The sequence below is a fragment of the Pelodiscus sinensis genome, chromosome 4 (genome assembly GCF_052426305.1).
Source record: "Pelodiscus sinensis isolate ZL-2025 chromosome 4, ASM5242630v1, whole genome shotgun sequence".
NCBI classification, from domain to species: domain Eukaryota; kingdom Metazoa; phylum Chordata; order Testudines; family Trionychidae; genus Pelodiscus; species Pelodiscus sinensis.
In genome coordinates this window covers 99,337,879-99,626,236 of record NC_143055.1, presented here as the reverse complement: position 1 = coordinate 99,626,236, position 288,358 = coordinate 99,337,879, and the positions used below count along the sequence as shown (strand labels likewise).

General features: G+C 42.2%; 5 protein-coding genes and 1 long non-coding RNA gene across 10 annotated transcripts; 2 read left to right on the top strand and 4 right to left on the bottom strand.

Moving 5' to 3' along the window:
- Positions 1 to 88,175: 88,175 nt before the first annotated feature.
- On the bottom strand, positions 88,176 to 117,720 carry ANXA5 (annexin A5). 2 transcript variants are annotated; one of them, XM_006125587.5, is made up of 13 exons: positions 117,565 to 117,720; positions 117,376 to 117,476; positions 112,214 to 112,298; positions 110,236 to 110,330; positions 107,960 to 108,073; positions 103,576 to 103,666; positions 101,531 to 101,610; positions 100,905 to 100,961; positions 97,213 to 97,306; positions 94,397 to 94,492; positions 93,485 to 93,543; positions 90,267 to 90,389; positions 88,176 to 88,796 (listed from the first exon to the last, which is right to left on the bottom strand). In XM_006125587.5, exons 2-13 carry the CDS (start codon positions 117,382 to 117,384, stop codon positions 88,734 to 88,736), a joined length of 966 nt encoding a protein of 321 aa, XP_006125649.1. In that variant the 5' UTR covers positions 117,385 to 117,476; positions 117,565 to 117,720; the 3' UTR covers positions 88,176 to 88,733. The 2 variants fall into 2 exon arrangements, with proteins under 2 accessions (XP_006125649.1, XP_006125650.1); XM_006125588.5 differs by lacking the exon at positions 117,565 to 117,720 and having other exon boundaries at positions 117,376 to 117,558.
- A 23,451-nt stretch (positions 117,721 to 141,171) lies between these two features.
- EXOSC9 (exosome component 9) lies at positions 141,172 to 150,274 on the top strand. Its single transcript, XM_075929825.2, has 12 exons — positions 141,172 to 141,331; positions 141,473 to 141,567; positions 142,387 to 142,506; positions 142,632 to 142,734; positions 143,721 to 143,858; positions 144,310 to 144,392; positions 144,636 to 144,768; positions 145,532 to 145,620; positions 146,775 to 146,921; positions 147,557 to 147,744; positions 148,850 to 148,928; positions 150,016 to 150,274. Exons 1-12 carry the CDS (start codon positions 141,266 to 141,268, stop codon positions 150,098 to 150,100), a joined length of 1,326 nt encoding a protein of 441 aa, XP_075785940.1. The 5' UTR covers positions 141,172 to 141,265; the 3' UTR covers positions 150,101 to 150,274.
- A 1,860-nt stretch (positions 150,275 to 152,134) lies between these two features.
- On the bottom strand, positions 152,135 to 164,689 carry CCNA2 (cyclin A2). The gene is made up of 8 exons (XM_075929826.2): positions 164,401 to 164,689; positions 163,571 to 163,823; positions 160,553 to 160,665; positions 158,806 to 159,029; positions 157,915 to 158,119; positions 155,388 to 155,501; positions 154,247 to 154,380; positions 152,135 to 153,336 (listed from the first exon to the last, which is right to left on the bottom strand). Exons 1-8 carry the CDS (start codon positions 164,539 to 164,541, stop codon positions 153,285 to 153,287), a joined length of 1,236 nt encoding a protein of 411 aa, XP_075785941.2. The 5' UTR covers positions 164,542 to 164,689; the 3' UTR covers positions 152,135 to 153,284.
- A 122-nt stretch (positions 164,690 to 164,811) lies between these two features.
- LOC102459402 (uncharacterized) lies at positions 164,812 to 203,471 on the top strand. 2 transcript variants are annotated; one of them, XR_012904102.2, is made up of 4 exons: positions 164,812 to 165,366; positions 186,665 to 186,735; positions 189,246 to 189,330; positions 203,333 to 203,471. It is a non-coding gene; the product is annotated as an uncharacterized LOC102459402 (long non-coding RNA). The 2 variants fall into 2 exon arrangements; XR_332227.5 differs by lacking the exon at positions 203,333 to 203,471 and adding an exon at positions 192,334 to 193,130.
- BBS7 (Bardet-Biedl syndrome 7) lies at positions 178,113 to 217,555 on the bottom strand. 2 transcript variants are annotated; one of them, XM_006125589.4, is made up of 19 exons: positions 217,401 to 217,555; positions 215,548 to 215,613; positions 213,930 to 213,992; positions 212,572 to 212,747; positions 208,514 to 208,700; positions 207,708 to 207,780; positions 203,381 to 203,497; positions 202,146 to 202,276; positions 199,960 to 200,044; positions 198,015 to 198,117; positions 191,767 to 191,959; positions 191,159 to 191,233; positions 189,577 to 189,642; positions 187,732 to 187,871; positions 186,734 to 186,898; positions 185,858 to 185,967; positions 185,657 to 185,760; positions 181,405 to 181,528; positions 178,113 to 179,483 (listed from the first exon to the last, which is right to left on the bottom strand). In XM_006125589.4, the coding sequence occupies exons 1-19, from the start codon at positions 217,434 to 217,436 to the stop codon at positions 179,347 to 179,349; spliced, it is 2,151 nt and encodes a 716-aa protein (XP_006125651.3). In that variant the 5' UTR covers positions 217,437 to 217,555; the 3' UTR covers positions 178,113 to 179,346. The 2 variants fall into 2 exon arrangements, with proteins under 2 accessions (XP_006125651.3, XP_014430324.3); XM_014574838.4 differs by having other exon boundaries at positions 212,646 to 212,747; positions 217,401 to 217,491.
- Positions 217,556 to 220,547: 2,992 nt separating this feature from the next.
- On the bottom strand, positions 220,548 to 283,122 carry TRPC3 (transient receptor potential cation channel subfamily C member 3). 2 transcript variants are annotated; one of them, XM_006125590.5, is made up of 12 exons: positions 282,488 to 283,122; positions 264,891 to 265,662; positions 254,218 to 254,403; positions 244,502 to 244,666; positions 240,018 to 240,234; positions 237,424 to 237,657; positions 235,007 to 235,271; positions 233,718 to 233,913; positions 230,567 to 230,776; positions 228,384 to 228,467; positions 225,303 to 225,378; positions 220,548 to 221,846 (listed from the first exon to the last, which is right to left on the bottom strand). In XM_006125590.5, exons 1-12 carry the CDS (start codon positions 282,709 to 282,711, stop codon positions 221,704 to 221,706), a joined length of 2,772 nt encoding a protein of 923 aa, XP_006125652.1. In that variant the 5' UTR covers positions 282,712 to 283,122; the 3' UTR covers positions 220,548 to 221,703. The 2 variants fall into 2 exon arrangements, with proteins under 2 accessions (XP_006125652.1, XP_006125654.1); XM_006125592.4 differs by lacking the exon at positions 282,488 to 283,122 and adding an exon at positions 281,797 to 282,457 and having other exon boundaries at positions 220,550 to 221,846.
- Positions 283,123 to 288,358: the final 5,236 nt, after the last annotated feature.

Sequence of the window (288,358 nt, the reverse complement as noted above, 5' to 3'; positions counted from 1 at the left end):
CAACTTTGCTCACAAAGTGGTCAGAGGTACACGTGCACACACAAACAGTGTATTACAAGCCAGACAGAAGTGTTCATAACAAGCAATGCAAGATCTCCAATTAAAAATCACAGTTAGAAACAATCAGCCAAACAATATGTTGTAGAGAAATTTATAATTTTTCAAATGAATGATTTAAGGATATATTCATACTCTTTGACTTCAGCAAAATTATCCTTTTAAGTATCAAAGCTTTTGATATGTGAAAGTAAGGAAATTGCTGTCAGCTTTGAAAAATCAACATGAAAACTGAAAAGTACTGAATAGGATTGGCTTAGTGAAAGCTACAGCTATCAACCACATCAACAGGAGTCAAACAGATTAGATTTTCAGTTAACCTAAGTCCCTTAATCAAAAATCCAGAAGATATAGAAGACCATCACCAGATCTCCAAAAAGAGAGAAAACAGCTACGTATTAAGTCACCTTATTCATCAACTTCCCAGTGCAAAGATTTCTCTGTAATATTATCTCATGCAACTTACTTCTACACATTCTACTCTCATTTACACTAGTGCAATTCAGGAATAACATAATTTATTTAAATGGAATTATTCCAGAATTTGTCTATATTGTACTTCATATTTTAGCCCTAAAAGTGAAAGTACCTGAAGTGGTATATAACCACAGGAAAACTCATTGTATCATTGTTTTTTCCTCTAGAACTTTGTGTGCCTTTTTTCAGAAAAATATATTGGATCACTAACCAGTGTTTTATAAACATGCCTCAACACAAGAGCCTGTCTGAACATTGGTCACACTCTAGTTTAAGCAATAGAGATGCAGCCATGTTAGTCTGGTTTTGCTGAATCAAAAGACAGAACTATGTTGCACTTTAAAGACTAACAAGATGGTTTATTAGGTGATGAGATTTCGTGGGCCAGACCCACTTCCTCAGATCAATATGTGGAAGAAAATTGGCACAACCATATATACCAAAATGATACAATCAAAAAAATGAACGCATGTGAAACTGATAAATCAAATTTTAGCTAGCTAGCTTCCCCAATTATCACCCCTAATGTCATTACCTTACAGAAACTTCCCCTATTATCACCCCATGTCATTACCTCTCAGAAACTAACCTTCCCCCCTCACCCCCACTCTGTTCTAAAATTTGATTTGTCAATTTCACATGTGTTCATTTTTTTATTGTATCACTTTGGTATATATGGTCGTGCTGATTTTCTTCCACATATTGATCTGAGGAAGTTGGTCTGGACCACGAAAGCTCATCACCTAATAAGCCATATTGTTAGTCTTTAAAGTGCTACATAGTTCTGTCTTTTGTTCTAGTTTAAGCAGACAGAGATCCTACATAATTTCTGGTCCTAAAATTCATTCAATCTCCCTTTTCAGTGAGCATTTAAGCACATTTTTGCTTCACTGGTTGCTATGGATTTGGGGAGAAAACACATCAATATATGGGTTAAATTGTACCACGCCAAAGAAAGAGAAGATTTGAGAGATCTGGTAACACCTGTCTACAGTACAGGACAAAGTCAAATTATGATAAAATGAGCAACTTCAGCTACGTTAATTGCATAGCTGAAGTCAAAATAGTTTAACTCAGCTTTTGGCACTGAGCACATTGGAGGAAGTTGAAAGAAGAATACTCTTCCTTTGACTTCCCTTACTCTTTGACTTCCAAAGGGTTCTTTTGAAATCTTCCCCTCCATTTTGAAAGGTTTGGGGGCTAAAAAGAAGGCAAGGTGCTATCTGACACATATACCAAGCAAAGGTACTCCTAATCCCATACGTCTGAGTTATGTGAATAAGGGTATGTCTACATTAGTTCGAGCTAGGTAGGCAAATGAGGGCAACCGGAGTTGCAAATGAAGCCCGGGATTTAAATATCCCGGGCTTCATTTGCATGTTCCCGGGAGCCGCCATTTTTAAATCCCCCTTAGTCCGAACTCTGTGCCCGCGGCTACACGCAGCACAGAGTAGGTAGTTTGAATTAGAGATCCTAATTCCAACTACCATTACTCCTCATGGCCTTAGTCTCAGGTTGCCTGTGTAGGCAAGGAGTTAACAAGTTAGACTCCTAACTCATTGTCTCTCCTCCTGGCAGGGGTCTACCTTCCACAGTCCTTTTTGTCCCAGGGCTGTTTGCTGAGCAGGCTCTCCCTGCACTTCGACTCTGTGCCTGTTGGGTGCCGTCCTGTTACTTCTCATAGCATTTGTGTTACTGGGCTCTCCTGAAACACATCCTCGTCACACAGTTCCTGACACACTAATCAACGGATTGAATGGGAGGCTCTCTCTAACTAGTTCTAGCCAGCCCTTAACTGGCTCCAGGAGTCTCAACCAACCTGATGCCTCAGCTGAGTTTAGGAGGTTCTTAATTGACTCCAGGTGTCTTAATTAACCTGGATTAACTGCCCTTTTGGTTGCCATGGCAACAGGGAGTTGTTCAGTCTAAGGCTAATATACAGTAATTCCTCTCTTAACACGTGTCCGCTTAACACGTTTTCACGATAGTACGATTTTTTTTTAGGGAACATTTTTCGAACAACACGACCCGTCCCCGCAATAATATGATCTCTGCTTCCAGCTGGCCGGTCACCGGCAGCTGCTCAGGGCTTTCCCTGCCTCCCTGCAAAGTGGCAGAGGTTCGCTGCTCACCACGCTATTCCCTGACAACCCTCTCTGGCTGGATGCACTCTTGCGCAAAAGCACATAACTTTTGCGATGCGCTTTTGCGGTGTGGACGCGCTTTTGCGCAATAAGTTTTTGTGGAAGATCTCTTCCGCAAAAAGCTTCTTGCGCAAAAACCCTGCAGTGTAGACAAAGCCTAACTGTTTGCAGGTTCTGTTTCATATTCTTGACCAAAGTCTGTGTTTAAGCTGCTGGATATGATCCTATATGCAATTCTGATAATTCCAGATAATATTGGTGTATAGTTATTCCAAAGTCTATGGTCTTTCCCAGCTTTCATGAATACTTCTTTTACCATACTATAAGAAAAATTATAAAATAGCAAGCTTAACATTCCCTGAAACAAATGAGAGACACATATGGTATCTCATAAAGAACCAAATTCCAAAACAGTTTTGTTCTTAAACTAGATAAGGTAATCCCTCTTCCAAGGTACCAAGCACCGAAGTTCTGAACTCTGGGAGAATGGGTTAGCATCTAATCCTACATTCTTGGAGCATCCTAAACTATCAGTAGACCGAATGCTGCTTAATCACAATAGTACAGCACCAAAATAACTCCACTCTGTATAATTTGTCTAACTATTCACTAGTTCAACTGAGGTCACAATTTGGCTCTTTTACATTAATGGGAGATTTGTGTCACTAAGAATGCAGAAGTCTCTAAATGAGCACTAACTTAATCTTATTTATTAAAATTCTTAAAAGTGATACTTTTCTAATTGTGCTGTATCTATAGATATTGCTCCTTTACCTTAACCCCCACTGACAGTCAGTTATAGTATTTTCATATCTCTTACTCTTTTATGAAAGTTATTAAAGCATGAAAAAATTAAAACTGCAATGAGAAGACACATATGGTGCCTAGATTGATTATGTTATTTGAGAGAACTTTTTAATATTCCTAATACATAGGAATATTAAATGAGTCAGAGAAACAACTTTAATTACTGAACCATGTAATAGAAAATAGACTGTGCTCAGTAAATATCATCTCTTACCAGTTGCTAATCTGGCAAAATGTCAGATCCAGCTCATGTTCATTTTCCCATTAACGCCACATTCCAGATTCCAAGCTGAGAACACTTCTGCATTCGGGAAGCCTTAGAAACAAATCTTTCCTGTCCCTTATCCAAAGGAAAGACAAGACAGGGAAATCCTGGGTTTTAAAAGATGATGACCGTTCTAATAGAAAACTGCACTAGCAGATGGTTTCATGGCATAGTTACAAACTTGCACTGAATATTTGGAAAGACAAGCCTGCTTTATTATTGCAGATTTATACCACAGAAGTACCAAGGGGCCCAATCAGACCTGGGATCCCACTGTGCTGGACACTGCACGAATACTGGGCTGGACTGAGGCATGGGTGAGCCAGGCAGCTGCCCGGGGCGCCTGATGGCAGCTGTAAGGGGTGCGCAGCATCCCTTACAGCTGCCATCAGGCGCCGCGCACCCAGCTCCCGCAGCGCCAGCCCACGGCGCTGGCCAGCAGCCCCTTTCCCCCCCACAGCTGCAGGGTCCTGCATGGCCTGGCGCACGCGCCAGCAGCGCTGGCCAGGCCGGGCTGGGCAGTACATGCACCGTGCACCCCAGGAGCGGGCCCCAGGCTGCGTGCCAGCGGTTGTGGCTGGCCTGCAACATGCACCGTGTGCTTGGGGGTGGCACTGCGCTCCTGGGCCCAGGGCACCAAAAGGGCTCTGGCTGGCCCTGCATGAACACATATAAAGGCAGTTCCTGCTCCCAAAAGTGTATGCGCTCTGCTATCCAAAAAGCTTTCATAGGTCATGTTTATTAGACCTTTTCTTTTAAAGGCCTAGAAAACATGCCCTATGAGGGAAGACAAAGAAGTGGGTATGTTTAATTTAGAAAAGAGAAGACTGAGAGGGGACATGAAGTTTTTAAGTACCTAACAGGATTCTCCTAATAAGGAGAAGGGAGAAAAATTGTTCTCCTTGACCTCTGAGGCTAGGGCAAGAAGCAATGGGCTTAAACTGCAGCAAGGGAGGTTTAGGTTGGACATTATTCCAGTTTTTCTTAAACTGCCTAGAGAGGCTGTGGAATCTCCATCACTGAAGATATGTGAGAGCAGCTTATAGACATCTGTCAGGGATGATCTAGATCAGTGGTCCCCAACACGGTGCCTGCCGGGCCATTTCTGTGTGCCCGCCAAGTGTGGCGCATGGGTGGTGCCGGCCCCTTTAGCGCACGGCGTATGGGCAGCATCAGCCCTGGGCGTGCAGCACATGGGCGGCCCCGCCCCCGGGTGCACAGCATTTGGGTGGCCCTACCCCAGACTGCGCTGCGTAAGGCCTGTGCCAGCCCCGGGCGCGCAGCACATGGGCAGTGCCGGCCCTGGGTTCACGGTGTTTGGGCGGCCCCAGCCCCAGGCGCACGGCGCAAGGGCTGTGCCAACCCCTGGGTGTGCAGCATATGGGTGGTGCTGGCCCCTGGGTGCGCAGCACAGGAGCAGCGCCAGCCCTTGGGCATGCAGCACATGGACAGTGGCGGCCCCGCTCCCGGGCATGTGGTGCATGGGCTGTTCCGGCACGCATGCACGGCGTATCGGCAGCCCCACTCCTGGGCATGTGGCACAGGAGTGGCACTGGCCCCGGGAGTGGCGCCAGCATTGGGCATGCGGCATATGGGTAGCCCCTCCCCCAGGCACGTGTGTGGCCCCACCCCCGGGTGCCCGGCACATGAGCAGTCCCGCCTCCGGGCACCCGGCAGCCCCAAAAGGTTGGGGACCACTGATCTTGATGATGCTGGTCCTGCCGTGAGGGCAGGGGACTGGACTCGATGACTTCTCAAAGTCCCTTCCAGTCCTAGTATTCTATGATTCTATGGTAGTAAGCAGATCTGGACATTTTAAGATTAGAAAGTGGCCCAAAGCAAGTCTGAATCCAGCCAGTAACATATGGCTACCTTGTGCCACTTAGGCACAGCCCAAATGATTACTAGGAGACAGTGTAATTCAAAACATCTTACATAAGGGCAGTTTCCTCTAGCCTTCCCCTGTTGCACTAGGGAGAATGGCAAGTAATTTGAAGGTTGTAACATATTTTATCCTCCCTTCCACTTCACCAACAGCTAATATGGCCATGCAAGGCAGGGTAAAAACCTTACAAACAACTGCCCCCTTGTTCCACCACAATCTTGCCCATGTAATAGGTCTATTCACAAAATTCTGATTTAGGTTTGGGTCCAAATATTGACCTTCTTTCTTTCTTTATCCCCGAGATCATGGGTATTCAGATTTGCACTGCTGATTTGGCCTACTGTGGAGATACTATATAATATTGGTGTAATGCAGGGCTTCATGAAATTTGGCTCGATGTTCTGGTCCAGATATTTATCTCCACAACGACTGCAGATGCACAGATTCGGGTTTCTGGAAACAGACCCATCTCTAATTAACACAGAGGGAACAGGTTAATTATTTTCCTTCCTATGAACTCATCTGAGCAGTTTCTCTCTTAATTAATCACTTTACACACCCACATAACAATTATCCACAGATTACAATATTTCCAATTCAGTTTTTCTTTTCTCTCTCCAGCTGTCTTCAGCTTGTGTAAAAACTAGAACTTTACAGCCAGACTCCTTCTGACCTTGAACAAATTGTGATCCAGGGTCATAACCCTCAGTATAGCCCTGCTGTAATTAAATCTTGCACATGTCAAGGAGTGCAGGCTAGTGCTCACAAATATTCTGTAGACACTAATCAAACCAGTCTGGAGAAAGTTCAGAGGTTGGCTTCACCAATATTTCAGAGGAAAAAATATAAAGGAGGATGTAGTGGAGAATTTTCCAAGATCTCTTGATAGTGTTTAATTCTTTTTCTTCTAATCTTTGTCACCCCGGTGTAAATGTGCTTGTGACGGAGCAGGCGCCGTGCCCGCGCTCCCCCGCACTGAGCCGGGATCCGGGACCGAGAGCGGCCCGCCTGGGAGGCGGGTGGACGGGGAAGGTCCGGCTGCGGGAGATCCGGAGGGCAGGGCAGGGGGAGGAACGGTCAGCAGCCGCAAGGACGCTCCGGCGCGGCCGGATGACGTCCTGGGGAGCGACGAGCGGGACGCCCAGGAGGGCTGGGCTGCAGACCCCGGGGGAAGACCTGCCCAGGCGGCAGGGCGGGGAATTCAAAAGGGCGAAAGCCCCAGCCGGAGGGGAGACACCAGGAGTGGCGAGGAGGCCAGGCCCCTGCCAGACGACGGGAGCGCAAGAGATCCCAGGCACACGGACCCTCGGCAGAGGAAGGGACCGAGGGTAAGCCTATTCCCCAGCTGGGGAACCCCCGGGGACTAAGCCGGGAAGAAGAGACCCAGGGCGGGGCCGCGGACCCCGCGAGTGGAGGGTTTGGGGAACTCGACCCCCTCCACTATCTAGGGACTGAAGTCCCTGTCTTAGGGCCCTGGGTCGGGGCTCAGAGTGTGGGAGGGCCTGAGCCCCCTTCCCGGCCCCCTCAGGCCCAGTGGAGCCCGGGCCGCCAGCGATTACAGCCACAGGCCACGGTCAGGCGGTCAGTCATGAGACAAGTGGGGCACCTGAAATTGGGGGTGACCTCTGGGGACCCGGTAACAGAAACCCGAACTGGGGGTGATCTCTGGGGACCCGGTAACAGTGCTATTAAAAAGGAGTAAAATAACCAAAACACTGAAGGCTAGGATGTGCTTGCTCCATGCAGCCCTGTACAGGGACAGTACAGAGCCACAGCACTCCAGTGAGATCACAGAATGCTTCCTTGAGTGCACTGGTGTGTGAGGGCATGCAACAACGATACCCCTTTAATAGGTAGAGCATTTTTATCTTCCCCCCCGAATTGCTACTTGAGGAAGGGAAACAATAGTTATACCTCAAATAGCCACTTTGGGGGCATGTTCGTCATGAGTCACATTCATGGGAGCAGCCGTGCACTCCCCAACGGTGGAGACAAGGTGGTAACTCAAGGCAACCCTTTTAATGAGTCGTAAGTTGCTTACTGTCTCCCCACAAACTGCACAGCGACCCTAAGTATCCTGAAAAGAGTACTGAGGAAAGTTACCTTTGCCAAAGTTAACTGTACGTGGAATGAAGGATTAACAACGGCATTTGTTCAAATGGACTATTAGGGAGAGCACGATGCTTCCCAGTGTCACTCATGACTCAGTTCTGCAAATGTTTATTCACACTGAGTAGTACTTACATGTGAGTGGTCCTATTGAATAAGTTCTGCAGAACTAGGCCAGCCAAAAGTGCTCAGCTTGAAGCATTGGGGATGTTCGCCATAAATCTCATTTTGTGGGAGCAGCCATGCACATGTAGATAGCCTCTTCCAAAAGGTAACAGCAGCTGATATTTGAAACTGCCAACCTCCTGAAAAGGTACCTTCCACTTTAATTGAAACAATGGAAAGAAGAATATACGTTTTTCTGAACTGATACTTGCACTCTTATCCTTATATTCTCTCCTACACTTACTCTTATTACACACTTACTCTTGTAGTCCTAAACCCTTGTTCACTCAAACATGCTTACTTTCCTCTGGTCTCTTATGCAATCAGAACTCCTCTCACTACCTCTATTTCATCCCTTCGAGCAAACAGCAGCAACAAGATAGCTAAGATGAACACTCAAGATACAACTCAGCATCAAGAAGCAGCAGCCTGTTTCTGCAATATGCTGACATCAATGAGACTTGAGCTTCAGAGATGAGATAGTTTGTGCCAAAGCACTGCCAAGACATTAGATTTATGTTTTTCGAGCAACATTTCAATGTAATATTGAAATACCATTATAACTTGAGATATTAACAGCTTCTCTTAGTCACCCAATAGCTTAAACTTGGACAGGAGACATCAGCTATCTTTGGTAAACAGAAATAACAAGAATTGATTTTGAGATTTCTAGCATTAACTGAGATACTTGCTTGGGACTGCTCTTTGAATAGTAGATAGATGAGTTTCTTTAAGAAACATAAATGCCTGGAGAAGCAGAAAGACTCAGATGATGATATTGCTTATCATGCCACTGCCATCCAGTTTATGCTCCTCTCTACTACCTCTGGGAAACTAGAGAGTTACTGGCCAGAATGATTGATTTAACTGAGTGATGACTGAATTCATCACTATGTAAAGTGTAAGTATTCAGAGCCAGACCTAGAGAGCACAATATCACAAGCTATGCAGAAATCAATAAAGGTTCTACTGCCTTTACTGTGTTATATTTTGAGAAGCCTTCAAAGTGTGAGAGCATATGTATTAGCTATTCATCTAGCTGTCTTCTTCATCGGCCAAAGTTAGAAGAGAATATTACGGTTCACATATTTCCCTCATGTATAGCTATTCAAGTACAAACATTTTTATTTCAATAGATGCTCAAAGAGATAGAATTTGATCTATTAAACATGCAATTAAGGCAGACACCAAAAATAATTCATCTACAAAATATCCCAGTAAAGTTAATAAGTGAATGATGTATTGTTCAGACCTGAAAAGCTGGATTCTGTATGAACTGAGCTTTAAAAAATGACATTAAAAGATAATGAAGAATACATGCAAACAGTATGAGAAAAAGGTCTATATAATTATCTCAATTATATCAAATACCATGAAGTACCCTAACTCTAATCAAGATAATGCCTGTAAAGAATTTGAAAACTTTTAAAAAAGCTATCTACAAATTCAAAAGCTGTGAACTCTAATGAGAACATCCAGCCTCTTCATGTCCTTGAATTTACTTCACTCAAAAGCAATTACATTAACACAGAGGAGCCAAGTAAAAGTATTAAATGGCAGCATTTGATCAGACTTTATAACATTAATTTAAATTCATTTTTGCCTAATTTTAAATTTGTCACAGCTCACAGAAGGATAACACTTTTCTTTGACTGTGTGTTAACACTTCCATTTGGAAGCACAATTTTGAATAGACCTCTAAATAACCACTAAGTCCATTTCTTGTAGAAGCCCTACCTTCATCTGGTTATTAGTTATATGACAAATAACTCTATCACAAGTTAATCCAATAAATGTCCACATATATTGCTTGATTATTTGCATAACTTTATTTGACAGATGCGAAGTAGAGCTGGCTGGTAAATTAAAATTTTTGAGGAGAAAAATCTTCATTTGAAATTTTCCCACAGGAAACTTTGAAAAATTAAGGCAGTTTGGGAAAAAAAATCCCCCACATTTTACTTTATGCAACTTTTGCCAGTTGAAAAAAGTAGCATGTGGAAAGTTTCTTTCCTCACTCATTTTTTCACTTGGAATTTTTTCTACAAGTTGGACCTCCCTGGTCTGGCACCTAGGGATGTAAGTGACTAGATGACTACCCAATAACCAAATGCTCATCAGGTAGTTGAGTAGGAATTTGACTAGTCTCTTCCTGCTCCCCTTGCTGACTCTATTGGGGGGAACAGGAGCTGGTGCTGTGGAGAGCCATCTTAAAAACCAGCTTCCCCTTCTCCCTCCAGCTCCATTTCTGCAGTGGGCAGGGAAGGCAGGGGACAGCAGGGATCAGCGCGAGCAGGGATTGAAACAGTCCTGCTTGCACCCGTCCCATTGCGGCTCCTCTCCCTTTGGAATATACAAGAGCCACTGCAACTCTTGTACATTTCAAAGAAAGAGGCACAGAGGGGAACCCATGCCAGCAGGGACTGCTTTGATCTCTGCTGGTGCGGGTTCCCACTACCTTTCTGCTTTTGAAATGTACAAGAGCTGCAGGCGGGTCATGTACATTTCGAAGAGAAAAAAGAGGAGGGGAACCACTGCTTTTCTCGCTTTGAAATACACAAGAGCCATGGAAATTCCATCAACTACTCAATTAGCTGATTAATCACAATTTAACATCCCTACCAGCACCCTCGGGACTTGGTCCTGGGCGAGGGATTTTGCACGACCAGGGAAGGTCATTAGCCTGGCTAGTCATTGGCCCTACTGCCCTGCCGACCCGCTACGCAGCTGTCACTGCCATAGCTCCACCAGGCAGCCTAACGTTGGGGCTCCAGGCAGCCACATGCACTGGGGCTCCCGGGGAAGCCCTGCATGCCACAGCTTCCTGATGTGAAAGTAGAAAGAATTATACTGTAAGAGAAAGATGAATTATGCTGTAATAATTGAATAAGTTGAAGGAATACAGTTTGTCTTTGAACAGGAAGAAGAAAATGTATGTTAATGTTGTTTGGAGGTATGCAGATCAGAGTGTTAGGCAGGTGGGCCTGAGATAATAGGAAAAGGAACATTAGGTGTTAGGCAGAAAACAAGTGAGATAACCAGGGAGATATGGACAGGAGATTGCTGTGTGCTTGATGTGGAAATGAAGATACTTGACTAGCCTCACACTAATCATGTGAAGTTTTGCCTCTCTTTTAACCCTGTTAACTTGGCTTTCTTTTGACTGTATAAATCAAGGAGTTTGAACCTTTTGTGGAACTCACATTTTCTGAGTGAATTAGCAGAGCGGCTTTGCTAATAAACAGAACGGTCTGACAAATCTGAGTGAGTCCTGTCTGACTTTAACCCTGAGCAGCTGCATACACTGCACCAGGGATCCATGAACAGTCCCCGCACATCGCCAGGTCTCCCAACTCCATGCCATGGACAGACCAGCTGTCGGCTTCCTATAGGCAGCCCACTGCTCTGCCAGACCCACAGGGATCCTTACTGCTGGACCTCCACTGGGACTCTCTGGTCCTGCAACATCCATGCTGGACTGTGGATGTTACTGAACCAGAGAATCCCAGTTAAGAGACTTTCAACCTGTAGTTGGAGAACAAAATGTGAAAAATTGTTACTTTTAAAAATTGTAATTTTCTCTCGTTTTGAATGAAGTTGCAGAAAAAATGTAAATTCAGTCATTTATAGTTTTGAATTTTTAAAGAATGTGAGCATTTCTATAAGACTCAAAATTTCAATTAAAAATTGTAGCTGAAAATGTTTTTACTGGGCCTACTATGAAAATATGCCTTTCCTATGTGAAATTCATGCACTGATCAAACAATTCTTCATATTTTTAAAATTACTCTCTATAGAAGCAAAATGCAGGACAATGTAGCACTTTAAAGACTAACAAGATGGTTTATTAGATGATGAGCTTTCGTGGGCCAGACCCACTTCCTCAGATCAAATAGTGGAAGAAAGTAGTCACAACCATATATACCAAAGGATACAATTAAAAAAAATGAATAAATATGAAAAGGACAAATCACATTGCAGAACAGAAGGGGGATGCGGGGGGGGTGGGAAGGGGGAGGAAGGAAGGTAAGTGTCTGTGAATTGCTGATATTAAAGGTAGGGAGAGTGGGATGTTTGTGAGTTAATGGTATTACAGGTGATAATTAAGTCTACTGTCTTTTCCATACTTTCCCTGGAATGTACCATGCCAAGTCTATTTCCTATGGTCCTGGCCCAATCACAAGTAGCAAGATGAGAGAGATTTCACTCTGATTTCTCTTCTCTTTCTCCAGTTTTTTGCTATACTGCCCTCCAAATCGAGAAGTTCAAGTGACTTTACAGGGCATCCCTGCTGTAAGTCTCCCCAGTATACGTTGGTTCTGAACTAGCGTCATTGACACTTGTGAAAACTGTTCCATTTTAAATCCTCCCATTCTCCACTCTTCCATCATGCCAAAAAAAAGAGAGAGAGAGAAACCAATTTGCACAAACGGAAGTCAGCCGCGGAAAAAAATTTCCCCACTTTACATCCTTTCACTATACGTCCCTGGGTTTTTTTTATCATATCTTGGACATATAGCGGAGACTTCATGTATTCCATTTTTTGCCAAACTTCTGACCCTATGTACAAGGAGTGTACTATGCAGAAGTGCTAGTGAGAGACTGGACTTCATTTCTTGGCCAAGTCAGCAATATACTCTAGGGCAGTGATCCCCAATGTTTAGGGGCTGCAAGGAGCCCGTGGGCGGGGCCACCCATGCGCAAAACCCCGGGGCTGTCGCCGCTCCTGAGCCACACGCCCAGGGATGGGGCTGCCCATGCACCGTGCACCTGGGCGGATGCCGCCCATAAGCCGCGCGCCCAGGGGCCAGCGCCCCTCATCCGTCGCATGCCTGGGGCTGGCACAGCCCTTGCACCACACGCCCAGGGACGGGGCCAGCCCCAATCACTCGTCAGGCACACAGAAATAGCCCAATGGGTGCCACGGCACCCGCAGGCACCACATTGGGGACCATTGCTCTAGGGTAACAAAAGCTAAATATACCTAGACCATTGCTCTAGGGTAACAAAAGCTAAATTTCACTGGCTGGCGGACAGTGTCCTTATTGCTGTAGCAATAATTTAATATTTTTGTAAACTTTAAGTCTCAAGATACCCTCATATCATTCTCCTGGGGAAATGCTTATATTTTAGTTTGAAACTTGAGATGAATTCACTTTGAAATAAATGTATTCATTCCTCTTTACTTCTTTCAGTCAAAAAGGTACTGCTTTTATTCATCTTGGAGGATTGTGTGTGTTGCTATTAACTTGCATCTACAAAGCCAACCTTGATCACGTACTTCTCAAACTTTTAAATCATAGTGGAGACACTGTGATTTATACTGAGAATTTCTCCCCATGTCCCTCTATTTTCTTTTAAAATACAAGTTCACTTAAAGCAAGAGATAGCTTAAATTGGGAACACTCTGGCTATGTCTTTACATGGAGATGAATTAATAAATATTTCTGGAATTCATCTTCCTCGTCTCAATTTGAGCACAGAGCAGCTTGCTTTTTTGCACCTTTTAATTAAGCTATTTTACAGAGTTATGACATTTAAATTATGCATAATCCAAAATCTGTAGTGCACAAAATGATAGTCATCTCAGATCAGGCATTTGGAGTTTACCACCTTTCAACACATGGAAATACACAACAGTTGGAAAGACACCTGCTAAACTGTGAACCACACATATACTCTCGGAGAAAGAGGGAGAGAAAGCCAATCACACTGCAAACAAGAACATTTTATATTGAGGATTAATTTGATATCCATTTAAACCATCCCCAACACACAAGTTAATACAAATAGATTATCCCAGCACAGAGATTGATGTGAAATAAAAGTTAGATGCTAGACTGATAACCTTCTTCTTCCCCCACAAATGGGTTTCTTGGGTGGCTGAAAGCACTCTAGCTGAAAGGAAAAAACAAGGCATCTTTTCATTTCTCTCTAGTGAGTCTATGGAGCAGTGAAAGGTGGCTGATCTCTCAGAATACAGTCGAAGCAGATTATAAATGAAGAATTCTCTCTGCGGGAATGATAATTAGAGAGACAAAGTGGGTGAGGTAATATCTTTTATTGAACCAATTTCTGTCAGTGAGACAGATAAACCTTTGAGCTTGCACAGAGCTCTTCTTCAGATCTGAGAAATGTAATCAAAATGTTAGAGCTAAATACAAGATGGAACAGATTTTGTTTTGCGTAAGTAGTTAACTCATAATTAAAGGAATACTTAAGGTAAAGTGGCCAGACTTACTAATATCCTGGGACTAACATTCCTACAACACTGCATACATGAAGAGGAAATGAAAACATTTATATATTTAAAGATGAAAATACTGTTTAAAAATACCATACAACGATGGAAGATTTATGGCAGCGTTAAAAATGCCAGCTTATAAATATTTAGATTTTTTTTAAGTTGAATATTGGACAAATGTATTATCCCTATTTACAAAACTCCCATCTTTACAATTTAAAAAATGTACTTCATGGCAAAAAAATTATTTGAACAACAAAAAATGAACTTGGGAGTAATGTTGAATATTCTTAGGCAAATATAGCAACTTTTTGAAGAATTTTACTATAGTGATAACTTGATGTGGTGAGAGGGACTAATCACACAATAGGCAAGTTTATTTAAAGGCTACAGTGACTAGTGCCTTTGAGTCACCTAGTACTATTTTTGTTATCATATGGAATTGTATTGTGCCCTTCACTAGGGTAACTCTGTTGACTGATGAAGAACCAAGTCATACAACCCTTGCTGACTCAAAATTTCTACCAAAATCTTGGGTGCATAGTAAAGAGTTGCAGAATGTGCACGATTAGATACAGTTGTTACTTTGCCTTATATTTGGAAATTGTCTCTTCTAAAGGCTTCATACAGATTGAATAAAATGGGCAATTAATGGTGAAATGAAAGCGTGAGTGATGATGGTGTATTTGAGGGGCCCAGTGATGTTGCACCATTTCCCATCTCCACTCGTTGACTATTGTCTCCTAGTTATGACTTCAACCAATGGAGGGCAATAGCTGACATAATAACCAACCAGTCCATGAGTCACTGGAGCCATAACCCATTGTCAGGAACAGCTTAGAATTTTAACATAACGAAAATGCCTTGTTCCATGTGACCATAAAGGGCTCATTGTCTGTAATCTAAAACCACTAGGCTTCTCATTATCCCGACCCATAAAATTCCAATCCTAATTTAAGACCTTTCCCAGATTAGAACTTTCTTGTGGGTGTCATTGTTCAGGCGATCTTTGACCTTTTCCATTACCTTTCTTTTTAAAAGTGACTGTTAGAAAGGTCAGGCAGTTTGTTTATTATTAATAATAGTGCCTACAGCCCCAAATTATAACAGTGACTCTCCTGTACTAGGCCAAGTACATAGTGAAATATCTTCTGCCCTTACGATCTTACCATATAAACAGACCAGAAGAAAGAAAACAGAAACACTGAGATTAAATCATTGGCAGGATTTGTGACCTGAGTAGAGTTCCACATATCTGAAAATTATTCAGATTTTTAGTTTTAGGTTTTATATCAGAGGAGGTTTTTCAAATTTCACTCAATGTTATCCAAAAGGAAAAATATATATGCAAAAAGAAAAAAGTAGGCAGAGTTCCACATTAATTACAGGTATTCTGTATCTCTTCAGAAAAGTCTGCGGAATTTATTGGAAGCAATATTTTAAAGTTATATTCATTAATGAATACTAGCAGGATGTTTAATATTATCTGTGAAGTGCCCAGAAGGCCTTGACAAATAGGCAGTGGAAAAATAAAATGCATTACTGCTTTTTGTTTTGCTATGGGTTTCTAGGAACGTCATAAATCAGATAGATGCAAATAACTGCACAGAGATTGCCCAAAGACAACCTGCTTGCTTTCTCATTAGAGACAGTGTAATTGGTACAATTAGACCCCCACACAGTACTTTCTATGCAAGTCTACTTTATTCTTAAGGTAAAAAGCATTAGAGAGAGAATATTAAAAACAATAAAAGTAATACACAACTAAAAAGTTTACCCTAACATAGATTTGTGCAGGAGCATTCAGTTCCTAACTCCTACCTTGTGGTTACCAGTTTATCACAGCTTCAGCTCCAAACAAGCACCTCCCCCACACCATGCTCAGATCCCCGCATACCAATAACCCTCACTTACTTCTCTCCCCGTGCCAAGACCCTGCACATCCAGTTTGCTCCTGCACCCTTCCTCCTGGACAGACACCCTATGCCCAGTCTGCTCCTGCACCCTCCCTTCTGGCCAGACTGCACCTGCCCTCCTGGCCAGACACCCACCTCCACCCTGCTCCTGCACCCTTCCTCCTGGCCACACACTGCACCCTCCCTTGCTGCTGCTCCCTCCCCCAGCCAGACACCCTACTTCCAGACTACTTCTGCACCGTACCCCCCTCCCAGATTCTGCACTCCATCCCTATCCCACTCACTGACAATCCTGTCCCACACACTGAATCCCTCATTTTTTCCCCTACCCCAAAGTCTAAGGGAGTCCATAAAATCCATTAACTCCAGAACCCCCAAAAATAAATCTGACATGTGGAAAGCCCTGACCTTCAGTCCTCCCTGTCCCTTCCCCTTGCCCTGTGGGGCTGGAGCACCAGAGGAGTGAGGTATCTCAGTTGGGGGGTGCACATAAGTGAGGGTTGAGGGGTTTTGGAGAGGTTTTTTCCTCTGTGGGTCAGTGGCCCCCCTAACCCAAAAAAGGTTCCCCACCCCTGCCATAAAGAAAGAAAACATTGAAACCTTTTGTGTGGGACATAAATTAATATTTTGCTTTATTTAAAATGAAGTTTGATCAACTAACATAAGGAAGTTAAAACTCTTAATCTGTTTAATAATTTAAATTAAACCATTCTCGCTAGCTGCAACACTAGCAACATGGGTGTTGGTAATGTAGACAAAATTGCCTACATGACCGACCTCCTAAGATTGGGGCTGCTGCTGGGGAAGGCTGGGGCTGTGGTGCAGCAGCCTGGCTCCAGCCACCGGGGAAGGCAGCTCAGCTTTTCCCACCCACTGCTGCATGGCAGCCTGGCTTTCACCGCCCACCGGGGAGGGATGGGGGTCTCAGCTTGGTATCCTGACTTTCCCCAGACACCAAGGAGAGCTGGGCTGGGGCTGCAGCATGGCAATTGTGGCTCTCCACATGGCCCTTAAGGAGCGGACAGGGCATGGGCATGGCCTCAGGTGGAAAGGGCTGGTCCTTGGGTGGAAGGGGCAGGCTGGGGCTTGCCTCTCCCAGCTGGCCTTTCACCCAATGCCCAAGACTAGCAAAATAGCTCAGGCGGAATTATGTAATTAACGGCGAGTGTCCATTGGCAACTGGTGGTCCGCCAAAAGGTTTACATTGAGCCAGGTGATCTACGGACCAAAAAGTTTGAGAACCATTGCCCTGGGGTATTAACTGTGATTCTATGAGATCTAATATATTTCAGTCAAGTTTATCTTAATACCATAAGATTTCTTTGGGATATTGTCAGGCTGTCACAGTTAGAACTTCAGTATCAGAGCTGCTATCAAATATACCCTCGCAGTTAAACAGCAGAACACATTCTTTAGGTCACATTCTGTCGCTGTACTCCCTTCCCCAGTGGTTACAGATTCAACCATGCAGACTTTCTTCAGTATAACTGACTCTTCCCTAACTTCATCAGTATCCTTTAGAGTGCACCACAATGAGGAATTTTTAGGAGATCGATGTAGATCTTGTATGTTCTCTTTTTTGTTGCAATAGGTTCCTTGACTATCAGAAGGACAATGTAATCCCTTAGCAGCAATTTAAAGTCTAATTTTAAATTAGATCCATCTATCACAGACCCAGTGCACGTATTTATCATTAAGTATCATTTGTATTGTAGCACTGCCCAAAGGATCAGTTAAAGATTAAAGCCCTATTGTGTGAGACTCTGCATATGCAGATAAAAAGACTGAATCTGTGTCCTAAAAAATGTGCAATCTGTGATCAAATCTGTCATTTACTCAGAGCCATGCATTCCCATAATCTGGGCTGAAATCCTTATTGATGTCAGTGAAAGCTATGCAAGCAGGCGGAAGGAACAAAGTTGTCCTTTTTATAATGCACATCTTTTTTGTAATTTACATGGTTTTAGTTTTCATAGAATCCTAGGGCTGAAAGAGAGGAGGCCATCAACTCCAGCCTCCTGTCCAAAGCAGGACCAATCCTAACTAAATCATCCCAGCCAGGACTTTGTCAAAGTGGGACTTAAAAACCTCTAGTGATGGAGATTCCACCACCTCCCTAGGTAACCCATTCCAGTGCTTAACCACCCTCCTAGTGAATTAGTTTTTCCTAATATCCAACCTAGACCTCCCCCCCAGCAGCTTGAGATCATTGCTCCTTGTTCTGCCATCTGTCACTACTGAGAACAGACTTTCTCCATCCTCTTTAGTACCTCCCTTCAGGTGGTTGAAGGCTGCAATCAAATCCCCCCTCACTCTTCCCTTTTGCAGATGAAGCAAGCCCAAATCCCTCAGCCTCTCCTTGTAGGTCATGTGCTCCAGCCCCCTAATAATTTTTGTTGCGCTCCACTGGACCCTCTCCCATGCAGCCACATACTTTCTGTAGTGAGAGGTTCAGAATTGGACTCAATACTACAGATGTGGCCTCAATTTTAAATATGTATATAATACATTCACACAACTATTTGTTTATGATCTTAGATTTAACGCATATATAAAAGACAAATATTTGTGTAAATCCTTTATCACCTTGAAATATTTTGTTTAGCCATTAGGTAAAAGATCTATACCATCACAATATAAAACAAACAGATGCAATTAGCGAAAACAGGAAAGGATGCAAAACAGTAAGAAAATATAGGGAGAGACAAGGAGAATGAAGGGAGTTAATGCTCCAAACAGTGAATTATTTTTTCAGAGTGCACAGAAATGGGTGGATTTTTGCCAGGAGTAGAATGCATTCTGTTAAATGGATATATAGATGCTGATACAAGTCATTAGAAGGGAAGACAAATAATCTTTGAGGTATCAGCATAATTTGTAAAATGGAGTGTAAAAGACGTGAGTTGAACATTAGGGTTGGACTTAAGATATCTGAGCACCATTTTCTACCACAAATTTTCTCTTAGACCTCAAGCATGTCTCCTTGTTCCCTCTTCATGAAATGGGGGTAGTGTTGCCTCCCTACCTGAGAGGTTTTAGCAGAACAAACTCGTGTGATGGTTTTGCGACAGTGCTGTGCCTAGCCAGACCGAAATGTTTTTTGCTGTGCTTTATAATAATTATGAGGTGAATAGTCAATATCCTCTCATGGTCAGCGCAGCACAGTCTGCTTAATCAGGCATCATCGTGGCAGGATTTCTGTCTAGACCAAGCAGCATTCCCAACAAAGACAAGATGTGATGTCAGTTCCTATTAATGTTCTCCAATTGGGAACTGCACAGCTTAGGCTAGCCAAATCAATATCCATCAAGGCAAAGACATTGCTCCTCTTCTTATGTGGTACCTCCATTAACGGAAATTTGGTAGCCTATTCCATATAGTTTTCTGCTAATCTTTGTGGAGGAATAGCCATTTTAATCCACACATGTTCCCACATTTTCATCAAAGGTCTTCCCAAGCAACACATTCAAAAGTTAAAACTATAAATTAATAATAAAGCCTTCTGAAACTGGGAATAACTGGTAGAGTAATGTACATAGAAATAAATGGCCAATTAAAGATATGGAAATTCAAAATATGCTGCCTTCCTGAAGGCAGTGTTCTAATCACGATGACCCCAGAACATTAGAGATATAAGGTGGGTGAGGTAATATATTTTATTGAACCAACTTCTGTTGTTGTGAGAAACAAACTTTTGAGCTTACACAGAGCTCTTCATAAGGTCTGCCCAGACCTGATTTAACAATCTTTTTATAACAGATAATGTGTTTAGAAGCAAGAGAGAGCCTTTATGATCAGATAATATGCACTCCATGAACAAACTATCCACAAGTTATTCTGTTAATCTTTTAGAATTTCATTTGACAAAATTTATAAGAAGTGTCTAGTGGCATGACTGAAGCAGTAAACCCCTTGTAAACCTGGTGGGGCCTTGTGTCTACCCAGCACGAGGAAGGAAGTCTCTGTCTCAGGTATCCATGGAGATGGGCTCCGGCCACCAGGTCACTGTCAATAGAAGAGCACACTGGAAATGTGCTTTGGATAAGAAGGACACTCATAAAATATTGGATGATTATTAAGAAATAACGTTTTGGGTGGCAGACCTGAACTAAAAGCTCTCTTTCACAGAAGATGAATCTTCAGGTGCTGAGCTCCTAACCATGCCCTCCTGATGCGTAAGTCAAAGAAGAATTGCTCCTCCTTTTTATAATTTTTTAAGCATACAAGGATATAAATTTATCACCACTTGTATTATTTTGTTATTATTGTGAAAAGAATGAGGAAACCAGCCAAATCTTTTCCAATGTAAAAAAAAAAAATCAGACCAAGAACAATAAAGTTTGAGAAACTATTTTCATGCAATTGAAAGCATTCTAGATAAAGATATTCTAGCAACAGAACTCTGTAATACAATGTGGCAGGAAGGTGTATTTCCATTTTATGTAAAAATGGTGATTAATGAATATACTTAACAGATAAAAACCGTTATGGCAAAGGCCAGCTGAAACACTGAATATGTATTTTCAGAAAATATTAAAGTCTTCAAGGGCAAAGCAGAACATAAGAACATAAGAACGGCCATACTGGGTCAGACCAAAGGTCCACCCAGCCCAGTACCCTGTCTGCCAACAATGGCCAATGCTAGGTGCCCCAGAGGGAGTGAATCTAATAGGTAATGATCAAGAGATCTCTCTCCTGCCATTCATCTCCACCCTCTGACAAACAGAGGCTAGAGACACCATTCCTTACCCATACTGGCTAATAGCCATTTATAGACTTAACCTCCATGAATTTATTTAGTTCTCTTTTAAACCCTGTTATAGTCCTAGCCTTCACAACCTCCTCAAGCAAGGAGTTCCACAGACTGACTATGTGCTGTGTGAAGAAGAACTTCCTTTTATTTGTATTAAACCTGCTGCCCATTAGTTTCATTTGGTGGCACCTAGTTCTTATATTATGGGAACAAGTAAATAACTTTTTCTATTCACTTTCTCCACACCACTCATGATTGTATAGACCTCTTTTATATATCCTTTCCCCTCTTAGCCTCCTCTTTTCCAAGCTGAAAAGTCCCAGTCTTTTTAATTTCGCCTCACATGGGACCCATTCCAAACCCCTAATCATTTTAGTTGCCCTTCTCTGAACCTTTTCTAATGCCAGTATATCTTTTTTGAGATGAGTAGACCACATCTGTATGTAGTATTCAAGAGATGTGGGTGTACCTCACTGTTTACCACTTACTCCAGATCATTTCTAAATAAATTGAATAGGACTGGTCCTAGGACTGACCCTTGGGGGACACCACTAGTTACCCCTCTCCAATCTGAAAATTTACCATTTATTCCTACCCTTTGTTTCCTGTCTTTTAACCAGCTCTCAGTCCATGAAAGGATCTTCCCTCTTATCCCATGACAACTTAATTTACATAAGAGTCTTTGGTGAGGGACCTTGTCAAAGGCTTTCTGGAAATCTAAGTACACTATATCTACTGGATCCCCTTGGTCCACATGTTTGTTGACCCCTTCAAAGAATTTTAATAGATTAGTCTGATGGGGCAGCCCCCGCGCCCCACACTAACTGGGCGCCGTCCCTGGCATGCTGGGGCAAAGTGGCGGCTCCGCGCCAGCTCCTGCCCCGTGCGGCTTGTTCTGCCGCGGGCGGGGATGAGCGAGGGACCCGATCAGCTGCGCACGGCTGCGGCGCCGCTTCCACGGCGGGGCAGGAACGCCGGGGCGCTGACACTGCCCCGTGGCACCGACCCACGCAGGCGCCCCGGCGGGGCAACCATCCCCCGCGGAGGGGGCGTTCCCGACCCGCTACGGCGGGCATCATCGCAGCAGGACGCTTAAAAGAAGCGCCGCCGCCAGAGCAGGGAAAGGGAAGGTGCGCAGCTGGAAGGAGGACGCCGGGACAGAGGCACCTTCGACCCCGTCTGCTCAGACCCTCGGGACCCAGTCATCACGGCGGCCCGGCGAGGGAGGTAGGAAGCGACCCAGGGCAGGGTGTTGGAACCCGGGGGGGGGTTGGTGAGTTTCGGGGGTTCTGTCCCCCACCAACCAGGACTGAGGGGATTGGCATATCCCCCTGGACCTTAGGGCTCTGGGTTGGGGCTCAGAGTGAGGGCGGGCCCGAGTCCCCCTACCTCCCCGCGCCATCGCAGCTGTCACTCGCAGTTGGCCGAGCGTGGACCAACCCTGCCAGACTCGGGGCAGGGCTCTTAGGTGATCAGGGAGCACAAAGAGGACAAGACCTCGGGTGAGGGAAACCGGAGGGGAGGGTGGAGGACCCTGCGTGGCCCTCGGGGAGGGCCGTGCCGACGCTGCGCCTCTCCACAATTAGTAAGACATGATTTCCCTTTACAGAAACCACGTTGACTTTTGCCCAACAAATTGGCTGCGTCTAGACTGGCATGATTTTCCGCAAATGCTTTGAATGGAAAAGTTTTTCCATTCAAAGCATTTGCGGAAAAGAGCATCTAGATTGGCACGGATGCTTTTGCGCAAAAAGTGCTTTTGCGCAAAAGCATCCGGGCCCAATATAGACACGATTTTGCGCAAGAAAGCCCCGATCGCCATTCTTTTAAAAATTCAAGAACAAACTGTTCAACTTACCATAAAGCAAATACACAATAATATTACCCTGAAAAAAACTTTAACAAAACCAACTGCTTAAAATAATAAGATGCTACATCAGATATAGCCTTGGCATGGGGGAGGAGCACATGTTTGGTTTCCCTCACTAACCAGCATTGACATGATCAAATTATTTTCCTTTGTAAACAACATTTTTATATTGAGAGCTATTTGCCATCATTATTTACAAGCTGTCAACAGTTTAAAAAAATAATGTTAAGGCAATTAGAAGTATATACTTCAAATTTGTATTTGCTTACAAAAGGGGCTAACAAAGTAAGGCTCTAGGAACAAGTCTGTCCAGGGGAAAACTGAGGCTAAGTTTATACTAGACCCAAAAGGTCAGCTTAAGGTACACCACTCCAGCTACATAAACAACATAGCTGGAATCAACATATCGTAAGCCATCTTCACAGTGGGAGGCTGACAGGAGCAAACACTCCCGTTACTCCTCGTGACTCCAGGAGTACCAGCACCACAGGGAGCACCCTCAGCATTCAATTTAGCAGGTCTTTATTAGACCCACTAAATTGAACACCAGAAGATTGATGTCTGGTCCATAAATATAGAAGTAGCCTAAGTTCCTACTTAGGAGCCCTTGCTAAATTTAAATACAATCCGGATTTTTTCATATTTATTCAATGCACTTTCTTAAGTAGTAGTAAATAAGAATACTGGTTTAGTACAAAATAGCCTCTGTACTATACTGTCTTGCATTATTCCTTCTCACCAACTGAAGCTTGCATCCCACAGTTCCCATGCTACCCTCAGTTGGTTATGGCACTCACATTGCGTTAAATTCAACTATTCACCATCTCTTTGTTGCCAGAAGAGAAAGTGTCAAGGTAAGAAGGCTGCATCAGCAATCTCCAATACGAATTTAGTTGCAAAATGTCTACAGTCAAAATTTGTGTACTAAACTGCACTTGAAAAGGGTCAAATTAATCTTACTTCCCCAACCCCACTCCAGAATCTCATGTAAAACACAATACGTGTTTACATTGTTAACGTTGTTTACATTTTAGTCTTGAATATTTCCTACATGAGCAATCCAAACGCGCAGCTTTACTTCTACAAAATTAGCTATATCAGAAGCACCCAAAAAACATATCAGAATTAGAATCCAATTGCAAGGTGCTGTAGGAAGACATGGTCTCTGTCTAATTTCAAACAAAGCACAACAAATGGACATAACATATGAGTGATTTTTGTCCCTTGTCCCTAAGAATGCAGGAGCTCACAATGTGCACACTGTGGTGGCTTTGAACCAGTCATAAGGAAGTTGGGTATTTTTTGTTTTTCTTTTTATTGTTGTCATCAGTATTTTATAATCCTCTAAACTTTTAACATTTCCAAACCCAGGAAACTGATCTGAAGCTCATTACCTCTTGTATCATCAGCTAATTTTTCCCTTTTCTGCTTTCTTTCTAAACTATCCTCACTTGCTTCTCTGCTTAGCATTATAATCCCTCTGACAGGTAGTGGCCTGCTCCCGCCTCATAAGTTCCTTTTATCCTATCATACCTGCAGACATGGAGAGGAGGTTGGCCAACAGGGTTCTACACTCAAGGCCAATGATGGGACAGATGTGGGTCTCTACAGAGGTCAGGTGCTGAAAGTTCATTGAGCAGTTGTGAAGTATAGCCTGTGATGTCAATGTAGTAACACTGCCAACCTCAACCACTGAGGAGGGGGAATCAGACCTTGTGCCTTCAAAAATCATGAGATCTTATTTCAATCAAGGTGGGTTTTTTCTCTGTTTTAATAATACATGTGAGGTTCTTACTTGCCATATGACATTGAGTCTTTAGGGGTTACGTTTTCAAGCTTTCTCCATTGCTCTCAGGGCTAGAAATGTACTTAAAAAAAAAAGAAAGAAAGCTGAAAATCTCAAGAAAGCCATGTGACTCAGAGAGTGGAGTTTTTAAAACAGACACCAAATATCACCAGTTTTGTGATAAAATCGTAACAGTTGGCAACAGTATAGAGCCTGCCTATTGCTTAGTCTCCTATTCAGTTGTATGTCTCCCATTCACTTACCCAGTCAGCCATCTTCCAACTCCATAAAACATCTAGCAGAATTCAGAATAGCTGATATCATCCAGGCTCCTGAGACTAGTGCTACAGGGAGGAGGGGAGAGAATGAGTATGGCCAGGCAGGGCCACATGATGACTTTCATAGGCCCTAGGCACTTTTGCCTTTGTGGGCCCCTTCCTCCATAAAAAAAAATATTAAAAATTATTTTTGATATAACTTTAAATACTTCAACATTTTTTTCCTGTTTTAGGCCAAATTTAATAGATTTTCATGGGCCCTAAAAGTTTCATTTTTTTCTGATGTGAGAAAAAAATTAAAACATTTTCTTCAACCCTAAAGGTTCATTTTTTTTCTTCTGATTTTAAAAGAAATTAAAACATTTTCATGGGCCCCCAAAAGTATCATGGGCCCTAGGCCCTGCCTACTGTGCCTAATGGATAAGTCAGCCCTGTTGCCAGGAATATATACCCTCAAAGACCTGGCTCAGAAAGGATGAGAGGCTCAGGTAGGCCTTTTAGCGCTGCCAAACTTCATGGACCGTTGCCGAGTCTCTTCTTCTTGTGACTTTTAAATTGTAACTATTCCCTGGAAAAATTCCATGGTGGTCTCCAATACCCATAGTTCTACTTAGACAATGGAGGGGCTATGGGAACCATGTCCCTCAAAATTCTGCACACATTGGGGACTAGAAGAGAAGGAGGTTTATCTAGTCTCCTCCTGGCTCCTGTTCTGCTGGCAGCTGATGAAGCTAAAGAGTCTCTAAAAATATTAGCAAAGGATTTCATGTTCCATATTAAATTAGTCCAGTTTATAAGAAGTAACAAAGCAGTATTTGTAACGGACAGCCATGCAAACTCAGGCAGGGCTTACATATTCAAGCTGGGTCCCTGCCTTCTTGTAAAGGATCACTAAAAAGCAACAAAGAGTCTGCAAGTTAATTCGCTCCTCATCTCTGCAGGACAATCCCACTCATTTTCTTCAAGTTTTGCCGTCTTTGACATATACACAGTCCAATTCATTCCGTATGTTCCTACGGATATAACTCTTGGAATGTAGTTAGTTACTGGTTCTATTGGTGATGCATAAGGAGGAAGTAAATGTAACCACGCTTCACAAAAAACCATTAAAGCAATCTAAACTTATTTGCTACTCTTATAAGCTGATATTAATTGCTCTGTGAATGAAGGAATGTGTTTTTCACATTACTTTACTTTTCAGAGTATAGATGTATTCAGAATATATGGTCTTCCGTGATCTGAATACAAATCAGATTTTGGTTAAAAAATTGTACTCTAGATAGGAATATAATATCAGTCAAACTGCATCCTTATTATCAGCACTAGAGAGGAAACAAAAATCAGTATATAATCATTTGTTCTTTGTGCATATATTTCGATGCATGATTCAGGGATTCTTTTGACCTAGAAAATTTTAGGTAAATAAGAGAACACTGTTAGTTTATTGAAGTTGGTTGAGAGTCTATTGAAGTTGGTTTATTGGCTTTCTTGTAGAATATCAGTTCATTCCAACCAATAATAATGTGGTGTCAGTTAGCCTGGAGACCATTTTGGCCATTAATAAATAGTTTTCTGAGCACATCAGGAAACTATTCATGAATATTCAATTGTTTGTGGGTTTGTTCACTTCGTTCAAAACAGTGTCTGTTTTTTATTTATATTCAGACTTGTTCACAGTGTCAAGACTCAGTTGTGTCCTTTAATGTAGGCCCTGGGTATCTACTTCTGGCCCCTGCTTTGACTGCTTTGTATTACTCTAGCAATGTAATAAAGTAACAATTATTTTAACAATATAATCTTTATTTAATTTCAGTAAACTAAAACATTTGATACCACAGTAGTGTTGTGGTATTGCTCTAAAACAACTAGAATCAGTTTTCAAACATTAGATTTTTTATGGTACATTACTAGAGTGGGTGGAGCTGGCTCCTTGCATTATGACGTTTCCTCCAATTCTATTAGGAATTTTGTGCCTACTGTATTTGGTTGACTTTTTGTTTTACTTTTTGTTTTAAGGCCCAGTATGCAAAAGTATCTAATTACAATCTTCCATTAGTTCTCTTTCCATTAAGAGAAATTTGTAATTTACATAGCAATTAGCGTTCTCTCTCTCCAATAAAACATATACAGGCCGAACCTCCCTTTACCAGCACTCTCAGGACATGAGTGGTCCCAAACCACAGAGTCTGCCAGACAAGGGAAGGCCAAAGCTACATACCGGGCTGTAGGCACCCCTACAGCACTAGCCTGAGCTGTGTGCCCAGCTGCCCACTGACTCCAGACTTGACTGGGGCTGTGCTCCCTGTCACCAGCCATGACTCCTCTCCCCCAGCTCCAGCCCCCAATCGAGGCTGTGTCAGCACCAGGTGGGGCTGCCCTCCCTGCTTCACCAGCTTCAGTGGGGCTGCGCTCCTAGCCACTGATCCCACTGCCTCCAGCCCTGGCCGGGGCTGTGTTCCTTGCCACCAGCCCTGGCCAGAGTTGCGCTGCCCATCGTGCCAGACCCACTGCAGATTCACTCCCCACCACCAGCCCAGCCCAAGCTTTGTTTCTGAACCTGGCCAGCTGGGTTTCTCTGGTCCAGCAATATCCGTGGTCCTGCCAGACCATGGATGTTGCCAAACCAGAGAGTCCCGGATTTCAGAGGCTCAACCTGTACTGATGATAGACAAGGAAAAAAGATGGGGATAGACACTAGAAGCCTTTAAAAATGTTAACTGATACACCAAGATTATTGTACTGCATCGATTATGAGAAGGAGATAAAGGAATAATTCACCTCTCATATTGGTTCAACTGTAATGAAGTTAATGACTTGCACCAATTTTAGCAGAGTCTCAACATGACCAGTCAGTTTAACTTCTGTGCCAGGGAAGATAATGGAGCAAGTAATTAAGGAATCCATCTGCAAACATCTGGAAGATAATAAGGTGATAGGTAATATGGATTTGTAAAGAACAAATCATATCAAATTATTCTGATAGCTTTCTTTGATAAGATATCAAACTTTGGGGAAAAGGGAGAAGCAGTAGACATGGTGTACTGAGACTTTAGTAAGGCATTTGACAAGGTCTTGCATGACCTTCTTGCCAATAAACTAGGGAAATACAACTTAGATGGGGCTACTATAAGGTGAGTGCAATACTAGCTGAATAACCATTCTCAGAGATTAGTTATTAATGGTTCACAATCCTGCTGGTAAGGTATAACAAGTGAGGTTCTGCAGGGGTATGTTCTGGGACCTGTTCTGTTCAATATCTTCATCAATGATTTAGATATCGGCATAGAGAGTACGCTTATTGGCTATGTCTACACTGGAGCGATCTTGCGCCAAAGTTATGACAATGAGGCTAAGCATGGAATATCGCCGGGCCTCATTTGCATATATAATGAGCTGCCATTTTTGTGGAAGAGGCTCTTGAGCAAGAAGGAGCTGTCTACACTGCCCCTTCTTGCGCAAGAAAAACCCTCTTGCGCAATGCTGTTACGCTGATTATTTTCTGGAATAACAGCATTGCGCAAGAGGGTTTTTCTTGCGCAAGAAGGGGCAGTGTAGACAGCTCCTTCTTGCGCAAGAGCCTCTTCTGCAAAAAATTGCAGCTCATTATATATGCAAATGAGGCTCGGCGATATTTCACGCTTAGCATCATTTGCACAGCTCTGGCGCAAGATCACGCCAGTGTAGACATTGCCATTAAGTTTGCAGATAATACCAAGCTGGGAGGGGCTGCAGGTGCTTTGGAGGATAAGATCAAAATTCAAAATGATCTGGACAAACTAGAGAAATAGTCTGCGGTAAACAGGATGAAGTTTAATAAGGACAAATGCAAAGTACTCCACTTAGGAAGGAACAATCAGTTTCACACATACAGAATGGGAAGTGATTGTCTAGGAAGGAGTACTGCTGAAAGGGTTTAGGGGTCATAGTGGACTGCAAGTTAAATGTGTGTCAACAATGTGACACTGTTGCAAAAAAAGCAAACATGATTCTGGGATGCATTAACAGGAGTGTTGTGAGCAAGACACGAGAAGTCATTCTGCCGCTTTACTCTACATTGATTAGGACCCAACTGGAGCAATGTGTCCAGATCTGGGCACAACATTTCAAGAAAGATGTGGGGAAATTGGAGAAGGTCCAAAGAAGAGTACCAAGAAGGATTAAAGGTCTAGAAAACATGACCTATGAGGGAAGACTGAAAGAATTGGGTTTGTTTAATTTAGAGAAGAGAAGAGTGAGAGGGGACATGATAGCAGTTTTCAAGTATCTAAAAGGCTGTTACAAGAAGGAGGGAGAAAAATTGTTCTCCTTGGCCGCAGATGATAGAACAAGAAGCCATGAGTTTAAATTGCAGCAAGGGAGGTTTAGATTGGACATTAGGAAAAACTTCCTAACTGTCAGGATGGTTAAACACTGGAATAAATTACCTAGGGAGGTTGTAGAATTTCCATCACTGGAAATATGTCAGAGCAGGTTGGATAGACATCTATCAGGGATGATCTAGACCAGTGGTCCCCAACCTTTTTGTGGCCAATAGCACATTCATGTTTTCAGAAGAGTGTGGCGGGCATCAACAAAAAAAGGCATCATATGTGAAATTGAAGGCTATTTTCATATTAAATGTGAATTGGGTAAATTTGATAGAAAATTAATTTAGTTGGATAATTTTTATTTTAATTATATTGTAATTCATTTTTAAACAAAATTCTGCATTAATAAAAAGGGGGGATGTCCAAATGTTGAGCAAAAAAAGCACTCTTTCCCCTCACCCCAAAAAAGTCATGGCACCTTTAAATTTCACACTCCCTTCCACATGGCAGGGGAAGAATGTCCCAAGTGGCTTTCCAGCTGAGAAAATGAAAATACCAGACATTTTACTGGAAGGGGGGTCAGGCCAGGGAGTTTGGATTGTGCCTCAGGGCAGGGGATTGGGGTGCAAGGTCTGGGAGGAGAGTTCTGTGGGTGAAGATATCGGAGTGGGAGTATCTGGGGGGGCTGGACACTTACCAGTGAGACGCGCTGCTCTACTGTTTCTCCCACAGGACCTGCCTGGCCATGTGCTTGAGGATTGGTAGGTTCCCGCAGCTGCCATTGTCCAGGTTCGGCTAATGGGCTTGTGGGGGGTGGGGAGGTGGAAGTGGCTACGAGGGACCCTCCCCTGCTGGCTTGCAGCTCCTGCACCACAAAGGGCCCTGCCATGGCTGTTTTGCATGGGGGGGGGGCTGTTGCTGCCTCGCAGTCGGACCCAACCACCATGGGGTTTGCTCTGGCTACTGAAGCATCTGCGCAGGCTGCCTGCTGCAGTGGGGGCGGGGCTCAAGCCTCCAAAGCTCCCTTGTGGGCCCCAGGCTGCCAACCCAGCTCTAAGCAGGGGTGAATGTGAGCAGTTTTAAAACGCTGGCGCAGGCACATATAAATGCCTCCGCAGGTGCCATGGCACCGTGTTGGGGACCGTGTTGGGGACCACAGATCTAGACAGTGCTTGGTCCTGCCGTGAGGGCAGGAGACTGGAGTCGATCTCTCGAGGTCCCTTCCAGTTCTAGGATTCTATGATTCTACAACCTGCAAAGTTTGGATGAAAGAGGGGGTGACTGAAGGGGAATTGGAGGACATGCACCACCCACCCAAGGAGTCCAGTGTTTACACACACAAGCCATTTAATAACTCAGTGGCTGAATGCCAAAGTACATTAGGTCGACATAATTTTGTAGCGTAGACATGGCTTGAGAATCCCAAGAAGTCTCTTGCCCCAGAAAACAGAAAGATCAAAATGATCTTTTCCAGAATTTTTCATGTGAAATAATAATAGCGACAATACCTAGTTCTTACGTAGAGCTCTCAATTGCTCTCAAAGTTGAAAAGGAAGTCGAAACCATTATTGTTTTCTTTTGCTTTCTCTCCTTTTAAACATCTCAGGTCTTTTTTTATATACAAAAATCCCCCAAAATGTAAGTCAATTTTTAAAAAATTATTTGCAGATCCTCTTAAAATTAAATTGGAAACCATTGAGTATTTGAGCTAATGGTGGATAAATAACACATACAAACAGATATAACCAACCAAAGTCTAGCTTTAAATGAGATGAGTCCACAAATACAGATGCTGAGTGGTGAAAAATTGGCTGGAAAATTTTCCCAATGGTCATCCTCGCAAGATTTCAGTCAATTTCACTTCTGAACCTAGGCAAAAATACTGCAAGAACAGAACTCCCTCACAGAATTTCAGCATATTTGATCCAAGACCTCGAGCGATAAAGTGAACAGCGGGGAAAAGTTGTTCGAACACTTCAGCACTTCAAAAAAGAAAGGCTTCAATTCAGGTTTGGTCCTAATAATGAGCAAAGATTTACGTTTGGTGGGGTTTTTTTAAATACCAAAAATCCTTCCTAACTCCACTACAGTTTAATGAGAGTCAAAAGCTATTCCCTTGGTGAACACATGACCCCCTCCTCTGAAAGTTAGAGCTTTAATTACTCTCTCTAAGTGTGAAAAAAAGAAAATATTGGTTATCTATTCTCTGTGTGGAATCAAAGGAAACTGTAGATATCAAATGCATCAAACTGGTAAAGAATAAGGCTTCCATCTTCAAAAAAAGTCTTATGAACTGATGTGTGTAACGTTTGCACTATAAAAGGAATAAATGAGATCTAATAAAACAGGATATGATGAGGCAATTCAGAAGCAGAGAGAGAAGCATGAGGGCACTGTGTAAGTGATGAGAGAAATCTAATGTTTCTTACTGGTGATTTGTCCACATTTTCAAAGTTGGAGAGTTTATCCTAGGTCAATATCAACTTATCCTGCCCTCCCTCATTGAAGGTGGAGTTTTACTGCTAATATCACAAAAACAGGCCACAATGGACATTTTCATTTGCAGATTTAAATTTCCTACTCCAGCATAACTTCCCCACTTACTCATCTGGAGTATTTTACTCAGTTACCAAAGGTGTATTGCATGGATCCCACAATCAACCTTGGTCATTACCAAAAAAAAGTCTGAAGAGTAATTATTTTCGTTTTTAGCTTTGGGTGCTTTAAACAAAAATTATAATAAAGCAGACTTACCTGTCCAGGCCCCCTGACTGAGGCAGGAGGAGGGCCAAAGGAGCAACTGCCCCACAACAGCAGTGGCCAGAGCACTGCACTGTGCAGACCTGGAGGATCTTGGAACAACATAGTGCAGTTCCAGCAGCACTGAGGATTGTCTGGCTCCAGCTCTTCCCCTTCCCTCTGAGGTCCCACCCCTTCTGGGAGCATGGAGACAGCCCCCCCCTCCCCACACACACCCCTTGCCTAGTGGCCCAGAAATTCTGTCAGCCCTCCTATATGGGCTAGACAGCAAATTTTAAATCCTTGCTCATAAAGTATCCTCTGAAACATTTCCTTGAGGAACAAAGACTACCAGGGGTGCTGCAACAGTATGGATAGTGGGGGAGCCAAGAGATATTGAACCACACTGTAAACCCTGTATATAATGGAATCCACTTCAAACCAGCTATCAAGGTCACTACCTCACTACACCATATCTAAGAAAGTGTTGACATACTATTTGTACTAGCTGTATCCACCAGCTTGTTATCAAAACCGGACAGTCTCCTGCACTCTGAAACGTCACAACTTTTCCCCCAAGATAATGTTTGTCACTTTGTAGACCTCTCAAGAGTATTTTACTAGATGAATGATGGATCTGATAATCAGCAAACTCTTTTCGGCTCTTAGCACTCAGGTGCCTTTTTTACATATGGTTTATATTCCCTGTAACACTTGAAATATTGTCAGTGATGCTAATTATATTTAATTATGTTTTAATTTCCTCTTCCTCCAATTCTTTTCTACCACAAATAAGTACTATATGCAGACTTGGCTTCTTTAGTCATCCCAATTATATGATCCTGTGGCATGACAATCACTGATACAGATGGATGGATGAGTTCATGTCAGTCAGCATCCGATCATGATACGGGGACTTTTGCACAACATTCTGGGCCCTGACATTCTGTTTTAGTCTTCAATATGAAAAGAAAAAAAAGCCAGCCAGGAACCAGGAATTCTGTCCTGGTTTCAACATTCCTTTCTGCTCTCTAGCATGTAGCCTGTGTGCACACAAGGCATTGGCTTGCCTCTTCTCAAGTCTCCCTCAGTGCCTCCACTGTCAATCACTAGTATGAATGGGAGTAGCTGTGAACGGTCATGCTCCCCCAGTCCCTACAGAATGAGGTATCTTTCAGCCCTTGTCCAAGACTGATCAGTTAAAGAAATAAGAACATCCTTCCCTGAAGCTTATCACAGCTCAGCTCCCTCAGAATATGTTTTGGACCCTGAAGCAGGTCAATCAAGCCTTACCTTCCCTACTCTGTCCTAGAAAGGCCTCTTCTATCTCCCCACTGTGGCCTCTTCTCAGTTCCCACCTCACTTTCTTGGGACTTTCTCTTGTGCTTCAAGTAGAAGTCTGCCAGCCCTCCTAAGATGAAGCCACCAAAGAAGGCAAGGTGGTAGCTTTGCCCATTCTGCTCAGCAATTGGAAAATTGATAGAAGGGTGTACCATACAGCAGATATTGGCACTAAGATTGACAGTGGAGAAAGCTCGACGAAAGAACAAGAACATTTACGATTATTTCATCGATTTTTAGAAGGCATTGACAATATAGATCATAAAGTGACTTGTGTGGTGTTGGAGTTGTAAGGAATGGATAGCAGACTGATATGGTTGTTGAAGGATATCAACACAAACGCCATGCGCACACACAGTCCCGCCAGGCGATGTTATAGTTACCAGTCCAGATTCTGTATCAGTCTAGTGGCCAGCTAGATTGAAAACAGAGGGAGAGCAGGGCCTTTGTTGTCGATCGATCCAATGCTCTTCTGGAGTTGGTAGCAAGACAAACCCGAAGTCCCATAGCAAGGCACCCTGCTTTTAAAATCCTCTCCTCTAAGGATTTCACTGTGTCAGTCTGTGACCGGTTACTGTTATCTTTTGATGTTGACATTCATTCCCAAAACATCCCGAAAGGCTCATCCTGTCCTGGATTTAATCAGTTTTTTTCAGGGGTGCCCGCTCTTCACCTTTAAAGCTGTCAATTCTGCCAATCTGATCAATTCTTGACCGTGGGTACGCACTGATGGTTTTTCTGAAGCTGATATGTTTCTTCACAGTCTGTCTTTTACAGTCTGTCTTGACCCCACATTCTCCTCCTTCTCTCTTGACCATCTGGCTCTAATGATGACCTTCACACCGTATCTCATTCATACAAACAGTCTCTCTCACAGAAGCATTCAAAGGTAAACAGCAGTGGGTTTTTTTTAAGCAAAATCAAAATCAAAACAATTCCCATCAAAGGCCCAGGCCTTCAATATTTCTAATCTCATTAATATAGACACAATATGAGATCCTGTCTCTTTACTTACTAAGCTTACTAAACTTTAGAACAATGAAATATAGGAGATATATACTTGAATTTAACTTACTACAATATTAAATATAATTATATATATTACCTTACATTACTAAACCTAAAATACAAATATAAAAAGAATAAAACTTTCAGTTCCAACATGAGTATTTAGCAGCATGTTGTATGGATGTGAGACATGGGTGATTACAGAAGATTCAAAGAGAAGGATATTGGTGTTCTAGAGGAGTTGTTACAGAAAGATCCTGAGAATAGGATGGATGCAGGAGGTCACCAACAAGGAATTATATAGGAAGATACAGCTGAAAGAGAACCTACTGCAGAAGGTTATACAACGCAAGTTACAGCTATTTGGGCATATCTGCAGAATGAACGGCGAGTGAAAAGTTAAAAACTTGGTATTCGGCATAATTGATGGTCCGAATAGGAGAGGCAGACCCCACAGAGAATGGGTAGATAATATAGTAGATTGGTGCAGAGCTAGTCTACAGAAATTAAGCCACTCTGCACTGGACAGGGAAAGATTGAAGGAAATTGTGAGGGAGGGATCAGACACCAACAGGCATTGAACCTATTGTTGTTGATGAGGATGAGGAGGCCATCCTGGGATTCCTGGTTTTAATTGGTGTGCCCTCTATGCCACACGTGTTCTGCCAAAAAGATTTTGGAAGGGTCTCTCCCATGTCATGCCAGCTGCAGAATCTTAAGTCATTGGTTCAGCCAATGGAAAGGTTCCCAGGGAAGTAACAGGAGCACCAGGGTCACTCTTTTAATAAGTCAGAGTCAAAGCCCAAAGCCTCTCTCAGTCATCTGCTGGGGTGTACGGCTGTGTGGACCTTATGAAGAGCGCAGCTGGGTGCAAGCACTTCAAAATCCACTGCCTGAGAGATATAGCCCATCATACCTGCATACCACTGACAGTCACCATGGAGAGAATTTTTTAACCCCCCCTTCCTCCCCAACAGCCTTCAGTCATTGAAGACTATCCTATTTCTATAGAATTTCTCTAAACTCTAGGGCTGCGTCTAGACTGCATCCCTTTTTTGTAATAAGGGATAAGGGATCTTTCGGAAAAGGCTTTATTTTCCGAAAGATCCGCGTCTAGACTGGCGCTTTTCTCCGGCAAAGCTCCGAGCCGGAAAAAAGCGGCAGCCATTTTTATGCTAATGAAGCGGGGGAAATTTCAATCCCTGCTTCATTAGCAATTGTGATATGTCTAATTTGCATCCCTTTTACGAAAAAAGGGATGCAGTCTAGACACAGCCTAGGTTAATACATTTAAAACTTCCCTTGCTCATGACAATTATGTCAGGTCTTTTAATGGAAGCTGAAGATCCAAAGACAAGAAAAAAAAAAAGTCAAGGGCAGAGCCTGAAAGGCTGCTTATTTTAAAACAGATTACTCTGTGTCCTTGATATCAAGGAGCTGTCAGAGATTAAACAGTTGTCAGAGATTAAACAGTTGAAGAAAACTATCATGTCCTTTTAGCTACAATTCACCCGCATATGCTTTTTTTGGTGTATGAGGCCATAATTAACTAAGATAAGATGAAATGTGAAGCATTTTTAAAAATCATTTTAGGCTTTATTAAAGCCCTTTTAGGGGCATAATGTTCAATTATCTATTTCCTTCACATAGTAATGAGAATGGCAATAGTCAATATTAAAAGTAGCTTAAAGAAAATCACCACTAAACTTTCATTAGCCTTCATTATGTATTATTTATATTTTACTTCTATTATATCTGGCTTTTGCTGCTTTTTTGTGCTCTCTATTATGTCAAGAGTGGCAGGACATCAAAGTCCGACTATTCAACATGATTAGTGAGGCAAGGTTGCTGAGGTGACAAACTTCTGTTGCTGAGGGAGACAAGCTTCCAAGCTTGAACAGAGCTTTTCTTTGGGTGACTGGCTCACAGGGGGTCAAGGCACCAGTGATCTGAGGAGAAGCACTGTGTAAGCTCAAAAGTTTGTGTCTCTCACCAAAAGAAGTTGATCGAAGAAGCAACAGGGACTTCACCCAGTCTTGTCCCACTACCATCAACTACATCATCCCTGTATATTCGCCATGATTATTATTTTAAATTATGTTACATCACTATGATAACATTTCAGACATTGCACTATGGCTGCTTACTGACAGCCTAAACCTGCTGTGAGGCTGTCTAGGGTGGCTCATGAAAGTTGGTGTCAGTTCCAAGGCAGACTGTTACAAACCAGAGCACAAACCCCAAAGTGACTGTGTGTTGTATAGATTCTTCCAAGCAAGTGCGAGCTCCTCGGGCACCACAACAGTCTTAACATTGAATCACAGACTGCTCCCCTGAATACTCCTGTCCGTCTTGCCACTCATCAAGCGTCTACAATCTTTCATTTCTACATTCAGGAAGAAATCAGGCTGCCCAATGAAATTAAGTGAAGAATGTAGCAGTCCTTGAAGGGCAGGGTAAGTTTCTTCACCAACTCTCCTGTCTATAATGGTGTTCTCATTCCATCTTTTATAAGCTGCCACTTTAGCCCACTACTCTTTCAGTGGTTTACCTTGGGTGATGTTCTAACCAAAGCAGTCAAGAAGCAACTAGCAGTCATTGTGTGGAGCTCCTTTTTACAAATAGATAGAAGAGTGGGAGAGCAGAACTTGTGTTCACCAGCAGCTTGGTCTGCTTTATCTTCACCATTAATTTACAATCATAGTAATGAAGGGCTGGAAAGGCCCTCAAGAGGTCATCCAGCCCAGACCCCTGCCCTGAGGTGGGATCAAACAGATTTAGTCTATCCCTCATAGATGTTTGTCTAATCTGTTCTTGAAAATGTCCAAAAGTGGGCTGCAACCTCTCCCTTCAAAGCCTGCTGTGGAAGTTAACTACCCTTATGGTTTGAAAGTTCTTCCTAATATCTAACCTAAGTCTCCTTTGCTGAAGAGTAAGCCAATTATTTCTTGGCCTACCTTCTGTCAACATGGAGAACAAGAGCCTAAGGATTGAATGGACTTGGAGCTTGAGTTACTCTCTCCCTCCCACAAAACTGGTTACTCTAGAAGAAAGCACATAAGTGGGGAAATGGGGGGAAGCTAACACCAACACTAGCGAGGCTGTACCTATTTTGTGAACAGAGGACATCAGTATGAAGGACTATCCTTTCAGTACACTTTTACTGACACTCAGTTCACAAAGTGGAAATCTGGATATTTAAGATTAGGAGTAATATATTTTGAAATGATTTGGAAATCCCATTTTCAAAAGCAACAGGTACTTGGAATCTTAATTATCTTTCAAAGTCAATGAGATTTAGGCATGTAACTAACTTAGATGCTTCTGAAAATTCTACCTTGAAACCAAACTTCAGGTTGTATTAAACAAAACTCTAGATGTTCAACATTCATATAGGTGACCTTTGTGAAGCTCTTGAGAATAAAATGTCTCACATTTAAAAAACAGTTTGGTTGCTTTGATTTTCTTCTGCATTTATCTTTCTTTTGACAGAGGCCTCCATGATTGCCTTAATGGCATTTAAGTAGCTTTCACATAAAGACTGAATCACATAGGTAAAATGAAAGATAAATCATTTATTAACATGGTGCCTGATTGGTAACATTTAACAATTCACGTCTCTCTCCTTCATGCTGAGATTAGAAATAATATTACAGGTAATGTTATTCCCTATTCAAGTTTTGTCTTTCTTTTCACTTTATAGTGACTGTCTCTAAAGTTTTTAAATAGTCACAAGCACACAAGTCATGTAGACTTTTCTAGTCTCTTTCAATGTTGAAAGCAAGAAGGATATTCTAGGACTTAGCTCCCCTGCATCCCATGCACCAATTTTCACTGTCATTAAGAAGTGAGGAACTGCTTTGAATGCAAAAAAAAACCCCTGGCAAACTAGTTTTCAAACCAATCCTGCAATCCTTATTCATACTGAAAAATCTAGAGTTTTATTGACTTTGGTGAGGATATTGTGAATTATTCAGTACCAGTGAAGACTGAATTTTTTGTTAAATACATTTTTTTAATTTTTTTAATTTTTATTTTATTTTTATTTTATTTATTTATTTATTTATTTTACACATCTATTAGGTTGCCTGGACCAAATAGATCTTGTCAATAAACAGAAACAGCTGTTTCTTCCTTCCCCTACATCATGACTATCAGTTTCTCCCTCCTTCCAGTTGACTCATATCAGTCAGGCCTGCTCCAACCTGGTCCTTTTAAAGTAATGGGGTTAAAAGCAGAAACAGAACTATATCGCTGCCAAATGAATTAAATGCAAATAAATTTAATACAATATGAAAGCTGACTCAAAATCAATTTACTCAAAAGTACTAAAAAAATCAGAAGTTTCCAGAAGTAAAGCCTTATGGCTATTTCATGGGTCTTAAAAATGGTTTTCTATTATTTTTCAGACTATAGCCAAACACATATTCTACCAATTTCTCTCTCACTTTTACAATTGACATTCTGCACTAATCAGTTAATTGTTCAATTAGTATTATTTAATTGTTAATTGTTCAATTAGTATCTTTAACCTAGATTACACTTGTAAATTAATTATAACCAACCCCCCCCCCCAAATTATGTTGAGATTGTTTTAGGCACAGCAAACATGGGATGCAGTTCAAAAAGTTTTTAAAGTTCTCTGGTCAAATCTGCAGAGGCCCCAGCAATTGTACCAGTTGGTGATGGTCTTCAGCAGTCCCAGGCATTAGCCAGCCAGAAATAGCCAGAGCACAAAACTGTCCCTAGACAGCTTTCTTCTTCTCTCTTTGTCCTACTCCATCTCTCTAATGGACTATATGGTTAGACAAGCTAACTTGAAAGGGAAGCAACCATTTCTCTCAGTGCATACTATGGTACTGAATTCAGACACAAACCAGAACATTCACAATAGAATTATCCTGATTCTGAAATTTCTTCTCAACTGTGTATTAACATTAGAATTTTACAAGCCAGGGGAGGGTCTAAATTCTTTGATCCTCTTGAAAGCTGGGTTTTAGATCTTTTCAAAATGAAACTATAAAACATCTTAAAAAAGACAGATTAAATGGAAATATGTGGCATAGAAATTTTTTTGTACTGTTGAGAGCTTCTTGAGAACTATTTCAGATACCAATTTCTCTGAAATAAGAAACTAATTTCACCTGAAATGTTTCTTCTATACTTTGAGTGCCATGAATCATCAAGGAGACAGTCTGTAAATTACCCGCTCAAAGTGGCTTAATGTGGAGATTAATTATTTTATCTGTGGCACTTCTAATAGCCAGGAGAAGGCTGTGCCTTCACAAACAGCCCTGCATGACCTTGCCCCCTCCTGTTGCTAGTTGGCCCCAGTCTAGGCAGATTGTTCCTCTTTCAGGAAGCCTGGTAGAGCTGGGGTAGCTGGGTCTTCTTAGCACTGGGGAGGCTGCTGGCACTTGAGCCATGCCAACTGATGCTCTGGGACAGCTGCATGCCACCCCTCTGTTACTGGGGGGGCACCACCTGTCTGCTGCTCCAGGGCTGGGGGCTGAAGGACCCTCCTGCCTGTGTGATGCTCAGACTGGGGAGGAAGAGCCGGGATCTGCCTGTCTGCATGTTGTTCTGGGACCAGGGGGTATAGGTGACTCATAGTAGCCTTTGGGAAGTGCACTGCCCCTCTGTGCTCCCTCCAAAATTAATTGCTAAATGGAGTGGCCCCACATGTTCCCTCCTCATTTCTCTGGGTGGTCCTTCCTGTACCCCTCCCCCTGCAGGCACTAGTCGTTCCTCTGGGGAGAAAGGGTCGGGTGCTGCCCATCCACCTGAATGATGCTCTGAGGCTGGGGGTGGAAGGGCCACATTCCCCATCCACCTGATGCTTCAGAAGGAGCAGTATGCTGAGGCTAGAGAGCTCTGTGCCCACCCAGCGCTCTGGGAGCACCTCGCATCAACCACCTGCTTAGAGCTCCTGGGATGGTAGGGAGGCCACACGCCACCTGGTGCACTGGGTATGTGGAAAACCACCTGCCTGATGCTCCATGGCAGTGGGGGGTGTATGTACTGCCTGGTGCTCTGAAACCAGGGGAGAGAGCCTGGCAGCTGCAGGGCAGGACCTCAGGCAGAAAAGATCAGCCAGGCCGGAGTCTAGCCTCCCCGAGTCCATGGTTCACTGATACCTCATGATGATTTTATGCCCCAGCTGCACTTTACATACTAGGCACATGTTTTAAATCCAAGATTCTTAGATCTATAAACTTTGTTAGAAGGGACCATCATGATCATTTAGTCTAATCTCCTACCCATCGCAAGCCACATAACTTCACACAGGAATGCTTATAATAGACCCCACACCTCTGGCTGAGTTACTAAAGTCTTCAGTTGATAATGTATAAACTTTGAAGCAGAATTCACCATTTTTACTAATTTTAATCCTGCAATTGACCCCATACTACAGAGGAAGGCAAAAATACCCAATGGTCTCTGCACATCTCACCCAGGGGATCATTCCTTCCCAACCCCAAATATGATAATCAGTTAGGCCCTGAGCATGTTGGCAAGACCCAACAGCCAAAAACACTGGAAAGAATTTTCTGTAATGAAGTCTTCCCAATGTAGCATCCCATCCTCAGCTGTTGGAGATAGTTGAGGCTAGCTGTTGCAGATTGGCTACATGCCATTGTAAACAATCCCATCATACCGGTCACTTCATATGATTATCAAGATCAGTCCTGAAACTAGTTAAGGGGTTTTGGGGTTGGTTTTTTTTGTTTTTGGTATTGTTTTGCTCCCACTGCTCTCTTGGAAGGCTATTCCAGAAATTCACTTCTTCACCTCTATCCAATTTCAAGCCTAGACTTGTTGTTCATATCCTGTCTCAGAGAGGTAGCCATGTTAGTCTGAACTGAATTTTTTTTTAAAAAAATGAATGGTACTGAAGCACCTTAGGGTACGTCTAGACTTCAGGGTTTTGTCGACAGAAGTTTTGTCGACAGATACTGTCGACAAAGAGCGTCTAGACTACATTCAGTTCTGTCGACAAAGCAAGCTGCTTTGTCAACAAAACCCTCTAGTCTAGACACAACCCTACATGCAATAACACCTTCTGTCGACAGAAGGCGTTATGCCTCGTACAATGAGGTTTACCAGCGTCGACAAAACTGCTGAGTAGTGTAGACGCAGGTATAGTTTTGTTGACAAAAGTCCACTTTTGTCAACAAAACTGTAGTCTAGACACACCCTTAGAGACTAACTAAAAATATAGATGGTATCAGGATCTTTTATGGGCACAGCCCACTTCTTCAGATGAATGGAGTAAGGGGTCCAGAGTTACAAATATATAGCAGAGAAAGAGATAGGATGGAGAGGGGAAAAGAAGGAAAAAAATAGGGAAAATATGTCAGAGTATCCATGCTAAATGAGGCAAATAGAATGGTCTCTAAGTACCTAATACTTAGCTTTTTACATCATTAGGGTGTGAAATTTAGGGTTCAGGTCTTTGTTCAGACCTTGATTACAGGTATCAAACTTATAAGTGAAATCAAGTTCCACCGTCACAGGTCTCCTTCCCTTAGGTCCATATGATGAAAATGTTGTCAATGTAGCCTAAGTACAATAAGGATGCTAGAGGGCAATAACTAAGGAAACATCCGAGGTCAGCCATAAAGATGTTGGCATATTGTGAGGCCATGCTGGTGGCTAACCACCTATGTTAGTCTGTAAGGTGCTGCAGGACTATTTGTTGTTTAAGCTTATATCCAGTTATTAGTGTCTATGTGGGCACTTAACTTAAATATTTTCTCTCCCTCTCTGGTATTTATCCTTCTAGCTTCTTCTAGACTGGCATGATTTTCCGCAAATGCTTTTAACGGAAAAGTTTTCTGTTAAAAGCATTTTTTGGAAAAGCGCGTCTAGATTGGCACGGACGCTTTTACACAAAAAAGCCCTGATTGCCATTTTCGTGATCGGGCTTTTTTGCGCAAAACAAATCTGAGCTGTCTACACTAAAAGCTTTGCGCAAAAGGACTTTTGCCCGAACAGGAGCAGCATAATATTTCCGCAAGAAGCACTGATTTCAGATAGTAGGAAGTCAGTGTTCTTGCGGAAATTCAAAAGGCCAGTGTAGACAGCTGGCAAGTTTTTCCGCAAAAACTTGCCAGTCTAGACACAGCATCTTTATTTATAGAGAGCAATCACAACTCCCCTCAACCTTCTTTTTGGTTAGGCTAAACAAGCCAAGTTCTCTGAGTCTCTTTTCATAAGGTACATTTTCCAGTCTTCTAATCATCCTCATAGCTCTTATCCGCACCTGTTCCAGTTTGAATTCTCTTTTTTAAACAGGTGGGACCAGAATTGCAGTCAGTATTCTAGATGAGTAGAGCGCTGTGCTGTTGCAAAATTGGTATCTGCATCCACACCTCAAAAATGATCTGCAGATAGCCACATCCACAGATGCAGATACCTGCATCAATCTGCAAATTTTCAGGGTTACACAATTTGAATCTGCATCTGTAGCCACAAACATGAGCCGCCAATATCTGCGTCCACATCTGTAGATGTGGCTACTGAGTGAATAACTGCACACGTGCCGGCCTGCACAGATGAGGTCTTGTCAGTGACTTGTATAATGGTACTAACACTTTCCTGTCTGATAAAAATTTGATTACTGACCTTGCACAACAAATGGGTGTGCTCTAATAAAATTTGCAGGTGATACAAAGTAAAGAGATATTGCCAGTCCAGAGGACAACCAGAATATCATTCTTTTGTTGCTCTGTTTTCAAGACCCTCTCTCACTCACACTGCATTTAGAGCTTCATCTCTATACCTCCTTCCTCTATTATATATATTGCCACATTCATCTCTTCTCGATTTCTATTTTTAAATTCTCTCTCACGCCCCTCTTGCTTATCTAAATCTTTATTCATTTCTCATTTTTCAAGAACATATTTATTCAGTGTGGCAGATACAGATTAATTCTGGGAACATGTATAAACTGAGCAGTTTATCAGATTTGTGGTGAAACAGAAAAATTGTACATCACATAATAGTGTTCCCCAGAAATGAGATGCAATCTGCTTGCTGGCTGCAGCTCCATACACTGTCAGTTTATGGTATGTAGTGCTCAGTATATTTCTAGAAATGCGAATCCTTGAAAGTTAATTTGTAATAGCTGGCTCTGAGAAATTGCAACACAAGTGTCTTTCTTGCCTACTTGGTCACTAATCAGCCAATGATAGAAACCTTACGCTATCAGAATAAACTAACTTGATTTTAACTGGTTAAGTAGACTGTCACCATACAGATAATTTGGGAGTCTAAGTGAAATTCTCTAGAAAATTCTCCACTGGTTCTAACTAGCTCAAAGCAGTGTCTTTTGTTCACATGGTTGGCCAAAGTGTTGCTTAGTAAAGCAGATATCTTTCTAATTGTCCTTTGGACTCTTAACATTATTCCAAACAAACAATTAGCTAATGCTAATACCACTCCATGCCACATACAATCTTTTTTTCTTCTTACACCACATTATAAAAAGTTATATAAAACATTTAATTAAAACGCTTATCATAGGAGTTCCACTTGATCTTATAGGTTCACAATTTAAATCCAGTTCATCAGTGGTTTCATTAATGGCACTCTTACACTACAGTATCTGATTAAGAAAGCAGAAACTGAACTGTCTTCCCCCTGCTCCCTTATTAGCAGGGATTCTAACACTGAATAATATAGGTTTACAATAACAGCTTCTGACAATAGGATATAATCAGTAAGAAATCCATGTCTACTTAGTGATCAGAAACACTCGGATGTTTAGCTCTGTACTAAGCATAGTCACATTCATTCAAACAAAATGCAGTTGCAATTTTTATCGGAACACATCTCGCCAGTAGAGAAGTCAGGCCCTCTTATTAGGAAAGCAGGTAGACACTTTCTTTGCTCTGAAGAGAGAGCTTGTTTTCCAGATGAATTCATAATGAAACTGTAGCACCAAGAGGGAAACAAACAAAACAGTTTAGATAACCCTGCCAGACCTCATCTGTGTGCAAGGCAAAACGTTGGTGAAAGGAAAATTCTTATAATCTAACATTCCTTTCAATGACAGAATTACATCTGACTGCATCAGGAATTTTAATAAAGAGTTCAAAGCAATGAAGTTCAAAGTATATAATGTTTTCAGGCTTATTCTTTCCTCTCTACTTACCTCAGTGTATAATCACCTGGGGACAACTTATTTTTAATTACTCCAATTTTTCACATGACATTAGAAGCTTAAACTGATCCCCCTCAGACCTGAAATGGTTCTATGTCTGTATTGTTCTGCGAGGGGTGGGAGAAAAGCGGGGGTACTGTAACCCCAACTCTGTGCATTAGCTGGGGGAAACTAAAGGATCTGATTCAGCAGGACAGGGTGGTGGGGAGTCCCAGAGAGCAGGAAGTGGGTGTCAGTGGCATGATTCAGCAAATCAGGGGGACAACCAAAAGAGACTTCTGTGATATCAAAACATCCGGTTGATGCGTTGAAATTTTAAGATTTCTTTTGGGGTTTTCTTTCAAAACAAAATCCCACAAAATTGTCAAGATGTTGAAAAAAAAATTCTCATCTCCCAATAAGGGTAAATATTGAATTTATGAAACTGTTTTGTGAATTGAAAATAAAAAACAGTTCAGATCATCTGAAAGATTTAACATTTTATTCAGATTTAAACTTTTTTTAAATGTGTTATAGTTGGTTTAATTTTCTTTCAAGTGTATCAGAAACAGAAAACCCGCTTTCTCATTTTAAAAAAAAAACATTAAAAGACAACAACTGGATGATTTCAAAGTGTCTTTCAAAAAAATTGCATCAACATATTTATCAAAACCAGGGGGATGTTTCAGTCTCAACATCTCAGCACTCTTCAGTGAAACAACATTTTTTTTTTTCAAAAAATTCCCTAGTAGCTCTGCCTTGATGTCAAATCATCTTTCAATAATGTCAAAACATTTCATTTTGGTGAGGTAAAATGTTTTATTTGGATTTTGGTGAGGTAAAATGTTTTATTTGGATAATGTTGAAACATATTGTACACGTTATAAAAAGATTAAATGAATAGAAATAAAAGTAAACATTTTTATATTAGCTACAAGAAATGTCAGCATTATTAAAATTAAATGAGAAAACTGAAATGCTTCTTTTAGAATCAGAGGGGTTGCCGTATTAGTCTGAATCTGCAAAAGCAGAGGAATCCTATGGCACCATGTAGACTAAGATTTATTGGAGCATAAGCTTTCGAGGGCAAAGACCCACTTCGTCAGATTCATCTGACGAAGTGGGTCTTTGCCCACAAAAGCTTATTTTCCAATAAATCTCTTAGTCTATAAGGTGCCACAGGACTCCTAGTCACTTTTGCTTCTTTTAGACTTTTCTATCAAAAACATATTCAATTTGACATATTCCCACAAAAAAATTTATTTTGACAAAACTGCACTTGGACAGAAAACTGTTTCATAAAAAAATGTCAGCCAGCTCTTCTAACTATGCTTTACTTCAAGATGGATCATTGAATTGCATAACTTGGTTGTAGTGTGGTTGTAGCCTCATTGGTCCCAAATAGTGTCTTTAAAAAAAGATGACATTATAGCCTGCATCTAAAACGTCTTGTTAAGTTTTGCCTTTTCTAAAAACAGAAGAAAAGGAAACAGAGATTGAAATATTGTGGACTAAACTAAGAAGAGGGGAGCCCTGGCAAAATGGGCACCCCTGTATCCTAGCCCCAAACTCCCGCCAGAGTAGCTAGCATGTGGAGTAAGGGAAGTCCCAGTGTCCTGACCTGCTCCCTGGCAAGGAACACCAGGAAGGGGAGGGGATAAGACCAGATGTCATGACTTCATTTCTCTAGCTGGGGCAGGGGAGGCAGGAGTGGACTACAGGTAGAAGAGATGATTAGGGGCTCCTACTTGTCCTGGCCCTGCTCCACAAAAGCTTTCACTTCCTGGTGGTGGAAGGCCATCCCTTCTCAACCACCTTCCCTGTCATTGCCCTCTAACCCAAAACTCCAGGCCCAACCAGTTTTCCTGTCCAAGCTACGCCACTGCTTGGCACATGTAAACCATTACACAGTTCATAGATTCCAAGGACAGAAGATCCACTAGGATCATCTAGCAGCCTTGCAAGTGAGAGCACAAAGTGACACTTGAGCCAAGCCCTCCTGTGCCCTGTAGAGGTCTGGTTCAATGAAAAAAAGTGGGAAATTCTGAAGCAGCATCTGCCTCTTTCCCTTCATGGCATATCAACAATGAGATGGTCAGCACAAATTGACTGATGCTGTTAAACCAGTTGCACAGCATTTGGACTCCGTGAGGAAGGCTTTAAGTGAGCTTGAATTTCTTGAGCTCAGTGTGAGCCTGTGATTTGAGACTAAGTCAATTCAGAAGTATATAGCCAAATTTGAATGCATTTTAATGTCATACATGTGGATGAAGCTGCTAAAAATTATCCACAAAACTAATCTTGTAATTGAAGCATGCAATGCTACATTAGATGTTGAGAGGGCTAATATTGAACGACTTCTTAAAGATATTCAAAAGATTCATGATCAATGGGATACAATCCTTCCTGAGTCTAAATCAGGAGCACAGGGTACTGACATTTCATCGGAGTTTTCTACCAGTCACAGCCTAGCATTTCAATCTGACGCAGAAAAGCACTATTGAGTTAATTTTGTTCTTATTGATTCCATCAAATCTGGTCTTATATTGATTTGAGTCACTGCAACAAATTTGTACCCTTTTTGGACTCCTTTGGGAGTTCAGAGAACTAAGTGATGAAGATCTATATTCAGTGGCTTGAACAGTTTCAACAAAGGTATGACGAAACTTCAAGAGATCTCTGCGATGAGATCATCTTCCTGAATCGTATACTTTCCACCATCTTTAAATCAGACTGCAAGCCAAAAGAACTGCTTCAAGAAATATTTGATCTCAGCCTGTCAACTGTATTTCCTAATATCACAATCGCATTACATATTTTTTTCAACCTCCCTGCATCAGTGGCTTCAGGTGAATGCACATTCAATGTGTTAAAACAAGCAAAGAACCATCATCATTCTACAGTGGCACAAGAGCGTTTGAAGGAGCTCCCATTGCTTAACATTAACAAAATGTTTTACGTCAATTAGATTTTTCTTCAATTATAAATTTTAAGTACTATGAGTTTGCACACAACAAAGCCAGAAAAGCATTCCTGAAATGAATTTTGCTTATATTTTTATATACATGCTATTGGTACAAATGTCTCAAGTGGTTATTTTCATATATTCTTTTGGTTTTAGCATGTCCCTGTGGATGAGAAATTAGATCTGTTAGGGGTCTGGGCAGGGCCGGCCTGACCCATTTGGGTGCCCTGCGCATGCGCAACCCCACCTCAGGGCACCGGCACATGCACAGCCCCACCCCCACCCAGTCGGGCAGCCCCATGCGGCACCTCCTACAATGGGGCACCCCAGGCGGTAGCCTGGTCAGCCCGTAGCTTGGGCCAGCTCTGGGTCTGGGGTTGGGGCTGAGCTGGGGCCTCTAAATTCAAAGTGGCCCAAGCCTCTGTCCCATTCTCTGAGAGGGCCTGACTACATGCTAAGCTAGGGTGTGACTCTATTGCATGGCAGCTTGCTGTGCAGTAACATCTCATGTGGACACTTAGCCAAGCTGTACATCAGGACTTTAGGTAGACTTACACCATACCACACAGCAACTTGTTGTATAAACAAGATCTCTGAAATTTAACCCCAGTAGGTGCTGGCAAAAATTCCAACCCGTGTGTTTATATTCTGACTTCTGAAACATCTTGCTTTCAGTAGGAGACAACATCCTTCACCTTCTCCTTTGCACCCAAAAGAGATGGATCAGAGTTGTTAATACCTACTGGCTGGAGTGGCCAAGCCAGAAGGGGTTGAATTTCAGTAATGCATAAATGTTTCATAGAGTACACAGACACGGTCAAATCCTGAAAGATACAAAACACCTTCAAACTCCATTGACTTTAATGAAAATGTATGAAGCTTGGCATCTCAGGATTTGGCCTCTGGTTTGTAAAATTGGCCAAATTCTTGTGAAAGGGAGTAGTTTTTAATAAAGCTCTCTCCTCTCCTCCCCAGTGTAGTATGTAGCAAGCACAACTGACCTAAATTAATTCTCCCATGTAAAACAAAAAGAATACAGATGTTGAAATTGTTTTAAATTTGCATCAATTGGGCCCAAGGGTATGTCTGCACTACAAAGGTTTTTACCAACCAAACACAGCCATGTTTTTAAAAGTCAGTCAGTGTAAAAAATTCCACTCCCTACAAGAGGCATTTGCTTTGTCAGCAGGAGTGTGCTGTTTACACTAGTACTTGCCAGGGCAAACTTTCAGTCATGCAGGAGGGAAGGGATGATTTAAATCCCAGTGAATGACAAAAGCTGTGTCACTCAGTTACAGTGTAGACAAAGCCTGAGTTAACAACAGTAACTCCTTGAGTTTCAAAGTCACTTTATGACAATCTAGATTAGACCCTGTCCCTGATTGGAACCAGGGACACAAATGCCAACTTTGTGACAATCATTAAAGCTCATACACAAGCAGGTACACTTCCATATTAATTAGTGACCCAATTTTTAGAAGTAGTCTATTGACTATTTATCATATCTTTGCTCAGCCATCCGCTTTCAGTTCAATGATTGTTCATAGTGAAAGCTGATGTTGCAAACATAGGTAGAGTGAAAGATGGATGTAACTAGTCATCTCCCCAGGCACTAGTGTAATGCCAACAGTTGGTATCAAACCTGGGATCTCTGGAGGTTAGTGTCTGAGCTTCTACCACATGAGGCAAAAGCCAGCTGGCTATTAGCTAGGGCTGTAGAGCAGACTGCTTATTTTGTCTGCAAGTGGTCTCAGTGCCACCAGATGGGACAGTGCACCATAACCAGCAGGTGCATGGGTTACACTAACTGGCCACCTGAATTGCTGGAAAAGAACTTGATGTTACTAAGAGGATTCCTAGTTGATTGGTCCAGGACTTCAGTCCTCTTCCTTCTAGGTGTCTTCAGCTTTTGGAAATCAAGGTGCTCAAGGACACAAGCTGTTTTATCCCATTTTCACCAGCTTGTCTCAGTTCCGTTTCTTGGAAATTCTGCAATGGACCAACCAGATGTTGACCCTTACTCCATGTGAAGATTTGAAACATCAAATCAAAATGATAGTTGTGTTCTTACACCATCCAATCTGGGAACAAGACATCACCTTTAAGTTCTTGCAACTGAGGCTGGAATTGTCCATCCTTTTGATGGAAAACAAGTTAGTCTATAGCTGTTTGTACAACTGTCTGGTTTGATGAGGTCAACAACTTACCTCCACAATGCTGGGCTTCCGACATCCTGTGGCTCACTTTATAAACTGTGCTTGCTCAATGTTAGCCAGATGCTGAAATGTCCAATTTAAAATTCATGTAGTTTATACAAAGTCCATCCACCACCTCTGATGCTCTTTAAAACTTGTTTTAATATCCACTATATGATGCAAAGGCACTTCAAGAACTGTTGTTTGCCAGCAGGTCAGAAGAAGCTGTATACATCTTCCATTTGTTGTTTCCAAACAGTTGCATTTCTGATTATTCCATTCTGATCAAGAGTCCTTATTTGCTTTCTTTTCCTTATATTTACTGCCTCTTGCAGAACAGAATTAAATATGAACACAGTCTTTTTTCTGTCCTAACTGATTTGACCATCAGGTAAACTCTGTCATTATAAGTTTACAGTATTTTGCCCAAAGTTGCATCACTCAGAGTCAGTTTCCCCATCTACACACAATTTCATTTAATCATAATATTTGATTCGGTCTATTGCTCTATTTTCACTACTGCATCTGCCTGCCTTATATACATACACATCTTAATATTTTATATTTTCTACATTTTAATTCATTCACAAACAGGGAAAATATACACTGTACACTATTGTGAAAGGGTGAATAAACAGTTGCCTCAGATTATTTGGAAACTCTGAAGAAACTTGCTATTGGACCTAGAGTATTTTCTTTTTAATTTTCTCAGCATTTTGTCCTATTTTTCTAAAAGTCCTCAATATCTGGACAGTTCTTAAAGAGTAGAAATTCATAATTGTAGAGCCTAAATTACAACAATTTATAAGCATGGTAAAGTATCTCTATGTAGGGTTACACACAGCAGTAATTATCTTTATAGTAATTCTATGCTGGCAGCTCTGTTCATGAACTTTTTTATGGGATTTCAAAGGTAGTAGCAACAACTACCAGCTTGGGACTATCTTCCATCTGCACAGTCACTTTCTTACTTCAGTATATTTTGAGGTCATAAAAAGATGTCATTACTCTAAGAAACTTATACTTTATTGATCATTTTTCTGTAAAACTGAATGGAACAAAATGAAATCAATCATTTTATGCTAACAAGTTTCAGAGTGGTAGCCATGTTAGTTTGTAATAGAGGGGAAAAACAACAAATAGTCCTGCAGCATGTTAGAGACGAACAGAAAATGTAGATGGTCTCATGAGCTTTTGTGGGCTCTTTATACCAACATTCCACACGATGATGGATTACTGGCTGTCAGGAATGCTCTCTCTGATGATGCCACTGCAGACCTGGTTACAGAGCTCTGCAACTCTGTCTTCACCCACAACTATTTCCAATTTGGGGACAATTTATATCTTCAAGTTAGCAGCACAGCCATTGGCACCCACATGGCCCCGCAATATGGCAACGTCTCACCTACATGCCTCTGGCTTCCATTCAAGACACATTTCCCAATCAATTGTTTACAGCCATGCTCTAAGATACAACTGGACTTGCACCAATCCCACAAAGGTAAACACCTACGGGATCTATTTCAAGCACTGTTAAAACTAAAATACCCATGCAGAGAAGTGAATAAACAGATCGACAGAGCCAGATGAGTACTCAGACATCGGCTTCTTCAAAATAGGCCCTACAAAGAAAATAACAGAACTCAACTTGTCGTCACCTAGGCTATATCTACACTGTGCTGGTTTTACTCAAGGAATATGCAAATGAGGCTAGCAGACCCCCATTACAATAGTTTTAGTAGGGCTTTTTCAATGTAAAAATAGAAATAATGCACACTATTCTGTAATTGATAGAGTGGACCAGAAGACTGTTTCCCCACAAAAACTTGTGTTCAAAGAGTTCAGCTTTTGCCAGGCATTTCGAGATGAAACAAATTATTTTTATGTGGACAAAATAATTTGACAAAACCTTATTTTTGGCAAGAGTTAATTGGACAAAAAATTTAGACTGCTCTAATGTCTGTATAAATTAACTAATAACTGATGGAAAGTTAACTCACAGAAATTACTTTTGAATAGGAGTGCTTTTGCTCTCAAAGTAGGTAATTCTGTGGTCATTCAAAATAGATTAACAGAACACGCCCAATTAGTTCATCCAAATTAGCAATGCAAATACCTCATTTTTAAGTACCATTATGTATGGAAAAGGCAAAAGGGACATAAGGGAAAATAAAGAGACTAACATTGAAAGAGCAATTTTGACTGTGTTAATCATTATTTAATTGCACTAAAGCTTGGAGAACCATTTTTGAAATTTCAAAAAATATATGATCACAGAATTGAAGTCATTAGAAGTGATTTGAATACGAATGTGTCCATTGTAATTTGTCATTAATTTTCTAAAGAATTAAAATCTTTAATGTTCCCCCTCACAGAGATAATACACAGGGAAAATTATAAGTAGATATCTTGGCACACTAATATTATACAACAAAATAAATACAACATGCACAGTGAAATGCTGCAGCAGATACCATGGCATGGGGAACTATGTTGAGACAGACCAAAAGTAAAAGGATTCCATTGTGATAGAAACTGGATGCACAAGTGCTTTTCATGGACGTATGCCTTCAATTCTTACTGCAGTGTCCTGGAGAAATATGCTGATTTGTTGAATTTAAAATTCAGCAAACATGTAATATTCTTGTACCTGAAACCACTCAACGTATTCATGATTATGGTCACAAAAAGAAACACTATCTGTAGAAATGTGTTTCATAAGAATGGAATGAATTACTGCCTCAAATTAACAGCTCAGCTGAAGGAAGATGGGTCAGAGAGACTGGAAGAGCCAGAGAGAGCAGTACAGGACAAGGAAGAGAACTGGCAGCATGTAACCTCTAGAAGAAGAAAAAGGCCAACTCAGGTATCCCCCATTCCTGTAGAGGTCACCAACCACTTTCAGGCTCTCTCCACAGGCACTGCAGTGGAGAATGCTTTGGCAGGGACTTCTTAGGGAGGAAATCAGAAGGGAACACCTGCCCTCTCTGGCTCTTCCACCTGCCTTGCTTGCAGGATTAAACGCTGCCTTCTATCGAGGAAGTCTTCATCCTCTCTGATCGAGCATAGGGTCGACACTTGGGCCTCCAGTCCTCTAATTTTTTTCCTCCAAAATGGCGACCAGCTTGCTTGCATTCTAGTGCATGTAACTTCTAGAAGGAAAAAAAAGCCAGCACGGGAATCCCCATCCCTGTAGAGGTAAGTAACCACTTTCATGCTCTCTCCACAGGCTCTGCAATGAGGAATGCTTTGAAAGGGACCTTACAAGGAAGAAATTGGAAGAGAACCACTTCAACTCGAAAGCCTGGGATGCATAGTCCTAGGTATGGGGGTTCCACAACCATCACCCCCATTGAAGGCTGGTGGTGGTGGTGGGGGGGGGGGACTCCCTCCCAAGAGGGACTGAGCCATCCATCTGGCATCCCTGACCAGCCCTGCTCTCCCTGACCCCCTCCTGACCAGCCCTGCTTCCTACCGGCCGGTTCTCCTCCTCCCCCCAATCTCCTCGGCCAGCCCCGCTCCACCCAAACCCCCCCCCCCCGAACTCCTCCGGCCAGCCCTGCTGCCCCCAACCCTCCCCCACCCCAGCCAACTCTACTCACCCCCTCCCCCAATCAAGTGTGTCTGGTATTTTTTCTGAAGCTACCTGGTAACCCTACTAGTTTATAGAACTATGATTGTGGTTTTGTTTTATTTCTAGGATAACCTGCTTTGTTCTGTACACTCACTACTTACAATCTCTCTCTAGCTAATAAATATGATTTATATTTGTACGTAAAATAGGGTTTTGCTTGAAGTGCTTGGGGAATCTGCTCTGGAATAAAAAAAAACCACTCATGCATTGTCCTCTCCACATTGAGGGATGGACAGACTGGGTAATAAACTTAACATAAGAACATACATACTGGGTTAGACCAAAGGTCCATCTAGCTCAGTAGCCCATCTTTTGACAGTGGCCATTACCAGATACCCCAGAAAGAATGAACAGAACAGGTAGTCATCAAATGATCCCTCCCATGTCACCCTCTCCCACATTCTGACAGAAGCTAGGGATATTATTCCAACCCATCCTGGCTAATAGCCATTGATGGACCTAGTCTTCATGAATTTATTTATCTAGCTCTTTTTTGAACCCTGTTAGAGTCCTAAACTTCACAACATCATCTGGCAAGGAATTCCACAGGTTGCCTGGTTTGGCTTTGGACTACGGCAAGTCAGTACAGTTCTGGGGTGCTTAGCTGTGGAGCTGGAGGTGAACTGTCTGGAATCTCTGTCATGGGGTGGTAGTTTCCCCTCCTCCCCCCGGAGGGGGGTGTAGTCAAGTCCTAGAGCTCTTGAAATTATGCCCGCACATTCAACTTAGCCTCTCCTGTCCCAAATACACGGCCCTCCCTTTGGGGCCATACTCACATTGTCCCATTCCTCAGGCATCCTGAAGGCCAAAGAGTATCACCATAAAGTGGCTTTCCAGCTGCAAATGTCTAAAACAAGAATCAGACGTGTCATTGGTAAAGCAGTCACAGTTCCATTGCACCACTGAAACTGCAACTACTTATGAAAGTGGTGAAGCTGATCCAGTCACTCCCTAACAATGTAGGACATTTTACTTGGGTTCTATCCAGTCTCATTTTAAGTGTGCCAAACAACAGGCCTTCAATTTCTGCTAATAGTTCTCACCATCAGGAAGTTTCTCCTTGTATACACAGCCTAAATTTCCATCCCATTATTCCCATTATGATAAATAAATCATCTCACTCTTCGGCATCTACATCCTTCATGTAGTTCAGACCCACCCAGTTTAGTCATACATATTGAATCCTTTTATTTTTCTGTATGACTCAGTCACACCAGTACTCTGTAATCATTTCGGGGGATTTACTCTGACCTGCCTCCAGTAGCTTTCTGCTACTGAGATGCACAAGTGCTTTCCAATGGTGGTTAGGCCAGAGGATTATTGCGGAAGAGGGTTATAAGTTCCCAGTTCAGTGACCAAGTATCCTGTCCAAAATAGCACTTCTGCTGCTGTATTCCCCTGGAAATACATGCCTAATATGCTGGCCATTATTTCCCATAAGTCTTCCTGCCCCCCAAAAGATTCCGTTTATTGGATTCTTTTCCCCTAGGTATAGTCATTTGCATTTTCCCCCCAAGTTGAATATTGTGTTATCTTCTGCCCACATTTCTAATCTGGATACATCACTTTATAACATTTTTCTGTACGACGCCTCTAAAAGTGACCTAAAATATAACTTCTTTCCATTAAGATATCAGTTTTGAAATCTAATAATTTAAGTCCTTTCATGGGTACAAGCATGTCACAGGTCCTATGAAAGAGGTGGATCTCCCCTTTTGATTGTTACAAAGTTCCCATTTCTGATGTCAAAAAACACCAGCAAAGCAGAAAGAGAAGCTTTGCAGAAAAGAAAGCCAGCTTCATTCAGGCACTCCTCTTTAACAATGGCAGTGACATTACAGAAGATTACTGGCAAATTAGATTTCCTGTTGGTAGATAACCATTTTGCCTCAAATTGGAACACAAACTGCACACTTGGTCAAACACATAAAATTGTATATATAGAAGAATGAACGAGGTACCAATTAGCTAATAATCTTAATTATTTGCAAATCAAACACAAACTTGGCTGGTACAACTCCAGTACAGATTGTGACTCTTGCAGTTCCTTGGAACACAATTCAAACAATTCCCATAGAGTCATACATTGTAATTGTGAAACTATTCAAAAATATGAACTATATTTACTAGAGCCTATACCATACAATCAGCTGTCAAGCAAAACTCCCCACTTCTACATCTGCAGTGAACTCTGCTCAAGATCACAAGGCTAGATTTGTCTCTGTCCTTGGCTAATTAAAGGTGGTATAATTTAACCAGAGCCTTCAGAATAATCCTGCATCATGATACCCATGCTTAGTGCAGGTTGAGGATTTTCCAACAAAACAGTTTTTCCATCAAAAATGCTGATTTTTCAAAACCAAAATGTGTGAGGGAAACGTACGTTTTTGACAAACTCCCATGGAAGCATGGGAAGTATTCTGGCTGAACTTGCCAGGCTGCTGAGGTCTGTCCTTCTAAGATTCCCTGCTCTGGGGCAACCCTGCTAGGCAGACAGTCTGAGAATTGGGGACCCCATGGCTCCCAAACTTTACCTAGGTGAGCTCACAGACAAGGATGTTATTTGCTGCGAGGGAGAGCAGTTGCCCCCTCCCAGAGCTCCAGGGATGCCAACAGAATTGCATATCCCTGAACGAGGTGGGGGTTGCCCCACTCTGGACACCTGGAAAGGAGAAGGCCTTGGCAAGAAGGAGCAGAGCTGATTGGGCCTAGCCTCCATCAGACAGCCCTTCAGCACTGCCTGGCCTGCACTGCCCCAGTTTCTGGTGGCTGTTTAAAGGGCCCAAGGCAGAAGCGGTAGCAATTGGGAGCCTCAGATCATTTTATCTTGCCAGGCCCTGGTGCAGCTGCCATTTTTTCCCTTTCCCTGTTGGTGGCCCTAGAGATCTTGATTTCTCTTCCTCCTCCCCCAACTTTTCACAGCTGTTTTGCTAGTAGCACTGCAGTCTCTCGACCTAAGGGTGCCACTAGGAGGCAAGCCAGGGCTCCTGGTCTCTACATTGTCAATGCTACCACCTTTCTCTCAAATCAGCCAGACAAGACGACACAGTTAGCTGGGCCGGATAGGAGCACAGAGCAAGCCAGATCCCCATCCCTGCCCCAGAATGGCCATCAATGAGACTTGCCTCCCCCATCCCGACAGAGCTGCCATTCTATCTCCCCACCCATTCTGAGGTGGGACCAGCCCACCAACACCCCCCTGAGTGGCAAACAGTTTTACCAGGGAAGCAGAAGGAGTGCTTCTCTTTCCAGTCCATGGGAAACTATTTTAGCACATGACTATTTTCTCCCTTCCCCCCCTCCCCCCCCCCCAACATGTCACATGGCATTAGAGCCCACAAACCTACCCTGCCAATTTCACACTGGGGGCATGACAGACAATTACAGCTTCACATGCCTGAGAGTGTCCTGGGTGCCCCGGGTATAACAAAAATGGACAGCTGTGTTCCCTCTCCTTCTTTAGGCTCAGTTCCACACATTTATTAAGGTTTTCATGTATTTGCTTTTAACTTGCCCAGAATTTGGGTTACTCAGTAAAATTCTACTTTTGGGAAAATAAATTTTTAGTTCCCAACATAGGCTGGAGAATGCCTGGCAGCCATGAGAACAGCCACTTCTTGCTATTGTGCAGTGTAACACAAATCATAGGATCACGCTACAGTGTAATCATCATAAATGTACAGCAGGCACCACAAAATTCACAGGTGCACTGACAGTGCTATATAAATAGGCAGTGCATGCTGCTTATTGTTCACCTAACATTCCCCAAGACAGCAGGGCCAGGTAGAACATGGTCCACCACAGCTCGTAAGTGAACTAGGGCAAGGGGCTGTTTTAAAAGTTTTCCTCAGCCATATAGCTCCACATTAAGCTCTTCTGATAGCCCTTGTATCTGGCTGATCAAACTCAGCAACCAGCCCCTCCCTCCGCACCTCAGTAACTTTTCCTCCTTTGCTTCACAGATATTAAGCAGGACATACAGGCAGTTATAACCACTGGGATTCTTTTTCACTGACATACGATCTTGTGAGTAAACAATGCCAGCGCTCCGCCATTCTACCCATAGCACATTCAACTGTCATTCTGCGCTTGCTGAGCCTGTAGTTCAATCTTTCTTTGGTGCTGTTAAGGGGCTTCGTGTAGGGCCTCATGAGCCAGGGGAGATGGCACTCAATGCTGTCAGTGGTTATCCATTAGTCAAGGAAGAAAGTCCCTTCCTTCCATTTGGGTTCTGCTTTTGCACAGCAGGAATATTTTCAATTTTCACAACAAAGTAGCTGTGCAAAAAGTTGCAGGAGAGCTCTGAATTAGATGAAGTCTTTTCAGGTTGACTGAGCCAACTGTAGTCAGAGGAGAACACATCTCTCCCCAAAGACCTACAGAACAGATTCAGAGCCTGACTTGCATTGCATTTTATTGCCTGGTGTTCCATCTATGAGCAGTACTTGACCATCACACCTAAGGGCAGAATTTGTCCTCTAGAGAGGGGGGTTGATTCTTGACAAGAGGGAAAACTCACATAAAAAGCTCTCATCTTGTTAGTCTTTAAAGTGCTACATAGTCCTGTATAAAAAGCTCTCAACATTTTAAACGAGCTGCGCCCCACACTTACATTTTCTGCACTGACACCTCTTTTCTTGCTTCTAAAACAGATTTAATGACCTAGAAAAAGAGCATCCAGACATTACAGATGCAACCTATGGGGTCAGAAGTGCAGCAAGATGAGTGCATAAGAGATAAATGTTTGTTCAGTGCTACATATAAAAAGCCAAATGAGTGGTAAGACGTCTATTTTTATACAACACTGGTGGACAGATAGTACAGTCAGCATAAATAAACACAATCCAGAACTGACAGGCTTCTTAACTTCCCCACAGCTAAGATAAAGTAAATGCCTCTTTGCCTTTCTTATTAAAGCATTTTAACTGTTTTACAACTGTGCATGAACAGCTACAAACACAAATATATTTTCAGTTAATATTCTAGTAGTTCCCTGTACTGCATTTCTTTACTTACTTACTAGAGTTCATTTCGGGCTCTCTGAGTGCTGCTAGTAGGTGTCTCTCTAAGTTGCTTGCACTATTGCTTGAAACAATATAATTACCAGAACACAGCTGTATGTTTACAGCTGCTGTTGTGTTCTTACGCATGGAATGAATCATTGCATAGGTTGAGCTTGACCACAACTGGGATGAGAAAAATTATGTTCAGGAGTATACAGGAAGGGTTGAATGATATTAGAGTAGTTTGGACCAAGTTCATAAAAAGAAACATCAATGGAAATAAGAGAAGAAAATTGGATGGAAAACCTTGAAAGGAAATATAGGAAGTTTCAATTCGGTACAAAATGTGGTACAAAAAGTTAAAAGGTAATAATGAAATAAGGAGAGAATATTGTTGTATGGTAGTGGAAGTTAATATCATTAATGTCTTACCTATCTGTGTGAAAAGAAGGTCAGAAGGAAGAAGAAAAGGAAAATATAATGAAAGACAGACAGGGAAGAAAGCAGGAGAAGATAAAGAAGCAAAAGGGAGAACTGTATGTGTGTGATTTTGTAGGCTAGATCAGATAGGCTCAGTACATCCTGTTAACTAAGCGACACGGCACTGTCATCTGTCAGTCATTACATTCAGCAATGTGTCAATAATCATGCACTAAATTCTGTTCTCATTAGATCATACAACTCCAAGAGAGGTTTTATCATTGTAACCAAAAGCAAAATTTCTCATTGACCGAAAAAAAATATAAGATTTGAAATCTCAATATGCTGAACTCTTGTTAAATAGAGACTTCACCAGTTAAAAAAAACCTGGAAACTGGAGCCAGACTCTACTTTTACTCTGATGTAAATCAGCATCTATGTCTATTAAGTCAGTGAAGCTATGACAGATGTAAAACTGATCTGAAAGAGAAAGAATCAGCCCTGATTTAATTGGGGTTTGTCCTGCTTTGGGTAAGAGATTGGACTTGATGACCTCCTGAGGTCTCTTCCAACCCTATGAGTCTATAAAAAATGGCAAATGGTGTTGTCAATAGTTCTCCAAACTGTGGTGTTCAACATAGGCACATCTTTAACCTTATCATCATGTGATATTATAGTGTATTCAATACATGTGCATTAAATGAGGTTAAGAAATGTGCACTTTGTTTAAAAAGTATTTAGTTATTAATAAACAGAGGTGGTGTGGGAGAATTTTGTATGTCAGTGATCAAAAGAAAAAGTTTGCAGATTTCCAGAGACATTACACTACATTCTGCATTGTCTCTGCTCTGATCTTCTTAATGTATGTTCTGTTGCATTACAACCAGCTCTGTCTGTAAGATCCATAATACATTATTTTAGGACTTTATTGACTGACTACACGTGGCCATACTATTAGTGCTCCTTTTATATACAACAAAGAGAACAGTTCCTCTACTCTAGGGTGCCATTTAGAAGTGCTCAGTGAAACTGAAGAAAGAGGAGAATTAGCAGAGGATACTACAACAGAACACTGCAGTGCTGAAAATAATATAATACAAAAATAATTTTAAAAGCTCTAGAATACCCTGAACTAAGGGGACTTACCAACTAGCAGACAGATGCAGCAAACAACAGCCAGGTGCAAAATGGCTGCTCTTTAGGACACACCTGGTAGGATCTCTCAATTTTAAAAAGACAGCCTCCCAATTACATGGTAGGTGTGGCTGCTGGTAAGAGGGAACTTTGTAGTAAAGAGTAGACAAATATATTTGGGGAAGGAACTTCTCCTTGTTGCAAACCACATATATAGCTAGGCCAGTGTTTTGAATAATAAAATATTACTATGAAGTAATTTTACCTGATTCTCCTACTAAAAAGTAAATATATATATGGGAATTTCTGAATTATGTTATTTGCATTTGAGTTGCTAATCATGCAATAATTTTGTTTTAATTTAAAAATACAATACAATTGTTATTTATTAAATCTAAATGATAGACGCTTTAATTGTAAAGAGTTATAGGCTGAACTAATCCACTATATTATTTATCCTTTTTTATGGTAGTCCAGATTTTGAGTAATTAATTTTTCTTCCTAAAACTACACATTATATCTACAGGAAAGGTCCCCTTCATGTAAATAATTGAGTGATTGGTTAATTAAATTCAGGGTAGTAAAAAGAGAAATTGTTCTTCATCATTTATACTCTGCCTTGGGTATACCTTAAGCAGGGGATGAGTTATTCCTGCTCAGTAATAAAGTTTAGTTAATGAAGATGAGCACCTGGTTATAGCTAATCAACCAGTTTAAGCCAACAGCAAAGACTTTATAATATTTACATCTCAAATCTTTAATATGCAGGAAGAGAAATGAAAACCCAACCAGGTCTTTTCCAAGATGCCAAGTGATATAGTAACAGTTAGTTTAAAATGGGGAAGGGGGCAAAAGCGATTTTTATATGACAACAATACCAGGACAGAGTTCACATGTTGTATTGTAATTTTTTCATGTCTCTGTGCCATTATTTCATTATTACTCAATGCCCTGTCATGAGCTATAAAGTAGCCACTGCTAAGGAAGGCAGAGTTATATTTTACATTGAAAACTACAGGCACTCTCCTCTCCCACACAAGCCAAGTGGTGAACTCCAGCCAGGAAAAATAGTATTAGCTGGCTGATTTATTCCCACTCCCACATTATGCAATAAACAAGTGCTGACAGTCCCTCCCACACCCCTTAGTCCAATGCAAACCAAAAAAGGGGGTGGAAGAGAGTCACATGGGTTGAATTTGATGCTCACAGTCAAGAGCAGTATAACCATTGTAGAATCAAAATGCACTTCGTAATTCATTCCATGATCACAACATTTTCCCCAATTCTTGCTCAGCTCCAGTTATAAATTGTTCAATTCAAAGGATACCCTGAACCAGCTCCACATATCGCCTCAAAGGAGAGTAGAAATTCCCTCAAAGTGGCAAAATTCTCTTCTGCTTCCACATTTGCTACAGCTCCACATCCCCTAGCTGAACAAGGTGGGTGAGGTAGTGTCTTTTATTGGACTAACCTCTGTAGGTGAGTGAGACACACTTCTGCACTTGTATGGAGCTCTTCTTAAGGTCTGGAAAAGCTCTAAAGCTTGTCCTTTCCACCAACAGAAGTTGATCCACTAAAAGCAATTACCCACCTCATCTCTCTAATTCCCTGGGACCAATTCAGCAACAACACTGCATTCAGGTCCCTAGGTGGGCATTTTTAATACCTTGCCAATTATTACAAACAGTCCAGGTGAGGAAGCTTGGTACATTAGCTTCAAGATTCCCTGCAGACTGCATTTTTAATTCCCTCCTTTGCTGTCAGTGCACTTCACCTTGTGCCTCAGTCTGTGGACTACAATAAGTACCAAATGGGCCCCAGGACAAGAAATAGGAAGTGTGGGGTTTCATTTGGCCTCTGTGGTTTTCAGTCATTTTCTACTTGCTTTATTGCTTTTTGCTTTCAATCCACTTCTCTGTTTAATGTATGGATTTCGTTGTTTTCTATAAAAAAGGACTTTTTTCACATTTTCTTATGTTTTATTTTAGCATTGTTTTAAAATGTACTGAATTTGCTCTCTCTCTTCTGTTTCCCAAGTTAGCTCTAATTTGTTTTTCTTCATAACTTTCCTATACCATTTACTAATTATCACTTTCACCTTCCTCTCATTTCCTCATTGTTTTTCTTTCCTCCTTTCTCCAAGTTTTTAATCACTTTTCTCCCCTTCCACTTTCTCTCTACTTTTCCCATTCTCATTCTATTCTTTCCTTAAGTATCCCTATACTGTACTTTTAAATTTCTACAGAGTCTGGCCCTTTGTGAGTCAAAGTGGCCAAAGCAAGTTAAAGAGAAGATACAATACTGTACTCTCTTCTAGGTTATTTTGAGCTGGGGGTGTGAGTCTCAGCTCAGAAAAATGTATCTCATTCTAGCTCTCATTAAATAAACACGATGAAAACATAGTGTAGCTGTGGCAGCAGGATAAACATGCCATTTTGAGTGTGGACAAGTCAAAGTCTATAGGCACACACTCAGGATGGCTGCTGCAGCTACATTTTTATTTGTATCATATTGGTGTTATCAGAGCTGGCACAAGGATGAGTCCTCAAACTAGGAAACAAATTCCTTTCTTGTGGTGGTGTTCCACTAACCTAGAAGAAAAGTCATTCAGACTGAAATGCTAGGGCTGCTCTTCATGTATGAAAAAATAGTGACACCTGGATAACAATGACTTCAGTGGAATCAGACCCGACTACAGAGGGGAGGATAAGAGCCAAATTCGATCCAAAAAGCAGATGCTATGCAAACAGCAATGTTCCCCTCCACCTAAATCCAATGCACTCTTTCACTTAAAACTATGAAAAAATAAAACAGTAGACAGTTTGTTTTAGACACTCCAGATGAAGCTGGGGGTTTGATTCTGGTTACATCCCCTCCACAGTTAGTTCCTCCCTTTCCCAGCATACCCAAAGATCCCTCATACAGGCCCGGCTTCTCCAACTTGGGTGTGCAGCAGCCGGAACATGGTAACCCAGTACTAACTGAGTTCTGTTTAGCATAATAAAGGTCAGGGATTGGCCAGGCAGCTCTTTGGCACTCTTTTATGCCACTCTTTTATATTAGGGCATGGGTTTTGGTTTTCGCTCATGGGACATAAGAACATAAGAACGGCCGTACTGGGTCAGACCAAAGATTCATCTAGCCCAGTATCCTGTCTGTCGACAGTGGCCAGCACCAGGTGCCCCAGAGAGGGTGGACCGAAGACAATGATCAAGCGATTTGTCTCCTGCCATCCCTCTCCAGCCTCTGACAAACAGAGGCCAAGGACACCATTTTATCCCCTGGCTAATAGCCTTTTATGGACCTAACCTCCATGAAATTATCTAGCTTCTCTTGGTTAGGCTCCATTTTGTATGTGTTAAACCATTTCAGTAAATTGGTGGCCTTCTGAATAAGTGATAAACTCTCCTTCTCACTCCAGATTCCTATATCACACATTCTGAATGAACACAACATGCTTGCTGGAAAAGAAGTCTAAGTGGCAGGATCAGTCACTGTAACAATCCACAATCTTGCGGGTCATCTGTACTTTTCTCCAAGGCTTTGTTTCAAGGACCAGCAAGAGTAACAGCTACCCACCATCCTCAGATTTTACAGTGTTAGGAAATTCTAATCTAGGGATAATTCTATGGGATCTGCCCACAGCACAATTTTTAGCAGAGTTTGTAATGGGTTATTGGCAGATTAACTCTACACACACCTATTTTTCAGTAGTAGTTTGGCACATTGCTTTTTCCAGTACTGACATACCAAGTTTATGGAAATTGGCCTGTCCTCCTTCCTCCCAGCATCCAGAGACCCCCAGACACATTTCCCAGCATGCTGCCATCCTCTGCTGAAGCAGTATGGGATAGCTGTCTGGATTCTCTCAGCAAATACAAACACACTGAAGCAGCTAAAGCAAGCAGGTGTCAATACACATGGCAGGAGGGTGGGGAGATAGGGAGCAGTAAGCTGTCCTAGAAATACAAAACTTAACTAAGTTACTTTTAAATTGTTAGCATGACTATGATCCTAACCCATTCCAAAACTGGCTAAAAGTCTGCGGTATGGATAAATAAGTGAGGAGGACATGGCAATAATTATCTCCAGGGTGTTACCTCAAATCCCCACCCCATGATCTACCAACCAGCTACTCCTATGGAGTTCTCCTGCCTGTGGAATCTGGCCTTCAGTCCTGCTTCAGAGACTCCCCAGAGGGCCTGTCTGAATCTGAGTAAATGCCATGTGCTCTATTAGCTAGCAGTTAGAAGTAATTCTTATTTATGTGAAGCGTTCATGGGGCTGTGGGGGTGGGGGCGACAAATTTAGTTGCTGCATATATGAAGGCAGATATCATGTACTATGATCAGGGGGGCTGATAGACTTGCCAGGTCCCTGGTCAAGGTGCGGGGTCAGCTCTGAGCTCCCAGAAGGGGCAGGGCTTCAGGTAGAAGATGGGGGCTGGAGACAGTCCGCCCTCAGTACCTCCCAGCGCACACCACACTACTCCCACACCCCAAGCCAGCCCTTAATGTCACCCAGCGCTCTGGCAGCAATTTAAAGAGCCCCAGGGCTGCAACTACCACCACTCCTGTGGTAGCCAGGAGCCCCGCTTCAATCTCTGGGATCCACAGCAACCACCCGCCCGCCAACGGGTCTTACTACGATCCTGTCCCAAAATGTGTACTCCCGTGAATATTCGCACATCTGGTCAACTAAAACCAGAGACAAAACAAAGCAAAAATCATTCCATGTGAAATATTTGTCTCCAAAGCTCAGATCTTCTTGGGGGGAATAGCAGGATCTAAGGTTTAAGGAACCAAGAGCAGACAAGACTAAAGCAGCTGACTTCTGTGGGAACTGTGTGCACATGTCTGAGGGCAAAATTTGTTCCTGAATTAATAGGTTCGTAGTTGGAAGGCAGCTTACTAATAGTGTCCTAAGGTTGTCAAAGCACAGATCGTATTATATTCCTAAACTCCCCATGTTGGTTCTGAAATGCTTGGCATACTGCATAAATAAAGCAGGTTTATTCTGCGTGCCCTGTAGCTTTTAGTTTATTTATCAACCAGCATTTGCAAATATTCCCAAAGTGCTGATTTATCAAGAAGAATAATTGCAACCACATATATTGTGCAATGAAGCCCTTAAAAGTTTTCAGTCGAATGTACAACCAAAGATTTTGTTTTTTTCAGGGCTAGGTTGCAATTTGGGCTGTATGTCCATCCAAGAAATAAGCAGGAATTAAGGTCACCCGCTTCCCCCCCCACACACACACATACACACACACTTTACACTCCTATAAAGGCTGCTTGGGCCTTTGGTATCGATGCATGTGCATAAACAAGTGCTGCATGCCCACTTGCTTCCTCCCACCCCTGAAGAAGATAGTCACAGTTGGACAAAACTTTGACTCCGCCCTTTACCTGCTGCCCAGCACAGTCTACACAAACAGCTGTCACAATTTGCTATTGGTACAAGCCAGGAACAAATTATAACAACTCTCCTCAGAGCAAAGAGGCAGCAGGGGAGGAATAGTGACTGAGAGGTAACACTGGGTGCCCATATTTCCTAGGGCTGCTCTTGGAATGGGGTAATTTACACATCACCCTCTACTCAGATCTGAAATCACAATCTAGTCATTATTAATTCTAATTGGAGAGACCCTACCAGCTGTAATCTGTATTCTTTGGATTGTTCCTGCATGTTTATTCTGGCAGATTTAGCGTTGGTAGTTCATGTTAATTACTAGTTCTGAGTCCAATCCAGCGTTCCTTTTGCCCCAAAAGACTCCCAGGGTCACCTCAGGAATTTTGGATGCAAGTTCAACTGGCCCTGTTGGCAGCAGTGGGTAATTTTCATAGTGTAGACAAGGCTTAAGAGCATTTTGCGCAATCAGAAAAAGCACAAGACCATCAAAAATTGCCTCCACGAGTACTTGAAAATAGTAAGTTAAATAGTACATATCAAAATATTACAGAGAATGTGGCTTAGGATTTCCACTGACAAAATTACATCTGCTTGTGCTCTTTTGCTAAAACCAAAGAGGACCAAACACTTTTTAAAAATATTAATATAACTGTTACAGACTTAGCTCTGTCCCCCTACGGAGATGGCCACCAGTCCACTGTAACTGGACCCAACTTTTGGACACCACATATTTCCTTATCAACATAGTCTAGGCAGAATTCAGCCCGAAGTTCTAGTTCTGGGCCTCTAAGATATATACCCAGAGCAGATACTCGCCTTGGAGAATGGGATTCCATAGTCCAACTATCCTATTCTCCGAGACCGGTGGGACTCCCTATAAGTCTTCTCATTTGCTTATGCATGCAGCATTCACCTCTTTGGCTGCTCCACTTGCAAGTTTAACTCCTCAGAAATGACATAGTAGACAAAGTAAGGAACACAGGCTTTGCCCAGGAGTTTCTAAATCAGGGGTGAGCAAACTTTTTGGTGCAAAGGCGACATCTGGGTAGGGAAATCATATGTCAGGCCATGAATGTAGAGCTGGGACAGAGGACTGAGGTACCAGAGAAAATGAAGTATGTAGGAGAGGGCTCAATTTGGGGTCAGTGTTCCCTCTTTTCCATCCATGTGTGGAATACATTTTGTTATGTGCACCAAGGCATGTCCAGATGTACACCACATACACATACTGCCAGCTGTGAGCAGCTGTGGGCACTTTGATAATCAGCTGGGCAACATTTGAATCTCTCCTGGGTGGCCACCCAAGCACACAGCTTACAGGGAACACTGGTAGGGATGTAGCAGAGGTTTGAGGTCTGGGCTCCAACTGGGTACTACTTATCTTGGGTGGCTCCCAGTTCTCAGTGCAATGGGGCTGAGGCAGGCTTCCCCTTCCCCCACCCTGATCCTGTGCCACTTCCAGAAATGGACAGCTTATCCAGCAGTGACACCTGGCACCGCCCACAACTGCCATTGGCCACGGTTCCCTGTTCCCAGCCAATGGGAGCTACACGGATGGCACCTGCCAATAAGGACAGTGTAGACAATGATTTTAACTCATTATTAATTTATTATATGGTGTTATGATTATGTTATATCATATATAGCCATTGTTTGTATATTAGATTTAATCTGTAGGATTATAAAAGTATAAAATCCTCTAAATACTGAACTATGTACTAGACATGAGTAAGACAAGCTGAAACACAAGAACCTGTAGGTTAAAACTAGCAAGACTTTAGCTTAGCTATTCTAGGCCTTGAAGACCAGAAGTGATGACATAAGTTAACAGAAAATAACCTGGTGCCCTAAGAGCATGGAAAAAGAAGTACCAACTGATATTATTGTGCAAAATTGTCCAGAAGATTATTAGATTATAAAAATACTGTAAAGGTGCATCTGTCTCAGACATGTGTCTCAATCATAGGACACAGGTTGTGCATCAATGCGAATAAGAATAAAGGGAATTTACCCTGCTGAAAGAAAGCGGAGTCCCTTAAGTTTCCAGGGGACACAGACCAATAAGACAAAAAAAGGATGGACACTGTAATAGACACGTGGAGCATGTAGGTGAAGACAGAATCACAGTTTAAAAAGGGAGTGCCTGGAATGGGAAAACTGAGCTGCCTCTGGGAGATGCCAGCAGGAACCACTCCCGTATTGACAAACAATCCATGCGAGGGCCAACAAACTTTGAGAGGTCCAGACTAACACTGCCTCAGAGGATGTGAATGTGGTTACAGTTATAGTTAGTGTGGGGGATATATTTTTTGAAATTATACATACTCCTTTTATTATTTTATTGCCAATTCTAATAAAACTACTAAAAGAGAGGTGTTCTCATAACTGTCTGTGGGTATGTCTACACTAGCCCCTTAGTTCGAACTAGGGAGGCTAATGTAGTGATTCGAAGTTGCAAATGAAGCCCGGGATTTAAATTTCCCGGGCTTTATTTGCATCTTCCCGTCCGGGTGCCATTTTTAAATCCCCTTAGTCCGAACTAACTGTCCACGGCTACACGCGGCAGTCAAACATTAACTCGAACTAAGTCCTTAGTTTGAGTTAACGTTTGACTGTCGCGTGTAGCCGCGGGCAGTTAGTTCAGACTAGTGGGATTTAAAAATGGCGCCTGGACGGGAAGATGCAAATAAAGCCCGGGAAATTTAAATCCCGGGCTTCATTTGCAACTTCGAATGCCTACATTAGCCTCCCTAGTTCGAATTAGGGGGCTAGTGTAGACATACCCTGTGTTATTTGCCTACCATTTATTGGCTCCTAGGGCAGAGGTGGGGAACCTATGGCCCACCGGCCAGATCCGGCCTACAGTGAGGCTCAGGGCTTCCCACCCACAGTGGAGCAAGTCAGACTCCCTCCCCACAGCAAGTCTCCAAGCCTAGACTCCATCTCCTCCCACGGGCCTGGAGCATCAGCACTGGCTCCTCCCACTGTGGGGGGAGTCCCCAAGCATATTGGGAGCCAGAGTCAGTGAGGTTTTTTTGTTTCTGTCTTGTTTGCTTCTCACCTGTGTGCGGCGCTCAACTGATTTTTCTGTGGGTCAGTGGCCCCTGATGGAAGAAAGGTTCCCTGTCCCTGCCCTAGGGGCTCTAGGTCTAGAATGAACAGAGACTGTAGCCATCAGAGAAGAACCCAGGGAAGAATGATTAACTAGAAATAGAAGAAAGGCTACAGGCAGTGTGCGGCAGCCCCTTCTGCCTCCTCCCCTCAAGGGCAGCAGGGACAAGCTGGCTGCTTCTAGAAGCAGCATGGGGCCAGACTGGTAATCCTAAAGGCTGGATTAATAAACGGAAGACAGAACACTGCGCTAGGTGGACCTTTGGTCTGACCCAGTGTGGCCATTCTTATGTACCAATAGTAACATTTTAGGTGCTACCAATAACAGTTTTTGGAACAGAGGAGCAAACTGGTTTTATAGCTGGCTAAACACCAAAGAAAAGTCCCTTTGTAATCAAAAAGGATGTTTAGTTGAGGCCTAAGCTATACATGTTCTTTCTCATAGCAAAATGAGTCCAAAAAAGAAGAAAACATTCTCAGGAAGGTTTAAAAGCTTTGTGCTGCTTTTTTCTGGGCTTTGCCTTGATGTCACTATAGGATCTGGGCTTAGCTGACTAGCTCTTGAAAACGGGAGTTCAAAAAAGCAAACATTCGGAATAGTGATGTTTTAGAAATAAGTCAATAGAATGTGTGGGAACAGGGGCAGGGGACTAGAAAAGTCTCTTGAGTTCCCTGGTCTGTCTGTACGTGGCTGAAATAAGATTCTAAGCCTTGTCTTAGAATTTCATTCTTATCATTGTTTATTGAGAGCCAGTCCCTGACAGGTACCTTTGTCTTCAGTCCAAATTGTGGGGGCTTTGACAGAAAGCAGAGACAGCTGAATGCAGATACTTGTTTTCTGTCAGTGTTTGACATACTTGCAGAGGCGTGGGTGAAACCCTTGTACTAAAGTGCAGTGGGAGGATATATCCTTCCCAATGTAAATGCTTTTTGAAAACTTTAGGGGCAAAAATAGATCTGCTCACTTATAACTCTGAGCCAGGAAATAAAAACCATCAGGACAAAGGGGGTTAGTCATTTCCAGAAAGGGGGTGAAGAGACCTCCCAGCTCTATTCCTTCTGCAGTTCAAAGACCACTCTGAAGGTTCTTGTAGTGAAACTGCTACAGAATGAGGGTGCTGTGCTTTGTCAAGAATAGTGAAAATGTGACATGCCCATTCATGGCGATGAGTGGCATTTGAGAGGGAGAGAGAACCCACAGAAAGGGTTAATGGCCACTGCAGATGCTATCAGCTCAATAATGAAGCTTAATCATCGATAAGCTCAATAATCAAGCTTAAAAGCACCTAAGTGATACTAGAGCTGAGCTCTTGCATTTAAGAAGCTGGGACATATTTATTTTGGGGGGTTCCCTTTGTGCTGCAAAACAGCTAACCAGCCCTCAAGACAGGAGAGCCAGTGCTGACCCAGAATTAAGAGCAGAGGAGCCTAGAATGACAGGGGGAGGGGTAGAAAGGAGCTGCCCATATATTGCATAATGCATGAGAGGGTGGCTGAGTCCTTAATTTTGGTTTGTTTGTTTCAATGTTACACCAGGTGGGTGGTCTGAAAAATCACCAAAATAATTTATGGACAGCATCAAATTGAATTAGGGAAAGTAAAACAAGAATATGCCATCTGACGGAAGGGAAAAATGGGATCCTGCTGCTGGTAGGACAGGCTGAGGCCATCAATTTTCCCTCTAATTTTTTTTCTATTTGTGTGCAGATTAAATTTTGTTATATGCACCAAGGTATGTGCAGATGTGCACCACCAGTAGAAACACATGCTGCCGGCTGTGAGTGTTCTGCTGTGCAGCACATTAATCTCTTCTAAGTGGCCACCCAAGCACACAGCTTACAGGGAACACTGGCTGAGACACTCAGAGCAAGTAGAGTAGAAGGTTGTACCCAGTGGGAGGAAAAAGACTCTGGTGCCCCCTCTGGTTCTGAATAATGAGAGAAAGAAAGGGTCCTATCCTTGGCGAATCCCCTTCTTACTAAGAATCCTCATGTCTATCCTCCCTTGCTTCCTGATCTCAACTAAAGTTTCAGTGAATTACTCCAGTATAGAAAGGAACTTAATTTAATAGATGATGAACCACTTCCCTCTTCTCTAAGGCTATGGCTACACTACTCTGCCGCTTCCAGGGAATGCGTCTGCTCTTCCGAAATTTTTTTCGGAAGAGCAGACGCGCTTTTTTGACATCGCTGTAAACCTTGTTTTACGAGGAAGAAGGGATGTTCTGAAAGAGGGGTTTTTCCGACATTTGGCCCAGTGTAGAGGGGTCTAATGTTGGAAAAGCCTCTTTCAAAAAAAAAAAGAAGTGGAAAAGGCTACAGAAATAGCAAACCGCATTTTGCATAGCTTTTTCCGGAAGAATGGTGTAGTGTAGACAGCCTAAGCTATTACACAGATCCACTCCCCCTTTCCTGCCGGGGATGGAATAGCACCAGATGGTAAGTATAACACTTGTTTGCACAGAGAAATAATGCTAGCGAAGCATTTAGTTTTCTGAGTGTGATTGAGCAGCTTGGAAACAAGGAAGAGAAAAGAAACCTACGCTATGTGGCTATTCAGCACTCCAGACCCCCATGATATATAGGTCCTGAATCCCAATGGAACTTCAGTTCCACAGTTTGCTGAGGACAAAGCAGTTGGTGACAGAAGTAAAATGTTCAATTAGTGAAGATAAACTAAACCACTTGGGGGTACCTCATAAAAAAACTCCATTGGGACCACTAACACACAGCATTCATTGAGCCATTTTTAAACAAGGTTTAAATAAGGAATGGGGAGGGGAAGCAGACAGGTGTGGAAGAGAACGTGGTTCGGACAGAGACACCCTGAGGGGGAGGAGCTGTTAATAAAGATTATCTTTGTCGTAGGAAGGGGGAGAAGATGGGAAATGATAAAAATACAGTCAGCTAAATAGTGACAAGTTTTTAAAGCACTTCTCTACCAATGCCAGAAGTCTAAATAACAGCAAGGGTAAACTGGAGTGCCTTGTATTAAATGAGGATATTGATATAATAAGCATCATAGAAATATGATGGAATGAGGATAATCAATGGGACACAGTCATACCTGAATAAAAAAATATACCAGAAGGATCAAAAAGGTCATATTAGTGGGTTAATAGCACTATACGTGAAAGAAAGCATAGAATCAAATGAAGAAAAAATCTTAAATGAGTCACACCATACCATAGAGTCTCTATGGATAGCAATAGCATGCTCTAATAAGTCTATAACAGTAAGGATATATTACTGACCACCTGACCAGGATGATTATAGTGACTGTGAAATGCTCCTGGGAGATTAGAGAGGCTATTAAAATAAAAACCTCAATTAATAATGAAGGATTTTCAGCTATCATCATATTGACTGGGTACATGGCACCTCGGAAGGGGATGCAGAGATAAAGTTTCTTAACACCTTAAATGACAGCTTTTTGAAGCAACTAATCCTAGAAGAACCCACAAGAAAAGAGGCAATTTTTGTTTTAGTACTGTGTGAAACACAGGATCTGGTTCAAGAGGTGAATATAAGTGGACAACTTGGTAATAGTGACCATAATATAATTAAATTTACATCCCTGTGGTGGGAGGAAAAACTCACAGAAACCCAACACTGTAGCAATTGGGAACTACACAAAAATGATTAGGCTAGTTAAACAGAAATGAAAAGGTACGATGCCAAAAGTGAAATCCAGTGAATACAATGTACTTAGAGTTTCAGAAAGCCTTTGACAAGGTTCCTCACCAAAGACAGCTGTCATGGGATAAGGGGAAATCCTCTCATGGATTGGTAAGTGATTAAAAAAATAGGAAGCAAAAGATAAGTATAAATGGTCAGTTTTCAGAATGGAGAGAGGTAACTAGTGGTGTCCACCAAGGATCTGTTCTGGGACCAATCTTATTCAACATATTCATAAATGATCTGGAAAAAAGGAGTAAACAGTGAGGTGGCAAAATTTGCAGAGAATACAAAACTGCTTAAGATGTTTAAGTCTCAGGCAGACTGTGAAGAGCTACAGGAGTTCTCAAAACGTGGGGCTGGGCACAAAAATGGTGAATGAAATGTAATGTTGATAAATGAAAGTGGAAAACAATCTTTTTCGTAAAAGGGATGCAAATTAGACGTATCGCAATTGCTAATGAAGCAGGGATTTAAATCTCCCCCACTTCATTAGCATAAAAATGGCTGCCGCTTTTTTTCAGCACAGAGCTTTGCCGGAAAAAAGTGCCAGTCTGGATGCGGATCTTTCGGAAAATAAAGCCTTTTCCCAAAGATCCCTTAACCCTCTTAAAATAAGGGATAAGGGATCTTTCAGAAAAGGCTTTATTTTCCGAAAGATCCACATCTAGACTGGCACTTTTTTCCGGCAAAGCTCTGTGCCGAAAAAAAGCGGCAGCCATTTTTATGCTAATGAAGCGGGGGAAATTTAAATCCCCGCTTCATTAGCAATTGCGATACGTCTAATTTGCATCCCTTTTACGAAAAAGGGATGCAAAGTAGACGTAGCCAGGAAGTGTAGTTTATTCAAGAGGGCGTTCGGGATTTGCTGCCGAGAAGTCTTTAAAAGTCTCTGGCTCCGTTGATGATGATGACCAGAAGTCTGCTTCTGTGTGTGCTCAGTGATGTGGGCCGTGTCGACTTGTGCACTTAGTCTCCACAACAGACCCCGAGAGCGCTTCCAAAGACCACAAACCAGAAAAGGATCAAAGGTGCCAGGCCAGGTTTATTGTTAAGCGAAGTACAGTAATAGTTGTCAGTAGATTCTACTGAACCACTACACATATGTACTTGCCACAATGGAATGACTCAGTCAGTGGCAAATTTCCACTGTCCCCTAGGTGATCCAAAGACTGTCCCCCTGCGACACCACCTTATATACAGGTACAACAAATCACACCTCACTACCTATATATTAGGTTGCCATCCTCTGACGTTGTCAGGTTACCACCCTCTGCTGCTACTTAGATACCATCCATCACCCTTTACCTTGTGGCTTGCTTAGAGTGTCTATCCATTACGCTGTCATTTTAGACCCTTTCCTGAACCTAGGTCTGTATCTGTGAGGAGTGGGTAACAAGGTCTCTTTTCATGAGCTGGTGGTATCATGTGCTTTTTACTTCTGACCGGTACTAATTATTGTTCTGCAGTTGGTACCTAGCACCAATTCGTGTTTTGCACTCTCAGCCCTGTTTGTGCCAAGTTCTGTGGGCTGGGGCTTGCTTCCTGCTCACAGCTTAGCTTTGCTTCATGTTAGCCATGTTTTGTCCATTGTTAGCTAGGCCTCACACCAGGCCTGTACTGCATGGGCTTATGTTTTAGGCCTTCATCTTACTACAGGGGGGATATGATTGAAGTCTATAAAAACATGGCTGATGAAGAGAAAGTGGATTATATTTCTCCTCAGAACACAAGGACTAGGGGTCACCAAATGAAATTAATAGGCAACAAGTTTAAACCAAACAAAAGGAAGCATTTCTTCACACAAAGCACATTCTGTGAAATTATTGGCCAGATGATGTGGTGAAGGGAAGCATTTATCTAGTTCAAAAAATAACTAGATAAATTCATGTAGGATAGGATCATCAATGATTATTAGCCAGGGTGGGTAGGGATGATTATGGAAAATTGTGAGTGCAAACAAAACATCCTGTAAATAGGTGAAATAAATGGGTTTTTGATTGTTTTTTTTCATTTGCTTTTCATTTGCTCTGGGCAGGTGTCTTCAGTGAATAACCATCATTATGAATAACTATCAGTATAAGGTCTAGGACACTGGCAAGGTTATTAGACATTTCATATGCATGTTGTATTTGAGGTAGAAAAGGGAATCAATAGAAAAGTCACTGCAGGTTTGGAAAGGTTAGATTTTTAATGGTAAAATGTCAGTAAATGTTGACTTTGCTGTATGTACACAAATATTTTCCTCAATAATAACTGAAATTTCCAGATTGATAAAGTAAGAAAAATGCTGCTGGGGAAGTTTCAAGAGTTTGCTTTCGAGAATTTTACTTCGTATCTTTTGACATTTGATGTTGGCAGTTTGTATTTTAGTGATTTCAAATCTCTTGTCATTAAATAATTATTGTCTGGCCCTTCCCCCACCCCCGCCCCCCGAGTGTCCCCCAGTTCATATAATTAAAAATAAAAGCTACTTAAAACACATAATCTTCCACAACTATGAAATATAAAGTTTAAAAATTATTAAAATAAAAAGAAATTAAAGTAAACAGATACTTTTCCATCAACATTTTAAAATAAATATAAAAATTGTGTTCTGCCAAGCCTAGCTATATCTATTCAGCAATAAGATAGTTGGTTGGTGAAAGCAAGAGATGCTTGAAAACCTGTTGAGCTGATCATTCCACACTCAAGTTTTTTGGCATCAGTTTCTAACACTGATATTAAAAATTAGGCATCTAAGTCCATGTTTAGAGGTGCTGAATACTCAAAAGATCCCATTACTGGGAGCTGCTCAGGACCTCTGATAAAAAAATCATCCCAAGCATATGTCTCTCAGGCAGGCAAACTGAAACGTTAAAGAAATCTTCTCCTCACAATTTAAGAAGTGTTAATGACAAATACAAAGGAGTTTAAACCATCAACATTAAGATATTGCTCCCATCTCAGTTAGGTTACATTTCCTTCTTACATGTTTTATTGTATGTTTACAGATTATCTAGCTGTCCACAAAGCTTTCTGGAACACAGGGAAGAAGTGTGAGGAGTGGGAGAGGGGGAGAGACAGAGATCTGAATTTCTAAAGTAAGAAGCGGGGAGGGAATAGCAAAATAGGGCAGAAACACTATTTTTCCTCTTTGCAAGTCACCTTTGATATTTTTGTATAATGCCAAAAGGCAAGTTAATAAGTGGTTGGGGAAATCTAACAGTGGAGAAAATTGCTGAAAGAGAGAGAATCAAAAAGCCCTCGTCTTAGTTTGTATTTTTTTTAAATAATAAGCCAGCTATATAATCTAGGCAACAGGGAAAGAGGCTTAAAAACATCTAAAATAGATTAAATTTCCTCTTTTCTTTACTGAACACGTTGAATAGAAAAAGTGCCATTTTCTAATTGTGAAACCACCAATAATTTGAAGCAGTCACCCCCAAGTCATCCAGTCACTCAGAAAATAAACACCATTTTTTCACATTAATGTTCACTTTGCAGGCCTTGTCCTCTTCAAGATCTGAATGATCCAATTAATCCTCTCCTCTGGAAGTAAATATAAAACACCAAATGGTAAGATCGGCGGTGAAAACACCTAGAATAGATATAATGAAGCCTAATAAGCATCATTAAAGTCTAAAAGCACATTCAGATGGATCATACCTCCTGTTCTATTGTACTTCTGCCTATTGAAACACAAGCACAGAAGCAGCTGAAAAGTTAAATTACACTAATGTTAATATATTAAGGCAACAGATCAGTAGCAAAAGTTGAGTCTTTGTATGCGGTGGAAAATAAAAGCACAACATTTAATCCCTTGAGGATGTGGTAAGGACTTAAAAAGTACAACGAATCGTGAAGCTAGTAAGTTTTGTACCAACCATATGGCCACTGAATGCAGTTATTCTATCATGTGTTGTAATTGTTCATCCTTTCCATCAACTGAAATGTTAGGATAGCTCATAGGTGCAGATGGGAAGAACCAAGTGTGTAATTCCTCCAGCAATAAAAAAAAACCACACAGTGAGAAATGGCCTAAGGGCTGTCATCAAAGTGAACAAGATTACACTTTGCATGTGACATCTGTCCTTTCTTCTATCTGTGTCCCTAAGAGCCCCTCAGTGCCAACTGGCAAAGGGTTCACTATTCTGTATGACTGTGTCTAGACTGGCAAGTTTTTCTGGAAAATCAGCCGCTTTTCGGGAAAAACTTGCCAGCTGTCTACACTGGCCGCTTGAATTTCCGGAAAAGCACTGAGGATCTCATATAAGATCGTCAGTGATTTTCCAGAAATACTATGCTGCTCCCGTTCAGGCAAAAGTCTTTTTCCAAAAGACTTTTGCGCAAAAGGGCCAGTGTAGACAGCACAGTAGTCTTTTCCGCAAAAAAGCCCCAATCGCGAAAATGGCGATCTGGGCTTTTTTGCGGAGAAGCGAGTCTAGATTGGCCACAGACGCTTTTCCGCAAAAAGTGCTTTTCCGGAAAAGCGTCCTGCCAATCTAGACGCGCTTTTCCGAAAATGCTTTTAACGGAAAACTTTTCCGTTAAAAGCATTTCCGGAAAATCATACCAGTGTAAACGTAGCCTGACAGTAATTCCTGGCAAACTCGTTACACCCCATACATTGCTTGGATGGATTGGTCTAGAGAACGTCAGCTCAGGATCTAATAAAAGCTCATGCTATACTGATCCTCAAAGTCCTTATGAAATGTGAGGTGATATTTAAGGAGTTGCGTGTATATCCTGGAAAACGGGTTTTAAAGTCTGTATCAAAGCAGGGTTGACAACCAAGTTTTGACCAGGCAAAGGGGTTATATTTACCTGTCTGCTTTGGTTCACATGTAAAATAATCATTGTAAGACACACAGTGGAAGATCATTTGTATATGCTGTCAACATAAGGATGCAAAAGCAACATGGAGTCAGTATGCCAAGGGGGTTGTGCTGGCTCTGGGGACACAACAATGAACTTTGGGGACATAAGCAGAAAGTAAAAGGATAGTTTTGCTCTTCACTGAGAAAGTCAAAAGGGTGGCGCTTTTTGCATTCATGAAAGAGAAATCCCAGGCATGTTGACTAGAGCCACTGGGAGATTGCTTTAGCTGAGAAACTACTTTAGACAAGGGTTTAGCCTGTTAAAGTTTAGACACGTGGAAGCATACTTTGAGTTTGATATTAACCATTTCTGTTTCCATTGTCTGTTTCTGTTATCTCTTCTTAATAGCTCTTAAATCCTTGGCCATGTGTCTACAGAGTTACATTAATGATCACTAGGCGGCTGCGCCCACTACTCACTATACTTGCATACTTCTCTGGGGGCAGGTGTCTGGCTAGGAGGGAGGGTGCAGGAGTGGGCTGGAGATGCAGGGTCTCGGCGGAAGGGATGAGGGGGCCTGGGAAGGTTCGGGTTCATATGACGAGGGGACCCGGTGTGGTGCAGCACAGGGGGTATCAGGCTTGGGTGGCAGAGGATACCTGGCGCAGCCCGGGGACAGGTCAAGCTCAGATAGCAGAGGGGACCCAGCCCCAGTAGCTCCTCCCCAGAGGCGCAGTCCCTCAGGGCATGAAGTGGGAGACGAAACTGGAGCATCCCATGCCAAAGGGGATGGCACCAAGGCTGGCCACAGCACGCTGCTGAGGATGGAGGTAGAGGTAGCAGCAGGAGGACACAGATGACATGATGACGTCTCTCTGTTGTCCCACAGGAAAATTTTTTTGTATATATAGAGAGGCTAAGGCTACATTTTAGTCACAGGTATTTTTAGAAAAAGTTAAAATTGGCAGGAGGAGTTTTGTTTTGTGTGTTTACTTCCCCGTTGTGTCCATGAAAAAACTGACTTGTAGACAAAACTGCATAGCGTAGTCTTTGATGATAAACTTACGGCGGTTTTCACCATAAATATATGTCAATGCTGTGATAGTAAATGGGAGCTGATCATCATTTCAAATCCAACAGATTTTGTGTGTGTCCTGTTCCTTTGGGAACAGCCCATCCGGCCACTTCTGGGAGAGCCATGGAGTTAAGGGCCGAACACTGCAGGGGAATGCTTCAAGGGGACTTGGGATTGTGCCTCACCTATTGTTAACCTGCAAGAGGAAGGAAGGGCTAGCAGAGCCTTGGTAAGACAGGAACTGATGGGGAGCTGACATCCAATTATGCAAATCTTCTTTCTGGAGGCAGGGGAGTAACAAGGGGACTCAGTTCAGGGCACCCCGCAAACATGCCTCCACCTCTTAGTGTGGTTAACATCTGTTATCGCCTCACACCATTTGAGAGTCAGACAATCATCTGCTCATTCCTTCCTCCCACTCTCACCCACAGTAGCAAGCTCTTTCCCACTGAACTGATAAGCATTTTTCAAATAAGCTAATGCCAAAAGCTTTTCCCATTCACTGCAACATAAGCTTGCAAGCTATAAAACAGTATCATTATGCCACAGATTTACAAAAGCATGCTAGATGCTTGGCAAAGGGAAGTTGGAACAGATGGCTGTATGCAATAATGCAGGCATCACAACATATTCCATTGAATCCAAAGTGTTCAATCATCAGATTAACAAAAAAGCTTATTTGAGCGCATGGCTGAGGAGCGGAGAGGCAGGCACAGGTGTATACAGATGTTCAGAAAATCAGGGATAAATGTTCAGTAGGCATGTTGGTTTTTAGGGACATAGCTCCTATTCATATCGGTGTACAGTGGACATTTCAATACTCACACATTAATCTCTCATTTTACAGTGAAAAAGAATGAAATAACATGATTTTAGAGCAACATGGAAAGACCTGAATGGCCCATCTGGCCCAGATTTTAGGTCGAGGATATGCTATAACAGAAAAAAGCGTATTAATGTGATGACTAAAAGTCATTATAGTGAATAGGGAATAATCTGAAGAGCAAAAATACTAAACGCATTCAACCAGTGACTAGAGAGAGACAGAAACAATGCTGTATACCTAAGGGCTGCCAAAGAGTATGCAAAACAATAGCACCACCCAATGGCCACAATGCAAACTATGGAAGTGCTGGATTTGTGTGAAATACTTTGCATTCCTATTTAGAAATGATTTTTAAACAATCATCTCCCTCAGACACAAGATACTCCCCTTTAAAACTTCATGTATGAAAAAGACTAGCAGCTACTGTTTAAAATACCACTCCTCTCCCCCCTGCTGATTTGAAAGAATAAGCAGAATTATTGTGAAACATGTTTTGAAAGAGAAGTGAGTTTGGGTCTCACAGAAGAGAGCGGTTTCAGACAGGACTCCTCACTGTTCTACAGAAAAGACTTCTCAGTAGCTAGAGGCGTAAGACTGCAGGTTTTCCCACTGAGCTGTCAATCATAGTGCTCCCAAAAGCAAAGTTTGTGAACGATGCCCGGCTGTGCAGTAATTTCTTGACCTGGCAGAGAGAAAGGTGCAAACATCACATGTATTAACACTTGGGACATAATCAGTATTTGAATCCAGATTTTTCAGAAGTGAAATAATAGCTCCATTCTGCTTAGCAAATATTTCTTTTTAAAAGGTAGAGTGAAGAAGGGTATTTGAGAAAAAAAATATTTGCTGCATCACAGAGTCTATGTCTAGACTACACTCTATTTTTGAAAGAGGATATGCAAATTCCGTGGGAATTTGCATATCTCTTCCGATCTCACTTTCAAAAGCAGATCGTTCAAAAGTGAAATAGTCTGGACACTGTTTTTTCGGAAAAAAAAACCTTTTTGAAAAAAAACGCTCTTCCTTTAAAAATGAGGTTTATGCGGTTTTTTCAAAAAAGGGATTTTTTCCCCGAAATAAAATGCATCCAGACTACTTTACCTTTCGAAAGCTCTGCTTTCAAAAGTGAGATCAGAAGAAGATATGCAAATTCTCTCTGAAGTTGCATATCCTCTTTCGAAAATAGAACGTGGTTTAGACATACCCTAAGAGTTAACTGCTTAGTCTACACTGCAGGGTTTTTGCTCAAGAAGCCTTTTGCTTAAGAGTTTTTGCACAAAAACTTCTTGCGCAAAAGTGCATCCAGACCTCAAAGTGTATCACAAAAGCGATGTGCTTTTATGCAAGACAGCGTTCACACTGCATGGACATTCTTGCGCAAGAAAGCTCTGACGGCCATTCACAGAATGGCCGTCAGAGCACCTGTGCTTTTTCCGATAGGGGTTTCTTGAGCAAAACCCCCTGCGGAGCGCCCATACTTGCCTTTTTGCACAAGAGCTGTAGAGCAAAAAGGAGTTATTCCTCATGGGGAGAGGAATAACTCTACCAGCAAAAGCCATCTGTTCTGTTGATTTTCTTGCACAAAAACGTGCTTGGTGTGGATGTTCCACTCGTTTCTGCACAAAAATGGCTTGTTTTGCACAAAAGCCTTGTAGTGTAGACATAGCCAAATTGTTCCACAGAGAAGAAAATCAAGATCGCACACCAGCGCCGAAGTATTGGCATTATTATACATGCTCTAAAAGCAGAGACTATGACAAAGACTGTGACAATATGAATAAAATTCAGATGATTCAAAGTCATAATCCTGATCATCTCTCGTGCTCTCATTTCAATGCACATATTAATGTTATTTGAAGGGTTGGACTGGAAGGATCAGAGCCTTGTGAACAGCATATTACTCAGAGGCTTTAAGCGCTTGCTAACATCATACTGATTCTATTAGACTTAAATACACGCTCAAATATTTTGCTGAATCAAACCAATAGAGCCTTTAGCAGCACCAATTCAAAGAGCAGTGACCAATACTAGTTCTCTCACAGATGTTGCCTAGCCCATATGTAATGCGTTTTTACATATGTATTTATATTAAGTACTTATCCCAAGTGCTGGACACAACAATAAACATTTCAGTGTGATTTTTTTTATTTAAATTGGACACACACTAATTCCGATTGCAAAAACTGAAATATCTTGCCCTGCCCTTTCCTCAAGGCCACTACTGCTCACCCTTTCTCCAAAGCCTTTCCCCCTGCTCATTCCATCACCCCCTCCCCCCCCCCCCCGTCACTCGCTCTGCCCCACCTTCGGACATTTTCACTGGGCTCAGACAGGGACTGGGATGCAGGATGGCATGCAGATTCCAGCTGGCGGGCTGGGGTGCAGGAAAGGGGTGAGGGTTCCAGCTGTGGGGTGCAGGCTCTGGGATGGGTCCAGTGATGAGGGGCTTGGGGTGCAGGAGGAGGCACAGGGCTGAGGACTGGGGGGCAAGAAAGGATGTGGGGGTAAAGGTGCTGGAAGGCAATCTAGATACAGATGTCTAGCATTGGCCACAGTTGGAAGACAAGATACTGGGCTAGATGGACCTTTGGTCTGACCCAGTACGGCCATTCTTATGTTCTAAGGCTGGGAGTTTAATTCATAACTTTACCAGAGGGTAAAAATCATCCTTACTGCATTCATGACTCACTATAACAATCTACAGCTCACTAACTCTCCTTTGGCCTATGACTGCAGCAGTGTTAACTGCCCACTTGAATGGTATCTTACAGGATGTTGAGTCCTTATGCTAAACAATCTGTTGCATCTTGTATTTCTTTGTAACACTGTGATTATCTTTCCCGAATCTGGAGAGCCCTGGGTAAGATGGAAAGCTTGTCTCATCCGAAGAGATGTTAGTCTAATAAAAGGTATTTACTCATCCACTTTGTCTCTTAACCTAGTTATTCAGCAGTATACCAGGCACTTGTATCTAGATTTAAAAGAAGAGAAAGGAAGTAAGGGTTACATTAGATTGTTCTCTTGTTGCTTTTTCTGGAATCCATTTTTTAGTGCAATGCTTTAATCAGAAAATAAGAGCCAGCCAAAGTTCCAGCTGTTATGTAGTCATAACGGGCTACAAGGGGCACTGATATCAAACAATGCTGGCTTGTTATCCACTGCTACGTGCCTCCACATAATCCTGCTTAGTTCTTAGCATGATCTCTGAGCTACACAGCAAATATTTCATTCTATTTCCATTTGGTGTTCAGAGTTAAAGAACTCAGTAGGAATATTTATTCTAAAAGGCTAAATTAGGTCACAGAGGAATTACAATATGCAACTCACAAGTCATTAACAGATCGATTCCTAGCTTTAGTTTAAACAAGAATTTATTAGAAAACCAAATAGAATGAATTCATTGTTAATGCCTCATTACAAACCAATGGAGAAGCTGGCTGGATAAACTAGGTAAAAATCACACATGCTGTAATCAAATGAGTACTAAGCGTAACATCACATTATGAAAACAGGGCATGCTGCAGCATCTGATTTCAGTTGACAGGTACATTTGTAAGAGACTCCCTGGGGCACAGACTGAAAAGCTTGGATTTTTAAATTTCTTTTAAAATCAATTGCCCCTTGACAAATTAGAGACTTGATTCTATCGCCTTTACAGCAAGTGGCCTATTAAAGTGAGACCAGAGCAACCGATTTCAATTAGATTACTTGTGCTGTAAGATACTTCCTTCTCAGTGCAAGCTAGAATTGTCCAATTCATAGCACTACAAAGAGATACATTTTCAGGAAACATAAGAAAAATGAGAAGTGAAACTAATGAGCCAGTGACTCAGAAAATAGTTTTTTTGTTACCAAGAGATTAATTTTATATTTTATTCACAATGTATTTAAGTTTTTAGCTGTGTACAGTTATTAGGAATTCCTCATAGCTTCATCCTTGGTCCTTAAGAAAACCACACCTTAAGGCTCATCTATAAACCAAATACCAGAATGCCAGCCTCACTTTAATAACCCTCCTCCCACCAATTTTATTTCCTATTCATGGAGCAAAGTCTAAGTGGTCAGACTTTGTTCTCAATATAATTTTTAAAGGAATTTAAAATACTTATTTTGCTTCACATTTTCTTCTGTGTATTAAAAATATTCCTATTTAACAAACACTGGAAATGAGGCCCAATGAAAGACTGTTATACCAGAACCATTATCTGCTATGGCTTGTAAGTCATTTCCTTCTTCCCAAGTCCCAGCTGTAACTGAGACTGCCTAATTTAAAAGCTTCAGGGGGTAGCCGAGTTAGTCTGTACAGGACAAACTTAAAAAACAAAAACTGATCTGGTAGCACTTTATAGATTAACAAAACATATAGATGGTATCATGAGCTTTCGTGGACACAGCCCACTTCTTCAGATGACAGGAGTTTTGAGTTTAGGCTGTGCAGACCCAAAATAAATAAAATGTAAGTCTGCATGCATCCGATTTGTTATGATCTCTGTAACTTGCTAGCACAACTTCAACTAGTCACAACTTGTCACCCCACACTCTTCCACTTTCAGAGATAAATGGGCAATACAATGCAGACTGCTGCTAAGATGGATCTTTCAAATGGAGCCCTCATAAAAACCCAAGGTTCTGTATTGTCTTACTTAATGCTGCTGTTACCCTAGAACAGGGGGCTATATTATAGTTTGGTTCAGTGGGTTCCATTTTGAAAGAGACAGTTCCTTTTCTCCACATGATGGAGGTTTTCCCGCTCAAACTGTTAATTTGCACACGGTACTATCTTGTGCACCCCTCTCAAACAGGCTGTGCACCCGTTACTATCTGGTGCACTCAGCACCAAAAGAGATGCACTCGGCACCAAAACCGCTGCACACAGCCCCTAGGAAGCTGCACTCAACACCTAGGTTCATTAGCATACTCTTCCCGCCTCTGGGCCAATAAAAGCCCTGAGGTATCAAGGGCTCAGGTCCTTGGATATTCCCCAGCCTTGGATCTACTCTTTTGTTGCTCCTCTGTATTGTTTGCCTGAAGCTTGGATACCATCTATGTAATCAGAGGCCTGGACTTTTGAACTGTGCTACCCTTGTGTGGTAAATACCCACAAGGCTTTTCCTGTTTGCATTTGTCACTGGAACCGGGACTCTCTTTTTCCTATCATCTTCATTGGATTACCCGCCTATTGGATCAGACGGTGTTGTCGAAGGACGGATCAGACTGTGTCCAGAGGGGATTCCTTTCCAGATCGAGGATCCATATCGGGGTCGTCTCTTCACAGAGGACTCACTACCGTGGGATCTCCCTGCTTGTCCTCCCCAGAGGCTTACAAATAGCCCGAGGGTTGAAGGTCGCAGGCATCGATCGCCTCAGGCTTTGTATATACCTTATGTATCTAGGGAACTGTTCTATCTCCTTTCTTCAGGTTAGGGAGGGTTGGTTTGTTGAAACTTGCTGTTAACTGTATATCTGTTCCACTATTTTACTCAAATACATGGTTTGGCCCTAAATTGTGTATGCCTGATTTGTGGCTAGAGATCTACCAGTGATTAGATATGGCTCTCAGGACGGATCTTTCTTCTGTGTAGGGACTCCTTCTCCCCATTTTATATCCACCATTGGCCATTTTAATTTGTTTGTCCACGTCCCTAGGGCAACACTGCTAATGGTATATCACTTGGAGTTTGTTTACATCACCCCCCCAAAAACGTCTCCTCACTGCCACACAACATCTTGGCTGCTATTGCAGTAGGATTGTAGGCTAAGACTCTGGAAGTGAACTAATGTGCTTTGAAAGTTATTGGCTCCCATGACAGGCACGTTACCGCCCTATCATAGAACACCAACAACAAGGAGGGTCTGGCAGCATAAACAGGCCATGAGCGAGGCATGTTCTAGAACAGGGCTACTCAACACATGGCCCGCAGGCTACATGCCTGTTTGTGGCCTGCAGTGCAGTTTGAGTTTACACAGGGCTCAATACATTTTGACAAAAAAGTAGTCAATATAATGGTCTTCTGTTGATATGCGTTTTAGTAGTTGAACTACTGGACTGTCATTGCTCATTAAAAGTGCTCTCATATGGGTAGAAATCAGGTAAATATTGCATGTTATTAATATCAGCAGAAATTACTTAAATGGGCCTATATGTTGTGTAGTGTTGCCTTAATCTTTGTATTCATGCCCATCAGTGTGAAAGAAGCTATTTGCATATAGAAGCAACCACACTTAAGTTGAGGCCCTCAGCATGTGCTTTGAGTATCATTATGACCTCCAAAAGCGACGAGGAGTCCTGTGGCACCTTATAGACTAACTGAATGTAGGAGCATAAGCTTTCGTGGGCAAAGACCCACTTCAATCTTCCTGGACACACAATTGCAGATCTAAAAGTAGCCATCCTGCAGCAAAAAAACTTCAGGACCAGACTTCAAAGAGAAACTGCTGAGCTACAGTTCATCTTTAAGTTTGACACAATCAACTCTGGATTAAACAAAGACTGTAAATGGCTCGCTAACTACAAAAGCAGCTTCTGCTCTCTTGGAATTCACACCTCCAGATCAGCTGCTAGAAGTGGGCCTCATCCTCCTTGATTGGATCCACCTGGTCATCTCCAGCCTGACCCTGGCCTGCATATTTATTCCTGCCTCTGGAAATTTCCACTACATGCATCTGACGAAGTGGGTCTTTGCCCACGAAAGCTTATGCTCCTACACTTCAGTTAGTCTATAAGGTGCCACAGGACTCCTCGTCGCTTTTGCAGATTCAGACTAACACGGCTACCCCTCTGATTATGACCTCCGGGGCTTCCAAAGTTGAGTAGCTCTGCTCTAGAACTTCTCATAATAAATGGTTTTTTAAAAAGCGGTGGTACAGGCACAGAAGGGGAATGCACCACAGTGTAACAGTATGAAAGAGTCAGTGACATAGGACACCAGTGGAGTAAGTGAATTTAAGTTTGAAAAGCTGTTACTCAGAATTCTCATTTTATTTTATCACAATTCTCTGCCTTGTAATTTTAATCACAAAGAGGGCTGCTCCAAGAACCAGTCAGGTTCTGTAACAAACAGTGCCAATTCACCAATATCAACAGATGCCACTCTCAGGAAAGTCAAAGCGTCTTCATCCCTCCTGACAGATCGGGTGTTTCCATTCTAAACCCATTTTAAGATATTCATAACTTCCCAAAATTATCTCGGCCGTAATCCCTGTTCACAAGAACTTTCTTGTTTCATTTCAAAGTCAGGCAAAATGACTGAGCAGTCTGAGAACAAACACCTCCACTTTACCTTGTAACATTTTATAGAAAACAAAAGATAGCTCTAGCCCTGAAGCAGCTGGAGTAGATGGCTGAAGTATGGCAGAGAATAGCTCTCATTAAAAAGCGCCTCTGAGTGTTCCAGTAAACATTTATTGTGATTGAGCAAATTATAATTTTTTTTTTTTCAGAAAAGCCAACCGTTGCTCAAGTACATATATTTTTAGACAATTGTGGCCTTCAACTAAGGAAGGCTGTGCTTAGCTACATACTGCACACCTTCCTCTAACTTCTAAGAGCCCCACTTCATCCATTGCCCAGCCTGTGTATAAATTAATTTCAAAGGTGTTTCTAGCATACGCGTAGTACACAAAACTATACCCTATGTCCAAGAGTGTAAAAGTATATAATTTATCTTTTCCAAAACACAGAATAAGTTTATAAGCACTACACAAGCACTAGCTAGGCACTCTATTACTGTATTAATATATGCTTGGGTTCTCATCAACTATTGCAATGCATACAAATATGCAAGCATAAATATGCATACATCCTGATTGAAAGTGTTTAAACCATGCAACTATAATGTTTCCCATCTAGATTTGATGGAATAATTAGGTAATTTCTGCATTGCCCAGTCTGGCATCACCATCTGGGGAAAGGAGGAGTTGTGGTTAAGGCACTTTATAATGGCTTGTGTGACATATGAATTCAATAATGAAGCTCTACCACTGGCTGTGTAACTTTTGGCATGTCACTTGTGTCTCAGTTCCTCATCTATAAAATCTAGATAATCCTTCCCTATCCTCATTTGTGGACAACACAAGTGCCTACTAGAGATAGCAAGTCAAACTACTTTCATAGTTATTATATAGTAAAACTATTTCTTAAAATTGAGTAGAGCAGGCATGTCCAAAGTCCGGCCCGCGGGCCAATTGCGGCCCGTGTTCCGGTTTAATACGGCCCCCGCTTCCTCCCCCTCTCCTGGCTCCCCGGCGCTCTTTTGAACTGGCGCACCCAGCGCACCGCTTCCGGCCGCGCTGCCGCCGCCGCCGCCCATGGCCTCTGCGGTCCTAGAGCCTGCCCTGTAAGGCACATCCGCAGTCCCGCTCCCCCGCTCGGCTGCGGGTTCGCCCTGCCCCCGGGCCGCCGTGAGGCCGGCGTGCCCTGCGCTCTCCGCCCGCCTCCGACCCCGCGGGCCCTCCACCTTGGGGCTGAGAGTGCGGGGACGGCCTTCACGCATGTTCACTTCTTCAAATCTGGCCCTCTTTGAAAAAAGTTTGGACACCCCTGGAGTAGAGGCAGGGAAGATAAACAGAAAGATATTGGAAAAAATAAAGCATTTTGAAAAAAGGTATTTCAATGGATTTGACTTCAAGTTTATATTTACATTAAAATAACGTTTGAATGTTATGGATTAAAGTCCATATTTTACTGAATAGCTTTTGTTTTTAAAGAGCTGAAGTACTGAGAGTCAATTTCAAAAGCACTACTAAAAAATGTGAAGTTTCTGCAGTTGTGACTTACTGGTTTATGACCTAAGTTTTAAGCAGCTGTGTATACACATCTTTTGGAAGCTAGACACAGATATCTGTTTTGCTTGCGTAACTGCTTATACCCCATGTTGGTTTAATTTGCAGGCTGGCTCATAAATGCTAAGCTAATGGCACTGAATTTAAAGGTAGAACATTAAATGAGAATTTTAAAGGACTTTCTTCCCCCCAAAAAATAAGGGAATAAATGGATTAGGAAAGATCTGGGATCCTATTAGTCTCAGGCGAGGAACCTTTTTAATATGTACCCAGAATTTCAGAAGGGGAAACCCCTCTCCAATCATTATACAATTTGCTGCAAAAGAGACCGGTGTTACTCTACCTATTTTCTCTGTCAGTTGCATCCTGCAGGTGGTGAATGAAAATGGGGAAAGATTTGTGGGAGATCCATGGGAGAAAAGTGAAAAATTCATGATTGAAGAGTCTTGGTGCAATCACGTTCAGGGACATTTATGTGGTCTTGGCATGTTATCCACTTTGGGCATAGACGGGCAGTATGAGCATAACTCTGTTGCAAGGAAAAGAAAGATAAAGGACTGAAGAAATTTTACATGCAGTACCTTGTACCTTATTGAGTGTACTTCTTTCCAACAACATTGCTATCTTGTACCTGGTTTACAGGGTCAAACAACAACTTAGAAACCCAAAAAGGGTGCAGAGAGCTCTCCTCTGACACCAATCCATCCATCTGGAAGTCATCTCTCTCATGATTACTTTTCCATCTCAGAGCATTATGAAAATACATAACACTCTGGCTAAGTGACCCCACTACCATGCATAATCCGAAAAACAAATAGATTTTTGCTTGTCAAAACAGATACAATTGTGTTGGGGAGGAAATAGTTTATTGGTACGTTAGGTTACCATTGATAACTCATGTTGTTGAACAGATTCATTCCAATAGCACCACATATATATTATTAAACATGAAGGATAATTCTCTTTAGTTCACAATTTTAAAGCTATCTTAATATTTCTATTAAAATGAGTTAACATAAGTGAAGTTACAAAAAAGACTAGATTAAATTCTCTCTGTTCTTTTTGGAATGTGTGGGTTTTTCTCTACTTCAGCAAAACATCTAAAAAGATTTAGGCATTAAGCCAAAAACCTCTCTTCCATGAAGATGCTAACACTTGCATAGTCATAAGAGATACTTCATAAATTCCTGGAGGTTGGGACGGACAGATTTCTAGTTGGATGCTGGTAGGAACAGAAACTGTGTATCACTTCAGTAACAAGATGTTCATTGAGTATTTTTAACCATTACAATGCTAGTCTGGCTCCAAGCAGCTATAAAATACTAACATACAAAATATAGCTAGACATGCTAAGGCGCTGCAAAGCGGGAGCAGGACCGAATCCTTCATATTACTGACAGCGTTACTCATCATCTCCACCGCAGAGGAGCAAGAGGGCTTTCCTAAAGTCCCCAGATGTATCTTTCTGTGTATGAAACAAAGGGTTAGTCACAGTGAGTCACAACCATAAAATCTATTTAAAAAAATTAAAGTCAAGCCCAGGAAATACTCCAAGAAATGACTAAGCTCCACCCACAGAAAATCTATTTGTATGACTATTTGCTCAGGAATGAAAAGCTGATTCTCTGATTAATGTGTTAAGATCCAGATCACTGATTTAAAGAATAACAATTCCTAAAAGATTTCTAATAGAAATAATGGAGTTGGGCCACTTACCGCAAGTTAGAAAGTCATTGCTTCCATTTACAAATTAATGAAAAACCATCCTACTCCAAAACAATACAAATTAAAACCTTTCACATATTGGAGGTGACCTTCCCGTAACTTAGCAGGGGCCCAAATTTACTCCCATGGCAACGAAAAGGGAAGTTTTGCTACTGACTCCAGAGAACAGGAGGCTGGCTCCACTTGATAATTTCAAAAGCAATTTGACAGAGCAGAACTCAAGGACTGTAGTGTACAAAGAGAAGTGTGAGTAAGAGTTGAAAATGGAGACAATATCATTTGAAGAATACTTCTTCAAATAGTGTACTATGAAAAAGAGTTATGGGTTATATTAACAGCTTTTTACTTTAAAACCAATACATGGAAATCCCGCAATATCTGGATGTCTCACCAACTCCCTTTTTTCCCACTTAACTGATTACATCATTGCCAAAAGGAAAGTTTTACTGCAGAGACAAAGGCAGAATGGTAAAGGGATATCAGATTGTAATTGCAGTCCAGCTCCATTCGGGGAAAAATAATGGAACAGAATCATATACAAGATAACAATCCCAATCCATTCTCTTCTATGCTAATAGCTTCTCTAAGACATGGAAAGTGAAAAGAAAGGTGCTCATACCAGGAAAGAAGTATAAAAAAAGGCAGGAAAGGAAAAAGATATGCCATCTTCTTACATATATCTACCCCACTACTGCACAAGGAAATTTAAAGTTCTCCTTTTTAGGAAATATCTCCCTTCCAAGCATTTAAGTCCTTTACAAAAATGGATTCATTCAATATTGTTCTCCAATTTTACCTACACTACAGTGAAACCTTTGTTCTCCGGCACTCTGTTAACCAGAAAACTTTAACCAGCATTGCCCCCTAGGGGGCAATTGCACACAGGCCTGGCTTGGTTTACCATGATTGGCTTAATTTTTTAATTTAAGAAGGACTAATCATCTTTACCTCAAAACAGAAATGTGAGACCAACTTCCTCACAATACAAAACTACCAATATTAAAAACTTGAGTTTTACAATTATTGTCCATTGTTTTTCCTAGACTGATGGGACCCTCAGATAACCGGAATTTTTAGATAACCAGAACGCCCTAATTCCTGAGTGTGCCGGATAACATAGGTTTTGTTATACTAAGCTTTAAAGAAATCTTATACCATATATAAATGCTATTCTCACCCAAGTATTTCTTTACCAGTGGAGAGATTTTACCTGAATCATATGATGCAAAGATTTTGCAAAATTCTTTCTAAATTCATGTCTAATGTCCAGCAGATCAATTTCACTCCTCGAAACCATGATTCTGATCAAAGTATCATCATCAGTGCCAGCTCCCTATGTGAAATGATATTTAAATATTATTTTAAAGAATCAATTTACGCTGAGCAAATATTCTGATCTAGTAAAAGTCTGAGAGTCCTCTGCAGTGTGGTTATAACTGGTAGATACACTCAACATACAGTGAGAATGTATATTGGCCCTCAAAGAACCACTGCATTTCTACCTTATTATCAGTACAAAATGTTTTGGACTATAGCAGAAGGCTTTCACATTTCAATGGGATGAACTCTGCGCCCAGAGTTTCTATGAATTTGATGATGCTCACAACTTCCAACTTCACATTCACCAATTTGTAGCTTCAGGCCATAAGTGCCCAAATAGAAGTGATTCATCTCCAAATATCAAACCATATGGTATTTGTATACTACAATCAGGAGCAGCGTCATACTGAGTGATCCCCCACTGAAAGTCTTTCACTGAAAGTTGGTGCACAAGCACAGTGATGACTAATCAAGGCATGTGACTTGATGGCCAAGTCTGAGTCATTGGCAGACATAATCCTTTCCAAAATTATCTGACTGCTCATATGATGGGTACTGTGGTAAATGTAGAGTAACTAAGCCTATTCTCTGTTTGGACAGGAATTTTCTGCTAAAAAAAATAAAAGTTTTGAGATATGTCTACTAGGGATGTGAACGGGTAACCCTTACTGGATGACGCTTACTGGATTAACCTATTCCCCGTGAGCAGCCCCCTACTCGTGGCCTGCGCCAGCCAGCTCCCTACAGTCCCCCACCAATGATTCTGCTTAGTCAGTTAACCAGTTAAATGTTAGGTTAACAGGTTTAAACGTTAACTGATTAATCGGGATTTCACATCCCTACTGTCTACACAACAAAACCTATGTAAAGCCAAGCCTAACTAAGCTAGCTTGACCCCTGCTAGCATGCATAAAAATAGCAATTAAGACAAAGGCTTCAGAGCATGCTAGTGAGCTGAGCATGTACCCGGTGCCCATACCAGATTTGTACTAGCAGCAAAGAAGCCTGCACTACACTGTCTTCACTGCTACTGTTATGCAAGCTAGTTAGAACAGGCTAGACTGTGCACAGCTTTTGCCATGCAAATATACCCTGGGCCTACGTCTAGACTGCAAGCCTCTTTTGAAAGAGGCTTTTTCGAAAGATACTTTCGAAAAAGAGCGTCTAGACTGCAAGCAGTACTTTCGAAAAAGCAAGCCGCTTTTTCGAAAGAAAGCACCCAGGCAGTCTGGATGCTCTCTTTCGAAAAAGCCCTGTTTGCATTCAAGGACGCCTTTTTTCGAAAGAGCACTTTCGAAAAACGCGTCCTTCCTCGTGAAATGAGGTTTTCCGCCGTCGAAAGAAAAGCTGCGTTCTTTCGATTTAATTTCGAAAGAACGCGGCTGTAGTCTAGATGCAGGTGAAGTTTTTTTCGAAAAAGGCTACTTTTTTCGAAAAAAACCTTGTGTCTGGACACAGCCTTAGTGAATTTTAGCACTGACAAATGGTGACATGTTGACAGCCCTGAAGTCTCAACTTCCTAATGATCAACACAGGCAGTGGCAATGCAAGTTTCTACAGGTGGTTCCATCAATATCCCTCAATAAGATTCAAGGGGACTCCCCTCTCTCGTCGCCCTGCTAATCCAGTCAATCCTTTAACGTTTGGTTGTGACGTGGTGGGTTTTCAGGCTACACATCTGAATGTGTTAGATGGTGGCCAGACCTGACCCCACTCTCAAATTATGCTAGGAACCAAAAAAAACCCTTTTCAACCAGGGAGAAGGAGTAGAAAGCACCTTTGCTTCTTCCAGATCTGCAAGCAGCTCTAGTGTCATATAGGACTGAACCCTAAAAGAGTGACGGTATCATGACAGATTTATTAATTATATATTAGTCCATTTTTCTGCTGACGTTATTTGAAAATGGTCTCCTTACACGTTTTACAGATGTTAAATATAAAATTACCAACTTTCTATAGTCTTTTTTAAAATCAGCCTGAAGAATTTTAGAAAGAACTATATCCCTGCAACAGAAATCTAATATATGGTGGTTCAATATTCCTATAGAAAGATTTTCTATTAAATTTCACAGATTTGAAGAATATATCTTCAAAATCTCATTGTATTTGTATAGAACCCTATATTTTCATCTCATTTACATTTTAGAAGGCTTTTCTTTAAGAGCAGTAGAACAACCGAACTTTCAAAAAAAAATCCAGGTATCACCGCATGATTTCCTACAAGAAACTATTCATGCAAACATTGTATTAAAACATTTTACTTCTTGCTAAACCCACTTTAGACAAATTTTAGAAGGTATGTTTCTTCATTAAAGAAAAAGACTTATGGAGAGTCTCGTCATTACTCTACTAACTCTAATGAAAACTACCAACTGCCCATTGTCTTCACTAGCATTTTAGCTCATGTTAATAAACACACTATATCTTAATGCATCTTTTTCTCCAAGACAAGGCCTAAAAAAGAGCATGCATATCTAGCAAAAGTAGGAAAGTGGGAAGAAATGAGGTGGGGGGGAAGGAGCAAGTGAATGAAAGAATCAGTAAAATCAGATTGGTGTTTAAGAATATTTTTGGCAGCTTCTCTTTACTTCTCAAACATGGGATGCAATTCAAAAAGTCATTTGAATGAGGCACTAGAATTTTACTTTATAGAGTTGGGATACGTGTCTACAAATGGTCTTTTTTTTTTTTTTTTTTTTTTTTAATAGAGAGAGAGAGATCCACATTGCAATCTGCAGAATTTACCACATTGCCTTTGATCATCCTCATGTTCAAAATATATCTGTCACCTGCAGGAACTACAGCTTCCAGTAGTTGTTCCATTTTCAGGCCAGCAGAAGGCTCAGAGTAAGACGAAGCATGGCATGCTGGGATACAGACCATCTCCAATGGTAGTGTTTCCAAACTAAAGATTACAGTGCATAACATACTGTCTATTTTATGTAAATTAGTCACAGCTTTGTAAAGTTTGGATGAATTTAAGCTAGTCCCTCTCTTCTTTTCTTAGGAGTACAAAGGATGAGAGGGGAGGGGAAAGGGGAGGGAGAGAGAGAGAGAGAGATGTTGCTTGGAGGAGAAAAAAGGGTCACATGGAAAATAAGTACTTACCTTCATAGCATAAAAGAGAGATTCGGCAAAATAACCAGGTACACTTCGGACACATTTCACTGAGAAAATGAACCATTAATAATCAGTTTTTATTGAACACGTATGACAATCTGAAGGGAGGTAAGTATGTTGACTTTCACATTACACAGTAAATACAAGTTTAAATTCTGGGATAGAAACTTTGTCACTCTCTTTCCCAATGCCTCCCTGCTTCATTTGCGTGGGTTTATGTCCTGGCTCATTGATTCCCAAACAAGAACTATTAATTTACACCTACTGCTAGTCCTATTTAGGATCTAAAAGATAGAATGCAGCATATTTCATCAACAATACAGAGCCTGCAAGCAAAAAACCCTCAAGTTGCAAACTAGCCCAAGCAAGTGAAGACAGAATTTGGTCCCACAATTAGATATTAGTTAACAGTGTTTTGCATGTCACATAGCTGAACAGAATCCACTTAATTCACAAATAGACGATAACTAGAGGAAAAGCTTATTTACTAAATAAAAATTAAGATTTCAAATGAGTTACTACATAAGAGGGCATACATTTTACACCCTTCAAAATCAACAATGAAAACAACATTTTTTTTAGCCAGGGACTAACTAAATAAAACCTTTTTTGGAATTCCTGCATCTTAGATTATTTAAATAGCATTATAAAATTAGACTTCAGGTGAATTTCCAAGGTAAGTCAGAATGGCAACAATAAATAGTAATTTCATCCCTTGTACTATTGGAGATTTTAGAATTCAGGTCACTGGCTTGATAATACAGGTGTCAACTTAACTCAGATTGTTGATCAGGTTACTCAGCACTGTCTCAACCCCTTTAAAAGGAACTGCCAAGTCATCTTTTCAGAGCTCACATTATAGAATCTATAAATAATGTAGCAGGAGTAAAACTTAATTACCAATTGCCAGAAGCAACTTCTCCAGATCCCCAGAGGTTTCACGGTCAATGGTTTCTTCAATTTGAAAGCCAGAGATCGTCATGTATTTGTCAAAAACTGAAACACCAAGGACAAGTACATACTAATTATGTGTACAGAAACATTGCTTCTCCTCTCACTGTCCCTCAGTGCATGCTATTTTCATCCAAGAACAATATATTATCCACTGCTCAAACCCATTCTCCAGACACTCTTCCCCTGCCTTATTTTAGAATATTTTCCCTAGCAGACTAATTATACAGTACAATTCCTCAGGGAAGAGGATATTCTGTAGTCTCCCAAGGCCCATGAGTGCAGTCTGGCTGGCATAAGTAGTGTATTTAAACAAGAATAACATTAACACCATCTTAAATAAATAAGATACCTCACCTACCTAACAAAGCTCTCATCTATGCGGGATTATGTGGAACATTCGGCATTTTAACTCAATCAAGCTGTACCATCAAATCTGACAACTTTACACAGATATGAGAAAGCCTCCCCATCCTACCCCTCAATCCAGCACCCAGTTTGAACTGGAAGCTAGAAATTCAGGACTTCTGGTCTTATCTCTACTAACCACTGCTTATATTAGGGATGTTAAAACATATTTAAGTAACCTTGGAACTGCTAAAAACGTCAGTGGTTGCATATAAACTGGTGTGTTTGGGGAGCCCTCTTTAAAGCCAGCTTCCCAGGTGTACCAGCTCTGCCTGTCTCCCCGTGCTGCTACCTCTGTAACAGAGCCAGTACCATGGAGGGGTGGGGAGACAGGCAGCTTCCCGAATGCACCGGAAGCCTACATGTAACCATGCACATTACAGCAATGAGCCCAGGTTTGAAGGCAATCAAGCCCCCACTACCTTACAGACAAATTAACAAAGGAGACTGCACAAATTCAGAAGTTATCCATAGAAATGGGAGTAGAACCCAGATTTAATATGGCAAACAAATTATATTCACCCAGCCACTCTGCCTTTTAGATTCAACGTGTCAAACGTGTGCAGGCTGGTACATTTAGTTATTATCCTGACTCCTATCTCAAAGTGAAGGATAGAACAAATAGCTGTGTAAACCAATGGCTAAGGTCTTCAGTGGCTGGTTCACAGAAAATTCTTTTAATCCCAACATCTAACACAGGCTTTTTGTTACTCTTTCTAGCTAAGGGCTGTTTTGGTTTCTAGAGATGACTCACCCTAAAGAGAGAAAGCATAAGTAACAGCGCAAGACAAAAAAAGTGAAAATAGACCAGGGTGTAAGAAACAACAAGAAGTGAAGTAAGTAACAGCCAGGAAATGTCCCTTCATGTTGTGGTGCCTTCTGAAAAGGTCGGTATTCTGCCTAATACCCACAGGCTTAATTTCAAGCATGCGAGAAGTGCCACCGGAGCACCATTCAAATTAAACATGTTTAAAATGCTTATTATAATTTGGAATGCCATATAAACAAAAGAACTGGTCTCAGGTTAGAAGACATTCACAAAATTCCTATCATTTTGCAAATCCTTTGAACAGAAAAGAATCATCAGGTAAAACCTTCCACTCAAACATGGAAAGGTGTGATAGAGCTGAGCTGAGCTGGAGGACAGCTGGACTGTGTGTTACTGGTTTCACCTGAAAAAGAGCTACAAAGTGTGTTTCCCCATCTTAATTCATCCCCACTCAAACGTGTTTCCCCATCTTAATTCGTACCAGAATTTGGTAAAACATATGTAATATACTCAGAAGATGCTGGGTCGGAGGGGAAGCTACAGCATGTGGGGGCTGGGAGAAAACAAATACATTAAAAAAGCCCTTTATCCCATAAAAAGGCTGATCTCCGTCACATGATTCATTAGGGAAAATAAGCACCACACACTTTGATGCTCTTTTTCAGGTGAAACCAGTAACACACAGTCCAGCTGTTCTCCTCAGATCTATCACACCCTTCCTCCAAACCAGAGGTTTTCACTGCTATTTTCTAAGACCATGCCTACACCATCATTTATATCAGCAAAGGTTTTGACGCTCAGGGTATGAAAACACCCTTCACAAAGTAACATAACTTTTGCCAATATAAGCACTCATGTGCACAGCGATACGGCAACAGGAGATGCTCCCTTGTGGACATAGCTACTGCTTCTCATTCAGCTGGTTTTATTATATTAACAAGTGAGCTCTTTCCCATCAGCATAATGTGCCTACACAAACACTCTTACAGTGCCATTGCTGTATCGGAACAGCTGTGCTGTTGTAAGCTTGTAAATGAAGAAATGGCCTAGGAGGAAACCACTTGGAGGACACAAAGAGAAATCACTTAAGTAGGGTTGCTAGGTGTCCGGTATTGGCCCAGACAGTCCAGTATTTGCAGCCTGTCCGTTTAAAAAAAACAAAACAAAAAACCAGAAAATTCCGGACATGTAAAATGTCCGGTATTTTCTGTTTTTCTTGGACGGAAGGCTGCTTGAGACAATCTTCCTCTGCTGCATCTGGCAGGGGTGGCGGAGCGTGGAGCATGGGAATTTAAATGTGCATTGCATCTTTTTTTTTTTGGCTGGGTTTCCCCCTCCCCCGCTTTTTTTTCCCCCCTCAACAACTGTGGGTCTCCTCATGTTCGGTATTTTTTGTGAAAGTATCTGGCAACCCTACACTTAAGAAGTGGAGTAAAAGCTAGGGAGTCACAAAGGCACCGAACCATTCCCAAGATCAGGGAGCCAGAACCAGTTTGTTCATAGATCCTCCTTTGTGCACTGCAACCAACATGTATTAGGCACAGCTGAGATTCTCGGTTTTCAGCTCTAGTTGCACCATTTCACCTACCTTTCCTTAGATGAGAGACACTGCGAGTCCCCAAGATGGTGATGAACTTTTCTTCGTCTGTTCCCCATTTCAGCTCTCCAGCCTTAAACAAGGCCTGTCATAATTTCAAGAAACCAAAACAAAGTTAATTATTTCTTCACACATTCACTTAGAGGACTCCACACTCTATAATAATTGCAGTGGGAGGGAAGGAACCGTGAGTGACATCTCCCAAATATTTAAGAAAAAAATGGATATGCCGTATCCATTTGGATACAAGTTCCATCATTGCTACAGATATGTCTTGCCATCATCCTTCATCATTACCTCTCCTTTCCCTTAGTCCCAGATTATGCCATATGAGTGATAGTCCAACCTGTTCATGCCCTGAGATATACGGCACATGTACAGTAGTAGTCTTGCTTCATATAAAACATGAGGTACTCTGTCAGCAAATATATTTTAGAAATATTCCCTCCCTCTTAAAAAAAAAAAAAAAAAAAAAAAAAAAAAAAAAAAAAAAAAGATGATGACAGAGTCTTCAGCCATGATGCAATCGATGAGCTAATTTCCACTTGGCTCCACACTTCTTAAGCTTTACAAAGTAGCAACTTGCTGAAGTTAACGAGGGCAAAATATATATAGCAGCAGAAGGCTAGACTGCTGTTCTGGCAAGGAAGCCAGTACTTAACCAGCACTTCATTGAGCACCATCAAAATATACACATGCCACCCCACAGGTATTTTGGACAGCGTGTTTTTCTTGACTTTCCAATCTAAAGCACACACATGGAAGTTCCTGGACGCAAATTTAGCAAGCTCTCATATTCTTCCTTTGCCTGTGTTATATATTCTTGACCTTATTTAAGACCTAGGGACAGATCTCCAGAGACCTGTGCATCCTTAGCACTGCTTCTAGCCTCTGGAATGCATATCTTCATTTAGGTTTCTATATTTTAATTATATAATCTCTCTATATCAGGGTTTCCCAATCTATGGGTCGGGACCCAAATATGGGTCACCATTGCATTTCAAAAGGGTCAGTAAGTGTCTCCCCAGGTGGCTCTGCCCTCCCTCCTCCCCCGTTTTTTAATTGCCTTGGGTCACCAAGTCTTCCTGAATTGTCAGAATGGGTCCCCATCTGAAAAGGGTTAGAATTATGGGGAGAATACAAGTAGCATCCATTACATTCCTTTATGGAAGTATGAAAGGTTCATTCCTTAAGATGGTTTGGCAAGTGTCTCTTTACAACCCAGTTATAGCCAGAAGCAAAAGATAGTTCAGTTACCACAACTGTACTCTCAAAGGATGCTGCTTTAGCTGTGATATTTACATTAAAATCTAGACAGTCCTGAACTTGGAGGCTAACTGCATTACTATGTTAAAAGTTTAACCTGCAGTGTTATAGGGAACTGACTCAGTGTTACATTCATAGAATGATTCACCTGCATAATATGCAACACAATTAACAGTGTCTGATTTTTTTCCAATTTAAGAGAATTCAAGAATTTTACTCCTCCTTTACTAGTGTGAGACTGCATAGTTGCATGCATTTGCAGATTGTTCCAAACTCCCTCACCCCGACTGACTGTGGCATACTGAGGACTGTGTTAAAAATGCATGGTATCATTTACGAGAAAGGGGGAGGGAGAAGGAGGAGAAGTCCTGTTATTGCCTGCAGGCTAGCTGGCTCTGGGGTGAAGTGTGTGATCTGTAATGAGACACTTTAAAGTGAGGTAACTTGCTGCAGCTTGAGAGCGGCTTGTTTTCTCTGTTTTGGGGTTCTTGTGAGGTATCGTAGGAATTCTAAGAAATAAAGTAGTGTCACATGAAGCCTTCCAGCAAGCGCATTTATGCTTTTAAATCTAACTTTGTGTGTAAACTCTGATCATAACACTGACCACAGCTAAATCAACATAAGGCACTCAAACTGACTGAAGAGTGACCACACAAGGAGGTTACGCTGATTTCGCTCCAGCTGTTCCTAAACCAATGATTTTTATTATTTGTCTCATGTTAGCACATAGCCCATTCTGCTCAGTGCTGTACACACAGAGAACATTACATTTAGTTTAGTTTTAGATTAACATCTAGACTGACTTAAGACAGTACTTGTTGGAGTGTGGCGAAGTCCTCACAGAAGAGCAGCTGCTGGCCTACCCTCAGAGAAGCCAAATGAAGTCTATTTACTGAGGCCAGAAGTGTACTACCTTCCTGGGCTAAATGTATCAGTTTAGAGACAAAACCTGATAAATTCAACAGATAGGGAGACAGTTACTAAACTAACTAGACTAACTGCCGATCTCTGATCTCTTCAGGGCTGATCCTGAAGTTCAGTAGATGGAGATGGAGGCTTGCTGGATTCTACCACTCCACATCAGAGGTGGAAACAGAAGTGGAAGAGCAAGTACAGGTTGGACCTCTCTGGTCTTGCAAATGAGGGAATTTGCTGGACCAAAGGAGGTCCCCTGCTACCGGCTCCCAAGACCACCTTCCCTCCCCGCTACTGGCCCCAGCTGCCCCCACTGCTGGGCAGCTGTGTCCCCAGCCCCAGCCCTGCTATCAGGGCTGCCACATTGCCAGTCTTGCTACTTTAGCTGCTGCAGCCCCTGCTGCGCTACCAGGGCTCTGGCGCCAGCCCCATGGGGCTCCGAGCTGCCAGCCCTCTTGCCACTGGGGCTCTCAGCCAGGACTGCCTGGTCCAGGAACACTCGTGGTCCTATCAGACCACGGATGTTGCCAGATGAGGGAGTCCCTGTTTTGGGAGGTCTAGCCTGGATATATTGCCAGTTCTTCTATTAATCTTATATCAAACCTCTAGCAAGAGAGTATTTTATTGATCTTGTACTTTCCTTTTCCTTCTTGTCTCCTTTTCTGAATAGTCTTTATTTTCATTCACCTAGGCCCAAACCCTGCATGAGAAAGTTTTCAGCCCAAAGCTATCTGAAACAGCCAAGATACAACATACATTAAATGAACTCTGCAGCCAAACTGCTCAGAACCTGACCACCACTATAACTAACAAAGCCAATTGAAATGGCACCGCTGAGCACATCAAAATTACTATACTGCTATATAGAGCTATGGAAAATATTAGTCAACTGCAGTATTTCACTCCCTGGAAAAATATTCAGTCATATCTGCAATGGGAGTTCTGGGACTTCCATGTAGTTACAATAAAGCAACATATTTGGTCCATTTACTCATTTGAGAGCTCCACCTTCTTTTGAATCATCCTTAAACATGAGCAGTGCTAATGTGTTATGTAGCATAGGTCCTACACAAGTCTTTCATGTAAGTTTGGGCTGTATCAGAACATCAGATCTTAAAGAATGAATCTGAATGTCCCCAAATTCTTTAGATGATGGGCTCCAGAATATCTAATGATAAAAATGTCTATTTCCTCTCAGAAATCTATAATGCTCCCATTGCCATACTATTTATATTTCTCATTTTATACCTGACAAAACCAGGATGGGGAGAAGGAAACGCAGAGGGGGAAGTGTCCTAGAACTTGTGCTTGGAATCTGGATCTTGAATGTTGCAGCTTCTCTGTTTTCACAACATTTACAACAGAAAGGAATCAACAAAACAAGTATCTCTCCAAAACCTAAGTCTCTCTCACATCTGGGCCCCACTTGTGAACCTATTTTATTTGTATGTAAGCTTATAAGAAGCCAAATGAAACACACTACGAAAATTTTTTTCACCTACCTGAGCATCCTGCTCAACCAGACCCTCATCGATTCTTCCATCAGGGTCTCTATTAGCCTAAAATAATATCCAATGCCAAGAAAAAAAGGGAGTTACGCTGATACAATTAGTCCAATATAATTAGCATAAGATTCAATGTAAAATCATCAACATCTGTTTTTCTGCAATCTTATTTCCCTTCCCTCGACAATTAAATATTCTGCCCCCTCAATTATAATCAAAAATATATGTTATCTAGCAGCGTGTTGAGAACATCATTACAAATGGGGGTTACAGTTGTCACAGACCAGTGCAGAACTGGATCCTTAAAACTGAGCCACCATAACTTCCAATCTATTCACTGCGATCACTCCTACATCCTGCTACAGCCCCTTCAGGCAGCTCTAGTATAGACTAACTTCCTTGGTTTGAGTACTATACCAATCTCCAAGATTTACGTCCATGGGCGTATGAAAATAATTCAGAATGGGCTCTTTGTAAAACAGATATAACTTCTGAGTTATCCTTTATGACATAAGCAAATGCTGCCCTGATTTCTGCAGTCTATTACTCCAATCTGACAGATGCTCGCTCACACACACACACACACACACACACACACACACACACACAAAATGAAGACTTACCTGAACAAGGACGACTAGCATCCTCTGATAGTAACCTGTTGTGTCTCCTGTGACATGATCTTCTAAGTTGGACTCATATTCTGCAAGAGAAAGTCACCTTACAGAATCTCAGCTCTTTCTAGTGGAAGGAAGGGATACTCTCACTGGTCCTCAATAAGGATGAAGCGATCAGTTGACTAGTTGACTACTTGCATTTCCCCCACTCTTCCTGCCTCTGTATCAGAAGCAGTGGGGGTGGGGAGGGAAGCAGGAACCGATGATGGGGGGAGCGGACTTAAAAACCAGCAACCCCCAGCACCATCTCTGTGGTGCCCCCTCCTCCTCCACACCTCTGCTGCCAAGAGGGTTATTTTGTGGGTTGCAGTAGGTATGTAAGCAAGTAGTCGATACAGAGGCAGCAAGGAGTGGGAGGATGCGAGTAGTTGACTACTCACTTACATCCCTACTCCAGCCCACAAAATAAAATTCTACATCCCGTGGAGTAGCCCCTGTCTGCAGAGGGTTCCCGGGGGGGAGCTGGGACCCCCACGGACAGTGGCTACTGCCAGGCCGGCTCTTACTACGTTTAAAATGCAGAGCTACAGTGGTCTTGGACCCGGTGTGAGCTAGGCTGAGCCGAGCTTCCTCAGTCCCAGCTCCCACCGGGTCTGAGTCCAGGACCTACTCCTGCTGTGGCTCTGTATTTGAAATGCAGTAAGAGCCTCCTGGCTCTTTAAATTACTACATTTAAAATGCAGAGCTGAAGCGGGGGTAGCTCCGAGAACTGGCGCAAGCCAGGACAGGGGGCCTTCCCTTATCGACTACACGATTAGCCAATTACCTGATTCTTAACATTCTTAGTTCCCAAGAGACAGAGAAAGTTGAAGGTTCACCTAAGCTGATTATCATAATCTGTCTAATCAGTCTAAAGGAGCCTCATACGGAAATGCTATGTGCTATCATCATTTATATTTACATAACCCAACAGCAATGAGGCAGAAGGGACAATCTGGCCTTCTCCAGGATCAAACAGGAATGAGGAATTCTGCAGTAGGAGGGAGCCTGGGGTCTCATTCAGATATGAAACATTCCCTCCAATACAGGAGCCTGCATATGTATACAGTTAATTTAGCCATTTGCCTTTGTTTTTAGGAAGTCCCCCTAACCAGGGAAGGAAAAGGTTTAGTCCCTACCAATCAAAGGAAGAGCCACCTGCAGATGGGAGACCTATCACTCATATTGGGGTTGCTGTGTGGCTCATCCCACCCATCGAAACATATGCACAGGATAGAGAAAGAGATGCATTGACTTTAGCATGAAGACCCTTAGGGTATGTTTACCTTTGCACTTAATCCAACAAAACTCGTCTTTCATGGGTGCTTAAACCCCCACCCCTTCATGAATAACAAAGTTTTGCTGCAGCAAGTGAGAGAGTGAATGCTGCTTTGTCGGCAGCAGTACTCTCCTGCAGACAAAATGAAACCCCCTCATAGGGGGAAGAAGTACTTTCTTGGCTGAGCCAGGTTGCCTGCCCAGCTAGCAGCAGCCCCTTTCCGCAGGAGTCCCAGCAGGGAGTTGGGATCACAGCACCCTCTGCCCATGGTGAGTCTGGGCCCACCGTGGCAGATGCCTCACCCTCCCTCCCCCATGCTGCTGCCTTTGATTGACGGAGAGAGAGGGGGCAGGCAGCACCACAGAGATGGTGCTGAGGGGAGGGGGGAAAAAAAAAAAAAAAATTTTAAACCAGCTCGCCCCCGCCCCCAGCACTGGCTCCTGCTTCCCTCTTCTTCCTCCTCCTCCCTCTCCCCCCCTCCCCTCCCCCGCTGCCTCTGATACAGGATAAGAGTGAAAAAATGAAGACTTATCTTACAAGTAGAATTTTGTTTTGTGGGTTGGAGTAGGGATGTAAGCAAGTAGTCGATACAGAGGCAGCAAAGGGTGGGGGGATGCAAGTAGTCGACTACTTGCTCACTCCTATCCTGATTTCTTCCCTCAGCTCTCAAGTATGCAGCATTTAATACAGATAGTAAAACTATGAAGAGGAATAAATCTTGACTGAACTTTACCTTCCAGATAAACTTGTTTTATATTCTGCAGCTCTGCAGTTGTTCTGGAGGCAAGAATTTCCGTCAGCACTTTCTCATTGGTCCCTGCTCCCTATGTTGAAGAGCACAAATACATAGCAACGAATATAGTAACCGAGAGAATGATAATTATTTCTTCAGTGAATCCAACAGCAATGTTCTACCTTGCAAACTCCGGAGGGGGAACGCACAGTTTTCTTTCTACTAGCTGTGTACTTTTTTTTTTTTTTTTTAAAGGCAGATTTTAATGTTTGGGTTGACTTTAGATGGGGATTGACTGACAGCTCCATGAAAACCATGTATGTCTATGACTTAATAAGCTTAGTCTTCAAGCACACCAAGCTCTATTACATTTAGGTAACATGATCTGTAACAACAGTCAAGTTGAAATGATGTAACCATGCTTTCTTGGCAACTCCCTGGTACTCTCCTTGGCTTACAGCATTTCACTAGATCACAAGCATACAGAGTCAACCTATCATCTGAATTACACTACATTTACAAACAACCTTTTACCATGAATACACATTTTTTAAATAATAGCCTACTCTGGCACTCATGCATTTTAATTCAACGTCTATGAATTACAATGTGCACAACAGTCCTGTTCCACTCCTGGAAAGAGAATAGTCACAAAAGCCAAGACAACACCTTATTTATGCAAGCTTGGATGAGCTTTGCCTGAAGGGGATTCAAAATGAATGTTAACCAGCCCTAGCTCAAAATGGTTTTCTTCTGTCAAGAAGCAGTCGGTCGTGTGGCTCCGGCAAGCACTTAAAATTCCTCCAAAATGAGAGAATTCTATGCACAAGTTACTTATAAATGTATCTCAAAACAAAGCCCATGAGGTTATGCATCATCGTTCAAATGCATGCATGGGCAAAGATGTGGTGACAGTGTCACCATGCCTGACTTTTAGCCACCTACGAAAACAAGTGATTCACAAAACCTGACTTAAGCACTAAGGCTGCCTTATGAATGGGGAAACAGGTGCCTCAAACTAGGATCCCCAAAAGCTAGCAGCTGCCCACCCAAGCAGCCAAGCAGATGCCAATGCGAGTGGTGGATGCTAAGCCGCATCCCATGCTGCACTCAGCATGATCTCTGAGCCTCACCTCTTTCTGCTTGTGATTCTGACCTGCAAACCCTTTCTTGGCATTAGGTACCCACACTGTTTTCATAAGAAGTAGTTCCCTTATCACTTTTAACCCAGAGGTGAGGGCCCAGAATATAGGAAGCCTCCAACTCCCTCTGCCACCTGAGGTGTGGGTGGGTGGGGGGTAAGAATCTGAATAAGGGTCTGCTACCTCTTCAGTGAGTTCACTAGCCAGTGAGCTCTGGGATACTCTGACATTGAGCTTGTTGAAGCTGTTCTATTGTGGATAAATAAAAACAGTCACTGGAGCAGGATGACTGGATCCTCAGTCTCTTATATAGGTGCCCTGACTACCAGACTACAGAGAAGGCACACTTCTGAAATTGACACCACCTCTTCCTCCCAACCCCATCATTTATCCACAGCTTCAACGTGCAAGAATGAGAGAACCCTCCTATCACTCATCAGATTATTTTACAAGCCAGTAGTTATGATATTCACTGTACAATTCAAATCTTCTCTCATCATTAGGCATATAGCACACTTGAATTGGGGGCGGGGTGGATCATCACATTGCAGGGAAGCGTTCTAACTACAGGCAGTCCCCGAGTTACGCGGATCCGACTTATGTCGGATCCGCACTTACGAACAGGGCTCTCTCGCCCCGGAGCTCACAGGCAGCAGGACCGCCCAGAGCGCAGCGGTCCCGCCACCTCAACCTCCGGGGCGAGAAAAGCTGCTCCGGGTGCCCCTGGTCTGCTGGGGACCGTCTCCAGCAGACCAGGGACACCTGGAGCAAAGCCGGGGAGGCAGAGGGGTCCCGCGCCTCTGAGGCTTTGCTCTGGCAAAGCCGGGGAGGCGCGGGACTCCGTCGCCGCTGCGGCTTTGCTCCCCGTGTCCCTGGTCTGCTGGGGGGGGGGGGGGGGAGAATGCAGCTAGTGCCCCTCCCCCCCAGCAGACCAGGGAGACGTGGAGCAAAGCCCCGGGCCTGTGGTAGAGCAGGTGGGGCGCTGCCGGTTGGTCCCGCAGCACCGCTCCTTGGCGCTACTGGGCCAACCCGGCAGCACCCCAGCTGCTCTGCCCCAGGAGTTCTGATTCAGCCGCTGCTGATCAGTTTCAGCAGCAGCTGAATCAGGACACCTGGGGCAGAGCAGCTGGGGTGCTGCTGGGTTGGTCCAGTAGCGCCGAGGAGCGGTGGCGCTACTGGACCAACCCAGCAGCACCCCAGCTGCTCTGCCCCAGGCGTCCCCAAGTCAGCCGCTGCTGAAACTGACCAGTGGCTGACTACAGGAAGCCCCTGCCCTGGGGCTTCCTGGAATCAGCCGCTGATCAGTTTCAGCAGCAGCTGACTTGGGGATGCCTGGGGTTCTTAAGTTGAATCTGTATGTAAGTCAGAACTGGCGTCCAGATTCAGCCGCTGTTGAAACTGATCAGTTTCAGCAGCGGCTGAATCTGGAGGCCAGTTCCGACTTACATACAGATTCAACTTAAGAACAAACCTACAGTCCCTATCTTGTACGTAACCCGGGGACTGCCTGTACTGGCCTAAAGGTTACCAAAGGGAAGTCCTCCACCCTTGCCCCCTGGACTACTTTATGAGCTCACCTATGTGCGCCTAATGTGGTAAGTGAGCTCTGAGCATGTTTACCAGGTCAGAACCTGCAAGCAAGTTAGGCGAAGAAGCACTTGCCTTCCCCCAGTTCAGACATAGCATTGGAGCTTAGAGTGAAGCAGTTGTGCATACGTTTGGCGGCAGAAATATCAGCGCCCACTGAAATTTTATTGCAAATTTTTTGATGCTAAACAAGTTTATTTGCCCATAGGTCTTGGTAGCATGTGAGAAGAGGTTTGGCAAATTTCAATGAGGCCTGATTCTGGGTTTTAGGCACCTAAAGTGGCAGTTGGGTATCTACATCTTTTTATTAACCTCCCCTACCTTTAAAAAAAATGTTAACAGCTTTAATATATTTATTCTATTTTAAAACTGAGGGTTAGAGTGAAAAGAAAAACAACTGCTTCACTATTCATCCCTGTTCACCTCCTACTCCCCATTCAGCTAATTTTTCCTTGCTTTTTAGAAATCATGTAGGGGAGGGGAGACACCGAGGAGGGGGGTCCTCCTCTCTTTTTCCTCATTTCCTCTCCTCTTCTGGCTTCTACTTGTTTCTATTTTCAGTATCCCTTCTCCTTCCCTCTCCTAATACTATTTTAGAGGTATTACAAAAAATCCCAGACTCCAAACTCAGTATTTGGTTAGGATACTATACTCAGCAAGAAAAGGTCCTGGGAAAAGCAGTTTACATAGCTAACCTATTAACAAATGTGTTAACAGAGGTCTTGGGAGTTTACATATCCAGGTCATTGGCCAAGCACTAGACAGTACCATGTCGTGTTCAGCATTCTCTGGTTTAATTAGTAAGTTCTAGAAACAACAGAGAGACATCCATTTTCTCATCACTGGCCTTCAAGGTCAATGGTATCAGGGACACATAACAATAGTGTTTCAGAAAAGTAGTCTAAGCATACTGAATAACATGCTTATATTATAAGCCCAAAGAGCAACTCCAGCTATATTAATTACGTAGCTGAAGTCAACATACCTCGATTCAAGTTTTTTTTATGTCCTACAGCATGAGGCCGATGGGAGAAAATGCTTTCATCGGCTTCTCTTACTCCGCACAAGAAAAGGAGGACCAGCTGCTGACGGGGGCACCCTCTGAGTTCAATTTAGCAGATCTTACCCAGACCCATAAAATCAAACTCTGGAAGATGGAATCATAGTAGTGCTGATCTTCTGCTAAGTGAAGACATGGTCTTAAAAGCTGTCAGTAACAGAAGTTTGGAAGCCACTGCCCTAACCTTTATCAACTGCCCTGAACAATTTTTTGGTATTGTGTTTCCTAGTATAATGTGGATAACATTATGTTGAAAAATGTGAAAAGGAGTTGGGTTCTTTAACAAAAAAAAACCCCCACACAAAACAAAAAACACACACAACCCCACTACTCTGGAAGTAACTGCTAAGTTAGGCAAGTTTCTTTGAAAATATTGACATTGCTGTAATTCTTGATGTCTAATTTACCTACTGTTGATGAGTTATTAATAAGTCAAGACATGAAAACTCATGCAAGAAATACAAAAGTAATCAGTGTAGCATTTGTTATTAACTTTAATATGAAATTTCTAATAAAAAAAAAAGCAGAATCGTCCTTCCATGATTGTAGCTGAAATATTTCAATCAAAGATTTCATTTTCTCTCGCTCATTTTACCTTAAGTGCATACTTCAGTTCATGGGCATCAAAATGTCGCGCTGGTCTCATCAAAGCCACCATCAGGGTTTCAAATTTGCCCGTCAGTTCTGATTTCAGGTCATCAACAAGATCCTAACTCACAGAATAAACAGTACTACAATTAGGAAGGAAGCCATTTCAAAAGGCATGCAAACTAGCTTACAGCTGAGCCACTGCTAGTTTTTTGAGACAGGACAGCAGGGGAGTGAGGGAGAAATTGTGTAGCTGAAAGTATAAAGCAAGACAGAGAATGCACTGGTATTTTGTAATGTAGCAACACATTTTGGTCTGAGAGCTACAGAAAATACTGTGGTCGATCTCACATAGGAATAAATTACTACAGGTTGGACCTCCCTAGACCAGTCCTGGATGAGAGATTTTGCCAGACCAGGTGAGGTCATTTCTGCCCCCCCTGCTGCTGGCCCCCACTCCCGGCTCCTCACCTCCTGCTGGCCCCGCTGCCCTGCCAACTCCTCTGAGCAGCCATCACTGCCCTAGCTTCAAGTCCCACAGGGCAGCTGTGCACATCTCCCAACCTCACTGGGCAGAACCTGCTGTCATGCACTGGACGGCCCACTGGCCCTCCACCGGGAATCTCTTGTCCTGCAACATCCATGCTGGACCATGGATGTTGCCAGACCAGAGAATCCTGGTTAAGAGAGTTTCAAACTGTAGTTTAAAGCAAAAGCAGGATACCAATAGAAGAAAAGTAATGAACTAATCCAACTTCAACAAATGGATATTTATGCATATTAAAGCATACAGATTTTAACAGTTAAATGTTCACACACAACCTTCAACTCAAGTATTTTCATACTAAAAAGCAATGGCTGAAATTTTCAACACTAAGTCTAAATCCTCTACACAGATTAGAAAATCTCTATCTAGTTTAGGAGAAGACTCCATATGCCAGAGACAGATTTTTCCAAATTTCAGCACAGGATCAGGTCTGGAGCACTGCAGCAGCTTCCAGCAGCCCCTGTGAGCATAGGGTTGAGGCTGGAGCCTTGTGGCAGTCCAGGGCCAGAGTCCCTGCAGGAAACCCCAGGAGCACAGAGCTGGGGCCAGAGCCCCATCTCTATGGCTGCCCCCGGCTGGGCAGGGCCAGAGCCCCAAAGCAGAAGCCAGATCCTGTGCCACCCAGGCAGCCAGCAGTAGCTGGGCAAGAAGCCCAGCCAGATTGAGGGGGTGGGCAATACAGGGCTGCCAGCTGGGGCATCCTGCCAACTGCAGGCGATGTGTTGGGGGCGGTGACAGAAGTCCTCCCTTGGTCCAGCAAATTCTCTCGTTCGGGACCAGTCAGGTGCCGACTATGCCAGACCAGGGAGATCCAACCTGTACCAATTGTTTGTTCCATTATTTGAATACTGGTTTTCCTAGTACAAGCTTCTGATTTTTAAGAATGCTTGAACATTTACATATCCTAGTTCCCTATAATGCACACAGGGTATTCCTACGTGTCTTGCATACTATTACAATGATTTAGGAAATAGAGTCAAGTATCAGAGGGGTAGCCGAGTTAGTCTGAATCTGCAAAAGCGACGAGGAGTCCTGTGGCACCTTATAGACTAACTGAAGTGTAGGAGCATAAGCTTTCGTGGGCAAAGACCCACTTCGTCAGATGCATGACGAAAATAGAATACGAAATAGAGTTTACTATGACTGATAGCTAAACAAAATACAAACCCACTGTGATTGCTATCAGTAGGAGTACGGGGGGGGGGGGGTTTAAAAATAAACAAAAAAAAAGAATAATATCTAACTGTACTCTCTATTTGAAATAAAGGTCAAAAAGACAGTTATCCAACTGGGCTAGGATAACAAAATCTCTTCTTTCCATCTTCCAACTAGGTTTTCCTCTCTTTTTGCAAACAGTGGATACTTACAAAATGTGACAAATCAAGGCACTAGAAAGTTCTGTCCACACTAAATCAAGAATCACCTCTGGCATCAAAATATTCATATTCTTTGTATATCGCAGGAAGATCAAACCTCAGAGCATAAAAAGAGTAATAGTAAAGTGAAGATGCTATTTGGACTATACTATGTCAAAAGACTCCACTGAAGGAGCACATGGAAAAGAGAAAGTAATGTCTGTTTGATAATCTAAATGGAATATTCTTATTTCATTGGTGATTAAGATTTTTTTTTTTAAAGTAAAATAGCAGAACTGCATATTCTCATTTAACATTCTACAGAAGAGTGGATTCTGCAGTGAGAGTTGATTTTAAAGTACATTTTTTTCTTCCTCTTACCCTGCCAAATAAGGTTTTGAAAGCAGCTGCAATTTGTTGACGCTGAGCATTGCTTCTGCCTGTAAGGATCTTCACAATGGCGTCTTCATCAGTACCTGAAGTTATTTGAAGAGGGGAGAAGAAAGAACATGCAAAGGTATAAAAAACTTTTCTAAAAACCTAATGGTGTGAACTTTGAAAGGACCGAATGCCAAGAAGAGGCACTAAATCAGATAGGAAGCAGACAACAGTTTAATTAAGTAGCCACAATGATGAAAATTTCAGTATACCTCACACCATCCCATTACGTTTTGACACACTGGTCTGAGAATCAAATGGATAGTGTTCTGACATACTACTCTCCGGCAGGACACCACTGCAGAATCCTACAGAATTAATCTGGGCTCTTATTATATTTAAAATGCAGAGGCGCAGCAATCAGCACAAGCCTGGACAGCTTGGTCCTGGCTCATGCTTAGTCCAGCAGTCTCACCAGCCCTATCCACTGTGCACAGGGGTTGCTTTGTGGCAACAGCCTGTCTGTCGGAGGGAGAGCGGCAGCTCCCCACTGGGACCACTGCAGACAGGGGCTGCTTTGCAGCCATGTCCCCTATCCACTCGTTACCTCCGATAGAGGAAGCAGGGCAGGAGCAGGCAGCATCCTGGAGATGGTGCTGAGGGGAAACTGGCTTTTAAGCCACCTGCCCCCAATACCGGTCCCTGTCCCACCCTTTGCTGCCTCATATAGAGGCAGCAAGGGGGGGGGGGTACCACAGAGAGCACAGGGAAAGTAGAGACTGCTTGAGTCCCTGCTGGTCCAGTACTCCCTGTGTCACTTCTGCTTTTGAATGTACAAGAGTCTCAGGGAGCTCTTGTACATTTCAAAAGCAAAAGCATCCACAGTGGGAACCTGCTCAAGCCTCTGCCTCCACAGCCCTCCACAAAGCCCATGCCGGGATGAACCAGCTAAAGCTGGTTCCCCCCCGCAACAGCGCCTGCTTCTTCTCCCCCGCCCCACCTCTCTCTGATAGAGTGCTCACAATTTTGTCCTGCAGGATGGAAGGGGAAAAAAAAAAAGAGCTCATATGACAGATTTTAGTCTCACTGCTTAGTAGAATTCCGAAAGGCATGGATTAGAAAAAAAAAGAGAGAAAAGATTGAAGACCGTCATCTAGATCTCAACCTCTTTCAAATATGGACCTGTCAGAGGCATCAAGCTGGGCCTGAAATCGATTCTGTCAGCATTTTCTGATAGAGGCAGCAAGGGGATGGGGGAAGCGACTAGACCAGTTGCTACTCAACTATCCGATAAGCATTTGCTTAGCAGATAATCGATTAGTCTTATTTTATGTGCAGCAGATGACAAAACTGTTTTCACACGGAGCCATTACTATTCTCGTTAATGATGTAGCATGAACAGGGGTATCACAGTGTGGTCCTATATGAATCAACTGAGGTACCGAGAGCCTACATACTATGCCTTACCCCGGCTCAGTAAGGCATAGCACTGGCCCTTTGCTCTGCTTATCAACTCAAGGGAGAAGTAGGGCAGAGTTACATGACCCCAAAGTACAGCACCAGGCAAGGGGGCTTCTACATAAGACTCCACACGGGCTATTCTAGTTCTCATTACCCACAAAATCTCCTCATGTGGAAGGGAACAGAGGATGTGCCGTTGCAGAAGGGGCTCAAGTCTCAATTCCGGTACATACCCTTGGTTTTGAACAAGGGAAGTGGCTGTCATCTCCCTGTGCCAGGCTAGGGGGTGAACTCTCTTAAGAATGGCAGACCCAGAACTGGAACAAACCCTGGCACTTGTGCTTACAGGGTTAGAATTTCATCACGTCACTATTAAAAAAATCTCTTATCTTTGTTTGTTTTAGCTAATGTAAAACATCCATGTGCAGCCATTGTGTTGTGTCCGAAAAGGAAAACGAAGAGCTTCCCATCCGGCTGACAGAAATAACTCTCTCTGAGCTCTCATGGCCAAAACTCTTACCCAAGCCTTTCATTGCCTTACGGAGAGCCTCAGCATCACTTCTGGCATCAAAACCGGGAAAGTCTTTCACGGTGCCTCTGGAGAGCTGAAGGAGAAAAATGCTATGAATCAACAGCTGCTGGCTTATAACACCGGTCCCTGGTACATCTGTTCATATTAGGATCCCAGCTGGGACTTGAGAATGAGATTTGAAAGTTAATTTTTTTGCTAGAAATGCTGTTTAGACATTGTAGCAAAAACTGGTTTAAACACAATTCTTGCCAGATAGGAGCTAATGTGGTTTCAATTCAGCGTACACATGAGCTACCAGGGGCATGGGTCCACTTATATGAAAGTGGCTTACAAGACCAGGGCCTTAAACATTAGTACCTGAAAACAACATATTTGCATGGTACCCAGAGCAAACCATACTATTTGTGGCTTTGCATTTATATACAGGACATGTCCTAGAAAAAGGTGTGCATGGAATCCTGGGGACACTTGTATTGTTTTAAAAGAATGGACCCCAGACAGAGCACAAAAGATATATCACTTACCTGGAGAAAAAGGTATAAAAGATATGTCACACAGCACCGCATTTTAAAAAGTTTCATGACACTCGACTAGTTGCTTACATCCCTACAGCAGTGTACTAAATAATCCAAGGGCCAGACTTCTCATATCAAATCTCATGACTTTTATTCTAGCCCAGTCTTATTCAATAAGCTTTCTTTACATCCAAAAAAAAATCCTGTAAACATTTAGGCACAGTTCAAAATACCAGCAAAGGCAGGCAAATACAGCAGAAACCCAGGAAATAATTTGCTTATTTCTCATCATCCATATTTTACAAGCCATACAATCACCTGGCTTCTGAGAGGAAGTCCTGACCTCAGCTCAGCAATTTCAATGACTCAGGGGTATTGTTACAGGTTGGTGGAAGTGATTTTGCACACTGGGCGGGAGAGGAAATCAGCCGCAATGGAAAGGAGAAAAAGGAGAACTAGCATGTAAGCAGTAACTAGCATCAATGCACCTTGGAAGCAACGAAGTTTCTCAAACCAAGTCTGTATGATCCTCTAGTGGGAGCATTGCTGCATGTCTTAAGTTTACCAAAGTGCTTCTCAAAGTGTGAGATAAGATTAACAAACAAATTAACCAGTATCATATCAACATTTAAACATATACAGAATCACCTTGTTTAACAGAGGCACTATATTTTTAATTTCTTCCATACACAACATATACGCAGGATAAGATACTCCCCTTCTAGCATTTAATTTTCCATTTCATACAATGAGCAATGTCTCTACTTCCTGTTAAACTCTTTAGTCTGGCCTCAGGCCCTGACTAGTACCAAACCAGAGAATTTGCTGAACCACGGGAGGTCAATATTGTCTAGCAGCATTATCAACACTTCCGCTGCTTACTGGGCTCTCAGAAGACATTTTGGGGTAAATTAGGGCTAAACAACTGCACAAAACACTGGTGGTGCTAAACGAACTTTATGGAACTTTTGGAAACTTGGCCACACCCAAGGTAAGCGGACATCCAGATAACTAAATGATGCCAGACCATACAGGTTCACCGTGCATAAGCCTTTCAGCATATATTCGTTATCTTTCACATACACACACGCTGGGGGAGAGGGGCGGAGGGAAATCCCTGCTAATCACACTAGCAAACAGAATTTGATTTAGCAAGTCAAACACTGGAGATTAAATAAGACCTCCATCCAGTCACCTTGTCCAGCCCCCTTGCCAATGCATTGTTATTCAACAAAATATCCTCTCATGCTTTACAGTCTAGTTTCAGATAATTCAAGCTATTCCACAGTTCATCAGGTCTCATATTTAGAAAGTGGTTCCTGGTTTCTAGCCTTAGGTATAATTGGATGAGCAAAGGAAACCCTAAGTGGAATATCCTGAACAATTCCTAATTCCCCTTTCAATGGTCCGAAGTTCCTTAGCCATCTTTCAGTCAAGTTACACAAAAAGATACTAAGTATCTTAGATCTAGATTCACTCTCTCCAGCACCTTTCTTTAGTTTTTTGTTAACTAAACAAATCTTTCATAATTCTCTTTCATAATTCTCATTTGCAAAGTGTACCATAGAAAGCCTCTGTATTTACTGAGTTTGCCCCAAAAATCCTGAAATATTTTGGCATAGATGTGAACTAGAAAAACATTCCTAAGTGTCAGGGTTCATTTGCATAGTAAACATTCCACTTTGAAGCAAAGTTGCTATAACCCTGTACTAGCACAGTACGTATCTATTGGTCTTCTAAAATGCACCCTGCCATATAACTCCTATCACAGCCTTTTAGACAGGAGGAGGTTATCCTTCCTCATACCTTGCTTAGACTAGTCTTTGAGGCTGCATCTTCAATAAGAAGTTTCGTACCCATTTCACAGCAACGGTAGAAGCACTAAAAGCCTGGCAATTGCAGCACCCTCATGGGAGGTGTGTTTAAATCCCTACCTCAAAACTGACAGGAGTGGAGACTCAAACCTGAATCTTTCACATCCCAGGTGAATGCTTTAACCATTGGGTGAAATAAGACAAAGCTCCCCAACCAACCACTGAATTTCCCTACCTGCTCACCTCCGCTGTCTTTTGCATGGTTTTGCATACTCTGAGCTCACCTACTGGCTTAGGTCCTGAAAGCCAGGTGGACAAGGGAATGCCTAGTTTGAGAAACACCCTGGCAATTAGGAGTAAGCTAAGGCAATGAGTAACTCTGTGGCAGGACTTTTGGTGGCTTCTACACATTTTCCCTCTTTCCTGCCCTCACCCCACCCTGCCACAGAAATGTAAGCATCTGTACAGTTAGGTAGCACCCGAGTAGACATTTTGAAAATATTAGTGGTTTCTAAATGCTAGTTTAGATGCCTATTAGGGATGTTAAGAAGCGTGTAATTCGTTAATCATGTAGTCAACAAAATGTGTTGACTACACAATTAGTCAACAGGGGGTAGCACGGCTACCACTCAATCCTACAAGCACTCGTAGTGCAGAGCCACAGTGGGGGGTTGATGCTGGGTCGCAGCACTAAGAGCTTGTGCATGGGCAGGCTGGCTCACTCCCAGCTCGCACGGGGATCCAGCATCAACCCCCACCCTGGCACTTAGTGCTTATAGTGCAGAGCCACAGCGAGAGTTGATGCCGGGTCCTGGGACTGAGCCAGCCTGTCAAAAAACTTACTTGTAAGGGGTGGGGAGGAGTGTTGATGTAGTCATTAATGTTAACCAATAAGTACCTACTTGTCAGTTAGTCATTCAGTCGACAACACTATTATGTCCGTAGTGCCTATCTTCCTGTTTAATGCTCTGTTAATCAGTCTACACTGGGGAAGTCTGAAATAGTATTTTGATAGAGGTACTGTTTATTAGAGCATGATGAAATAAAACGTATTTTCCATTTGAAGTAACCTGAAGAAATTGAATTGTCTCTTACAGCTTTTAAAAAAAAAAGGGGGGGGGGGAGTATGGTCTCATTGCTAAAGACAGTTCTGCACAAAGTCAATTGAGTTCTGTAAAGGTAAAAGAGATCTCTTTCCATGATAAGGGCACACAGCTCCAAGACCACATGTACAGCCTTACAAAGCCACAGATGTGGCTGCAGATATCCATGACTTATTTTTGAGGATACAGATGAGGGTACAAATGTTGTATCCATACAGAGCTCTACTCACATGTGCTTAACTGGACTACGGAGCAGAATCACTATCTTGGAACTATTCCAAACTCCTTCCTGCCTAAGCATTCCAATCCCCTTGGTTTAAAAAAGGTAAAGTTTAGAACAACAGTATTTAGATCAGTAACCATTTCATGTCAATATAATTTATGTAAATCCTGAAGATGCATATTGAGGCTAAAAGCTACTGCTAGAAGTTTCATTAATATAAGATTGGCTCAATGCATAATTGAATAATTCCACAGACTACACACTTGGAAAGTACTCACACATTTGATAACTTGTGTAAATAGTTGGACATTATAGACCAGCATAAAAGTTTTCAGGATTTTCAGAATTGTGGTGTATTTATGTTTGACGCATTTGTATAAACATATAGGGTGATTATTGTTTTGTTTGTTATTCAAACTATCATTTAGCCTCAAATGTTACACACACAACTCCTGATTGAAAATGAAAAAAAATAATAAGAGACTGTAAAAGGCATAAAACTTTCTGGAGGAAAATGGCTGAAAAAGCATTAGAACAGATTAGCAGCCTACAGATCTATCAAAGGAGTTTAGCGTGGTTACTAATAAACCATCTTGTTAGTCTTTAAAGTGCTACATAGTCCTGTATTTTGTTTCAGTGTTGAGAAGTAGTTTTCCACACAAACTAAACGGCAGAATAGAGTACAGGAAAAAAAGACCAAAATTTTCTCCCCTCTTCCCCTTGCTCCAGTGGAAAATGGCTACACCCACTCAGAGCAGAAATATGCAGTACAGAAAACTTGGCTAAACACAAGGAAACTGTGAGAAAAAGTTAGTCTGATGTTTATCTCACATGATTACAATGAGATGTTCTTTCAATGACTTTAGGGTGGGTTTATTAGAGACAGGCCAAAACTTTAAAAAAAAACCAAACTACCAGAGTTTAGAAAAAAAAAAAAAGGACAGTTTAGAAAGAAAGCTGCCTAGCTTTGGAGAGGTTACAGAAAGCCCACGTCATTCACTCCTGCACTTTTACTATGTTTCCAAGACACTAAAAGGGAACTGTGGTTAAAAACAGCTGCTGCCACAGAAAAACCTGGGCAGTGAGGAACAATTAAAGAAGCACCAGCCAGGAAAGAAAAGTCAGGATGGACTGAAAGCAACAGGCATCAGCATCAGAGCTGGTTAAATGTCCCTCCTGCAGGAATTTGCCACGCAGGCAGCTGCGTTGTAGCTCAGGAAAGCTTATGCTCCAATACTCTAGGCAATGTGCTTGTCTTTCAAGGGGCAGCAGAGAGGAAAGGAAACGGCTAGCCACGCCCTGGTGCACAGCTCCTGCCGGCGGAGCTGTGGCAAAAGCCAGCCTGGAGCTAATGAAAGAGCTGGCTGGGACCCGGGTTGCAACAGGCCAGTACCTGTAAGAAAGGTGGGTTCCTTTCAGCCCCGAGCGCCACCAGACCCCTGGCTGTTTTGACCCTTAGGCAACACACAGGCAGGAGAGCAGGGCAGGGTCTCACCTTTGCCATGGCGCCGGTCCTGCGGCTCAGGGGGCAGAGAAGCGAGCGGGCGGGGCTGGCAGAGACAGTGCGCGGCGTCCTTGTCCCGCGGGCAGCTCAGCCTAGTGGAAAAACACGTTATGCGGTGCCCGGGCCAGGAAGGCAGCAGCCGCCAGAGCCCGGCTCCCTCCCACTTCTCCCGAGACTCACGGCGGCTGGAGCGCGGCGAGTTGCGTGCAGCAATGGAGAAGCAGCGGCCCCGCTGTGCCCCAGCCACGCCCGGTGCTCGAGTCACATCCCCCCCTTCCTCCCCGCTCCGCCTGCGCCGCTCGCAGCCGCCACGCCCCGGCCCCAAGCGCGCTGCGAGACTCCCCAGCGCCGGGCGCGGCGCCCCTGGGTGCTCGGCCCTGAGCGCTTTCCACCCTGCGGCCGGAGTAGCCTTGTAGCTGGTGGCGCTGAGGCGAGGCAGGCTGGCCGGCGCGGCAGGGAGCGATGAAAGGCGGGTGTTAAAAAAAAACACCTAAGTAGTCTCAGGTCTTCGCTGGTTTTGCCCCTGAGTGAGCTGCTTGGGGAAGCCACGGCCTGGAGGGGAGAGGAAGGGAGGGTGTTTCACCCTGTTGGCAAGGAGATGGAGGTCAAGCCTTTAAGGAACCCAGCTTTCCTCCCCCTGGCTCGTTTTGTGTTGGCAATGCAGGGCGGCTGGAACTAGGGTGCCCCTGCTGCCACCCGCCCTGGCTTTTCCTTCACAGACAGGATTTGCAGTTTGGTTGAATATTGGCTCTTAGGGTGTGTCTAGACTACAGGGTTTTGTCACAAAAGTGGACTTTTGTCGACAAAACTAAACCTGTGTCTACACTACCGCTCAGTTCTGTCGACAGAACTCAGCAGTTTTGTCGACGCTGGTAAACCTCATTTTACGAGGAATAACGCCTTTTGTCGACAGTTCTGTCAACAGAAGGTGTTATTGCATCTAAACTGTCCTTTGCGTCTACACTGCCATGTCAACAAAGCAGCTTGCTTTGTCAGCAGAACTGAAAGTAGTCTAGACGCTCTTTGTCGACAGAAGCTTTGTCGGCAGTATCTGTCGACAAAAGCCTGTAGTCTAGACGTACCCTTAGGGTTGCCAGATGGCCAGTTTTGAACAGGACAGTCCAGTATTTGAGCTTTCTGGTCAGGAAACAAATTGAGAAAATATAAATGTCCGGTATTTTCTAAATAAGATGTAATGTAGATTGTGATGTCATGTCAAGCGTGTCCAGTATTTTTGTTAAAACCATCTGGCAACCCTAATGCTTTCCGCAACCACCTGGACCCACTGTTCCACCCACCCACCAGGTTCTAAAAACTTTTTCTCTCTTAAGAACCAAAGCCATAAGACCCGTGCAGGACTAAAAAACACAGAGTCACCCAACCCACACTTCCAGTTCTAATGGGGGAGGAGGGTGGCAGAGAGATGAAAAACATGTTTTAGCCCATTTATACTTCTCAAGGAGACTCACTGGTGATTGCCTTCCCATGATCTGGGAGGCTGCTATTACAGGTTGCCTAGTTTCACTGTAGTTTAAGTACCCCTGAGCTGAAAACACCTTAGCAACAAACTAACATAACCTACTGTTTTTCTGTCCTATTGCTATCATTCCCCCTCTCCTCCTCCAGTAGTGGAAGAACACCTTGAGCAATGTTTACGTGGGAAGAGCTAAAGCCACCTCCTTCTCACACTCCTTCTCACACCTAGATTTCCAGTGAATTTAGTTAATGCCCAGGCTCTGATCCCACAGGCCTGCTCCATTCAGGTAGATGCTCTCCCCCACATGCCTTTACAGATCCTCATTCAAGTCATTAGGGCTCAGTGCTGGAATATAGGCCACTGAGAACAGAAGAGTTTGCACAATTACAGCCTGTGTTTGTAAAACACGTTGGGATGACAGCTACATTAAGAATGTAGTAAGTGCAAGATGTTGTTTTGTTCCATAATATTGATTAGGGATATAAGAGAGTTATCAATTAATTTAGCCTGCTACTCTCCCCACCCCCCAACAGCTGCCTCTGTATCAGAGGCAGCAAGTGGGAGAGCTGGAGCCAGTGCTGGGGAAACCAGATTAAAAGCCAGTTCCCCCCAGCACCCTCACCATGGTGCCACCTGCTCCCCACCTCAAAGCCCCACAGCTGCCTCCAGCAGCAGCGCAGGGGAGGCTACTTCAAAGCAGCCCCTGCCTGCAGTAGGCCCCGGCTTGCCGCAAGCAAAGGCAGCTCCGCATCCCACTCATGCTGGTCCAGCAGCCCCTGACAGTGGAGGGTCCCAGTGGGGAGCTGCAAACCTCGTGCACAGGGTCTGCTGCCATGTTGGCCCAAGCTGGTTGCAAACACAAGCTGCTCCGGCAGCAGCCCCTATCTGCGGGGTTTGTAGCTCCCCACACGGAGCCTGGGATCTGTGCGGCTGCCCCCTTTGAAACACCAAAGGGACATTTCAAAGGGGCAGCGCTGGGCAGCCCGGGGTCAGCTGAGGACTCCCCAGCTGACCCCGGGCTCTGCACAGCATTTCAGTGGAACCTGAGATCAACTGGGGACTCCCCAGCTGACCCTGGGTTCTGGGGAAGTGCCGCCCAGAGCCTGGGATCAGCTGGGGAGTCCCCAGCTGATCCCAGCTTCCACTGAAATGCTGTGTGGAACCCGGGGCCAGTCTGGGCTCTGTGCAACATGGAGCTGGGGCCAACAGGGGACGCTGAGCCCCCCCACCCAGACACTGGGCTTCATGGCTTTGAAATGCATAAGAGGCATTGCTGGGGACTCTTGTACATTTCAAAGCAGGCATACCTGCGGGACTTCCCGCTGGCCCAAAGCTGCATGCAGAGTTCTGCATTCCTCCTTTGAAATGTACAAGAACCCCAGCGGAAGTACCTATCAGCTAGTCAATGGAAATTCCATTGACTACTCGACTAGTCATTTAACTGCCATTTAACATCCTTAGACTGAGCACTTCCTCCCTTCTTGATTAATCATGTAATCAACAGAATTTCTATCAACTACATCATTAGTTTCCTTACATCCCTAATATTGATTAAGGCCATCTAACTTGAACAACCAATTTCTCCAAGTGTTGGGGTAGGACATCTACACATACCTGTGCTTTTCTATGCATCTTTTTCCTGCCTGGGATGCCATAAACAAGAATAAGAACCCTCCATCCAGTAAGCCAGATATAGAGGAGGGAACTCAGGGAAGACATTCACACAAATTATATAGCATAGTGTCTCTCTCACGAGGAGCTGAAATCCTGCTTCCTCAACCACATGGGAATCTAAATGTGTTTGTGTGAGCTGTAAGAAAAAGCGGAAATTAGAACATAGGGAAAAGTTGGCATCATGCCCTTTGCTAAGACAGTGTATGAATGTAAGCTCTTTAAATGTAATTCTTTTTTACTGTAGCAATTTCAATATAATCATGTAAACTGGCTTTATGTATCTGTGTAAACACAGAACAGTAGACTACTGTGGAAGGTGAGTCAGCAATTATGCCTGGTTCTTCTTTTTGCCCAGATGCTACATTAACAGTCAAAGGAAATAAGATAAAGAAATAGAATCAGACTAATGTGTTGCAATGTATTTAGAGAGGTGTTTATTATAAGGAGTGTTTTTTTACAGTGAGGAGAAGGGACTCTTTGAAACATGTGACATTCTGAAGAGAGATGAGTGGAAGGGTAGAGGTCAACCTAGAGCCCAGCTCACTTCCACAGAGGCCCAAGCAAGGATTGCCTTTGCAGGATTGGGGCCTAAATGTAAAATGTTTGCTAGTTAGAGCATGTGTCATGTTAGGCCCTGGTTCTTCAATCTTAATTTTGCATTACATGCAGAGTCTCGTTGAAGGTAGAACTCTAAATGGGCACAGGAGCATGCACCCATAGAGATCAGATTCCAGATCAGGGTTTCGAATGGCAGTGTTTTCTGCTTTTGAAATTGGTGTTTTCAAAAACATTTCCAAGAGGTCAAGCTGTTTGCTTGTAGACCTAAAGCATTCAGGTCTTACAGTGCACAAGTGAAAGACTGGTTTTTTCCCCCCACTTTACATGGGAAAGAACTGTACTTTGGAACCAGGTTTCCAACTTTATGATGAAGGAAAGCCAGAGAATCAACGGGCAATTGGAGCCAAATTTGCAAATTAACAGAGTTTAAAACCACATCAAATTTGACTGAGGCATGTAAATACAGTACCTATGTAATGGCACACACAAAGAAAGCACAAGGCATATAACTGCTAAAGCATAAGAAAGTAAAATTCAATCAGATCATATTCATTATTCAATAGCATACAGGGGAAGAATAATTAATTGGACAAGGAGCAAGTTGACTCAGTAACGTAAAGTGAGCAATTGGCAAGATGTGTAGAAATCCACTAGTAAAGACATAATCTCACTTTCCTTGATATATGCTATATCAGTAGGCTTACTCACAGGTTTTACAGAAAAAAGATCCAGCCCACCATGATCCAGTGGGATCCTCAGGCAGGCTCCTTGCCTGCTGTGCCCCCACATGCTGCTGGCTCCTGCGGCCCTGTGTGTCTCTGCACCATGCATGCTATGGGGGATGGAGGGACTCTGCACACTGTAAGGTCCTGCAAGCATGGCTCAGGTAGCTCCCATTGGCCAGTTTCTGACCAATGGGAGCTGCAAGATTGTGCTGGGGTGAATGCAATGCAGAGAGCCTCCCCTGCACCCATGGGGCATGTGGTGCAGAGGTGCACGTGGCCCCAGCAGCCAGCTGCTTTGAACAGAGTGCAATGTGTGGCAGAAGCTTCCTCAAGGGTTCCACTGCGTTGCTGGCTGGGAGCAGCCTACATTAAGCGCCTTCTGGGCAGAGCCTGCACCTGGCACTCCACTCCTTCCTCCCAACTCTCTGCCCTAGGTCATAGCTCAAACCCTCTGTACCCGCTTTGCTGGTCACTACTCCCTCTCAGGCCCTGCACCCCGTCCCTCATGTCAAAACCCCCTCCTTCACCCAACTTCGCTCCCAGAGTGCCCCCCTCATCAAAAATTATTGCTCACCTCCATTTTACAGTCAGTTTTGCTGATGCAAAGATTGTCCTATAATGGGAAAATATTCACTGAATTGTAGACACATTTTTCAAATATATTTGTCTAATAAGCTACTCAATGAACACTGTTTGACCAGCACTAAGGCAATTCCTCATCTTTGGAAGGACAAAAACCCACTACCAAGCCAACACTCTTCCAGATTTTTTTACTCCAGAGAGACTCTTCCAGACCTAGAATTGTGATGTAGGTTTTGAATGGTTTGTCCTTCAGGTTTTGGCTTACTAGAAAAAAAAATTATTTAAACCAAGTATTCCTGACGTACAGAATTATTCTGAATGGATGAATGTCATCTACTTATCATCATGTACTTTAGAGTCACCATCTTAATCTTTCAAATCACAGTCGAGAATCTTATCTTCTCCCCAGATTTGATTCATGTCATATATACCTTTTCAGTTTTACAGAATATCATGGATAATGAAGTTTTGCTCCACAGATTTCATGTCTCTTGTACTTATTTAATATGCAAACCTATTTCTTGATGCTTCTTTCAAACTTCTAAAGTAAGTATGTGAAACTGTAAGATAAACGGATTTAACTTTAGATTCGAATGTATTAAACTACATAAAATAAACACTAAATTTCTCAAGTTACTTCAACTGCAGCAGCAGCCATTAGAGGGGCTGTAAGGATGGAAAAGATGCCAACAAGTGTGTTCAAATAAGAAAAATAAGCTTAATTAAAAATGAATTAAAGAGAGGTGAATATATCCTGCTCCAGCAGGAGTCTGAATGTTATATTATTAATCTATTTATATTAGCATAGTGCCTAGGAGCCCTCAAACCACAGCCTCTTGTGCTAGATTCTATACAACCACAATACAGAACAAACTTACAATCCGAGTACAGCCAGTCCCCGGGTTACGTACAAGATAGGGACTGTAGGTTTGTTCTTAAGTTGAATTTGTATGCAAGTCGGAACTGGTACATAATGTAGGGAAAACTCTAGCCAAACATTTCTCCAGAGCTCAGTTTTATTCTCCCACACCTCACTTCCCTCAGTCCTTTATTCTCAAGCTGAGGTGTCTGCTGAGAAAAGCCGCTCCGCGTCTCCTTGGTCTGCTGCGGGGGGGCGCTAGCTTCGCGTCTCCCTGGTCTGCTGGGGGGAAGCAGCTAGTGCGGGGTTGCCTCACCCCGTTTGTAAGTAGGGATCCGATGTAAGTCGGATCCATGTAACCCGGGGACTGCCTGTAGTACAGTTTTTCTGTTGCTAACAACTATGATCTTTATCTGAGTAGTACAGGCCAATTTCTTTGCTAAGCACAAGACTCAGAAGGGGTGGCGGAGTGACAGCTGTTCTTTAGTATAAGCTAATATGTAATCAGTGTAAACAAATATTTGTATAACTCCATGGAGAAAGGAGGCTGTTCAAGGATCTCTGGATGTCTGGACTATATTTGTACAACAGATGAGCTAATTCATTTAGTAATAACAGTCATAGTAGCCTTTCTCTTGTAGCTTCCCACTGTCACAGGCTGTGTGCAGGTCTAAGTTCAAAATTTGTGTAAGACTTGTTGTACTAACCTCGCCTAACCAAACTGCACAGCAAGAGAGTGGGCTCATATCTACAGGGAGAAACACTTTGTATCGTCATTTGTAAAGCTGACAAGCACAACTGAACCTGGGATCTCTGGAGCTTAGTGCATAAGCCTCTAACTCACCTGCTAAATGCCAGCTGGCTTTCAGTTAAGGCTGTAAAACAGACTCATTCTTCCTCTCTGTAGGTGGTCTACCTCTAGGTGGGACAGTACACCATACCCAAAAGGTGTGTGGGTTACATAGGTACTGTCTTCACTACAAAATTAAGATGTTAAAACCGTCTTGGAGAATTGCATTAACACAACACTAAACATGATTTAGCAGCCAAAGTCCACGTGTTTAACCTAATATCAGCTGGATGTAGTTAAACATGTTGTTCCTGTAAGGCTGGTCCGTGAACAACAGTTGACATGTTGGTTCATGTTTACATAGATTGCTTGGTCATATTTAACAGAGCTCCTCAGGGTTGCTTTCTAATATGGTCTAATTTCCTAGTGAGAAAATTCCTGAAAAGTGGCAGCAACTCTCCCAAGGCACCAGAGAACCCACATGGCTTTGTGCCTCACTGAAATGTGTGTGTTGGGACCCTACAGCTCCCCTTCCCCAGCATCCAGCCCAAAGAGAAACTAAACAGACACACCTGTTTATTAAGAGGCAAACGTGTTTTTTTTCTTTTAAGCTCTTTGCAAGACCTCCCCCTCCACCCATCTTCTGCACTCTGAGTGCCCAAAGTGGGAAACAGCCCTGACAGAAGCCTTGTGGAATGCATATGAAGAATTTTAACAGAAAAGTGTAATTTCAAAGCAAGTGGCTATCATGTGCAATGACCTCTCAGGCTCTGCCCACAAGGCTAAGCAGCCAGCACATCCCACAATACCCTGGCACTCTCTACACCTCCTCCCTGGGGGCTAGAAATGCCAACATCCTGTACCTGTCTGTTCCAGCCAGCCTGCACGCTTGCATCTTTCAATGCCCAGGAGACCCCTCGCTGTTGTGAAGCATGTTCCCGGTGGAGGCCATGTTCAAAGGATCACACCCGCGGGCCGTATGTTGAGCCCCATGTATACCCAGACCGCACTGCAGGCTGCTAACAAATGGGCTGTGGACCATATGCAGCCTGCAGGCCACATGTTGAGTAATCCTGCTGTAAGCTGAAAGGAGAGCTCTCTCCCATAGGCTTAGTTACATCACCTCTGTGCAAGAGAAGTTCTCCTGTTGCCATAGCACTGTCAACATGGGGAGGAGGGCACTAAGGTCAGTATAACTAGGTTTCTCAGGGATGTGCAACATCATAGTTATAATTAAATGTATAGTGTAGACCTGGCCTCATTCTCACTGGGAAAATATTCATGTGTGCCACTAGAGAAGACGCAGGTATCTCCTTCACAAGCTATAACTTTTCACTGTGGGCCTATTCACATACAAAGTGAACTGCTCCATTGCAGGGGCATTGTGAACATAATTTTCTGAATCCAGTTAAAGCTTTCTATACTAACAGTTAGCAATTTGGGCCAGATTCTAGCACTGGCTTCAGCTCCTACAGTAGGCCATTAGCTACAGTCTATGGAATTGAAAGGATAAATGAACAGCTATTTTAATACTATGGAAAGTTTCCTCTTGACAGAGTAGGTATTTAAGACAAGTGTGTGATTATTAATTAGGCTGTGAGCCACACAGGAACCAACAGTTGGCAACTCAAAGTGGGTTATTAGTTTGGAAATAAATATAGCTTAAAATATGCTCAATATGTATATGATAGAAGATACTGAAAAGGATGATAAAGAAACATGAAGGGGCAGTATGATAACCTAGCAGCATGAGACTGCAGGAGGCCAGAATTTGATTGTTGGACACAGTATAATTCGCGCTAGGGAATATACTGGTTTTCTCCCTCAAGGCCAAACTAGGTACAGGAGGAGGAGGCAGGAAATTGAGTTCTATTCTTGGCCATGTTCTGGAATCACTTTTTGTCTCCAGATAAGGCAAGCTCCCCTCTGTGCTTCAGTTCCCCTAATTGTAAAATGAAACCAGGATACCTTTGTAAAATGCTTTGAAATATAAAGATTTTAAGTGTTCCATTATTTTATTAAGGAAGCAGCACAGCATGCCCCATGCCAGACACAGAGACTCCGTGACTTATTTCACTCAGAAAGCAGCCTGTCTGGCCAACTAAAGAATTCTGAATTTTCAGATGACATGTACATAGGATATTTGCACAGTGTTTGAATGCTCTGTAAGAGATAGAAAATGAATGACAATTCCAAAGGCTCACAGCGCAATTTAAACACCATTTTTGCATGGCTTTGTGAATCTACAAGCTGGGCAAAATACAAGGCAATTAAAATATTTTGCTTACCTTCTTCCTGAAGCTAGCTATAGTGTTCCCTGTAAGCTGAGTATGTGGTCCTCCAAAAAAAATTCAAATTCCACCCAGTGGATTAGCACAGCACCCACAGCTGGCAGCATGTGTTTCAAGAGGTGGTGCACATCCGCACATCTCCATGCACAAATTTATTCCACACATATATGGAAACATTAGAAAGAACATTGGTTGTAACCCCTTTGGGGGGACACAGATTATTTCTAAATATTGACTGGTTATTTAAGTGGCTTAGTACAGATTTGCATACTAAGCACACAGGACAAAGTAGGCAACACTCATCCATCTCCATATCCAGACATGACATAAGAATTAATAAGACCAGACTCTCTCCACTGTCAGTCCACTCCTCTGGCTGCAAGAACACAGACACCCACAGAGAAGCTATCAGTGAATAAGCAGGAATAGGTAACACATTGATAACAATCAGGGCTCAACAATTAATGTAATCTACTTGCCCGTGGCGAGTAGATTTTAGCCAGGTGCGGCCGCGCAGCGCGGTCTGCATATGCGCAGCATGCTGTTCCGCACAGCTGGCGAGTAGGGCTTGCAGCCGCTTGGCAAGCCCTGATGATAATTATAACCAAAGTTTCTTCCTGCTCCAGATTTTAACACCACTCTTTAAACAATTTGACTACGTCTACACTGGCCCCTCTTCCGGAAGGGGCATGTAAATTTCACCAGTCGTAGTAAGGAAATGCGCGGGGGATTTAAATATCCCCCGCGGCATTTAAATAAAAATGTCCGCCGCTTTTTTCCGGCTCTTAAAAAAGCCGGAAAAGAGCGTCTAGACTGGCCCCGATCCTCCGGAAAAAGTGCCCTTTTCCGGAGGGTCTTATTCCTACTTCAAAGTAAGAATAAGACCCTCCGGAAAAGGGCGCTTTTTCCGGAGGATCGGGGCCAGTCTAGACGCTCTTTTCCGGCTTTTTTAAAAGCCGGAAAAAAGCGGCGGACATTTTTATTTAAATGCCGCGGGGGATATTTAAATCCCCCGCGCATTTCCCTACTACGACTGGTGAAATTTACATGCCCCTTCCGGAAGAGGGGCCAGTGTAGACGTAGCCTTTAAGAGCAAGCCTAGGCCTGGTCTATGTTTGGAGAATAGGATCCTTTCTCTATATCATTCAGGGACATGAAGAATCCACACCCCTGAGTCATGTAGTTAAGCCAACCGGAGTCTCTATAGACAGCACTAGTGCCAATGAGAATTCTTCTGACAGCTTAAGTACCCCTGGAAGTGGGCACCAGTGGAAGAGCTTCTGTCAGCATCGGTAGTGTGGACAGTGAACCATTACACAGGCATGCACCTGTAGTGTTTTAAGTGCAGACAAACCATAAATCACACTGGGCTGAAACCCATGAGGTGCTGAGTAAATTACTATCAATTAGAAGTGATGTGAATTCAAAGAAATGCCACTATTGGCAAATCTCTTAATCATCTGGATGAAAGAACAGCAGAAGAATGAGAATTCGTGGCTATTTACTATAGAATGATGGATCTCAATATAAATATGACAAACCAGAAAGAAGCAAATATAAGCTACCACAAAGGGAAAGCTCCCTGAAGTTAGTGGAACTATGCAAGTTTATACCAGCTAAGGATATGGCCAATATATTTGTACTTCACGATCTATAAAAAGAAATTGTAAGAGGACTTATGGAACGATATAGTAAAAAGAAGGTGTGGGCCCCATCCTTAAAGATGCTGCATGTCACTGAAGACAATGGAAACAGAGGGTACTTAGCACTGGGCCTCAAAGAGTAACCAGTCCACCAGATATGCTCATGATAATCCAAAATGGTTGTGGTAATCAAATTAAAGATTGGGTCATTGTGCCCCATAATTTTACTTAGTGAGACATTACTGTACCTCTATTTAGAAAGATTACACATGCAGGCTGTGGAAAAAGTAGGTTCACATCTGTTTGATGGAAGCTGGGTGAATCAACAAATTTGGACTTTGCATTCCAACCACAAAGAAATGACCGCAAGTTCATCCACTTTTAGAAATTGCCTACGTTACTAATTCCTTGATTTAAAATTACTTGTAAAAGACCATGTTAAATTTGATCTATTCTTTTACATAGATTCCAAAAGTGCCCTATCTATCCGTTCTATCACATGTAAATATTCACTGATCCACTGCACTCAAAGGAAAAACTAGAAAAGTTGAGCCCTTGAATGTCAGTTTAGAGAGGCACTAGGTTCCCAAAGTTTGGTGACAGCTAGTTTGCATCTGACCACAGGAGGAAGTGAAAAAAACCAGGAACTCAGAGATCTTACAATTACATCTTTCTCCATCTATATCAGGCAAGATACTGCATAGCTATTAGGAATAGGAAACATCCCTTCCTGTCTCCCAACACAACATGCCCCACATGATGCCATCTGCAGAATTTATTAGCCTTATACAGAACAACTGTACAGAGAGACTCTGCACATCATGGAATGGTTTCTACATAGCCAGATTAGAACAAGTAAATTCCAGTGAGGGTGGACAAAGGAGGTTTATTTAGATCCAGAAAGCCTCCTAACATATAATCTCAACCAACCCCTGCTTAATCCATCTCCAGTTCTCAAAACCTGTTTTCACAGGCTTTATGCCAAGAGTAGTACATTTCATCCTATATGAATATTCATCAGTTGCATCTCCTGGCATGAGTCATACACATAGGCAGTCAGGCACACACCCAGAACATCCGTGAGTCATCCAGCACCATTTGTGGCATTGCCTTTCCCAAAACTTTAGAGATCTGCAAAAGGAGAGTTTGTGCTGAATCCCTACTATGTACTGTCAAGAGCTGCAGTGGGATTGATAGTTACCTTTTGCTTGGATTCCACTCAAGTTTATGCCCTTGGCTAATCATATTGTCACAATGTAATTTGTGAGATGACAGAATAATTTTCCTGAAGGCTGGCATGCCTGCTAAAACCACACAGAACAGAATACACCACAACAGCCTCTGAAAAGAAATTCTAGGTGCTCCAACTCAATACATACTAACACTTTAGTATAAGTAGGTCTACTACGACAGGGACATGTTAAAGCTTCAGGCAGACAAGTCTAGCCAAGTAAAAGGGCTAAGGGTTGTGGAGGCGAAAGGGGAAGTGAAAAAATGAAACAACATGTTAGAACCCATTCTGTTGTTCAAATGTAAATTATATTTGAATTTTTACAAAGTGGCACCAATTACGCTTCGTTTTGGAAAGGGAGACCTGTAGTGACAAGATTGTGGGTGTTGGACCTGCACGCCTGTTTATGGAAAATGGGTATTGCCTATTCTAAAGTGTAGTTTAAATTGCAGATCACAAGATTGTTATTTATCATTGTCAAAGGGAGAGACTAATAAACAGTGTGATAATTGAATACAAGTATGAGCACAGTATGAATACAGACAGACTAATTGCTAAGAAAACAAAAGATTTGCACATTGGCTGCCTTTTCTATGTACTTAATGAAATTGCAGTAATATGCTTAAGTAGGTCTTGTAGAGTATCCTATAATTCAGTGGTAGGGGACCTCTGGCCTATGGGCCGGATGTGGTTCGCTAAGGTTAGGCGCTGGCAGGCCACCAGATAGTTTCTTTACCTGAGCATTTGCAGGCACAGCTGCTCACAGCTCCTGATGGCCATGGTTAGGCCTTCCAGCCAATGGGAGCTATGGCAAGCAGTGTGGCCCAGCCCACTACGCTTCCCACAGCTCCCATTGGCTGCAACAGCAAACTGCAGCCACTTTGAGCTGCAGAGCTCCATGCCTGGAGGTTCAGGTAAACAAAGCCACTGAATCCACCAGTAGCTAACCCTAGTGAATTGCATCTGGCCCATGGGCTAGGCCACCACTTCTTATGGCCCCCCTTGGTTACAAGAAATTAAAGTTATGTTCACCCCAAGCAATGTGTTTAATAAAAGAAAAATGAATAATTATAAGTAGGGATATGGGGAGCCTCCAGCCCATGGGCTGGATGGATGCATCTCTGAAACAGTGGAACTATTCCCAATAAGTGTAAAGCTCAACTGTATAGAAGAGAACTTTCTCAGGGGTAAGTCTGAAACTGGAGGATAAATTTCCTCCAAGACCTATGGACCACCACAAACCACTCTAAGTGACCATCAGAATGGCCATACTGGGACAGAACAAAGCTCCATCTAGCCCAGGATCTTGTCTTCAAATAGAGGCCAATGCAAGGAGCCCCAGAGGGAATGAACAGAATAGGCAGCCATCAAGTGATCCATCCCGTCATCAATACCCATCTTCTGATAAACAGAGGCTAGTGACACCACCCCTGCCTACCTGGCTAAAAGCCATCTTATCCTCCATGAGTTTATCTAGCTCTTTTTTTAACCCTGTTATAGTTTTGAACTTCACAACATCCTCTTGCAAGGAGTTCCATAAGTTAACTGTGCCTTGTGTGCAGAAATACTTTGTTTTAAACATACAACCTATTAGTTTTATTTAATGACCCCTAGCACTTGTGTTATGGAAAGTAAATAACACTTTTCCCACACCAGTGATGATTTTATAGACCTCTATCATATCTCCCCTTATTTATCTCTTTTCCAAGCTAAAAAGGCTGTCTTATTAATCTCTCCTTATATGGCTGCTGTTCACTATCCCTAATCATTTGTGTTGCCTTTCTGAACTTTTTCTAATTCCAAGTTATCTTTTGTGAGATGAGGCAACCACATGTGCATGCAGTACTCAAGATGTGGGTATAGCAGGAATTTATATAGAGGTAACATGATATTTTCTGTTTTATCTGTCTCTTTATTAATGACTCCTAACATTCTGTTTGCTTGGTTTTTTTTGTTTTTTTTACTGCCGCTGCACACTGAGTGGATGTTTTCAGAGAATTATCCACAATGATTCCAAGATCTCTCTTGAGTTGTAACAGCTAATTTAATCCCTATCATTTTATACATGTAGTTGGGATTATATCTTCCAATGTACATTCTTTTGCATTTATCAACATTAAAATTAATCTGCCATTTTGTTGCCCTCACCTAGTTTTGAAGCTCTTCACAGTCTGCTTTGGACTTATCTTGAGTAGCTTTGTATCATCTTCAAATTTTGTCACCTCATTGTTTCCACTATATGATCTGGAAAAAGGGGTAAGCATGTTTCTTTGATACTACAAATACAAAGCAACAGTTCTCTCCTTGAGGAAGGGATGAGACTGGTGTCAGTCATGTTCCTTAATCCACTCCTGGAACACTCTGGGGTTACGTCTACACTGGCAGCTTCTTGTGTAAGAACTGTTTTGTGGAAGAGTTCTTGTGCAAAAAGTCTTCCACGACAGCGTGTCTACACTGGCATGTGCTTTTGCACAAGAACGTCTATGGCAGTGTGGACGCTCTCGTGCGCAAGAAAGCTCTGATGGCCATTTTAGCCATAGGGGTTTCTTGCACAAGAAATTCATGTTGCCTGTCTACACTGCGCTCTTGCGCAAGAGCTCTTGCCCAAGAGGGCTTATTCCTCGCGGGGAGAGGAATAACTCTTCCGGAAGAAGCTCTGTTTTCCGACGCTGCACTGTAAATTTACTTGCGCAAGAACACGCGTACAGTGTAGACACCCGGCAAGTTTTTGCGCAAGAAGAGCTGTTCTTGTGCAAGAAGCCGCCAGTGTAGATGTAGCCTGGGGGTATGGCTACTCTGCCAATAAAAAACACAGGAACAAATCTCAGAGCCCAGGGCTCACAAGGCTTGCGGTAAGGAGTAAAAACAGCATGTAGAGGTTCAGTTGAGCTGGAGCCTGGACTCTCAGACCCACTCTTCTCACCAGATTTCAGAAGGGAACATATACATGCATACCCCACAAGCCTGGCTCAGTTGACCTGGGTTTGGGACTTGCTGCCATGGGCAGTTTTACAGTGTAGACGTTCCATCCGAGGTAATAGTGATGAATGCAATAATAGAATCTCTCTACAGGACAGAAGAAAATACAGAGCGCACTAAAGTCAATGGAAAGACTCCTATTGATTTCTGTTCTCTTTGGATCAGTTCTTTAGTCAGACATACCCATCTGGGAACTTTCATGTAAAGTTGTATTATAGATTGAAGAGCTAGACAATGTTAGAAGAAACAGATTCTGAGTAATCCTGCATCAAAAAGGTGAAAAGTTATCCTAAAGAGGAGGAAAATAGCAGAGTCTAATTACTTCAGCATAGAACACAAGCAAAATCCTCATATATGAAAGCACAGTTCCTACCACTGTCCTGAAAATACAGTTGCAGTGTTTTCTACTATTCAAATATTTGTACATTTTCATAATAGTGAATTGTCTATAATATTAGCTCAGACAAGTGTCAGTTAAGCACAATTCTATTAACTGAAAAGCAGTTCTCAAATGGCTAATAGACTAGGATACACATTGTGTGCTGTACACAAACTTAAACCTCTAAACTGAAATAAACCAAACACATCAAATAAAATTGAATGTATTGAAAGTATCGTTCCCTTTTAACATGGTTCAATTACAAGATTATACATTTTAAGTTTAAGCATTTTCTATAATAGCTCACAGTTGATAACTTCATTTATTAGTCTAGTGGGTGCATCTACACTGTATCTGTAGCTCGAAATAAGATGTACAATTTGAGCTACACAAATTGCATATCTTATTTCAATCTAATTTTGAAATAAAGCGCTATTCCCAAACGTTCCTTAACCCTTGTGGCATGAAGGTTATAGAGATGCCAGAATAACGTGCCTGTTATTTTGAAATAACAGGCCCGTTTAAAGACACAGAATAGCTATTTTGGAATACTTCCAGTATCCCAAAATAGTGCTGCTGTCTAGATGTAGCCAGTGTGCCTAGAGAGGTAAACAGATGAGATCAGTCTGTAAGTATTGTGTGTATGAGTGGCTCTGATCCTCAATTCTGAAAATTTCATGTGCCTTCAAAGTTCTAAAATTTTGTTGTTTCAGAAATTTCCATAGAAAAGGTCTTCATCTACAAGGGTTGGAGGTTCTAGATCACTGAGGAGATTAGTAATGGGCTATTGCACCTGCCTCTTCTGCCTTACTCGTTCAAATATAACTCATCTGGGATCTGAGAAGAACTCATTTCCATTTGATGGCTATTCAGTAGCTTCTGTGACATGAGTTTGCTGTGCTCTGTGAACTTCCTAAGATTCAGGTTCCACATTACAACAACAAAATCAGCAGTTACAGTTGTCTTGTGAGTACCGTCAGTTTTCCCTGTTTGTTACCAAAGTTCATATGTAAATAGACCAGAACCTATTCGAGGAATTTTGGGGTTAGGACTGGGGTTAACAATCTTTCAGAAGTGGTGTGCCAAAATTTAACATATTCACTTCTACTTATGGATCTGCATGCCGGGAAAGAGGAAGGGGCAGGCTGGGTATGGTGACCATATGTTCTGAACCAGCTGCAGCTAGGGAGAACGGTTTCATTTAAATTATTAAACAGATTAAGCATTTTAACTTTCTCGTGTTAGTTTATCAAACTTCATTTTAAATAAAGTAAAATATTAATTTATGTCCAACACAAAAGGTTTCAATGTTTTCTTTATTTATGACCGGCATAGGAAACCTTTTTTAGGTTGGGGGCCACTGACCCACAGAAAAATCATTTGGGGACCCCACAAGTGAAAAGCAAAAAAAATCCTCCAAAACCCCCCACCTCTGACTGATGTGGCCCCCAGCTGAGACACCTCACACTTCTGGTGCTCTAGCCCTACGGGGTGCAGGGAAAGGAAACGGAGGACTGAGGTTCAGGGTTTCCCATAGGCCAGATTTACTTTTCTGGGGTTCTGGTGTTAGTGAATTTTATGGACCTCCTTAGGCTCTGGGGTGGGAACAAAAATGAGGGGTTCAATGTGCGGGACACGGCTGCCAGCAAGTGGGATAGAAATGCAGAATCTGGGTGAGAGGTGGGCTGCAGAACAGAATGAGGAGGGCAGGGTCTCGAAGGGATTTTGGTGGCAGGAGAGGGTATGGGGTGAGGGTACAAGAGGGAGTTTGGAGACAGAAAGTAGTTGGGGGAGTAATGCAGAAAAGGTGAGAATGCAGCCAAATAACTACAGTAAAACTCCTTTAGTCTGGCATCCAATGCTCCGGCACTCCTGATGGTCCAGCACCACCGGGAACCCGGAAGTGCTTGGCAGCCGGACCATTGGAGCTGCTCTGCACCCGGCTTCCCTATTCAGCTGCTGCTGAAACTGACCAGCAGCTGAATCGGAGAAGCCGGGGGCAGAGCAGCTGGGGTGCTGCTGGGTTGGTCCTGTAGCGCTGCCCCTCGGGGCTGCGGGACCAACCCGGCAGCACACCAGCTGCTCTGCCCCAGGCATCCCTGATTCAGCCACTGTTGAAACTGATCAGCAGCTGATTCCAGGAAGCCTGGTGCAGAGCAGCTCTGCCCCGGGCCTCCTGGAGTCAGCTGCTGATCAGTTTCAGCAGCGGCTGACTTGGGGACGCCTGTGGCAGAGCAGGTGAGGTGCTGCCAGGTTGGTCCCTTAGCGCCGCTCCTTGGTGCTACGGGACCAACCCGGCAGCATCCCAGCTGCTCTGTCCCAGGCGTCCCGATTCAGCCGCTGCTGAAACTGACCAGAGGCTGATTCTGGTCAGCTGCTGGTCAGTTTCAGCAGCGGCTGAATCAGGGACGCCTGGGGCAGAGCAGCTGAGGTGCTGCCGGGTGGTCCCGTAGTGCCACTCCTCGGTGCTGCGGGACCAACCTGGCAGCACCCCAGCTGCTCTGTCCCAGGTGTCCAGGTTCAGCCGCTGCTGAAACTGACCAGCAGCGGCTGAATCGGGGACGCCTGGGGCAGAGCCGGACTATTGGAAGGGGGGGCTATGAGGGGTCTGGGGTGGCATCCCCCCTACCCCACCCCAGACCCCACATAGCCCCCCCTTCCGATAGTCCAGCATATCTGATAATCCGGCACCCCCTGGGTCCTAAAGGTGCCGGATTATCAGCAGTTTACTGTAGTTGGGAAGGGAGGCAAAATGTGGAGAGTAAAGGAAAGTGTAGCTTCTGCAAAATAAAATTCCACTTCCCACTCCAGATCAGTGGACTGCCACTCTGCCTTGCTATTCTACAGAATGAATAAAGCCTGCAGAAATACTTAAAACAGAGAGCTGCCTATTAGCATCTTCTTTTGGTTCCTTTCCAACTGGGCTCAATTTGGAGGGAAGAGAAAAACAGCTGCAAAGGGGCATGCCCCTCTCAAATGGTCAATGTCTTTCTTAGAAAATGAAGTGCTTTTGGGAGGACTTGGGGCTCAGAAGTTTCCTCTCTGCTACTGCACAATGCTAGAGGACCGAAAGCCGTAACTGGCACTCTGAGGTAGCAGTCTGTTGGGATGTGAATGCCAGTAACTTTCCATTAGTCTAGTCACCCAGCTCAAAGATTAAAAGTGGTCAGGAGCCAGTCAGAGCACATAGTGGGAAATATTTCACCACCACGTGAGAGATTGCACTTTCCCAGGTGCTTAGCTTATGATTTGTTCCCTCTGCCAGCAGCTCCTCTGTACTCATAGACTCAGCAGGAATCCCCCACTTCCTTTGCAGACTACTCCACCAAAGCACACACATGCTGCCTTCTCCAGCCTGCTTCCAAGGCAGAGGTGGCAATAATTTTTGATGAGGGGGCACTCCAAGAATTTGGCAAGAAGTCAAGAGCTACTGCTATGTAATTAATGGAGGAGGTGCAGGGTCTGGTAAGGAGGGTGGGTGCAGAAGAGTCACCCCAGTAGAGCACATTACTTCCCAAAGGCAAGAGGACCGGACATGAGGACCTGTTTGTAACAGCTAGCTGTGGGAGGGAATGTGCAGGGTTAGTGAAGGGGCCTAGAAGTAAGGACTCCTGGGTCCCATCCATAGCTCTGACCCTGGACATGACCCAGAGCCAGTAGCCTCCCCTCCCCGGCCTGTTTCTCAACAGTAGGGATCCCAGTCCCTGCAGCCCTGCTGGGAAATAGGACCCAATGGACTGAGAGCGAACACAGCTGGGTGATGAGACCCCAGCCAGTTTCTCTCAGAGAAAGTCCAGGTGGGGGATGAGTATCTCTGTCTCCAGTCTACTCCACATCCTGCAATTCTATTGGGCCAAGGATGCAGGGAGGACTCTGCCCACTGCACAGCCACCAATAAGATTGGAGGGACTCAGACATTACAAGCAGAATGAGACCTGTGTGTCTCTCCAAGGCCTGACCATCCATGAAGCAGAAGATCTGTGGTGCTGGGCACTGACACCAGGACAGCAGGCTCCTGGGATACAGGAACACAGGGTGGGGAAGGAAAGGACCGTTTGGTAGTGTATGACATGGCTCAGTGAGTGGGGTTGGCTGGATTCCAGGGGACAGGACAAGAGCCCATTCCTATTCCCCGTTCAGTGTTTCCAATCCAGCAACCAGTGGGAGAGGCTGATACTAAGAGTCCCGCATTAAAACCTCACTATTTGCCATGATTTGTGCATCTGACCAAGACCCACTGCTATGTGGCATAAGGAGAAGCCCCGGGTGGGGGAGTTAATGTAGGAAGATGGCTGTGGGAGTCTCTCCGCTTCTTGTCTTACTGGCTTATAGACAAAGGTCTGAGAGGAGAGCATTGGGTCAGTGAGCCGCTATTGTCTGGCCAGACCCTGGCTGGATTTCCTGCTCCCTGCAGAAGTAGAGGAAGGAGGTGGGGTTTGCCCAGTGCCATCACCAGTCAGAAAGCAGAACAAGGTAGGTGACACAGTAAGTGCCAAAATCACTATGGACCACACATACTCACCTCACGTCTCTGGATCCAGGAGGGAATGGCAGAGTGTCTGGCCCTCAGTCACTCTTTGAAAGGAGTACGTTGTCACTGACCCAAGTTGTATCAGCAAAAATACATATAGAATCTTAATTAAAAAAAATAAAACGAATAAAGACCAAAATAATCTAAATAAAGACCTCTGTTTAAAAAAATATTACAAGGAAAAAACCAAAGCAGCTTCTCATTTTTCTGTTGAAGCTAAAGTGATTTAAAAACCAATTCCAAACATATGGCAATCCTATAATCTTATCCCAATCTCTACACTTTTCACAATGGAACAGTAGGGTCTTTTGCAGATTGAGATGGGGCTAGGATTATTACTAAAGGCCAAATCTATAAAATGCATCATATACTGTTGTTAAATTATAAAAACACAGAGTTTGTGAAAGCATTAATTCCACTAGCTCCTGTATTTACAATTTATAAACTAAATCTAGAAACAGTTCAGCATATAATAGCAAAGAAAGTTAGAAAAAGTTTAGACGCACAAATACTCAAGTTAAAAGAAGGTCAGGCCTAAACTGGAGTTTGTAAAAACACCTTGGAGCTCTGAACAGAGAAAGAGAATAAAGCACTGAAGTTAATCTTCACTGTAGTGTTTAGCTTGATCAGTAGTGTTTAACCTAACATATTTTGTGCAAAGTATAGACAAATGAGAGCAATAACAGAAATTACTAATAGTACTTTCAAATTAGAACTAAAATCTAACTCATAAGAAAAAAAAATCAAAGCTGCTTCTTTTGAAACCCAAAGCTTTTGCAATTAGCAAATAAGGCTGCAGTAATGCAGTTGGCTCCCCATATGTTTGCACCTGTGATGAGTCAAATTGCAGGATTGAGGACAAAAGCTAGACAAGTAATGAGGCTCAAATTACAATCTATTTAATATTGCATGTTTGCTGTGTAGACAGTGGGTATTATTTTGCACCACTTTTAACACAGCAAAATGATTTTTCTTTCCCTGCTTCACACTAGTTTGGAACTGTATAGTATTTTTAGTTTTTGGTTAGTTAATATATTATTGGACTGTACTACAAGATTATGAATATAAGGTAGAAAATGACCAGTGGCCTGTCTTATGATAGCTATTTTATTCATGGTTACTTGAGACGTAGCCAAAACTATCCTCAAAGATGTAACTGTTAATGTGGTACGGCTAAAGCTCTAAGTCTTTGCTACTTCTACATATTGGATACATTCTTCTTGTGGTGGTTTAGCCTTTTTAACCAAATCTCTACCAGGTACGGGTTGAACATTTCTACTCCAGCACGCTCTGGTCCAACATCAACCATGGCATGATTTTAGTTAGCCAGATGTTCACTTATGCTGGGTGTGGCCAAATTTCCCATGGTCCCGTAAATTGTGTTTACAGCCACCAGTCCTGAGAAGTGGCTATGTCTACACTGCACAGTTATTTCAGAATAAGCCATTCTGGAATACAGGCAGTCCCCGAGTTACGCAGATCCGACTTATGTCGGATCCGCAGTTACGAACGGGGTTTGCTGCCCATCTCCCTGGTCTGCTAGAGACCAGCAGACCAGGGAGATGGGAAGCAAAGCCTCTGAGGACGCCGGCAGCGGGACAGCCGCGGCGCGTCTGGGCTGTCCGCTGCCCGCGTGCTCCGCGGCTTTGCTCCACGTCTCCCCAGACCAGGGAGAAGGGGAGCAAAGCCGGGGAGCACGCGGGCAGCGGACAGCCCAGACGTGCCGCGGCTGTCCCACTGCCGGCGTCCTTAGAGGCTTTGCTCCCCGTCTCCCTGGTCTGCTACTCTCCAGCAGACCACGGAAATGGGGAGCAAAGCAGCAGAGCACGCGGACAGCCCAGACGCGCAGACCAGGGAGACGGGGAGCAAAGCGGAGCAAAGCTGCGGAGCACGCAGGCAGCGGACAGCCCAGACGCGCCGCGGCTGTCCCGCTGCCCCCGTGCTCCGCGGCTTTGCTCTGGACGCCTGTGGTATAGCAGCTGGGGCACTGCCGGTTGGTCCCGTAGCGCCGCTCTGGGCGCTACTGGACCAACCCGGCAGCACCCCAGCTGCTCTGCCCCAGGCGTCCTGATTCAGCCACTGCTGGTCAGTTTCAGCAGCGGCTGAATCAGGACGCCTGGGGCAGAGCAGCTTGGGTGCTGGTGGGTTGGTCCAGTAGCCCCGAAGAGCGGCGCTACTGGAGCAACCCAGCAGCACCCAAGCTGCTCTGCCCCAGGCGTCCCCAAGTCAGCTGCTGCTGAAACTGACCAGCGCTGACTACAGGAAGCCCGAGGCAGAGTTGCTCTGCCCCGGCTTCCTGGAATCAGCCGCTGATCAGTTTCAGCAGCAGCTGACTTGGGGACGCCTGGGGTTCTTAAGTTGAATCTGTATGTAAGAACTGGCGTCCAGATTCAGCCTGTTGAAACTGATCAGCGGCCGATTCCAGGAAGCCCGGGGCAGAGCAACTCTGCTTCGGGCTTCCTGTAGTCAGCTGCTGGTCAGTTTCAGCAGCGGCTGAATCTGGATGCCAGTTCCGACTTACATACAGATTCAACTTAAGAACAAACCTACAGTCCCTATCTTGTACGTAACCCGGGGACTGCCTGTAGTTATTCTGAAATAGCTTATTTCAAAATAGCACATCAACACTGCAGGGAAGTCTCAAAATTAGTCCAAGGCAGGCTTCCCTAATGTAGATGTGTTATCTCAATTTAGAGTCTCAGGAAGAATAATTTAGAATGGCCCTAGCGAGGGGCTATTTCGAAATAGCACAAGTGGAATGTCTACCACATGCCTTATTTCAAAACAGCTATTTTGGAATAGGCGTTATTCTTCTTAGAATGAGGTTTACAAAAGTTGAATTAAGCTGTCCATTATTTCAAAATTATTTCGAAATAATAGAATAGCTGCTTAGCTACTCAGTTATTTCTGAATAACAGCCATTCTTCCAAAATAACTTTGCTGTGTTGACACACCCAGTGTTCTATATTGTTACTTAGCTCCAATTTACCTCAACTATCTAACCTCCCCCAAAATAAAATAAAAAACTTAAATAACAACAAATGCTCCTGCAACACCTTAGAGACTAACCAAAACAAAACAAAAAAATGTGGATGATATGCTTTCTCACCCATTACCAAGACAGTTTCCCCAATTATCACCTGTAATACCATTAACTCACAAACATCCCACTCTCCCTACCTTTAATATCAGCAATTCACAGACACTTACCTTCCTTCCTCCCCCTTCCCACCCCCCCGCATCCCCCTTCTGTTCTGCAATGTGATTTGTCCTTTTCATATTTGTTCATTTTTTTTAATTGTATCCTTTGGTATATATGGTTGTGACTACTTTCTTCCACTATTTGATCTGAGGAAGTGGGTCTGGCCCACGAAAGCTCATCACCTAATAAACCATCTTGTTAGTCTTTAAAGTGCTACATTGTCCTGGATGATATGAGTTTTCATGGGCACAACCTACTTCTTCAGATGGCATCTGAAGAAGTGGGTTATGTCTAGGAACGCTCATGATAGGATCTCTATTTTTGGTTAATCTCTAAGGTGCGACAGGGCTATTCCTTGTTTTACCCTTTTTCAAAAAAACAAAAAAGCAGCCATGTCCTAACACTTCAAAGACTAACAAAGCAGTTTATTAGGGGATGAGCGTCGTGGGGCAGACCCGCTTCTTCAGACCATATTCTGACAGTGAGTATTGTTTAGGTACAGATTGCACAGCTACCCCGAGCCTGCCACTGTGGCAGGAAGCAGCGGCGATGCTGCTAGGCAGCATCCCCCTGCCTACACAACGGGGCAGCGTGTTGCGAGACCGGCCGGCGGGGTGAAGGTGGAATGTTCGCGGGCGCACCTGGCTGGGCCGGACACATTTGTCCGCGCGTCCCACGTCACAGACGCCCCTCCCCCCAGCTGTGCAGACTGTGGAGACTCAGCAGACTCAGCCTCCGGCCGCTGACGTAGAATACCGGCGCTGTGGCCCCAGATGCGCCCGGGCGGCGGTGACGTCACCACGGCTAGCGAAAGGAGCGATGACGCTCTCCTAATGCCGAGCCTCGCCCCCTCCTTTCCGCGCCTGCGCACGGCTGTCCGCCTGTCCCGTCGCCTCTTGATGACGTGCGGGAGGCGCGCGCGCGGAGAAGCGGGCCCGGAGACCGCCAAGCCTCGCCAGCATGAAGGAGACGCCGCTGTCCAACTGCGAGCGGCGCTTCCTGCTGCGCGCCATCGAGGAGAGGAAGGTACGAGAGCGAAATCCCCCCCCCCACTCGGCGGCGGCGCCGCCACCGGCCAAGCCCCCCCCCCCTTCCCTCCCATGGGCGCTCGGGGCCCGATGCTGCGCCCGCCCCGCGCAGCTGGTGACTCTGCTCTCGGCTCCGCAGCGCTTGGACGGGCGGCAGAGCTACGACTACAGGAACGTGCGCGTCTCCTTCGGCGCCGACTACGGCTGCTGTGTCGTGGAGCTGGGCAGGACCAGGTACCGCGGGGAAACCCCGCCCCGTGCGCCCGGCGCAGGGCTCCCATGACGCTCGCGCACGCGGTGCGGGGCCGCCACAGCCTGGGGGAGGCGACAGCGATGAATGGGGGGGGGGGGGGGGGGAGAGGAGAACAAATTGAGATCGGTCTCCCTGGTGGTGTCCGAAGCTACCGCGTCGGAAGCGGCAGATGAGCCAGTCACGTGCATGTAGACCTGACCTTGGCTAGTAGCAACTCATTAATCCCTCCGGCCCGACATCTCGAATTAAGCAAATTTGCAGCACCTGTGCGAAGTAGGTGGTAGCTCTATGGTATAGACTGGAGGAGCTGAAGTAATCATAAGCGATGTTTCCCTTAATCTTTTCCCATCCATGTGTGGAATAAATTATGTTATGCACACTGAGGCATGTTTGAATGAGCACCACCGGTAGGAGGAAAAAACTAGTTGTAGGCATTCTTCCAATCAGCCAGAAGGCCTTTAAATCTCTCCTGAGCAAGCCACACAAGCACACAGCTTACACTGGACACAAGTAAATTGTTGGCACTCACACAGCAGTAGAATTGATAATAAAGCCGAGGAATTTGAGTGTCCAGTGTGTGCTCTTCACATCTAGCTCTTGCTTGTTCCCTATTAGAGACTAGCATTTTAGCTGTATGGCCAAGGCTTACATAAGCAGTAATAAATTGGAGCCATGCAGTAAAATTCAGGTGCAAGTTGTTTCAATATTAAATTTAATTAAATATTATTTTTGTTATCTATACTAAAGTATTTTGTTATCTATACTAAAGGGTTTGTGTGGGGGGCGGGGTTCTTTTGCAGAGTCCTTGGACAAGTTTCATGTGAACTTGTTTCTCCAAAGCTAAATCGAGCTACAGAGGGTATACTTTTCTTCAATCTTGAGCTCTCTCCAATGGCTTCACCATCTTTTGAGCCTGGCAGGTATGTGCCCTTTCCATAGTGACAACAGACAAGGATGGCATAAGGAAAGCTATTCAGTGTCATATTTATCAGGATTATTATAACTCACAACTGATATGTAACCAATCTCTTGTTTGTTTTTCTAGGCAATCTGAGCTTTTGGTGAAACTGAATCGACTATTAGAAAGATGCCTCAGAAACTCAAAATGTATAGACACTGAATCTCTCTGTGTTGTTGCTGGTGTAAAGGTGTGAAAAACACTAATAAAATCAAAAGATCTTTAATACTAGAGGACTAATATATTGCATGTAGCGGTCAATCTGTCTTTGAGGACCAAAAATTCTGATTTTATTTTAAAAGACTATGGTTTCAGCTGTGCAAACATAGATATGTGTCTAACTTTAAAGATTGTACATAGTAGATTAAAAGTCAGTGGGACTGTTGGGATATGTAAAAATGAATAGGGATCGGGGTGTGGGGGGGTAGATACAATAGTGATAGGGGTTCTAGCCAGAGCAGGCATTTTGGCTTTTTGTGTATATTTTTTTCCCTTTTGTCCTTGAAACCTAGGGAGATAGTTGCACTGAATACCGTTTTCTTTGTTTTGTCTTTACACTTGCTCTGTAAAAATACTTGAAGGGTCAGAGCACTTCCCCCCTCCCTGTAAGCTGCTAATTAAGACAGTATGTAATGCTAATTTAATTAAAAACCAGTAAACAACAAACAGAGGTGGGCATAATTGTATTCATCACCTGCTTATTAATATTCATTGTATGGAAGTTAACTTTGCTAAATAAGAGTTTATAAAAAGTAGTAATAAATGTGAGAATTAACATACCAAAATAGATAAATGAGTGTAACTGGTGCCAAATCATTGCCACTTGGAACATTTTGTTGGGGGTCCAAAGTAAACATGCGTAAGCAATACAAAGGTCCCTTTAACCCATCCGCTCCTGGGTCACCTATTTTCTCTAACAGGTACTATATACATGCTAAAGCTAATTACTTGCATGAAATCATATTTCAATTTTAATTTATCGCAATCAGTATTGAAAGTAGATACTATTTCTCTTCAGATATGTTTTATCCTAATTTTTTGATGATCAAGAAATAAATTTATACTTCCATTCAACATGAATAGTAAAAAGTTATTTTGAAAAGGTGTTGGAAAATCAATACAAGTTACCAGTCATACAACAGTTTCATGAAGTGTCACCTATTTTTTATAACTTAGGTGTGGCAAATTCGTGTGGACCTGCATTTGTTGAATCACGATGGAAACATTATTGATGCTGCAAGTATAGCAGCAATAGTGGCTTTATGTCACTTCCGTAGACCAGATGTATCTGTGCAAGGAGAGGAAGTAACGTTGGTGAGTAGGATAAAAGGAAAGCAGTGGTATTGTTGAAGTTAAAACATCATTCATGATAGCTTCTGTATATAAAATGGATCTTTGTCAATAAAGACAAATTAAATCTTAGGGGAAGAGCTACTTAAAACAGTTCTTGGTTTTCAGTTTGAGAGATCATAACTATTTAAACATTAAATAAGGAAGACAATTTTATAGCACTCTTTTGTATTTCTCAATCAAACTGGAAACGCTCCATTGGCTCTATGGTGGATGCAGTATAGTTACCTACATAGGTAATATTTTGGAAAACATTTTAAAAAGAGCAAGAATCAAGTTTTGATGAATTTTTAGGACTAAGCTTTTTTTTACTCTATCTTTTTAGAATGCCTAATTTCTTTAGTACTACCTTTTAAACTTATACAGTATATGGAATTAAATAAGTAACAAATTGCCACCATGATTATATTTTTAGTATACCCCTGAAGAACGTGATCCTGTCCCTTTGAGCATCCATCACATGCCTATCTGTGTCAGTTTTGCATTCTTCCAGCAAGGGTAAGTTTCTATTATGGTACTGACTTCAGATCATCTACCAGTTTCTGCAGAATTGGAATAAATATGTAAAGTTTCCATAAATAGCAGTGCCAACAAAATGCACACTTCTGAAACTAGTCTCCATGGGTATACTCATCCTCAAAACTGAGAAACTTGTTTCAGTGTAATTTGTCTTCTGCTCTTAAAGTTTCGGGCAAGCAGGTTAGCCTTAATTTACTGTGTCCTGTTCAATGATCATTTCAGGACCTATTTGTTGGTTGACCCCAGTGAACGAGAAGAACGTGTAATGGATGGCCTCCTAGTCATTGCCATGAATAAACATCGTGAGATTTGTACTATCCAGTCCAGTGGCGGGATTATGCTGTTAAAAGAGCAGGTAAATGGCAGTTTTTTGACTAATTGCTTTCTCTGATACAAACTTCTTAATATATTGTAATATTTATATTGAAGCACTTAGTATTTTGGTGTGGTAAAGCAAAGGTATCTCTAATTCCATTGGCAACTGGATATGAAACATAAACATTAAAGTACTTTGGAGGGATGGTCTGTATCTCCAAATATTTACTGTCATACTCTGTACTTCTTGAATGGAGTTTACAGTAGTTGACAGAACAATCCATTAGCGTCTCTAAGTGATATTTTTAAAAGATTTTCTAAAAATGAGCTTTATTTTTTTACTATAACAAATAAATTAAAGGTGCCAGGCTCCAATACTTGTCAGTTGGTATTTGTGTTGCAATTAGTCTTGAAATGTTTAACCCTGTAAACTTTTTTTTTCTTATGGCTAATAATATTGGAAATCTTTTGCATTCTTAAGATGATACATAGCTTCATTTGTAACTACTAATAAATTGGATAGTTTGAATATAGACCAGCATATACAATATATACTATACTGACAGACTGCACTCAAGTTAAACACAATACTAACTAAACATAAAGCATTCTGTTTCCTCTATCAAACAAGTTGTAAGCTATAAAGGTTTGTGAGGAACCTTCTATTTGAACTTTCTGATTGAGACATCATTCAATGGGCATTAGTATCTAGCACTACAAAAAATAGTACATGTTTTCACTTTAAGTACAAAGTTACATTTATTTTAATTGCATGATAATAAACTGTTGTTCACTACAAACAGGTTCTGAGATGCAGTAAAATAACTGGTGTTAAAGTAGCAGAGATCACAGAACTAATTCAAAAGGCCTTGGAGAATGACCGGAAAGTTAGGTGAGGTTGTTAAAATGCAACATGTTGGAAGTTAATACTAACCTTTTGTGGGGTTAGGTTATTCATGTACTGTTTTTCCTGCTTTGAGGGGGTCAGTGAAGGAGAAGCTGTACAGCTAATTGATTTTCAGTAAATGGTGAACTAATACAGGTTTAACCTCTCTCAACTATAACTCCCTGGTCTGGTGGACCATGGATGTTGCTGGACTAGAGAGACATGGTGGAGGACCAGAGGCAAGAACACTGTGGAGACTGGGAACCCAGCTAGGGTAGCTGCACGGAGGCTAGCAGCTGGGAGCCCTGCTGTGGAAGTCTGGCTGAGCTGGTGGCAGGGTGGCCAGAATGCCAGCAGTCTGCTGTGGTGGGGCCAGGAACCCTGGTGGCAGGACCACAGTGCTGCTCTGGTAGAGCTGGCTGGGTTGAGAACCCCAATGGCTGAGCAGCAATCTGCTGCAGAGGGAAAAAGGGAGCGGGTAGGCATCTTGGCAGTGGGACTGCAGGCTGGCTGGGCTGGTGCTGCTGCGGCAGGGCTGGTGGGGCCAGGAGCCCCAGCAGCAGGATTGTGGGCTGCCCTGGGAGGGCAGCAAGGCTGGTTACATGTGGGAAGCCTGCCAGGAGGCCAGGCCAGGAGTACAGTCAGGCATTGGGCGGCGGGGCGGGGCGCAGAAATGACCTCCCCTGGTCCAGCAAAATACCTTCAGGTCCTGAGGGTACTGGACCAGGGAGATCCAACCCATAGTTTGATTAGACTCAACTAATAGTTCTATTTTCTGGAAAGAGATGATTGTATTGACAGCCTCAAACCAATAGTATTCTGTGTGGGATTCAAAATAACTACCTTGGGGGAGAGAGAACCTTGAGAGGAGAGAATAAAACTGGAAAAATAAAAGCTTAATTATCTAAATATGTCATAAACAAAACAGTGACATTCAGAAAAATGCTATTTTTGGATAACTAAGGGAAACTTGGGCCTTCTCAGTTCAATACCATCTCTGTTCAGAAACAAATTTGCTGTAATTGTTCCATTTCACAGTTTAATCAGCTAACCTATTTTTTTAGTGTAGTTGTAAATCACATCTCTTTATATAGCTACTCTTTAATTTGATTTTTAAAATATGAAATGGCTTGAAATATAATTTTGTGTTTAATATATAGGAAAGAAGGTGGAAAGTTTGGCTTTGCAGAGTCTATACCAAATCAAAAGATTTCAGCCTTTAAAATGGAAAGAGCTCCTGTTGATACTGATGATGTGGAAGAGCAAGCTGAAGAAATCATCACCAAGGCTGATCCTCCTTTAGATGTGTATCTTTTCTACTGTGAGCAGACAGTGGTATTTCACTGTTAAAGTTTTTGAATCACAAGTACCTCTTGAGTTTTCTGGCTTTTATGCTACGTTATGATGATCTGGATTTTGTTTTATTTATAAAATTATGTATCTGGATAGAAGAATTCATAGAAAAGCATGTTGATTAGCAGAGTGTAAATTATCTCCTTTTTCCATTACTCCCCTAATGCCTCTGAATCTTTCAAGTGCAACTTCATGTGAAGTTAATTTCTATTTCACAGATACAGAAGAAGGGTATCACTCAGCATCAATGTGATCCCCTTCGAGGGGATATTACTTTCGCAGCACAGGCAGCAAAAGAGGAACCCAGCTAGCCTCTTCATGGCAATTTGGGCTATGAAGGTGATCAGTTCTCATTCATTATGCATAGATTAGGCATTTTTACTTTGTTCAGCCATTCACAAGACCAGAGTTGCCATTTAGCTCAAATGAATTTCCTATATCACATGCTCAGTTCAGCCCTTGGAACTCACCAATATACATAAATAATCTGGTATTTAAATTTGCCAAATAATTTCTCTTCCAACATGCTGTACAGTGAGAATACAAATAAGAATTCTGGTAATTCCTGGATTTTACTTAACTAGCTCAGTTTTGCCGAACCAATACTGCGGCTGCCTGGGACAGCCCAAATTGGAGAGGGGATAGAGAATTCCTGGGGCGATCTTGAAGAATCTGAGAGGGAGGAGGAAGAAGAAAGTAACAGTGATGATGTTACTGCCTCAGAAGATCAGAAAATGGAAGTGGAAGAGATAAATGTCGTGAGTGAAACTAAGAAGGGTTAGTATTTGCTTTAAATGGAATGTTACTGAAAATACTTTGCATGTATTTATTCTGGTTTTTGAGAGTATCTTAGCTCTTTGGCAGTAAGAAAGGGAAAACATCAGCATTATGCCTTAAATCTGCCGAACTAAATATCCAGCCTCAGAACGACTTGACAGCAGGAGGGAGTGGCATTGCAGAGGAAAGGGAAATGCCATACTTCGGATCAGTGGGTAACAAAGAAAGGTAGTTTTAGGGAAAAGACCTGCACTTTATTTTGTGCCTGTTTCCATTATGTCAAGGTCTAATCAAAGCAAAATACTAAACAAACCAATGAAAACATTCTTGGTGCTCTGTCCTATAGTTACTACAGTAAACTTCCAATAATCCAGCACCTTTAGGACCCAAGGGGTGCCGGTTTATCAGATATGCCGGACTATTGGAAGGGGGGGGGGGCTATGAGGGGTCTGGGGTGGGGGGAGGGATGCCACCTCAGACCCTCCTTCCCATAGTCTGGCTCTGCCCCAGGCATCCCTGATTCAGCTGCTGCTGGTCAGTTTCAGCAGCGGCTGAAATCAAGGACACCTGGGGCCGAGCAGCTAGGGTGCTGCCGTGTTGGTCCCGCAGTGCTGAGGAGCCAACTCGGCAGCACCCCAGCTGCTCTGCCCCAGGAGTCCCCAAGTCAGTCGCTACTGAAACTGATCAGTGGCTGATGCTGGTCAGTTTCAGCAGCGGCTGAATTGGGGAAGCTGGGTGCAGAGCAGCTCCAATTGTTTGGCAGCTGGAGCACTTCCGGGTTCCTGATGGTGCCGGACCATCAGGAGTGACAGAGCATTGGATGCTGGACCAATGGACTTTTACTGTATTTAGAAATGTGGCAGAGGCGGCAGGATCCTAAATCAAACTTTGCCACACTATAAGTGTGTTCTGTTTAGAATACCTAAGTAAAGTATCAGTTTTAAAATTATTATACTCAAAGGGTGATTGCAGTGAGCTGCACACTAGTTACAAAAATGTCACCCTGCTTTTAAAACTTCTCTAGGCATATGGTAATATTTCATACAGATTTCTGAGAGTGTAATATAATGCTTTGGTAATATAACAGTTTTCTCTTGTTTGTAAGATGATCCAATTGTACTCTCTGACAGTGAAGAGGAGGGAGTTGTCATTCTGGAACCAGAGAAGACATCAAAGAAAACACGGTAATTACAAAGGTGTAGTTTAAAGGGGAAGAAATCTTTAAAACTGCATAGTGTTATTGAGACAAGGAATGTCCTCAAGTGTAGTATATTTCCTTGTGCCTACGCTTGTCAAGAATACATTCCTCCTAGTACATCGGTTCCCAAACTGGGGTGTGTGAAGAAATTCCAGGAGGGGGGTGCAAGGCAGCCCAGCCCCATTATGTTTTGCTGCCCCGATTAGCTTCTCCCCCTCCCCCCCCCCACAAGATTTGCTGTTGGTGGGGGGGGGTGCATGAGGGTTTTTCAAAAATCAAAACGGGGGCATGATCCTGAAAAGTTTGGGAACCACTGTCCTAATACAAGTACTCAGATAATTAAGTCCCTAGTTTGTCCTGGATTATGTTGGAGAGTCTTTGGGCAGTGTATTTATTTGTATTATGGTAGTGCATGTGAGCCCTTATGAGCGAGAACCCCATTACTCTAGCACAAACCAAATAAAAAGACATTTGCCCTGAATCAGCAGATCCAATCTATCTCCCTGTCCCCTTGTGCATAGAGGGTACAATGAAAGCAGCCAGGGTTTGGGCTGATCGGTACTTCAAAGCAGTGCCCATGGAAGTGCCCCTACTGGTGAAATTTAGAGGATATTTGGGTGCTCTGACTTATCCCACTGTAGCAAAAAGGAGGATTACAACTACCTACTCTACTGCACAGGGGTGCTGCACTAGATTCTGCCTAGTGAATAGGATATAGTCCATATTTCCTAACTCTACCCACTAATGTAATAGGAGCCTGTGTTGTTTACACTTTAGGTTTATTCCCTTCTTTACCTTAATAGTTTCATGGATCTGATAGTAGGCTACCTTTTCAGAAGACTGACTAGTTTTGTTAAATGTGAACTTGTGACATTGAAGCTATTTTCAATTTGGATGGGTGTTTCTTTAAACCCTGTTACAATTAAAACAGGATAGCATTGTGGTAGCTTGGTCATGTATAGAGCTGAGATCTTAAACCTGTAAGGTGGGATGGTAGTTAAGGAACATAAGTCTAGCCCCTCAGTGATTTATTAACCTGCCTCATTTTAGGTTAAAATATTGTTTCTTCACAGAACTCACACCAATGCCAAACAGGAAAATTCCTCAAGTAAGAAAGCATTTAACAAAAAAAGAAAAAAGAAGAGAGCTACACGTTAGTTGTCATGTTTGTCAATTGTATAGATATTGAAATGAGATACTGTATATTAAGGTACTGAATGTATTTTTGTAGATCAATTTTGCTTTTCCTTCACCCATTTCTGAAATTCAGGGGGTTGTGTATATTTTATATAATGTATATTTCAATAAATGAAACATTTAGAAGTGTCAGCATTTAAGTAGAAAAACAATGAAAGTAAACTTGAATTGTTGCATGTATTACTGAATTATAGTACATTTGTAAGTACTACTAATTCCATCAATTAAAGTTAAAAAGCTTTGAGAAACTACTCTAAGTATTAAGGGTCTGGAGTGGCAGAGTTTGATTCCTATTAAATCTACACATAGGCTTTATCCCCTAGTTTATATAAATAGAATTACTGGAAGAATATGCCTGCTGGAGCTAAAAGTGCAGTGTCTAGTTCATTAAGAACATGATTTAAACAACTAAAAAAAAAAGACAGCCCATAGTATTTGCTAATATTTTATTAAACTACTATCAGTTTAACCATGTTTTGTAAAAAATTAAATACTACCGTCTGAAGAAACCTATCCTATAACACCCAGGACAAAAGTAGGAAGTATAGGAAAGGATCTGTACTGTAACAGAAGACAAAACTAATCTCAACTGCTTTGCTAGATAGCATAAAAAGAGGGTGAAATAGACATGGAAATACATACAAGAATAGAAATACAGCAAAAATGAGACTTCAATTTTGCTCCAATAACTTTAAAACGTAGGTAAAAAGCAGTTCTCTCCTCTCCTCCCCGCCCCATATCTCAATGAACCATTTTTTTAAAAAGGAAAAACCTGCAATGGGGTTCTAGTTCTGGGCAAAACTCACTTGTTTGTACAATATGCTTGTGCTTCAGGAAAAGGTTTAGCTTACTGGTGCAGCTTTGTGAATTCTAGCTTAATTAAGGGACAGGAAATGTGGAAATTATTGGGCTTTAAAGGAGAAGGGGGAAGAAAGATGCAGTGAACAAAGCTGTGCTTTCCAACCACACAGGCTCCAAATCAAGTTTTACAAGAGGATTAGAATATCTATTCACCTAAGCAGAGTTGTCACAACAATAACACTGAAATGGAGGGGAACAGAGCAGTTCAGTTGCCATTAAAAACAGTATAATAGGAAGCATGCACTCATGTTTGTCTTTTTAAAGGCTACATTTATTCTACCCCTAATGTGCAAAAAATTAGAGGGGGACTGCTTACCTATATATGCATATATTGTATAAAAATCTAGCCTCTTTAAAGAGGTATAATTTTTCAATCCAAGAGTGAAAATGGTAGTATGTCTTACAGAAGAATGTTAAGAAAACCAAGGCATTAGTTCAGTCACACAAGAACCCTGACCCACTCTCTGCAAGCATGTTTGAGCTTTTCAAAAACAGCACATGAAAGTGAAGACTGGTGATCATAGTCATTAAGATGCATGCTGCTGGAACATCATAGCATGTACCAACTCCCACCACTGAAAAGAATGACTTTTCCAAGCTGATATAGTTTGAATCTGTTAAAACCCCCCTTTCCATAGATTCAAGAGAAGCATGGACAAGCCTGGTGCCAATCATAGCACCAAGCTTTCCCTCCACTCCTAGTACTTATTTACCTATACTACTCTTCATGCTCCCCCCTTAACCTGGTGGTTTAGGGAAGCCTTAGAGCAGGTACCTAATGAAAAGCCTGCTTAGAATTTAAGAGAACAGTTTTTCTTGGTATAAAGTAGTTAATTCCCTGTTTAAATAAAATAGTAATGAGCAAGTGAACAGTGTGTTAAAATGACCAATAGGCTGTTAGTTGTGGATTTGATGCCAGAGTTAAACTATAGCTGTAAATAAGATACAATGCTAGGTTCAGAAAGGAATTTGCTTTGACATGTGAGCTAGCTTGACCAGGAAGATACATTTCCTGATGATGTGCAAAGTTTGGAAACAGACTAGTAGTCAAACTGGGACTGCTTTTTCCTCCACAATGCAGGATTAATCAGCTACTATGATAGGCTGACATTAAGGTAAGACAGACCAATGGCATCAACTTCAGTACAGGATGGTTGTTTATTTGCCAAACTTGCAGATGATTTCCTTTTCAGTCCTGTTCCCACTTTACACTTTAAGCACAGTACATCTTGAGCAAAGTTAGTACAAGCTGACAGTTCACAGGCAGAGGGTCAGTTTGAGTCAACTAAAATTTCAGTTACCATTGTTAATTAAAAAGGTAATGCTCCATTACAAGCTGCATACAAGCCCTTGCAAATGGGGCTGTTCTGAACTTAATATCACCATAGCTTAATCATAACATGCAGGAGGCCGTGATGGATATTATTCTCTCAACAAATGGAAGGAGAGAGGAATAATGCCATTGGTCATGTTCCCTGCTGTTTGCTTTCCTCGCAGGATGGAGGTAGAGGCACAGCTGTAGTAAATGGAGGTTTAACTAGAGGGAGACTGTCACAAAAAGCCAAATTATAGACCACTGCATGAACCTGTATTAGCATCAATTGTGCATGTAGACTAGAAGTGGCTTCCAACTTGTGGCTATTTTCTGTTGCTACACAGAAAAAGATACTTAAGTAGTTTTAGTTCTAGCTGATTGCCACTTGGAAGACTGCTTATGATAGTTTGACCACTAGATTTAAGAGCCTGCTTTTGAAGCAAGTCACCTATACATTTTCCCATACTGAAAGTGAAATGTCTTCCAAGGGGTTTATATATTAGTTCTAGCAGTATGACCATTAAAGCCAAAGATTTGATCTACATTCAGCTGAAATTAACTGTCAACACAAGGTGCTACTATCAGGTGTCAACTTCATAACTGGTTCAGCACAAGTAGAGCTACATCCTTGTCTTTATTACTCCAATGTTAAGAGTCCCAACTTGAACGCACTGCTCCTTAATCTGACAGTTTTGAAACAAACATTAACAGCTTACCTTCATGGTTAATTCTAGACTTGACAAGAATTGCTTTATAAAAACGAGCTCCAGCTAAATTTAGAACAAGATTGCATGTACAAAAAGATTTATATTAAAACCATATAAAACTAACAAACTTCATAATTTCAAGTTACACCACACATGGTGGGATTCTGAAATGATTGTAAGAAATCTAAAACATTGACCAGAGTTAAAACTGTACATCATTTGCTTGCAAATATAATACACGTTTCTTTAAGTCTCTTGATTGTTATGATAAATTTAGTGTCTCTGGTGGATCAATGAGTGATACTCCATGGTACCTGAGGGAGACAAGGATGTCAGATGTAGTCACATTACAATATGAAGATGGATCACAACATTAATAATAGTTAGCAAGCTAGCAGTTGTCTGACAGGATAGAACATGTTAAATGTTTAAAAACTAATCTTGTAGTAAGGATTTTTTAAAGACTTCAGTGGGTTTAGGCCAAGACTGACATAATGGTCCCTCTTTATAGCAAGCTTGGTGAAGTTCAATAGCAATTCCTGCAGTCGGGCTCAGTTTCTGGATTGAGAATGTCTTGATTTGTAAGTCAAGACACCACATCTGTTGTATTAGCTCTGATCAGACAGTGCCTCCTCCCTCACCTCTTAAAAAAATAAAAAGATGCTGCTGCTTCCAGGATTGAGTGCATGGAAAATCCACAGCTGCCTACTCTTGCTAGGCTGCTTAGCTTAATGCTAGAGTATTTAGTAGGGATGTTAAAGACTAGTTGACTATCCAATGTGCATTTGCGCATCAAATAGTCTTTTGACTAGTTGATGGGGGGGGGGGGGGGAGGAGTATTTCAAGGCAGCCGCTGCCCCTTTCGAATCATGCCAAGGCAGCATTCTAAAGGGCAGCCCTGGAGCCCAGAGTCAGCTGGTGGATCTCCAGCTGGCCCCGGGCTCCAAGGTAGCTGCCCCTTTAAAATGCCACCTCCAGGGAAGTGCCATGCAGAACTCAGGGAATCCCCAGCTGACCCTGGGCTCCATGGCTTTGAAATGCACAAGAGTCCCTGCATTTCAAAGCAGGCATACCTTGGGCAGCCTGAAGTCAGCAGGACTTCCACCAGGGACTCTTGTACATTTCAAAGGAGGAATGCAGAAGTGCCTATTGACTAGATGGAAATTCAATTAGCCACATTTAACATCCTTAGTATGTAGTGGGTAAATGCAATTGAGTACTTACTTTGTACTTTTATATTTCTCTCTTATAGACTGTTGTGAGTGTTGTGCTGCTCTGAGGTAGGTCTTGTGGAGGTCCATGAGACAAGGTTTAAGGCTTTCAAGGGTGTATCCTGTCAATTTGGACAGTGATTCAGGCTGAGGAAAGGGAAGACAACTTGGTCACATGGAGAAAATGGCCTACTAATAAGTTACTTTGAAGCAGTATTCCCATGCTTTGAATATGCAAGACAAACAGCTACACTTAATGCTATTCTAGATTGGGTATTCCATGTCTCCACCTGCAAGTAGAAAGGGTACTAGCAGAGCACATGATTTTTCTCCAAGTACAGGTTCAACCTCTCTAGTCTGGCACTCTGATCCAGCAACATTCATGGTCTGGCACAATTTTACTTAGTCATCTGTCTACTTATCATGGGTGTAGGCCAAGTTTCCAACTGTACATAAAACTTGTTATAGCCACCAGTCCTAGCTTGGTGTTCAGCTCTAATTTACCCCTAAATATCTTCTAAGAGCCCAGTAAGCAACTCAAGTGTTGGTAATGCTGCTAGATAATATTCATCTGTGATTCAGCAAATTCTCTGGTTTGGCACCAGCTAGGTCTCAAGGGTACTGGACTAAAGAACCTATAGCCATTTGTGTTTTTAAATCCTCTTAGGTTTTATAAAACCTAATCTAGCTGAAACTGCTAAAGAATCTTTAGCTAGCTTATGTAATCTTCCAGTGTATACTTTCACCTGCTCTTTAGCAAGTACACAAACATCCTATTCATCACTACCTTAACTGCTGTAAGCTCTAAAACATGGCAGTTGGTTACTAAACCCATCCTTTGATTAGATTGCAAAACCAGCAAGTTCCTAATAGTGACTGCTTTATAAGTACCTTTTTAGAAAAAAAATTTAAACACACCATCTAATGGTATATCCAGTATCCTCTTCCTCCCTTTTGCCTCTACCTTTTCCAGGATCATTACTGGGAAAGCCATTTGAGTTTTCTGAACCAAGGATAAATTGAAGAAAGACTATGCAACATTCCATACTGTTTTATATAAGATGACGTATTGCTAGCTATACGGGGTTGATCGTGTGCTATTTGCTTTACTTACAGTTCATGGAGACTTTTCTAAAGGTACTTGTTCTACCTACCCAGTTTTGTCCGGTAATTGTATATCTTGCTAGTTGAAATGCTGCAGCGGCAATAAGTGATGGCAAGTATTTCAGGTATGGGTCAGCATCAATTAGACTCAGCTCTCCCAGATACTGTAAAGAAAGGTGTAGCTTCTAATAGCTTGGCAGTCACCAATACAAAATGGTTATAGTCCTGGCATCTTCCTTACTAGTTTAAATGTACTCTTCTCAACACTTGGAAGCTAGCTTTCAGTAACCTGTTAGGATTTATGGAGTCAGCCATTCTTGGATTGATATACATGCAACTAGTTTTTGCAGAAATATAAAATATAGCTCTTAATAGTCAAAGTAAACAGCCTCTGATGCCTACACTTTTTAAAATCAAAGTATTGAACCATGTCCATGTGTTTCAAAATATTTTGGACTGTATAGCTGCTGTCTGGATGCCAGTGGAGAGTTGGGTAGAGTCCAGCCTATCTGCAGATATCCAGGGACCACTCATGGATAGCAGAACAAATCTCTGCACAGGGCTCTTCTTCCCACCCAACTCAAGGCAGCCTCCCCCCAACACTGCTGGCAACCCTTTCTAGCTGCCCTCACCCCCCCAACCTGGTGATCTCTTATGTTCTGGAACCCCAGTCCTGGGACACATGATGCCAGCCTCACAGTGCTGTTCTGCTGAGAACATGCATGGGGAAGGCAACTGATTTCCATGCATACATGGATCCAGCAAAGCAGCAAGCTGCTCCACTCCAAGGAGGAAGAGAAGAATCCAGCTCTGTGGGGCTGGAGCTGATGCTGCCAGGGCAGCACCTTGGACCTGCTCCAATCCAAACTCTGTGCTCTTCTGCCCCACTGTGATATGATGGATGCTTCTGTTGGCAGGTGCCACTACTCACAAGCCCCTGGCAGCAGCATCATATGATGCAAATCTATTCCCTTCCCCCCTCCCCCCCCACATACACACCCCTCTTATACTGCCTCTTCCCTGCAAATCCCTGTCCCTCTCAGCCATGTGTGCTCCCTCCCTTTTCCTCCCCTTCCCCCCCCCTCCCCCCCCGGCTTGCTGTGCAGATGTGGATGAATGTAAAAATCCAGCTAGCTGATGGGATGACTGATTTGAGCTTGACCAGTGTAGATTTGTATCTGTGCAGGACTATTAATTTTATATCAAAACAGCGATGACTAAAGACTAGGGAAGTAAGTGTCTAGTCGAGTCACTGTAACAGAGGCAGCAAGATGGGGGTAGTAGGAGCCAGTGATGTGGTAGGGGTGGAGGGGGCCAGCTTAAAAGATGGTTCCACCACAGCATTGTCTCCATAGGGGAGTAACAGACAGGGGAGGTAGAGGTGGGCAAGCGACCTGGTGCAAGCCAGGACTGAGCAGTCCCAGCTCGTGCCTGATCCCAGACACTGCATCTCTGCCTTTTCAAGTGTAGCAAAAGCCTGGAGGTTCTTACACTTATATTTAAAAATTGTGAACCCCCTTATCAACTAGTCAATCAAACTAATCAAGTCAACTCACGGTTTGTGAGCTGCACACAGCTCTTCAAAGAAAAAAAATTGAAGCTCCCGCACCCACGGCTCTTCAAGGGGCAACTCTGTGAAAGAGCCACAGCATCCCATGCATCCTTCAAAATTGCCTGTTAAACGGGCAATGCCTGCTCTGCTCTTAAAAGGGCAGCATCTCAGCATCTGCCCCCGTCAGCTCTTTGCATCATATCCACCACTATTTTGGCTCTTCGTCTGTAACAGGTTGGCCACCCCTGAAGTAGTCAATGGAATTCCCAGCCCCTTTTCATCCCATCTCACACAGGCTTGGTGTGATTGGTTTAAAATGAGCCCAAGGGAGCCAGTCCTGTAGCGACCACCACATGTTTGAAGTACAGGCAGTCCCCGGGTTACACGGATCCGACTTACATCGGATCCTTACTTACAAACGGAGTGAGGCAACCCCGCACTAGCTGCTTCTCCCCAGCAGACCAGGGAGACGCGAAGCTAGCGCCCCCCCCAGCAGACCAGGGAGATGCGGAGTGGCTTATTCTCAAGCTGAGGTGTCTGCTGAGAAAAAGGACTGAGGGAAGTGAGGTGTGGGAGAATAAAACTCTGCTCTGGAGAAATGTTTGGCTAGAGTTTCCCCTACAATATGTACCAGTTCCGACTTCATACAGATTCAACTTAAGAACAAACCTACAGTCCCTATCTTGTACGTAACCCGGGGACTGCCTATACACTATCACAAGTCTTCCTGAGATCATATAGTAAGCTTGACATTTCCATTTACTCTATTTCATCCATTGAATAAGTATTAGAACAAACATCTGACAGTTGGGAGAAGCCATCTTTTGGCCAGTTCTCACTGCAAAACACTGGAGTGCTGCAGGCTCCCACTAGAGCAGAGCGCCAGCTGCAACCTCTAGAAACCTGGTAAGGAAGCAACACTGCTGTTCTGAACCTGTGAGGAATGACAGGAAGCCTACAAGCTCCTCAACTACTATGCCTGATAGTCAGTAAGAAAGATCTATTAATGCCACATCCACACTTACCATTGATAAGCTCTCCACTCTAACATTGGTCTGCTGGTGTAGAAAGTACTGCGTGAGGAACTGGTTTATTGTTGGAGCTGCCAAGTCAAATGCCAAGACTTTCAAAACTAAGTGCTCCATCCTTAAGACTTGTTTCTTGGTGTAGGTATCATCTGTGATGTAAACAAACTCTGCTACTTCTGGAGGATAGATTTCTTCAAACTTCCTGCAGTTTGAAGAGAGACAGTAAACTTGTAGATACAGGTTAAAAGCCAAGTCCAGTCTCAGTCTTTACGAGAATCACATTAGCTAAATCTGACTGCAGTTGGATATTGCAGAGCACCATACTTTCCTAAAAAATCTGCTGGTTACTTCATTAAGTTGCTTGGTATGGCTTTAAAATGTTATTTGGAGAGCTTTAAGTTGCTTCTTCCCAATACACTATTGATAGTAATGTGACTGGAATACCAAATAAGAACTCCTAGTTACAATAGTGTCAGGAATCTCAAATTTTTCTTGGGCATATGTATCTTTAGACAGACTTTTTGAAAGCTTTTGAGAAAGACACTCCCCCACATACCCCTCACACACCAGAACCTAGCAGGAGGTCAGGAGCACAGAAGCTACAAGGTGAGCAGTGGGGACTGGAGTACCAGTGCAAGTTCTCCAATGCTGGGGGGAAGCCCTGAATGCCAGGAGCTTATTCAGGAAAGTTGAGGAGCTATATACAACCCCTGGGCCTTAGTGATTGCTTCTTTTAACAGAGGGCAGGGAACCCAAGTTGTACCACCATCTCCCAGCTTTTTTCTGCAGCTGAGGAAGTAGACACAGCCCCAGGATCTTCCCTCTGGACACCTACAGGAAATATGAATTTCTGTAAGTTGAAAAGCAATGGATGCCAGTATAACTTACGATGCTAGCAACATAGCTGCAGTCCCCACAAGCTGAAGCTTTCCTCTCAGCACAGACATTGCAGAAAGAAATCTATCAATGTAGTTTACAGCTAAGTGCAGAGTTTCATTCTGTAATCTATATTCTTCTCCAACTTCCACCAGCCAATCCACAAGAATAGCTCGCATATTGTTTGTTATATCAGGCTGCTTCTTCATGTAGCCCACTTTAGGCTTGCATTTCACCTGTTAAGACAGTTGAGATTGAATCTCCTATGTACACTTAGCATTTGAATCTTGCAGAGAAGAGGCTGTTCCCTAGTCTGATTGTCAGGAGCTGGATAATCAAGAGATTACCTGTTTTGTTCATTCTTTTGGAAGCATGTGGCATTAGCCACTGTTGGAAGACAGAATACTGGGCAGGGATGTGAAAAGCTAATGGGTAAGGGCTGGAGCAGTTTCCCACCTGTGAGGGGCAGCTCCAGCCAGCTGGCCTGTAGTGACCCCCCCTGCTCACCCTTCCCTTTAATCCAGGGGTGGGCAATAATTTTTAAGGGGGAAGGGCCAGGAAATGTCTTGTGCTCCCTCCCCACCCCAATTGGCCTGGGATAGGGCAGCACGAGAAGTATTCCCCCCTCCCTCTAGAGAGAAACCCAGCTGTTTTAAGCCAGCTGGCAGTTCCTCTAAGCACTAGCAGGAGACCTTGCACACTCTCCCTGCCCACAGGCCAATCAGGGCCTGGGGGCAGGGGAGCACATGAGTGCTCTTCTGGGGGCAAGGAGACTTCAACAGCTAGAGAAACACCAGCAGTTTTAAAACAGCCATCTCTCTCTAGCCATTGCACGCCCCTGGGAGGGCAGGGACAGGATGCGAGACTTCACCCACTCCCTGTCCCAAGCAGCCTAGGGGCAGGGAGCACAAAGCCCCCCCCCCCCCCCCAAAAAAGACACATGGCAACTAGAGAAACCTGGCTGTTTTAAAACAGACAGCATGTGTCTCTAGCCACCACACATTCTTGTGGGGCCAAGGAGATCTGGCTTGCTCCCCTGCCTCCAGCCCCAATTGTCCTGGGGAGGGGGGAATAGCAGGGTAGCTTGACAGGCCAGATTGGGCCCATGTAGGGCCCTTTGCCCATACCGAATTAAATGGGATTTTACATCCCTAATGTAGAGCTACATGGACCTTTGGTATGACCAGTATGGCTGTTCTGACAAAAAAAAGCCACAGCTACAGTAAGGATCTAGGAGTGTGTTAAATGCACATACTACAAGTCAAGTCTTTAAACATTAGATATCTTGAGGTCACCAGGGCCATCCTCTGACCAGTACAGGTTTGTTCTCATCCTCTGTGCATTATCCAGCCAGTTTTAATATAAATTAAAGAATTCAGCAGTTTCCTGAGGAGATGACTCCACTGTCAAGTGTCATGCAGTAATCTATTGTCTGTCTTCCTTAGAAGTCGCAATTTATAGGTTCGATCACTGCACTTGTTTAACACCACATAAGAACTACTACATGCTGTGCAGAAATTAGATTGGACACTCGTACAAGTTGAGCATCTCTAAACCAGGACACTGGTCTAGTGGACTACGGATGTTCCTGGACCAAAGAGCCCCAGTGGATGTCTGGTGGGGCCTCCCCCCCCGAAGTGCCAGGCTGGGAGGCCAGCAGTAGAGGGACTAGAATTGCCCTCCACTGGTCCACAAATTCCTTCATGAAGGACCTGTGAAGTAAGCCTGTAGTTCTAAGGGTGTATTTATGGCCTCTTACCTCCATTTCCCTAAGGTATGTATAGATGTCGTCAATGTAGTCTGGTACCTGGTTAACATTTAATTTTTCTTCCATTTCTTGGATTACTGATATATCCATAATACTTGGAGAATCTAAGTGCAAAATAGTAACCACATGAATTTCATTTCATATGGAGTTGTCAGCCCACATAATTATTAGACTGTCTTAAATGCATAAGAAACTAAACAGCCACCAAGGCTGTGTGAGTTCCATGATAATACATACAACTGCAACCTGAGGTTTTGTTTTGTATGAATACTTCATTCCAGTTACTGGGAACTATGCATTTGTTCTTTAGGAAGCCCCTATCAACTGTTTCAGAAGGATGATGGCTCAATTGCCAACATCAAGTGCAAAGAGTTTTTTCTCTGGCCTCACAAGGAGAAAAGTCACCTTGTGACTGCCTTAAAATAAAGGCTGATTTGGAGTAAACCAAAGCCTGTGACCAGTGAGTTTAGAGGTTGGTCTGACAGAGGTAGATGTTTTGTTTTATTTACAATGGGGATCAACTAGTTGCCAGAGCTACAGAACTAGACTACTAATATAAATGCTTCTTGGGAAGGCACAAACTGCAGCCAATACCTCTCTGTCATTACTTTAGAATCAGGAAACCAGCAGGCTATCATACAAGCTTATTCAAGTTTACCCATTCTAGATCCATCTAGTACTGGACAGAGGGAATGAAGGAATTCATTATGCATGCCTTTTGGCAACTGGATTAGACCTTTCAGACACCATTGTAAGTAAGGAAATACAGTATAGAATGAAGTATTAGTCCTGTTGGATTCAGTCAATTTAAAAAAAAAAATACATGGCACATTGTGAGGTACCTGTGCAGGCACACTGCATCACTACAATAGAGAGCAAGAATGCTACACAGCAGCAGCTATTTGTTCCCCATATAGGTTGAACTTCCTCAGCAGGCTGTAGGCTCTACTCCCAGGTCGAGCTGAGCTCCCTGCCCCCAGCCATGCCTGCCCTTACTGGGGCTGCATCCCCCACCATACCAGCCATACACAAGGGCCACCAGCTGCCTCCAACTCCAGCCAGGGCTGCACTCCCCCCCCAGCACCAGCCCAAGCTGCTGGCCCCACAGACTCCAGCCCTGACTGGGGCTGTGCTCCCCTGCCACCAGCCATGACTGGGGCTGCATCACCTACCCCCCACCCACTCCTCTCACACCAGCCTCAACCAAGGCCATGTTTCCCATCACACCAGCCCCCGGTGGTGCTGCATTCCCCACATCACCAGCCTCAGTGCAGTTATGCTCCTTGCCACCAGCCCTGGCCAGGGCTGTGCTTCCCACCATGCCAGCCCTGCTGGGGATGTACTCCTCACTGCCAGCCAGGGCTCTAATCCAACAAAATCCATGGTCCATCACTGCCAGATCAGAGAGTCCTGGATTTTAGAGGTTCCAACTGTACTTTCCTTTACGCGAACCCCCTCACACCTGCACATCCCTTTGTAGTAGAGGGCCATCCCAATGAATTCAAACATTTAGATGCCCTTACTTTCAGATTAATTTTGCAGTCCCCAGTTCTTGTCTCCATGTCTAATGGAGACAGCTAATGCAGGCAGATACCAGCCTGTCAGCCAGATCCAGTCCCCCAAAGGCAAACCCTGGTGGACTCTCGCTGTTACATTTACCTGCGCCTCCACAGCTCTATTGGCCAGGAACAGTGATCTGCAGCCAACGAGAGCGGCAGGCGCCAGTACCTGTGGAGGCACAGGTAAATATGGCAGCAGCCCACCATAGGCTAACCATGGCAAACGGCCATTGTTTTATTGCCCCCTCCCTGAGCCAGAGCCACCATTATTATCAGTAGTCTATGAAAAGTTCGTTGTTCTTGTGTTTGAAGAAGACTTGTAACTTTCAGTCCTAACTACATTTATTTTTTTATATATATATATATATATATATATATATATATATATATATATATATATAAAAACACACCTCAAGAAATGAGCTGGTAGCACTTTATAGGCTAACCAGACATGTAGATGGTATCATGAGCTTTCGTGGGCACAGAACTCCAGTCATCTGAAGAAGTGGGCTGTGCCCACGAAAGCTCATACCACCATCTACATGTTTGGTTATTCTATAAAATGCTACCAGATTATTTCTTGGTTTCCCCCCCTCCCTGTATAGACTAACTCAGCTACCCCCTGAAGCTTCTGTACATTTATATAGTACCCAGTTAAATTAGTCTTGTATGGAGGAAGCCAGTACAAGCTTCACCTCCCCAAATGGGAATTCTCTGGTCCAGCAATGGACCATGTATATTCCTGGATCAGAGAATCCCAGTAGCAGGAGGGCAATTTAGGAAGGGCTGGGCTGAAGCAGCTGGATGGGGCAAAGGGTGCAGCCCACAGCACTGGGACAAGGTCAGGGCAGCCCCCAGCAGCTCAGGACCAGGCTAGCAACATCCTGTGGCAGGGCAGTAGCAATGTCAGAGCCCGTAGACTGCTGTGGGGCAGGTGCCCAAGCCTTCAGCAGCCCACTGGACTACAGCTAGTAGCAGTGGGGCTGGAACCCTGGGCAGCCTGCAGAAGTGGGGCCAGAGCCTGCATGTTGCCATGGAACTGGGACTTGAGCCCAAGCCCTTAGCAGCCTCAGCAGGGCCAGAGCCAACCTCCAGCAGCCCACGGTAGCATGGGACTGGAGCCTGTGGAAGCCTACAGCAGTACAGGCTCCTGGGCCCAGCAGGTAGTCTTCTTGCCAGGGCGGCAACAGCAGCAGGGCCAGTAACCCAACTGGCAGTCCAGCCAAGGCTGGAGGTAGTAAGGGCCCTTCCCGGAGCTGGCAGAATCAGTAGCTCAGGGCTGTGGCAGGGAACCTTCTCTGGTCCAGCAAATTCCCTGGTTTGGGACTAGTCAGGTCTTAGGGTGCTGGATCAGGAAGGACCCAACTGCACAAGAATCCAGTACTGAATTGAGCATGCCAATTTCGAAGACAGAATCTATCTTATTACACCATTTTCTGTAAATACTTACCAAAACTAAGATCCATTGGATTTTCTATGGGTGCCAAGGGTTTTCTGTCTCCTAGTGATGTTACAGCTGTAGCTAAGCCTAGGACTTCTTCATGGGATACTGCCTTTTTAGGAACCGCTTGCTTCTTTTTACGCTCTCCATCAGGCTCATCCACATGGATGGTAAAAGCAGGCTGTTTGCTACCTGCTTTCCCAGCTGGAACCTTGCCACAGTTTTCATCAGTAATACTCCAGGGTGCTTGAGCAACAGCAGTCTAGGACAAGAGTTGGCCATTAGCGTTTCCCGGGAGCCCTCCCCTTCCTTCCAGCAAGGCTGGGGAGCCCCAAGTAACAGCAGAGCAGCACAAATCGCGCCGCGTTTCCAGCGCAGCCCAACGCCCCGCGGTTTGTATCGCGATTTAGGGCTGTCGACAGAGGCCCCGCGGCGCTGCTCAGAGCCGGTCAGGTCGGGCCTGAGCAAGCCGCCTGCCTGCCAGCGAGGAGCCGCCAGCGCGCGCGCGGAGGGGAGGCCCGCGCTCCGCGGGGGGGGGGGGGGCCGTAGCCTTGCAGGGGCCGCGCAGCTCCCGGCAACGCGGGTGCATCGCTCTCTAGGCTGCCCCCCCCCCGCCCGGCTGCTGACAGCTCGCGGCTCCGCGGGGCGCCGCGCAGGGAAGCGCGGGCCTAAGATGGCGGGCGCCGGGCTGCTGTTCCCAGCGGGGGGGACCCCGAAACAGGAGCCCCGGCCCCGCAGGGGGCAGAGCCCCGGTGCAACCCCCCCCAAAGACGCGGGCACGGCCGTCAGCCGAGCCCCGGAGCTGCCCCGCCCCGCCCCGCGGCACCACCCCGCCTTGCCTGCGGCTGGGCCGGGCGGCGCTGGTTGCCCCGCAGCAGCGCCAGCACCGGGCGGCCCCCGGGGGGAGCGGCGGGCAGCCGCGCTTTGCCGCCGGGGGGCACATTCTCCTGGTTCTCCTGCTCCGCGGCGCCCGTCTGCATCGTCCCCGGGGCGCGGCAGCCGCGTGCACGAAGGGGGGCTCGGCGGGCACCCGGCTCCGCGGCCGCTCCCTGGAGGCAGAGGGGACTCGCGCTGCCGGCGGCTCCGCCAGCCCGCTCCGCTGCCACCGTTCAAGTAGCCCGCCGCGACTATTGAATCCGCCAATGGGGAGCCCAGGGCGCGCACGTCACGCCGCCGACGGCACGCCGCAGGGCCCAAACGTGCCGCGCTGGGGGCGGGGCGGGGCGGGGGAAGAGAAAGAACGCCCGGGGCGGGGGAGTGGTGACGTCACTGCCCTAGGAGCGCTGCGGCCCCGATCCCGCACCGCTCGGCACGTGGTCGCGGGGGGGAAAGGAGGGTTGGGGGCGTTCGGTGCAGATTCACGCCCGTGGGCTCGCGTTACACTTTTAACTCTCCTGCCCGGCGCGGGGCCTGATCCGAGCCCCGTTTGGAGGCCATGAAGATTCGTACTCGACTTCAATGGCCTTTGGCTCCTCCAGGGTCCCAGACTCAGGGGTAGTTTTAAATATAAAAAACATGCGAGCTAGACTCTGCCCCTCGTGAACCAGCCCCCCATTCGCTGTTTGTTGCCTATCACTAGGAATTGTTTGCCGCCTCTCTTTTTGCTAGCAGGTGTGCTGGAATAATTTCTATGGGGGGGGGGGGGGGGGATGCTGAGAACCATTGAACCTAACTTAAAATCCCTAATCTACTGAGAATCACTTTCCCCTCCCATGCCCCTGATTCCAGTTCTACATAAGGAAGGACCCAAGAGCTGGTTGGGAGTTGGCTTTCTAGAAAAAGAATTCCTTTTTGCCCCTGTATAGGTAAGTGATCTTTTATTTCAAATGTCTCAGAAGGGTAGCTATGTTAGTCTGTAACTTTTAAAACACTTAGGCTACGTCTGAACTGGCCCCTTCTCCGGAAGAGGCATGCAAAGCAGGCAAGTCAGAATAGGGAAATCCGCGGGGGATTTAAATATCCCCCGCGGGATTTAAATAAACATGGCTGCCGCTTTTTTTCCGGCTTGGGGAAAAGCTGGAAAAGAGAGTCTAGACTGGCGCAATCCTCCGGAATAAAGCCCTTTTCCGGAGGATCTCTTCTTCCTACTTCCAGAGCTAGAGCGGCTACATTGCCATGTGCTTTTGTGCAAGAGCATCCATGCCAGCGTAGATGCTCTCTTGCAGCAAGAAAGCTCTGATGGCCATTTTAACCATAGGGCTTTCTTGTGCAAAAATTCATGTTGCCTGTCTACACTGGCCTCTTGCACAAGAACAGTTGCGGAAGAGGGTTTATTCCTGAGCAGGAGCATCAGAGTTCTTGTGCAAGAAGCCCTGATTTCATACATTAGAACGTCAGTGTTCTTGCGCAAGAACTCACAGCCAGTGTAGACAGGCAGCAAGTTTTTGCGCAAAAGCGACTGCTTTTGTGCAAGATCGCACCAATGTAGACACACCGCCGGTCTCTAGGGGCCACAGAACTACTAACAAAAATATATATAGTATCGTGAACTTTAATGGGCAAAACCCAGTTCAGATGAGTTTGCTGAAGAAGTAGGTTTTGCCCATGAAAGCTTATGACACTATAAATATTTGTTACTCTCTAAGGTGCCGCAGGACTACTCCTTGCTTTTATTTCAGATTACAGGCAGTCCCCGGGTTACTACAAGATAGGGACTGTAGGTTTGTTCTTAAGTTGAATCTGTATGTAAGTTGGAACTGGCGTCCGCCTGCTGAAACTGATCAGTTTCAACCGCAGCTGAATCTGGATGCCAGTTCTGACTTACATACAGATTCAACTTAAGAAACCCAGGCGTCCCCAAGTCAGCTGCTGCTGAAACTGATCAGCGGCTGATTCCAGGAAGCCTGGGGCAGAGCAACTCTGCCTCGGGCTTCCTGTAGTCAGCCGCTGGTCAGTTTCAGCAGCGGCTGACTTGGGGACGCCTGGGGCAGAGCAGCTGGGGTGCTGCTGGGTTGCTCCAGTAGCGCGGCTCCTCGGCATTACTGGAGCAACCCAGCAGCACCCCAGCTGCTCTGCCCGAGGCGTCCTGATTCAGCCGCTGCTGAAACTGACCAAACCGGCAGCCCCCAGCTGCTCAACCCCAGGGGTAGGCAAGAAAAGCCTGGTCTGTTGGGGGGGGGGCACTAGCTGCTCCCCACCCCAGCAGACCAGGGAGACGGGGGTGGCGGGACCGCCCAAGTCCTCCACGGCTTTGCTCCGTCTCCCTGGTCTACTGACCTGGGAGACGCGGAGCAAAGCCGCAGAGCACGCGGGCAGCGGGACAGTCCACGCGTGCCCGGGCTGTCCCGCTGCGGGCGTGCTCCGCAGCTTTGCTCCCCTTCTCCCTGGTCTGCTGGTCAGACCAGGGAGACGGGGAGCAAAGCCACGGAGCACGCCCGCAGCGGGACAGCCCAAGCATGCCTGGGCTGTCCCGCTGCGGGCGTGCTCCAAGGCTTTGCTCCCCTTCTCCCTGCAGACCAGGGAGACGGAGAGCAAAGCCACGGAGCACGCCCGCAGTGGGACAGCCCAAGCGCGCCCGGGCTGTCCCGCTGCGGGCGTGCTCCACGGTTTTGCTCCTGTACCACTGGTCTGCTGGGGGGGTCCAGCAAAGCCGCTGGACCCCCCCAGCAGACCAGGGAGACCGGGAGAAGCTTTTCTCGCCCCGGAGGACACGGGTGGCGACCTGCCGCCCGTGAGCTCTGGGGCGAGAAAAGCCCCGTTCGTAAGTGCGGATCCGACATAAGTCGGATCCGCGTAAGTTGGGGACTGCCTGTACTGATTCATTTAATGTTATTATTACTACTCATATTTTATCATCTTTATAGACAGTTTTCATGCTATTAAATGGCACAAAATGGTTGATGATGCTGTATGTGAAATCTTTCTTATTATAAGGGCACCATTTATAGTGCTTATTTCTCAATAATCATTTACTTTGCTCTAACAACATAAATTAGAAGTGATTCTTGTAAAAGTTCTTAGTATTACAAAACCACCTACATATACAGACCTTTACTTATAGAGTGAATTTTGAAGTGTGTGGTAAATGCTAGGAGATTTGTAGTGGAATTTAAAATCACAGATTTCATTTTTATGGCTTGAGACATTTTCTGGGCTGTAATATTTTAAAACACAGATGATATAAATAAACTAATTAAAAGATTGGCCTATTACTACAGTTAATGTAGTGCTTGTGTTAAAAATACTGGACTTATAGTACACAAGACTGAAATCTGTTTTTTCTTCAACGCTAGCACAGCAATGGCACTAGAAGTGTAAGTTTCCCTATTCTATCACATTAATGTAACCATCCATTTCTGGAGATATCACTCGTGGGTGTCAAAAAATAATTAGGTATGTCCCATCCCTCTACGCTACTGACACTGACATAGATACCAATTGTGATAATATTCTCTGACAACAGCTATCAACTAAACATTGAACACAAACCATCGCAACTCATTTCACCAACTTAAGAGACTTCAGGATCACACCTTTATAGGGAACACGGAATCACTGTCCCCATTCCCACTTACTAGTTGGTTTTTGTATTTTGAGGAGGGAAAGCAGGAAATAGTTACTTTGAGTTAACTCATTTTTATTTGTATTTAATAAAAAATGATTTTCTATTGCCTGGTAGATCAAAAGCCAATTTATCTAAACAGACAAAAACACTGTTAAGATTTAAATTAATTGCTCTTGGTTTTTTTGTCCAAGGAAAATACTGCTTATATAACATTGAAAATGGGGGGCAGTTTCTATGACTAAGATGGTGAAAAAATTTCTAGCTATGGAAGTAAAAAAATAAGACTTTTGAGGTTTATCTGTTTCACTTAATAATTAAATGTGCTTATGCCTTTGAGTATTTAACCATGATCCCATACGACATTTAAAGTAATATTTATTAATTAGATGTTCAGGATATACATACATATCATTTTGCTTTCTCTCCTCCCAAAGAGCTTTTGGATGATTTTACACTAATTTTTTCTGTGGTAATATATTTTATGTGAATATTGCATTTTCATTGTAATTTTGATATTGAAACTGTAAAAATGTTATAAAATGATATTATTGCTGTTATTTTGGTAAACAATAGAAGAAAATAGCTGTAAAAGATAAATAAAAGGCATGGAATCAAAACACACTCATTTTACATTGCGAGCAAGTTTTAGTTACTTGAAGATGAGAAATGAATACAAACTTTAACATACTCTAAACATATTTAATACTAAATTCAGTGGTCTAAGGGATTTATAGAATATAGTACTTTTTTACATTATTACTCTGTGAAGAGATGCACAAAAAACAATATTCCAGTACCAGATACTCTGAAAATAATTTAACATTTATTTTATTTTTGTCCTATGTTTTATTTTTATTTGTAAATCATGTAAATATGGAGAGGCAGGATTGTCCAGTGGATAAAACATTGGCCAGGCACTGAGGAAAGCTAAATTCTGTTTTCAACTCTGCTAGGGCACATCTGCATAAAGCTGAAATAAACTATGCAAATTAAGCTATGTCAATTGCGTAGCTTAAGTCGAAATAGCTTAACTTGGTTTTTGGCACTGTCTGCACAGCAGGAAGTCTGAGAGAGCACTCTTCCTCTGGATCCCTTACTCCTCGTAAAATGAGGGTTTCAGGAGTCAGAGTACGAACTATTCCAGCTGGACATTATTTTGACATTATGTCGAAATAGTCTGCATCTACACAACAAGCAGTTATGTTATTCCGGAATAATAACTGCTGTGTAGACATACCCCTAGTGACCAGATTTGTGATCTTTAGTAAGTCATGTCTCCTATTTGTGCCTGTTGTACACTGTAAGCAATTTGGATAGTCTCTCAAGTCATTGTACAATACTTAGCACAACTGGGCCCCAATCTCATATGAAAACAATAACCACTACTGTAATACAAATAAATAATTTTAACACCATGTTAAAATTAATCTTTAAATAAACTGGAAACCAGTGCGAGAATAAGAACCAGACAGAACTGAATAAACCCATGTACGCAGCATTCTTAGTGCATTCTACTTCAGTGGAGTTAACAATAATCCCTCTCTGTTACTACCAGCCTCCATCTAATTGCACCCATGGACCCACAGAGGGAATTACAAATGCAGTAAACTTCCGATAATCTGGCACCTTTGGGACCCAGGAGGTGCCAGATCATCAGATATGCTGGGCTATTGGAAGGGGGGGCTATGAGGGGTCTGGAGTGGGGTGTGAGGGGATGCCACCCCAGACCCTTCATAGCCCCCCCTTCCGATAGTCTGGCTCTGCTCCAGACGTCCCCGATTCAGCCGCTGCTGGTCAGTTTCAGCTGAATCGGAGATGCCTGGGGCAGAGCAGCTGTGGTGCTGCCAGGTTGGTCCCGTAGCGCCGCCCCTTGGCGCTGCGGAACCAACCCAGCAACACTCCAGCGGCTCTTCCCCAGGTGTCCCCAAGAGCCGCTGGGGTGCTGCCGGGTTGGTCCCGCAGCCCTGAGGGGCAGCGCTACGGGACCAACCCGGCAGCACTCCAGCTGCTCTGCCCCCGGCTTTCCCGATTCAGCTGCTGGTCAGTTTCAGCAGCAGCTGAATCGGGGAAGCCAGGCATAGACCAGCTCCAATTGTCCGGCAGCTGGAGCACTTCCGGGTTCCTGATCGTGCTGGCCCATCAGGAGTGCCGGAGCATTGGATGCTGTACCAATGGAGTTTTACTGTATAAAGAAACTGGGTAAAGGCACAGAATGGACCAATATTTAGATTGTTCCTTTCGGCAGCAACACTGCAAAGAAAGCAAGCATTTTCCAAGCTTCTGTTGCAGCTGACTGCCAAGGAGCCAGCAAAAGCAATCGAGGGTCACTCTGAATTAGCGCAAACCTTTGATATTGAAGGCCAACCCTGAAGAGAACACCTTTTGTCCTTGTGAGAATGTGCATATTTTGTGCACTGGTTTCACAGTTTCATCCACGGGGGAGGTAGGATGAATGGAGTGGGGAGGGTGGAAGGGGAACGCCTCCCATTCTCCAAGATTAATAAATTTGGGGTAAATGCAATAACTCTCCATGGGAAGACGAAGTTTGGACTGGACCAAAAATCTCAGCCACTGGGGCCATTGTTTACAAATTGACAGAAAACATTTCACATGGGTATAACTGCCTTTTGGTCATTACTCTAATATTAAGATTAGGTAAGAAAAAAATAAATCAGTACTTGTGAATTTCAAGTTGATTGTAGGCTAGTAACCAACTACATTCATCAGTTAAACCCTCTGGCGTGTTCTTTGTTTGCTCAGATGGATTGCCTCTGAACAAAAGTATGTGTAAGCCACATGTATATTAAAATATTCTCTGATCTAATTTTCTGATGACCTTTCCATTTAATTTTATAGCAGGCAATTCTTCATCCATATTTTTAATGTTCTAGAAACATTGTAATTGCTCAATTTTTTAACTTCTAGAAATCTGTAGGAGTTATGTGGAAAACAAATCCGCATACACAGCCTTTCCCTTTATATTTTGCCAGTAGAGAAGCAGAGCCTTCATTCTGCTACAGCTCTTTCACAGTGCTCTCCCACAGCCCAGGGGGCAGAAATTGGCAGCGCCTCTCATACTTTTGTATGCCACATTTTGCATATGCTGATATTAAGGTCCTTGCACCAAAGAGTCTTCAGCCCAGCCCAAAAATGGGGGCCACACTTTAACAATTACAGGGGAAGAAGGGAAAAAAATAGTTACTGGGGTGATCTGTGTTTTAAGGCTCTCCTGTGTTCTCGTGCCATTTCCTTAAAATCCTTTCCAATATCATATTCAATTTAAAAAATAATGAACAGAATTTCCAGTCTTCCCACAGTAGTTAGTAAATAATAGTGAAATGCATGAAAAAAATCCAAATTTAGAAATGTGCTAGCTGACATAATACTGAATTGTTGTCAGATCAGCATCAGCACATTCTTGGTTACCATATTATGGTGATTAGGGTGGCAAAAGAACCTGAATAGGACAAAACAGAATATAGTAGAACTTGCTTGTAGAATTTGCTGTTTTTCAGTTTACTAAAAGTGTAGCAGCTGTAAGGCATTTTTAGGTCCATTTTCACAAACACTCACATTTGCTTAGACTGTAAACTCCTTAGGATAGGGATTAGCTATGTAGCAGTTCTGCAGAAAAGGACCTGGGGATTACAGTGGATGAGAAGCTGGATATGAGTCAACAGTGTGCCCTTGTAGCCAAGAAGACTAATGGCATATTAGGTTGCGTTAGGAGGAACATTGCCAGCAGATCTAGAGAAGTGATTATTCCCCTTCATTCGGCTCTGGTGAGGCCACATGTGGAGTATTGTGTCCAGTTCTGCCCCCCCCCCCCCACTATAGAAAGGATGTGGAAGCACTGAAGAGGGTCTAATGGAGGGCAACCAAAATGATTAGGGGGCTGGAGCATATGACTTATGAGGAGAGACTGAGGGATTTGGGTTTGTTTAGTCTGCAGAAGAGAGGAGCGAGGGGAATTTGATAGCACCCTTCAACTTCCTGAAGGGAGGTTCCAAAGAGGATAGAGAAAGGCTGTTCACAGTAGTGACGGATGGCAGAACAAGGAGCAATGGTCTCAAGTTACAGTGGGGGAGGGCTATGTTGGATATTAGGAAAAACTATTTCATTAGCTACAAGGAGTCCGGAGGCTAACAGATGTATTGGAGCATAAGCTTTTGTGGGCAAAGACCCACTTCGTCAGATGCATGTAGTGGAAATTTCCAGAGGCAGGTATAAATATGTAGGCTAGAAATAACAAGGTTAATTCAGTCAGGGTATGTCTACACTACCCCGCTAGTTCGAACTAGCGGGGGTAATGTAGTCATCCGCAATTGCAAATGAAGCCCGGGATTTGAATTTCCCGGGCTTCATTTGCATGAAGCCGGACGGCGCCATTTTTAAATGCCGGCTAGTTCGGACTTCGTGCCACGCGGCTACACGTGGCACAGACTAGCTAGTTCGGATTAGAAGCCTAATCCGAACTAGCTAGTCCGTGCCGCGCAGCACGGAGTCCGAACTCGCCGGCATTTAAAAATGGCGCCGGCTGTCTACTAGGTAGTTCGGACTAGGGTGCCTATTCCGAACTACCGTTACTCCTCGTGAAAGGGGTTCGAAGCAGCGGGGATTTAAAAATGGCGGCTCCCCGCTTATGCTAATGAAGCCCGGGAAATTCAAATCCCGGGCTTCATTAGCAAGTGCGGTATGCCTACATTACCCTCCTAGTTCGAAGTAGGAGGGTAGTGTAGACATACCCTCAGAGAGGGTGACGCCCACTTCTAGTAGTTGATGTGGCGCTATGAACACCAAGAGAGGAGAAGCTGCTTTTGTAGTTGGCTAGCCATTCACAATCTTTGTTTAATCCTAATCTGATGGGGTCAAATTTGCAGATGAACTGTAGCTCAGCAGTTTCTCTTTGAAGTCTGGTCTTGAAGTTTTTTTGCTGCAGGATGGCTACCTTTAAATCTGCTACTGGGTGTCCAGGGAGATTGAAGTGTTCTCCTACAGGTTTTTGTATATTGTCATTCCTAATATCTGATTTGCGTCCATTTATTCTTTTACGTAGGGACTGTCCGGTTTCGCCGATATATATAGCAGAGGGGCATTGCTGGCACATAATGGTGTATATTATATTGGTAGATGTGCAGGTGAATGAACTTGTGATGCTGTGGCTGATCTGGTTAGGTCCTGTGATGGTGTGGCTGGTGTAGATATGAGGGCAGAGTTGGCACCGAGGTTTGTTGCATGGATTGGTTCCTGAGTTACTGTGGTGCTGTGTATAGTTGCTGGTGAGAATTTGCTTCAGGTTGGTGGGTTGTCTGTGGGCGAAGACTGGCCTGCCTCCCAAGGCCTGTGAAATTGAGGGATCATTGTCCAGGATGGGTTGTAGATCACTAATGATGCGTTGGAGAGGTTTTAGCTGAGGATTGTAGATGATGGCCAGTGGTGTTCTATTGGTTTCTTTCTTGGGCTTGTCTTGTAGTAGGAGGCTTCTGGGCACACATATGGCTCTGTTAATCAGTTTCCTCACTTCCTTGTGTGGGTATGGTAGTTTCAAGAATGCTTGGTGAAGATCTGGTAGGTGTTGGTCTCTGAGGGGTTGGAGCAAATGCGGTTGTACCTTAGTGCTTGGCTGTAGAAAATGGATCGTGTGGTGTGTCCTGGATGGAAGCTAGAGGCATGAAGGTAGGCATAGCGGTCAGTAGGTTTTCAGTATAGGGTGGTGTTTATGTGACCATCACTTATTTGCACCATGCTGTCCGGGAAATGGATCTCTTGTGTAGACTGGTCCAGGCTGAGGTTGATGGTGGGGTGGAAATTGTTGAAATCGTGGTGGAATTCTTCCAGAGTCTCCTTCCCATGGGTCCAGATGATGAAGATGTCATCAATGTAGCGTAGGTAGAGAAGGAGCGTTAGTGGACAAGAGCTGAGGAAGCATTGTTCCAGGTCAGCCATAAAAATGTTGGCATATTGTGGGGCCATATTGTGGGCCCATAGCAGTGCCACTGGCTTGGAGGTATATATTGTCCCCGAATCTTAAATAGTTGTGTGTGAGGATAAAGTCACAGAGCTCAGCCACCAGTTGTGCTGTGGCATCATCAGGGATACTGTTCCTGACAGCTTGTATTCCATCTATGTGTGGGATGTTTGTGTAGAAAGCCTCTACATCCATGGTGGCTAAGATGGTGTTTTCTGGAAGATCACCAATGCATTGTAGTTTCTCAGGAAATCAGTGGTGTCACAGAGATAGCTGAGAGTGCTGGTGGCGTAGGGTCTGAATAGAGAGTCCACATATCCAGACAGTCCTTCAGTGAGAGTGCCAATGCCTGAAAAGATGGGGTGTTCAGGACTTCCAGGTTTGTGGATCTTTGGTAGTAGATAGAATAACCCCGGTCGGGGCTCTAAGGGTTTGTTGATTTGGTCCTGTGCGTGTAGGGAGTGTCCTGAGAAGATGGTGCAGTTTCTTAGTGTACTCCTCAGAGGGATCTGAGGAAAGTGGCCTGTGGAATCTGGTATTAGAGAGTTGTCTGGCAGCCTCCTTTTGGTAGTCAGACCTGTTCATGATAACAACAGCACCTCTTTTATCAGCCTCTTTGATTATAATGTCAGAGCTGTTTCTGAGGCTGTGGATGGCATTGTGTTCTGCACAACTGAGGTTACCAGGCAAGCGATGCTGTTTTTCCACAATTTCTGCCTGTGCACGTCGGCAGAAGCATTCTATGTATAGGTCCAGATTGTCATTTAAACCCTCAGGAGGAGTCCATGTGGAGTTCTTCTTCTTGTGCTGTTGGTAGGAGGGTATCTGTGTGTCAGTGCGCTGTTCAGTGTTGTGTTGAAAGTATTCTTTGAGTCGGAGACGGCTAACGTAGGCTTCCAGATCACCGCAGAACTGTATCATGTTTGTGGGGGTGGTGAAGTACTGTAATGGATTACCTAGGGAGGTGGTGGAATCTCCATCCCTAGAGGTTTTTAAGTCTCGGCTTGACTAAGCCCTGGCTGGGTTGATTTAGTTGGGATTGGTCCTGCCTTGGCCAGGGGCTGGACTTGAGGACCTCCTGAGGTCTCTTCCAACTCTATGATTCTATTATTGTTTTTGTTATGTGTTTGTATAATACTTAGCACAATTGAGTCCTAATACATGTTTGGGGCTCCTAGGCACTAAAGCAATACAAATATTTAATAATGCTTCACTAAAAAATGTAGTAATGGTAAAATCAGTATCCGTGATAGAATCACCTGAACCTTGCCTACTTTATAGGCAATGTTGCTACCATTGGTGGAATTGCATAAGTGACGAATTAGGTATCCTAACTTACCTGATGTAGACTAGGTTTAATAGCTGGTGAGAATTAAAAAGTGAAGAGGTGAAATTGTGCTCCATATTTTAAATTAATTACCCCATGCCACAAGATATAAGCCATACAGCTTCTAGTCTTTGTCTAGTACTTGTTCATTAGACCATAGTCATGGTATGGCCAATTATGATCCTATTAAACCCTAAGAAGTGTCAGGATGAATTTGCATTTGATATGAGCCTACAGGGGAAAATTTAGGTGAAGTTAAAAATAGTGTTAGAAATTTAGATAGTAGTATTTCCTCTAAGGCAGTGTTGCACAACCTTTTTTCAACCACAACTCCCATATACTCATGTCGGGACCCCCAAGATAATTTGAGCAGCACAACACTTAGATTCGGGTGGCTGGGGGCTGGGCCCGGCCCTTGGTGCTACTTAGATCCAGCCTGCTGCCAGTGGCCCCAGCCTGCCATTGACAGCCCCATTCTGGAATGGCTTCTTTCTCCTATTCGCATGCAGAGCTTGTTACAGGCTCAGAATGCCCAGCACTTTAGGTGCTGTCTAGCAGGTGAGACATCCTGACTACGTGCCATTAAATAATCTAAAACAAATAGCTAAATTTTCCCATGGAGTCTCCTATCAATTGTTTTTCATAAGTAAATGAGTGAGCTCTTGTGTGTTTTATGTGAGGTCCAATGGAAATATAATCCATCCTTGTTTATTAAATCTATTCAAAATGATCAGTATTTCATTTGCTGGTAGACTTCATGAATATACCTTTTCAAAGGATTCAGGGCACAAGGGAATTGGAAAATGGTAAAGAAAAATATAATTTGGGCATTCATAAAAGTAATGTCATTTTGTTAGACTTAAGAATTTTATTTGGGTTTGTACTGCATATTTTAGGATATTAATTACTGTATATTTGTATTATCTATGTACAACAGATCAGGGGAAGGGTATGTGTGTAAGCACATATGCATTTGCCATTTGATCCAGTCATCTCATAGATATCTGATCCTTACACAATGCTTCAGCAACTACAAAGAAAATTAATCTTCCCTTATTGATGAGACTATTTAAAAATAAAATAATTTCATTCAAGACATTTTTTTAAAACAAAAGGAAGGTTTTTATTTCTGTCACACTGGAGCTGTAATATAAAGGACTTGAACTAGCAATGGAAATGGCGCAATCAGAAGGAATGAGCAGTTGCTTTTGGAATTGGTCAGCTTACCTCCAGCATAGTGGTGAAGTTACTGGGAATGTGAGAAAGAAAGCCAGATCCAAGAGGCTTGATAATTGCCTTCACACTTACAGTTGTTTTCAGCTTAAAACCTATTGTTATTGACAACCGTTAGCCTACTGTTGTTTAAAATCACCCTAAACATTAACAAGAAAGAAAAAAATATTTTCTCTTTTCTCATTACTTTGTAAAAATGACAGCACTTTATGTAATCATTTTTATAGCTATGCTGGTATAGTCAGTCAATTTTGACTTCCACCTGTAGTCCTATATGCTTGTACAACTGGATTCTATATACATGCAAGGGACAGTGCTGTCAGATCCCACTGCAGGATCAAAGCTTGGCTTCTGTTTGAGTGGGTCTTTTACACAACAGCAGGAAACAAACAACACTGTAAAAGAAATGTGATTATAGAAATGAAAAAAAAATAGCAAGGAGAGACAAGCAGTTTTATATAAGATGAAGCTACTCTGTAATTGTTTGGGGGAGAAGACCAGATGTCATATTAAGGACAAACCTTGAATGCATATCTTTAACGTAGATGTCAGCTTTTAACTATTTAACTGCTAATCGCAGCATATAAAAAAAGGGAGAGGAATGATCATAATATGAAGGTTTTCATAATTTTGGTGCCTTAACTGGATGGCACGAGAGACAACCAGAGCTTTATTCTTCCTCTTCACCTGGCCCATAACAGCAAAAGGTCAAAGCAAAGAAGTGGAGCCAAGAGAATCCCAAACACAGCGAAAGCCAATCTAGCAGTGCGTTCTGGCTTGCTTGGCAAGTGGGTATATTGGAAGACACTTCGACTGTGTCTACATTGGCACCCTTTTCCGGAAAAGGGATGCTAATGAGACACTTCGGAATTGCAAATGCCCCGGGGGATTTAAATATCCCCTGCGGCATTTGCATGAACATGGTTGCCGCTTTTTTCTGGCTCGGGGCTTTGCCGGAGAAAAGCGCCAGTCTAGACGGGATCTTTCGGAAAATAAAGCATTTTCCGGAAGATCCCTTATTCCTCTTAAAATCAGGAATAAGGGATCTTCCGGAAAAGGCTTTATTTTCTGAAAGATCCCGTCTAGACTGGCGCTTTTCTCCGGCAAAGCCCCGAGCCGGAAAAAAGCGGCAGCCATGTTCATGCAAATGCCGCGGGAGATATTTAAATCCCCCGCGGCATTTGCAATTCCGACTTGTCTCATTAGCATCCCTTTTCCGGAAAAGGGTGCCAATGTAGACACAGCCGAATTCTTCTCTGGCATTAGGTTGTTGCCAAACACCACTGCATCAGTTTCACTTCAGTCACATTTTCAAGCTTTTCTTGGCAACCATGACGAGCTAGAAACATAAATGTGTTTGCTAAATGAAAATTTAGATTTTGATATGTTACAAGGAAGACTCCTCGGCATCACATGATGCTATGAGGCTCAGTTCATCATCTCTGCCTCTGGATCATCTGGTATACTATGAAACCACATTGGCTATTTGAGCAAGTGTAAATAATTAAATGCAATCTCACTCTTTGAAAATAAATTTATTTTTACTAGGCACAGACAGCATGCTTGATGCTGTACAATTAAAATTAGATAGTCTTCCTGCCCTAATATGCTTACAATCTAAATCCAGTGGATAGAGAAGTGTTCTCAAAAATGCTTTGAGAGAAACAGGCTATTCCACTATTACTAAAAGATATGAGAGATTGTGGACTTTGTAATATAAAGTTTTGGGGAAAGTTTTGAAGGAAAAAAACACACAGAGGGTTGTATCTAATATATTGTGACACTGAGGGTTTCAAGCATAAGAGCAGTATGGAAGCAATGAAACTCCATCTACGCTAAGGGTGCCTCTACACAGCACCATTACACATAGCAAATTTCGTAGTTTATTTTGATGTTATTTCAAAATAGCTTATTTTGAAATCTGGCACTATCTACACAATTCCAAATTTCAAAATAAGGCACTATTCCAAAACGTGTCTTATCCCTTATACAATGAGGTTTACCGGGACGTCGGAATAGCGAGCCTGTTAGATTTCGATATAACAGGCTTGCTCTTAAGACGCAAAATAACGCTCCACTGTGTAGAGCCTAAGGGACCTATATATGAGACTTTGTGTGTTAAGAATTTTGTACTTACTAGATGGTTTATGTAACAGAATGAAACTATATACCTGATTATCTTTTAAAGCCACTGAGTACCTCTTTCCCTTCCTACATACAAACTTGTCTTCAATATCTATACTATATACACAACATACAAGTAACTTAGTTTTGTACAATTTTCTTTATACAATATTTTAAACGGTTTTGTACAGCTATACATTTTAGTTGTTACTTAATTTGCCCCAACATATTTAATATTAAACAGATGCCAAGTCCATGAAGACTTGTTTCACTAGTACTCTTACAACTGTGGACTCTTCTTCCATGCCCTGTTTAACTAGATTAACAAAAACATTTTTTAACAAGTTTTTAAGTCTTCTCATCTCATGCTATCACAATTTTCTTCAGCTGGTATGATCAATATTCAAATTTAAGCATACTTTATATGCAATAGGCTTCTCAGTAAATTTCAGCTCAAATTCTGAACATACTGTAACAAATACAGGTTTGGAAACATGTTCCAGAATTGTCAACGCAGCAAAACATTACATACAAATCACATATTAGCACTTAAATTAAACTTATTCAATATCTGATTGTCCTACTTCACATCAGGAAGAAAGCTGTCTCAGTATATAATTTCTTCTAGTTTAGACAGCAGTATTGAAAAATGCCATCAGTGCATTTTGGTCATAACTGTCCAAAATTTCCAGAAGAAGAGGAACTTTGGTTTTCACATTTGTGCCTTTAAATTTAAATTTGTCAATGAAGAGATCTGTAATCATGCCTGCAAAAATAATTTTCATTAACAAGAGTTAATCTTCATTTTATTTTTACTACATGAAACCTACTACAGTATTTATACAATCTAAGTTAAATTATGGCTGGTTTTCTATTATCTTATAGAACTAAAAATAATTTAGTTTAAAAGTACATAATTTAAAAAATTCATTTACAGTTGAAGTATCAGAGGCCTTGGGATCCTACAATACTTTGTGTTTCAGCTATATTCTAAACAACAGCATTTGTGCCTTTGAATTACCTACATATCAAGTGTGCTCTTAAGAACAGAATGAAAATTGTTTAACCAAAAAAAAAGTTTAAGATATGTCATCCAAATCACGGCCTGTGTATGTAGGATTACTGAAGCCTTATATTTAAATTTCCCACTATGCCTTTCAATGTAAGTGCACTTAGACCCTGATTCAGGAGAGAACGTAAGGACATGTTGAAACCCATTGTTAGTTAAAATAGCATTTGACATATTTCAATGGTCCTTAACATATCCAAAGTTAAGCTCATGTTGAAGAGCTGTCCTGAATAAGCAGAGCTCGACAAATCATTGAATCTACTCGTCCGTGGTGAGTAGATTTCAGCCGGTTGCCCTGTTCACCGGTGGCGTGCGCATGCGCAATGAGTGTCTTGCGCATGCGCAGTGTGGGACTGGCGAGCGGATTTCGCTGCCGTTTGTCAAGCCCTGTGAATAAGGATCCATTCTTGAACTGGGGTTATAACAAGCAGAGTAATCCCTCTATTTTAGCATTTCACTAAATAAAGTGCATGAATCTCATCAGAATAATCCAACTCTTGAATTTTCAGCACTGCCTTTAATTTCATTGATTCATTTTCTAAGGTTCTCTCTTGAATTGTTCTTGAGTTTCTGAAGAGTTTCACACAGAATCATAGGACGGGAAGGGACTTTGAGAGGTCTTCTAATTGTGTCCCCTGCACTCCTAGCAGGACTGAGTATTATTTAGATCATCCCTGACAGATGTTTGTGTAACCTGCTCTTAAAAATCTCCCATGATGGAGATTGCATAACCTCCTTTGGCAATTAATTCCAGTACTTAGCCATCCTGATATTTAGGAAATTTTTCCTGATGTTCAATCTAAACTGCCCTTACAACAATTCAAACTCATTGCTTTTTGTCCTATCGTCAGTGGTTAAGGAGAACGATTTTTCTCCCTCCTCTTTGTAACCATATTTTAGGTACTTGAAAATTAATCCTGTCTCCTCCGTGTCCTCTCCAGACTAAACATACCATTTTTTTTTCCCAATCTTCCCTCACAGATCATGTTTTCTATACCTTTCATCATTTGTTGCTCTTCTTTTGACTATCATTTGTATGTATCTTCCCTGAAATGTGACACCCAAACTAGACACGCTACTTCAGATGCCTAATAAGCTCAAAGTAGAGCAGAAGAATTACTTCTCGTGTCTTGCTTACAACACTCCTGTTGAACAATGTTTGCTTTTTTTGCAACAGCATTATACAGTTCATTCATATTTTGCTTGTGATCCATTATGACCCGCAAATCCCTTTCCACAGTACTCTAGCCTAGTCATTTCCCATCTTCTATGTGTGCAAGTTATTGTTCTTTCTTATGTGCCATACTTTACATTTGTCCTTATATGTATGTCAATAATACTAAGTACATAGTTTGATTTTTACATACCGTATATTTTTCAGTTTCAATTCATAATATTAAAATTTTCTGTAATACCCAGACTCTTGAGTTTACTGAGAAGAGTTTTACAGGCATATTCACCATGATCTACTGGTCTTCGTGGCGTTACTCTATTGTACCTACCTGACAAATTTATTCTAGTGCTATTACTAGAAAACTTAGAACTCTATTTTTATCTCTCTGCTCATTACTATTTTTAATATTTTTTAAAAAAGAGAAAAGTTATATTATGAACAAACCATAAAGTCTCTCAAGATGTGCAGGTTGTTTCTTGTACTCCTCAAGTAGGTGGTCTGCTTCCTCTAAAATGCAGCGGTACTCTGATATCAGGAAATCTGTGTTTCCCTCATGAACCTGCAACTCCTTAAAATAGATTTTAAAATGTTGCAAAAGAATTAAAGGCTGTCAATTCTAAAAACTTAAATGAAAACAGAATTTAGATCTGACAAGAGTCAGTGCATAACAGGTGAAACAGTCCTTCAAAACGGCTCTTGCTATTTTTGAAATACAGTTTTCTCCCTCTCCTCACTAAATTCCCAATGGTATTGCCCACTTAACACTGGATTAAAAAACTTGTGTGTTACAGCTTCCAATTCTGAACATCAGCAGACTATGTGGTGAACTGTCCAGTACTATTTCTTCACTGGATAGAGATTGGAATAGAACAGTAATCTTACACTGAATTTTTTCAACTTGACTTTGGTGTCTTTCTGGGAATTTAGAATAAGAACTGATTTCATCCCCGTGAAAATCAATTAAAGTCTTTCCATTGACTACAAGGGGATTGGAATTGGGCACATAGTATATAGTTAGTGCCATTTTTCCAATTTAGTCGTCACTTTTCCCTTGCTGTTTGGTTGTTCACATAGAAATATTTAAAAGAAGAAAAGTTAAGAATGTAAGATTGGAGAAGTAACAAAAGTTACCAATGGGTGTTATGAGACTCTAGAGAAAGTAGAATATGTGAAACAAATTATAATTAAATGTTTAAAAACAAGCAAATTTCATTTCATTTTTAAAAAAGCCACCATAAAATAAGAAAAAGAAATGTTGCTTAAATTCTTCTACAGAGAACAGACTAAACTATTATTCACTAGCATTATGCCACCACTTCTTTGGTGGTTTCATCAATTTCTTCTAAATCTAAACTTTCATTAACAAAAAAAATCCTGTTTTACGATTAGAGAGACAATCTTTTCTACATGACCCGATGCTGTGCTGCCTCAATTTCAAAACATACAGAAATAATAGTTCAGAAAGATGAAACTTTCTCCATTTATCAAAATGGGATGTTAAAAGGAGGTTGTCCTCAGAAAAATGTCTATGTAAAGTGTAGGGCCGGCCCAAGCCATTCGTGCACCCCAGGAGCATGGCGCCACACCCAGGAGTGCGATGCATGTGCGGCTCCAGCCCCGGGCGCACAGCACCCCCCCGCCCCAGGTGCGCAGTGCATGTGTGGCACCGCCCCCGGGAGGCCCACGCCTTGCCCGGCAGCCCCACGCAGCACCCCCTACGGTAGCCCGGTTGGCCCGTACCTTGGGCGGGCTCTGGTAAAGTGGCACTTAACAGACGCTCCTTCTATATTTTTCTAAGCAAGGCCTGCTGACTAGCAACAAACCTTTATTACATTTTACTTCAGTTTGTGCTACAGAAACAGGTTCCTTTTTGGCTCATATATCAATAGAGCTGTTAATAAATATCCAGTCAAAAACATTTACTATGGAGCAACTGTTCTCAAACTTTCCAGACTACTGTGGCCCTTCCAGTTGTCTGATTTGTCTTGCATACCCAAGTTCACCTCATTCAAAAAATTCTTGCTCACAAAATCAGACATAAAAATATAAGTTACTATTACTGAAAAACTGCCTATTTTATCATTTTACCATATAATTGTACTTATATTTCAATGTATAATATACAGAGTATTATAAATAAGTCACTATTTGTATGGAATTTTAGTTAGTACTGACTTTGTTACTTCTTTTCATGTAGCTTCTTGTAAAACTAGGTAAATATCTAGATGAGCTGGAGTACCCCCTGGAGGGCCTCTGCTTACTAGCAACACATACTTCTGGTTGATAGAAGCACAGTTGTAGGAGATCAAATAGCTAGAGAGAACCCAGATTCAGATTCCAGGCTAAGTTTGTGGCATCTCACAGTTAAGAAAAGATTAAAACAATTCTTTGCCACCCAGCACAAGGAGGGTGGGAGACATGCACTATTACAGGCAGTCTCCGAGTAACGCGGATCCGACTTACGTTGGATCCGCACTTATGAACGGGGCTTTCTTGCCCCGGAGCTCGCAGGCAGCGGGACCGCCCAGAGCGCAGCGGTCCTGCCACCTCGACCTCTGGGGACCGTCTCCAGCAGACCAGGGACACCCGGAGCAAAGCCGGGGAGGCGGAGGGGTCCCGCGCCTCTGAGGCTTTGCTGTGGCAAAGCCTCAGAGGTGCGGGACTCTGCCGCCGCTGCCGCTTTGCTCCCGGTGTCCCTGGTCTGCTGGAGACGGTCCCCAGCAGACCAGAGGCACCGGGAGCAAAGCGGCAGCGGCAGCGGAGTCCCGCGCCTCTGAGGCTTTGCCAGAGCAAAACCTCAGAGGCGTGGCACTTCGCCGCCGCTGCCGCTTTGCTCCTGGTGCCTCTGGTCTGTTGGGGACCGTCTCCAGCAGACCAGGGACACCTGGAGCAAAGCCGGGGAGGCGGAGGGGTCCCGCGCCGCTGATCAGTTTCAGCAGCAGCTGACTTGCGGATGCCTGGGATTCTTAAGTTGAATCTGTATGTAAGTCAGAACTGGCGTCCAGATTCAGCCGCTGTTGAAACTGATCAGTTTCAGCAGCGGCTGAATCTGGACGCCAGTTCCGACTTACATACAAATTCAACTTAAGAACAAACCTACAATCCCTATCTTGTACGTAACCCGGGGACTGCCTGTATTATAATAGAATAAGTTTACCATGAAAAATGTTTCTATTAAGTATGACTGTAAAGAAAATATCATAAATGTGCATCAATGTAGTGCTGTCTTCCTTAGGCTACAGAAACACAGTTCCAGTAGGATCAGCTACTTTTAGTCTTACAAAGCGGCAATGCAAATGAAATTAAATGGACTAGCAGTCATGAAATTGATCAAATCAAGTCCTCTAAATAGCAATGAAATAACACGAATCATATCAACTGTGCTCTGTTGCTGCTTGAAAAGCTTATGAACAGTAACATGGGAAGGAAGTGGAGATTTTATTGTAATGGCAACAAAGAAGGCTTGAGGAGGTAGCAGAGATTTCTCCTTTATAACAGCTAAAACTGAACAAGAGGCAAATCAGCATTTTAACTGTTAACTATGGATTATTTTAGAAGCAGCAGCCAGTGGCTGTAGTATTGTGGACATCTGTTAAATTCCACAACCATCCTCCCTCATCTGATCATTGCTATCTTTGGGTTTCCTACTCCTGCCTATTACCTAATATCTGGTCACTCCATCCCCACAGCCAGGGAGTCTAGAACTTCCCCCTTTTTGGAGTTTATTTTATTTTAGGTGTCCACACATCTCATTCCAGGATTACTTTTGATCTCTTATTCGTATTTGTGTGCATGCATACATATATGCAACCTGCACCTTTTGTCCAAATCCTTTCTTCTTGAGTTTGTGTCCCTGCATATAAGCTTCCTTCCCACAACTTTCCTTCAAAGCAAGGGTGTCAAACTCATTCTGAGTTACCATTTCAGTTATGGACTGTGGCCATGGTTTATTATGGATTATACTGCACTGGATCCATAGTAGGTTTTCTACTGTTGAAAATAAGCAGTTTACACAAAGATTGTGTCTATAATCTGGATGCTACAATGGCACTGCTCTACAGAAGGAGTTAGGCTGGCATAGCTACAGAGGTCAGGGCATGAATTTTTCATATCTCTGTGTGTTCACATCTCTGTGTGCCATAGTTACATCAGTCTAATTTTTAAGTGTAGGTCAGTCCAAGTGTAGACCAGTCCAAAGTTTAAGAGGACCCCTTACACAAGACCTTAACTTTAGCTACCTGAAAAAATTACTGAGGTTTCAGGGTCAAAAACTCACCACATAGTTCCTGCTGATAGCTGGGGCAAAAGCTAGGACTATTTATGGGGTTATCTTTTGATGCAGGTGATTACCTTTTTATTTATTTATTTATTTTTTCTGGAGCCAAGGAAGAGAAGGAGGGAGCTGGAGAACCAGAGTTGGACAGGGTAGCAAGAGACAGCTGTATTTAAAAAGATGTCACAAAGAACTGATCAGTCATTAAAACAGGTTACTCACTTGTGAAGCTAGAATACAAGTGGTGTATGAGTTCTTTTTAATAAAATCTCTTTAATAACCTACAAACACAAACAGCAGTCCTGACAACAGAAATACTATAAACCCAGTGATGCCATGTGATTGTATAACTTGGCAACTGGCATCCTAACACAAAACAATTCCTCCCCTCTTCCACAATAGAAGTTATGTACAGATACCTACTTTTAAAGCATCTATTAACTGAACTTTCTTGGCCAACAACAGCTGATATTCTAGTTTTGGGTGGATTAGTTTCAATGTGTGATTCACAGATGCTTCATTTATATCTAGTAAGAACAAAAAAAATTCCAGTAAGGTTAATATTAATATTATTAATGCTTTCATGCATAAGATAAAATGAAATAGAGGAGAAAAATATCTTACCATATGATATATTGAGATTAACTTTCCTTTTGGTAGCTTCTTTAGAGAGCACATCTTTTAGAATGGATATTGTAGAAATGTTGTCAGATTTGAAAAATCCCTCCCCTTTTCTGCCACACAAAAAAGAGTTAAGAAATTAGGGCAGCCTAGTGCACTTGGTTTCCATTTTACAGTGATGAATAGGGCACACTTAGAGGCCATCACTAAAGCTATTCTACAGACTAAAGCTATTCTAGAGACTAGCTATCAGAATAGTGCATACACTGATGTCACCATACTTGCTATCCAAAGCTCAATCTTGTTAATACAGTATAATATGTAGGACTCCTAACATCTGTATATTTAAGTTATTACAGTGTGCCTATCATCATATGAGCCTAACATCACAGTCTTACTTTACATGAAAAAGTGTAAGAAAGTCAAAATGCTTTTACATCAATATATAAGCATCTCCTACTCTAATCCCAGATCAAATTGAAATCTATATAATTGGAGTAATAATTAATGTTTCCAGCTTCTACTACTCTATTATAAAGCAAAATGATATCTGCTAGCTGAAGCAGCACACTGGTTCACTTAAAGGTAACAGAGAATATTATTTCTAATACTGAAAATAAGTCATTTTTCTAATGGGAGCTGCAGAAAGAAGAAGGTTGTTTTTCACCTTGAGGATTTATCATGTGCTTTTTTCTTAGGAAAATTAGATGCCCATTAAAACAATAACAATTAGTACAAATTGCTCTGGCTTCTAGCAACTCTCTCAAGAGTCTCCAGTTTCAGGGATTGAACTCTTTTTTTCATTCACAGGAGCGGAGAAATGCAAACGCTGTTTCCTCAGCCTGTATTTATTTTCTTCAGCACTGCACTGTATTTTACCTGTAAGTACTTTCAAGCTGTGTATCCAAGAAGGTGTTCTGAAAGTAGAAAGTAACACTCTCTTCTACTGGAGTTTTTTCAGGAACTTCAGGCAAGCAAAACACAACCCAAGAGTGAATTTCAGCAAAACTGAAGTGTCCTTTAAGCATCAGTGTGTTCATGGGTCTACAGTATTTTGAAGGCAGAAAGAAAATGGGAATGAGTTACTGATGGGCAGTACTGCTGCTGCAGTAGCTATGCAATTTAAGTAAAAAGTTTGTTTTTATATGGTACATCTTCCTCCCTTTAAGTCTCAAAAATTAGTTTTCACTGATAGCTAGCAAAGTCCTAAGTAATTTAGGCTGTGTGCGTGAGTGTGTGTAAGAATGTGTGAGAAAGAAACACTTCTTATTTGAATATTCTCAATCCAGAGAACACCAAAAAATGGCAAACTGTTTCGGCAGGTTATTTGCATAGCAAACTGCAGGTGGGGTGCTCAACAGACAGTGCAGAAAAGCTGAGTAGTATAAAATCTCAACAGTCTCCTGTTCTCTAAACCAGAGATATGCAAGCACTTTGCAGAGGTATAGCACTTTGCAGAAGTGAAACAGGCAATAATGGAAGGCACAAGAAATCTTTCCCATTAGCATCTCATTCATGTGTATCAAGAAGGAGGAAACACATATGGTCTAGTTCAATGGAATTCCATTTTCTTACTGTCCTTTTTAAAAGTAAGAAATAGTAGTGATGTGAGAAACAGGGAGATTAGGTATATTTGAATAAAATGGCAGCATCAAAACAGAGGGATAAAGGACAAACAATCAATTTGGATCAGTTTTTGGGCTCAGCTAGATGTGGGAGAACACCATTTATTTAAAATTTTAAAAAATCCAACAACCTCAAAGAGACTTGCAATATGAGACTTAAAATCAGTTGCTAAAATGATCACTGCAAGTTACATAGTCAACTATGTGTCAATTGGACAGAACCAATTTTTAAGAACTATTTTTTGCAAATACCTGTCATGATCAATAAAGTGAGTTCTTTGATGAAGTGAAAGTGGTTTAATCTGATATTGACGAAGTTGGCAGGTTTTTGGTTGAATTCTTGGTGTTATATATGCTTGTAGTGTCCCATACTGGCCTTCAATTGATCGAATCTACATTAATAAACATAAAAAAGAGCAGAGGAAAAATTAATGAATTTCCCAGAACTTTTTTTAAAAGGTATCTTTTAAATGTACAATACTAAGTGATCCAACTAACAAAGTACTTCTATAAAAAGGGCAAATACAATTTTGTAAACATTTTTAAAATTTAGCATCCAACGAAAAACTGCTAGAATTGGCCAGACTGCGGGGCCTTCCCCAGGATTGGGGTTGGAGACAAGTTGCAGCAGCTAGATGGGGGCTAGCCCCTGACGGGGGCCTTGTTGGCCAGGCTGCTGCAGCCAGAGCCCAAGCCGGGCTGCCGCAGCTGGGCTGTTGCAGCAATTGCAGGGCTGCCATTGCAGGGTTGCAGGATCTGCCCCAGGAGCATGGCGGCTGGAGATAGACTATTGTCTATCAGATGGGGGCTGCAACTGGGACACTGTGGCCAGATGGAGCGTGCATGCATCCCCTACAGCGTGCCCTCAGCCGGCCCTTTAAGCGAACAGCCAGCTCTTTCAGGAGCACAGCCAGTTCTTACTGAGTGCACTGCCTCACTTTCACTTCTGGTTAAAGGTGAAACAGACAAATAAAGACCCTCCTGAGACGATTAATTATGAGTTCTTAAATTTTTTAATTAAATTTTAATTTTAATTTAAAAAGTTGCATGTATTTTGGGAATGACAGAAGAGCTATATTTTGTTCCATACTGAGCCATGTTTGGCTCGAGAGCCACAGGTTGCTGACCCCGTGCTAGAGCGTGTCGAGGAGAGCAAAAATAAAAGATCAAATAAAACATCCTACATTGAAATATAGGAAAAAAAAAACCCTGGGAAGGTTTAGTCTTGAGAAAAGGGGATAAAAAAGTGGGCACCTGATAAAAGTCCTGAAATACATTAAAATTGTTATAAAGAGGACAACAATCATCTGTTCTCCATGTCCACCAACAGTAGAATAAGTAGTAACTGTCTTAATCTGCAGCAAGGGAGATTTTGGTTAGATATCAGGAAAAAATTTGAAGGGTAGAGAAGTTATAGAATACTGAAGGAGTTTGGGAAAAACCCATCATGGAGCTTTCTTAAGTACAGATTAGAAAATACCTTTCCAGGATGATCTGTTTCCTTGGTCCTACCTCAATGTAGAGTGCTGTACTAGATTACTTGTCAAGGTCCCTTTTATTCTTACATTTCTTATTCTATAAATGGTTTAAGATTAAAAATCAAGCCATGCATTTGTTCTTATGAGTATGTAAATATAGAGTTAAGTTCCTTTCCAAAATCACCAATGAGTGGACAACTAATGACTTTCTCTGAATAACTTCAGAAAAGGAAAGTCTTTGGTTTTAGACCATTGGTGATTTTTTGGTTTCTTCACTCTCTCTTTCAGAGTCAGAAGTCCTTTAAGGAAGGATGCTAGGCTTGCTCTTCTATATCACCCCACTTCTCTTCAGTGGCTTCTAGAGTCATCCAAAGTGAGTACTTTGTAAAAGCAGCTATAAAGCAGGAGTTCTCATCAGTATCATGTGCATGACCAGAAGTATCTCAGTCAACAGCCAAGGGTCTTAAGACTACCATATAAAAATTAGTGGACTAGTCTTTTGTCCAAGTTAACACATTCAACCTGTGCGCACATAAGCTTACCACAAGATACAAATGTGCATTTTCTAGATAAAACACATTTTTTAAAAGTACAAGAAAATATTTTGTAGTGTGTTTACCTTAAGCTCCAGTCTAGTAGTGTTTGCTTGGCATCGGTAAGTGGCAAGGAGAAAGTTGCTGTTTGGCTGTGAACAATTCAAAATGAAAAAAACAAAAGAAAAAAACGTCATAAAACTTTTATCATCAAAACTTCAGCAGCATAGTGACAGTTTTTACTGTGTAAAACTATTAGAGGAAAAGTAAACATACATGAAGTTCTGGCTCCACTGAAGTCAATGGCAAAAATGCCACAGATTTTCACCCCATGTTGCACCCTAAATTCACAGCCATGGAAAATACATTAAGGACCATGGAATCTGTTCTTGTGCGCGCTTTACCCTATGCTTTAGGGATTTCATGGGCACAACTAGCACTTGCAAAAATGGAGTTGCAGAAGAGGGAGGGGGTGAGTGTCACAGGATTATTTTAAGGGGGTCACAGTACTGCCACCCTCCTTCTGCATTGCCTTCAAAGCTGGGTGACTGAAGAGTGGTGGCTGATGGCCAGGTACCCAGCTCCGCAGGCAACAGCATGCAAGTAAAGGTGGCAATTCCATTCCATACCATCCTTCTGTACTGCTGCTGGCAACAATTCTGCTTTCAGAGCTGGGATCCTGGCCAACAGCTGTCATTCTGCAGCTCTGAAGGCAATGCTGCTGCAAGCAACTGATCAGCAGCAGGGGTAGCAGTACTGCAGTTCCTCCTCCACACAATAATCTTGTGACCTCCCCACCCCAACAAATCCTTTTTGAATCAAGACCAATTACAATACTGTGAAATTTCAGATTTAAATATCTGAAATAATGAAATTTATGAGTTTTAGAGCCCATGACCATGAAATTGACCAAAATGGACTAGAATTTGGTAGGGATCTATGTATTAGTAAGTACTAGTTCTCTTTAGAAAGCTAAAGAATAGGAAATCTATTGCACTCTCTACATTCTACAAAAATTAAAAGATACAATTATCTACTAGTTTCCCCAATATTAACTTAGCTCAGGATCTGAGAAGTCTTCATTATGAAAAGATAAATTAGTCAGAAAACATACTGTAGGCTAAACCAACATTAGCCAAAGTAATGATCACACAAAATGATTAAGAAACTTGAAGGGAGCAGTTAATTTCTGTAATCTTCAGTGTAAACTTCTGAGATGCTAAATTACTTACTAAACAGAATTAAAATATTTAGACTTCAAATAAGCTTCACAATGCTCATTTCATTTCTGGAATAATTTTTTTTTAAAAAAACCAGTATATATAAAAATGTATTTAGTAAAAAATGAGAATGTGCGAATTACAGTGTTTTCATGAGGTCAACTTAATATTTTAAAGATCTATAGTAAGCATAAATATAATACTCTTTGCCTAATAACTTTCAATAAAGCAATACAAGGGCCAACAGTTGACTTCTATTATGCTACCAACAAAAATGCATTTTCCCAAACTTCCTCCCTCCCAATACTTTATTCATTTTCAGCCATTAAATACATTATTTTAACTTGGACTTGAATGAATCTGTAAATCCAAATTCTAATAGGTAATGGTTGACAGCTTTTATCCAGTAGTTTCTGTACATTATCTCTTACATTTATGTGTTACTTACTTCAGAATCACAGCCACTAAAACTGACAACAGCAGAATTTTTATCCACATCCAGTAGGTCTACTGGGACATCACTCTGTGCAGAAAATTTAAGGGAAAGGATGGGGAAACAAAGTATACATTTCTGAATAGTTTCTAATGCATTTATCCTCTTTAATTATCAATTAAGTTAGCGAGGAAGATGCAATATGATAGTTTGATAATATCATTATGGTTTCTATAATTCGACATGGGTAAAAGATTAAATAGATATTTAAGCATATCTTTGTACTAACTAATTTGACTGTTACAGATAACATTCACTATAGTTGATGTGATAGAATAACTAATTTAAGATGGGAGGAATATTTAGTAATAGCTATATACAAATCCGATCTTTTTCTATATAATTGCATCCTACCACACTCCACATTCAGGAATAGTAAAAGTAATTACAAAAGAATCTCACCTCAAGTAGTGAACTTGTCAAATTTAAAAATATATTAATTCAGTAAGGAAAACTAGTTAACAATATTCTGGATCAAAAATTAAATGTTACAGTTTTCTTGATTGTTTAGTTTTCAAGTAATATATATTTTGTTAGATTTTAGGTCTTAAAACATCACTCACCTGTACCAAGACATTATCAATAGCTGTCTGCACCTCTAAGATAAGACTGTAGCTAGCATCATCCTTATTCAATGTAAACTTGTCATTCACACTAAATGCCGGTACTGCTGAAATAGCAGTACTGGATCGAGACGACTGCTGATATTTGTCTCGTTCTTGCAGTACCTTTATCTGTAGATGTTCCAGCTCATTCCTAAGAAAGAGAAACTGTCAGATGTAAAAATAAAATCCTGAAGATAACTTTTTCTTTAAGATGCCCTGAAACTTCAATCTACAATTTCTTATTTTTTTCCTAGTAAGGATAAAGAGTAATAAAGTTACCAATCACAATCACCCTTTGTCATACCCCAATGGCCCCCTCCCTCAAAGGGTACCCTTGGGGAGGCAGGTCAGCGTTGCATATTGCTAACGCTGTTGCAAGCATCGCAGGGCATTTTGGGAAGGGTCAAAGGTGTGAGCGTGGAATGAATGAAGGATTCCTTTGCTGGTCATGAGAAGCCAAGGGTCGGGGGAAAAGGGTGGAGACGAAGAAAGCAGAGAACGGGGTTAACTCTACACTTCTGCTAGGCCCGAAGATAATACATTGGTTCCAGCCAGCTCAAGGCCACAGCACACATCTGACTCTCGGCTGCTGGCCAAGAAAGAGGGGGGCTTGGAATCCACCAACGAGCCATAAGAAAGACATTCAACTGAACCGATCTGCAGAGCTAGCCCATAAAGAGCGAGACAAGCGAAGGCCAACATGGAGGAAAGCAAAGAGAACAACAGAGTCTAACCGGTGTGTTTTGGGAAAAGTCAAGGCGACCACAGATAGCTGGTTTGGACTGTCACAAAGAGCACCAGGACCAGAGGTCGTGGAATGGAACACCCCCAAAGGAACCCAGGACTTAAAACCCTCCTGAGAGCTGGAGCAATTCAGAGAGATCACAGCAGACCCTGGATGACCTGTGCGCACAGGACCAAACTCCCGTCTACCCTTCCCCCTCTTCTTTTTTCATTCCACCCAGGCCTGGCCAGCCTCGGGTAGTGAGTGTGTGAGTATGAAAATGGGTTGGGGCTCAGGGCACTAACGCTTTCTTCCTTCCTCTGAGTGACATGGGAAGCACCCATCACTCTCTGCTGTTATTTTATTATTTTATCAATAAAGCTTTAAAACTTAGACATTTGGTGTGTTCCGTCATCTCCTCCCTTAATGATCCTGTGGCCTCACCCAATCACCTTAATGATCCTGTGGCCTCACCTCAGGCAGACTGGTAACAAAAATCTGTCACACCTTCTACAGATGATATATGTCAGGGCATTTTTTCCCCAAATGTCATCTATTTTACAAAATAAGGACATTTTTATATTATATATTTATACACACACATATATACAGAGAGAGAGAGAGTAGAGATTTCAAGAGGATCTAGGGATGAGACAGTTTCCTTCAATATTAAATTCCTGATTTGAAATCTCAAAGACCCTCACACCTCAATATTCAGTACCCTCCTTAGATAACATGTGAAATATTATTACTGCGTTTTGACCTAACATCTATTCAAAGTTTGGGGCCTTGGGAAGCTTGACAGTGAGTGAGGTGGTTTCTTGGATATTTAGAAGGCTCAAACTTTGTTCAGCCAGCACCCTTGAGCCTCTCTCTAACATAGCTGGACCCTGAAGGCATCAACTGCAGAACATCCTGCAACAGCAGAAGGCTCCAAAATGTAGAAGTGGGTCTGATCTCCCCTGTGCTGGTTAGGGATGTGAACAGGTAACCAGTTACCCAGTAAACTTCAACCTTACCAGATGAGACTTACTAGGTACAGCCCAAGCAGCTGGGGAGCTCTGGCCCCACAGGCAGCGAAGCCACCACAGAGCTCCAGCCCCAGGGATCCCCAGCCAGGCTGGTGGTAGAGGGGCTGCTGCTGGAGCCTGACCCCGAGCCAGGGGCAGTGGGGCCAGGAACATGCCCGAAGTTGCCAGCAGTAGAGAGGGGCTAGGAGGCCAATAACAGAGGGCCTCCCCTGGTCCAGAAAACCCCCTTGTTTGGGATCAGTCAGGTCTCAAATGTGCCAGACCAGGGAGATCCAACCTGTAATGGTTAACTGGCTGTCCTGGAGCAGCCCCACATCCGCACCTAGCCACCGGCAGAGGGCTGCCCCAGCCTCACCAGGCTCCTGAAGGGCTGGGGCCAGCCATCAGCCTGCCCTGCACAGCTGGCAGCCCCAAAGGCTGGAGGCTGCTCCAGGTGGGCTAGAGCGGTCCTCTGCCCCGGATCCCACTTTGTCAGTTAACCAATTAAACATTTGATTAACTTAACATTTAATGGTTAGCTGATTAAACAGAATGTTACATCCCTAGTGCTGATGGAAGCACCCCAATTAGGGGCCCCTCACTTCTAGTCCTGACTGGCTTGGGAGGGACAATTCAGGTTGGACCTTTCTTGTCCAGCACCCTCAGGACCCGCCACACCCGAATGAAGGAATTTGCTGGATATGTCGTCCCAGGATGGTCCCCCACCGGTGCAGCTGGCTCTGCTCCGGCCCCACTGCCACTAGGCTCCAGCCGGCAGGGCTCGGACTTGGGCTCCAGCCAGTTGGAGCTCCCAAGCACAGAGCTCCCCAGCCACCATGACCCCTCTTTTGGCACTCACTGGTTCCACTGCTGTCCCCCCACAGCCAGGGCTCCCCGAGGAAGAAGCTCCTCAGCCTCTGCCACACTGCTTCTCCCCCACTCGACCAGGGATCCCCACCTGGGATGGGGCTTGCCAGTCCTGCTGCTGCCGCCTCGCCCAGCCAGGTCTCCCCAGGGACAGAATTCCTCAGCTACATGGTCCCGCTTCTTGACCACTCAATCTAGGCTCCCCAGAGACAGGGTTCGCACTCCTGGACACCAGGGCTCTCCTATCTGACAACATCCATGGTCCAGCCAGACCGTGGATGTTGCCAGAGCAGAGAATCCCAGATTTCAGAGGTTCAACCTGTACTTGCTCTCTCTCTGCACAGCTGCAGAAAGGGCTGCACCCCATGCCACACACTCAGCCACAGGAACCTCAGAGTGCTCTCTAGTCCCAGACAACTTCCTGCAGCAGGGAAAGGTACCCGGAGGTGAGACTGTCTGGTCTCTCCTCACCCCCAGCAGCTATGCAGAAGATAGACAAGTCCTGTCACTCCACTGTCCAGTCCAAGCTTGGAAGCCCCCTTTGATGGGGCACTTCCAGCAGCACAGGGAAGATACAATCCAACTCCACAAGTGTCCTCCAGCTGTAGGAACCTCAGGGGATTGCCAGTCCCAAACAGTGTCCTGCAGCAGGGGGGAGGCACTCCGAAATGGATCTAGTCTTGTCCCCCACCTCACACCACCAGAGCAGTTTGCAGGGGAGGGACAAGTTCTGTCCATCCTCTGCCCAGTTGGAGCTAGAAACTCCTAGAAACCAGGAGATATCAGATTTCATAGGGAACGTCTTATTTCATGGTCCGTGACACATACTGGTAAATCTTAGAAGACATTAACACTGAAACTGTCCAAGGGACATCCACTAAAAAGTTCTGCCCCCAGATGAAGATCATGCTGAAGCAGAAATACAATAAAGGGAATGGAATTAAATCCTTTTTTCTTAGAATAGAAAACACCACACCAGAGCCAGGATCTAGTAGCAATCAGGGGCTTTATGGATCTGATGATGACGACAACAGCCATCTACTTCAGGCTCCCACCTTTTATACTCAAGCCTAAAAGACTATGGTTTCAAAGAGAAGTGCAAAGAACTGATCAAATGGAAATTACAGATGAATAATCAGAGCGCAAATATTGTTATCAGCTCAAACCCCTCAGAGAATGTCTCATGGGAATTTTTCCAGTTGGTTCTCATCATTGACTCAATACAGATGACCAATCTGACCAGCCCATATACTAGGGACCTCTAGCGAAGCCAATCACACTGGTTTGGCAGAACAAATGGCAAGAGCTCCGTCAGACCAATCTTCTGCCTCATTTGTTTTGATAAGTTCCTTATGAAACATCTTTGCAAGAAAACCACCCCTTTTTCAGCTTCTGGCCTTGTAATATGCTTAAGTGCAAGGGTTGCTTAGCATCCATATTGCTCAGCCTGGATTGGAAAAGATATTCCAGACTCAAACTACTAGAGTCTCTTGAATGACCAAGTTTTGGAAGCAGCCTGTGTCACTTTGGATTCTCTTTAAGACAGACTTACAGGCATCACAGTATAAGATTGAGTGTTCTTTCCTCAAACATCCCAACCCGCAGACTTACCCGGGACCTTCAGGGTCGGGGGAATGGCAGTGTGGGAGTGTAGGAGTCAGGGCAGGGCCTTGGTGATGTGGGGGGGGGGGGGGGGAAGTGCAGGAGGCTGGGGGTTGAGGGGGTGCAAGTGTGAGGCTTGGGAGGTAAGGAGAGGCTCAGGGTGGGGAGAGTCCCATCTGACCATGAGCCTTTTCTCTCCCCTTATTCTCCTGCTCTGGCTGCCAGGGGCATTTTTCTCTCCTCCCCGCACTCCAGTGTTGCAGCCAAGGGCCAGGAGGGGTGGGGTTTGAAGCAGGGGGCTCTTTACCTGGTGTGCTGGCAGGCAAGATGGCAGAGCCACTGCTCTACTGGCCACTCCTTTGACTGTACAGCTGCCTCCAGTGGCCACTCTGCAGGATAGCTCTCCCTTATGCAAAGTGCTCCACTTAGGAAGGAACAATCAGTTCCATACATACAAGATGGGAAGCGACTGTCTAGGAAGGAGCATGGCGGAAAGGGATCTAGGGGTCATAGTGGACCACAAGTTGAATATGAGTCAACAGTGTGATGCTGTTGCCAAAAAAGCAAATATGATTCTAGGTTGTATCAACAGGTGTGTTGTAAGCAAAACTCGTGAAGTCATTCTGCCGCTCTATTCTGCACTAGTTAGGCCTCAGCTGGAGTACTGTGTCCAGTTCTGGGCGCCACATTTCAAGAAAGATGTGGAGAAATTGGAAAGGGTACAGAGAAGAGCGACAAGAATGATTAAAGGTTTAGAGAACATGACCTATGAAGCCAGGCTTCATGAACTGGGCTTGTTTAGTTTGGAAAAAAGAAGATTAAGGGGGGACATGATAGCGGTTTTCAAATATCTAAAAGGGTGTCACAAGGAGGAAGGCGAAAATTTGTTCCTCTTGGTTTCTGAGGACAGGACAAGGAGTAATGGGCTTAAAGTGCAGCAGGGGAGGTTTAGATTGGACATTAGGAAAAAATTCCTAACTGTCAGGGTGGTCAAATATTGGAATAAATTGCCAAGGGAGGTGGTGGAATCTCCCTCTCTGGAGATATTTAAGAACAGGTTAGATAGACATCTGTCAGGGATGGTGTAGACGGAGCTTGATCCTGCCTTGAGGGCGGGGGGCTGGACTCGATGACCTCTCGAGGTCCCTTCCAGTCCTATTATTCTATGATTCTATGATTCTATGATTATGGGCTCATTAAGCCCAGTGGCCACTCTCATATTGCGTTTCTCCGATCAGCAGCTCCTACCTTTGCATGTTATGGAAAACTGTCCTTTCCATTGGCTTCTGATTGTCCTAGCACAACCCAACTCTGACTTTGCTTTAAAGTTAGGAGAAGAGGAAGCTGCATAACAAATTTGGTGGTCCTAGCTCTTATCATTTAGGACAGGGATGGGCATGATCCAGCCCACCAAGCCATTTGATTAGGCCCATGTCCCGCTTCGCTTGGGGACAGGATAGCGTAACAAGTCTCCTCCTTTAAGAAAGGCATTGGATTTATGACTTATTAAAACAATCTGTAATCCATTAATCCCCCAAGGCATTAACAGGCCACTTCACCTTGAATGGTCCCTTAGAATGTGATAACAATACAGTATATATTTATGCTAAATTATATATTCCATGCTGTATTTTGGTGAGACACTCTCAGTAGCTTTCCCAGACCTGAAGAATTCCCTGTAGCTCCAAAGCTTGTCTCTCTCACCAAGAGAAGTCAGTTCATTAAATATTACCTCACCCACTCTCTCTCTGTGATCCCAGATGTGAAAAGCAAACACACCGACAAAACCACACATATTTTCCCTTTTACACATTTTTTATCAGTTTTGGTAGTTCCAAGGGTTACATAAAAATATGCTTCAGAAACTGATAGCAACAATTTCATTTCCAATGGAAATATACACTGTATTGTTATCACCATTATTCCCTTAGATCACCATAGTTTTAAACATTGGCCACATTTTGTACTTAGCTGTCTTTACAATTTTCCTTTATTTAAGTTACCTTAAGGATGAAATCTTGTTCTGCATCTCTTGACTTATCTTTAGTTCTTCACCAGATCCACCTTCCCTATGGACAGGCTCTGTAGTCAGTCCAGTCACCCATCCTGAAAGAATCATATAAATAATTTTATTAATATTAATACATTAATTAATAATCTTTATGAAATACAAACAATAAAGCATTTCAAAAAGACCCAAGTGAGCCACATTGCCTTAACACTGTAGAACATAAGAGGCAGAGTTATCCAGAAAACCGGCAGTCAAGGTGTGGGCTCTATTTCCAGTTCTGTCACGGACCCAGAAAAATGGTTTTGGGCATAGATTTTTCAGAACAGAGCAATTTCCCAACCTGTAGAAAGGAGACATGGCAGCTACCTTTCTTTATTAGCACTTCTCATCTGAGGATCTGAAGGAGTTGTATTACTTAATGCTGATCCTCTAGTCTAACAGGTTCCTATAACATCATGGATAGTTTGTTTTTAAGGATAATAATGCAGTAGAGTGTTGTATAATGTATTTATGCTGTGCCACATACTTGCTCCATGTATTTCTGTTTTCTTTAAAGGAGGAACAGTAACACAGTATTATTACAAAATGTACCATGAAAACTAATATACATGTTAAGTACAGTAAATGCTTGTTTACAATAATATATTGTAAGTTCAATTGCTGCTTACAAGCAACATTTCCTCTAGGAACACTTTCCCTACTGTGTATTGTTGATAGTCCCCATAACAGCAACAGCCACTTCGGAGCAACATAGCATAAGGCTGCTACTAACAGGCATCTCAAACATCTCAGCCATTTTTGAAACAAAAAAGCCTAACTAATCAAGGGCTAGGCATAAAAAAGTCAGAAAATACATAAAATAAAAAATGCTTCAGTATTAATTTATATCTTTTGCTGCTCTAACTTTGCACTCCTACTGGAGCTTACCTTAAGAATGCCCACAGTGAGAGATTTTTCTTCCTCCTCCCCTTTCAGGGTTGCACAGAAAATCCTGGTATAGCTTCTGTGATCTTTACAGTAATATTATCACAGAGAGTGAGTAACTACAGAGAGATTTTGGAGCAGATCCTCAGCTGGTATAAATTATAATAGCTCATAACTATCAAGGCAATGGAGCTGATAATTTATACCAGTTGAGAAGCTGTCCCCTAGCCTGTTAGCCTTCTGCAGACTATATTATATACACGCAAAGTAAACATTTGCCATTGTCTCAATGTAAAACAGACTATGAAAGTTAACACAATTAAAACTTGGACTTCAGCACATCAGGTTTGAACCCCAATAATAATTAAAAAGTGACCTTTTACTGTTTTAAAACTATCGAGCAAAACACATACTAACACTTTTCTTACTAGAACTCCCTCACAGATAGACCAGTGCTACTGCGGGGTGAGGTCTACTGAAGGCTTCAAATCTACACAAGCCTCCTTACAAAGGGTAATCTTGTTTTTCTAATTTCTCAAAAATGGTTGCTTTGAGGACTCCAAAGGTCAGCCCTACTGAGAAGGTAAAAGAAGAAAAAACATGCATATTCATGACTAAGAGGGATGCATAGAAAAGACAGACAAAGGAAAAATATAATATTCATAAGTTTAAAATTATGAAACTAAATAATTCCATTATGTATTAAACCTGAATATTGTAATTTACTCTTCACTGTGTTATACAGCTGCCTATACCTGATAATAACTAACTGCTGTAGTAAACTATAATAGATATAAAGTGAAAAAACACAGGGTTTTAATGCATTTTAAAATATATACAAGAAAATGTTTCCCACACTTAGAAGCATTTTCAAAGCAGAGACTTTTGGGCCAGAATACTATTTTCTATAACCAAAACAAATTATTAATATAATTCCAGCTCCATTAACAGCAGAGTTTAACTGTTAGAATACTGATAGCCTAAATTCTTCAGGTATTTCATAGACAACTTACCTGAGTAAGTGGATGCTAAGATTTCATCATACCCATCCTTTCCGACACAGCCACCCTGGATAGATGTAATGCTCTCTGACAAGGCCTAAAAAATAAACACAGACTAGCACTCAGGAGGTACTTTGTTTCATTTTATATGAGGGCTGTAAAGAAAAAACACTCTTCCCCTTTAACTTTTTGTGCAGAAAAATCTATTAAGATGCAGGTCATTGTGTTTCAGCACATATTTTTTGGTACTGTGTGTGTAACATGAAAGACATATTAGGAACTGGTTTATAAAGTAAAACATTGATGCACAATCTAATTTTCAAACAGTAACTAACAGAAAGTCTGGAAAGAAGAGTGACGAATAATTAAATCCACCACTTTAAAGTGTAAACTTTCTGTTTACTTACTGGAAAAAATATTTTAAAGTTTTGGAGGTGTTTTTTGTTTGGTTGGTTGCTGTTTTGATAATGTTACTATTTTAGGTTAGTTTAATCTTGAAGTATTAAAAAAGGGAGGGACTTTCAAAAATTATTTTACCATTTGTGCTATTTAATTTTAATATTTCATTCAAATTGACTGGTTTGTTTCACTTTCTGGCCCTCAAATATTACCTTATTGCTTTGGTAATGGTAGAAGCCCAAACACATGGAAGCATCACATTTTAATACACAAATTACATTTTTTAATTAATATCAATTAAAATAAGTCATTGGCCAATTTTTTAATTGCTACTATACAGTGTCCCTAAAAATAAAATGAAGCACAGGACTGAATAAACCAACTTTTATACACTCTTGAACAGCATATAAGAATGTAGCTATACCATGGAGACAGCACGATTATCGACTGTTTAAATAAATACATTTAAATTAAATGTTTAATGATCTACGATAAAGGAAGACAGTGCAAATATATATCTATGACTTCAACTGGTTTAGCTGCCGTTTATATCTATGACATACCACTAGTTTAGCTGTGTAACAATATAGCTAGAACCTTAACAAATTCACAGTCCATTTTTGTCAATTTCATGGCTGCCATGGGGTGGGAAGGAGGGGATTAGTCAAGTTCATACTTTCAGATATTTACATTTGAAATTTCAGTGGCATAAAAGAGATGGGGCCCTGACCCAAAAAGTGGTCAGGATGGGAAGGGTTTCAAGCCTACCATATGGGGCCATGCTACTCTCATTTCTGCTCTGTTGTTGGCAGGGATACTGCCTTCAGATTTGGGCAGCCAAAGAAGAATTCAGTGCTACCAGCAGCAGTAATGCAGAAGTGAACGTCACAGGGTATAGTGGGGTGGGTTGCCACATATCTGGTTTTCCCAACGGTTTCCAGCCCTAATGAAGTCATGAAGCTTCCGGCAGCCAGAGAACATCCTGGAAGTAGGTGTAACCTGGTCCAGGAGCAGCCCTTGCAATGAAAAAGGAAACCCTGTCTCTAGCCATCCCCAGCTAGAATTAGAGCTTGCATCGGTGTCAATTTTCACAGGGAGATCAGATTTCACAGTTTATGATGTGTTTTTCATGGCTGTGAATTTGGTAGGGTCCTAAATATAGTTACAAATATTAATTAAGAAATTATAGGGATGTTAAATATTGGATCATTGAATAGTCGAGTAACCTCATGAATTCTTATCAGTTAGTTGACTATTCTATAGTCCCTGGGGGCAGGGCTGGCAGCCAGTGCAATCCAGCTCCACTCCTGGGGAGCCTCTGCCATCCTGCAGTGCAGTCTATGTATGAGAGGCAGCAGCGCAGGAAGCCAGGGGAAAGCTGGTCCACAAGGTGAGCCAGTTTCAAAATCAGCTCCTCTCGTGGACCAGTTGCCTGTGGCTCTGTGCTGCTGTCTCTGGTAACGAGTGGAGTCTGAGCTCCCGGACCCAGTGCAAGCCAAAACTGAGTCAGGCTGCCTGCCCACCCAGCTCCTAATACACTTTAATTGCAGAGCTTCAGCAGGGGTAGTTCCCGGACCCATCTCAAGCAAGGACTGAGCCTGCTAAAAAATTTACTGGAGGGGGGAACGAGAGGGAAATGCATGTAGTCTATAGCATTAACCTATAAGCTTTTGCTTATTGGTTAATCGACTACATTATTACATCCCTAAGAAATTAAACAATTCATTTCTTTTCTAATTTAAAACAAAAGGAAGTATGAAATATGCCCATGAAAAGAGTATTTCCTGTTATGAGCTTACGTGATCATATCGAAGGACAGGCTCATCTGTACTGTCAAAGTTATAGATTTCTAACATACCATCATCTCTGCCAATAAGTAATTCTTTAACTCCATCACCCAAAATGTCAAAGTTATCAATACATAAGATACCTAAAAATAGAGAAAAAAACCCTTTTATGCACAACATACTGACTGCTTATTTAATATTTTATCTCTCAATGAATGATTTGCAAAATACTCCATGAAAAAACATATTATAATGCATCATTAGTTAGTCATCTCTTGAAAAAACAACAGAGCATTCTTGGTAAGTTAGTAAGTTTTTACTAATGCCACTTCTGCCTTCTGAGTCAAATGAATGACTTTATCATCACTATGTTATGAAAAACAATGTGCTGGACTAAGTATGTAAAAAACCAGAACTATATTCCAATGCAAAGCACAGAAATAAAGAGACTTAATAGAAATCAATTATAAAAAACTCCAAACTATATCTAAACTTCAGGCCCCTTTAAAGCATCTTAGACACCCAAAATCAAAATCACTCATATCTGAAAAATGAATTCATAATTATTAAAAAAAAAAACCTCTGAGAAACAAAAGAATGAACATAGCATAATGCTCTATAAGCATATGAGACAACTAGGTTCTATTCATGATCCTTTCTTTTCAGAAGAACAACACTCGAGATTGCAAACATAAAAAGGAACCAATGTCCTGCAATCCACAGCAATAATTTTGTGCCAATTAATGAACAGTGGAGCTTCAATGAGAGTCTTGTCTCATCCTCAGAGTGAAAGCAGATAAAAAGTGACAAAAATATTACAGAGGGACAGTGATAATTTTTGCTCTGGGAAAAATTCAAAATACCATAAGTTCTGAATAATATGGCATTTGTATTTGGATTTGTAAGTACAACCATCATTACAGCACACAATCAAATTTTATATATAAAATAATTAAAAATAATTTTTTAATAAATGTCATCTTAAAATAGTTTACAAAAGCATACTATATGAGAACTCAAAATAATCCTGTATGAAGAAGAAGGTAGGGGGATGGAGGAAACAAAACAAAAATCAAAACACCAGGAACAACTAAGCGGAGTACTGAATTTACTATGATATACAAGCAAAATTGTGACATAACACAAAAATTTCCATAAGTATAATGAGAGTTACTGATTACTTTATTTCATAAACATAGGGACATAATGGAATGCCAAAGATCTGGAGAGGTTACCAAAATACATACCTCCTCTCTTCTTCTCATTTCTGATTTCCCACTTATGTACCGGAGATGCACTTGAAACCTGAATGAGACCAAGTTTCCCATCAGATGTTCCAAACAGAAGTTCTTCTCCGGAATCACCTAAGCATATAAGTAATGAATTGGTTCTAATTTTTATATCTATTTATTATGTTTTAAACTATTCAAATATTTTAACGACTTAAGTCTTTTCTTTAACATTGTCCTTCAAAATGTAATATTCAAATTCATGCTCTGCAACAGAGTTACCAGACTTTTTCAGAACACAGTTTTTCAGAACAAGGCTTGAACTTTAGAAGATGGACACTCAAACATCTTGAAAACTATGGCTATTTTAATAAATTGCTAATTTCTGTTCTTACATGTGTATTCTCTCAATAGCTGTTATTGTAAAAGGAGCAGGACATCAATTACATAAATTGATGTTATATATTACATAAATACTGAACACAAAGGTGAAGACATTCTTCACAGCTTCTGAAAAGACTAGTAAGAGATGTACACCCATCTTGCTCCCCCATTAGATTGATTTTCATTATATTTAGAATACATTAGATTATAGAACACATTCGATTATATGGTCTGTGGAAAGGTCTTCAATGGCAACAATTAAACAAAATTACTTAATTCACCTCCCTGGATAAAGGATGCAAAATCCAGCTCCCGCTGAATAGGCTTAAAGGGGAAACCTCCCTTCCAAACCAATTGCTGCCACTACAGTGCTACTTTCAAATGCCTTGGTTAAAAGAAAATGGATTAGTATCTGGATTAGAACCATTAGTTACGGTTTTTTGATCTATGATGTTAAATTCAGGTGACAGAAGATAGAAAAAGAGCTGGATAAATAATTTTAAAGTATAAGACTATGTTGGTACAGCTATGCTAGCAAAACTCCATAGTGGAGACATAGCTACAACATAGCTACAACTCAAGAAGGGGTTTTTCCACTGATGTGGAATATCACCTTCCTAAACAACACTAGCTACATTGTCATAATCACTCTTTCATTGACATACCTGCATCTACACTGAGGGATTAGGCTGGCATAACTATACTGGTCAGAGGGTGCCACTTTTTGAGGGGGGCCAATTTAAGTATTTTTGTAAGTAGTCGCGGGTCACATTTTTCTATTATATTAATTGAGAGGGTATGGCATCTAAGACAGTGTTTGCATGCAGGAGGGGATTTTGACCTAGGGCAGGAGGCTGAGGTGACAGGGGAGGCTGTGAACTGGACAGGGTTATCGGAGGGGGTGCTAGGTGTCCAGGCAGGAGACACTTACCAGCATTGGCAGTTCCCAGCCAGTGGCATAGTGGAACAGTCAAGTTCCTTCCATGTCATGGGGACCCCATGCCACTCAAAGCTGACAGCTACTGCTGGCTAGTATGTCTCTGTATGCCCCTTGGGGGAGGGATGGAGGCAGTGGATGTCTGCATGCTATCTGCCCCTGAAACCACCACCCCTGCAGCTCCCATTGGTTGGTTTTCAGCCAATGGGAACAGTGAGGATTGTTCCAGGGGCGAGGAGACTCACTGCTCCCCTTCTCCAAGGTGTGCACAGAGACATGCTTGCTAGCAGTCTCCAGATGTGGAGCTTCCAAAAGTGGTGTGACTGAGGCCACGACAGGGAGGTAGATTGCCTGAGTGCCCTGCTGGGTCGCAGGGTATTTTCCTTCAGCCCTAGTCCGGAGGATCATGGTGGGCCGAAGGAAAATATCTGGCAGGCCACATTTTACCCACCCCCAGTGTAGACAATACCTAGGCTGATAGGAAGGCTCTCTCACTGATGTAGGGAATCCACCTCCTCAAGAGACAGTAGTGAGAATGATGGAAGAATTCCTAGTGCAAGTTTACACCAGGGATTAGGTCGGTATAGCTCAGTCTCTCACACCTCTTTACTTTTGCCTGAAAGGGACAAAGACTGCACCTAATAACTTTAGGGCTAATTAAGTTGTGGATAAATCTCTGTAACATTTCCATATAACCATGTATCATTCTCATATAAATTTGTATTAAGAGAAAATTGGTAAATCCTGTATCAGAGAGGTAGCCGTGTTAGTCTAGATCTGCAAAAGCGACACAAAATCCTGTGGCACCTTACAGACCAACTGATGTATAAGCTTTCATGGGCAAAGACCCACTTCGTCAGATGCATGTAGTGGAAATTTCCAGAGGCAGGCATAAATATGCAGGCCAGAATAAGACTAGAGATAACAAAGTTAATTCAGTCAAGGAGGGTGAGGCCCACTTCTAGCAGCTGATGAGGAGGTGTGAACACCAAGAGAGGAGAAACTGCTTTTGTACTTGGCTAGCCATTCACAGTCTTTGTTTAATCCTAAACTGATGATGTCAAATTTGCAGATGAACTGTAGCTCAGCAGTTTATAAGTCTTTATATATATCTTGTCCTTTTAGATATATTTTTATGTTAAGCCTTCTTATAAAATCCCTTGTATTAAGCGAAACTTTGTGTCCAGTCTTTTCCATAGAAACTTTGTATCAAGCTCTTTATATTATAGGTCTTAGGAATAGTTAAGGTAAAGAAAAATGTCTTTTGCTAGGAGTAGAATAGACCTCTTCCCTTTCATTGATTGTCCTGTTGAAATGAATGAGGTGTGAATGGAGCAGTTTTGAGGATGGAGAGGGACTGGGAGCCAGATCCAAGACAGTACCTGTGAAGTGAATTCATTGAAAAGAAGACTGGACATACAGACGCCTTAGGAGTCAAGCAGCAAGTGCCTGCCCTTGAAAGAACTCTCTTTGAAGAAGCATTAAAAAAGGTGAGGTGATGACTAACTGGCTGCACAAGAGGGATAAATATGAGGCATCTTGCAGAGGAACCCCAGGTTTTCGTCTTGTCAACATCGGAGCATTGATCCAGATCGGCAGAAGCCCAGCTCCACCCCTCCCCCATCTAACTCGCCTGGCCGGTGTAGTTAGGGGGAGCAACTATTGGTAACAACAAGATGGAGAGGGAGAGGGAGAGGCTGGGTGTGTGTGTGTGTGTGAATGCATGAGTGTAATGTACTGTTGGGACCAGAAAAACAAGGCCTGGTCAACATTATGCTAAGGAAAGTTAAAGACTCATTTCATAGGCCTCTGAGTATTCTTGACCAGAACCAGGAAAGTGGTTCAGACAGAGGCGCACCCTCCATGCTTGTTTAGGTTATAAAAGTAAGATAGTGATAAATTACATATTTGTACCTACTGTAAGTAGAATGGCTTGTTTTGGGAACTGGTCAGTAACTCCCTGTTTTTGTTCCCCTTCGCTAATCTTACTTCTCTATTTTTGCCCTTTGTTTGTACCCGACTCTTTTGTTTCCTTGTTCCCGGGACCTGCCTTTTGTGATTGATAAGAAAGTTGCTGATGCATTATGAAGCGCTTCTGGCCACAATGTATAGTTGGCTAAGATATGCATAGATATTAAAAGTTTCTAGAAAGGGGGGTAAGTGGCTTGGGTGAAGAGCTTATGACACGACAGAACTGTCTTTATAAGCCTACCTGTTACTAAAATCGGGGCTGGTTCTCTTTGGAGACGGGCCGCTCTCTATTGTTGTGTGTACTCTTCAATAAAGAGCTTGTGATTGGACTTTGCTGGTGTTGCCTGTCTCTTTGCGGTCAGACAACGAACCGAGCCATCTGGGCTAGAGTCCCTGACAGTACTATATGCATAATATAAAGTACTGATTGATCTATGTATAGTCAATAAATGTGGCGTGTTGCTTTATCCCCCTGAAAATCCTGGGTGCTTCTTTTAAGCACAACAAAGTTTCTATAGGAAAAATAGAACTTTAGACATATAAAATTATGAATAGAAGATGAAAGAAATCTTCCTTTGTCTCAGTCAGAAAAATTCTGTTATTGGCAATGAGCTGTTCAGCTGATTTAGTTTTTTAAAAAAAGGCAAAATTAATAAATTCTGAAGTGATAGGTAAAAAGAATGATGGTTAATTTATTTTGCAATTTCCACACTGAAATATAAAAATATTTAAAAGCTGAATAATTTCCAAAAATATGTATACTCTCTTGAAGTGAACAAGTTCTGAATGAATTAGAAATGTTCTAACATAATTTAATCAATTATATTTCTATCAAAATATAGAAAGCTACCAAATGTGTTGTATAAGATGTATAAACTATTACAAGAAACAACACTGGATGGTCACAGTTGTGATTCAATTTGAATTTTTACACCAGCTTCCAAACAGTGTTAATCAAGGTTCTACAATATTTATAAAGAAGATGTCCAGATTCTGATAGTTGTATGTAAAATATATATCAATATTTCACTGAAATATTTAAGATCTAGTTACCACCATTTCCATTGTTTAAAGCAAGAACAGTAGGCGACCCAGGAACTTCCACTTCATAAAGCAAATCAGACCCCTAAAAAAGAAGAAAGGAAGGAAAGAATTGTTAAAACAAACCAAAACTCCATTAGAGTCACTTAAAATTGCACAGGTATATATGTATGTATGTTATACATTGGATAACTTAAATTATTCAAATACTGCATCTTGCGTTGGCAGTCTTTCAAAACAATATAACAGTGACGTTTGTATAAAATGGAGCATCGGACTGGCTTAAAATGAAGTGATCTATTCAATCTGATGAAGTGATTTATTCAAAATAAAAATTTATATATTATGAGACACAAGATTTAAGCTCCCATCCTACAAAGACACGTGCTTAAATGTTAAACATGTAAGTAGATCCACTAAAATCAATGTTATTAGGAACTATAAAACTTAATTTAACCATACATGTGAGTAAAATGTAGGATCAGGATCTAAGTACATACTTAGCCATACCCAAACCTGTTAGCAGAATTTCACCAATTGGTATCTCATTAGCCTACAAATGGCAATTCATATAAAAACAGTACTCATCTCACTTATCAGATTTAACAGTAGTAGTAGTAGTCTATTTCATTAAAAAGTATTCTGTAGAATATTTACAGTATATTACTAAGCCAATAAACAAAGCATACTTCCTGATGTGATATTAAAGTTGAGTTTGTTTACTCAACATTTCCCTAAAATTCATTATTTTAAATGGATCTTTAGTGATTAATGAAGATTGTATGGTACCAGTAAAAAGTGACAAAAATAATTTTAACCTGTAAAACTCTAAGGACTCTATCCTGACATGCCAATATCGGAGTAATGCAAGACAGTTTTTCTACTGGAAGACAGAGGACATCATTGATTTTATCTCCGGACAAATAGTAGTGCTGATCCTTGCAGTCACAGTAATGGTTATAGATATAGCTTGCACAAAGAAAGAGGTCTGCTCCTGATATATGCCTGAGAAGAAGAAAACTATTTAATTTTATCAGCATTTAAAAGTATGGTGATACTCTCTTAGGCCTCAACAGACATGTGAATAAAGCTACACAAATATATCTGTTTGCTGATTTAGAGCCTTAATGAGTAAAATAAGCAAGTAATCTGTTTATGATGATTAAAAATTATTTCCTACAAACTATAAAATCATACAGTTTACATTCCTTTTATTCAATAACTTACTTTCAATAACTTCTCTGACAAGAAATCCTAAAGAGATCTAACTAACACACTTTATAATGTAAAGAGAAACAAAACCTTTCAAAAAAAAAGTCCCTGGATTAAAGCACATTAGGGCAGAATTTCCCTTAAACCTCTCAGAACAGGATGGGGAAGAACATAAAACATTATGTCCATGTGTATCTCAAGAGAAGTAGTTAAAACTTTTTTAAAACAAATGTTTAAAAGTAAAATACAAGCAGGATGCTAGGGGGCTGTTTTGGTTTAGTTTTGTTGGTAAATACATTTGACTAATTTTTAGTGAAAGATGAGCAAGAGAAAAGGTTCAGTAAAAATTTTAAAAAAGAATGAATGGGAGTAAAAACTAGGGTTGTCAAGTGATTAAAAAATTAAATCACAATTAATTGCACAATTAAAAAAATTAATCGTGATTAATTGCGGCAGCATTTCAAAGGGGCAGCACTGCGGAAGCCAGGAATCGGCTGGTGTCCTCAGCTGACCCTAGGCTCAGTGCAGCTGTCCCTTTGAAATGCAGCAGCAGCAATACAAAGGCACAGCACCACAGGAGCCCGGGATCAGCTGAGTCCTGGCGCCTCAAAGGGGCAGTGCATTAGGATCCTGGGATCAGCTGGTGACTCAAAGGCTGTGTCTAGACTACATGCCTCTGTCGTCAGAGGCATGTAGATTAGACACATAGGCAAAGGCAAATGAAGCCGCGATTTAAATGATCGCGGCTTCATTTAAATTTACATGGCTGCCGCGCTGAGCTGACAAACAGCTGATCAGCTGTTTGTCCGCTCAGTGCGCTAGTCTGGACGCTCCCCTGCCGACATCAAAGCCCTTTATCGGCAGCCCCGTTATTCCTCGTGGGATGAGGTTTACCGGGGCTGCCGACAAAGGGCTTTGATGTTGGCAGGGGAGCGTCCAGACTAGCGCGCTGAGCGGACAAACAGCTGATCAGCTGTTTGTCGGCTCAGCGCGGCAGCCATGTAAATTTAAATGAAGTCGCGATCATTTAAATCGCGGCTTCATTTGCCTTTGCCAGAACAACAAATCTACATGGCTCCATCGACGGAGCCATGTAGTTTAGACGTACCCTAACTGATCCCAGGCTCCTAATGTGTTGCCCCTTTGAAGCGCTGTAGTGGCACTTCAAAGGGGCAGCGTAGCATTAACGCCCGCAATTAATGCGTTAAAAAAAAATGAACACATTAATCCTGCCTTGCGTTAATCACAGGCGTTAACACAGATCAATTGACAGCCCTAGCAAAAACCTAAAACATGATGGAGCAGTAGCCCTGTGGACACTGGAGGAACACTTCAAAAAACTAAACTCTGAAGATTAACTGTAAAGCAAAAACAATTAACACAGATTCTAAGAAAAAATGATTTACCTTTACTAGTGTTGAAATAGAGGGGTGGCATTCAGCACACAAGTTAATTGTAATTAAGGCCCCTTCCCCCGGTAAATTTTCTAAAGTTTCCAAGTTATTTTAGAAGCCTAAATTCTATATATAAAAGTGACAGAGGCACTAATTGCTTGTCTACAGAGGCTTAGCCACCAGTGAAACCACACTCATATAGTTATAATGCAGCGAATGGAACTTAACATTTACAACCGTTCATTGTGGGCACACTGGAGTTTGCACCATTATAACAACAGCAATCAAAAAGCTAATTCCACATGTTAGCAAGTCCAATGTAGAGGTACACACCTCAATATCTTTTAATTTACTGGTTCACTGAAAGCATTCCACAATGCAGCATTCTCTGACACTCCCAAGTATGCAGAGTTTCCTTGTAATCCAACACGTGATGTTACATTTTGGATATCTTCAGTTAGTCTACCAGTTAGGTCACTTTTAGAACAATGTTTGCCTCACTTACCAAGTAAGTAGCAATGAAGTGATTAAGTATAGTTCAATATGATTTTTCTTGAACCAAGTCAAAAAGTTCCAAATATTTTGTACTAATTGAGGCTTTAAGAATAAAGTTATGTAAAATTTTAATATTTACATTCCTAGGTTATTTAGAAGAGCTATTTAAAATAGTTCAACTTAATACTAATTAAGAACACAAATACAAAAAAAGAAAATGATACAGATCTATTTTTAAGGCCACATTTCAAAAGGCTTGGTTAATTTCATTTGTTTCACTCCATAAGACACTTCCTCCAACTCTCACACATTAGCAGAAAGACTTTGACTTTAACAGGAGTTGAAGGGGAGCCCAGCTTTCTTCCTAATCACTCTTTGTGCTGCCTCTTCCCTCTTGACAAGAAGTTTACAAAAGTTTACAGAGTTGGTCCCCTTCTAATATTATGAATAACCTACCTATAAATACTATTTGGAGAGATGGTTAGAGGAAAGATTTACAATGAAGGAGGTGGCCACATTATTAATCTAAACTAGATTCTAATGCATTTTACAGGATTCTGACAATATCATATTTTTCTTTACTTTTTACCTTTCTAGAGAAGCCTATTTATATGTAAGACAAAAAGGATTTTGGATTAAAAGCTTGGGGCTTGTCCAAAAAGTGGACAAAAAGGTTTATTTTTCCTATGTGATATGATATACACACACACACACACTAATGGTGCATGAAGAGTGCTTTTAACTGTTTAAGCCCTGTTTCTTCTCCCTAATAGGCCAACCATGTCAAAGTATGGAAAAATATTTTTAAAACTCTTTTTAAGATATTTATTGACACAATGTCTCTGCAGTTATTTAAGATAACACAGTAGATCAGAAGCAAGGTGCAGAACAGAATCCAGGTCTCCAAATCTTATTCTAGTGCACTATCTGCTATGGCACACTGTTTCCTGTGAATGGTTTTTCTTCCTCTCAAAAGGTTTAGAAAAGTATTTACATTCCCTCCTGTCTCCACAAACCCCAAATCATTCCCACAGAAACCCTCATAGTTCAGGCCTCAACATAATTATTGCAACATCAAAACAAAGGAATCCAGAAAAAAGCAACAATAACACTAAGCACTCAAGTATCAGAGGGGCACTCAACAACTGCATTCCAGGACCAAAGTTCCTCAGAGCTGTCCAGAGCCAAGTGCCTTGTCAGCACTCCTGGGCCAGCAGCAATGAGAGATCCTCTCCCTCCCTCCCCCCCCCCCCCCCACCCCGCCAAAAAAAAAAGGGAAGTCAAGAAAGGTCAAAAAGATAAACACTGGATATGATCGAAGCTGGTTGGGATGAAGAGGAGTTGGCTAAAAGCTTTTCATGGCAGCATTTAAATTAATGTTTGGCAACCAGCTGTAATAGGGTTCACTATCCACTCGCTACTTATACATTTAAAGGATTTCTGCTTATCTCAGGATAGAGAGAAGAGACTCAAGATGAAAATCCTGCACAGATATCTTTAGAGGAAAAACTCAATACAATTATTTGACTGTACAGAAAAAAATAAATGTTGAGGAAAAAAGGAGTATTAGGAATATATGAAAAATTTTAAAAGTCATACAAAAATAAATATTAGAACACAATAGTATACTGCACTTAGTTGGCATGTGTTATATTTGGATGGCCACTTTACTGAGCTATCTGCCAGAGTGAAAAAAATTCTTTCACAAAACCAAAAACTAACACACTAGTTTTACTAACATGAAATAATATTGAAAGATAAAGTACTGCACATACATAGCTTTGATGTTTTCAGTGAGGTTAGTTTCAAATGAAAGGAACTGCTTCCCTCTCTTTGTGAAACCTCTAACCTCTGATCCTGTAGCCACAAAAATTTTCTCCTGTGGTGTATTAAGAGCTCCTCCCAGCTCCAGCCTTGTGATCCTTTGTCCAGGCAGTGTCTTGAACACTGGCTGTGAAAGTCAAAAAGAAAAGTGAAGTTCAATCAACTCAATACTACATTTGCATTTAAAACAAAAGACGCCAAACTTACTTTGGAACGTTTGGCATAACAGCAGTGATTTTACAGAACATATAATACGTGATAATGTTTTATTTTATGTTGTTCCTCAGAATCGGAGATCAGACATTTTATAAATCAGCTCTGCGCTCTAAAAAGCTAACAGACACAATTTTTTAAAAAATCCAGTGCTATATATTGAAGCATAGCACATAGATCTCTAGCAAAAGCATCCACACAGTGCCCCATATATACACTGCATTTTGATTCCAGAGGAATCTTCTCTAGTAATGAGAAAAGGTTTTGACAGACACGGAAAACAAACATATCAGATATACTTCTAAGATACAAGCTATGAAAGTTGTTTTTGTAAGTTGTATTGTTATGCACATTAGTTCAGAAAATATCTGATATTTAAGTGACTAACTATTTAAAAACCATTACTAAGTTTGGAAACCAATTACTGACCTAGAATCATGGAGCTTAGTAATCATTTGCCAATTCCCTGAGCTACCTTGTTCTTTTTATGTAAATACTGGGGACAGGTAAAAAAAATGTACACCAAGAACTATAAAACAATTACAAAGATAACGAGTAGTTCTTTGGCACCTTAAAGACTAACGCAAATACACAGATAGTATCATGAGCTTTCATGGGGAACATCCACTTCTTTACATGAAATGATCTTCACTGAAGGAAAAAAAAAGGGGGGACCCTCAGAAGAAGAAAGGAGAGGGAGAAAAAAATTACCTACCAATTGTAGTCCTGGTGCTAATGAGACTAACTGAGTGGGCTGGAAGTGTCCCATACTTAGCTTTTGATGTCAATAGGATGTTGAATGTAAGTAAAGCTAGTGTTATGTTAACCAGTTCAAGTCTTTGTTCAAGGCAAGGGAGATTGTGTCAAATTTGCATATGAAGGTCAGTTCTGCACTCTCTCTCTCTCTCTCTGTAGTTGGCTTGTGAAATTCCTTTGTAGAAGAATGGCTATTTTTAAGTCCATTAACGAGTGCCCAGGCAGGTTAAAATATTCCTGTACAGGTTTGTGTGTTACCAATCTGTTTTGTGTCCATTAATCCTTTATTGTAGAGACTGCCCAATTTGGCCAATATACATGACACAATAGTTTAACTTACCACAGCTTCTCCTTTTTTGATACCAAAACATGTAACAACACCATCATGATCTCCGATGACAACCTGCAAAAATGTAATGCATAATTATATCAGCATTACTGCTATAAAGATTACTAGTTTACACCTTTAAAAGGAATAACTTTCCTTGTATTAAACATGTGCATATGCATGCAGTATGAAAAGTAAGCATTACCAACTACAAGTTTTAGCTCCCTGATCCCTGCATGGTCCCAGATAAGGGATTTTGCCAGACCAGGAAAGGTCATATCTGCTTCCTGCTGCTACTGGCCCCAGCTGGTCTGCCAGTCCCCATCCGCCCCCTTGCCTGCCACACTGGGCAGCCCCTCTGGGGTGCTCCGGGCTTCATCAAGGCTCCTGGCTCCACCGAGCAGCCCCACCACAGCCGGGCTTCAGCCCCATCAGGAAGCTTAGCTGGGGCACTCAGCTGTGGGGAACTGGGCTCTGAGCTGCCAGCAGCTCATAACCCTGTCAAGCCACAGGACTCCTAGCCACCAGCACTCCACTGGGATTCTCTGGTCCTGGAACATCCTTGGTCCTTCTGGACTATGGATGTTGCGGGACAAGAGAGTACTGGTTTACAGAGGTTCAATGTGTACTGCAATATTAAATAGTCATACTATATCATAGCAGCACACAACACTTTACAGATACAAAGACAGATAAAAAGTCCTTCAGTCACAGAGCTTAAAATCTGTTATTTCTCTGCAATTATTTAACTGTAAACCTTTTTTATATTTGTTGTTTTGCAGAATATCTGTCACATAATGGAATATTTGAAAAAATAGTATTATTTTGATAGAACTGTTTTCCTACATATTATACTGCTCATTCCTTTACTTTACTCTTATTACCAGATATGAAAAGCTTATAATTGTTTGAGTTCATTTATTCTGATATTTTCTTCCCACATAGAAATCATAACCATGAACTTATCAGAAGACATTTTTTTTAAGAAGCTCCCATCTTCAACAAATGTTCTAAGCAAACAAGAACAGGGTGGAGAAATTTAAATAAATACTAACACCTAAGAATGTCCACAAATTATCAGCAAATCTTGAAACAGAATTAGAAAGCTGTGCCTATACTTTCACAGATAGAAAGAATCAAAAGATCATTTGCACTAGTATCTGTTCCAAAGGAAAAAATATACAGTAAAACGCCTATAGTCCAGCATCCAACTGTTCGGTACTCCCGATACTCCAGCATCAAAATGCCAAGCGCTCCTGACCAGCTGATTAAAAAGCCTGCCGCTCAGCACAGGTGCTGGCTGTAACCAGAGGAGCATAAGGTTGGGGGGGGGGGGGAGGAGTGGGATCCTGTTACAGTATGGAGAAGAGCATTTTGCTTCAGCGAAGGGGAAAGGAGGGGAGGGGGAGGGGAATCAGGTTACAGCAGGGAGGAGATGAGGGAAGGGGAGGGGAAAGGGAGGGAGATTGTGTCCTGGCCAACTGTTAAGCCGTGCAACTGTACCGGACCTCTCGATTCTCCGGAAAAACTGATAATCCGGCACCACCTAGGTCCAAAAGGTGCCGGATTATCGGAAGTCTACTGTACCAATTTTTAATGGAACAAGTATCCCACTTTCAACAAAAGCTACCTTCTGTGTTGCCCTACGTCCTGATGCAGGAAGAAGCTTCATGGTCTTCTGAGATGTCACTCCCACCTATTTGAAAACATCAACTCATTACTGAACATCTCAATACTTACATTTTAAAAAATTAAATCATATGAAAGCTAAACATCTGCAATGTGCTCAAATCACTGATGGGTCACTGAGAAGAAATACACTTCTGTAAGAATTCTCTCATAGGGATATATCTCAAAATGAGTACACATAATCAAACTCTACTGGAAATGTGTTGGGAATATCTAAATCTCTTAACCTCTACATTCCACACAATATAAAGGCAGTGAATTTATGAAAAATGTCACTTTGTCTAGAATTCCCTGCCCTAGTCCTCCATTTTAAATTTCAAGGATTAGGGTTCATGCAATTTAATATCTCTATCCCCCAAAGCAAGAAGAACAGCAATTCAAAGATTGCTTGCACAGCTAAAATAATGTGACAACTCATTTAAAAAGATCAATTGTAAAGGCAGTCTATTTGCGACTTGTCTCCATCCCTAGAGGTGTTTAAGTCTTGGCTTGAGAAAGCCCTGGCCGGGTTGATTTACTTGGGATTGGTCCTGCCTAGAGCAGGGGGCTGGACTTGATGACCTTCTGAGGTCTCTTCCAGCTCTATGGTTTTATGATTCTATGCCTTTGTACTTTGTCTGCTTATTCTTCTAGTTGGGGTACTGGGGTTTCTGAGATGTGAACATCACTTGTTTCCTAGATAGTTACTTGAGGCAGATTGCCAAAATACAGCAACATGCATAACAAGTTTAGTACTGTATTTCAAAGACTGCAATAATAATAGAACCAATTATTAATATTATTATATTTTATAACATATTAGTGCTTGTTATCCCAGGCATCACTGACCGCAACTGTAGAGTCCCACAACTCCAGACCATGTAGCTATATAAATAAAATGTGTAGAAACACTATTTAATTTGTGATTATAATATTAGGCCCTGATACTGCATAGATTTAAACAAATGCTTTACAAAGACACTTTATCCCACTGACTTAATAGGACTATTCATGTCCAGAAAGTGAAACACTGTCTGCACGACTAGGCCCTTAGATCCAGCAGTTTTAAATTATATTTGATTTTTTAAAAACATGCAGTAACCACTTGTGTAGGCCCCACATTTATGGGGGGGGAGAAGGGCTTTGAGTGGGCAAGTTTCATCAAGCTTAACACCATAGATTTTGCTTTTAATTCCAACGCAGCTTTCTCTTATAAAAATACACACTGCAACAATCTCAGAGGGGTGGCTGTGTTAATCTGTAAATTCAGAAACAAGTCGCAGTCCTGTGGCACGTTAGTGACTAACACATAGATCGTGAGCTTCCGTGGGTAAAACACACTTCATCAGACTGCAACTCACTAAAGTAGGCGAGCCGATGCTGAGGGGGGAAACGGAGAAAGAAAGAGAAAGGAAGGATGGTCCTTAGGCGCTAGACAGTACGATGTGGGAGACCAGGACTCACGCCCCTGCTGCGCCGCAGACTTCTTGGGTGACACGGGGCAAGTCATACAAACCGCTCCCCGTGCCTCAGTTTCCCCACCCGCGAGGTGGGGGGCCAGTCCTGCCTGGCGCGGGTGCTGTGAGGTCAAATCTATGAAAGCAGCGTCAGCGAAACACAGCCCAGGCAGGCGGGGAAACTGCCCCGCTCAGAGGAGAGAGGGGCTCCCCGGGAAGGGCTCCTGGGAGCGCGGGGCTTGGCGGCACCGGGAGCCTTTCCCGGACAGCACGAGCTGTCCCATCCCGGGCGGGACCCGACCCCCCGCGCCGGCCGGCTCTGTGCCGAGCACCTCGCGAGGCGCGGCCGCGGCGCTACCTGCACATAATCCACGCGGTCCAGGTGCAGCTCCATGGCGCAGGGGCGGCCCGACCCGGGCCCGAGGCCCAACTCCAGCACAAGCCTTCTCCCAGAGAGGGCGAATTACCCGTCACCATGGAGACGCAGCAACCCCCCTCCCCCGCGGCCTTCCATTGGACACGCAGGACGGCGAAAGGGCGGGGTCATCCTGGAACGCGCTCCGTGATTGGGCAGAGCGTCGCCGCCTCTCTGCGACCGTGGCTATTTGTAGCCTCTGGGGACGGGCCGCCCCTGGCTGGCTGGGAGGGGTGAGGCTGGGAGGCGGGGGAGGCGTTGCGCGTTCTCACCGGCGGCGGTGCGGGCGGGGGCAAGGGGCGACCAGGGGTAGCGCCTGCGGGACGCTCCCAGCCCCAGTGGCCGCATTGGGCAGCTGTAATAGGCGCTGCCCCACTGCAAGCTGCTGCCTCGCCCCTGTCTGCTAACGCGGGCTGCGCGGGCAACTCGCTACCCTAGAGCCTACAACGCTGCCCCGTGTCGGGGGGTCCGTGCCGCAGAAGGAACGTGGAGAGGCGATCAAGTCCAGGCACTCGGGGCAGGGCCAAGCCCCGCGGGGAGCGAGTGGCCCTGGCTGGTGTGTGTTAGTCTCACCCGATCTTAAAACAATCTTCAGTGCTGGAGATGCCACAGTGATTCTGTAGGCTGCTCGCCCGGCGGTTTTGCGGCGCTCCTACAGAGACGCTCCACAGGAGCCAGATTTCTACTCGGTGGGGCTCAAAAGTTCTGTAATAGTGACTTGAGAGTCGATCAAGGTGCTTTGCGGGTATGGCACACCCGCTTGATTTACTGCCATTGTGACTGTCCCTTATGTGGATAAATCAGGCCCTGGTTTTCTGCAAGTAGTTGGGCCCTCAGAAAATGATTTGGCTGCTCTTGACTTGCTCAGTATTCTGAAGATATAGATGGGAAAGGGGAAATACCTCTGGATTGGGATTGCACTGCTTTACAAAACTCCTTTGCTGTTATACATATCTCATAGACCAGGAAGGGACCTTGAAAGGTCATGGAGTCCAGTCCCTTGTCTTCACAGCAGGACCAAGTACCATCCCTGACAGATTTGCCTGGGAGCCCTAAAATGGCAAGGATTGAGCTCACAATGCTGGTGTTATGCTTACAGATAAATGGAACAAGGGCTAAGCTGCTGGTGAGCTAAGGTCAGTGGCTACCATGCTGACCGTCTCTTCGTTTCCATTAACTCCTAGGTCTGTTGATAAATCTCCTGAATTATGTAAGCTCTGGGGGGCAGGAGCCATGTTTTTGTGTTTACGCAGCATCTGGCACACTGAGATCATGTTCTTCAGCTGGGGCTCAAAGGTGTTATAGTAATAAATAATAATTTATATTGTGACTCCTGGTCCAGTCTTCTTCCACGTTCCTCATACATCTATCCTCCAAACTTCCATGCTGTCCATAAGGCCTACAGGAGCATCAGAAGGACAATCTCTGCACTCTCATTTATGATACCTAGTGCACTATGGCCTCTGCAGCCTGGAAGGTCAATTTTGGGGAAGATCTGCTCAGAACAGGAGTAGATAGTGCTCAGTCGTACTTCAGGAATGGCATATATAGGCTACTAGCTGGAGTTACCCAGTGTTGCTTGGGGCAGGCGTTGGGGTACTGCTGGGGGTGCCTTGTGTGAGGTGCGGGCGGGAGGGGGCAAGCACTGGACTTAGGGTGGGTGGGTTGGCCCAGCTTGCACCTGGGGCTACAGGTACCATGGGGGGTAATGACCCCACCACCTGCCCCAAAACTTTCACCCAGCTACCTGCTGCATCATGGGGTTGCACAAGGAGCTCTCCTCTCCCGCAGGCCGGGCGGAGCCGAGCAGGTGCTGGGCTCCCCGCCATGTGACCAGGAAGCTGCACCGGACCCCGGGCCACTCCCAGCACCGCTGCCTCCTCCCGAATGGGCTTGCCCCACTGCGCCCACAACCGCCTCCTAGCAGTGGCCGTGAGCTTCAGCCTGCTGCTGGGCAACCCTCAGCCAGCACCAGAGGGGAGGGCCGTGCCTGTGTAGTAGAATGGCCTGGTAGAGGCAAGGGGCAGCTGCCTCTCGGCATGCTGTCCCTCCCCTCGCGCCTCTGCCGCCGGCCTTAGTGACTTTCCCCAGGAAGCCGATTCTCTCCATGCTGCCAGAAGTACCTTAAAACCTTCTCCTGGAGGAAAGGTTACCCCACGCAAAGTTTGGTTGTGGTAGCTCTTATAGTGCCCAAGTTATTAGCATACAAACATTCTCCTTTATATATTAGATTTGGTATACTGTGTCTTTGTAGGGATAGAATACTTGCAATGTAGAGAAAATCTTTAGAGAATTTCATTGCTGGACTCTACCAAACATGCACAAACTGTAATTTTCAGAGGCATATAATTTGACCAAACATGGACAGTTTTTCATAGAGAAGTGAAAGGCCCATCCTTGAGAGATGGGTAGTCCCTGTGCCAAAAATGTCAAATATTTGCTCCATAGCAAAGAGATGCTAGAATTTCTCAGTGAAACCAATTTTTTTATATAAGCAAAACATTTTCTTATAATTTTGTCTCATGAAGTTTTTCCTGAAGTTTCCCCAGAAAATTCACTCTAAATTGCACACAGATCTGAAATGGAAAATTCCAGCATGAACTTTATGGCTATGTCTACACTGCCCCCTCTTGCGCAAAAAAATATGCAAATGAGGTGATGCGTGGAATATTGCTGCACCTTATTTGCATAAGTTATGAGGCTCTGTTTTTCTGCCAAAATCCCCCCCTTGTGCAAGAGCCATTCTTCCTGATGGCTCTTGCACAAGAGAGGGGTTTTGCGCAAAAACGGAGCCTCATAAATTATGCAAATGAGGTGTGGCAATATTCCATGCTTCACCTCATTAGCATATTTTTTGCACAGGAGGAGGCAGTGTAGACATATCCTATGGCTGTGTGTAGACTGGCAAGTTTTTCCGCAAAAGCATATGCTTTTGCGGAAAAACTTGCCAACTCTCTACACTGGCCGCTTGAATTTCCGCAAGAACACTAACCATCTCATGTAAGAAATCAGTGCTTCTTGCGGAAATACTATGCTGCTCCCGTTTGGGCAAAAGTCCTTTTGCGCAAAAGGGCCAGTGTAGACAGCTCAGATTTGTTTTGCGCAAAAGCGCATCTAGATTGGTATGGACGCTTTTCCACAAAAAGTGCTTTTGCGGAAAAGCATCTGTGCCAATCTAGACGCTCTTTTCCGCAAATGCTTTTAACGGAAAACGTTTCCGTTAAAAGCATTTGCGGAAAATCATGCCAGTCTAGACGTAGCCTATATGTTTGGCGAAGTTTTAAGCAACTGAAAAGTCTTATAATGGAAAATGTTAGGTAATGTCACTGCCCAAAACAGCTTTTTACTACCTTTGGTTGATTGCTATACAAAGTCTCTGTGTATGCCACCATATACTTCAAAATTTGGTGCTGAAGAACGGGGACAAGTTAAAGAGTCTGTAAAGTATGAATATTTTATTTAACAAGTAAGCATCAGAGGCATCATTTAGAATAGTGTAACAAAATACTAGCCCTGCATAGAATCTGAATTTAAAAAAAATCATCTCTACCACAAGAAAGTATAACTTTTGACTGAGTTCACTTTACCTTCAAAAGTTTATTTTAAAAAAAGGTTTCTAGGTTCTGCGGTTGAAAGCAAACATTATGCTGTATTAAGAAACAAACTGTTGTATATGTATGTTAAACAATGCTATTAAAGTTATATTCACACTTTGATATTCATTGTTAAATCTCCAAGTGCCCATTCTGGGAGTTCTCTGGTCATATCTCATATTAGAATAATTGAAAAAACATAAATATTTCAATAAATCCTTCACTGAGTTCAAGCTGACTACTCATTTATTACATTCTATAGAAACCTATTTACATGATTTGCTGCAGGGGACGTAGTCCTTTGCAGTGCCTCTTTTGTTTTTGTTTTTTGCAAGTTGTTTAGTGCAAAGAGTTTTTGAAGTTTACTCATAAAACTGGCAAAATATCAGCAATGCAAGATGGTTTCACTTTCAATTGTACTTATTAAATGCAAAAAATTGTATGAGAGTTCTTACTTTTCAACACACTTAAATGAATAGAGGTTTTTTTGTGTCGTGAGTTAATAAAATTTCCTAAGATTAAATTTAAAGCTGTACATAAACTTATTTAATGCTAAAAATCTACAATATATTATTCAAGTATAAGATACACAGAAATTTTATTGCCAATATTTGTGCTGAAGAAAATGCCATAAATCCCAGTCATTCATTGAATTATTCACATCTCAACATATTGGGATTGAGTTTCTCACTGAGTTTATGTATTAGAATTGCTAACTCTTCTGTTGCTTGGGATTTATCTTCCAAAAGTTCATAGCGAAGACTGGAGATATCTTGTTTGATTTCCTTTAATTCACCTGTATTAATTGTAGAAAGAAATACTTTAGTATTGCCTGTTAAATATTAAATAAAGTTTTATTAAATCACAATAGTGTATATTTTAGAATTATCTCCCACCCAACCAAAACATTCCTTAGAATACACTGACCCAATGAACTAACACTGTACTTCACATGCATATAGTGCAATTAAAGTTCTGAAACCATTTTACAGATGTTGATCAATTATTCATAGTATCTCTGTGAGACTGGTAAATATCTCCATTTTATAGAGAAGAAACATGGAGATTTTTAAACGAGTTGATTGGGTCACACAGAAAAAGAGTGTAGCAAAGCACATAAGAACACACACACATCTGAGTGTCTTCTTCCTGGACCAAAAACTCATCCTTAGAACGCAGAAAAACCCCAACCTATTTCAAGGGATTTCACACTTTAACAAGTATAAACATGGCATTTAAACTAACATCTTCCTGGTCAAAACACACATATGAAGGCCAAATTGATGACAAGCAACAGTAGTCTATTTCAGGACTTCAGAAGTAGAACCTTTGTTCAATATTCAGATTGTGGGACCATAGGTTCATAGATCAGTCAATTCCTATTCAGTACCCTGGGTAGGATAATGCTTTCCATGTGTGAAGTACAGAGTATAAAATAAGACCTTTACTGTTTTACTAAAGTGAAATTCTTTGCCTCATATATTTGAAATAATAATACAGCTGTCATAGAGGATTTTCTGTCCACAGTGTATATAGCACCCTTGCATCATATATGCTTTAAAAACCATAATTAATCCTCACAGTATCACTGTGAGATAAGTATGATGCTGGATGCCTAAAGCTTTTACTGCTGAGAAAAAGAGAGATCAACTGAAAGATCAGAATTTAGGTATCCTTGTTGTGCTCTCACTGCTTGACTATGCTGCGAATGCAAATACAAAAAGGGACAAAAACCTTCAAAAGATGTGTGCTTTGTCAAGCATTTTGGTGATAGAACAGTTGACACCATCATCTCTGTCCTGCTTTGCAAAAGATGCATGTGTTAAGTTAAAAATACTAAAACCAAAATATATATTTTAGAGGTTTTCTGGCACCAGAATATAAATTTTAAAGTTTTTCAGGCACAGGTACATACTTCTGGGCTTCTAGTAAAAAATGCCAAATTGAACTCTATGTCCTATTCTTCTTTTTTGGAATCACCTAGAAACTCAACACCCCTGGGATTTGTGTGTCATGTACACTTTCTATTCTACTTTTAGTCAGAAATTAATTCAATGCTGATAACACATTTCAGAGTGGACTACTCAGTTACTATAACTGTTCTATTGATTTTGTTTTCCTTTTATTAATATTTTATTGGACTTCAAATGTACAGAAATTTCTCATTGACAGTGTGTAAACTAAAGTAAGATTAAGGTATGTATTATAGTTCAATTTATTTTCAAGCCTAGATTCATGTTTCAATCAGCTTGACAATTTTTGTACAGCAGTCCCTATTTTGACAATGTCATAGCACTCGGGAAATGATCCACAGGTTATGGGAGTGAATAGTAAGTTTAGTTAGCTTGTAAAGTGTGAACTTCAGATGAATTAATACGTTTTTATTTACATTTAAGTACAGCTCCTGGCAATAAAGCTATCATCCCTCATCCGGGATTTTCTTTTTTATCACTGGTAGAGCTCTCTCATAGCAATAAAGCATGACTATCCTGCCCATGTTACGCACTGCCACAGCTGCACTGTAATGTAAGCAATGTAGGCATACCATAAGATTTTTTTAAGGGCTGTCCTACCATTTCTCATAGTACTCTGGCCCACACAAGGAGCTGCAGCTATTGCCTCTTTTATTTCTCACCCTATAGCTACCATATAGCCATTTTCAATATAGACTGGTGATTCTCTCAGGACCATGGAATTTTACAGGTGAACATTCCCTCTTCCAGTTCCCTCATCTTCTAGTTTTATGGAAGAACAGGAACAAGTGGCTTATAGTGTAAACGTAACAATGATCTACTGGGTCAGACCAAAGGTCAGTCTCATCCAGTATTCTATATTCTGACAGTGGCCAATGCCAGGTACCCCGGAGGAATGAACAGAATAGGCAATTGTCAAGTGATCCATCCCCTATCACACATTCCCAGCCTCTGATAAACAGAAGCTAGGGACACCATCCCTTCCCATCCTGGCTAATAGCCACTGATGGACCTATCCCCCACTAATTTATCTAGCTCTTTTTTGAACGGTGTTATAATCTTGGCCTTCATAACATCCTCTGGAAAGGAGTTCCAGAGGTTGGGTGTTGTGTGAAGTAGTACTTCCTCTTGTTTGTTTTAAACCTGCTATCGACTGATTTTATTAGGTGACCCCCTAGTACTTGTGTAATGACAGTAAATAACACATTCTTATTTATTTTCTACACATTAGTCATGTTTTCACAATTTGCGTACCTTTTTCTGAAAAAACCCCAACAGTGACATTTTTTGTTTTATATATCCCTTTATTAATAATTCCCAATATTCAGTTTGCTTTTCAGACTGCCACTGTACATTGAGTGGATGTTTTTAGAGTACTATCCACAGTGACTCCAAGATCTCTTTCTTAAGTGGTAACAACTAATTTAGATTCCACTATTTTATTTGTATAGTTGCGATTGTGATTTCCAACGTGCATTACTTTGAATTTATCAGCACTGAATTTCATCTGCTATTTTGTTGCTCAGTCACTCAGTTTTACAAGATTCTTTGTGTGATACAAGACTGTATATTCAGTTGAAATGAAATGAAGAGGTAGACTTTTCATGGTGGCTAAGGTACCAGACTAGGACATAGGATACCTTAGTTCATTTCCTGGCTTCACCACAGATTTCCTCTGAGATTTTGGGCAATTTACTGAATCTATCTGTCTCCCAGTTTCACAGACTAGAAAATAGGGATAAAGCTTCCTTTCTCCCATCATTTGTATGTCTTGCCTATTACACTGAGGGGATGTCTACACTGTGGAGCCATTTCGAGATGCTGGAAGTATCCCGTAATAGCTATTCTGCATCTATTGAAACAGCCCATTATTTCTAAATTGATTTTGAAATACTGGGTGGCTTATTCTGACATCCTGGTAATCCGCGTTCCACAGAGGTTAAGGGGCATTTCGGAATAGCAAGTTACTTGAAATTTGGTGCAGTGTAGACAGAGCCAAATTACAAAATAAGTTATTTCGAAATACACTCGAAATGAGCTATGTAATTTGTGTAGCGAAAATTGCGTAGCTTATTTCGAGCTAAGGATGCTGTGTAGACGCACCCTGAAAGTTCTTTGTGGCTAAGAATGTCTCTTGCTATCTATTTGTCCTAAGTTCATCTAGTAGAATGAGTGCCTGATCTTGGTTAGGGTTTCTAGGTGTTACTGTAGTATAAATAAATAAAATAGTCCTGCAGGAAAATAATATCTGTTAACGTTGCATATACAGTGACTCTCACCTTCATTCACTTCATCATTTTCTTTGTCCACTTGTGCTTTCAGAACATAACGTTTTATAAGCCTTTTCATGATTTGCTATTGGACAAAAAATACACAGTTAACCATTTGAGCAGCCTGTATCCTAGTCACTTGATTGTCTCATATGCCTGTAAAAGAAACAATTCACAACCAAGAAGTCAGCATTTTCGTCAGATTTTCTTCTATTGGTGCGTTAAGGAGACCTGTCATTAGAGTATAGTCCCTCCCTTGTCTACATACCTCTTACATGCAGCCCAAGCCATCAGGGGATCTTAACAGGAATGGTACAAAAATGCTAACAATATTTTCATGACAAGATTGCCCTTTCATTCCAAACAATTTCATACCCCTGAAATTTTGCTTCTGCATAAAATTCTACAAAATGACAACTAAAACATGTACCAGTCCTCACATGGTTTTGCTACAAAGCCACATTCACTTAAAATGTGCCAACTTTTACTCAAAAACAGCAAAATTTGGCAATGCTTTTGAGAAAATATGACAACTCTTTGCACTTGTAACAAAATGTTCAAACCTTCAAATTTAAAATTCTTTCCATTATATTATAAATACCATGCAGACTTCTAATTCTAGCTTCCCTATGTCAGGGACACGGTATGATAGATTAACTCGCACCCTCCGAGTGGAATGATTTTCCCCATCCCTTACTTTTTAAGGTCCGATTTTACTTCCTTGTGCTTTGGTGGCAACTGTGTCACTACACACATGCTATGATTTACAGAACTTGCTACCTTCCCGGTGATTATAATAAAGCAGCTCTATACTGCCAGAAATGTACCATACAGTATAAGAGTAAATGGAGTGTTGAGATGACTTATAAAATCAAACTGGCTCCCAGACATTGATGCTAAAGAAATTCCCTTTAAATACTACCAGAAAACACACCACCCAAGAGAAAATATCCATACACATTCATCTCGTTATTTAATTTTTATGTTATAGTTCAATCGTCATCCCTTACTGAGGCTATGTCTAGACTGCAGAGTTTTATCGGAAAAAGATCCGCAAATTGCGAACCGCAATTTGTGTATCTTTTTCCGCTTTGTTTCTTGGAAGAGGCTTTTCCAAAATTTGGCCTGTCTACACGGGACCAAAATTTCGGAAAAACCTCCTCTTTCAGAATATCCCTTATTCCTCTCACCAAGACGAATACGGGGATGCCAAAAGAATGCGCCTGCTTTTTCAGAAACTGTTCCATAAATGCAGACATGTTCCCTGGACGCAGTAGATTTTTAGGTACCCTGGAAAAACTGCAGTATAGACACAGCCTTAGGCTTGCAAGTCAATGAGAAAGTTCTCTAAAAAAGGGAAAATGACCAGCTGGCATTTGTATTTATATGAACTTCAGGCCATCAACTCCTAGCCTGTCATTAATACCTAAGAAATGCCAAGTTACCTCCATTGTTATAGGTTAAGAGTTAAAACTATGGGCCCCCGTGCAAAGCTTAAGTAATAGGCCTTACACAAAAGACATCTACACAGTCATCAAGAATGAAATCCTATAGGCCCAGCACTCTTTTAAAGTGCTTTATGTGACATATGTTCTTGTAATAATCTAATGGATTGGTGTTTGGAATTAACTAGCCATATAAGAACGGCCATACTGGGTCAGACCATTTAGCCCAGTATCCTGTCTGCTGACAGTGGCCTAAACCAGGGCCCCAGAGGGAGGGATCACAACAGGTAATCCTCATGGAAACAAGAAAAAAAAGTCACCACAGTTTGACTAGCTATCAAACTTTTCCACAAACCGCCAGGGTTTTATGCATCACAGTATGAGAACTAAAGATGGCTGGGAACTGGAATTCTAGTTCAAGAAGAAATTCTGAAATGTAAAGCAAGGTTGTGTTCTAAAACAGAACAAAACACAAAGTTTCAAAATTTCCTCCAAAACAGGCAATTCCAAATTTCAATTAGAAAATCAAAATGATATATTGGTTCGATATTTTTTAAATGTTTCAGTGAATCCTTGAGCTCCTCATAACTCTGCCAGCCCACCAAATAAAAAATGAGTTTTTAGTTATTATTTATTATTTTTTCAGCACCTTGCTGTCTATTAGTATAACTCAGTGAAGAAATGTGCTCCACTCTACTTTTCTACCCTTTGTTTCTATTCCTTCTTTATTCTCTGTTCTCATTCTCTCACTTGCTGCAGGTCTCCTGTCCTCTGTGCATTTCCTTGCCCAAAGAAATACTCAGTTCCTGCTTTCCTGTGGGTTTCTCTCTTACTCCCTTTTCCATTCTATAAAATAAAACGATCAGCAACGAAATAGTTTGTGATAAACATTGCTATGTCATCACTGGCCTTCAGAGCTGACACTGAGACAGGATAATTTACACTATGGCAAGCTCAGGAAGGACAGCACTGTATCAATTATACTTAGCTCGCATTTGGAAGGTCATCTTTGCAACCATGAGTGCTAGAAACTCACCTTTTTTGAAAATAAACTCTGCACAGTCTAAGTATGACCTATGAGCAACATAAATGTTTTAAGCAGGCAAAATCTGGCCATTAGGTCATTTTTTGGACATCCCTACTGCAAGGGCTCCTTTTGTGCACTGGTATTGTTGCCTTGCTGCTCATATTTGAGATTATGCAAGTGTATTTACTTATATACAATCTAACGTAAAGCAAATCTGCTCGGGGGCCACCCTGTCCCCCACTTCTCTCTTCCCATCCATCTCCAGGTCATTCAAGCTTCACATTGCACCTGTAATCAGAGAGAACCTCTAAAGAAAGCAAGAGGTGAAAATATCAGCCCAGTGTTCGCTGGACCTTTCCCCCAAAATTTGTGTTAGTTGCTGCAGTTTGTCAAAATGGCCAGATCAAGGAAACGCCCATTGAGGAGCTCGTTGTAAATATTTCAAATGATGAGGTTTGAAAAACAAGCTACAAGTACTGTAGCATCAGCAATATGCTTCTCTGATTGCCGAGGGCATTTTTTCATCTTGGGAAGACTAAGTACATTTTAAGCACAGAATTCTGCTAATATCCTCACATTGTCACATTGCTCTAAACTAGAGCTCCTTGAATACCTTACCTGATAGCGTGTTGGCTGATTGAGAATGCTGTTAAAACTGTGCGATTCGAAAACCCTTGAGTTAGATTGAGTGAAGAGGTTTAACTAGGAAACAATAAAGCTAAATTAGAACATATTCCATAGAATTCTCTCCCCGCCCCACATAACACAACAAAATAATATGGCAGTAGCCCATCATTTCAGACTATTGTGTTCAGAAAACACTGAAAATAATTTGGGCCCAAACTCAGTAAAGCACCTAACCACGAGTTTAATTTCAGGTATATGCTTAAAGCCTTCTTTATTTAGCAAAGCACTTAAGAATGTACTTGCAGAATGTGCCTAAGTCTTATTAAAGTCAAAACATGGGCTTATATGTTTCACTGAATCATAGCTTTGAGGAATAATAATAATTTATTTGAAAACAGTTCACCATCAAGTTATTAATGTGGCAATAAACTCCGTTCATACGGATCAGGAGTAGAAATACATAGTTTTTTAGCTCTGGGCTAGAAAGAGAAGGGAAAAAGGTTCTGAAAAGATGGTCTTGTGGCTAAACCATAAGATTGGGGATTAGAAGATCTGAGGCCTCATTTATAGCAGTGAAAATTAGGAGTTACAGCAGTGAAAAATGTATGGAGATGAGACGAAAATCAGACTCCAGGGATCTATTACTGGCTCTGCCATAAACTTCATGTGTGGCCATCTAAAATCATTTAAAGCAAGTAATTTAAAGTCAAAGCAAGTCATTTTAAAATATAGATACAGATAGATACACACACCCACACTATTTTGTTTCTCTGGGATTTATAAATAAAGCCTGAGTGTTTTTAACATAATAGAGACAATTTTGAAGGGGAGGATGTTTGTTTCTGTTGTTTTTAAAAAAACATTATAAATTCAGGTTTTATCTATCTTGAAAGACTTTCTGGAGACTGGAGAACTAGTGAAATGAGGACATTATAAGAGACCCACAGCATGAAAGCCCAGTAATTAGGAAGGGAAACTTTTTTTAGCTAAACTGCTTCAAACTATTGTTTTGTATGTGAGGGAGTTTCTTTCTTTCTTTTGAAACTTCAAGCCTGGGGGCCAAATGTGGCCCCCGAGGCTCAGGGCCTCCCCTCTCCCAGCATTTTTTTTGCTTCTCATTCGTGACTGATTTTTCTGTGAGTCACTGACCCCCAATCCAAAAAAGGTTCCCCACCCCTGATTGATTGATTTATTTACACACATTTAACTTCAATACCCAAATAATAAAAAGAGGGGGAAAATATCTGTTAAAGATTCAACACTGCTGACAGTTCACAACAAACAGAAGTTTTAGGAAGTCCTTCACAAAAACTAGTAACTACCAGATTTTACATTTCCAATATTTTAAAAATAAGCAATCAAAATATATTACTTTAAAAAAATGCTTTCAATCCTTCTGTATGTATACATGGTAAACTACTGAAAGAGGCTATGATCCTAATTTATTTAAAAAATCCTTTGAAGGTCACTTTTTATCTCTTTAAGCCCTAGTTACCCATCTGGAAAATGGGAACAATAGTTATCTACCTCACAAGAGTGTTTTAAGACTGAATGTATTATTATCTGTGAAGAACATTCAGATGCTATGAGCGAAGATGTTATGGAAGTGCTAGATATTATTATACCACAAATGTACAATTATTTCTCCTCCCCGTCAGAAATACAGGTTTTGGTAGTGAAGAAGTCTGGGAAATGGTATACTATTTAGCTAGCTAAACTTTACCCTTCACCCATTCTGGTGATGAAAGGAAAAGTTATCTTTCTAGATCTTCCAGCCTTTTCCCCATAAAATATATGAAAGTCCACTTTGGGCATCTTTCTGAAAAAGGCTGAAGACTTATTTGTTTACCTGTTAAGTCATTTCTTGTAGGATTTATTTTTGTTTTCAGTAATTGTCTAGGACTGTTTTGTTGGGTAATTTATGCTCTTTCAATTATATCTGGTAAAGGGGCCTTGTTGCCCTGCAAAAAAAATGTACTATTTTACTTTGCTTTTGTGTTGTACTTAAAAGGCATCTGGGTTACAGGGGTTACAGCACTTTAAAAATAAAATACTTGATTAATTATGGTGTTATCCTTCACAAGTACAAAACTATCCCATATGATTTAAAGGAAAGCAAAGATTTAGGAAGCAAAAACATTTCTCCAGTGCACTGAACAATTTTTAAGACCTACCCTAGACTTGGAATTACTCATTCCTATTTCAATATCTTTCTGCAGCCTTCTCCTCCTGCACTTAGAAAAGCCGATGATCCTCATGATCAAATAGAAAAAAGACTTGGGACTTGGTACAAGACTGAATGGCGGAGGTAATGTTTTTCCATCATCGAAGTAAGATAACCAGAGCTTAGAGCGAGCAAACTTCCACTCCACATCACTGTCATCCTGCGTTAGAAACAAAAAGACATGTCTGCTTTGTTCTACTTACCTTTGGGTTTCATATAATTCAAGACTCTTTCAAAATGAGTTTATCTTAAGCAGCTTCTCTTTCTTTTTGTTTAATACAGAAATGTGATGAACTTGTTAGTGTGAATGATTCCCAATAGTTCAACTGAAATGCAGCTGCATTATCAAGTCTATTTTAAATTAATTCCTGCTGTGTCTATTTATGTGGGCTTTTTCTGGTCATATTTCGTTGAAGCACGCAAACAATTTTTAAAAGTGTTATATCTTCACTGACTGAGAACTGAACTATTAAGTCCTGCTATTAAAAGAGAAAGTTATTTAATAAAAGCAAGTATTTTCTTCCTTAAATTTAATGCTGAAATGTGATGACGGGCAAGAGAGAAACTAACGGTATTGCCTTTTTGGGGATGTATATAGCATGAGCAGATAATGCGCATGCCTTATAATACTGATTAAATCTGATCTTCCGATGCGTAACCAAGTATCAGGTTTTGTCATTGGCATCCATGGGAAGGAATAAGCAAATAGATTTTGTGCCTAGACTGGTAAAATCTCATGGTGGTTTTGCAAGCCTGGATCTAACTGAAATTTGAGCATATTCTCCAAAGATGAAAAGCTAGTTTGTTTCCAAATTAAATTTAATCTCAAGGAATATAAAGTATTTTCAGAACGTATTAGAAATGCACATGCAAAACACATTTTGATTTTTTCTTTTTATTTTAAATGTTTTAGTCAACTTATTACTCATAAAAAATGCCAAAATTACAGCCTTGAAGATTTCAACCCACCATTTACTCACAAAATAGATATGGAATGGTTCAAGTTTTCCCATTATATCCTACCAAGGTGAACAGAAGGGACCTCTAACTGAGGTGTGATGGCATAGTTCAGTGCCAGCCAGAGTGTCATTGTCAGTCATGTTAGTGGTTTGCATACTTCAGGCTTCTGACTGAGATCATTAATTCTGTTCAATATCGGTCACTCAACAGCCAGCAGATACTAATGCCTCTCATGATCTGCGAGTAAAGAGCAGACCCTAAAACTTGTGATGTTTCACTATGTTTCAATTAAACTTTGTATATAGTCGATCATATTCACATTTCCCAAGAAAAATTATATATAATTGTATGTACTTTCTGATATCTCAAAAGCACATTGAAATTCTGCTAAAAACTGTTTTTGTAAGGCCACACATTAATTGGTCTAAAATATACTTTTATCTTTGTAGCAATTCAGGTTTGACTTTAATAAGTCAAATACAGTTTTGGGTCTTTCTTTCTTTCTTTCTTTCTTTCTTTCTTTCTTTCTTTCTTTCTTTCTTTCTTTCTTTCTTTCTTTCTTTCTTTCTTTCTTTCTTTCTTTTTATTGTACAATATTTGAATGATATGCACCTAAATTGAATTAATTAAATTCTCAAATGAAGTCATTTGCTATCTCAATGAGCTCAAAATAAAGCATTTGCCTTATAGATGAAATAGCTATTCATCATTTTGAGAGCTCATCTTAATTTAAGATAAAGTATAGGCATTAAAAATCTGCCACTCTGCAGGTTTGCATGAGTGCAGCCACTAAGTTTTCAGGGTACCAACATGGCAATGTGCAGCTAAGATTAGAATCAAGTTTTAAATATTGTACTGAAAACAGAAAACGGATGCTTACACTTCAGACTGAATAATTAAGCTTGAAACAGCTGTTAAATGTGATTTAGTCATTAGAACACTCTCACAGGAAAATCTTTTCTTATGTCATGCACTAGCACAGTGCGTAAACCTAAGAAAGTGAAGCTGAAGTATCTAACACATCTATATTTAGTTAAAAGGTTTGAAGAAAATGGACCAGTGAGCCAATTATCTTTATGGAATACAGTAAAATCTGTTTAACCAGCACTGAGAGCTTGTCTACACAATAAAATGTACTGTGTTGGGGAAACAGTGTTATAAAATGTTTTAATGTTTAAGAATTAAGGAATTAACTGGCCATATGCTAACATTTTCTGCTCAGTAACTTCACTGTCTCCTGTATCCTATCCTTCATTTGAAAGTTTATATAGTATGTCAGCTTTTTGAGACAGACCTTTACTATTTGTATAGTTTTACCATACTCTCGTGTCTGTATAAAGAAAATGAGCAATACTATCTGTCCAGATCCTGGGAGGTCCCAAACAGCTTGGCTGGCTTGCCAGGTAGAGCCAAATCTTCAACCCAGTTTTTCTGCCATGTCTGCAGTACAGAGAACCAGACTGGCAAGTTTGTAGAATGAATGCAGTAGGGGATTCTTAAGCTACAGAACTCAGCTGCCAGACACAGAAAGAAGGAAGAGGGGGATTCTGATTGGAATTGTATTCACTCTTTCACTGGTACTACTTCCCCATCCAGAAAAGGAATGAAATTTGATTTTGTCTGAATTCTTGTTTGAACACTGGATTTTTACAAAAATATGTGTATAATACAGTTTGACACTATCAACAGAAGTAAAACTGCACGTCGACATGGTAAAGCACAACTGTCTAGACAGGCCCTTAAACATGGTTCTGGCTACCAAATTCATGGTGATGTGGATCAAACCAAACAATTTTGGAAAAAGATAAGTGTTGGTCTTTCAATGCTGGCCAACTAAACCTGGACTGAAAAAAAAAGTTTAAACAACATTCAGATTTTTTTCAGAGGTTTCAAAGTACTGTTTAAATAACATGGAAATTAGTTGGTCTCACTCTAACCTCTACAATATTGTATAGCTTGTTTCTCTAAAGCTGTTCATGAAATAAACCATTATCTCCTAGCACAGTCATTACTTGCGAGCTTCTTTAACTGGATTAATCTTTTACTGATACTTATTTCCATTAGAATGTGCCCATTAAGAGGACTGTAGTGTCCTTTCAGAACATAAAAAGAGGAGAGATGCCTTTAGAGAGAGAACTTACCTCAATTTCTTGGTATGAACTGTTAATCATGGCAATCAGCATGTTGAGCAGAACAACAACCATTGTTACATTGTATATGCCGTACAAAACATAGCCAATATTCTCTATGAATTTATGATCATATTTGAGGACAACTGAAGTCACTTCAGATAAACCAAATATTGACCAAAATAAGGTCTTGAAACTTTCTTCAACACTGTATGAAAGAATAAAGAGGAACATTATTAATAATAAATCAATACACAGTTCTTATGATAAATTTAGTAAGGGTGCATCTCTACAGCACCCTTAGCTCAAAATAGCTTATTTTGTAATTTGGCACTGTCTACACAGCTCCAAATTTCGAAATAACTCACTTTCCAAAATGCCCCTTAACCCTGGTGGAACAAGGAATACCGGGACGTCAGAATAACCCTTCCATTATTTCAAAATAATGGGCTGCTTCAATAGACACGGAATAGCTATTTCTGGATACCTATCCTAAGCGATAACCTCACATTTTTGTCTGTGATTTAGATTTTAAAGGTTTGTAAGGAATTTTAGTGTAGATGTTTAAACAAATCAACAAACACAAAAAATGTTTTTCACAGAACATTCAAGTTCTTCCCATCTTGATTTTATTTTACTGGGCATTGAGGGCACTAAACATCTCACAAACTCAGGTTATGTCTATACAATAGAGACAATACCAGCACAGCTATGTCAGCGCAGCTCTCCCAGCAAAGTCCTGCTAGCATAGCTCTTAGTGCAGATTCAGGCTACCCCAACAGAATGAGGATAGAAATGTAGTTGTGTTAGTCTGGTGTAGCTGAAGCAAAATACAGGACTATGTAGCACTTTAAAGACTAACAAGATGGTTTATTAGATGATGAGCTTTCGTGGGTCAGACCCACTTCCTCAGATCAAATAGTGGAAGAAAATAATCACAACCATATATACCAAAGGATACAATTAAAAAAAAGAACACATATGAAAAGGACAAATCAAATTTCAGAACAGAAGAGGGATGCGGGGGGGTGGGGAGAAGGTAAATGTCTGTGAGCTAATGATATTAGAGGTGATAATTGGGGAAGTTATCTTTGTAATGGGTAAGATAACTAGAGTCTTTGTTGATACCCCCGCACAAAGTGTCGAATTTCATGCTAAAATTCTGAGTCTGTACAGAAAAAAACAACAATGGTCTGGTTGCACTTTATAGACTAACAAAACATGTAGATGGTATCATGAGCTTTCGTGGGCACAGCCCACTTCTTCAGATGACCAGAGTTTGACTATAACTTCATACTTACGTTGTAAAAGCAGAGTTTACTTTGGCTCCAAGGTAATAGGAGTAGAGTATGAACATCCCAATCATAAATGCAAGAAATACCATAATAAAAAGGACCATAAACTTGAAAATGTCCTTTACAGTCCTTCCAAGGGAAATCTGCAAGGGTCCAAAGCTCTCATTTGCAGGAAGGATATATGCAATCCGAGAGAAGCTAAGCACAACAGCTATTGCATAGAGACCCTCAGATATTATCTGTGGATCAGATGGGAGCCATTTATCTCTGGCTGGAAGACAAAATAAAAAGGTAAATGAGTTTCTTACTTAGCACCACGTTTGGAAAAATATAGCTATCAGCTGGGAACTGTCATGCATGTATCTGTATCTATTAAGGAGAAACAGTAGAGTTGTGGAGTCAAGTAGCTGATGTTGAATTACAATTAGTGTGATTTATAAATGAAGAATTTGAACTGTATACATTTTTAGTGGAAGTTATAATGTAAAGAGACAGTATCTCTTCTAATAGTGTGTATATTCACCTTTCTACTGGGAGTTAAGCATGAAAATTATGAGATAAATCCCGCCATGCTATGAATTATTGTTATTTATATTTAACATTTATAGATTTTTATAGTAATTAACATCACTATTACTATTTGCATGATTCTGAATGTGATAAAATTCTCAAATAAATCTAAAACATTAATATTCTTATAAACACACCCTATTCTTCATTTCTCATTTTATTATTTAATTTATTGAGGTTTCTATAGCAACTTCATATGACCACTAATCATTGTTCAGGCTTTCCTGAGTCTGGACTTTATGTCACAGTTCATTTTTGTTTCACAACAATAACTATTTTTTATTTATATTGTATCAGTGACTGAAAACTGCTGCATGAATAAGATATAATCACATGTGTTCTGTAAAAAAGTTATTTTGTAGGTTAAAAATAATGTAAAATATAAATAAAAGAGTAATAATGACATATAAATAAAGATAGTAAAATAAATATTTAATACAAATACCGTTTTTAAGAGAAAAATTAACAGTGAATTACATGAAAATAAATACAATGTTAGCTTTTTCCTTTCCAGTAACATATGTTAATAACATGTCTACATCACCAAAGGTTGTGGGGATTTTTTGATCATTTGTTTTGTTTTTAATTAAAGCAATGGAAAGGATAATAATTGATTAGGGTTTATCATATGTAGTATTGAATCAGAAGCAGTGTATGAAAACTGGGGGGGCATTGGTTTTGGGGGTATTTTTTAATGGAAAGCTAGCAGTGTTGGCTGAGGAACTTCTGTAGCTGACAGAACATGAACACTCAGAGCTAAGCCCACAAAGGACACTTAGGATCAGCTTTGCAGAACAAGGGCAGGAATTCCCAAACTTTCCTCTACATAACTCTATTTTCAGATGTGCTGCTTTCCTCGACCTCTGACTGTATAATGTGAATTTACATGCTCTGAACATGTGGTCATGCCACATGGAAAATGTCTTTTTATAGACCAAAATGGTGTCCTTTGTACAGTTGACCTTGCATGTATAGTGTGTGCAAGATCACACTGTGAGAGGACAGTATTTACAACATGTCATCCTCCCCTTGCTTGGGATTGCCAGAAACTTATTCCCTGATGGAGCAACTCTACTTGTGATTGTTACCAGTCTTCCTGATTTAGAGAAAGGACTTGAATCCAGATCTCCCAAGTAAGGTCCCTAGCTCCTGGGCTAAGGTAGCTTTGGAAGGATTCATTTTTTGTTGGTAAATGTTGATTTCACCACATGCACACACACACACGCACACATAATGGACAAGAAATATTTCCATTGATAATAATAAAAATTTACATATAGGCAAGTAAGAAAAGTGCTGCTTTAGTATTTAGAGTCAAAATCCAATCATTTAATCTTGTGAATTAGGCTTGTTACAAATGGATTAGTGAATGAACAGTAAAGACATACGATATATTGATTTAAAGTTATTTACTTTGCATATTTTGATCTCCAGTGTTGACAATTTGTGTTTTAATGGTTTATAAAGATTTAATGTTTTGAATCGCAACATCATTAAACTTTTGCCTAACCCCCTCATAATTTCATGCAACTATGACAATTTAAATAGATCACAGTGTAAAAAAATTCTTAAGAATAAACATCAATGTTATGAATCAAAATTATAAAAAATAAAAATGGAATTTTGCCCAACCGTAGGATATTTTGGGGTGGGGTTTCTATGTTATTTGTTGAATAGATATTCACAAGACTATTTAAAAACATAACAAATAAAAACAAATTGGTAGAAACCTTAAGGTAAATATTACGAAATCAGGTAGTTGCAAAAGGTTTTATTTATTTATCTATCCTAAACACTGTTCCTTTAAATGAGCATCCACTAGTCGACTACTTGAAAGTAACATTCAAACTCACCATAAGTGAAATACTCTATTTCGGGTGGAAGTGTGACTACAGAGAGGTCACTCTCCTCAATGTAGTTGTCCACGTATCGCTGTGCTTTGGTGGCCTGCAAAAATGCTAGCAGCCTGGCTGTGAAAGCAGCAATGAAAATGGATAGCATCCCAAAATCCAGAACATTCCACAGCTGCAAAATATATTCCCTGGGTCCTTCTAACCAGAGCTCTTTGCATTCTGACCACATCATACCTGCAACAAGAAGAGAATATAGCCTGTTTGGTCACACCGAGAGTCATTTAACTTTCTCTCCCACAAAATCAGGATACAAGAAGAAGGCACTGAAGTACTGATTTTCAGTATTACAGAGTTGCTATCTATCTTAGCTTTCTTGCAGCTGTCTTTAGGGCCAAAGCTCAGTCATCCCACAGTGGGGCTACTACGTCACAATTTAATGACTTCACAATGCAAACATCTCAGTGTGATGTGTTTGTTACAGAAGGATAACTTTTAAAAGTGGAAGGATATCCTTTCTAGCACTCCTCTCCCATTTCATTTACCCATATACTCTTACATAACAGCCCAGGATCAAAGACATTTACTATTACAGGAAAGCCCAACAACTCAAAACACAGGAGACCAAACACAAACTGAACAATTACAAACACAGGTTACTGGTTTCATACTGTTTTGTAAAGGATATGACTCTTTTCTGTTTTTCACATATGGTACCTAGCCTAACAGCCTGTTAATGCTTGACAAACTCACATTTCACCCAGAACACAGAGAGACAGATTCTGCCATCCTTACTCAGACTGAATAGTATCTTACATCAGTGGTTCCCAACCTTTTCAAGCATACCTTTTCAATCTATTAAAATTTCATAGACCTCCCCCATCCCTGGGGGAGAAAAGAAAAGAAGAGATTAGGCCCACTACAGTGGGCCTGATCCTTACTTTTAAACTTTCCACGGACCCCCTGTAGTACCATCGCAGACCACAAAGAGTCTTCAGACCACAGGTTGGGAACCACTGTCTTACATCACAAGGAGCCCCATTGATTTCAGGGCACTTCTACTTCCGAAGTAAAGTACAAGTCAGCATGACGAAGGGTGGCAGAATCTGTCCAAGTCATTCAGCATTCCTCATTCAAATTTTTCCTCAAAGGAGTCACTCGTATGGCATCCAGCCATGTCATACTCCTCATCATTTCTCCACAATGTGAGACATTGGAGCTGAAATTTGCTTTTACCCAAAAATATTTACAAGAAAAAGGATACAGAGTTTCACATTTACTTTGTTTCCCACTGCTGGTTACTGAGAGGGATCTGCTCAACTGAAGTTTGTACTCAGGACCTTCCCATTCAACAGCTTCCATGTAGTGGGCTAACTTGGGGCTAGTCCATTCTTGGGTCCCCAGCAGAGAGCACAAGAAATCTTCCTTTAGTAACACACCCAGGGACCAGCCCAATCCCAGACTTTGCACTCATTCAAGCATAGGGACTACTCCTCGCTAGCATCCTTTGCAGAACTAACCACTCGGAAGGAGAGACAGTCATGGCAACCTTATCTGCTCCTCAGCATACATAATTTAACAGAAAAAAAACACTGGTAAATAACATAAACAACAATGATGCTCCAATTAAGAGAAATGAGGTTCTGCAGAAGGATACAGGGCAAAGTACCTTCATTAGCAGTAATCATTCCTTTCAAACCTCTCTCTACAACAAGATGGGATCACTACAGGTGATGCTTTCCTACATCACATCATCTGGCCTTGTGTTTAAATCCAGCAGATTACAGGGTTCGGCCGTGTAAAATCTCAAACAAACTGGCAGATGATCAGGCAATTAAAAAAAGTCTAGTAACAAAAACTGACTCACTAGCCCTTTGACACTGAAAGAAGCTGTGATTTCCTCTGGTGTTAAGTAAACACTAATTAGCTAGTGCGTTAACAACTCCTGACCTGGCATATACAATGACATAGGCTTTGTGATCATGTTTAAAACAACCATTTTACATTATTACACTATCGTAAGTGTCAGTGATATTACACCAACATTTGGAAAGCTATGGTATTAGTGAGATATCGATGGTATTACACCCAACCTGGGTTTCTGCCACAAAATGCCAAGGTTTCTGAACTTTGAAGTAGTATCACTGTGAGTCATTGAGTTTTCCATCTATTACCATCTTCATCTGAAGAACACCACTGGCCATTTTACTCTTGCAAATATGTGGGAAATGACTAATTTCACAATGTTAAATATAATTGCCCATTACACTGAATATAAGAAGAAATGTTAATGATGTTTACTTAGCCAAGACAGCTCTTACTTGAAGGCAGAAGAAACTAGAAATATGCCTTTCCTACCCATGGCACGCCTGGACACCAGTGGCTACAAGAGGGGCAGCACGGATCTGCTTAGGCCAACTGTTGGCTGCTGGAAGTTTTCCTTTGGGAGCCAGTGTAGCCCTTGAATACCACTGGAACCATATACATGGTTACAGTGGGAAGCCAGCATTTGAGCCTCGCTTTTTTCATTTCAAATGTCTATCTGCACAGCACAGTTGTCATGGAATTGGAGTGAAGAAGCAATTTGCTATACGTACCAAGTACCCACACCATGATCAGCATCTCTGTCCAAGTGAACTGTGTAGTTTTCACCCTAAAAATCTGTTTTGGGTAGTCAGTTACAGTCACATTTGGGAGGGTTGTGATGCCTTCAAATCTGTCCGAGGCATTAAACACCAGGAGGCCCAAGAAAATAATGAAGGATGCTGCATGTGCCACAAATTTCATAAATGGGCTGCGGAGAATTTTCCCGAACTGTGAAGGCAAAACAAAAAGTCCTTCATTTTAAAAAGCTATTACAGCATTTCCCTTGTATCACACAGATAAGAAGCATAAAGAGGCATTTACAAAAAATGATGTGCTGGATGTGTAAAGTACCCACTACCTACTTAGAGATACCCTATAAGTGCACCAAACAGCCATGAGATGTTATCATTCCTGACAATTGTGTTCAGAAGGCAATTCATCCAGGAATGATGTTCTGTTAGTCAACAATCATAGGGTATGTCTACACTACCACCCTAGTTCGAACTAGGATGGTAATGTAGGCAACCGGAGTTGCAAATGAAGCCCGGGATTTGGGACACCACTGGGTCTTAATGTCCACCCACCTGCCTCTTTCTACCCCTCTTCTGTGGCCCTGCTTCCTCTAGAGGTTAACTTAAAAGTAAAAGAACCTGCCAGATCTATTATCAGAACATCAAACCAGTGAAAGAGACATTCAAGTGGTAATGAAACCATTTAACAGGCATTTGCCAACCCCTGTCAATTTCTGAATGTACTGTGTTAGTCTACAGGACCTTATTTTAAAAAAATATTTCATTAGTGTTACTGAAGATAGTAAAATGATGTCTCTAGAAAATCTTCATTGTTTCTCTCCCCTCCCCCGCTGCCATCTTTGGGCATATGGGTATCAATTTAATAGTAGATAGGGCTGATGGAAGTCAGTGGAGTAGTGGATCAAGCCCAAGTAGAAGTGAGTAACAAAATGCCTTCTCTACCAACAGGGAAGATACCCAAAGTTTTCAGGGCATTATTAGTTTGCCTATGATGCCCCGAATTCAAAAATCAGAACATCAAAGCATTATTTATAACACCTGAGGAGAAACAGACTCTTCTGGCTGATGTGTTCAGAGCATAAAAAAATCCCCCAGATCAAGACTGTGAATACTTTTAAAAAAATAATTAGAAAAATTTACACAGCAACAAAGTTAGAAAAACTAGTTCAGAAACATTAACATGTTTAAATTAATTCATCTGGATTAAAACAACACTTTGTGGGTTAGAGGGTGGCTGTGCCTTTGGGGTGGGTGGAGGTGCATTACGACAGCAGTACTGTAGTGGCCAGCAGCAGTCTTCCTGCAGAAGACTGAGGGAAGCAGCACACCTTTAGGGAAGCTGTGATGGGAAAGCATTCTGGAGCTGCAATTGCTACTCCTTTTCAAAGGAGGAGCTCGGGTCCACAAGTCTGTGTGGTAAGAGGCAGGGCCACCGCTCACCTTTTCTGGGAGGTTCTACTGCCAGCCTTTTGGGGATGGGGAAGGGTTCATGTACCTCTGTTGGTGCTGTGACTCCTCAGTTCATGCACTCAAGGGGTGCCATTGACAGAGTTCTTAGGAGATGGGTATTCTTTCCCCCTGACCTCCTGTAGGGCACCCACAAAAGAGCAATCAAATCCAGCCCAAAGACTTCTGGTAATTATGGACCTATATGTCATTAAGAGATGCAACCATCCCAGGCTTCAGCCCACTGAGAAGTTCAAGAAGGATTTCATCTTAGGAAATACAGTTTCTCTCAGTTCTCTCACCCAGCTTCCTTCCAGCCCCTTTGGGAGTGAATAGTGTCCTTAGGAATATATGCACAGAGCAGTCTCTTCAGACCCCCTAGGTGTAAAGAGTATTATTACTTCAGTCCTTGCATGAGATATTGCAAGGTTAGTGGGAGACAAAACTCCTTGCCTCAACCACTGCACAGTCTCTGAAGGGTGCAGGAATTATCTGGCTCCAGAAGTGTAGTAAGTGAGTAACACTAAGCTAGTTCAACATTATCAATAGTATTCATAGATTCCAAGGCCAGAACCGGTCATAAAACATCCTAGAAAATAATTCCTAGAGCATAGCTTTTAGAAAAGCATCCAATCTTAATTTAAAAATTGCAGGCATAGTGAGTCCACCCTGATCCTTGGTAAATTATTCCAAAGATCAATTACCCTCACTGTTAAAAATATACACCTTATTTCCACCCTGAATTTGTCTTCAACTTCCAGACACTGGATTGAATTATATCATTCTCTGGCAGATTAGAAAATCAATCATCAAATATTTGTTCCCATATAGGAACTGTAATTAAGTCCCCTCTTAATCTTCTTTTTGTTAAAATGAATAGACTGAGCTCCTTGAGTCTGTCACCATAAGGCACGTTTGCCGCCTTTAATGATTCTCTAGTGGATCTTCTCTGAATTTTAGCAATAACCTGGACTTTGAACTAGACAGAGTATTCCAGAAGTGAACCTCCCAGAGGAAAAATAACCTATGTACTCCAATTTGAGAGTCCCCTGTTTATGCATCCAAGGAGCACATTAACTTTTTTGGCCACACTGTTGTACTGGAACTCACATTCAGATGAGTATCCACTAGGAACCCCAAATATTTTCCAGGTAATGCTTCCCAGAACAGAGTCTCCTTCCTGCAAATATGGCCTACCTTCTTTACTCCTAGATGTATATTTACATTATATTTACATTTAACCTTATTAAAATGCATGTGTGCTTACATCTATCTTACCAAATGATCCAAATCACTCTATATCAGTGGCTGGTCATCTTCATTATTTATCACTCTTCCAATTTTTGTGACATCTTCAAACCTGATCAGTGATGATTTTAGGGTGTTTTTTGGGGGGGGGGGGGAGGGTCATTGATAAAAATATTCTAGGGCCAAGAATGGCATTAATCACCACATGAGACAAAAATATGTGAGATTTTAAAACCTCATCTGACGTTCTGCACTAATTGCAATATTCTTTCATAAGAAAACAGCAAATTTAGAGAGTGAGGAATCTAGTTTCCCCATTTCAAGAGACAGGTTTTCCTGAAGTCAGGGGTCAGATTCAGTGAACTGAGCAGTAAAGCATGCACTATGTTGACATTCACTGGTTATACAAAGGACTTTAATAGCCTCTTTTTGTACCTGACCTTTATAAAGCATTTTTAAATTACAATATTAAGCAGTTGATCTGTATGTCCAATACCTTGATTTCATGTGAGCATTCAAAAAGAGCCAAGTGTTTCTGGCAGTAGAAAGTAAAGCTCAGGAACAAATGTCATTTTTTCCATATCAGACATTAAAAAAAACGTGAACATGAGTTTACAGTGACATCAGTCTACCATGCAGCTATAAGGGGGTTCTTTTACAACAGCTCTTCAAGGAAAGTGACATCTCAGAAGATAAACTAAGTAACCATTTATTTCATAAAGGTTAATCTTTCAAATAAACAAATAACCAGAGAAAGAAAAATATCAGATCCCCTTTAAAAATGTATGGGATGTGCAGAATCTTGTGACTTCATACACAGCAAAATATAAGCTCAAGTGGAGAACAGGTTTCAGTGCTGGCTTCTTCCCCTGAGCAGGCTTGTGGGGAAGGGCCAGGAAGACATTCAGCAAAGAAGTAAGTTCTAAGTAAACTTAAAAAAAATACTTCTCTCTGAAAAATCCTCTTTTGTTCTTCCTGATTTACTGAAGATATATCAGAATGCGTCATATGGCTAACGTCACACATATCAGGGACTGAATGGATTTCAGTGAGATTGCTGGTATGTGTGTAATGACATCATCAGTGAACCTAGAAACACCAGGATGATTTCACCCAATGGAAAATATAAACGTGAAATGATTTGTTAAAATGTTCTCTTCTGATTCCCCCCTCAGCATGGTTATAAAACTGTGCTTCATTTAATTTTTACTTTGCAGTTCACCTTTATAAGCAATCTGACCTAACAGTTTAGAAACAGCAGGTATTTCATTTTGGGCTCATTCCTGCACCATTTGAAGTCCATGTGAGTTTTGCAATTGACTTCTACGAGAGCAGAATCAGATCCCTAAAATGCCAACTGAGGGGGACTACTATCGAGTTTTTCAGAGCCACTGCAGGACGTGGTCATTAGCAAAAAAGCACATAGTACTTATACAGTGCATAGCTGGTATCATGGAGAGAATATGACCCACACGTATTAATACGAACATAATATAATTGAGTCTGAGAGACCTTATGGCATATCTTCATGCTGAAACACAATTTATTTACACAAACACATTTCCTCATACTAGATCAATTTTATCCACTGCTCAGAATAAAACAAATCAGTTAAAGACAGCAGATTTCTAAAAAATCTGAATAATTAGTTAAATTCAGGTGATATAAAAGTAGCAGAGCACGATTACACTGCAGATGACTGTAGCTGAAAAGGAACGTCTGGACCAGCATGAGGTGTTTAAATATGTAATTTATTAAAAAATCTGTACCCTGCTACATGGTGCAATCCAGTAACCAATGGCAAGAAGGGGAAGGCCCAATGCAACAACCAGCACAACGAGACACTTGATAGCTGTTGTCTGTTCCCGTAATCCTGAGAGATTTTCATACCAGATAGTTAACAGCTGTTGCTGACAGTTTGGATGGGCCACAAACTGTAAATAAAAAGAAAGAAAATCAAGGTTCAAGTACATTGTATTTTAAGAATTATACAAACATTACACACAGGATCAGTAAATAATTAAATAATAAGTATGGATTTACATCTTAAGAAGCATGTTGTTTTTGTCCTTTCCTAATATTTTGGTTAATTTATCTACTATATATTTGAGAGAGTTTGTCTGTGTCTCCATTTGCCATCTGTCTGTGTGTTTCTCCAAGAACTCCTTCTATACAGCAAGAGCTAGGACCACCAAATTTGGTATCCAGCTTTCTTTTATTATAACTTAAAGCAAGGTCAGGGTTTGTGTGTGTCAGGAAAATGGGATGCGGCATTGGGTCAAGCATTGTGGGATACTAGAAGAAGCCAATTCTCTGGACAAAACAAACAAAAGAGTCCACATTGACTCTTTGTCCACAATGAAGGGAAGGGAAAAGACAAAAGTCTCTCACAGAGGTGGAAGTTTTTTGTCACCAAAACTAGGTGTTTTTTCCCTGACAAAAGTTGCATTGTAGTGTGTATGCTCTCACTGTTTTGTCAACAAAAGGCAGTTTTTGGAGACAAAACATGCCAGTGTAGACAAGGTCTCAGTTTACTTTATTACATGCTTTGTTATCAATTAGTCTAAACATATAAAAAAAGAAAGATCACAAAATATTGCAATGTTTCCTCTGTTCTTACAGAAGTTCATCACCTCAGCAATATCTTAGCAGAAAGATACTATGAAATGGCAAACAGCCGATCCCCGACTTACGAACGAGTTACGTACCAAACACTAGGTCATAACTCGATCTGTTTGTAAGTTGGATTACATTCACTTATGTACGGCCGCGCTGTTTGTAAGTGCGGATTTTGTTCGTAACTTGGGTTCCGGCTGTATAGGAGATTGGTCGTAAATACAAACAGTCGTAAGTCGATGCGTTCGTAACTTGGGGACCGTCTGTAGTTTGGTCTTTCAAATATGATTCTTTCTCTTGTATTATTTTAAACATCTAAAAGTTCTTGAACATATAGATTGTTACCATTAGCCAGTTTTATTCTATAATTACATTTATTAATTTATTCATTTTACTGATCTGTTAACATCATACTAATGCCTTACAGAGGCCCAAATGAGATCGGAGAAGTGTGTTTTAACTAAAAATACTAAAATTTGTTGTTCTCTTTAGTTACAGTAGATCTTTTGATTTTGAATACATTTCTCATGTGGGAGGTTTCTTTTCTTGTTGATGACCAAGGCACATTATTTTTATTTATTCATTTAGATTCCAGTAGTTCTCAAAAACCCCAAGTCGAGTTGGGACTCCACAAAGCTACATGTTGAACAAACACATAAGGAGACCTAGTCCCTGCCATAAATGATCTCAGGTCAACATTTTTAATCTTGAATGCATCTAATCCATATTTCAGCGTTTAAATAAGTGACCTGGTTTTCAGAGGTGCCGTGTATACATTGCTCCCATTAACTCTAAATCTTTAAAATCAGGCGACTTGCTTAGGTGCCTGAAAAATTAATTTATATGCCTAACTTCCAGGGACTCAGCTGTGTACATTTGGGATGGGATTTGCAAATCCTTTAGTGCTGACCTCTCGTTTAGCCATTTCTAAGTGCTTTTGAGAATTCCACATGTATGCTTTAGACTCTAAAAAGACAAAAACTAGACAAGAGGTGAGGCAAAGATGCATAGCATACAAATGAAATGATCAGTGTGTTAACAACAGACAGAAATGCTATCAAGCTGAGTTTTAGGAACCTGCTTTTCTCAGAGAGCTATCAATTATCATTATTATTAATAAATACAACATCCACACTGGACTGTTTGTCAGATGCTATCCTTCATGCAAGTGTTAGTGTCTTCTAATTTTCCATAGCCTTTTTTCTGTCTGTCAGAACATTTCAGGGAAGTAGAACATGAAAGCAAAACTGAGACATCCTGAGATCTACTTCTTTTTTCAGATACATTATCTTTTACTTGCTACAAGTAGATGCACACCCACATTACATTCATTGGTATCAGTAAGAGATCTACATATACAAGGAGAAGGGTATATTCACCAAAAGGAAATTCTACATTAAGACACACTTCAACTAATTGCATGGAGTAGTGTACTTAATTCCATTTTAATATTAATTACAAATAAACACTGATATAAGAAATAGAAAATGAAGTTTCAAATAAAGAAACTTGGTACATGTTTCAATAACTTTTAAGCTTTAGTCTATTAAAATCTGTTTTGTTTGGATTTTTTAAAAGTGAGTTTGTGTGGCCCTGGTTTAGAAACACGGACTTTGTATTTCTATATTATTGTGAAGATGTACAGGAAGATTGCCATATAGTGAGAGTGGTGTGAACTTGAAGACAAGACTAAGGCCACGTTTATACTTATGCACCGGAGATCAATCTTCTGGCATTTGATTTAGCGGGTCTATTTAAGAACTTCTAAATTGAATGCTAAGTATGCCTCTGGTTGGTACTTGTTATTCCTTGCAGTTACAAGGTGTAAGAGAAGCTGACAGGAGGGTTTGCTCCCATCGACCTCCCACTGCGTGAAGACAGCACCAAGCGCAGGTTAAGGTATGTTGACTCCAGCTACGTTAGTTATGTAACTGCAGTTGCGTACCATAAGCTGACCTTCTGGGTCTAGTATAGACCTGGCCTAAGCAGGCTTAACACAAAAGTAAGAACATCTTCATTGCTCTAACACGGATTCTTTTCTCATTCTAAGTGAGTCTGACTTTTAACTTCAGTTTCTCCATTTGTAAAATGAAGATAATAAATAGTATTTGTTTGCCTCACACAGTGTTGTGAAGATTCAGATAAAGTGCCTGCCACGCACTTTAAAGATAAGTACCATACAAGAACAAAGTTTCTTTGTTATATTATAAAGTAGTCAGGTTTGCCAATACTTGTGTAATAAAGTGAAAATATTTTTAAATATTTTATGAAGCTTCTGCGAGCCTCAGTTTCCTCCATACTTTACATTGCTACCCAGTTATGAGAAAAAATGTATGTCTGATTGCATGGAAGAGACAGGTATCTGTTACCTCCCTTTCTGGGTGGAATAAAGAGTCATTATGGCTAAATTTAGATTGCAGCACTTTTCCGGGATACTAAAGGTATCCCAGAAAAGCAATGCCATGTCCAAAAACACGTCCGCTTTTCTGAATTTTTTTCTGAAAAATACCTTGTTCTACAACGCATAAGGGATGTATTGAAAGAGCAAGTTTTTCTGGAATTTGGCACTGTGTAGATGCACCAAATTTCGGAAAAGCCTCTCTCGACAGAAAAGCGGAAAAAGATAGGCAAATTGCTTTTTCCAATTTGCGTATTTTTTTCCGACTTACCTTTGTAGTTTGGACATAGCCTAAGAAACTGGCCCAAACTATCCTAGATCAGAGACAATGCAAGCTCTAATGACTCCTGAATTGACACACTCAACAGGAAAGCTGGGCAGAGACCCTCCTCCCCGACCCACACACCTTAAAAACAAAGGATCGTGATAGGTGAGGTAGGGGGATAAGTGTGGGTACTAGAAGAAACTTAAGCTCTCTCACACATGAGGACTGAGAGAGACAGCCTGAAACTGGAGGTAACTACAGATTGGCTGGTAAATTGTGGCTTGGCCAGAATGGACTATGCTTTAACCTTCATATCTCTATGCTTACTTAATGACTTCCTATGCTGTGTTACACTTCACTAATAAATCCTACTCTGTTTTGAAAATGCTGTTTGGATGTCTCTATAATACTGCCTGAAGCAGGTACAAGTCTCCGTAAGGGGTATCTTCTCAGTTGGTCTCAGTAGGCAGAGCTCACTGTGTGAAGCAACAGTGCTGGAGTCCAGTAGCTCTGCTTAGGAGGTGGTGAGACTAGATGGCCTATCCTGAAAGAAGGGTAAGACCCCTTGAGAGTCTAGCACTCTAAAGGGGTTCCTCTCTAAAGGGACTGTTCAAAAGCTGGGGCATAACACAGATTTTGCTGATCTGTGATAATTCCACTAAATTGGAAAATTATAGGAGTCTTCACAATTTTCTAAAATTGTTCTGATACAATTGTTCATGTAGGACTCCTGTATGAAGGCTAAATAATTCTCTATGTAGCTCAGACAGATTGTTTCAGACTGAATTTTACAGTTTGATCTGAGTTTCTCAAACGAAGTATAATATAAACACTTTACTATTCTTTATTCTGTGTTGAGATCATAAAGTACCATTCATGATTGCTTGCCAACTCTCTTGCAAGCTAATTTCCACTTAATGTCAAATCTCATTTACAAATGCTTATAGGAAGTACAATAGGGCAGGCTTCCTAACAAAAATTAAACCAAGAGGCAAGTAATGAAGACAAGGAAATCCCTAATCTCTTAAGAAGAAAAACAGTAATTTAATGCAGCAACTTTAAACAAGACAGTGATCTTCACCTTTTAATCCACTTTGCTAAAAAGCAAATTCTCTAAATACGCTGAGATGTGACTCATGTTCCAACCAAATCACATATTAAAGCATTTTCTGCTTACATTGGAATGGCAGATAAAAAGCTAACAGTCCTTAAGAGCTTAGTGAACTCCTGAACTAACCATCACCATTTGAAAAAGTGAGAGTCATCCTGACTCAGTTAGGGCCCATTCTGAAAAAAACCAACCAAACAAACAAAAAACAAAAAAACCCACCCATACACACACACTTTCATTGTATGTATAATTTAGTTTGTTTTGAGTTCTAGTTTTCTTGTGTTTTTTTCTTTTGTAAGAATAAGGGTGTGTTTACACTGCAGGACTTAACTCAAAATAAGCTATACAAATTGAGCTACATCAATTGTGTATCTTATTTCAAAATAGCTTATTTCGAAATAGGGAGCGTATACACAGCACTTATTTCAAAACAGAGCACTCTTCCTCTGACTTCCTTTATTCTTTGCACAATGAGGGTTACAGGAGTTAGAGTAAGAAGTCCTCCAGCTTGACATTATTTTGACACTATTTCAAAATAACTGCCTGCTGTGTAGACGCAGACTAAGTTACTTCAGAATAGCACTAGTTATTTCGAAATAGTGTTGCAGTGTAGACATACCCATAATTCCACTGTTCACCAGCAGGGTGCAGATCTAGAAGCAGGGCCACACAGTAGGAAGCAGCAAGTTCACCTTGGGTAGCAGAAACTGAAGTTAACAAGTTACTTTTAGTTCTAAAACAATCCAGCCCTAACAAATCCTGGGGGAAGGGGAAGTATTACATGCCCCGCCCCAAATATCTAAGGGGAGCTGGGAACAAACAGTTCCTCTGCTCAAATAAACTGACCTTGGAGAGTGAAGTCCCCCAGCTCTAGCACACTTCTAATACTTGTCCACAGCCAAATATCCCAATGCTCTCAGGATGGGACTCAGGCCCCCAACCCTGTGCTCCCCAGGCAGATGCTGTATTCCCCTTATCCACTCAGAAATCCACACACCCCTCGCTGCCTTTGGGGAGCCCCTTATCCTGGGCTGACTGTCTGGTTGCTCTCGTTATTTCGAAATAATGTTGCAGTGTAGATGTACCCATAGTTCCACTGTTCACCAGCAGGGTGCAGATCAACAGCAACAAGGTTGTTGTTAGTGGTCTAGAAGCAATTTGATTTGACATGGACAGGAAAACTGCCCATGTTATCTGCTTCTTTACAGACACAAGAGAGGAGCAAGTAGGGAAGAGAGCATTGTCAAGGGTTATGCAAGTTCCCTTTAGGAAGTAGATCAAAAGGCTGCCAAGGAGAGATTAGATGTGACTTTAACCACTTACAACCACATTATCTTCCCTTTATTCTAATTTATATAGGTTTTAAAACCATGTTCCCCTCCATACTGCCTGACCACTTTCTAGTACTATATTAAACTACATGACTACACATCTCTCCTTTGTTGTTTGTTTTTTCATCCTCCACCCAGGGGAAGCATATACAATGGAGGGTCTTCTTTAGGTAGGGTTGTAGAGAATGTTTGTTTTTTTATAAATATAAATGTTTCTATAGATTTATGTTAAAAAAGAAGGCACAGTCAAATGTGTATTGCACTTGGACTGGAAGGTGATGGTCTTTATATCTTGGGGGGATTTCATCCCATAGTCTCAAAGGCACCTCCAAATAAAGCTCTGGTTTCTACACAGACAAGCTTTTTTGTTGTTCCAGAGGAGTGTAATTATTGACCAGTCTTCTTTCTGGCTGTCTAGGTGGTCTTTTAAACATCCTGGGCCCAGCTCATAGTGCACCTGGAAGATAAGGATCCTGAACCAAATCTTGTCACTCCTCCTGTAACAGCTATGAACCAGGACGCACCCGCTTACTTTCACCTCTGCTTCCTACCATATCACCTCTTCCACTGGTGCCTTCTGTATTTCCGCTGTATCACTTCTCACACCCACATCCTTCCTCACACTACACATCTCTATTTTAGGGCCCAATCCGGCTCCCATTTCACTTTGAATAGCACAAAGGCTGGGTCTGATAAGCAAGAAAATGCCAATTTTATTTAGCTGGTTTTGACTAACATCTTGCAGATACTTAACAGAGAGCCACACTTCACCATCTGTTTGCATTTAGTTTACTATGTAACCATGCAAGTTGTAATACATGTCTATTTTTTGTATTAGTAGATGTGCTTATAAAATTACATCAGCCAATTTTAACATTCTCATGAATTGTGTTAAGCTCCTAAAAGGAACAGGCTTTAGCGTGTTTTGAAATTTTGGCTAAAATATATATGACAATAAAGCTGCATCCTCTTTATTATCCATTAAAAGTTGTACCTTATGATCAAATCCTTCACTCTTACTCTAGCCAAACTCCCACTGAATATAAGAACATAAGACCAAAGGTCCATCTAGCCCAGTATCCTGTCTTCCAACAGTGGCCAACACCATATGCCCCAGAGGGAGTGAACAAAACAGATAATCATCAAGTGATCCCTCCCCTGTCATCCATTACCAGCCCCTGACAAACTGCTTTCAGTTGAACATTCCTTTAGTGAGTTTTGCCTGAATAAGAACTGCAACATTTGGCCTGCTGGCAGTAACTTCTTTGAGACTGTTTGCAGCTTAAACGTGGAGGAAGCTAGCACACAGTAAGGAAAGAAAACAGCACTGAAGCAACTCCTTAGCATGGCAAATCAGATTAGTGGTACTAAAAAGTTTCACCTGGTTTTACTTCTCTTGGACATCTGTTGTTTGAGATGCCATCTTGAGCATTAGTCTCAAAATCATACCCAGTTTCTGGAGGAGCATTAACTTGTTTATTTAGAGTATAGGATACTAAGTATAGGAGCGCTATCAGATAAGTCAGATAAGTCTATCAGAATTAGGAGCTGCTTTCCCACACAATGTACTTCTGAGGACATTAGCTTTTTACCCCCTTGTTTTTAAAGAAAGGGGAGGGAGGTTCTCATGAATTATCACATGGACCTGCAGTCCTAGCAAGGCTTGTCTTGCAGAAATCCACCCATTTTTTGTAGATGAACTCAAAACTCTAGACAAAAATACAGTAAAGACTATGGGTGACATTTTCAAGAGTGCCTTACTTAAGGCATTTTTGTGTGAAGCCAAAAAGTGTTTCACATGAAGTTGATAAGAGGGCAAAAGTACCCTTTGCAGACCCCCAGATCGGAATCTGCTCTGCAATTTGGTGGCTGTTAGCACTATCACAAGCTTCCAGTGGTCCCAAGAGGCAATTACAGTACCAAGAGCCATCAGAGGGTGGAGAGTCCCTGGCTATATCCCCCTTTCTTCTTGTCATTCTCTCCGTCGTGGCCATCTGGTGGGGGTGGCAAAGATGTAATTAGAGTGTCTTTTCATCACCTGACAATTTCCATAAACAGCAGAGATTCTCTGGGATTGCCATGATCACCAATTTACTGCATTTAAGACCATGTTGTGTGCCATGTGTGAATGGCCTAAGATTAGGACCTAAAAACTTTATCTACAGATCAGGAACAATGCATGCACCAGAAACATGTCCCCTATTAATGTGCTCTACCACTGGATGTGAGGAGACTGAATGGGCATTGAGACAGAGTAATCTTCTTTCTTTCTCACTCTGTGCTGAGAATGCCAAGCAAAATACCATAACGTAGTGATGGTGATTTTTGCATTGAAGATGCTTGTATACTGGAACTTGACTATAAAGGCAAGCTCATTTAACAAAGCATGGAAAAAGACATCAGATGGCAAAGGATAATCTTTTTGGCACATGCTATTTCTGTCATTAAAAATACAGGCCAAATTCTTAGCTGGCATACACTGACATAGCTCTATTGGAGGGTTTTGTATGTGTGCTAGTTTATATCTCCTGCAAATCTGGTTCACATTGTGAAGACCCCCCCCCCATACTTTATGAAATTGGCTTATAAATACACATATGCATAACACAATCATGCTTTGGACAAAATACTCATGTAACCTATCAATTTCAATGTGAAAATCTGCTGGATCTGTATATCTTCTTTGGGTGCTTGTACATTCTTGTATGTAGAGTTAAAAATATGAGGTATAAGACTTTAGGGTTTTAAATGTGAAAATATGAGCTGTCGATGTGCCCAGAAGCCTTAACGAGTGAGCAATCAACTTAATGACTCAAGAACAGCCTTGTTTATGCTTTAAGTCTAAGCAATCTGACAGCTAATTTTCCATAGAAGTTGGGTGTAAAGAACAAGAGTTTCTTGGATTTTATAGATTCTTGGGTGGAATCTATAAAAACAGTGGGAAGCTATCTATCTCTTTGTCTTCAGTTGGCCTGGGGAAGGGCCTGGCACATTAAGATACAAAAGAAACAAAGGGAACCACTGGCGACCCAGAGTAAACATTCATCCTTGACTTGAAGACTGGCCTGAAATATAAACAGGCTCTCTGGTAAGGAACTACTTGTATTAAGATTAGTGAACTAGAACCAGTTTTACGTTTACTTTTCATTTTAGTTTTGTAATTTAATTTGCTCTGTCCATTTTCACTTGCAACCACTTAAATCCTGCTGTTTGTACTTAATAAAGTCACCTTTGTTTATTATCAAGTCCAGTATAAATAATTGTTACCTGGCAGAACAATCAGTATGCATAGTCTCTCTGTCATTGATAAAGAGGGCAAACATCCTCATGGGATTTCTTTGTGTAAAACTTTTACTTAGAGAAATACAGATATATTTGGGTGTTTGATCCCTTTCGGGGGCAGGATTCCTAGATGCTGTGCCTCAGAACTCCATTCTCCTGAATGGATCTGAAATGGTCCAATGCCTGCATTTCTTTTATGGGAGGATGGGTTAACCCAACTCTGTGCCTTGTCTGAGGGAAACCAGAGAATCTGGCCCAGCAGGACAGGATGGTGGGGACTCCCAGAAACCAAGAAGACGCGTGTCAGTGGCATCACCAGGGAACAGCACCAGGGAAGAGCATCACAGGGTTAACTGTGACCGCACCCCATCACACACATATTTTGTCTTTAGACAATTTACTGTCCATTCGTTAATACATGCGGAACATGATACAATGCATTCACATCCAACATTGTCTGCAAGTGCTGGTTAGACAGTTACCTTTTTTACTTCATATTTAATGGCTAGCTTGACACGACTCAGTGAAGCTCGGTGTCTCTGTGTTTCAACTGGCTCAGCATCAAAATCCCCATTTAGAATAGCTTCTACCTCTTCAGAGTCTCGGCAGAGATCAAGAACACCAACAACAAAGTCCTTGCATTGCATAGACAGCTTACGATAGTCATTCTGAAAGAGAAGAGTTTAAAGATAATAGTCGTTGACTCTCATGATGGATATGCTAAGCAGTCGACAGTAAAGAAATATGGACAAATTAATGAAAGCTTATTAGTGTCATATTTAAATTGCACTTTATATCCTGAAGGCATCCAAGTACTTTGCAAATGTATATTATAAATTACAATCACTTCCCCTCTACTAAGGGCAGCAGCCACCTTGGAAGAAGCACTACAATACTACACAAAGGATTAGGGCAAGTGAAGAAGAATCCTGGATCAAAATGGAAGTGCTAAAGAAATTTCTGTGGTAAAATGGAAGTGCCCAAACTGGAGACTAGAACCCTAGACTTATTAACCTTACTTCTGCAAAAAATGCCAATGTATCTTTAAGTGCCAGAGACATTCTACAGGGATTGTCATTTGGGCTACAGAATCTAATTTCTCTTCCTCCATCACTGCTAAAGGTGTTAGTTCTTGCATTTCTTTCCTTGTTCTTGCATTTCTTTTTTTTCTGTGTTTCCCTTCCCTCACCCATCATGTCTCCCAGCATTTGTGAGAAACTCCAAGATTGCCATAATTCATACATTTCTTTTCTAGCACATCCTAGGTACCTTATCCTTCCTTTCCTCTCCCCCTCTTCTATGTTCCTCCTGCATATGTCTGAAATGGACCAGTCTCTTCACAGAACTACCTACATTCTTAATTCCTTGCTGTTTCCTCTCACATGTGCATTGTCCACCACTATTTCTCCCTTCACTACCGTTACTGTCAGTAACTGATCTGTCTTTATTACCTTCTGCCCGTGTTTAAAACCTGTCAGTATCTGCCATTCTTAAAAGAATTTTCCCTTGATTTAGAGATTCTTTTTACAGCCTTTTGTACTAGGTTTTAACACTGTGTCACGGAGGTGGTTTTAAATGTAGTTTAACACAATTTAAACATGGTTTGCCCAGACAGTGCTGTTTAGAAATATGCTGTAACCCCAGTGGTTCTCAAGCTGTGGATTGGGACCCCAAAATAGGCCGCCAGGGCTGGCTTAGATTCGCTGGGATGCAGGGCCAGAACTGAAACCTGAGCCCCACCACCTAGGGCTAAAACGGAAGCCTGAGGGCTTCAGCCCTGGGCAACAGAGCTCAGGTTACTGGCCCCCCTGCCTGGGGTTAAAGCCCTTTGGCTTTGGCCCCTCAACCAGGCCAGTGGAGTTCAGACTTTGGCTCAGGCTTCAGTTCCCGCTCCTGGGGCAGCGTACTAGTTTTTGTTGTCAGAAGGGGGTGTAATGAAGTTTGAGAACCTCTTCTCTAAGCTATTTACCTCAGCTGCCCATTGCCTCCATCCTTGCAGCATAGGTGATAATGTCCTATCTCCTCTTTTTCTAAAAAACACTTATAAAAGTAGCTTTTTCTCATCTCTGCAATTTTGCACCACAATATCCTTGGCCATTTTCAGTCTGGGTTCAGAGCCGGCGATATCATGGGAATCTCTCAATTGTATGTAGCAAATACATTTCTCTGCTGTCTCTAGGACTCTCTTCATTCTCTGTGACCTGAGTGCCTCCTTTGAAAAAGTGTGCCACCCTTCTGGATTACATCCCTCGTTCGTTATGTAGGTGTGTCAAAATCCCACCTGTCACACTATTATTTCTAGGGTGCTGCAGTGGCAGCTTTTCTGTATGCAGTGCATAGCACATGGCTAACTGTTCCGCCCTTTTTCCATTCACCTCCTCCCACTGAGTCATTTTATTTCTACTGTTAACTGTAGCTGCTACTTTCACACTGGTAACGCTCAGTTGTTCATGTCTGTCGACACCTTTAACAACTTCCATCTGTCCACCCTCTTTGCTTATCTTCACAGTAAATTTGTGGCTGCATCTCAATATTGTTGATCTAACCTCTGCACATAGTCTTAGTATGATGCCAAACCTTAAACCTTCTTTCTGCAAACTGTTATCTCTGCATATTTGCCTGTCACCACCTCTGTGACATTAGCCTGATGTGCCTATCGATTGGTTCCAGTTCTGTTGAAATCTTCATGCTGTCATCTTCTCACCTTCACTTCTGTAACATCTGCCTCTGTGACCTCACCAAGATCCAGCCCTTGACTCCCTCTTATACAGGTGTAGTTGGTCACACATGCAACAAAGTATGATCCCATCACTTATATAAACAATCCAGCTATGCCATCATTCATCTCAGGACTCAATTTGAGATTCTACTTCCTTTTCTTTTAAAACATTGCACACATTTGCTCCAAGTAGTTTTCCCATAGGCCATAAAAGGCCCAATGTGAATCCTTTGCTTCTTCACATTCTCCCTATTTTCTCTTCACACTGGTATTATCTCTTCCTTTTAACAAACTCCATCTTCTCCAACACTCTTCACCTGAGACTCTTCCTCTCTGTGACGCTGGGCATCTGGAAAATCCTTCCTATATATCTCAGCTTTATCATCTGCCCATCTGAAAATATATCTTCTCCTTCTGAGCTCCTTAACTTCTTTCCCTTTCTGCGAATAGTTTTGACTGAATTTGTATTTTGTAACATGTTTTGGAAAGTTTCAATGTTGTACAGCAGAGGTTGGACGTCCAAAAACCAGGACTTTCTGGTCTGGCAACGTCCGTGGTCCAACAGGACCATGGAAGTTCCTGGACCTAGAAGTCCTGGCTGTGAGCCCCAGTGGCAAGAGGGCTGGTGGCTTGGAGCTGAGGACCAAGGCTCGAGGCCGGTAATGCAGCCAGGGCTGCGGCAGCCCCTGTACTGGGGCTTGAGATGCAGCAGCAATGGCAGCCCTGGCAGCCCCAGTAGCAGGGATGGGGATGGGGATGTGGCAGCCCTGGTAGTGGAGCTAGGGCCAGGGACATGGCAGCTATAACTGCCCCAGTAGTGAGGCCAGATTCAGGGATGTGGTAGCCCCAATAGCAGACACTGAGGCCAGGGATGTGGCAACCCCAATAGTGGGGACTGAGGCCAGAGATGTGATAGTCTGGGCTCCCAGGGTCGCAGCAGCATGGCAATCCAGCAGGAGGGTAGCTGGGGCCAGCAGCGCAGAAGGACAGTGGGCTGCAGGGCCAACAGCAGGGGACCTTCCCTGGTCCGGCAAATTCCCTCATTCAGGACCAGTCAGGTCCCGAGGGTGCCGCACCAGAGAGGTCCAGCCTATATTTGTATTTAGAAAACTGAGTACTATTTTCTAATTTCCAAAAACAAAGCATTTCATGTCAGTAATTAAGAACCTGAAAGATCTCCCTGAAATGATTAATTTGCTACTTAAAGACAGTTGCTACCGTTTTCACTACAACTCAATAGGCATTTGTATAAATGGTGGAAAGGAAAGCACATTAATCATCATGTACAGAGTCATTTGGAGTTAAAACAGCAGGCATTAGAAAGGAAATTAACACTTAACATTTCATTAGTAATGTAAGGAGTTGCAACCTGCATGGAATTCGGAAGGAGTAGCACAGATACAAGAAAGAAGAGTTTGGAGGAGGCACCAAGAAGCCAGTCAGTGTACATATGGCGTCAGGGCTACCTGCAGTTGCAGCACCTCTGTATACAGTTTTCTTAATAAAAAGGCATTTTAGTTCTCGAAACACGGAGTCCTCTCATGTTATTATCCACACGCCATTTACAAAACATAAGGCAACAGATTATGGCTCAGATCCTGCAACTGATAGTGTGCGGGAGGATACACCCACATGAAACTCATTGCCTACAGTAATAGCGTTATATTGGTGGGAGAGGACATCACAGCCATCCTAAGTTCTGTTTTCAGGCACTCATTTTTCAGAAAAATCAGTCTTTGTTGTCACATTAGTTAGGCCTATTCTCTGTTTAATCCTGATTTTTTTTAAAGTTTGGTGACAAATAATTTGGTTTTTTTGAGTTATCAAAATGGCATTTTTTATGCAGCAAGATCCAAATTTTGTCCTTGCATAAATACAAAAGGTTCACATTACATTTAGCTCTAAGAAAATTGGACTGGCTTTTTTTGCAGTTTAAAATACCTTTATGGATATGTTCATACGTCAGTGATGAATGTGGGATTTGCTAATCAAAGAACTTGGCTGAGAAGCAAAGGAGTCTACTCTGAAAATAATAGTGTACCATGCAGGCAGCTCACACAGCTTCCTTTACCATGTAAGAATTCACTTGCTTTTTCTTTCTTAAAAGAACACGAACATTTAATGGGAAAAGTTATGTTAGTGAACAGTTATTTTTGAAAAATTAAAAGAAACAAAACCTAGACCTTTGCAATTCAGTTTCATTCCACAAAACCATCCCTTAGCCACATTAATCATATAAATATTTAGGCATAAATTTAACAGTTTAACCTTAATACAATATGCTGTTGGCCTGATCTTCATTTACACTATGGCTACATAACTGTGGCAATTAAATTTTTATCCACTCTAAGATCTCTTTACGTTGCCAGAGTGGTGCAATTAATGTCAGTAAGCATTAGGCCCTTCTTATACAAAGGGCTGTGTCTAAACTGCATCCCTTTTCCGTAAAAGGGATGCAAATTAGACACATCGCAATTGCAAATGAAGCGGGGATTTAAATCCCCCGCTTCATTTGCATAAACATGGCTGCCGCTTTTTTCCGGCTCAGAGCTTTGCCGGAAAAAAGCGCCAGTCTAGACAGGGATCTTTCAGAAAATAAAGCCTTTTCCGAAAGATCCCTTATTCCTCTTTAAAAAAGGAATAAGGGATCTTTTGGAAAAGGCTTTATTTTCCGAAAGATCCCCGTCTAGACTGGCGCATTTTTCCGGCAAAGCTCTGAGCCGGAAAAAAGCGGCAGCCATGTTTATGAAAATGAAGCAGGGGGGATTTAAATCCCCGCTTCATTTGCAATTGCGATGTGTCTAATTTGCATCCCTTTTACAGAAAAGGGATGCAGGCTAGACACAGCCAAGAGGTTTGGGTGTCATTGCTGTGGGAACTTGTTTCCCAGCTTACACATAGATTTCCAACCATTATATTAGTTACTATTTTCTGGATCTAATCCAATATTCTTTGCACACCCAAAACTCCAACAGAAATGTGCCCTGGGAATGAGGAATTGGGATAAAAATCTAACGTGGATTTCCCCACTAAAATTTTAAGAATTTCTAAGCAAGTTCTTAGATAGCAGAAGTATTCATTCAGATATGTAATATGCATTAGATATATAGTTTTTATGTCATGATTCAGATTTTCAAAAGGGACAGAACCTAGGGGCACAATTTACTCATACAACCGGTACAAGTTCATATTCAAATCTGAAAGTATAGAAATGGCCATTTAGGGACTTCATGTACAAATCAAACATAAATTTGTATACACTAATTTATATGGATATGAGTTCTTAAAATCTGGTTCTAAATATACTTCAGGTTTGAATACTCTTTATTAGTTCAGCTAAGGAAGAGTATATAAAATGACTTGGAAAAAGTGACAAATTCTGCCTTGAGATGCACATCCCTATCTTTAGAGCATTACCAAAGTGATGGTCCATTTTGATCAATTTCATGGTTATAGAATTTTTAAAATAATAAATGTCATGATTTCAGCTACTGAAATCTAAAATGTCACATGCACAAGAGTGCGCATTCCATTACGCATGTCTGCTTTTGGAAATTTAGCCCAAACACCTTTTAAAACACCCCATTAAATATTTGTATCCGACACTCCCACTCTTTGGGAAACCACGTCCAAAACTGCTTACCGCCCTGCTGCTGCTACATATAACCAGAAAGTGAAATGCAGAGTGCAAACAGGAAATTAGACAGACTGCAATTTACCATAGTCTCTAAGCACAGCGTGTGAATTTCTGCTGAAAGGAAACTTGCTGTTCTCTAGGCATAAGAGGGGGTTGTGTTTACATTTTAAAACCAAATCTTTGAAGAATTATGCTCCATGATGTTTTATCAGTTGCTTTTGACTGAAATGAAAACTGAAATCCCTAGTTATGTCTCATGATGATCCCAGAGGAGGGAGCAGGAAAGAACTAAAGACCATCCTCTATCATATGGATGGAAATGCCAGCTTCCCCTCAGAGTAACAAGGGGGATGGCAATGCATAGCAAGGAGAGAATACGTCATTCACCTTTAACCTCAGCTTCCTGGCAGAAGGGACTGAGAAGAGACATTTATAGCAAAGGCAGCTCTGTTTAAGAGCCTGTCACAACTTGGGTTTGCACTGGACAGACATGGGTAAACAACCTAGAACAGATTCAGGTGAGATAACAGAAAAGAGCTGCTAACAGGCTGCTCTCTCCATTCCAGCTCTAGCTCCAAGGCTTCCAGTGTGGTATGTTGTGTAACCCTTATGCTTTCCCCAGTCCTTTCACACCTGCCTGCAGCCCTGATGGAATACCGTGTGTCGGCAACTGTCACGACTTTATTGGAAGTAATGTGATTTAGGCTGCTAGTGGAATCAGTCTAGCAGCCGTGTGAAAAACTCCACCCTTCCGTGCCTTCCCCATGTACTTACCTCCTGTGAAAAAGCTTCTGCAGGAAGTAGGCAGAGAATTTTCCCCTTCACCCCTGGAACAGAGAGGAGTCTTTTGCTGGGGAGGGAGGTGGGAAGATAAAGCAACTAATATCAACCTCACAGGAGGGACGGGGAAGGAGAAAGCAGAAAAAGCCTAGCAACTGAAATTGGTTCTGCTCCCATCTCCCTGCTACGGTGCCATCCTGTGAAGAAAAGGGTCAGTCTACTCCCTTCTCCTCCCTGCTTCCATTTCCATCCCATTCTCTACAACTCCAGGCATTGGAAGGGGAAGAAGAGAGCAAACAATCCTAGAAGCTGCCCTTCCCTAGAGGCTGGGAAAACAATGGAAAGTCCTTCCCTCTACAAGGCCTGGAAGTGATGAAGAACACCTAGCACTGACTTCAAGATGTACCTAGAGAGGCAAAGGGCAGATTTGGGATGGGGGTGAGGCTGAACTGGTTTGGGGTTTAGGATTTTCATAATTGGAGATGTCTGGGAATGAGCAGATATGAAGACTGAGTGGATGAAGTATTGATTCATTAGAATGTTGGTTAGGAGAGAAGCCAGAAGTTTTGCACCAGCTCAGACACTTACAGCAGGTCATATCACCTTGCTATAAAGCTGGGAGATCTGGCAACCGCATAGCTGTTTCACATCGTAAGTAGGTGTGGGCAGGGGAAGGTAAAAAAGTAAAGTTCAAAACAATATATAATCCTTAAAAAAAAAATCTCTTGCTGGGTCTGACTCATGATTTTTTGAACTTTTGGGAACAGTACTGCCACCCCCTTTCTCCCTCCCCCACAGCGCTATAGAGCAAGTCATAGAAAGGAGGGCAGGAAGGAGGCAAGGCCACAGTCATATATCCTAAAGTGTTCACTGAGTGGGGGATAGGCAGGCAGGGGGATATGGAATGGGAGGAGATGGGCATGAGTGGGACTCTGGAGGGGTCTGGGCTGGGAGTCTGGGTGGGGTTGCCCCCCTGTTCAGGTTTTACCAAAACACTCCAGTTTTTGTCTTCTGTGTCCAGGTGTCATTTAGGGTTGCCAAGTGCCTGCTTTTCAGTCAGAAATTCTGGTGGGAAAGGAGGCTTGGCAACCCTAAATGCCACCTGAACAAAAAGTCCAGTTGCAGTGGAGTGGAGGGAGAAGCTAAAGCATTAATCTGACAGCCCGTGCTGAGCTGGCACTACCTCCCACCTGCAAACAAGCTCCTTGAGATGTTTCAATGACTGATTGGGATGGGGGAGAGGGGAGACTGGGCCTTGGGGAGAAGACACAGATAAGAGGAAAGGGCCTCACGGGAAGCATGGGCAGGGTCTGTGAGGAAGAGCTGGAGAAGGGGCGGGGGCCTGTGGTGAAGCACTGGAGAAGGGGAAAGGCCTGTGGGAAAGAAGTGAAGCAGGGACAAGGCCTTGAGGGTCTGGTTACCAGTAATTAGAAACATGGGAATCCAAAGCAGGGGAGGTTGGGGAAGGGCTGACCAGATCCTGTTGTGATTGAGCTCAAGCTCAGCAGTTCTGAGAGAGGACTTCAGGGGATAAGGATCTTCAGCCCTTGTGGGGGTGGAGGAAGCTGGGACAGGGAACAGATTATTGCCACAGAAATCTACCAGAATAGAAAAGGGGCAACACTGAAGTTTTGCCTAGGGCAGACCAGTTTTTTCTGACCTGAGGCATAATCTCTCCAGTGTGTCTCACGGGGTCACTTGAACCCATATCACCCACTTCACACAGCAGTAGTATAACTGCCACAATCTGGCCTTTTAGATGCATCTAAACATTTCATCTTTAGGATTTCCCTGTCACAGGGTTTATACTGAATGACATTCTGCTCTACTTTGGCTGCGGTTTGCTACTGTATGTTTTTGCATGACCGCATCTTTGTGACAATGTTTGTTTGTTACACACCCCAACCTCTTGTCTTGATTTAGTTCTTTGCAACATGGACTGTCTTTTACTTATGTATTTGTATTGCAGCTGGTGCAGGGGTGCCCTGATTTAACAGGAGTTTGAGCATTAGTGTAATAAAATAATTAATGTTACAGACAGTGAAACACGTGTGGATTTAGTGCTGCATTGGTCCAGTAGAAAAGTGATCTTTAAGAAGAATCAGAAAAAAAGCATTAACTTTATGGTTTTGTTATTGAAATATTATTTAAAAGGATGAGTCACCAGCATGTGCACACATACCTCTGGAAGACAGGATCCTTCCTGGAAATAATCCATGGTTAAAAAAACACTACACTGATGTTAGCTATGTTTTTTCCTTCTGTAATAATTTGTGCGTGAAGCAGGTGACCACAGTTCAGAGGGTGGGGCATATATTAACAGTCTCTGTTTTGGAGGGACAGTCCCTATTTGACAAAAAAATAAAACAAAAAACAACCTACCCTCTAATTTTTCAGTTCTGTCTTTGTAAAATCCTTTCCCAGACTAATATATATCACTGGAAATAAGGACATAATTTAATATACTTCAGTATAATTTGGTCAGAGAGTGTGGGGAATATAGACTAGACAATATATTATTTCTTCAAAGCAGCTTCCTTCTCCATGAATTGAAGATGAGAGGTTCAAGATTAGGGGAACTAAAGACTAAAAGAGGCTTTAGGGTGTGTAGGCTACAAGGAACCACATGGGACCCAGAAGTCTTGCAGCCCTTACAGTAGAATTTTTCCTGAGAAAATGCCACAGTGGTTGGAGTTCACAGGGCCACAGAGCCTATATGAATTTTGTGCAGAATCCATCCCCTAATTAGAAAATATTTGCTTTGGTATTATATTCTGTAAGTGGTGCCAAACATTTCTGTACCACAAACTTTTGTTCTGTTATCTCACAACCACACATAGCAGCATTAAAGCATTCCTTCTAACTCTCCCAGCATTAAACCTTTACTTCCTCCTAGTTCTGCCTCATTTCTGTTATCTAACAATATTTGGGTTTACTCCTGTCCAGAAGGATACATTCATTTTTGTTAAAAAGAAACTTAATTCTATTAATTCCTACCCATTTCTCTGCCACCCACTCTAGACCCACTTGTATTTCCTCTCAGTCCTCCATTGCATTTGTAATAAATTACAGCTGGCTGTGATCTGTAAAGATTAATGAGTCTTTTTTCCCTCCTTCACATCATGTATGAAGACGTTAATTAAACAAAGCAGTACTCAACATTGACCCTGCAGGAACCCATTAAAAATGTTGCTGCAACTAGATGCAATGTCATTTATATAACCACTTGCTGTTTACAATCTGTCATTCCCTGATCCAGGTTTTTTTGTAATGCATTGTAGCCTCAACCATAGAGTTATTTTTTGTGAGTGTATCTTCTGAGGTGCTACAGGGAACTGCACATCATCAAGAGGCAGCACTGGGTAATATTTATCATTGGCTAATCATGAATTACCTCATGGAGATGTTGAGATATGTAAACTAACCAGTGTACAGAGAGTGTATGTTAAAACACCCAAATCAAAAAGAGATTAAAAGTGATTACATAGGTAAATATTTTAACTGCAGGGCAAACAAATAAATTTCTGAAAGCTGAATGAAAAAAACTGACTGGCCAATGGTAAAACAACGACCACATAATTTGTAGAAAACACCATTCAAAATGGCTGTGAATAAAAAACAGAAATATAATTATTGTTGTGTAAAAGAAAAGTGTAATTTTGCTGCTTGATGCTCAGTTTATATCACCCTTCTAGAGAGCATTTCAGTAAAAATAACTATTAGCTATTACAGGGAATATAATTGTTTTCCATCCATTGCAGAGTTAGTAACACTCACACTGACATTTCTTCTATAACTCTTGGCACACAGCAGTTGTAAAACCACTTTTGTTTCAAGCAAAACTGCCTTTTAATGGTTTACTCAATGAGCACTCAAATGATCTAGAACCAAAAGGAACAATATAAATCAACCAACTGCAACTCAAAAGATAATATACAGGAAAAAATGCCAAGAATCTGATGAAGTTACATGTAAAGATAACATTAAAAAAAAAGAGGCAGACAGAAAAGAACCCTTACCTTGAATTCTTTTTCAATGTTTGCCAGCTTAGCAAGCTCATTACTGAGTTCTAGAGCTGTGAGAACTGGGTCTTCGCTGGAAAGAGACAAGTAAGCAGGACTAGCCAAACCTTTGTAGGCATTTATCCTTGACCTGGAGTGACTAAAAGAATCATGCTTTTGCTTTTCAGTGCAGTCATTGCATTTGCAGAAATAGTCGTGAGGCCTTTCTATCCTTGCTCCTTTCATTAACAACATGTGCACAACCTCATATTTTTGGCAATGAGCAGCTAAAATGATGGGAGTGATATCTGGAGAAAAGCGGGTGCCATCTTCGTCGTAGGAATAAAAGTCATCATCCTGGAGCTCCTGCTCGCAAGGGCTCAGAGTCAGTCGCTTACTTGCAGCAAAGCCAGGATGATTCAGAATTGCTTCCACTATCCGGATGTATCCCTTGCTGATTGCAAGCAGCAGTGCATCTCCAATTCGCGCCAAGTTCTCCTTCTTCAGCAGAAGCTCTGTCACTTCCAAATGCTCATTCCCCACAGCCAGCTGCAAGGCATTTTGGCCCATATAATCAACACAGTTGACATTTAGTGTTTTTGACTCCTCCAACATTTTACGCACCACAGGAATATTCCCATACTCAGCTGCATCCAAAAAACGCTCTTCTTCAGCAGTGAGGCTTGTGCCCCTGTTGTTGAACATGAACGCTGGGCCTCTGATAGCTTGCCTCCTTCCCTTTTCCCTCATCATAGTCAGATGTCTCAGAGATGGGCTTCCTTCAATGGACCTAATAAGCAGAAAAGATAAAATAATTGTAGACTGTTATAGTAGTCATTTCCTTGGCAGACTCTTCACCAGCAACTGCAGTTGCTGATGACTTTCTCCTTTGTCTAGTGCAGGGGTGGGCAATAATTTTTGCAGGGGGGGGCACTTCCTGAATTTTGGTAGGTGGTCGTGGGATGGGCCCCCTGAAAGGGGTGGGGCCTCGGGCAGAAAGAGGCAGTTCCCTCTAGGCGCCATGCCGCTTTGAATAGAGAATGACTGCACACACTCCCCGGGCCCCAGGTCTCAATTGGCTCAATTGGGGGAGTGGCAGCGCAGCCACAGGCCAGATCAAATGGCTTGGCGGGCCGGATGTCGCTCACCCTTGATCTACCGTTACGTGCCCATCTGTCTCCTTTTGTCTCTCTCTGGCCTGACCCTTCAACCTTTGCCCTTGCACAGAAAAGGCTCCTTGGTAGAGGAGGGGGTCACAGATCTTTATACTGTGTTGCACACAACTGAAAGGTATTCACAGATTCATTTCCTATGGGTCCATTTCTTCCCAAGGACCACGGTAAAATATTGTTATGTGCAATATTGTTTAAAAAATACCTTCTAAGCACATTCAATAGGTATGCATAGGAAACAGTAGTCCTGTATCCTCCCACAGTGGTACAGACCTGGTGGTTGAGAGGAAATCAAAATACAAACAAACCATATGGTACCTTGCATCACATACAATGCTGTAAGTGTGGAAATCTTTCCTTCCTGACCCTGTCTAGTGATCTCTGCACATAAACAGTACAAGACCAGGCACACATTTTTTTACCATGCACCTCTACCACTGTTTGGCCAACTTCTAAACAGTGTACTCAGCACTTGATAATGGCAATCTGAGTTTTTCCTGAAAAAAAGACTAGGTGAAAAGAGAGTGAGGACTTCATGATTTGGTCCATTACTGCTGATCACAAAGTTATCTCCCACAGTGCCATTTTACTGAATGACAGCAATTAATGAAATACAGACCTATTAACAGAAAATAATTTCCCCCGCTGCAAGCTATGTTATGATTATAGGGAGAGCTAGCAGCACCATCTCTCAGATCTGCTGACGGCTGAGAGGGAGGACCAAGAAGGCAGCTGCCCTGTGGGCCAGTGATCTGAAAGAGTCTGGGGCTCTCAGCCACTGCTGCTGCTACAGCAGAAACAGCAGTGGGCAGAGTTCTGAGCCCTTTAAATTACCGCCAGAGTTTTGGACTGTGTACGAGCATCAGCACAGAAGGGCTTTTGGGGAGAAGCTAGTTCCCAGCCCTGCCCCTTCCACCTGACACCCTGCCCCTTCCAGGGGGCTCAGAGCTGCCCCCCATCTCTCTCAGAGACCAGCAAAGTTTGTTGGCCCCCTTGCTATCTGCTATTTAGATTGTCTGACATTTCCCATCATTATAAAACCTTGTTTTCAGTTGCTTATAATTCTGCCAAACATTAACGATTAAAATTCTTCATGCTGGGTGTCTGCCTCAAGCTGAATTATTTTGGAAATTTTAAGCAAAATAGTTCAGCTATTTCTGAATATAAATTTAGGGGAAAATACATTGTTTTTCTCATATTAATGAATTGGTTGTAAGAATTACTGTACTTTTAGAAGCTGTTGTAGGAGTGTCTATGTTTTGGAGCAAGGGCTTGAAATTTGACAGGGAGTGGCCCTATCATCAGGGATGTGCCTCTTGCTGTGCCTGTGAAATCTCACACATATTTGGCCAAGTTCTGATGAAGTTTTCAACTTTTGTTTTATAATTTCCACAGATCACATCAATGTTTATTTTAAGTATATTTAAATTTTTTTGTATCAATTTAAATTTGCACAATCATGGGAAATTATGTGTGTGTGTGTGGCGGAGGGGCTCAAACCATAATTATTTCATGACAGTTGACATTGAGATTCAAAAGATTAGTTTTGTAACTGTTAAAAACACAAATTATCAATATTACATATCAAAATACACAAAGTAAATATCAGATACACAAAGTAAATATCTGTGGAGAGAGAGAGAGAGAGAGAGAGAGAGAGAGAGAGAGAGAGAGAGGTGGGTGAAGGGTGGGAAAGAAGATATTTTAAAATCATTAATTACATGACTATCTACTGTTTCCCCTCAAGACTTCTGATTCATTCAGTGCATGGAATGGACGACTCAAAGAGGGTTGTGTAGTGACAAAAGCTGGTGGGATTTTTTTTTTCAGAAGTTGAAAGGTGAAAGAGTGAGGGGATGACTGGGAACAAAAGGATGTTCTCGTGGTTAAGGTAGTTGAATGCTGCTCTGGAGAACTGGAGTCTCTCCCTGCCTCTGCCATTGAGTCCCTGTCTGATGCTGGGCAAGACAATTAATACCAAACTTTTCACAAGGGATCACTAGCTGTGCGCTATTTTTCTTGTCCCTATTTTCTGGTTATTTAAAATCATGACATCTGATGTACAGAAGTTCTAATCAAGAAGCATGCTTTGAACTTTTAAATACTGTGAAAAGATAGGTCAGTCTGGGAACCTAACCTTAGTGTATAATTTTGACCTTAGTCTCTCTCTGCCACTGTTCCTCACCTTTAAAAAGGGGACAATATCCCTTCACTGCCCAAGAGTGTTGTAAGAGCAAAGTAATTAATGATTGTGAAACACTTGCATATTATAGTGATAAGTGCCATGGAAAAACCCATGAGAAAAATACTTCTGTCTTCAGAGCAGTGTACAGTAAATAAGGATGTATATTGAACAAATAGTCAATAAAATAATAAATAGCTGCTTTCTAAATACAGTCCTTTTATGCATCAAATGAAGCAAGAGTCCTGTGGAAAAAATAGTGTCTGTTGGTGTAATGAAAGACTGTATCACCATACACAACCTTAATTTGAGCATTTCTTAACATTTGAGTCCTTGACAATGTAACTTTCTTAATGGTGTTCTTTCCTGACTGGATTGTACTGACCTGGTACAAAGAACTCACATTGACTTCTGCGGGCATTCCCTACAAGCTGCAGCCATATCAGACCAAAAGATTTTTATTTTCATGAAAAATTCCATTCATGACGTAACAGTGATGCTGCTGTTGCAGTTGTCTGCATCAGCTGCAATATACTGAGCAAAACAAACTATTTATAACTTTATGAAAACTACAAGCATCCTGAAAGCATACTGGTCTAGTCCCTGGATATTTTAGCTGAGCTGTTTCAATGCAATGGGGATGGTGATATTGCAATATTAATTATCAGTGGCAGACCTCTCCCATGATAAAATAATTTTATCTTATTTAAATGTTCAATCATGTTCAGTTTTGTTTTGTAAAGCAGTAGTGACTTGTGTGGCACCACCATGTGGTCTATGTTAAAAGAGAGATGTAGTTTTTGAAACATGCCAAACAAGTACAGGCAGTCCCCGGGTTACGTACAAGATAGGGACTGTAGGTTTGTTCTTAAGTTGAATCTGTATGTAAGTCGGAACTGGCGTCCAGATTCAGCCGCTGCTGAAACTGATCAGTTTCAACAGCGGCTGAATCTGGACGCCAGTTCTGACTTACATACAGATTCAACTTAAGAACCCCAGGCTCCGCGGCTTTGCTCTGCTTTGCTCCCCATCCCCCTGGTCTGCAGACCAGGGGGACAGGGAGCAAAGCGGCGGAACACGCGGGCAGCGGACAGCCCAGACGCGTCTGGGCTGTCCGCTGCCCGCGTGTTCCGCCGCTTTGCTTCCTCTCCCTGGTCTGCTGGAGACCAGGGAGAGGGAGGGCCCCGTTCGTAACTGCGGATCCGACATAAGTCGGATCCGCGTAACTCGGGGACTTCCTGTATTCCAAAAAAACACATACATTCTCCGTCGCTACTGAAAATTGCTTATGTCTACCAAAAAGGAAAAGCTGTATTACAAAGAGGATTTGTAATTTTGTGCTCAGCTCAGAACTGATTTAGGCTTATTTTGCATGTGAAAGCACTTTGAGAGAGGTTTGACTGTAGAGTATAGGTCATGAACAGTCAGTATGCTATCACCCTCTTATCCTTAAATCACAAACAAAAAAAGGCTATTTAAATAAGATCATAAATACTATTTGACATGCCCTTGGATTCTACCCTTCTTTCCCATCCAAAGATGTAATGTACCTATTAGGAGGATCACTCTTATATTCTGTAATATTTGTATTATAATTTTATTAAACAGCAAATAAAGACAGATTAAATTTCCTTATGCTTAATCCTTGCTCTAAAGAAGTTCTAACAATTCATTTTGCAACCCTTCTGTCTTTTAGGAAATAAGCACAAATTAACATATTATTCATTTCTCAAATATTCAGTGCAATTTTTCCATAAATGTTTATTTCCCCTTCTATTAATCATTCTTTCAGATTCCGCTGCTAGAGTAAAGAGACTCATTTGGTTTCTGTAGGTGGAGCTACATTCTTCCAAAGGCATACTGTGGAGAATGTTTTGCCAATAGGAAAGATGTACGCAGCCATGTATTTGATGACAAAAAGATATGATGTGCATGTGAAATGCCTTTTCAAAATACAGAAGATGAAGCTTGCTGATATTTTACTAACTGAAGCCCTAACAGACCTGCTGAAAAAAAAAATCAAGAGCTGGAAATTTTCTATGGTACCATATTGCCAGATATTATAGCTAAATGACTAGACCAGGGCAACTCTCTCATTAAATTCAGAAACCTTCCTGAAGTCAGTGGAAAGAGTCAAAGTAAGACATGTAGAATCAGACAGTCTGCTGTTTCATTTTCTAATCTCTAGTTCTCAGATTTAAGGATCACTTTTTAAAAAGGAATCTGTGAAATATATTGAATTATTGAAGTTTTAGCTTTCAATTTTTGATTGCACTAAACTTATCCCCCTGGGTATGTCTACACTACAGCGCTAATTCGAACTAACTTAGTTCGAATTAGTTAATTCGAACTAAGCTAATTCGAACTAACGCATCTAGAACTAAAAACTAGTTCGAATTAGCATTTTGCTAATTCGAACTAGCGCGTCCACATTAAGTGGACCCTGAAGCGGGGTTAAGGATGGCCAGAAGCAGTGCCGGCAGGGCATCAGAGGAGGACTTAGAGCGTGGAGATGCTTTCTCAGGCTAGCCGAGGGCTGTGCTTAAAGGGTCCCGACCCCCACCCCGGACAGACAGTTCTCAGGGGTGCCCCGCTTGCAAAGCAGTCCTGGCTTGGATTGCCCTGAATGCCCACACTGGGCACATCACAGCACTCGGCCATCAGCCCGGCTGCACTTGCCGCAGGCTGCCATCTGGGGAGAGGGGGTAATTGGGGGGCTGCAGGAGAACTTCCACCCCCAGAAGCCCGCAGAGCCAGCCCAGTCCTCCCCATCGGGGGCTCGTGCCCCATTCCTCCCTCACCTCCTTCCACTTACCCTTCCCTAGCCCCTCTTTTTGATGTACAAAATAAAGATAACGTGTCTTCCAAAATGGAATCTGTCTTTATTGAACAAAACTGGGGGAGACTGGGAAAAGGAGGTGGGAGAGGGGAAGAGAGAGGCTGGGAGAGGGGAGGGCAACTAAAATGATCAGGGGTTGGGAACAGGTCCCATATGAAGAGAGGCTAAAGAGACTGGGACTTTTCAGCTTAGAAAAGAGGAGACGGAGGGGGGACAGGATAGAGGTCTCTAAAAGCAGGAGTTGGGTGGAGACGGTGCATACAGAAAAGTTCTTCATTAGTTCCCATAAAGAAGGACTAGAGGACACCAAAGGAAAGGAATGGGTAGCAGGCTTCAAACTAGTAACAGAAAGTTGTTCTTCACAAAGCAAAGAGTCAACCTGTGGAACTCCTTGCTGCAGGAGGCTGTGAAGGCTAGAACTAGAACAGAGTTTAAAGGGAAGTGAGATCAAGTCATGGAGGTTGGGTCCATGGAGTGCTATTAGCCAGGGGGTAGGAGTGGTGTCCCTGCCCAAGGTTTGTGGAAGGCTGGAGAGGGATGGCACGAGACAAATGGCTTGGTCATTGTCTTCGGTCCATCCCCTCCAGGGTCCTTAGGGTTGGCCGCTGTCGGCAGACAGGCTACTGGGCTAGATGGACCTTTGGTCTGACCCAGGACGGCCATTGTAAGCTCAGGGCTCAGGGTCGGGGGTCTCAGTGGACCCCCTTGATTCTCTTGCACACCTGCTCCTGGGTGGCCAGGCTGGCAGCTATCCTGCCTAAGCCGGCCACTTTCCTGTGCCTAGTGCGGAGATCGTGGACGAGGTCCACGATGTCCGCACTAGCTCAGGCGGGTGCCCGCCTCTTGCGGTCCTGGGCAAGTTCCCGGGAGCCGCCAGCCTGGTCCCGGGAAGAGGGGGAGGGCTGGGGGGCAGCGGGTGGGTGGCTCGATCCGTGCCAGGTGCAGGGTCTGCTGGCTGGGTGCTGGCAGGCTTGCACCTGGCACGGGCACCGTAGCCAGCCCGTGCCCCTTTAAGAGGTCCGGGGCCGGGAGGGGGGCAGAAGAGTTTCCCTGGTGTTGGCCAGAGTGGCCACCAGGGAAACCTGGGGAGGGCTAGCCTCCCACTAGTTCAAATTAAGGGGCTATACACCCCTTAATTCGAGCTAGCTTGTTCGAACTAGGCTTTTACTCCTCATGGAATGAGGATTACCTAGTTCGAACTAAGCGCTCCGTTAGTTCGAATTAAATTCGAACTAACGGAGCGCTAGTGTAGCGCCTATGAAAGTTAGTTCGAACTAACGTCCGTTAGTTCAAACTTACTTTGTAGTGTAGACATACCCTCATTCAGTCCTGGCAACTCAAAGCATTCAAAAGTCAAATCAGGTCCCCCAAGATAACATGCGACTGCCTTAAAAATAGTCACAAGGTGTAATATATTTTTGGTTCTCCTAGTTTGCCTTCTATTTTTTCAGGGTTCACGTGTTCAAGCTTTTCTCTGTAACCATGAAGGATAAAAGCAATTACAAAAATAAACTGAGATTCTCATTAGATCACCTGATGCCAATGCATTCTTGAACAGAGTTAATGCTAGCTTACAAGTCAATTCTATTAGCAATGCACAATTTGAATAACCACCCTGTTGAGGTGGAGATTCAGAATTGGGAAGGGGAAGACACAGTCAGACCCCATCCTGCAAACCAGGGACAGTAGTTGAGCTGCTCTTCGGATCCTGGCTCAGGCTAGTAACACAAGTATACAAGTAACAGAAGTTGTATCACAAATCCAAGGTACTAGGAAGGCTTGTACAACCTGTGCCCGGATCCATGCCATTGAAGCTTTACTGCTAGTTTTAGTTATGCTAGCTAGATTGAAGTTATCTGGGATGTATTTAACCAAACTCCAATCACTCCTCCAGCTGCAGCTTTGACAAACCCTAGGTGTACAGCTTTTTACATAAGAATGGCCATACTGGGTCAGACCAAAGGTCCATCTAGCCCCGTATCCTGTCTTCTGACCATGGCCAATACCAGATGCCTCAGAGGGAGTGAACAGAAAAGGTAATCACCAAGTGATGCCTCTCCTGTTTTCCATTCCCAGCCTCTGACAAATAGAGACTAGGGAAACTATTCCTACCCAGCCTGGCTAATAAGTACTAATGGACCTAACCTCCATTAATTTACTTAGTTCTTCTTCTTTCAAGGAACTTAAAAGCTTCACTACCAAACAGAATGAACAAGTGTAACCTAGGGCAGAATTTGACTCAGAATATTCTTAATCCTGAGGTATTTGGATAACAGAGTATAGTGTCTACTAATAGCATGGATAAAGCAAGCGTGTTCCTGGTGTCCTAAATTACAAATTGTAGCTTCTTAATGACATTACTAACAGTAGCAATTTGCTAACACAGGTCCAGTCCTGAAATTTAGTTAGGCAAAACTTCCAATTACTTTAACAACAACTTTAAATATGTAAGGATCACAGAATCAGACCCTAAGAGTATGTCTACACTGGCCCCCTAGTTTGAACTAGGGAGGCTAATGTAGGCATTCGAAGTTGCAAATCAAGCCCAGGATTTAAATATCCCACGCTTGATTTGCATCTTCCCGTCCGGTCGCCATTTTTTGAAATTTATAAGTCCGGATAACTGCCCGCGTCTACATGCAGCAGGGACCCGATAGTTCGAAATAAAGCCCTAGTTCGAACTACCTGTTAAACCTCATTCCAGGAGGAATAACAGGTAGTTCGAACTAGGGCTTTATTTCAAACTACTGGGTCCCTGCTGCGTGTAGACACGGGCAGTTAGTCTGGACTTGTAAATTTCAAAAAGTGGCGACCGACCGAAAAGATGCAAATCAAGTGCGGGATATTTAAATCCCGGGCTTGATTTGCAACTTCGAATGCCTACATTAGCCTCCCTAGTTCAAACTAGGAGGATAGTGTAGACATACCCTAAATTATTAACAGTTAACCTAACCCTGAATAGTATTACCCAGGCAAGTTCCCGTTTTACAATACCCATCTCATTAAAACATTTTTAGCTTTTCAGAGCCAGGTTGTCCTCACACTATTTGCAGAGGCTATATCTCCAGTTTCATGGTATAATCCACTGTTATGTTTTTCTAGGATAACATGAAATAGGGACAGTACATTTCCTTCTTTCCTTTTGTGCCACCCACTCTCACCATAATATGGGCATGCTTTAGCGCAACTGAAAAAACACTCCAGGAAGTCAGTTAATCCTAAAGAGATACACGAAGAACATTCAGAAGCAATAATCATAGAATCATAGAACCGGAAGGGACCTCACGAGGTCACTGAGTCCAGTCTCCTGCCCCCATAGCAGGACCGAGCACCTTGTAGACCTGTGGTCACCAACCAATAGATCGCGAGCTACTGGTAGATCTCAGGGGCTCTAAGAGTAGCTCTTGAGCCCTCTCTGAACTGCGCACCTGCGCAGTACATTTACATTAGATTTCCTCATGCAATGTAGGCGGGGCTTCAAGGAAGGGGCGGGGCAGTAGATCTTCGCCTGTTCTGAGACTTAAAAAGTGATCTTGGGTGTAAAAAGTTTGGAGACCACTGTTAGACCATCCCTGATAGATGTCTATCTAACTTGCTCTTAAATATCTCCAGTGATGGAGATTCCACAACCTCCCCAGGCAATGTATTCCAGTGTTTAACCAACCTGACAGTGAGGAAGTTTTTCCTAATGTCCAACCTAAACCTCTCTTGCTGCAATTTAAGCCCATTGCTTCTTGCCCTGCCCTCAGAGGCCAAGGAGAACAATGTTTCTCCCTTCTCCTTGTAACACCCTTTTAGATATGTTCCCTCTAAGTCTGCGATTCATTTACATGCAATGAAGTTTCATAAAATAAGCAAATAAAACTATCCTACTACATAACCATATTTTTGTCCACAAAATTCATCCTCTGTGATACATGTAATAAATAAAAGGAGACATTAAACTTCACTTTTCTCTAGAGAAAGATGCTTAAGAAGTCTCTTCATCTTGTGATTTTGCATACACAATGTAATCATATTAATAACAATGCTTTTTGTTTCCTAAACACTCACATCTGCTCCAGAAGCTGAATTTTCTCTGGACATAGTGTTATTGCTATGTACCAGTGACAAGCTGAGCACTCGGCTGTTGGTTTCTCTGCTTTTCAAATGTAATGTAATAAGCTGCTGCCTTCCGCCAAACCAACCATAGCTTTTAACCTTCAAACCTGCCTGAGTGTGACAGACAATTGAAATGGCAACCCATTATAAGCTGGGGGACTGCAGCACCCTCTGCACCCTAGTTCCAGCCATAAAGACCCCTCACATAGGTTGAGGGGAGGGGACTTTAGATTCCCATTACTAAATTCTGTAATTTGAGATTAAAATAAAACAACGGCTGTTTTCTTTGGACCAGACGGAAAGGGGATAAGTGGCACATGTATAACAGAACCTTAGAGTTACAAACACAAGAATTATGAACTGACCAGTCAACTGCACACTTCATTTAGAACCAGGCAGCCGCAGAGACCAAACAAAACAAACAAACAAAGGCAAATATGGTACAATACTATGTTAAACGTAAACTACAAAAAATAAAGGGAAAGAAACATTTTTCTTCTAGAAAAGTTTCAAAGCTGTATTAAGTCAACATTCAGGTGTATATTTTTGAAAGAACAGCCATAACGTTTTGTTCAGAGTTATGAACACTCAGAGTAACAAACAACTTCCATTCCTAAGGTGGTTTGTAACTCTGAGGTACCTTGCTAGTGGTTTACACAGCCATTTGCTAGACAGTAGTAGAATGGTGGGGCATCAGTATAGTATTTGTGTGCCTGAGAAGGGACTGTTATCCATTGGTTACAGCCAGAATAGCTAAGTTAATCTAAAACCAGCATAGATGAGGCTTGAATGTGATATATAAGGCTATGTCTACACTAATAGGTTATTTCGAAATAACTCCCAAAATAACTATTTCAAAATAAGCTTATTCCTTTTCACAAGCATGAGTTGTTAATTTGAAATAACAAGCCCATTATTTTGAAATAACAAGCTTGGTAGCGTGGATGCTCGCCTTGTCATTTCAAATTAAGGGGAGTAATTTCAATACGTCAATCACGTAGCTTAAGTCGAAATAGCTTATTTCAGCTTTGGGCACTGTCTACACAGTAGAAAGTTGAAGGAAAAACACTCTTCCTTTGACTTCCCTTACTTCTTCTAAAATACGGGTTAGTTCTTGTAAAACAAGAAGTCCTCCACTCGACATTATTTTGAAATAAAGGCTTTTAGTGTAGACACATACTATGTTATTTTCAGTTACTCTGAAATAATAATGCTGTGTACATGTACCCAAGGGCTATGTCTACACAGCAGCGTTATTTCAGAATAACTGATGTTACTCCAAAATAACATAGTCCGTGTCTACACAGCACGCAGTTATTTCGACATAACGTCGAAATAATATCAAGCTTGAGGACTGCTTACTCCATCTCCTGTAACCCTCATTGTACAAGGAGTAAGGGTATGTCTACACTAGCCACCCTAGTTTGAACTAGGGTGGCTAATGTAGTCATTCGAACTTGCAAATGAAGCCCAGGATTAAAATATCCCAGGCTTTATTTGCATGTTCCCATGCGCCGCCATTTTTAAATGCCCGGTAGTTCGAACTCCGTGCCCGTGGCTACATGTGGCACAGGCTAGGTAGTTAGAACTAAAGCCCCTAGTTCAGACTACCGTTACTCCTCCTGCAATGAGGAGTAACTTTAAAGTGCTGCATAGTCCTGTTTTCTGTTTCATGAGAGTTTCTATTTCCCATCTGTGAAATATCACCTGGCTTGCTGTAACAGAGAGGCTCACTCACTTGAAATGCAGACTATGCCACATAATCTAGGACAATTAAGCTGTCTGATTCCAACCCACAGTATTACATTGGTCCATTCGGAAGGAGTCCCATCCAAAGTGGACATAATGTTCTTTGTTACTGGAAGTGCTGGTTCAAAGCTGTGAAGACAACAGTCAGACCAAATCAACAGAGGTAAGATACAGAGACATATTCAGAGAAAGACATCGCTCCATTCCAGTGTCCTCCTCACAAATCTTTAAGTGATGTTTTAACCATACCTGTTTGTTTAGGAACAAATATGCTCAATGAAAAGAACAAGTAATATGCTTGATAGGAAAAATAAGTACCATATACATCTAGCCAGATTTGACCTCAGGGCCAAATCTATGCAGACACAGAACCAGGAAAATACCTGTACAAAGAAGCAACATGGTAAGAAATGGGTAGAGGTGAATATTAAACTTCTTTGCACTCCTCTCCCTGATTTGGGATCTGAGGCTGTGATTGTCAAAGGAGCCTAAGGGAATTAAGTGCACAACTACCATTGCATTTCAGTGGGAGCTAGATGCTTCACCCCTTTAAGGTTTCCTTGAGAAAAAGGAGCCACAACAGATAGTATTTTTGCCTGTGTGTTTCTTGCACAAGACCATTAGTACCTTGTGAAATCAAAGTCATTTTTCTTAAATTGTATCCTTTGGTATATATGGTTGTGACTGTTTTCTTCCATTATTTGATCTGAGGAAGTGGGTCTGGCCCACGAAAGCTCATCATCTAATAAACCATCTTGTTAGTCTTTAAAGTGCTACATTGTCCTGCATTTTGCTTCAGCTACCCCAGACTAACACGGCTACATCTCTACCACTATTCATAATCCAAATGTTACTATAATGCAAATCTGGAAAAATATATCTTTCCAATGACACATGCCATGGCCTTAGGCTAAGAAGGGTATGTGCCCAAACATTAAGAATGCCAAGGCAATATATGCAACACAATAAGTGCCTGACCAATAGCTAACCAGTTTGTCACCATTAAGTTACTTAACAATCAGGGATCACATTACCAATATAGTGCATTCCTCCTTTTACAATATTTTATCAATCCTCTTCTCTGTCATTTTGTCTTGCTTACCAAACTATGATGAGTAGGATCAGACACCTGGATATAGATGGATGTATAGTCATGTAGCAACCCAACACTTGTCAGTACATAACCTGAATAGGTTAACTGGACTGGGACTCAAGAAACATGGGTTCTGTTTCCAGTACAGCCACTCACTTGCTATATAACCTTGGGACAAAAGCTTCAGGAGGGTAGCCGAGTTAGTCTGTAACATGAAAAACTTAAAAAACAACAAATAGTCGGTAGCACTTTTAAGACCAACAAAATATGTAGACGATATCATGAGCTTTCGTGGGCACAGCCCACTTCTTCAGATGACAGGAGTGTTAGATGTCCAGCAACACTCCAGTCATCTGAAGAAGTGGGTTGTGTCCACGAAAGCTCACGATACCATCTACATATTTTGTTAGTCTTAAAGTGCTACCAGACTCTTGTTATTTTTTAAGTTTAACCTTGGGACAGTCATTTTAGTCCTCATTGTGCCCTTCTGTCTTTTAACTGTCACTGGGGGGAGCCTTTTGGGGCTTGGGAGCCACTGACCCACAGAAAAATCAGTTGGAGGTCATACACAAGTGAGAAGCAAAAATATCAAACAAATCCTCACTGACGTGGCCCCCAACTGAGAAGGAGAAAGACACTCCCCACATTCCCTTCACACACCACAGCCTAGAGGGACCCAGGCCAGTAGATTTTGTGTGCTTCAGCCAGGGGGTGGGGTGGCAAGGTGGCTGGAGCGCCAGCACGGGCTCCTCAAATCTGGGGAGGGGGAGAGCCCTGAGCCTCAGAGGTCAGACCCAGGCAAGCTGTGCGAGGTGGAGACTGTCTTTTCTTTTATGTTTGTACAGCTACAGCATCTACCAGGACACTTTATTCAGTTAATCATTATATTTATTCGTGCTGATATTATTAATATATGCCACATTTTTTGCATTTAAAATCCCACTTAAAAGAGCATTCCAGAGCAGGGTTTCCCAAAGTGTGCTCCATGGAGCTCTGGGGCTCCATATAATGGATCCAGGGGCTTTGTGAGAAAATAGTAATGACAGTTGTATGATTTTGTTATTTTACTAATTTTCTGATAGTTTTCTTGGGAAAAAAAGAATTTACAAGAAATATACAAGAAATAAAAATAGAATTCCTAAACTTTGTCTATTTGTTTGGGTACCTATTAAATTAAAAATCACGATATTTTAAGGGTCCTGCCAAATCTTCAGAACCCCATAGGAGCTCCGTGGCTGAAAATGTTTGGGAAACCCTGTTCCAGAGAAAACAACCTGACTCTCTAGTAGGACCCTTCTTTAACATGGTATGTTAGGAATCGGACTGCAGAGTTGGGCATTCACTAGAGATAACAGAGGTTACATAGCCTTTCCTCCCTGCATTCTAGTGCTTCAGCATATCCTATTTCATTGATTGGGAGTACTAGTGGACAATCACTTCCAACAGCTATTGTAGTAGAAACGGCTAGGACAGGGATGCAAGACCTGTATTCTGATAAATAATTCCAACAGATGGAGTTCACCCCAGACACAAAAGCCTTGAGCTGAGTAAACTGGACTCAAGTATCAGTCCATGTTGGTGTAATATTCATTTCTTAAGGAAGGGAGTATGACAGTGATTTGATGACACCATTTATACTATCACTGAAGAGATCTAGAAATACAAGTCTCTTGATATCTGAGCTACTGGATACAAAAGCATACTACAGTGTAAAACTCCTATCCAGGGATGGTGGAATCTACATATATTTGGGATTATCACATTCTAAGTGCTACTCTGATTGTTGTATTTTAAAGACTTCCCCGGTGTGATTACAATTAAGCACTTGTACAAACACAGAACACATTCCCTAATAATGTATACCTCAAAAAGTGTTCATTAGTTAGTAATGAAAACATTTAATTAAGAATTAATTTGATATGAGACTGTGAGATATTGAGGTAATCGTTGGAGACCAAAATTTTGAAGCATCAACCAAAACTATAACATATTAAAGGACTGAACAAGTCCTAGGCACCACACACAAAAACAGTGCCTTTCTGGTCATCTTTCTTTTGCTCAGACATTTTATTCAGTGTTTTAAAAACAGATAAAAAATTAGCAACTTTACAAAAATAAAATAATTTCTGTTTCAGATAAGTCCTCTTAACTATTAACCATCATTACGTTTGGGAATGTTTTTAAAAAATACATAGACTGACATTTTCAGATTGTCAGAACTTGAAATAAACTTACAAGAAGCAGATAAAAGTTTCTCCCTCAGTATAGTTCTTCTGTTTTTCTATTTTTCTGGTGTGATTTTATTTGTGTAGATTTTGAAAATATGGCTCACCATATAAAAATGTAAAGATACAATTGAATCTATATGAAGATAATATTTTTTTTAATGTTGGGACAAGAGAACTGTATTAACTCCTGAAACCTTGACTAAGCCAGTGATTGGATTTTCTTAGAAAACTATTCTACTAGGCACAAGACATAATGCTGCATAATTGCTGTGAATGTAAATTAAGTTTAGCCATTAGGATATTAAAACATCTCCTAACATATGCTAGGAAATACTCTGGATTTTTAGTAGACTTATTAGTAAGTTTAGTAAAATATTTCCATCCTAGCATGTGCAGAAGGGAGCTGCGCTGTGTCATATATAACACACATTTAATTTTAAAAATTTTGTGTGAATAACAGTCGATTTGATAAAACAAAGATTGCCTGAGAAATCCTGCTCCTGGTTGGTTATATAAACAAACTGATCCACTATTGCATTTCTCTCCTGTTTGCGCCCAACACAAAACCCTTTGCAATATCTCATTTGCATCTGCTGAGTGCAGCAGGTAAAGTTTACTAGACATAAATGCTAGTAAAGGATAAACAGGGTAGGAGCTCAAATATTGTTTTCCAGGGCACTTTGCTGGAGTGCACAGGAGAGACACCAGAGGGCACTACTGACCCTTGGGCCTCCTATCTACCATCTTCCTATCTACCTTCAGGGATATGAGGAGGGTCTGCTACCTTCTGCATGAGAAATAAATTGAAGCATCATCTCATCTGCAGAAGTAGGTTTTGCCCACAAAAGCTATATAAAAATACTATATGTAAGTTAGTCTCTGAGCCCTGGTCCATACAAGGGAGTTATTTCCAAATAACACCTCTTATTTCTAAATAACAAGCAGCGCGTCCACACTACCAAGCCCGTTATTTCAAAATAAGGCACTGGTTAGTTTGAAATAAAAACTTCTGCTTTCCTTGGGGTGCATCTACACTGCACCCGTAGTTTGAAATAAGCTATGCAATTTGATCTACGCAAATTGCATATCTTATTTCGAGTAAATTTTGAAATAGCTTATTTTGAAATTTGGCGCTGTCTACACAGCATTTATTTCGAAATAAATCACTATTCCAAAATGTTCCTTACTCCTCGTGGAATAAAGTTTACAGGGACATCAGAATAATGAGCCTGTTATATTTAAAAAAAATGAGCGCGCTCAAAAGATGTGGAATAGCTATTTCGGGGTACCAAAGGTACCCCAAAATAGTGCGGCAGTGTAGACATAGCCTTGGGGAATAAGCTTATTCCAAAATAGTTATTTTGGGAGTTATTATTTCGAAATAAGTTATTTCAAAATAATTTCCTAGTGTAGACATGCTCTAAGGTGCCACAGGACTACTGGTTGTTTTTTTAAGTTACAGACTAACCTGGCTACACCTCTGAGACTTTTAAACGGAACGATTGTGTTACAATTCCATGCCACCCCACCCCACTCAGCCTAAAGAAAGAAGGCACCTACCTACTGTATTTAGATCCAGACTGCCTCCTTTTCTCTGGGGTTTTTTTTCTGTCTTGCTTCAAATCCAGATGTAACTCCGGAAATAAAGGGAGGTCTGTTTTCTCTCCAATTCAAAGATACTTTCTAGCTTTCCACTTAATTTCCCAGAAACAGCAATGCTCGCAGACGCCTCTCCAGTGGTCCAGGCACCTGCTCTGAATGTGTAAATGTACCGGCGCAGCATCCTTCCCTTTCCAGCTGTCACATTCACACTCCCTTTCCTAGAGCAGCCAAGCGAACTCCGGGGGGCATTTCGAACCCCATCCTGACAGCTGCCTGGCAAGCATCGCTCGCTCCGTGTAAACTCTCCCGCTCACCCCCGCTCCGCATTGCTCCTCCCCAGCGCGGACTGGCTGCCTTGCAGGTGAATCGGGGCTTTGCCAAGGCGGGATCATCACGCCCAGCATCGCAGCACCCACGGGACGGGCCCGCTCGAGCTGCTCCCCGAGGAGAGGAACAAAGCGGCGGGAGAGGCGAGCTGGGGAATGGGAGGGGGGGGGGGCATGGTAGGTCCTCCCCAGCCCTCGCGGCTTGTTCACCCGACTGCCTCGGAGGGACAAGCTCTAACTTTGCCGAGCCCCTCCCGCAAATCTCTCCAGTGCAGCGCCTGGCCGGGAGCCACCCCCCACCCCAGCCAGCGCCCGGTACTTACAGGGGGCTGCCCAGGGGCATGGGCGGGTAGTAGCCGTAGGGATCCCGCTGGGTTTTCACTGCGCTCTGCGGCTGCTGCGCGGGCTCCAGCCCCCCATTGACGCCTCTCCAGCCCCGCCGCCGGCGCTGCTGCTCCTCTTCCTCTCCCCCGTCCTCCTCCTCCTCCTGCTGCTGGGGGAAGGTCACTCTCCCCTGCTCCTTACATCTCCTGCCCTTGCCGGACATGCTCCGCTTCGCCTGCCGCGGCCGGCTCGCAGCCTGCGCTGGGGGAGCGAGGCCAGCCCTGGCCAGCCAGCCACAGAGCCGCTGGAAGGGACAAACCCCGCACCCTCAAAAAAAATCGCCCTTCCCCTCGCTTCTCCTGCCAGGCTGCTGCTTGTCGGGAAGGAGAGACAATGAGCCGCCTGCTCTGGAGAGCGGGGGAGTCGGTCTGAGTGAGGCGCTGAGGAGGAGAAAGGACTCCAGGTCTGCCCCTCTCCTCGCGCTTTTCATCATCACTTTGCTAGGACAGCCTCATCACGCCGAGAGAGAATCGATCCTCCACCAGCCCAGGCAGTGGGGAGAGGAGGGGACGTCCACTCCCTCCGACCTGCACATGAGCGGGCGTGACAGCTTCCCTCTCCCGCCCCGTGTCTCAGAAGGGAGGGAAAGCTGGGGGATTGAAGAGCGGGTCCTTTCTGAAGCAAGGACAGGACAGGCAACTTTGCTAGGGGGCAGCCAAGCATCCCCGGGCAGAAAGGAAGCTCACACTCAGCAGCCTGTGCATGCATTTTGTCAGTGTAAATAGTTTCTCCCCCAGGCACAACTTCTAAGCAGGGTTATTGATGTACAAGACTGTTAACATGGCCATAGTGCTTGAAAGAATATTGAAAAAGACACACGCCCTGTATGATATATAGCAGCATGGCCTCCCTGTCATTACCACACACACACACACAAAATCCAAGAAACATATTAAAAAGCAAGCAATTGTCTGACACAATCACAGAAGTCTCAGAGTGCATCTACACTGCACAGTTATTTTGGGATGCCAGAAGTATCCCAAAATAGCTACCCCACGTCTACATGCGCCACCCGTTGTTTCGAAATATTTTTCGAAATAGCGGGTGTGCTGTTTCACCATCCCACTAAACCTTGTTGCACGAAGGAGAAGGAATAGCTCGAAATAGTGCTTTATTTCGAAATTTGGCGCTGGGTAGACACGCCAAATTTCAGAATAAGCTATTTTGAAATAGATTCAAAATATGATACCCAATTTGCATAGCACAAACTGCATATCTTATTTCGAGTTGAGGGTGCTGTGTAGATGCACCCTCAGGCACCTTTCATTTCTGAGCAGTGTTTTCCTCCCCTCCCCCACCCACCAGACCAGGCAAATTGGTTAAATAAGGAATAGTTTTCAAACTGCAGGCCGGCACTGGGTCTCATTGCTGCAGAGGGATCAGGTGACCAGTGGGGATACTAAGGCAGGTTACCTGCCTGTCCTGGCACCCCAGACTGCGCTGCGCCCCAAAAGTGGCTGGCAGCAGGCCCGCCTCCTAGGTGGAATGGGGGAAGAGCACAGAGGGCTCCACACTCCTATTGGCTGGGAACCTGATGCTGGCTGTTTCTGGGATGCAGCAAGGTCTACGGTGTCAGAAGAGACAGGAAGCCTGTGTTAGCACGCCTGCTGTACCACTGACCGAGAGCCACTCAAAGTAAGCCCCTTCTGTCTCAGCCCTGATACCCCAAAGCAGGAGCCCCCTTCTACAGCTCAAACTCTCATCCTCAGCCCTACCCCAGAGCCCACACTCATATCAAATTATGTTGGGTGGTGGGCATCAACAATTTTCTTCAACTGGGTCATTAGAAAAAAGTTTGAAAACCACTGAAATAAGGTTCCCTATGCCTGGAAATAAGCATTCAATGTTTTCTCTGGCTTGCCTACGAGAAAAATACAATGACAGTCTTCATTTCCAAATAATTTTAAGTGACAAGTATAAAGCTGAAACCAACGTGAATGTGCAGACGCTTATGCCTCTTACCTGTAACTGAAGCTAATTAGACCCTTTTGTCTAGTGCTCAATCACAAAGATTCTTGTGATGAGGAGAATACAAAATTACTTCTCCTTTTGTTCCTATGAGAGTTTCAGATAATTATATTATGAGGCAAATTATGCCCTGGTAACTGTACAACCCCATTAGAGCCAGTGGAATTGCACTGGGGGGAAACTTAACTTCATCCGTTTTCATAAGCAGCCTGTACAGCAATCTATTTGTTAGTTTATTCGTCACAGTATAGCTATTCTCCCTCTCTCTCCACATTGCACACTGTGACTGTGTGTTTTTCTTGCTTTGAACTTCAAGGCTTAATCTAACCATCATTGCAGAATTGCAATGAGAAAGACTGAAGCCCAGATCCTACTGCCACTGAATATAATGGGAGTTTCACTGTTTTTGTCAGTGGGATCAGAATCCATCCCCAAACACCACTCTCTCCTTAGACAGAGATCTCACTTTTAACGATGGAAGGCACTCACCTCTGCTGGGGCTGAGTCTCATCAACACGCCAAAAGAAGAAGTTTGCAATACCCCACTTCTTTTTTGTTGTTGTTGTTCCACTGCACAAGTTGTTTGCAGTACAAACTGAGATTTTGCTTTGCCTATTTTCACAGCACATAAGTCTGTATTGTTGCCTATCCAGGAAGAATCCTGAAGAGATGCATAACCTCATCCCAGTTCTGCTAAAATGTTGGCATTTGGAAAATGAATCACTTTGTCAGTTGAATCCATTAAAAAAATATCAGTGGGCCTTTTTCTGCCTATTTACACCATGTCTCAGGGTACATCTAGACTACATGCCTCTGGCGACAGAGGCATGTAGATTAGGCTACCCGACAGAGTAAAATGAAGCGGCGATTTAAATAATCGCCGCTTCATTTAAATTTACATGGCTGCCGCGTTGAGCCGACAAACAGCTGATCAGCTGTTTGTCGGCTCAGCGCGATAGTCTGGACGCTCCCCTGCCGACATCAAAGGGAGTTGTCGACAACCCAGGTATGCCTCCTGGGTTAAATTTAAATGAAGCGGCGATTATTTAAATCGCCGCTTCATTTTACTCTGTCGGGTAGCCTAATCTACATGCCTCTGTCGCCAGAGGCATGTAGTCTAGACGTACCCTAACCTACCTTTGTCTTCAATGGGATTACACAGATTGTAGGGCAGAACCTAGCCCCAGTTTTTAGGTATTTATAAGCACTCATCACCATACTAAGTGCTAATCACAGCAATTTATAATCACATAAGATTATCCATACAAGACAAACATCAAGATGTTAAACCTAATTCTTCTACACTGCACTAGAGCCCAGTCAGCTGATACAATCTGTTGTCATTGACTCCTGCAGAGTCTCATTGACCTAAAAACATAATACTCATTTTGCTCTCTACACTCAGGAAAAACTCCAGTTCTAGTCAGTGGAAGTTTTGTCTGAATAAGGGATACAGGATTAGGCCTTATGCCTCTCCTCTAGAATCTCCTGGGGGGGGGGGGGTCAAAAGTGAGCACATGGGTTTAAAAACATGGCTTCTTAGGGATTGCGTAGTGCAAAGACTCTAAATATCAAATGTATGCTAACAAAAGGAATAATGACGTTATTTTTGCTTGAGGAAAATCAAGTCACTTTTTTTAGATGCTTCAATTGTGGCTTCTCACTAACTTTAATCAGATCCACAGTTGTCTATGCTAGTGAACTTGTTATAGAACCTGGTCCTTGCTATTTTCAGATTCCAAGGCCAGAGGGACCAAAGTGATAAGCTACTGTGACCTCTTGTATAAAATAGAGACCATAGACCTTCCCCAAAACAGTTCCTGGAGCATGTTTTAGAGAAACATCCAGTCTTAATTTAAAAAATGGTAAGTGATGTAGCTCACATGGCTAGCATCCTTTATCATATTCATTGATTTCCCTTCATTATGTTCTGCATTTATTTTATTCAGCAGTAATGCAAGGAACCTACGGGCCTGTATCCTGTAGGGCGTTGGCTTCCACATTTAGCATAAGAGTTGAGGCCTATGAGTTTTGGTCCCGATAAAGAGCCCACAGGAAAAAGAGTATGTATGGGGTGAATTTTGTTGATAAGGACACCAGTCAACTACAGGAACATGAGCGGACACCAGCTTGGACTAGAATAGCCACAGATGACAGATCACAACAATGATAAAGTCCCCAAACTAAGCAAGGGTTGTGTGCAAGAGCACAGTGGGCACTGGGACTCAGTCCCCAAGTAAGGCAGGGCCAGGAGCAAGAGCACAGTGGAGCAGAGAGGAGGGTGTCATTCCTCAAAGTGAGGCACAGCCAAGGACAAGAACACAATAGAGCAGTGATAAGTCAGTTCGGCTACGTCTAGACTACATGCCTCTGTCGCCAGAGGCATGTAGATGAGGCTACCAGGCATAGGAAAATGAAGCAGCGATTTAAATAATCGCCACTTCATTTAAATTTACATGGCTGCCGTGCTGAGCCGATCAGCTGTTTGTCGGCTCAGCGCGGTAGTCTGGACGCGCGGGTGTCGACATCAAAGGCATTTGTCATTCCAGGAGGCAAACCTGGGTGGTCGACAAATGCCTTTGATGTCGACACCCGTGCGTCCAGACTACCGCGCTGAGCCGACAAACAGCTGATCGGCTCAGCGCGGCAGCCATGTAAATTTAAATGAAGCAGCGATTATTTAAATCGCCGCTTCATTTTCCTATGCCTGGTAGCCTCATCTACATGTCTATGGCGACAGAGGCATGTAGTCTAGACGTAGCCTTCCTGAGCAAGGCAAGGTCCGGGGCAAGCAGCAGTGGGGCAGACAGAATCCCCCTGGGGAGTACCTACCCTCTCTGTCAAAGCCACCGTCTTGGGAGCCAGTTCTCTCTCCCTCCAGCTGAGCTGCAGCTTAACAACCCTCCTGGTTTTGCTGGGACTCTCCCAGAATCCGGCATAATCTCCCAAAGGCTACAGAAACTAACCCAGGAAATGTTAAGCTGCTTACAAGACTGGTGGCACAGTGGGGCTAAAGCAGACTCCCTTTCTGCCCTGGCTCTGAACCACTCCCAGAAGCAGTTGGCATGTCCTACGATTCTGGAAAGGGGAGTGGGGACTCTACACACTGCCTCCACCCTGAGTGCTGACTCTGCAGCTCCCATTGACTGGGAGCTCTGGCCAATGAGAGGTGTGGGGCAGTGCCTATATCAGGAGAAGCATTCAGAATCCCTTGCCCCCTCTCAGGGGCTGCAAGAGGCTAGAGCCTTAGTCTTCCTGCACTGCCATCCAGTCCTGAGCACCTTCTGCCTCCAAACATCCTTCCAGAGCCTGCACCTCACACCTCTTCCTGCACCCCAACCCCTGCCCCAGGCTCAGCCAAGAGCCTCCTCCCTCTCTCCAAATCCCTTGGCCCCAACCCAGAGCCCACACCCATTCCCATTCCCCAAGCCCCAGCCCAATGAAAGTGAATGTGCATGGGGGAGAGAGGGAGGAAGGGGTGAGCAGGGTGGGCCCTCGAAGAAGGGCCTTGGGGAAGGAGTGGGGCAAAAGATGGGGCAAAGGTGTTTGTGTTTGTGTGATTAGACAGTTGGAAACCCTACTGCAGCTCCTCCATGCAGTTCTTCCCACCATCTTGGCAGGGAGGCTGCTTGTTGTTACTCCTGTAACTAGGCTTGTAGTGTCCTGTCAGCACTGCTGGATGCTAGGGATGTTAAAAGTCGGATATTTTAATAATCGTGTAACCGGTAACATTTTTAGCAGTTATATGGTTATTCAGTGCTCCCCGCCCCTGCCAGGTTGGGGCCAGCAGCCAGTGCACTCCCGGCTCCCAGCCCTACTCCTGGGGAGACCCCTGCAACCTC

Coding starts and splice junctions, on each gene's coding strand:
- ANXA5 (XM_006125587.5), bottom strand. Junction 110,331..112,213: donor TAAGGCAATGAAAGGCTTGG/GTAAGAGTTTTG, acceptor AAATAACTTCAG/GTACTGATGAAGACGCCATT. Junction 88,797..90,266: donor CTTTGCATCATATGATTCAG/GTAAAATCTCTC, acceptor TTTCATACACAG/AAAGATACATCTGGGGACTT.
- EXOSC9 (XM_075929825.2), top strand. CDS start 141,266: ATGAAGGAGACGCCGCTGTCCAACTGCGAGCGGCGCTTCCTGCTGCGC. Junction 143,859..144,309: donor AAGGAGAGGAAGTAACGTTG/GTGAGTAGGATA, acceptor TTATATTTTTAG/TATACCCCTGAAGAACGTGA. Junction 144,393..144,635: donor TTTGCATTCTTCCAGCAAGG/GTAAGTTTCTAT, acceptor TGATCATTTCAG/GACCTATTTGTTGGTTGACC.
- TRPC3 (XM_006125590.5), bottom strand. CDS start 282,711: ATGTCCGGCAAGGGCAGGAGATGTAAGGAGCAGGGGAGAGTGACCTTC. Junction 244,667..254,217: donor TTAAATATGAAGTAAAAAAG/GTAACTGTCTAA, acceptor TTTTATTTACAG/TTTGTGGCCCATCCAAACTG. Junction 230,777..233,717: donor GTTCATACCAAGAAATTGAG/GTAAGTTCTCTC, acceptor TTTCTAACGCAG/GATGACAGTGATGTGGAGTG.
- CCNA2 (XM_075929826.2), bottom strand. CDS start 164,541: ATGCAGACGGGCGCCGCGGAGCAGGAGAACCAGGAGAATGTGCCCCCC. Junction 163,824..164,400: donor GCCGCCCGGCCCAGCCGCAG/GCAAGGCGGGGT, acceptor CTCTTGTCCTAG/ACTGCTGTTGCTCAAGCACC. Junction 154,381..155,387: donor CAATTACCGGACAAAACTGG/GTAGGTAGAACA, acceptor CCCTTTCCTCAG/CCTGAATCACTGTCCAAATT.
- BBS7 (XM_006125589.4), bottom strand. CDS start 217,436: ATGGAGCTGCACCTGGACCGCGTGGATTATGTGCAG. Junction 191,960..198,014: donor AACAAGATTTCATCCTTAAG/GTAACTTAAATA, acceptor TCTCTTTCTTAG/GAATGAGCTGGAACATCTAC. Junction 185,761..185,857: donor TAATCTCAATATATCATATG/GTAAGATATTTT, acceptor TGTTCTTACTAG/ATATAAATGAAGCATCTGTG.